Source organism: Copadichromis virginalis, linkage group LG20, assembly GCF_057382275.1.
Source record: "Copadichromis virginalis isolate Kocher_CV1m ecotype Utaka linkage group LG20, C_Virginalis_male_GT1.1, whole genome shotgun sequence".
Lineage (NCBI taxonomy): Eukaryota > Metazoa > Chordata > Actinopteri > Cichliformes > Cichlidae > Copadichromis > Copadichromis virginalis.
This window is the reverse complement of record NC_140637.1, coordinates 8,016,768-8,302,054: the sequence shown is the minus strand read 5'-3', so window position 1 is coordinate 8,302,054 and position 285,287 is coordinate 8,016,768. Positions and strand designations below refer to the sequence as shown.

Sequence of the window (285,287 nt, the reverse complement as noted above, 5' to 3'; positions counted from 1 at the left end):
GCTGTGATTACCCTGCTTAGGTAAACTTGACAAAATTTTCACAGAAATGTCATGTCCTATTTACATAAAGTATGAGGCCAGGTAGACCATTTAATTGGTTTCTATATTCAGAAACCCCCCTTCATCCCCCTTTAGTCTGGGCTTAGGATATAATGGTACTGGAAAGCAATCATGTTGTTGAGGTACAGCTTTTCTGCACACTTTGACTAAAGTGTAAAAAAATATTTGTCTCTAATAAAATTCATATGTGGCTAAAAACAGTCTAGCGTCTCAGCAACCTAACAGTCTGTTATACTTTGTACCATATGGAAACCTTTTAACTTTCTAACAAGAAAAGACAACAAAACCCTCTTTGGCAGTCTGATTTATGCACACTTACTTCAGAATCTCCAGTTTGCAGTGTGAACTCTTCAGGCCTTCTGCAAGATGCTGCACACCCACATCAAGCAAATCATTATGGCTAAAGTTCAGCTCCAAAAGGTTTGAGAATGCAGAGCTTAGGACTGAGGATGTCAGACCACTGCAGGCTTTTTCAGAGAGCTCACACCAAGTCAGCCTGTGAAAATGAGACATACAGCAAAGTGCTATGAACTGTTACTTTGCACTAGTATGTTCAAGTAACTAAAAGACCAGTGTATACAGTTATATAAATTAGTTGTTGGACAGAACATAATTTTTATAGCTCTACCTCTGTGCACCACCACATTGGAATTTAAATAGAACAATTAAGACGATGAGGGTTTCCACTTAGATTCAAGGAGATCTACAAAAATTTTTCATTTACTTTAGAAATTACAGACACTTTTAAACATAGTTCGCCATTTTCAGAGGCTTTGAATTAATATCACAAATATCCCATTTATTTGCCTTAAAAAAAATCTAGCATGTCAGGACTCACCGTCGGAAACACCGTCTGATCAGTTTTCCAGTGTTTGGCTGCAAACTTCCGAATTCATCCTGTGACTTACATCAGCAATCACATAATAATAATAATAATAATAATAATAATAATAATAATAATAATAATGTATACTTTATTGATCCCCATGGGGAAATTGCTCTCTCTGCATTTGACCCATTCACTCAGTGAAGCAGTGGGCACCCAGTAAGCAGGCGCACCAGGGAGCAGTGTGTAGGGATGGTACCTTGCTCAGAGGTAGGCTACCTCAGGGTAGCCCTTCAGTGGATTCGAACCCCCGACCTTTGGCGACCACTCTACCTACTGAGCTATCCCTGCCCACATCATCAATAAATGCCAGTGGCACATTTCCACTGTTATGAAGTAACAAGGGAACATGACTCACCTGACCATGAAACTGCTTGTCAGTCAATTATCCAATTACTGAAAATAGGTGACTTTCCACAAAGTTATCTGTAACTACTGAATAGTGAATGTCAAGTTGTTCTTAAACCCTCTGAATTAACCTCCTAAGACCCGAACTCTTTCATGGCATGCATTTTTAATTTTTCTTTGCTATTTGGGCTGAGTGGGACCTGATGAATGTAAAAACAAAGAATTACCAGATTTTTATTTTTACCTAATTTTTGTTTCTGAGAAAAATGAGATCAACATATGAGGACATTCGTTTTAGATTTTGATAGAACAGTAGCAGTATAATGTCATTGTAAGTGGATATCAGGCCCTTGTAGAGTAAATTTAGGTATTTTGGTCTAGACTACCCAAAATGTGATGTCCACATATGTGGACGCCAGGTCCTAGAAGGTTAAAGCAGAAAGTTTGAAATTCAAACTTGATAAATGACACTGAATTGACTGAATCTCCCACTAAACTCACTGGAGTTCTCCTTCTCTGTGAAACCCGTTTAGATAGTTAAACTTTGTGCACACTGAATTACAAAAGTAATTATTCAAAAGTACTTACAAGGTAGTTTTTGAGACTTTGACCACTGGCAACATTCCCAGAAGAACTTTCTCTGATTTCCGATACTTTTTCAGATCAAACACATCGAGTTTCTCGTCTGACGTCAACAGCACAAACGTCAGAGCAGACCACTGACCAGCAGAGTAATCTTCAAAATTCTGTTTTCCTGATCGCAGTTGCTCTTTGATGTCTTTAACAAGAGAGTGATCATTAAGCTCATTCAAACAGTAAAAAAGGTTGAGGTTTTTATCTGCATCACTGATGTCTTCGTTGATCTTCTTTTTGATGTGCTCAGCTGTCTCCTTGTTGGTCACATTGTTATTTTTTTTGTCGTCTATCAGCAGCTCTTTCAGATGTTTCTGATTGGTCTCCAGTGAGAGGCCGAGCAGGAAGCGGAGAAACAGATCCCAGTCTCCATGTTTACTATCTAAAGCTTTGTCCACTGCTTTCTTGTAGAAGTTGGATGCAGGCAAATCTGAAACCACTGAAGGAGGTGGGGTAAGCAGATTTTCACTTTTGTTACTGAAGACGTAAAACACATAGAAAGCTGCCAGGAACTCCTGAATGCTCAAATGAACAAAGCAAAACAGTTTCTGTAGGTACAGTGAAGGACCTTCTCTCTCGATCTGAGTCAATATCCCAGAAAAAACAGCAGCTTTTGTGATGTCAGTACCACACTCTTTCAGGTTTTCTTCATCAAAGAGAAAGTTTCCTTTAACAAGCTCCTCAAAAGCTAGTTTGCCTAAAGATATAATGGTTTCCTTGTTTCTTTCATTCCAGAATTTATCTATCTCACAACTTTCACTTGTCTTATCTTCATTATACTTTCTGTTAGCCTGTCTGCACTCAATCAAAAGAAAGTATGTGTACATGTCAGTTAGAGTCTTGGGCATTTCATCATCTTGGTTCTTGGTCACATATTCCTCCAGGACCTTTGCAGTGATCCAACAGAAAACTGGTATGTGACACATGATATAAATGCTCCTTGATTTCTTCACATGGGTGAGGATTTTTTCAACCAAAGCCTTATCCTTTTCCTTGTCCTTGTCCTTGTCCTTATCCTTGTCCTTGTCCTCGTCCTTGTCCTCGTCCTTGTCCTCATCCTTGTCCTCTTCCTTATCCTTGTCCTCGTCCTTGTCCTCATCCTTGTCCTCTTCCTTATCCTTGTCCTCGTCCTTGTCCTCATCTTTTTCCTCATCCTTGTCCTCATCCTTGTCCTTGTCCTCGTCCTTGTCCTCGTCCTTGTCCTCATCCTTTTCCTTGTCCTTATCCTTGTCCTTGTCCTCGTCCTTGTCCTCATCTTTTTCCTCATCCTTGTCCTCATCCTTGTCCTTGTCCTCGTCCTTGTCCTTGTCCTTATCCTTATCCTTGTCCTTAAACCTCTTCCTGAAGTACTCTTCTTTTTGCTCATCATTGAATCCTCGCACCTCTGTGACCCGGTCAACTTTATCAGCAGGAATACGGTTCGACGCTGCAGGACGGGAGGTGATCCAGATTTGAGCTTTAGGAAGCAGATTTCCTTGGATGAGGTTGGTCAGCAGAATATTGACTGATGTTGGCTCTCTCACATCGGTGCATTTATTACTTTCACTGAAGTTAAGATCAAGGCGACATTCATCAAAGCCATCCAGAACAACCAGAATGTTGTACTTGTCATAGTCAGTTATTTCTGAGGTCTTCATAGCTGGAAAGAACTGATGAAGAAGGTTTTCAAAACTGAGTTGTTCCTCTCTTCTCAAATTAAGCTCTCGGAAAGGAAGTGGAAACATGAAATAAATGTTTTGAACTGCGTTACCCTCAGCCCAGTCCAGCATGTACTTCATTGATGCGATAGTTTTTCCTATGCCTGCCACTCCAATTGTCATCACAGTTTTAATATGTTTATTTTCACCAGATGTGAAGATCTCATTATATTTAATTGCTGTTTCTTGTTTAACTGGTTTGAACTTTGCATTTTGAACCTGTCTGGTCTCCTGCTGCTCATTGACTTCTCCACTCTGTCCCTCTATGATGTAGAGCTCTGTGTAGATCTCATTCAGGACAGCAGAGGTTTTTTGCCTGTCGATGCCCTCAGACACACGAGTAAACTGCTCCTTTAGTTGAGACTTGAGTTTGCGTTGGCTTGTGATATCAGGCTTCTCTGTAAGAAAACATTAGAAACAGAAATTACACAAGTATACATTGTGCACATTTGTCTTGTTTTCAGCAATAAAAAATTTGTTATTAGTCATATTAGTTATAATATTTACTACATTTGTCTTTTCTGAAAGTTTTTTTTTTTTTTAGTATTTTGACTCTTTTTTTGTCTGACATATGTTCTACAAAGATGCACAATGATATCTAATTGCATGATAATCTTACCTCGTATTTCTGTCACCCTATCAACACATTTTTCAACATTCAGCTGTTTAAAAGCTGAAGGTCGGGACGTTATCCACACTAGAGCCGAAGGAAGCAGGTTCCCTTTAATGAGGTTGGTCAACAGCACATCCACTGAGGCTGGCTCACTGATATCAGACAAGGTGGTGTTTGTGTCAAAGTCAAGTGGAAGCTGAAATTTGTCAAGTCCATCCAAGACAAAACAAACTGGGAAGTTTGAAAACTCAGTGATTACAAAGTCTTTGGTTTCCTTCAAGCAATGGTTGAGAAGACCCACTAAGCTATTTTTATCTTTCATCTTATTAAGTTCAGAGACTTCGAGTGGAAATATTCCTAGTTCATTTTCTTCACCTATACCAAAAAAAGCTTTTGTTCTGTCTGCAACCCAAGTGAAAAATGAAGGGTTTTTCTTTTCCGCCCACTGTTTTATGAATTTCTGTACGTGGAAAGATTTTCCAACATCAGCCTCTCCAAGAGTCAGCACAGTTCTGATTTTTTCCCCATTCTTATCTTTAAAGATATCAGATGTTGCCTCCACCTTTACCACAGTCTGTTTCTTTTTCTGATCATCGGTGACCTCTGCAGTGCTGTCTTCTCTCATGATGTGTTCTGTGGTTTTCTGGTTAGGATGATTGGTGTCTTCAATCAGAGTGATTTCTGTACAAAGTCTTTCACGCATATGTGTCACCACCTTCGTCCATCGCTTTGACGTCTCTGAAAAAAAAAAGATAAACATACCATGAACAACATCAATTATTAAAATAATTTTTAATTGTGTTTAAATGTGGAAAGCAGTGTGTTGTCTTTTAAAGCTTAATTTTGTTCAGTACCTTGACATTTTGTAACTTTCTGGATATAATCAGATGGAATCTTAACAACTCCTGAGGGTCGAGAGATAATCCAGAGATGAGCAGAAGGAAGCAAAGTCCCTTTGATTAAGTTTGTTAGCAGCTCATCCATTGTGGCCCTTATATTCATGACACTCAGGTCCTTGTTAGTTATAAAATTAAGGGGAAATGTGCATTCTTCCAGGCCATCCAGAATAAAAAGTATTTTAAACTTGTCGTAGGAGAGATCTCCTTGTTGTTTAATATCGCTGAAGTAATCATTCAGCAGTTCTTCCATACTCTGAACTTTGTGTTGTCTTTCATTCAGCTCACTGAACTGGAATGAAACTATAATGTCTATGTTTTTGTGGGTCTTCTCTTTTGCCCACTTAATCATGAACATCTTTGTTTGAAATGTTTTACCAACACCAGCCATTCCTTTTGTTAGCACTGTTCGCACATTAAACATATCTTTGTAGTCGGGTGGCACTTCTTTTTCTTCCTTTTGTACACGGAGTTCTGTGTCGATCTCTTCCTCTCTCTGGCTTTTATACTTTTTGCAAATTGCAGACTTCAGAATTTCTCCTGCATTTTTCACTAAAGCAAAAAGATAGAGCCAAAAATTCGTATGAACAATGTAGTATTCAGCAATTGCAACAATTTAATCAAAAGTCATAATAGCAGTTATATGGCTGTTGTAAATAAATACAATAACATCTCATTCTTCTTTAGTGTGACTCCTTCACTGAGGCGGGAATCTTGTAGTAATATGTTGGATTAAGAAAAAATATGTAGTTTGTACATGTTTCAATTAATCACTGCATCTATTTCCCATTTTCCTAGAAATGTATAAAGAATTAGAAATGGGTGGTAACTCAAGACTTTTGGATGATATTATACTATAAAGACCCTTGGTTGCATTTAATTTTAAGGTATAGTCTCTGTAATAATTATCTTACCTCGTATTTCTGTCACCCTGTCAACACGTTTTTCAACATTTAGCTGATTAAAAGCTGAAGGTCGGGACGTTATCCACAACAGAGCTGAAGGAAGCAGGTTCCCTTTGATGAGGTTGGTCAACAGCACGTCCACTGAGGCTGGCTCACTGATATCAGACAAGGTGTTTGTGTCAAAGTCAAGTGGAAGCTGAAATTTGTCAAGTCCATCCAAGACGAAACAAACTGGGAAGTTTGAAAACTCAGTGATGACAAAGTCTTTGGTTTCCTTCAAGCAATGGTTGAGAAGACCCACTAAGCTAATTTTGTTAGCTTTCATCTCATTAAGTTCAGAGACTTTGAGTGGAAATATTCCTAGTTGTTTTTCTTTTCCTTTACCAAACATAGATGTTAAAAACCCAGTAAAACCTGAAGGGTTTGTATTTTCTGCCCACTCTTTTATATATTTCTGTACGTGGAAGGATTTTCCAATATCAGCCTCTCCAACAGTCAGCACAGTTCTGATTTTTTTCCCATTCGTGTCTTTAAAGATATCAGATGTTGTCTTCACTTTCACCACAGTCTGTTTCTTTTTCTGTTCATCAGTGCCCTCTGCAGTACTGTCTTCTCTCATGATGTGTTCTGTGGTGTTCTGGTTAGGATGATTTTTGTTTTCAGTCAGAGGGTTTTCTTTAGGAAGTCTGACGCGCAGATGTGTCACCAGTTTTGTCCATCTCTTTGAGGTCTCTGAAAAGACAGAACAAAATAAAAGATATGTACCATGAATGATGTTAATCGTTATTAAAAGTATCTTTTTTTAAGTCTGTTTAAGTAAACAAACCAGTGTGCTGTTATTAAAGCTTAATTTTGTTCAGTACCTTGACATTTTGTAACTTTCTGGATATAATCAGATGGAATCTTATCAACTCCTGAGGGTCGAGAGATGATCCAGAGATGAGCAGAAGGAAGCAGAGTCCCTTTGATTAGGTTTGTTAGCAGTTCATCCATTGTGGCCTGTGCCTTCATGTCAGTCAGTATCTTGTTGTTTTTGAAATTCAGAGGAAATGTACATTCTTCCATGCCATCCAGAATAAAAAGTATTTTAAACTTGTCGTAGGAGAGATCTCCTTGTTGTTTAATATCACTGAAGTAATCATTCAGCAGTTCTTCCATACTCTGAACTTGGTCTCTTTCATTCAGCTCACTGAACTGGAATGAAACTATAAAGTCTATGTTTCTGTTGGTCTTCTCTTTTGCCCAGTTAAGCATGAACATCCTTGATTGAAATGTTTTACCAACACCAGCTATTCCTGTTGTTAGCACTGTTCGCACGTTAAACATATCTTTGTAGTCGGGTGGCACTTTTTTTTCTTCCTTTTGTACACAGAGTTCTGTGTCGATTTCTTCCTTAATCTGTTCTTTATACTTTTCATTTAATGACTTCTTCAAAATTTGCTTCATTTTTACAGCATCTTTCTCTAAAGCAAAAAGATAGAGCAAAAAAAATCATATAAACAACATAGTATTCACCAATTACAGCAATTTACTAATAGTAGCAATATGACTGCTGTAAAAAACAAAAAAAAACAATACAACTGCATGTCATTCTTTGATGTAACACCTTCTTGGAAGAAAGAAACTTGTAGCCCGAGATACCTTCTTGTTCCAGTAGCCCACTTCTCGCCTCGCTTAGCATAGGGGGTGTGGCCTTAAAACCCTTAGTGGATACAGACCCCCCTAGCAGGAATCGAACTTGCGATTCTCTGCTCCAAAGGCGTGTAGTCTAACCACCACGCTATCCAGCTACTGGAGAAGTGTAGTCGGATGGTAACAAAGGGAGGGAAGGTAGTCAGAACTGAGGGGATCGAACTACCAGAAGGCAACATTGCAGACATAGAGGACAGTTACAAGTACCTGGGGATCCCGCAGGCGAATGGGAAACATGAAGAGGCCACTAGGAAAGCTGCAACCACCAAGTACCTGCAGAGGGTCAGGAAAGTCCTGAGGAGTCAGCTGAACGGTAAGAACAAGATCCGGGCCATCAACACCTACGCCCTGCCCGTGATCAGGTACCCTGCTGGGGTAATAGGCTGGCCAAAGGACGAGATAGAAGCCACTGACATAAAGACAAGAAAGCTCCTTACCATGCATGGAGGGTTTCACCACAAGTCCAGCACCCTGAGGCTGTACGCTAAGCGGAAGGAAGGGGGCCGGGGACTGGTGAGTGTCAGCACCACAGTCCAGGATGAGACAACAAACATCCACGAATACATCACGAAGATGGCCCCAACTGACAGCGTGCTCAGTGAATACCTCAGGCAGCAGAAACCCAAGAAAGAGGAGGAAGACGAGGAACCATCATGGAAGGACAGGCCCCTGCACGGTATGTACCACCGGCAAATAGTGGAGGTGGCTGATATCCAGAAATCCTACCAGTGGCTGGACAAAGCTGGACTGAAAGACAGGCAAGACCCCAGGTGCAGGCTGTGTAAAGATGCCCCAGAGACAATCCAGCACATAACAGCAGGGTGCAAGATGCTAGCAGCAAAGGCATACATGGAACGCCATAACCAAGTGGCCGGTATAGTGTACAGGAACATCTGTGCCGAGTATAACCTGGAAGTTCCGAGGTCAAAATGGGAGATGCCCCCAAGGGTGGTGGAGAATGACCGAGCTAAGATCCTGTGGGACTTCCAGATACAGACGGACAAAATGGTGGTGGCCTACCAACCGGACATAGTGGTGGTAGACAAACATGAGAAGACAGCTGTAGTGATCGATGTAGCAGTTCCGAATGACAGAAACATCAGGAAGAAGGAACACGAGAAGCTCGAGAAATACCAAGGGCTCAGAGAAGAGCTCGAGAAGATACGGAGGGTGAAGGTGACGGTGGTCCCAGTGGTAATCGGAGCACTAGGTGCGGTGACTCCCAAGCTAGGCGAGTGGCTCCAGCAGATCCCGGGAACAACATCGGAGATCTCTGTCCAGAAGAGCGCAGTCCTGGGAACAGCTAGGATACTGCGCAGGACCCTCAAGCTCCCAGGCCTCTGGTAGAGGACCCCAGCTTGAAGGATAAACCGCCTACAGGGGCGAGCGGGGAATTTATATATACATATACATATACATTTACATATATACATATGTATATATACACACTGAGTAAAGCAGCCAGACATTTTCTCAAGTAAGAGTAACAATACTCCATAATAATATTACTCAAAGTACAGTGTAGTAAAACTAGTAAACTTTTTTCCCCCTTTTTTTTTACTCCTAAGAGTATTCTTTTCCAAAAAGTTACTCAAGTGAATGTAAAGGGGTAAATGTAATTAGTTACTACCCACCTGTTTTGGTAGCACTGCTGTGGTCACATCATGTGGTTGAGCATCAAGAGAGAAGACATTTTTAATTAATATTTTATTTGTCAGCACAGCAGGATAAATAAACTGTGATATCATTATCTTCATTCTGGTTAAGTGTATCACTGACGCTTCACTTTGGCATTTTCTCATATTATCTCCATTTCCTTTTATTCTTTTACAATTAAATCAAACTTATAATATTGCTGTTCAGATTTAAGGTTAAGTTAAATGCTAAACATTTGTAAATATCTCATCTTTTATTTACCTCTGAAGTTTTATGTAGATTACTGTCCAGTATCCTCTATTCTAAAGTAAGGGAACACTTTGTTTGAACCCTCACTGATTTTGTAAGTTTGCCTAAAAGTAAAGAAATGATCAGTCTATAAATTCAATAGTATGTTAATTTGAACATTAAATTTTTCTTAGGGAATAGGACAACTGCACCACATCAAACAGATGGGCCCCATAACGTCAAATCTTGGGTGAGAACCACCTTCCCTAAACTCTTCCAAAAAGCTAAAACCATAAATATTGTACTTTTATAACCAGACATTGAACTGTCAGAAAACACTATTCCAAGGGTGTAATTGTGATTTTTTTAATATATTTACTAACATCAGTGGGATTTTAAATTGGGTGTTATTGGTGATAGAACAGAAACTGTAAAATTATTTCATAAAAATCTTACCTTGGTGCTGTATTCTTGGAGTCTGGAGGGTTACCGCTGTTTCTTTCTGTGCTTTTTGTGGCAGAAGAGTCTGGTTTTTGTTTGCTTTAACACAGATCACAAAATACTTCCATCAGACTAAACAATATGGTGCAATGTGTGAGATTCTTTTGTTCAGAACATGAAACGTATATCTACTCAAGTTAGCATGCTAACCAGGTGCCCATGTTTCCCTACACTCAAAAAAATGAATGAGGTGGATTGTTCAGTGTATATTAATTATTTATTTTCATTTTACTTAAAATATATGTTTTTGTTAAGTTAACATATGTTTTTCTAATCAAGTCTACGTAATTGTGTCTATTATTCAACGTACATAATACTAATGTGTTACTTGATCGCATAACATTTAAGTTAAGTCAATTAGGATCGATATACCTTGTATATCCACAAGGTGGCAGTAATGCAAAAACAGTTGTAATGAAACCGCGCAGAACAAGAAGGTTTCACGGCTTGTGCCTGCTCATGCACAAGACTTCAAATTTAACTGAAAAAGGCTGTTTTGGCGCCAAGCTGCTGTTTCTTTGAGAGGTAAGACCACTTTTTTCTTTGACTATGTTGTGTAGTATCTATATGTCCAGCATGGTTATATTTTGCGTTTGTCTTACAAGACATGTTATATCGTTTGCGTGTGCTTGTTTTACATTAGTTTTACTGGGTCCTGGACATGCTTATTTTGTGGACTGTGTAAGAAACATTTTTATTGTTTTTTGTTTTATTAAGGGATTAGCTACAGGGGTTCATGGGGTTATTCTTTCAAGGGGTTATTTTTCCATTTGCTTTCTTGGGATTCCTTTTCTGTAATCCGAGAGTCGGAAATATCGAATAGGATAGCAAGGATAGCATAAAGTGACATTTAAAATCCAAAAAGTCAAGGGCGAAAGCCACTGTGACACCATTGTTCTGCTCTATCAGTAATCTGTATTATGTAAAAATGGTCTGTAAATACAGCATGTTTCCTAGCGGAGTTATACATATCAATTAGGGTTGCCAACCGTCCCTTAAAATACGGAATCGTCCCGTATTTCGAAACAAAAGTACACGTCCCGTATTGAGCTAATAAGGGACGCACTTTGTCCCGTAATACAGTGAGAATCAAAAGTAGTCTATAAATGTTAATGGAATTAACGCTTTGTTTGAAAACATAATTCCCAGCCCCTCTCCTGCTTTGTGACCAATGAGCTGACAGCACACTTATGACAATTCGAGTATGACAATTCAGATTACCGCTCGTCTCATTGGTCGAGGAAAGGTCGCTTACGGAGAAAATACCGGAAGACAACAGATGACCACAACAACAAGCATGGCCAACAGGGAAACAAACGCTGACACTGCGGTGCAAGTCTCGGACGACAGTACACCTAAAGCTGGGCAGACACTGTGCGATTTTTTCAGTCACGTTATTCAGCTCCTGCTCAAACTGCACGATTGACTCGCAGGGGTTAGACGTTGGTAGGTCACGATGCAGGTCTCACACTATACCGCCCGATGCTCTGATGCGACCTGAGTGCTCACACTGTGCCTCCATAAAATGAAGGTTATAACAGAAAATCTGTCGCTCTCCCTCTCTCTCTCTGTCTTTCACTCACACAGACACGCACACCACCACCATCAACTTTGCTAAATTGCTAATGAAAAACATTGATCAGGCAGCTGTGATTGAGCAGCAATGTAAATCCAACTATTTTCACGGTTGTTGTGGTCGTGATCATTTTGTGAGGCCACATTGGAAAGCTCATCTGAGCCTTTTCGAAGTTCTACAAGTTGTGCCTCCATCGCTTGTGTCCAGATCACACGCTGCACAGCCGTGCTGCTCCGTCTTTTTCACCGACGTTTACGTGTTTGCGCGTGAGCAGTGTGAGCGGCTGTGGTGACACCTTCACGAGCGATTGATGATCGGGAGCTGGTCGTGAGGTGTTAATCACTTCTCGTTACCCCACGTATACTACACGACGCACGATGAAGGCCAAAATCGGTCCGATCACTCAAAAATCGGCTCAAAATGGGCCTAAAACCGCACAGTGTGAGCCCAGCGTTAGAGCAGCAATGTTTGTTCCCCTCAGAGAAAGGGAAGAATGGGAAAAGGAAAACACCTGGCTGGAAAAAGTTAATATGGGCATGTGCAGTGAATATCAGCGCTATGTGGCCAGAAGTGTGATAATATAATTTATTTTGTGTAATAAACAACTGCAAGGATAGATGATTACAACAAATAGATGACTAATACATAAAAGTAATACATAGATGAATAATGATGATGAGTTAAGATGCGTAATCATGGGAACAAGCGGGTTTACAAACAGGAGCAGCTGATTAGCATTAGAAAAGCTGAAATAATACCTCAACTGAAGCCAATTGTACTAAATGCACTAAATGTGCACTGTTACAAGAATATTTTTCTTTCTATTGTTTTCTATTATTTTAAGTTAAGCAGGACAGAGTTCTTTTAAAGAAAGATTTACTTATATTCTCAAAAGTTAAGCATGACAGGCTTCTGTTTAAGAAAGAGACCTGTTTTATGTGTTAATGTTGTCATTTTGAGCTAAAAATAAATGGCTAAATGATCATTTGTTTCACATGTGTTCATATCACAAAGAATAGAATATGCATGTACTTAAATCAACTTCAAGTCAAATGGTTAAAAAAATAATTTCACACACAAAAAAAGAGCTAGAAAATTCACCACACTGGGAAGGGTGAAGACAACTGGGTCGCCCGGCCCTGGCCACGAGGTGTCCCTTATTTATTTTTCAGGGAGTTGGCAACCCTAATATCAATGTAGTTATAAATTACAGTTTGTGAAAGTACACACTTAATTTTTTTAATAAAATTATTCAAGACATATGAGTGGACAGACAATGGAGGTCGACAGACCTGGTGATAATTGCTTCTATAGAAAGTTAGCACATGGCCGTGTCAATCTCTTGCTTTTCTTCTGAGTAGTATTTTATTTAGTTGTAATTCAAACAATAATTTGCTTCTTGAAATTAAGGAATTAATTATTTTTTTTCTTTATAAATCTCAGATCCTGCCTTTACCTGCTCCCTCCTATACTGATGTGGTGTATGTGGTATTGCTGAGCTTGTATGTGGTATGTGAACTGTTATACTTTTAAAAACAAAACTGTTTTATAAGTTAAGTTTTCTTTTGTGACCCATCCCATGCCCCTGTTATTTCTTCTCCACATCTGAACCATGGTAAAGGTTGCAGTTCAAGGGCCTGAGGCATGAAATTCTTTTCAGATCAGCTGTGATCAATATTTTTTGGAACTTGATAAATAACAATAAAAGCTGTAATGGCTCCATTAGCATTTTGTGTAAATGTTTGTGTTAAAATTATAGCTTTAATGAGGTCTTACTACATTAGTTTTAGTTTGTATATGTGTACATATAGTATGTATATTTACAGTACAGTATGTTGTGTTTGTTGACATATTTTCAGGTGGAAGCAGAATATGTGAGGATTACTACTGCTGCACATGTTCCAAGGCTTTTTACACAACTTGACCAATACACTGACCAGCTCATAAAAGTCTTCAAGAAAAAAGGAGGCGTTGCAGGGAAGAAAATTAGACAAACTTTGGCCCCAGCCACACAGGTGCGTTATTCTGTTGGTAGCAAAATATTATGGCTAATAAGATCATTTTCAAATTTAAACAGCTAGTGTATGGTAGCTGCACAGTGCACTTACATTTATATTAAGCAAGACAAAGTTTGGTACTCAAAACGTTGGAAAATTTAAATTACCTAAACATATGTAAAATCTGATCCCTTGATTTAGGTTAAACCAGAAGTGAATGTTTTTATGTTATGTTTTGAATGCAAAAAAGATGATGTATTAGTTTGTCTTTACCTCCATTATGGACATATATAATGTGGTGGAAACCCTGCCCAACAGGTTAACTATTCATGTCCATGTGATGATTAGTTGGTCTTGTGTACATGTCTATCTGTGCAGTGGATATGTCATTCATTTTGCGTATAATGTGAGTTTCTGTCATCCTAAAGTATATCTGTTTTCTCTTCCTGTATCTCTGCCACTCTCTACAGAAGGAAACCATTGAAAAGGGGAGGGAGTGTGTCCTCAGGGCACTACCTTTTTACCTGAATGAAGACCCAAGCATCCTCTTCAAAGAATAATTGGTTGGTAATTTTAGTTTAGTTTTTTATCTGTATTAAACCAAATTTTGAATAACTAATGTTGTTGCATGTTGTAATGTTGTTGTTGTTGTTGTAATTTGCATGGAACCTGTTTAAATGTTTTGGGAAATCTTCTTGTATACCCAAACTATTTATATTTATCGTTGAATCTGTAGTCTAAAATAGTGGCACACTGGGGTGCATGTTCCTAATATTGTGTTTACGTCATTAAAGGGTAGCTTTGGCCCTTTTTCTTTCTTTTTTTAAAACTGGATGCCATTTTTCTATGTTTTTGTGTCTAAGCTACAGCTGTTCAGAGGGAGCTGGAACAAATTACCCTTGCTATCTTTACCATCGAAAGAGCTGATGCCAGCACTCCTCCAGCCGATGTGGGTATAACCATCTAGTGTGTCCTGCATGACCTGGAAGACCTGGCCTCTGCATGTGCACTCTTAATGGGTGGGATATATGCACTGAATCTCAGTTAACCTCAAGACTGAAAGCTAAGAGACAATCAAAAGTATTGAGATTTAAAGGATTTAATTGAGAGATGATACTGCACCAGAAATGTTGAAGGGTGGTGTGTATATTAGCGTTCAAGGCATATTGTTATGAGGTGGAAATATGTTCATATTCAGTTTGTGTTACATTGTGTGCATTGTAAAGGTAATTGCAATACATACTAAAAATAAGGGTAAGTTAGGAGGTTGATCTGATATCCTCGTGTTGGTGTTGTTCCCAGATCATCATACTAAATGTTGTTCCAGGATCAACATTGCAAGTGACCAATCAGAATGTTGTGACGTCATACTTTTGCGACTTCGGGAAAAACCGGCGTAAAACAAAAAACTGTACTTAAGCTGCGAGAAACCGCCTCTGTCCGCCGATCAACTGACCCTAACCGTAACCCTTTAATAAACAGTAAGCAGAATTGATATTGTCCTTGCAACATTGGAATTTCATAAATGCACGAATGGCTTGGAATAGAATAACGTCACAACAATGTGATTGGTCACTTGCAATGTTGAACCTGGAACAACATTTTCATGATGGTCTGGGAACAACACCAACACGAGGATATCAGATCATCCAAGTTGGGAATGCAGGATGAATGTATATTTTGTGGACTTTTAAAGACGAACAATTGTTTCCATGTTAAAATGTTTACATCTGAAGTTTTTTGCCCAAACACTGGTAAAATAAATGTTGACAGTGGCGAGTGTTAAATGGTTACTGCTGTGCTGTTGCAAAAAAACTGAACGCTGACAAGCTGTTTTATTGTTAGACCATAATGTTGGCATGTTTTGTTAAAGTTTTATTTGGGATGGTGATGTAATTTTCTTTGATTGCTAATATCAGTGGACTATTTATTATTATTATTGTTGTTGTTGTTGTTGTTGTTGTTACATTTTTTTTTTTTTTTTTTTTAAATTGTGGCTGTTGAGGTGGACACTTCACTTTGCATTGTTAAAGGAAAGCACTTCATTGGCATTGTGTTACTGGACTGACCCTAAGCAATCATTGCAAATAGCAACTTTGCTATCCATTTTAGACACTAAAAGAAAAAAACACTCACAGACCTTACTAGCATCACATGTGCATAACTCAAGTGTCATCTTATCAATGTGTTATGTGATCTTCAATGCGTTTTTTTTCTTCTATTTCTGGTAGATACAGACATTTAATTTAAAGTCTTGATGTTGCATCTGTCTACATACTGTTAATTACTAACCCTAATGAGCTGTTGTGTTTTATTTTGGACTGGGTTTACACAAATGCTCACTGAATGTGTTGGCAATAAAATAAATTTTAAAAAATAAGTTGGATGTACTTAATTCATTTGTGTGGAACCTGTTGACAAAATAGATTTATGTAAAACTAATTAATAAAGCACAAGGTGGCTGAAAATATAATATTTGAATTAATCTAACTTAAATTTAACATTTTACTGCCACAAATAAGAAATGTGTTGAAGTAACTAATCTAAACTATCTAACCTGAAAATATATCATCTATGTTCATACAACATAACTTGATTTAGTTAGTCTTAAATATGTCTTGTTAATCTTAAGTAGTTTTTTTTTTAAATTAGATGAACTAAAGATTTTTGCTTTAAACTAACATAATTCAATTTCGTGGAACCTGTTGACAAAATAATTTTAATTAAAGTCAACGTTTCATTTTTTTGAGTGTAATGTCAATCTGTATTTCAAGAGGCAAAAGTGAATCACTATGGCATTCAAGCCAGCCTTCAGTTTGTACCACTAGCGGACACAGCTACATAATAGAAATGATCAAACCAGCATGACAATCTGTTGAATAAAATACAAACACATTTTAAAATCAATACTTACAACTAATTATACAAATATTAGAACATCGTTGTTCATTAAGGAGGACTTTGAATGTAACATTTTGGTAAATATCTTAACTGGGTGAGTCTATGAATTTAGCACAATTTCAAGTTAAATTACTAACAAACTTTTAGTGTCAGTGTATTAAGATAAGTATTGTTAAGGAATAAATATATAATCTTAATGCTGATTAGATTGTTTTATGAGAGGCCCAGACTTCAGTGTAAAACTAGGTCGCAGGCTGACAGGAAACTGCATGCTTTTGCAGAGCATAGAACCAGAAAATGAAACTAAGTAGGGTGTCTAATTGAAACTTAAAGTGTGGTGTGACGTAGAGAGCAAGTAGATAAATAACCTGGCTTCCTGTTACTGCTTGAGACTAGCTGATTTGAGCAGGCGTTTCTGTGTGTGCTTAGTGTCACAGTCTGGCACAGGCAGACTGTATGTATTGTGAAGAGCGGACCCAAAATGCAGACACGTAGGAACTTGGACCAAAACTTGTGTATCAACAAAAAGCGAGCCGTTTAATATGGCTGATGAAAAGGTAAAAAAAAAAAAAAAGGCAGATGCACACGAGAAAGAACCTAACTAGAACTAAACTGGGAAAACTAAATGTTAAACACAAAAAGGTAAAGAACAAAACCTTAAACATTGCAAAAAACCTAAACATGGAAAATCCTGGAAACATGACGTGGAACAACAGACGACCTGACAAGGAATGAACAGAAACACACAGACTAAATACACACAAGGGTGATTAGGGGAAGTGGAAACACATGGGGAAACAGCTGGCACTGGTCTGACATAACGAGACAAAGGAAGCAAAGCTGACTACACTGACATAGGACACAGACCTTCAAAATAAAACAGGAAACATGAGACAGACAAAACAATATAACCTTGACAACATAAGACACGCAGCATGAAACACATAAAGGGCAAAAGGAGACTAAAACACAGGGGTAGAAGACACAAGGGTAATCTAAATAAACAAATGAGCTTAGATAACCTAATGAACTAAAAAATAAACAATAAACATCAAAATAAACTAAAACTCAAAACGCGACACTTAGTCTCCATATCCCGGGATATGTAAAATTAAAGATAATTTTTTGAGTTTGACCACTTTGAGCCCTGTGTCTTTCTTGGCCGTTCAAGAATACAAAGAACTGGGATTTAATAATTAAAGTAGAAAACAATTTCTCAAAAAAATTGTTGAACTATGAAATTCATCCGGGCCCCTCGGCTGGAGAGGCCCGGATGCTGAATCTGGTCGTCCTCGAGCAGTTCGTGGGGGGCCTGCCCGAGGCAACGGCTCGTTGGGTCCGCTGCCACCACCCGGCGGATTTGACGGTGGCGGTGACACTGGCGGAGGACCATCTGGCGGCCAACCCGGCACCCGGCCGTGAGGAGCCGCGGCGGAGCGCCCGTGTTCCGCCGCCCAGGCCACCGGCGGCGGCGTCACAGCGGAGGGACGGCGGCCCTGCGGGAACGGAGCAGGCAGCGGGGTGGAGCCCCAGGAACCCGTTCCGGCCACTGCTTCCCGCGGGAAGCCCGGTGGCCGCCGAGGTTGCCACGGGGAGCTGCACAGACGCCGGGGCCGGACTGTTGGAAGTGTGGGCGGCCGGGGCACCTGCGCCGAGAATGTCCGCTCATGGAGGTGGGGCAGGTGTTCCGTGTTGCCGGCGCTCCAGCGCCCGGCCCCGGTCCAGGAGGGACGTACCGCGTGCCGGTAAGGTGTCAAGGGGGTATTCGCCATGCTTTGATGGACACGGGCTACACGCAGACTCTGGTCCACCAAAGTTTGGTTCGCCCCGGGGCATTGTTGGAGGCTGACTGGGTGGAGGTTAAATGTGTGCACGGGGATATTCACAAGTACCCGGTAGTGTCACTGTTGCTGAAGTTCAGGGGCAAAACGCATAGAGTGAAGGCGGCGGTTAGCCCGCGCCTGTCGCATCCCCTTATTTTGGGTACGAATTGGCCGGGGTTCCACAGCTTACTGGGGCAGTACGCGAGGATGCGATCGCGGTCTGTAAATTTGTGTAACGTTTGCGCGGCGCTCAGCGGTGACGCGGGGTCGACCGACACTGACTCTGGGGGGGAGGAGGTGGCGGGGACTTCCACGGAAGCCCCGCTGCCTCCCGTTGTGCACCCCACGGAAGAGTTTCCACTAGAGCAGTCTCGGGACGACACCCTACCCTCAGCCTATGACCAAGTGATGGATATTGATGGTCGCTTGGTGCGCCCTGACGCTGCGCGAACTTACCCTCATTTCCAATTGCGGAACGATCGGCTTTATCGAGTGAGCCGTGACACTCACACTAATGAGATCCGCACACAGTTGTTGGTGCCGCAAAGCCGCCGGGAAACGATTTTCCAGGCGGCTCATTCGAACCCCATGGCAGGGCACTTGGGTGGTGAGAAAACTCTGGAGCGCATGATGGCCCGATTCTATTGGCCGGGCATTTGGGCCGACGTGCGCCGCTGGTGTGCGTCGTGCCCAGAATGCCAGCTGGTTAACCAGCTGGCCGTGCCAAAGGCACCGTTGCGCCCATTACCACTGATGGAGATCCCGTTTGAGCGTATTGGCATGGATCTCATCGGGCCATTGCACCGGAGTGCACGCGGCTATCGCTTTGTGCTGGTCCTGGTGGACTACGCAACGCGGTACCCGGAAGCAGTGCCGCTGCGCACCATTTCAGCGAAGAGCGTGGCGCAGGCACTGTTTCAGGTCATCTCCCGAGTCGGTATTCCGAAAGAAATACTGACTGACCAGGGCACGTCGTTCATGTCGCGCACATTGCGGGAACTGTACAAATTACTGGGAATAAATCTATTCGGACCAGCGTCTACCACCCTCAGACTGATGGGCTGGTGGAGATCAAAGTCAAAGTCAAAGTCAACTTTATTTGTCGATTCTGCCACATGTACAGGACATACGGAGAATAGAAATTGCGTTACTCTTCAATCCCTAGATAAATAGCAAATGAACATTTAAATATATTTAAATATAAAAGTGATTAAAAATGCAGGTAAAATAATTAAAAAGTAAAAATTTAAATAAATACAATTTTACATATAACAAGAAAGCTATACAATATACAATATAATGGGTAAGTGACATTGAGTGTAAACCAGGCAGAGTAGTGCAAATAGGCAAATAGTGCAAATGGAGATTTAGTAGTGTACGGTAAGAGAAAGTGTAACAACAAAGTCTTATGAGGTAGTGGCAGTCCAATGCTCCACAAAGTGACTGGTAACTGGTGCAGGCCAGTGAGTGAGTCAGAGAGTGTGTGTGTTTGTGTGTGTGTGACAGAGTTCAGTGAGACCGTGGAGGAGAGAGGGGAGAGGGGGCAGAATCGGGAGGGAGTTAAGCTTCCTGACAGCCTGATGGATGAAGCTGTCCTTCAGTCTGCTGGTCCTGGCCTGGAGACTCCGCAGTCTCCTCCCCGACGGCAGCAGCTTGAAGAAGCTTTGCATTGGGTGTGTGGGATCAGCCGCTATGCAAAGGGCTTTTTTAGTGAGACGGGTGCTGTAAATGTCCTGGAGGGAGGGGAGAGAGACACCAATGATCCTCTCTGCAGCTCTCACTATGCGTTGGAGGGTTCTATGACAGGACGCATTGCAGGCTCCAAACCACACAGTGATGCAGCTCGACAGGATGCTCTCGATGGTGCCTCTGTAGAAAGTGTACATGATGGGGGCTGGTGCTCCTGCTCTTCTTAGTTTGCGGAGAAAGAAGAGACGCTGCTGTGATTTCTTGGCCAGTGCTGTGGTGTTGTACGTCCAGGAGAGATCCTCTGTGATGTGCACACCCAAGAACTTGGTGTTGCTCACTCTCTCCACAGACGCTCCGTCAATGGTCAGAGGAGCATGTTGGGTGTGCATTCTCCTGAAGTCGATGCTGAATAAGACTTTAAAATCCATGATTCGTAAGTTCATTCGCGAGGATGAATGCAATTGGGATCGCTGGTTAGACCCTCTGTTGTTTGCAGTGCGGGAGGTGCCCCAGGCCTCCACGGGATTTTCTCCCTTCGAGCTGTTATACGGCAGGAAGCCGCGGGGGGTGCTCGACCTGATTAAGGAAAACTGGGAGGAAGGTCCGAGCCCTGCGAAAAGTGAAATTCAGTACGTGCTGGACCTGCGAGCAAAGCTGCACACACTGGGGAGGCTCTCACGGGAGAATTTGCTCCAGGCCCAGCAGCGGCAGCAACGCCTGTACAACAGAGGGGCGGAACTTAGGCAATTTTCACCGGGAGATAAAGTGCTTGTGTTACTTCCTTCTTCCAGCTCTAAATTACTCGCCAAGTGGCAAGGACCCTTTGTGGTCACACGGCGAGTGGGGGACGTTGATTATGAAGTGGTACGGTCGGACAGGGGCAGAGCCACGCAGATTTATCACCTCAACCTCCTCAAAGCCTGGAGGGAGGCGGAGACCGCTTCTCTGGTGAGCTTGGTAAGAGGGAGAGATGAGTTGGGGCCGGAGGCGCCAAAATCTAGCATCCCCGCTTCCCTCCATTGTAGTGACCATCTCACACAGGCCCAGAGGGCGGATGTTGCTGCATTGCAACAGCGCTTTGTCGACGTGTTCTCCCCCTTGCCCGGCCGTACTTCTCTCATAGAGCACCGTTTTGAGACGTAGCCTGGCGTGACGGTGCGTTCACGGCCCTACAGGCTGCCAGAACATAAGAGGCAAATTGTTTTCCGGGAATTGAAGGAAATGCTGAGGTTGGGAGTAATAGAAGAATCACACAGTGCTTGGTGTAGCCCCATCGTTCTTGTGGTGAAGAGGGATGGGTCTATACGGTTCTGTGTCGATTATCGCAGAGTGAATGAGGTGTCACGTTTTGATGCTTATCCCATGCCCCGGGTCGACGAGCTCCTGGACCGGTTGGGCAGTGGCGTGTCCAGCGGGGTGGCCTGGGGGGGCACAGGCCACCCCCCCAACCAGACCGGCCACCCCAGGTGCCACCCCAAAGGCAAAACAATAAAATTCAATCAAATATCAAATGTCCGATTATGTTTTCACGGTGAAGCTCAGATATCCGAGTGTAAGTGAATGCAGCATCGGCTTCTGCGCTATGTGCATCACGTTAGCAAAGGTAGGAGAGCCAAGCACGAAGGACGGCACTGCAGGAAACAATTTTTCGGTGAAAGAAAATGAGGACAGAATAAATGTCCTGGTAAGTAATATTAAGTTTGTTGAGTTTAGTAAACTTCGGTGAAATTAGAATCCCAAGGAAAAAATAACACTTAAAGAATTATTGCAGCCGTGGAATATATCAGACAGTATGCTACTGAGGGCAGCTAACATAAGAGTTATGAGTTATAAGATATAATCTAAGTCGTAACATTACTGTATGGAGTTGCAGGTTAACATAACTGGACTGGCCATCGGGCATACCGGGCATATGCCCGGTGACTTATTTTTTATTTATTTTTGTAAGGGCATGAACAATGAGAGGTGGTGGATTGGCCAGATGCAGGTCGATGTGTAAAAATAACTCAGGTGTTTGGTGGTGGCTATGGCGGGGCTTCCACAGAGGCCAGCAGGTGGATGAGGGAAGGGGAGGCAGGAGGAGAGACCCGAGGCAGCCGCCGGTCCTAGTGTCAGGTGAACTGAACTTCAGGTAAGAAGCTATGACCTGCAGTCTATCTGGGTCAGATATAAACCAAGTTTAGGTGGAGTTTATTTTCGTTGTGCTGACTTTTTACCGTCAGTTGCAATAACTCATACTGCGTTCTAGCCAGCTTGACGGAGTTTTTATACAGCTGGGTGGGTGCTATGATGTTACTGATAGTGAACTTTATTTTATTCATACGTTTAGTTAGTAGAGTTGCCAACGGCTCCTTAAAAAATGGAAGGGTCCCTCAATCAGAGAAAATATTACACGTTTCGTATTGAGCTGAGAAGGAACACAGTTTGTCCCGAACTTCAGCTAGAATGGAAAAAGACACAAAGCTGGAGTTATTCTGTGTTTACGCTGCACAGCTGTCTCTTCTTCTCTCATTCTCTCCCCTCCCTCTCCTGTTTCTACTTCAATCATGAAACTGATCAATGATCAGCTGATCGGCTTTTCTCTCTTGTTTATTTATCGCCCACTTTGCACCAGAAAGAGAAAACCAGCGGATGTCGCGCTAAACAACAGCAGCACGTTTAAGCTTGATCAGCTGTTGTTAGAATTTATTTAATATTAATTTTTAATATCAGCTGATGTTTGCTGGAGCCACAGCTGTAAAGCTGCTGGTCATGATGTCAGTTTGGATATGTGGTGAGAGGGAAACATGAAGATGAAACCAGGAGATGTCCTTACTGAATCATCAGAGCTGAACAGGTGATGGAGAAACAGGTTTACCTTTTAGGTGACATGAATGAGTTGAAGGGAAGTTATGAACTGTTTCTGAGAGACAAATAACACCAGGATCCTTTTCTAAGTAGCTGACAGCTGGTAACTGTGCAGGGGCGGGTCTAGCAAAGTGTTGCCAGGGGGGCAGGTAGGGCATTAACAGGGAGAGGTGGGGCACAAAGAAATACTTTTCTTTCTTATTCTCATTTAAAATATCTAGCTTTTATTAAATAATTATCTAAATCTTACAACCAAAGTTTTTATCTGACATAAATGTATAGAAATCATACATATACCAACAAGACGGTGTACATATGGAAAAGATATATATAAATTTTATAAAGTTTGTAAATGTCTTGTGTGAAACTTGTATGAAAAGCATACAAGAGTAAAAACAGATATAAGATCCCTTGAAAGATTATATAATGAATCTTGTATGTTTTGGATACTTACTAAAACAATATATGAAAGTAATGAGAAAGTGGCCACTTTCATGAGTTAAGTCATATAAGTTTTTACTATTTCTTTTCCATATGGGACTGTCACAACAGCATTTGTTTTCATTCAAAGTCTTTATGGCTTTAATACCTGGTGGGCCAGTCTGTAGTCAAAATGCCCGATTTTCTGTCCCAGTCCAGCCCTGCAGGTTAATACTGGCAGTGTCACCATGCCAGCTGACTGTATTTCATCATCAGCCAGTGTTGTTCTTGATCAATATTACCAAAGTTTACCATAAGGCAGCATAGAAAGTATTTACTTGCTTTCAGGTTTTATTCAAATGTTAGTCTTTTCAGTTGTTTCCCCACTTTTTTCCTGTTTCAAAATCAAACACCAGTTTGTGAGAAGATTATCTTCTTTTTTTAATAGGCAGATAAAGTTTTGCATTGGAATGGCTAATTTGTCAATTGTTTGTTACAAATGTTCGTATTTTAATATTCAAAAATGTTTTTGCCCAAAACATATGTGCAGTATATGTCAGTAAAAATACTATGCAAATATTGCTGTCCTTGACTGCTGAATAAACACTGACTGATTGTATCTCTTGTACTTTATCAACGCAGTATCTAAAAACTTTGCACCGTAGTGGTTAAAATCTCATTCTAATAAGAGTTAAAAGCGCATTCGGTTATTAGGTTTATAGGATTATTGAATTATGGTTAACGGTTGGTTGAATTTTTTTTAAACATTATCTGCCAATTACATCTGCCACCCTTCTCCAAATCTGTGCCCCTACCTGGCCCCCCCAACAAAAATTTTCTAGACACGCCACTGCGGTTGGGCACCGCTCGCTTTTTCATGACACTGGATTTAACCAAGGGCTACTGGCAGATTCCCTTGTCTGCAGAGTCCCGGGAAAAGACGGCCTTCTCCACTCCGTATGGGTTGTACCAATTCGTTACGCTTCCGTTCGGCTTGTTCGGAGCCCCTGCCACTTTTCAGCGCCTCATGGACCGGGTGCTGCGGCCCCACGCTGCCTATGCTGCCGCCTATCTAGACGACGTCATCATTTACAGTGACACATGGGCGGAGCATGTGTGGCGTGTGGCCGAGGTGCTGGAGTCCCTGAGGCAGGCGAGGCTCACGGCCAACCCGAAGAAGTGTGCGGTTGGACGGAGGGAGGTACAGTATTTGGGGTACCACTTGGGGGGCGGGCAGGTGCGACCTCAAGTGGATAAGACGGCGGCGATTGCATCCTGCCCGCGTCCCAAGACGAAAAAAGAGGTGAGACGGTTTCTGGGGCTGGCCGGCTATTACCGGCGGTTCGTCCCAGGGTTCGTGGACTTGACCAGCCCCCTAACTGATCTCACCCGCAAGGGTGCCCCAGATCTGGTCCAGTGGACGGAGCGGTGCCAGGCGGCGTTTGTGCAGGTGAAGGGGGCTCTCTGTGGAGAGCCGCTGCTGTTCACACCTAACTTCTCCCTCCCTTTTTGTCTGCAGACTGACGCCTCGAGCAGAGGGCTGGGGGCCGTTTTGTCCCAGCAGGTGGGGGGAGTTGACCGGCCGGTCGTCTACATCAGCCGGAAGCTCACGGACCGCGAGTCACGGTATAGCACCGTGGAGAAGGAGTGCCTGGCAATCCGGTGGGCGGTCGACTCCCTTCGCTACTACCTCCTGGGCCGCCCGTTCACCCTCTGCTCGGACCACGCCCCGCTGCAGTGGCTCCACCGCATGAAGGATGCCAACGCCCGGATCACTCGGTGGTATCTGGCCCTGCAGCCCTTTAAGTTCAAGGTGAGCCATAGGCCGGGCGCGCAGATGGTCGTGGCCGATTTCCTCTCCCGCTCGCGGGGGGGGGGGAGTAGGTTCGGCCGGATGAGCCCCGGTCTCAGTCGGGCGGTGGGGATGTGTGGCGTGGGTGTGGTCTCTGGCCAGCTGCAGAGGAGGGGTGACGCAGTGAGCTCCCGGGGCGGCGCAGGGGCGGGGTGAACAGGTGTGCTGGGATCTGACAGTGATTGTGTCTCTTTATATGTTGGCAGTGACAGTCGGAGGAGGAGAGCGGACGTGACAGCAGAGAGAGAGAGAGCGGGAGTGTCTGTGTCCCTGTACAAACCCACAGTGTTTAATAAAAGTTCTGCTATTGTCAAAGTCGCTCCGGCTAGTGTTTCTTGGGTCCAACGTTACAAATGTTACTTAAAATCTCCAACCGTTTATCTCAAAAGTTCTTGAAAAAAATGCTAACTGATCACCTGCAGATGAATCGTTTTTTTAAAGAGTTTCAGAGCCCATCACAGTACAGAAACAGTTTTTATGTAGTTCAATTTAGTGAACTACAAGGAGGAGGAGGAGGAGCTTACAGGACAGTGTCTTCTGTCTTAAATGTCCCAAGTAACATAAAACTCCTCCAGGTCCTGTTGATTGTAAAAACCCATTTGTGCTATATTTTCTGTCCTAACTCAGTGAGAATCGAAGTGATATTGATAATGGAATTCCAATCCATCTATATATATCAGATATTTATAGAAAATAAAGGAAGTCGAACTAATCTAAACCACATTGCAACACACACAGACACACAAAAACACACACACCTTGGGTCACAGATTATTACCTCTACTACCCACAGTGCCAGCACCAACCTAATAACAAGCAGTTTCTTACTGGATAGAGGGACATTATTCCTTTTTCACCTCCGCATTATCAGTCAAGGCTAATACTAAGATGGTCCTAAGTCTAATCACTAAGTCAGGCAGCACCTCAACATCTTTACTATAAAACTAAAAGCAGCTTATTTAAGAAGGGTTCTCCTGTGGCACATGAAACCTGGTCATCTGGATGCTGTGGACATCATCTCCATATATGATCAATAGAGGTGTTGAAGTTTAGTGTCTAAGTTACTTGTGTAAGAAACTATTAATTTTATAAACTACATTTATAATAATCTGAATCAGCATACTTTATTCATCCCTAGGGAAATTATGTATACTATACACCAAGCAGATATACCAATACATACCAAGATACATTTTATTAAATGTATTATGGGTCAAATCACTAATGAGGATAGTTTATTTGTTCATCTCTTCCAGGTATTTCTGGATTAAGTATTGATAATCTAAGTACAAAAGTATGATTTGTACCTCTTTCACCATTTAAGCAGTAGCCGCTATCACCCTTTAATAAGGAACTATGGCTTTTTAAATTAATAGCCAAATTTCAGAGTGATATGCAACTGGTCTAAGTCTGTCCTCCTTTTGTCTCACCTACTACAGCAGAGGTATGTTCTGGTGTTGCCTTCTTAGAACAAGCTCCCCAAATGAGCATATCTCCCAGTTAGTTGGCTGATGTCTGGGAAATAACAGGTTAGCGCGGAAAACTCAGTGTCCCTGTTTTGTCATATGCGTCAGCAGGAGTCTCTCAGGCAGTCAGATTAGCAGCAGACATCAATCAATGAGACATCAATTCACTGATGCACACTGCCAGGATATACAGCAATGACATCGGGATGTCATTCGGAGTAGAGAAGTGTAATTGGATGATAACAAAAGAGAGGGAAGGTAGTCAGAACTGAGTGGATCGAACTACCAGAAGGCAACACTGCAGACATAGAGGACAGTTACAAGTACCCGGGGATCCCGCAGGCGAATGGGAAACATGAAGAGGCCGCTAGGAAAGCTGCAACCACCAAGTACCTGCAGAGGGTCAGGAAAGTCCTGAAGAGTCAGCTGAACGGTAAGAACAAGATCCGGGCCATCAACACCTACGCCCTGCCCGTGATCAGGTACCCAGCTAGTATAATAAGTTGGCCAAAGGACGAGATAGAAGCCACTGACATAAAGACAAGAAAGCTCCTTCCCATGCATGCAGGGTTTCACCCCAAGTCCAGCATCCTAAGAAAGGGGTGTCAATTGCATTTAGGGACCAGTTGATCCAATCCATAATTTTAGAGAACGGACTGTGAGAGAATGTTCCAGGGGAAAGTAATACAAAAAACACAAGACTAGACAAGGGCATAAGAGGCTAAGCAGGGAAGCTAAGGGAGAGGAGGAGAGGAGGAGAGGAGAAAAGTGCGACCGCCTTCATCAAGAGCAAGAGCAGGAAATAGGAGGTTCCCCTTTGAACATGTCACGTTTCATGGAAACATAACTCTTTGCAGGAGGCTCTGGTCTTTGCAGCTCAAGTGAACTTCAAGACAGACCAAGCAATAATTTAATTAGACACAGCTTAAAAGTGAAATATGTAAGATTTTTTGTTTTAATTCTTCCAAACGACATTTTCTAGTAATGTAAGATTAGGGTAGTTGTAGCATACACCTTCCACTTATTTGCTGGTTTAGTAAATGTGTTAAGCACATTACTGCATGAATGTAATGTCTTTGATATGCTGCTTAGAGAGGGTAGTTACTCTCAAAGTGGACCTAATGAGAATCGATAAAGGAATCAACAAGTTCTCGAATCGATAAGTGATATCGATAATAGAATCGGAATTGTTAAATTCAATTCCCATCCCTTATTACCAGACACAGCTAGAGCATAAAAATCATCAGACCTGCATGATCATTTGTTAAATATTCTACAAAGGCTCAATTTCCACACACACACACACACACACACATACACACTAATAAGCTTTCAAACATCGATCCTATTCTCTATGTTCTTCTTCAGGAACTAATCCTGCAGACACAGTGCAGCTTTGAGAATGCTATATCACTGATCACTGTTGTCATAGAAACAGGTAAGCAACACATTTGTCATTTGTCCACATTCCCATCCTATTCAGCTACACTTATTTTATGCTGGCAGCCTGCTTTGATGCCTATTCCATGAGCTACAATCCAAAATATGTAAAGATATATCAATTAACAGCAATGTGCTGATAATAATATTACATGATTTACTAACGAAAAAATGTCATTAAAATTACTTCCAAAATATCTTACCTCGACACTTCATCACTGAAGTTTAGTGGCTCCCCTTTGGACATGTCACTTTTCATGGAAACATAACTCTCTGCAGGAGACACTGGTCTTCGGCCCTCACGTGGTCTTTAACACAGTTTAGAAAATGTCTTCATTAGATAACGCTTAAAAGTGCAATGTGTGAGATTTTCTGTTTAACTGATTCAAAAAGTCATTTCAATTCTCAACAGAATCTGACGACCAGCAGTAACAATTTTAATGTTATGCCACAGAATTATACTTACTATGCTTTGCTGAACGCAATACTGAACTCACCATGCTAATCAGCTACCTCTGTCCCATTAAGATCACTGTTCAGTTCAAAACCTGACTTATAACTGATGTAGTGTCCACTCTACCTTCAACACATTACATGTCCAGATACCCTTATTGCAGAAAAACAATCAACACTGAATGACAATCTTCTGGATAACTGATGCAATTTGATGTAATAGCCGCTTATGAACATGATTCACGTTCTCTCCTTTCTTTCACTACACAGTAAATTGGGTAACTCCTGCTGACTACACAGAGAGACTGCTGTATCTGTGCTTCCACAGACTCACAGCTTAGCTACAAAGATCCACACATAACATTTAAACTACACTTGCTTTGTGCTGATAATAATATTACATGATGTACTGGTGAAAAAAAGTCATTAAAATTATTTCCCAAATATCTTACCTCAGCACTTCATCACTGAAGTTTAGTGGCTCCCCTTTGGACATGTCACTTTTCATGGAAACATAACTCTCTGCAGGAGACACTGGTCTTCGGCCCTCACGTGGTCTTTAACACAGTTTAGAAAATGTCTTCATTAGATAACACTTAAAAGTGCAATGTGTGAGATTTTCTGTTTAACTGATTCAAAAAGTCATTTCAATTCTCAACAGAATCTGACGACCAGCAGTAACAATTTTAATGTTATGCCACAGAATTATACTTACTATGCTTTGCTGAACTCAATACTGAACTCACCATGCTAATCAGCTACCTCTGTCCCATTAAGATCACTGTTCAGTTCAAAACCTGACTTATAACTGATGTAGTGTCCACTCTACCTTCAACACATTACATGTCCAGATACCCTTATTGCAGAAAAACAATCAACACTGAATGACAATCTTCTGGATAACTGATGCAATTTGATGTAATAGCCGCTTATGAACATGATTCACGTTCTCTCCTTTCTTTCACTACACAGTAAATTGGGTAACTCCTGCTGACTACACAGAGAGACTGCTGTATCTGTGCTTCCACAGACTCACAGCTTAGCTACAAAGATCCACACATAACATTTAAACTACACTTGCTTTGTGCTGATAATAATATTACATGATGTACTGGTGAAAAAAAGTCATTAAAATTATTTCCCAAATATCTTACCTCAGCACTTCATCACTGAAGTTTAGTGGCTCCCCTTTGGACATGTCACTTTTCATGGAAACATAACTCTCTGCAGGAGACACTGGTCTTCGGCCCTTATGTGATCTTTAACACAATTTAGAAAATGTCTTCATTAGACAGTGTTTAAAAGTGCAATGTGTGAGATTTTCTGCTTAACTGATTCGACGATTTAACTGATTCATTACAACCAGCTGCAACAATTTTAATGTTAGGTCACAGAATTATATTTACTGTTTTTTGCTGAACATGATGCTGGTTAACTCAGCATGCAACTGCTTAGCATGCTGAGCATGCTAAGCAGTTGCCCCAGCCCCATTAATATCACTATTCATTTCAAGACCTGAATGATAACTGATGTAGTGTTCACACTACCCTCAACATCTTCCATGTCCAGATACTCCTATAGCAGAAAAATAATTAACACTGAATGACAGTCCTCATGACAACTGACACAATTTGATCTTATGATCAGGCCTCAGCATTAGTGATGGGATTTCCGGCTCTTTTTAGAGAACCGGCTCTTTCAGTTTGGCTCACTAAAAAGAGCCGTCTCTTCAGGTTGTTTTGTTGCTTTAATTAATTTATTATTAACAACAATATAAAATTATGCACAAAAGGAATCACTAATTTTTTTAAAAAAAAGTGATTTTATTTATATATGTTTATATATAAATATATGCAGTGGCCACTAGAGACAAAACACGTACAAACTCCAAAACACATTTCTAGCGTTAACTGAACTTCCAAAACAGAGCTACCTAGATCACTTAAATTACACAATTGAAAGCATATGTGTATTGTTTGTGTATTTATACACAAGCACTCATATATATTCAAATAATTTAAAAAAAATCTTCATTTACCTGTTACTACCACACACCAAATCTGGTTGTTGGTACTTGCTGGCTTGTGTAGCCACTAGGTAACAAAAACTCAACACTGCACCTAGCATCCTGGAGCACTTCTGTTGTGTTTTGTACGTGTTTTGGAGTTTTTACGTGCTTCTGAGTTTTTATGTGCTTCTGAGTTTTTACGTGTTTTGAAGTTTGTATGTGCTTTGTCTCTAGGGGCCACCGTAAATATACTTTTATTTATTCACTACACATAAAATGTAATAAATAAATCATATAATACAAAAAACAACTGTTCACATTTCAACTTTTAACTATTTAAATTTTCAACTTTTTCCTTTTAAACAAATTTAAAGTGAAACAACACAAAACACTGCAAACCACAACACAATTAAATATAAATTAAAATATGAAAACAAAAAGAAGGTGCACATTCTCTGTCATATGGGCCTGCATGATTAAACTTTCTGAATCCTTTATCATCTGCAACTGAAAATAGTTGTGGATGATTACTATACCTTTCTAATGTGACGTTGTTGTCCCTGGCTCTCTTTCTCTCTCTCTCCCTCCCGCTCTGTTCCTGTGCTACTGCGAGTGTAACTACCGCCCCTCCCCCCTATTCCCAGCGCAAGCACAAGGATCATGTGCGGAGTGAAGGGGGGGGGAGTGCGAGAGAGAGGGTGAGAGAAAGAAAAAGAAAACCCCACGGTTCGTGATAAGGAGCATCCTTCACGTCAAAAAGACCCGGCTCTAAGAGCCGTTTTGTTCGCAACCGACACATCACTAGTCTGCTGTATCTGTGCTTCCACAGACTCACAGCTAAGCTACAAAGATCCACAGACCACATTTAAACTACACTTTCTTTGTGCTGATAATAATATTACATAATGTACTGGTGTACCAAAATATTGTGACATGCAAAGAAATTTTGGCAGAGAAGCTCTATAAAAAGTTGAAACTTGCTGCTTAACCCCAAGCTGGTAGGGGGAGCTTTTTATTAACTACTTGCTTGTGCTATCATGTGTTTCAAGGGTCAATAAACAGCATAACAGAACTCACTTATGGTACTGCATTCTTTCTATAAAACGATAACTGTCAGTGACTTTGAATCACAGTATAAACACAACATTCAAGATAACAGTTAAAAGTAACGTAACCATAAACAAAAAACAAGAACATCTAACAGCAGCACATGTCCCAAGGCATGATGGGAGAGAACTAGCTGCTCCCCCAACACCCACAATATCTTACCTCGGCACTTCATCACTGAAGTTTAGTGGCTCCCCTTTGGACATGTCACTTTTCATGGAAACATAACTCTCTGCAGGAGACACTGGTCTTCGGCCCTCACGTGGTCTTTAACACAGTTTAGAAAATGTCTTCATTAGATAACGCTTAAAAGTGCAATGTGTGAGATTTTCTGTTTAACTGATTCAAAAAGTCATTTCAATTCTCAACAGAATCTGACGACCAGCAGTAACAATTTTAATGTTATGTCACAGAATTATACTTACTATGCTTTGCTGAACGCAATACTGAACTCACCATGCTAATCAGCTACCTCTGTCCCATTAAGATCACTGTTCAGTTCAAAACCTGACTTATAACTGATGTAGTGTCCACTCTACCTTCAACACATTACATGTCCAGATACCCTTATTGCAGAAAAACAATCAACACTGAATGACAATCTTCTGGATAACTGATGCAATTTGATGTAATAGCCGCTTATGAACATGATTCACGTTCTCTCCTTTCTTTCACTACACAGTAAATTGGGTAACTCCTGCTGACTACACAGAGAGACTGCTGTATCTGTGCTTCCACAGACTCACAGCTTAGCTACAAAGATCCACACATAACATTTAAACTACACTTGCTTTGTGCTGATAATAATATTACATGATGTACTGGTGAAAAAAAGTCATTAAAATTATTTCCCAAATATCTTACCTCAGCACTTCATCACTGAAGTTTAGCGGCTCCCCTTTGGACATGTCACTTTTCATGGAAACATAACTCTCTGCAGGAGACACTGGTCTTCGGCCCTTATGTGATCTTTAACACAATTTAGAAAATGTCTTCATTAGACAGTGTTTAAAAGTGCAATGTGTGAGATTTTCTGTTTAACTGATTCGACGATTTAACTGATTCATTACAACCAGCTGCAACAATTTTAATGTTAGGTCACAGAATTATATTTACTGTTTTTTGCTGAACATGATGCTGGTTAACTCAGCATGCAACTGGTTAGCATGCTGAGCATGCTAAGCAGTTGCCCCAGCCCCATTAATATCACTATTCATTTCAAGACCTGAATGATAACTGATGTAGTGTTCACACTACCCTCAACATCTTCCATGTCCAGATACTCCTATAGCAGAAAAATAATTAACACTGAATGACAGTCCTCATGACAACTGACACAATTTGATCTTATGATCAGGCCTCAGCATTAGTGATGGGATTTCCGGCTCTTTTTAGAGAACCGGCTCTTTCGGTTTGGCTCACTAAAAAGAGCCGTCTCTTCAGGTTGTTTTGTTGCTTTAATTAATTTATTATTAACAACAATATAAAATTATGCACAAAAGGAATCACTAATTTTTAAAAAAAGTGATTTTATTTATATATGTTTATATATAAATATATGCAGTGGCCACTAGAGACAAAGCACGTACAAACTCCAAAACACATTTCTAGCGTTAACTGAACTTCCAAAACAGAGCTACCTAGATCACTTAAATTACACAATTGAAAGCATATGTGTATTGTTTGTGTATTTATACACAAGCACTCATATATATTCAAATAATTTAAAAAAAATCTTCATTTACCTGTTACTACCACACACCAAATCTGGTCGTTGATACTTGCTGGCTTGTGTAGCCACTAGGTAACAAAAACTCAACACTGCACCTAGCATCCTGGAGCACTTCTGTTGTGTTTTGTACATGTTTTGGAGTTTTTACGTGTTTTGAAGTTTGTATGTGCTTTGTCTCTAGGGGCCACCGTAAATATACTTTTATTTATTCACTACACATAAAATGTAATAAATAAATCATATAATACAAAAAACAACTATTCACATTTCAACTTTTAACTATTTAAATTTTCAACTTTTTCCTTTTAAACAAATTTAAAGTGAAACAACACAAAACACTGCAAACCACAACACAATTAAATATAAATTAAAATATGAAAACAAAAAGAAGGTGCACATTCTCTGTCATATGGGCCTGCATGATTAAACTTTCTGAATCCTTTATCATCTGCAACTGAAAATAGTTGTGGATGATTACTATACCTTTCTAATGTGACGTTGTTGTCCCTGGCTCTCTTTCTCTCTCTCTCTCTCCCACTCTGTTCCTGTGCTACTGCGAGTGTAACTACCGCCCCTCCCCCCTCTTCCCAGCCAAGCACAAGGATCATGTGCGGAGTGAAGGGGGGGAAAAGTGCGAGAGAGAGGGTGAGAGAAAGAAAAAGAAAATCCCACGGTTCGTGATAAGGAGCATCCTTCACGTCAAAAAGACCCGGCTCTAAGAGCCGTTTTGTTCGCAACCGACACATCACTAGTCTGCTGTATCTGTGCTTCCACAGACTCACAGCTAAGCTACAAAGATCCACAGACCACATTTAAACTACACTTTCTTTGTGCTGATAATAATATTACATAATGTACTGGTGTACCAAAATATTGTGACATGCAAAGAAATCTTGGCAGAGAAGCTCTATAAAAGGTTGAAACTTGCTGCTTAACCCCAAGCTGGTAGGGGGAGCTTTTTATTAACTACTTGCTTGTGCTATCATGTGTTTCAAGGGTCAATAAACAGCATAACAGAACTCACTTATGGTACTGCATTCTTTCTATAAAACGATAACTGTCAGTGACTTTGAATCACAGTATAAACACAACATTCAAGATAACAGTTAAAAGTAACGTAACCATAAACAAAAAACAAGAACATCTAACAGCAGCACATGTCCCAAGGCATGATGGGAGAGAACTAGCTGCTCCCCCAACACCCACAATATCTTACCTCGGCACTTCATCACTGAAGTTTAGTGGCTCCCCTTTGGACATGTCACTTTTCATGGAAACATAACTCTCTGCAGGAGACACTGGTCTTCGGCCCTCATGTGGTCTTTAACACAATTTAGAAAATGTCTTCATTAGATAACGCTTAAAAGTGCAATGTGTGAGATTTTCTGTTTAACTGATTCAAAAAGTCATTTCAATTCTCAACAGAATCTGACGACCAGCAGTAACAATTTTAATGTTATGCCACAGAATTATACTTACTGTGCTTTGCTGAACTCAATACTGAACTCACCATGCTAACCAGCTACCTCTGTCCCATTAAGATCACTGTTCAGTTCAAAACCTGACTTATAACTGATGTAGTGTCCACTCTACCTTCAACATATTACATGTCCAGATACCCTTATTGCAGAAAAACAATCAACACTGAATGACAATCTTCTGGATAACTGATACAATTTGATGTAATAGCCGCTTATGAACATGATTCACGTTCTCTCCTTTCTTTCACTACACAGTAAATTGGGTAACTCCTGCTGACTACACAGAGAGACTGCTGTATCTGTGCTTCCACAGACTCACAGCTTAGCTACAAAGATCCACACATAACATTTAAACTACACTTGCTTTGTGCTGATAATAATATTACATGATGTACTGGTGAAAAAAAGTCATTAAAATTATTTCCAAAATATCTTACCTCAGCACTTCATCACTGAAGTTTAGTGGCTCCCCTTTGGACATGTCACTTTTCATGGAAACATAACTCTCTGCAGGAGACACTGGTCTTCGGCCCTTATGTGATCTTTAACACAATTTAGAAAATGTCTTCATTAGACAGTGTTTAAAAGTGCAATGTGTGAGATTTTTTGTTCTTATTCTTTGGAGCAACATTTCCTTATTAAATTTCTAGGTTGATAATTATATGGCATTAAAACCTCACACATACACACACATACACACTTTATACACCTATCCTGTTCTCCATGTTCTTCTTCAGAAACAACTCCTCAAGACTACAGAGTGCAGCTTTGAGAATGCTCACTGTTGTCATAGAATCACAGGTTAGCAACACATTTACAGATGTTTCTATTCAGCTACACTTAATTTGTGCTGACAACAGTATTATGCTTATCCAGAAAGCTAAAATCTAAAATATCAATATACATACTTTAACAGCAATGTGCTGTTGGGAATGGGGTTTTTTTTCCTTTTAATTCATGCCTCTTTCAAACCATCTGTCCTCTCCTGTTAATACGGCAGGTAAATAATCAACTAACAGTGCATATTATGTTAGCGCGATCTGCCTTATAACAAATCTGCCATTACTGTGCGCTGCATTTAGGTGACCATGATGAGAGAGAAAGAGTCTGGCAGTTCTCGTTGCAGTCTACCGGTAGCATCTCCTTTGATTGATTTGATTTGATTTTATTGATTAGCATTCAAATATCTCAGTGAAGACAGAACAAAGATCTACCACAAAGCAAGAAAGCATGAGACAAGGCTAATCAAAAGGTATTGGCTGAAGCATTTGCTTATTACGCCAACCCTTTTAACAAAAGATCTTTTTGCATGCAGCTCCTGTACACAGGGCTCGAAGCAAATAATAAAACAAAGCAAAAACAAAACAAACAAACAAACAAACAAGAAAAGGCCACGATAGACGAATGTCACCGAGCAGTGACTAAGTTTGTGGTAAAAGGCTTGCATCTATTTGCCACAGCAGATGCCCCCGATTTTCGGTAAGTGAATGTGTTTAATTGTAGGCAGGGACATTACTGGATATTCTTGTGTAATTGCTACAGAATAATTTATGTTATACTTTGTTATTGCTACAGAAGAATATTTATTTTATTAATATTTTACATTTACAATTTTTTTTCTCTGGGGACCCTGTGACACCCCATCGAAGAGCCGTAAGCTATGGAACTCTTAAAATCTCACTGTTGGGTTTGTAAGGCCACCTTACTCCCAAATTTCTATCTTGTTCAAAGAGAAGATATAAAACAAAGTTCTAAGCTAACACCTGTCTGTTCTCCTTTCTTAAAAATAAGAATCGATTGGGGAATCAATAAGGAATCGAGTTGTTAAACAGAATCGAAAATGGAATTGGAATCGTGAAGATCTTATCAATTCCCATCCCTACTTGTGACAGAAGTCACTGCTACATGAATGTGCATGGTTCCTTGTCTTCCTAGTAAGATCCAGATCTTACTTGCTCCTTCTGATTTTAAAATGCTTAGGCAATGACCACAATGCTCAACATTTAACCTGAGCAACACCGTTTCTGGACATCATTATTCAGTTTTACATTATCTCCCAAAAAGCTACAATCCTAAATACTCCATATGAACTGACAGTGACAGGCTGTTGAGAAAGAGCATTTCATGCCTTACCTCTGTACTCCATTGTCAAAGCTTGGAGGTTCCTCCTTGGACGTATCACTTTTCATGGAAACATTATTTTTTGCAGAGGAATCTGGTCTTTGGTTCTCAGGTGCGCTTTAACACATCACAAACTTTCATTAGAACAAAACTTTAAGGTGCAATATGTGAGGGGTTTTTTTTTTTACCTGAAATATCTGAGATATCTAACCAAGTTCGAATGCTAACCAGCTACCCATGTGGCTGTAATATCATTGTGTATTTCAAGAGAAAATAGTAAAACGTTACTGTATCCAGCCAGCCTTCAGTTTGCACTACTATCAGACACAACTATGAGAAATAATCAAACCCACATGAATAATCTACAAAGGCTCAGGTTTCCATGGGAAATTGTGGTCCTGGTTCACCAGATTTAAGTAACAAATATTTTATATTGTAAAAGGGCCTGCCATAGGAATCCACCACAGGAATCCACCATATATAAAATGTGGATATTGGTTCTACTAAAAACCAATATGAAAACTAAAAATTATGGTAACACCTCTAGTTGCAAAAAGAAAAAAATGTGGTTATATAGAATCCTGTGGAAAAACAACCTTACCCTTCTGTGAACTCATAATAATAACAATAATAATATAATAATACGTCTGTGAAGGTTCTCAGTCATCCAGGTCATCGTAGTCAAAGGAGCTTGCAAAGAAAAGCGTCTGGACTTCTTTAAGTTGCTTGAAGACGTTTCACCTCTCATCCGAGAAGCTTCTTCAGTTCTAAGGTCAAATGGTGGAGAGTCCCAGATATAAACCTAGTGGGAGTTTCCCCCCACAGAGGGACAAAAGGACCCCCTGATGATCCTCTAATCGCCTGAGCCAAGGTGGGAAACTGGGCGTGGGTCCCAATCAGCCAGAGTTTCGGGTGTGTTCATTGTGAAACCTGGCCCCACCTTATGTGAATTCCTGAGGTCAGATGGCCCAGGATGTGAGTGGGCGTTAAGGCGTCTGGGAAGGGATCTCAAAACTGGATTATAGATGGCAGAGAGTTGGTGTCGTAAACCCCCACCTCTGTTCAAAGATGGTCGCTCACAGTGGACATAGATGGCTTCTTTCACTCCTCTTTCAAACCATCTGTCCTCTCTGTCCAAAATGTGAACATTGGCATCCTCGAAAGAGTGTCCTTTATCCTTAAGATGCAGATGGACTGCTGAGTCTTGTCCTGTGGAGGTGGCTCTTCTGTGTTGTGCCATGCGCTTGTGAAGTGGCTGTTTGGTCTCTCCAATGTAGAGGTCTGGGCATTCCTCGCTGCACTGTACAGCATACACCACATTGTTAAGTTTGTGTTTTGGCGTTTTGTCTTTCGGGTGAACCAGTTTCTGTCTGAGCGTGTTGCTGGGTCTGAAATACACCGGGATGTCATGCTTGGAGAAAACTCTCCTGAGTTTCTCTGATACACCGGCTACATAGGGGATGACAATGTTGTTGCGTCTGTCCTTCTTATCCTCCCTCGCTGGTGTCTGGTCTTCTTTTCTGTGCCTCTTTGCTGACTTTAAGAACGCCCATTTAGGATAGCCGCACGTTTTGAGTGCTTCCTTTACATGTGTGTGTTCCTTCTTTTTCCCTTCAGGCTTAGAGGGAACATGTTCTGCCCAGTGGTGTAGGGTCCTAATTACTCCAAGTTTGTGTTCCAAAGGGTGATGGGAGTCAAAGAGGAGGTACTGGTCCGTGTGTGTGGGCTTCCGGTAAACTTCGATGTTGAGTTTGCCGTTCTCTTCAATGTGCACAGCGCAGTCCAGGAAAGGCAGACAGTTGTCCTTTGTGTCTTCCCTGGTGAACTTGATGTTTTTATCCACAGCGTTAATGTGCGCAGTGAAGGATTCCACTTCTTGTGTCTTGATTTTGACCCAGGTGTCGTCCACATATCTGTACCAGTGGCTGGGTACTCTTCCTTTGAAAGAGCCAAGAGCCTTCCTTTCCACTTCCTCCATGTAAAGGTTGGCTACAATAGGTGACACGGGGGAGCCCATGGCACAGCCATGTTTTTGTCTGTAAAAGCCTTCGTTGTACTTGAAATATGTAGTGGTGAGGCAGAGGTCTAACAGTGTGCAGATCTGATCGGGTGTGAAGTTGGTCCTGTCCTCCAAAGAGCTGTCTTCTTGTAGTCGTTTGACCTTAGAACTGAAGAAGCTTCTCGGATGAGAGGTGAAACGTCTTCAAGCAACTTAAAGAAGTCCAGACGCTTTTCTTTGCAAGCTCCTTTGAATATAATAATACATTTTATTTATAGGCGCCTTTCAGACCCTCAAGGTCACCTTACAATAACACTAATATGTTATTCCTTCCTATATTATTTGTTGATAAATCAGTAACTGCTCCTAAATCAACTGAACCTAATATTATGTTTATTTAGTTAATTACAGTCCCCATTCTTTCCAGATGATAAAGTCAGACATTCTTTGGGTCAGGATTTACTTGTGATTGACAACATTCTACTTTCCTCTATGTGAAGTTTCCTTGGTTTCTCAGTATTTCTCACTTTGTCTTTGATAGATGATGAACCACAAGTAGTGGTGGCTGATATAGTACTATGAGGTCTTAATTGGATGCTGTGCGGTCAAGTGTTTGTGTTGGAGATATTTTACCTCTTTGTTCTGTTTTGAGGTTGTTACTCCAAACAATTATGTATCATTTTACACAGATTTTTTTTTTAGGTAATACAGTATAATTACTTAATTTGTTAGACAACTCATCGCATTAAAAAACTGTAACAGACTGTTGAAGGCTAGGTGCTGGGCTGAGGTCGGCATTCACTCAGCTTTAACATGGCTAACTTTGCATTAACATGCTGTCTGTCCAGATGCTTGCAAACACCCAAAGTAGTGTTAGCAGCATAATGCAGTTGTTTCAGCTTTAAAGCAATGCATGATGAGTGAAACCCTTTCAGCATGGATGTACTTCTACAGTGATTTAATTCTCATTTCAGCTAGTCATCTGTAACAAAAACAAAAGCTTACACCCTGGACAGGCTGATTGTTCATCACAGACAGAAGGACAACCATACATGTAGGGGTGGGTTTAAAAAATGTATTCAAATCAATTTTAGTTTGAATATTGCGATATTATTAAATCCTGAATCGATGTGTAAATACAAATGTATTTTGCCAAAAACGCCAGAATCTTTGCTTAAAGTTCACAAAACTATTTCAACAACCACCAAAAAGGTAATTCCAGAAAATGGTGTAAACAAAGCTTGGCTGGTTCACCTGACAGTATCTATGCAGACATGCCATCAGGTCCTGTAAGCTGTAGGTTTCATCACTCTCTAATTTACTGAATCAGCAGCGAAAGATGATCAAAACTACACTGCGCATTTGAAATACATTCTCATGAATCCCCTCTTACTTTTCCTGTTTTGCTTCCAAGCCAGGACAGGAAAGTCTCCTTCATGTTTTTTTGTGTTTTATCCTCAGTTACTTTGACAAAAAGGCATCTGCACAAGTGTCAGCTTTGTTTTTATATAGAGATGTAAAAATGTGGATATGTAGTGATAAATGATCACAATTATAATATTTATGACTGTCTGAGTCAAAATTGAATTGAATCAGACTGGGGATCGAATCGTGTTGTACCTTAAAAATCAGAATTGATTTAGTTAGAGAAATCAGTGACAATACCCTGCCCTACATACATTTACATCGACATGCAATTCTGAGTCACAATTTAACCTAACAAGCTTGCCTTTGGACCAAGGGAAAAACCAGAGTACCTAGAGAAAACCCACAAAGCCACAAGAAAACATAGAAATTATTAAGGAAACCCCAGAGAACCAAAATGTTCAAACCAGGAACCTTATCGGAACTCTAGTGCTTTCTCTTGGACATGGTCTTTGAGTCTCAAACAACACATATTTTACAAAGCTACATAATGATTTTAATGTTTGTTTCACAACTTTTGTATAAAATTATAATTTTCTTTACTTTTCAAAGCTTTACCATTTTCAAACCTCTGATTAGCAGATCTGTTAGCATAGAGAAAAGAAGTCCAGTGACAGACAGTGACATAAAATACAAATTGCATCAACATCTGTATATTAATCTACACATTCAAGTGAGAAACATCAAGTACATTAATATTTAGCAAAATATTTAAGTTTAGTTTGCATAATACCACTGAGATCAAAAGATTTTAACTCACTTGGCAGTCGATGTGGACATATCTTGTTCCTCAGACATGTTTGTTTAAAACACAGTTTTCTGCTTTCCGGTGGTCCTGCATCTGTTTTTAACTAATTGTGGTGCTACTTTAAATTAAATTGTTTCCAAATCCATGCAGAAGTTTATATGAACACAAAAGCTGCCACTCTTTCAGTCACACTTGGCTTGAAAGCGGTCTTGATCCATAGTATCCCTTTGGAACAGTCTTCTTTCTAAACAAACTTCAGGCGCTGAATTAAGTCTGGTTTTAACCTGACTTAAAAAATGGTCTTACGACAAAAAGAAAAACCAGAATGTCTTCAGTGCATGTGACTTAGACGAATTAAGAACCTGATCAAAGTCCATTACAACACTTCCTGGTTAATTTATAACAGAAACAACTGTAGTGACCTTGACATTCCAACTGCCACAAAATAAAGACTATTATCATTAAGATTTGTCTACAATGTCGTGTTCTAAGTGAATTGAGGACGGATAACTTAAGCAGAAATATCTTAATAACATATTATCATGGAAGGATTTCCATTACATTATATTACATACAGACTCCAGTAGTGCCCAAGTCTGATTGTTCCTCAATGCCACTGACATTTGTATTTTTCATCCGTAGCTGTTGAATAGATATCAACACCAGCACTGACTCCTGTGTCCAGGTACAACCTCAGAGCCTCTAGTCTAGTACCATTCTCTTAGTCTTATATTCTTATATTTTCTGTGCCAACTGCTATTTACATTTTAGATATATTGTTATCGTTTTAAGCTCTTAGCATATTCAGCTCTTTATGCTGAAAGAGTATTTTTGTCATATAATTTCCAAGAATAAAAATGCAGAATTTAAGACACAATATAATGGGACCAACAGAAAAAAATCATTGTGTCTATTTAAATTGTAATATTGGGTCAGCATGCAATCTTCATAAAGACTGTGATCCACAGAAGTTAATACACGAACTCATATTACTGAATCCAGCATTGGGTTTTTTTGACACTGTGTTTTGGAATAAAAGCAAATTTGAGAAGTAACATAAAACACATACAGATTTCTGTATTAAATAAGTTGCCCTTTTATTGATTATTACTTTTGGTAATTAATTTTCTATTCCCAAATTATTACTCTTCCTTTTCCACTTAATTACCTCAAGTACCATATTATTAGCAGCTATAATAGAAAGTGCTACCCTGATTTCTGTTTACAGCGCTGCTTTCTGTCTTGCCAAAAGGCAACTTTTGGCATGTTCTTATCAGTCCTCAGCAAAGTCTTCTTAAAGGCTGGAACAGTATCTAGTTAAAGATTAAGGCATTTATAATGATAAGATATGTGTTTTGGAGATAACGCTACTAAATTATAGTGGTGCATACAGGTTAGTCAGTAAATGGATTGTGTGTTTCTCTGTAGGGTTATTCAACATCACTCATTCCAAATTAAAGATCCATATGACTCCAAAACTCATATGTGGGCATTTCTATACCTGATGGCACTCGTGTGTGAACATGTGTTTTAACATGTGTGTGAACACGTGTGCATGCATGTCAGGTATTTTGAAACCTTGTGTATATATATATTTTAAAATAAAAGCAAAAGGCGCGGAAGGTAAACAATTAACGAGTTTCAATCTTTCAATCTCACTCTGCCATGCACTGACACTCCTGAGGTCCACATACACACAATGCAAGCACATGAAATGACAGACATGACCCTACAAACCTGTCATGTGCTTAGTAAAACCTCCTGTGTATGGGGGAGGCATAGTCAGTGTGTGTGAGTCTACTGCCTTTATTACCTTGTACACATGGTCAGCACCTGTTCACTGTTCTCCTCCATGTCTTTTCATTACCCGTGTAGCTCAATGAAAACTCATCACCCTTAAACTCTGACTCACCCATCCCCACTGTTTTGTCTGTCTTCCCATCTCTGCACATTGTTCCCTAATTTGTGCCTGTCAGCCATAAAAAAAAACTTTATTTTTTATGGAAGTGAAATACAAAGTGTTTAATGATAAAAAGTCAATGACTGCTTAAAACATTCTTATCATATAAGCATATTGTAAGTATTCAGAGCCATCATATTGCAGCATGCCACACGCTCCCCAGAAAAGACAGTAAAACAAAGCCAGCAATCATTCTTCGGTTTGTGAGTCGCAAAACAAAGATTGAGTTACTGAAACAGGGTAAGAAGCTAAAAGGGACTGGTGTGTATTTAAATGAACATTTAACGAAAAAGACTGCTGAAATTGCAAGACAGGCACGCAGCCTGAGAAAACAAAATAAGATACAAGCGACATGGACGAGGAACTGCAAAGTAATGATAAGACTAAATGGCAATCCCGAAGAAGCGAAAGTTGTGATGATAAGAGAACTCAAAGACTTAGAGCAATATAAATAATCAGGAATCTGCTATGGAATCTATTGGAAAAGTGACGATTGGATAATGAACAATGGGTATGGAAAGTGTTTCTGGCCTTACGGCTCAAAAACAATGGAAACAACAACAACAAAAACACATAAATGACAAGTTTGGACACAGATTATAGGTTTCCATTCAGAGATATTGAAGAGGAAGACTTTGATTATGAAAAGGACTGTCAAGGTGGTTATTTTGCCACACACGCTGAGAAAACGAACTTCAAAACGTTTAACTATGCAGAGCACAACATGCATGACCCTGAAAGTAACATTGACCCAGATACCCACTTCTACAATAACACCAATAATACTTGTGAGTACTATACAGATGACCAATTCAATGTGAATATTAAAATGGCAAATGCATTGTCGGTCATACATTTCAATAGTAGAAGCCTGTATAAAAATTTTTCTAAAATTACAGAATGCTTAAGTAAGTTAAAAAAGTTTAACATAATTGCAATATCAGAAACATGGCTCGATAATGAGAAAGTTAGTGAAATGGGACTGGAAGGATACGAATTATTTACAATGAACAGGGTGAATAAAAAAGGAGGCGGTGTTGCTTTATATGTAGATAAAGTTTTGAAATGTAGTCTGATTGAATGCATGTCAAGCACCATAGATAACATATTGGAATGTGTCACTATTGAAATTCATGTTGAAAAAGCTAACAATATAATTATAAGTTGCATCTATAGGACACCAGGTTCATGCCTTGAGATATTCAATGAAAAACTTGCTGCTATGTTTAGCAACCTAAATGATAAAAAAGTGCAAATAATTTGTGGTGATTTTAATATAGATTTGCTAAACCCAAATGGACATCAGAAAACAACAGATTTCATAGATACAATGTATAGTAACTCCCTTTTCCCTGTAATTATAAAACCAAGTAGAATAACAATTGATACAGCTACATTGATAGATAATATATTCACAAATAAAATTGATCATGAAATAGTAGGTGGACTTCTTATAACTGATATAAGCGATCATCTTCCTGTTTTTGCAATTTTTCAAAATTATTTTGGGATTAAAACTAAACAAAAGAATCAAACATTTGATATGATACGACATAGAACAACAAGAGCCATTGCTGCCCTCCAGGTGGACTTAAAGGAACACAATTGGAATGAGGTTTTTGCAAATGAAGATTCAAATAGTGCGTATGATGCATTCTTATCAACTGTAATTTCACTATATGAAAAACATTGTCCTTTAATGAAAATCACTAGAAAGCATCACAGATCAAATAAGCCATGGATCACAAAGGGGATAGAAGATGCATGTAAAAAGAAAAATAACCTATATAAGAGATTCATAAAACAGAGGACAAAAGATGCTGAAATAAAGTACAAGTTATATAAAAATAGATTAGTAAATATTATAAGAACAAGTAAGAAAGAATATTACCACAAATTATTGGAGCAAAGTAGAAGTAACACACAAGAAACATGGAGGATATTAAACAGTATAATCAAAAAGGGCTCAAAAAATAAGAATTATCCAGATTATTTTAAAAAAGATAAAGATATTGTGCTTGATAAAACTAAAGACATTGCAAATGAATTTAATGATTTCTTTGTAAATGTTGGCTTTAATTTAGCAAAAGAAATTCCAGAGTCAAGAAATAATAACGACCTAAATAAACATATTACTCAGAATGTGTCCTCCATGTTTATTGGTGCTGTAACTCATAGAGAAATAATTAACATTGTGAAGACATTTAAAAATAAAAAGTCCACTGACTGTTTTGGTATTGACATGATATTAGTTAAAAGTATTATAGAATATATAGTGCAACCTTTCGCATACATTTGTAATCTGTCCTTTCAAACTGGTGTGTTTCCCTCACAAATGAAAATAGCAAAAGTTATTCCAATCCATAAAAACGGAGAGAGATGTCAGTTTACCAATTATAGGCCAATATCACTACTCCCACAGTTCTCAAAAATTTTAGAAAAGTTATTTGTTAATAGACTTGATAAATATATTGAGAAGCATAATCTCCTAAGTGATAACCAATATGGCTTTAGAGTGAAAAGGTCCACTTCAATGGCAGTGATGGAACTTGTTGAAGGGATATCTAATGCAATAGATAATAAGGAATATACTGTTGGTGTTTTTATAGACTTAAAAAAGGCGTTTGATACAATTGATCATTCTATATTAATGAATAAACTAGAGAGATATGGCATAAGAGGGATAGCATACAAGTGGATGAAAAGTTACCTGGATGAAAGATATCAATATGTCGAATTCAATAATGTAAAATCTAAGCAGTTGAAGGTAACTTGTGGTGTTCCTCAGGGCTCTGTGCTGGGCCCTAAATTATTTATATTATATATAAATGATATATGTAGTGTTTCCAAACTGTTAAAATGTGTATTGTTTGCTGATGATACCACTCTGTACTGCTCAGGTAAAAACTTAGAACAGCTTCTGACTACAGCGGAAAAGGAGTTAAATATATTAAAAAACTGGTTTGATGTAAATAAGTTATCATTAAATATAAAGAAAACAAAATTGATTATTTTTGGCACTAGACCAATGAAAAATGTATCTAAAATAAGGGTTAATGGAATTGAAATTGAAAGAGTGTACGAAAATAAATTTCTTGGAGTGATAATTGATGATAAGCTGAGTTGGAAGTCTCATATAAACCACGTGAAAACAAAAATGTCAAAAACCATTGCTATTCTCTATAAAACAAAGCATGTCCTGAACAAAAAAACATTATACACACTTTATTGTACTCTGTTGCTTCCATATATGACTTACTGTCTGGAGATATGGGGTAATGCATATAAAACGAACACTCTTCCTATTTTCAAGTTATGTTAAGAGAATTTTTATTTTAGTTAAATCATTAAAGTATAATCAAGTAGAAACAAGTATGCCTTATAATCAAGTGTTTATATATTTTCACACGGTAAAGCTTACTGTTGAAAAGAACACAATGTATTCCTTGCTTAAGTGTGTGAGATGTTTGACAAAGACAGGACATATACATGCATTCTTTACTTCAGTGTCTGCGATGTCAGATAAGCATGAATACTGCTGTGTCGTTGTTTTTCAGTTTGTGTGCAGAAGTTAGATAGCTAAGACAATGCCTGAGCTCTCCCCTCTTCAGTTGAAAGAGGAAGTATTATGTAACCCATTTTGCCTTATAAATAAAGCGAGTAAACGGTGCTCGGTGTGTTAGTCTGCTCAGAGACTCTCACCCGTGCGCACGTCTTTGAAACTCTGAGTCGGTCTGCCAGTGTCTCATTTCTCTCTTACTGTGTTTGAACAAATTGTCAACCCTTGACATTTAATTGGTCCTTCGAGCCGGATAACTGACTGTTATTTTAACGTCTAGTTTTCCACAGACGGTCTCCATCGGATCCTGACGTCGTGACGCCTGCGCTGGAAGAAATCTGATCAGTAAAACGAAAAACCCGGGAACGTGAATTCGATCTCCGGTCAGCGTTCGGCCTTCACGGCTCCAGGACCCGATGAGCACCGGATCTTAAAACGCAGCGCCACAGTAGAGGTGAATATGACACGCATTCCACCAAGCGCTAAAATACGTTGATATTGAGATTTTCCTTTAAGTAGTGTGTAAACCTAGGTACGCCGACAGATCTCAGTGTCCATGCGGGACTAAGAAGACGACAGGCAAGAGCGAAATTCTAGAAAAATCGCTATTAAAAGTTCCGGTCGCTCTGGGAGTGGCTGCAACGGAACAGGTTTCCGGTCACTCAAGAAGAGTGGCTGAAGGTGAAGGTGTTACACAAATAAATAGGCCTACGGAAAATCTCAATAAAAATCATAGAAACGCGCTTTGTTTGTGAGGAGTGAGTTGTTTTTACGACCCAATACGCGGTCGAACCACTTCTCAAACTGTTTTCCTGTGTACACTCACGTATTGGTAAAGGTGGAAAAAAGGGTTGTGCTTCATCACGTAAAATTGATAACCGCTCTCTCAATTAGTGGGAGAGTAGAAGGCTGTTATCGAAAACCCATTCTCACTTTTTCATGCCAAAGAAGGTGTCACAGTTCTGACGTAATTAGTTCAAAATGGGTAACTCTAAAACTAAAGTAAAATTAACAGCAGATGAAGGATGGTTGGAAAAAAACTGTCCAAATGCAGGAAGAGTCAGTGCAAATAGGTGGAGAAATCCACATAAAATTTATTGCCCAGCCTGGCAAGGCAAATGCAATCAAGAATCAATAACTGCTTTAAAGGCTGCTTTACAAAAAGAATTATTTGAGGAAAAGAGCCAAAAGAAAAAAGCAAAACGCTTAGCAGAATGGCACCTTTTCAAGGCGTGGATGGTAGAAAACGATAAACGCATTGCTAAACGTGCCCAAAAGCAGGAAACTAAAGATAAACAGAAAACTGCAGGAGAAGAAAAACCGTACCCCCCTCCTTATGCTCTTCAGCCTGCACAGCCTGCAGCAGCTGCACCTAACCTTACGTCAGCACTTCCTGTAAGCTCTCCTCACAAACCTTTTGTTTCAAATCCCTATATGGAGGCCAGACAACAACTTGATCTTATGACTAAGCATGGTCATTCCAAAAAAACAGAAATTGTAGGTCAGTTTCCAATGGTAGCCTTATCTAACCCCAGGTACGGTCAACCCACTGGTCCCCCAGACGCCCAAGGAGTCATACCAGTAGACGGTGAGCCTTTAATTTATGCATTCCGACCCTGGTCTCATAAAGACAGAGAGAATGTACTAAAAGATGTGCCACCCCTTAAAGAAGGCTTCCGGCCGTGGCGAGATGCAGTGGAATTGATCCGTCAGGGGTGGGGTTTAAATGGTCATGAGATGCATCAAGTTTTTCAAGATTTATTAGGTTTAAGTCTTCCTAGAGCTAGAGGTCAATTTACAGGAAATGATTTAAACGGTGACGTGTTGGGGCCAGACACTCCCCAATTAATACAGGAGCTTAATAACTTGTATGGCAGAATAGAAGTTATTTTAGCCCCAAGGCCAGATTATGGAAAGATAGGAGAGTGCAAACAAAAGGAAGGAGAGACAGCATCAGACTATTTGGATCGCCTACGCCCAGTTTTCAGACAAAACTCAGGGCTAAATTATGATGCCGATCCACTGTCTGCTTTTCAACAACAATTAAAAAATGCCTTCCTAAATGGTCTACTGCCTAAGATAAAAGCACATGTAGACAAACACTGGGTCACTCAAAATACAGGAACCTTGCCTGAAGCCCTACAATATGCTGAGCATGCAGTCAAAATTCAAAAACAAAAAGAAAAAACAGAAGGAGTTTTCATGATTGATCCAGAGACAGGCTTTATAGCCTTCTCAGGACAGCAACACACGGCAGGTTTTAAGCAAAGTAGGGGAAAGCAAAAAGCAGGACAAAGAAGAGATAGAAGAGATATGAGATGTTATAACTGTGGTAAAATCGGGCACTTTGCTCGAAACTGTAGAAATGTAAGCCAAGAACAGGAAGGTGGAGATGACAGGCGCAGACGCCGTGATGAATGACTAGCACAAGAAAAGGGAAGTGAAACAAGTGAAGGGGAAGTTTACAACATTGAACAACTGCTGCTAGGCTCAGAAGCAAAGCCCACCGTTATAGTGCACGTTAACGGGGTCCCAATAAAATTCCTTTGCGACACAGGTGCTTGTAAAACTGTCCTAACAGTAGAAGTCCCAAATTTAACCTCTTCAAAAGATACCTTAATCGTGAAATCAGCCTCAGGACATGTGACAAAACAGCATCTAACCGACCCCCTTTTTATGTCACATAGAGATAGTGGCCGTGCCTGCAAAAATCAGTGCATCTATGATCCATCTTGTCCACTAAATTTGTTAGGAAGAGATGCTTTAACAAAATTAAAAATAGGAGTTTTTCCTGAAGAAAGTGGCATGAAAGCCAGACTCCTACTCTCTGAAAGTCAGAGCCAAACTGAAGATATTTTTGTTTGTGAAGGTTTAGGTGAGCCAAATTATTACTGGGCCTTAGATTTACCAAAACTTGAACCATTAGAGGCCAAAGCTAATATGTACTTACCTGAGCACTCACATAGACAGGACCCAGCAAAATATCACAACACCTTGTGGTATAAATATGTCCCAGGTCCAGACAAAATTTATGATCAACAAGTGCACAGACTAGGACCGCAAAAACTAGTCCTACAACACCTGTATGTGACACAGAGTGGTAATGCAGTATGCTCAGTGTTACAGACAGATGCAGTGCAGCGCTTAAATAAGATATGCAACCCTCATGTATCTGTTGCACGCAACGACCAAACGCCTTGGTCTGAGTTAGGCACAGTGCTGAGAAATGTAGAAATGGACAGATATGACAAAATAGAGTGTGAGGACTGGCAAAAAGGCCGTAGAACTGGGTGCATGAGGCTAACGCTGTGTTGGCCGGTGACAGCCACACCAGCCACACATTTAGCCACAACAGAGCAAGATGAATGACAAGTATTAACAATTGAAGCACATCCAGAACTAGAGAAGCTGCCACAAACATTATGGTCTCAAGGACCCACGGATGTAGGCCTAATAAAAGGAGCAGATCCAGTAGTGGTGAAAACTACAACCTCATATAGGCCTGTAAAACCACAATATCCCTTGAGTGCAGAGGCAAAAGAAGGTATCAGACCAGTCATAGCAGAGATGCAAAAAGCAGGTATTCTCGTGAAAACTAATGAAGCCACGTGTAATACACCAATTTTTCCAGTAAAAAAGGCTAATACAGGAAAATATCGCTTAGTTCATGATCTAAGAGCAATAAATGAGGTAACAGAGCAAATACCTCCAGTGGTTGCAAATCCACACACAATTCTAAATCAAGTAACACCAAAAGAACGGTGGTTCTCTGTAATAGACTTGTCCAATGCCTTCTTCTCCGTACCTCTGCACCCTGACTCACAGAAGTTATTCGGATTCACCTTTGACAATCAAAAGTATACTTATACAAGGTTGCCTCAGGGATTCCAGAATAGCCCAACTCTGTATGCAGAGGCTTTGAGAAAATCAATGTCATCTTGTACGCTCCCTGCCCCAGGGCAGTTCTTGTTGTATGTAGATGATATATTGATCACAGGCCATACAAAAGATGAGTGCAAAGAAAACACATTAACAGTTTTGCAACATCTCGCAGAGCAAGGCCATAAAGTGTCACAGCATAAACTGCAATTGTGGAGCCAGGAAGTAACATACCTTGGCCACAAATTGACAGGACAAGGCAGGCAGCTGTTAGAGAGCAGAAAGATAGCAGTCCAAAATGCCCCAAAACCAGTAACTAAACAACAAATGATGAGTTTTTTAGGACTGTGCAATTTCTGTAGATGCTGGATTCCAGAATACGCATTACTAGCTCAACCACTACAGAACCTCATTTATGGTAAAGATCTAGCATTAAAAGACAAAGTACAATGGACTCCAGAAGCAGAAAAAGCTTTCGTTGATTTGAAAATAGCACTGCAGACATGTACCGTCTTAGCATTACCAGACTATGGAAAACCTTTCGTTCTCCATGTTGATGGTGCAGGAGGGTATATGAAAGCAGTCTTAACTCAAGCTTTTGGAGAAAAACAACGTCCATTAGCTTTCTACTCATGCAAACTTGACTCTGTAGCTGCTGGATTACCTACCTGTGTTCAGGCATGCGCAGCAGCAGCAGAGGCAGTTAAAAAATGTGCAGACATTGTTCTAGGACATAAATTGATCATCAAAGTCCCACATGCAGTGACCTCTATTTTGCTCCAAGCGAACCTCTCTTTCCTCACGCATGCAAGACAACTTTCTTATGTGGGGATTCTACTTACACAATCACACATAAAAATAGAGAAGTGTGGCCAGCTAAACCCAAGTACACTTTTGCCGACTTCTCTGGACGGAGAACAACACTGTTGCATTCAAAAATTAGAGGAAGATACAAAACCTCGCACTGATATATACAGCTCCCCCCAGAGCAGTTTCAGTAATGTTTTTGTGGACGGCTCAGCGTCAAAAGACATTCACGGTAGAAATTGTGTGGGTTATGCGGTCACAACTGTTGATAAAGTGATAGAAGCAAAAGCTCTCAGCTCCTCAAACTCTGCTCAAAGCGCAGAACTAACCGCAGTCATCAGAGCATGTACTTTATATAAGGGTCAAAGTGTTAATGTTTACACAGACAGTCAATATGTCTATTCAGCAGTTCATCATTTCGCTAAAATATGGCATAACAGAGGAATGACAACTTCCTCAGGCAACACAGTTCAACATGCAAACCTTCTAAAAAAGCTATTAGAAGTAATAACGTTGCCAAAAGAATTAGCACTATGCAAATGTGCAGCTCATCAAAAGGATGACACAGAAATTACGAGAGGAAATAACTTTGCTGACAAAGCAGCAAAAGCAGCTGCAGAAAAACAAATTGATGTTTTAACAACAGAAACCATAGATCTAATACCTTTAGAAATACTAGCAGATGCACAGAAAACAGCATCGCTGAGTGAACAAAAATCTTGGGTGAAAGATGGAGCAGAATTAAAAGACAACCTTATGATGTGTAATGGCAAACCAGTGCTTCCAAAATCTTTGCATAGAACTGCTGCTTTAGTGACACATGGGAAAACTCATGTGTCATCAGGAGGGATGATTAATATTCTTAATAAACAATTCTATACAAAAAATTTTGAAAGTTCAGCACAAGAGTTTATCAGAACATGTATGATTTGCCAAAGACACAACGCACAGGGAAATCTACGTCCAAAGCGAGGGCATTTCCCTATACCACCGCATCCATTTCACACTGTCCACATGGATTTCATAGAATTAAATGAATCACAATCCTCCAAATATGCACTTGTGATAATTGATGTATTTTCCAAGTGGCCAGAAATATACCCAGTGAAAAAAGCAGATGCAATATCAGTAGCAAAATGTCTATGTAATCATTTTATTCCAACGTACGGTATTCCATCTCTGATAAGATCAGACAATGGCACACATTTTGTAAATGAAGTAATAAGTAAAGTTTCTGAAGCTTTAGGCTTCAGCATAAAACATCACTGTTCTTATCATCCACAAAGTGCAGGATTAGTCGAGAGAACTAACGGCACAATTAAACAAAGGTTGAGGAAATGTATGGAAGAGACTAAAAAACCTTGGCCTGAATGTCTAAGCTTGGTTAAATTATGGATGAGAATAACTCAAGGAACAGGTGGTCTAACGCCATTTGAAATCGTACATGGCAGACATTTTCCACTCCCCATAATGAGTGAGCCAATTAATAAATCTATTGCAGAAACAACAATGGCAGAATGGATGACAAAACTATTTGAGAATAAAGAAGTGAGATTAAGCAATCAACTGCCGAGTGACTTTTCTTCAGTTTCTTGCAGGTTGAACCCCGGTGATTGGATTCTGATTAAAGTCCTCCAGCGGAAAAACTGGAGTGCTCCAAAGTGGGAAGGTCCCTTCCAGGTGCTACTTACCACACCCACAGCGTGTAAGATAGCCGAACGAGTTTCGTGGATTCATCAATCCCACGTGAAGAAAGTGTTTGCACCACAATAAGACGCCGGTTCCCCTGACTCTTACGTGAACCCCTGCTGGAGGACAGGGCTGAACGGGTTTCCCGCCCTGTGCTTCCTCGGCAGTGCTACTCACGTGGGAGCTCGGGTGTGCCTGGTCGCCCTGAAGATCAGACTGACCTATCCCACCGAAGAGCAGAACCAATAATAACACCAGGGACGCCTGAATAAAATCTCAACAAGATGACTGAGGAAAACAACCTGATGAATCCAGAAGAAGAACCAGCTTCAGAATCAATGCTAGCACCAGTTCCAGCCCCAAAGCTGTTGTGCTTGGGCGCTTGTGACATCAAACGAAAACTACTCATGTGCTACATATTCTGTCTAATGGCTATCCTCCTGATGACGACACTCTTTTGGTTGATGCCCAGTGGAACCCACAAGACAGTACCAATTATTCTCCGACCTAAGAGGTGGACCCACGACAACTCGCACCTGAAGGAGATAGACAAAGAACACAACCACCCGTGGCTGAACAATGCATGGTACCGGTATGTCCATGACAGAGTGCACAGAGAAGACAATGCCGCAAACTGCTATGTCTGCTCACATATGCCCACGACAGCACTCCATGCCACAGTGTATGGAAAACCCCCAACCAAGGCTGAAGCACTCTGCATATATGACAAAGCCATTACCGGGACCTGCTCAACACCAGGAAAACCTGTGATGGTGATAGGTGGATCCATAAAGGACCAAAACAGCAACACATGCCACAACACTACACAATATATAGTCCCACAGAGTGTAAAGTCTTTAATCTACAACATAACAAACTGCACCCACCAGTACCCAAATATAAACTACACCTGCAATGAAGCCTACTGGGTGCATATAAACGTCAGCCATAGAAAACTGAAATCATTCTCAGTTGTTTTGCCACCTGACATACAACACCCAGTGTGCTTTAACTTCACAGGAGCAACCGGACAAACAGGTACGCCCCAGGGTCTGAAGAAATTAGGACAAAACCGAAACTGCTCCATGATCCTGGCGGCACCAGATTGGGATGGCATCGGCTCATCGACAGGTACATACTGGGTACAGGGCGCAGCTTGGGCGTGTGGCCTGAAAGTCTATTTCATGCTGCCACCAAACAGCACCGGACTCTGTGCCCCTGTTCTGGTATTTGACCACACCTTTAAGATGTCAGTGAACAGCAACACCAGAGCTAAACGTAGCACAGGCCTCAAGCCCCATGATCCATATCTTGGTTCTGATGTACCAGATGACTTCAAACTCTGGACCAAGAGCCAGAAGGTAATACACGCTTTGTTTCCATGGATAGGAGTAGGGAAACACGCACTACGGATAGAAACCCTGGACTATCGTTTTGGATTATTTTTAAATGCTTCAACCCGCATTAATCAAGGACAGAATGAAGAAATTGATGCAATTCGCATCACTGTCATGCAGCACCGAGTGGCTTTAGACATCATTCTCGCAGAGAAAGGTGGTCTCTGCGTATTGTTTAACACTACATGTTGTACCTACATACCTGATAACATCCATTCATTAAACATGACAAATGCTTTGAATGTTTTGAAACAACTGAGAGACGCTCAGCAGCAGGACTACGTTACCGATACTCAAGGTTGGTGGGACTGGCTGCTGAGCGGCTCTTGGAAATCTCTACTGATTAAAGGCCTGTTGGCCCTTTTCAGTGTGATGTTACTATTTTGCCTTTTCATTGCTTGTATTATCCCATGTCTGAGAAGCATAATGACAAACATGTTCAAGCGTATGTTAGGAAACCATGTCTTGGCTCAGTCAGTTATGGAGGATCCCTATCGTCAGTATGGTATGCTGAGTGTGGGAGAGAGAGAAGAAAATCTCTATGACAATCTTGACAAGCTTGTTGTTTAATTATTTCACTGAATGACGTGCAAGTTGAAAATGTGACTAACAAGTGACTACGCATTGAGTAAAACATGTGAAATATATTAACATCAGGAGGGAATGTTAAGAGAATTTTTATTTTAGTTAAATCATTAAAGTATAATCAAGTAGAAACAAGTATGCCTTATAATCAAGTGTTTATATATTTTCACACGGTAAAGCTTACTGTTGAAAAGAACACAATGTATTCCTTGCTTAAGTGTGTGAGATGTTTGACAAAGACAGGACATATACATGCATTCTTTACTTCAGTGTCTGCGATGTCAGATAAGCATGAATACTGCTGTGTCGTTGTTTTTCAGTTTGTGTGCAGAAGTTAGATAGCTAAGACAATGCCTGAGCTCTCCCCTCTTCAGTTGAAAGAGGAAGTATTATGTAACCCATTTTGCCTTATAAATAAAGCGAGTAAACGGTGCTCGGTGTGTTAGTCTGCTCAGAGACTCTCACCCGTGCGCACGTCTTTGAAACTCTGAGTCGGTCTGCCAGTGTCTCATTTCTCTCTTACTGTGTTTGAACAAATTGTCAACCCTTGACAAGTTACAAAAAAGAGCTATAAGAATTATAAACCAATCAAACTATATAGAACCAACTAACATTTTGTTTATTAATCTGAATACCCTGAAATTTTATGATTTAGTTGAATATAAAATGGCACAGATAATGTATAAAGCACAAAATAACTTGCTTTGCCCCAGTACTCAGAAGCTGTTCAAAGTCAGAGAGAGTCAATATGACTTAAGGGGAACAGATTTCTTTAAAAAAAACAAGATAAGGACAAATATAAAGCAGAGATGTGTTTCTGTTAGAGGAGTTAACCTGTGGAATAGTTATGACAGTGATTTAAAAAGGTGTAGTTCATTTTCCTTGTTTAAAAATATGTTTAAAAATAGAGTATTAGAAAAATATATAAATCAAGAATGAAAAGAGCAAAAAGGAGAAAGAAAAAAAAAAAAAAAAAAAACAACCTCTTGATTCTTTTGCTTTGATGTAGTTACTTATCTAAGGTGGAAAGTTTTTTTTTTCTTTGTTTTTTTTTTTTGTTTGTTTGTTTGTTTGTTTGTTTGGTTTTTGCTTTGTTTTATTATTTTCTTCAAGCCCTGTGTACAGGAGCTGCATACAAAAAGATATTTTGTGAAAAGGGTTGGCGTAATAAGCAAATGCTTCAGCCAATACCTTTTGATTAGCCTTGTCTCATGCTTTCTTTCTTTATGGTAGATTTTTGTTCTGTTTTCACTGTTTGTTTGTTTGTTTTTTCACTGTTTTCACTGAGATTTGAATTTGAATGCTAATCAATAAAATCAAATCAAATATTGTGAGGAAAAACTGGCTGAGAAGTATTAATAAATTAAATGGTGGTTTCTATTTAAGTAATAATGTTACTTCTATTGTCCATACCCACTCCACCCATGTCTGCTTCTTTCCCATGTGACTCTCATTGGTGCCATGTATAACTGGAATGCAATATAGTTAATAAGAAACAAAAATCATAAAGTTTTACACTGGACAATAATGTAGTGTAATGACAGTTGATTACACTGCAGAGCTTTCGTTGATGATTTACAGGAAGTAAGTGCCTCCATATTATAGTGTTTTAATTCTAAACCCCAGTCACCACTCGCAACACTCAGCGTGCTTCTGAAAAGCTTTTATTATCATTAACAGAGTTGAGTTTATGCTCTGATGTCTCATCTTTTGACCAGACAGTTTTCCAGCTGTCACCACATCACCCGTCTTCCCCCTGGAACCGGCGGCACTGAAAAGGGAAAAGCGCGATTTCCCAATAGGCGCGTTCCTGCTTAGTGCCAGTGCTTCCTGGTTTTTGATTAATCTTAACACTGCTATTATTGTCACGTTTAAATCTTATTCCACCACAGCAGCAGTCAAATTCTGTAATTTAGATATGTCTCATCAAAAAATGTGGTGTACCATACCAGATATTCATTTTATTGTGATCTTTATTGTCTTCTGTGTAGCTTGGTCATTCTTCAGTTTTTTTCTACTCTTGTGAAGTTTATAATCATGTCATTAGTTAAAAGGGTTCACATAAATGTCTGAGAAATTTTTTTGTGTAGGTAGGCCTCCAGGGTTTGGTTGGCTAGCTTTCAGAATGGCCTTCCCACATCCGAAGTTCAAATCTATTTAAAATTTGTGGACTACACTTTAAAGTCGTGTCTGTTACAGGGAAACCACCAATTTAAATGAACTTTACCATTTCTCCCAAGAAGAGTGATCAAAAATCCAGACAAAATTATGCTTGAAGCTTAATAATTGCTACCAGAAATATCTGGTCAAGATGCAACTTGCTAAGGAACATTTAACCAAATAATAATGGGGTTGTATGTATAGATTTGAGATTAAAGGTCTACAGGATTGGAAAAAATCCAAGATAAATTCAAACTTATGCTCCCAATTCTTGCTTGTTAAAGTCATTAAAGATGTATTCGGTACAATCAAATGATCAAACTGATTCAGATAAAATAAATCATTAAAAGTCCCAAAGTACCACGACATTCAAGCCTATGATGAGTTCTCTCAAGCCTCTCTACTTTCTCTCTTACCAGCCATCTTTGTCTGCTTTTTTCCACTTGTTAATAATCCCCTTCTTGTCCCTCTTTCATCACCAGCTACAAAAACTCTACATACTCATCACCTTTCTCATCCCATCTCCAGCACTGAAAGATGACCTGGCAGCTGGAGCGACAGGCAGGCTGTTCTAATCTCTTAGGTGACTATTGGACTGGTGTGTGTGTGTGTGTGTGTGTGTGTGTGTGTGTGTGTGTGTGTGTGTGTGTGTGTGTGTGTGTGTGTGTGTGTGTGTGTGTGTGCGTTTCAACCTGTTTGTTGAATGGTCACTGACAGCGAACTAAAATTAACTACACTGACTACTGTATTCTTCGGACCATAAGGTGCACTGGATTATAATGAGTATTTAACAAAAAAAAAAAGAATCAGATAAGTCAAACTTTACTCTGCTTTGAGTTTAAGCATTAAAACTTTGGATTCTTATCTACTAATATCATTTTATTATTTCATTAATGTAGCAGAAGACTTAGCTTTTCACAAACATAGCTGGTAGAAAGAGCTCCTTTTTGCTTTCTTGCTTTGAATACATTTCAGTTGAGTAAAAAAGTTGAATCAGTACTTCAAATTAGGGGGGTTTAGCACTAGTTGTATCTGTATCTGTGTGTGAACAGATTATTTTGTGATAACCTTTTGAATAATTTATTGTGTCATATTTGGCAATTTCTGCTTCCCCGATTTTCTATCAGAACTTTAAGCTTCTCCCTTTTTCTGATCATATCTGTGGAACAGCATTCCTTAATGATTGAGCCAGTGTCTCCTGACAGTTATTCTTGCAAAACGCATAGCAATTAGTGGATCACTGGACCCTGTAGTCCCATAATGTGTGATATGGAGCAGTTTTGAATGGACACTTGTGGATACTTGTCCAAGAAGTGTGTGTGTGTCTATAGTGCAGCGGGTGTTCCCAGGTGCCTCACAGAGATGTTGGGTGTCTAAATTTCTCCAGTGGAAGAATTTAACCTCTGAACTCCAAAGGAAAGAGCGTTTCATCTACCAGTGAGAACGTGGGTTCACATTCACGACACACACAGTCCCCAAAAAACACACTAATAAGCACTTATAGGAATACAATAGAGATATACTCTTAGTTCTAAGCTGCTATAATGATTCATGAGGACATGGTTTGCATCATTACCCCAAAGGCCTGATCTTTGACACTTGCAACTGCAAAACACAGCCTAGTCCTCCCTCTGAGCGATCACATCTGTACAGATGTGTGAGCACTCGCTTCTTCCTTCACCTTACTGTGTTGCATCCCCTGAACCTCCCCTCCTACTCACCTTTACTCTTTGCTTTCTCTACATTTATTCATGACATTTTCTTCCAGCCTTTGCCCCGTTGCAGAGAAAATGAAGACACAGCAAAAGTTCGGAAAAAGAATAATGAGCTGCTTGAATGTCTTTTATTTTGTTGTTGAGAACTTCACACCTAATCATTTTCATATCTTATTTCCAGCAGCTGCTGTTGTTGTTTTGTTTTTATGATGTTGTTTTTATGATGTTGTCCAGTTTGATGGATGAACTGAATATAAACATGAGGCAGGCAATAACTTGACATATATATCACCATATAATATATGTGGACAAACAGAACAATTATATATCCTTATATATGTATATTATGTATATGAAGTGGATGTTCAAAATTAGAATCAATCCAGGTTCAATTCACAATAACATATTTTTTCAATTTAGTATTTTTTTTAGTATTTCCAATTTTTATCACATTATAGCACTACACTAAAATAATTAATTACTTAATTTGCTTTGCAGATTAAAGTACTTAATAGAGTTTGCCATAATAATTACAACAATGTAGTACCACTGAGGTGAAGCTCAAGAAGTTGGAGTATTTTTATCATTTTACTGATTCGATCCCCAAACTCCAATGTTATAATATTAATTCATATAAATAAATAAAAGGATGTTTAGTTAAGGTCACTTTTGCATAATCTATCTGAGCTTTCAGCTTTCAGGAGTAACTGAAAAGACACCCAAAAGTCAGCACCATTTACACTATATTAATGATGCGTCTGGGGTAGCCCTGAAATGTAAAACAAATGACGAACATTAAATGTAATTTTCTGACTCTGTATAAGCTTTGATTGACCTCTTTACTTTCAGCAGCTGACATGTTCCTGTGGTTTTCTCACCTTTTCTCTCTCATTGCCTTTCCTGTGATTGTCAGTCAGTTTCTAGCTGTCTCTCATCCTAATCTTCTCCTTATTTGTTATTAGGTAATTTGTCCAGCATTTCCTACAGGCTATCATTATCCACTCTTAGACATATACATCCCAAGCAGTGCCAATCCTTCCTGTCAATTTCCTTTCTTTTTCTTATCAGCTAAAGCCAAATACTGAGAGTAGATACACAGATCCCCAGACAAGCACCGTCTCTTATCTAATCTCCAATAACCATCAACAGCTGAAGCACATAGCTGCAGTTATTACAGAGGGCAGAAAGGGAAATGGAGGAGGATAAAGAAGGAAGAACCAAAACAAATAAAGTTGAGCCTGCTAATATTCCACCATGCTCGTCCTTTATTTTCACCCTGTTTCTAAGTTGTTGTTGTTTTGGGGGTTTTTTGCTAACACTTCTGTCCACATAACTCCAGCAGGACTGAAAGTCCTTCAATTAAACGTGGACAAAAGACAAATAATCTTATCTGTTCACAGTTACATTCATTCCAAAACCCTAAACTGTGCAAACTCTCACCTAGATGTGTCCCATCTAAAGGGACACGTGAGGGGGTTACAGTTTTGCCACTGACTCTTATTGAACGCTCAGATGTTTCAGATGTTGAAAGGCAATGTCATTTCTCTGTGGGAGGAAATACTGCCACCTATTTTTCTTACAAAGTAGTATTTTAAAATTATCTTTCAACTGCACTGTGTTTACCTGTTGTTGTTTTTAATTAGGTTGCGTGTAGTAACTATGTATGTTCATGACTTTTTCACATGAAAGTGTAAAATTACCAGTATAACTAAGAAATACAATAAAGACAAGAGAGAAGAACAGACAGCATGTGAACCTTGATGTATTTCATCACGTAAAGTGATGACAGTGTTGAAAGTCCTTCTTATTGTAGTAGGTCGAGCCCACGTTTGGCTCAGGGAAGGTGTGAAAAATAGCCAACCCCCCTATTTAACACTAATGGACTCAGCCATTACAGTCTTGTGAAAACAGTCTAAGTGGAGGAGCATTAGTATCAGTCTAGCTTGTGTGTATGAGAGTTTGACCTGCAACTGAGAGTCAAGATGATAAATGAGTGTTTGCGTAGCTTTCTGTATGTGTGTGTATCCACAAGACTCCACGTCTGTGCTCACAGGTTAAGTGTGTGTGTGTGTGTGTGTGTGTGTGTGTGTGTGTGTGTGTGTGTGTGTGTGTGTGTGTGTGTGTGTGTGTGTGTGTGCATATTGTGATTTAAGCTGTTACAAATAGATTCATTTGACTGCAGTGACTCTTTTTTCCATACTAATTATGCAAGTCAACAATGGCTATGCAAGCACAGCAACAGTTCCTTCACTCACTTTTAATTATACTGTAGAACATAGCTGAGAAACACTTTTCTGACTTAACTTCAAAATCCACTCAGGAAAAAACATGAGCATGAACGTTTTTGAGCCACATGCCTTAATCTGTCACACGCACAAGCATTTGAAATTACTGCAGCAGTTGCCAAACAGCAGAAGTAGAGCAATATTTAATCTAAACTTTTGACCTTTGGCCTCCATATGGTGTTATGGCCAACCACAGAGCAACAACAAGTTGCTTGAAAGTCATGCAGCCTCCAAGATGGAATAATTTTTGTCCGTTTTTCCCAGAGAGATTCCTGGGAACTAAAGGAGGGCTTTAATGGGTCAGAAAGGTCTAAAACAATAAAGAAAAGTATAGTATATTTGTTTGTTAATGAGACGTTTGAGCAAGCAGACAGTGGTAAACACTTCATGAGAACTCATTGCTATTTGACTGTCTCTGCTGCCCTCTAGTGGTCTAGTGGAAGTGCTACAGGAAACAGGAAGCCAAGGCAACCTAGACCTTAACAGAATTTTCAAGTACAATGTAAGAACACTTGTTTTTCACTTTTGCAACTTTAAATATATGTTTCAATGAATTTAATTTAATAAGGAAAATTATCAGCATCATCAGCTAAAATTCATATAAATGTCCAACAAATCTTCAGCAATAATATAATGCTGTTATGTCACTACGGACCCAAGAAATGTTTCAAGCACTTTGTTAAATCTGTGCCACAAAGAATTAAGGCAATAAGAAGTCAAAGGGGATAACCAACCCAGTAAGCGCACCACATAACTAATGAAGTGGCCAGTGAGTGTATACTATATGTAATGACTACATTCCCTTAAAAGAATGTCAAGAAAAACATCAAGTTCATGTTTGCCGTGCTGCTTCCAGGTCCTGTAAGTTGCACCCTTCCCTACTACTGGCTCCCACTGATCCTGGTTTTCATGTCATTGGCTTAAGTCTGAGTCCTGCAGCCAATGGATGCTCTCCAAATGGCCTATATAAGCCACCTGAAGCTGCACTTCATGGCCTTAGGCCCTGTTTTGATTGTCTGGGGGGCTATGGGCTAAAGAGTGCGTGCTGTTAGTTGTAGTTTGCTTGCCTGTTTTTCTTAGGTTTCTTATATTTCCATCTAGAGGTGATGGCCAAGTGAAGCTTTGAAGCACTGAAGCTTGTTTTGAAAAAGGGTTCATTACTCAAGGCTTCTCAACACAGTCCTCTTTGGTGGCATCCGATGGTCAAAATATGAAGAGCAGCTTGGTTTGTTGGGGGGTGTAAAAAATAATGTTATGTCAATGTGAGTAACAAATAATTCTGATGAATAAACTTCCCTTGTTTAAAAAGGTGGTCTACATTTGCATGTGATTTATTGACATTTTTTTAACGCAATAGGTTAAAAAAGACATTATATATAATAATTTACAACACAGTCATATAACATGTTGGAAGTATGTTTGTGCTGAGGACACTGTCCCCTAATGCTTATGTAATTAAACATTAGACAGGTATATTTATATATAAATAAAGATTTAACTCAATATTCACGTTACTGGGGCTCAGATCCTCCTGTGTCACAACAGCCCTTTGCATATCCTCCTTTATTAGATTTGTAGGTCTTCTTCCTCTCTGACCTTGCAGCTCCATCGTAGTGCCTACATCTAAAGTCCCTATGGTGGAGTTGAACTAAGGACTTGATTGCACCACCGTGTTCCGCACACTTCAATAACCCTTCATTAATTATTAACAGCAGATCTGAAGCAGTTGTAACATAAGATGAATTATTCAGGATTGCAAATATTATCAGTGATGTTCAGAGAACCCAGTGACAATCAATAAGGAATTGAATTGACAAATTCTTATCAATTCCCATCCCTAAACAAGAGTGAACAATTTTTAGGCTGGCTGATGTTCTGGATCGTCTGGGTGACTGTAAATCTGTGGAAGTCTACCCATGGTTTTTCACTGTCTTTTTACTGGACAGTAAATTGGGTAACTTCTGCTGAGTACACAGAGAGTCTGCTGAATCTGCGCTTCCACACACACGTGGCTTAGCAACAAAGATCCACACACCACATTTAAGCTACACCTGCTTTGTGCTGACGATAATATTATATGATTTACCAAAAATAAATACTGAATGTCATCATTTAACTGACAACCATATACTGGTGATAAATTATCTACTTCAATGCTGTATTTCAGTTACTTAGGTATTTACAGCAAACGTTGCATGAACTTTGCTATAACTTAAATACTGCTCATTGTCACTTCTGCGTTCATGGATAGATTCCACGGCACATATTACAACTATTAATGTCACATTAACATTCTCAGTGTTAGATGCCCCTATATGCAGCTAGGTTTGTTTTGTGTTGGCAACAGTATTTCATGCCTATCAAAAGAGAGATGCTTCAGCACCCCCAAAATGAATCAAAGCACCCCCAAAGATTTCTCACTCTTTTGACAATATTTGCTGTTTGTGTGACACACTACTAAAAATATAAAAAGCATACAGTACTTGGTTGAGACGTAACATTTTAACAACAAAAGTATAGATACCCCCCCTCCCATAATGGTTTGTTCCAGCTCGCCTCTCCCCTACTCCGGCCATGGTGGCTGAGACGCAGCTGAGCGGAGGTGTAAGTGCCTGGCTTAAAACAGGACATATTAGCTACATTTAACCTTTAGTTACTCTTTTTATATATATATATATATATATATATATATATATTGTGTTCATGATTCCTTCTTCTTTGAGACCCTTTCTGCTGAGGCTGCAGTGAACAGTATGGATCAACTTCAGGACCAGATGTAAGTTTTAGATCCTGTTTCAGGTCTTTGCTGAATTTTTTTTTCTGTTTCTTAAGAACATGACATTGGGAACAAATGCTGTGTTTTTGTGACTCGCTGCTAGTAACAAAGTGCTTAAAGATAATATTTAAAAATTGGTTATTTACAAATTTGGCTGTAAAAAACATAAAATATTGAAATACTTTCAAAAGCCCTCAGAACTATTGCTGTCAGCTCCCTGGAAGTGAAATTGAAAGAAATGAGGGTTGACTCAAGAGTTTTGCACAGTACAGTGTGTGGTGCAAGGGGATTGTTTATTTATTTATTGTGAATCAAAATATCATTAATATTCGGAGAAATTATTTATGGAGCTTTTGTGTTTTATAGGATGTTGACAGAAGGACGAGCTTAGTCTGTGTTACTTCAGAAACCTTGTGATAATCTGTATAGGACCTAGTTTCATAGTTTCTGGATGTTTTTGTTGTAGTTCGGTAATTTTTTTCTGTCTTTAACCAGTAGGACCATCTGTTGGGTGACTGTTACCAACAAAATTAGAAAACAAAAACCCTTTCTTACTCAGGTATTTCATGAACACGGTATGAATAAAATTCTAATGTCTGCATTGGATCTTTGACTTTATCAATAGTTTTTTCACAAATTGAGAGTTTTATTGTGAAAACCCCACCGGACGTACTTTATTCTCCTTGGCGAAACGCTACAGGAGAGTAGCAGTGGACAAAAACACAGACTTGCCGTTCAGATTTAGTTGTAAGTACAGTGCATAATAGTACAAATTCTTTTGTGTTTGGTTTTTCTATAAATTGTGTTACAAAGATGAAGGTGTGCTCGGAATATGCAGTTTGTTGAGGGGAGCTATGTTCTGGTTTGCTACCTGGCTAGCAAAACTGAACGTTACAGCAAAACTGATTATCATCGGTTTGGTTGGAAAAAAGCACCAACGAGCTTCTCTAAGTGTGCTTGAACTGTTGCACGGTGACGCAAAGTGTTCCGGTGATGTTATCTGGATCCTAAAACAGTTACATGAACGTATCAGGTGCTGTTGTTTCACCTTCAGTGGTTTTGTGATTCCTGATGCTGGAATCAGCTTCACTCAGGACGCGTTTGTTTGATCCTGTAGATCCGCAGATACCTGAACATTACACGGAAATCGTTCACAGGAGGAAGCCAGTTTTGGTGTTCACAAACACCAAAACTGGCACATATACTGTTTTTATGTTTACTTGTTTGATAAAGCTCATTAACCATGCGAAAACTCAAGATGGTGGCCATTTTCAACATGGCTGTTAACAAAGGCATCAACAAATATTAATTTTATTTATTTATTCAGATAAAACCAATTAGCATCATATTATTGGGGCATAATAACTGATTGTTGCAGCTTTAGATGACTTTAGCATGTTGTTTTGTTATAATAATATGATGATGCATTAGTATATCTATATTAAACCTGCAAAATGATAAGCAGCTCAATATTTAAAATTAAGTGCGCTGAGTCTAAAATGTAATTGAATAGAAGTGGAAGTACTTAAAGTACAAGTATATTGAACGTGTTTGTTAGTAAAGCAATTCCAGAAGTGCACTTTTTTGTACCACTAGTCTATCAGCTTCTCCAATAGTGTCAGTTAGATTTGAAATTTTACTTTCTGATAGTTTTTTTTAATGTTTTGCATTCAGGCCACAGAGCATCACCAGACATCCCTCTCAGAGTATACACAGCACTGCAGTGGACAAACCAAGGAACACCGCATGGAAACAATTCAGCTTTGATGTGAATGAGTCCAAGCTACAGAGGCAGTTGCTCAGCTATTAGCTTGACGATCGTTGAGGTTGTCTGTCCAGTCTACAAGCAGTAGTCGAAACCTCTCCACCTCCAGCATGAGTGAGCTAACAGACTTTGAAAAAGGCAAAATAGTCGGCGCGCGTATTGGAGGCATGTCTGTGAGCGAAACTGCTGAGCTGTGTAACGTTTCAGCCCGAACAGTGATGAAAGTCATGAGTGCTTATAAGAATTATGGATTTGCTGCATCAGCACAGAAAAAAAAAATACGCAAGCCACAGAAAAATACAGTTGCTAATGGAAAAGCGGCCAGGGCGAAAGTGGTTTCCGAGTCTAAGGTCACAACACAAAATCCTGATGAAGACATGGACACACCTGAACCCAAGACCCAAGAAGATGAGTAACTCGGTCTGATGAGCTGTACTTTGATCCTTATGTTACATTTAGACTTTTTCTGTTTTCAGAAAGCCACAGAATGCCTTTATTTAACCAACACTTTTCCTCTCTGCTGAGAGATTATCTCTTTTAAAAAAATGAATATCAATTACTTTATTTATGGTAAACTAATTTTACTGTTTAGTTTAAAGAAATTCGACATAAGAATGGCCAAAAATGATTTTAAACTTTTTACTGATGTGAACTGGCTGTGTTGTAAACTCATACTTTCTTCTTTTTTTCTTTTTGAACAATATTGCATATTTTCAACAAATAAATCTTTAACGTGAATCTTTTTGCGTCTTTTCTGTCTGTGTTAATGACCCTATTTCATTTCTCAAATTGCACATCCTCTCTGAGAGGAGGCAACAGGCAGTTAGAAAATTAGACGTCCTTCAAAGCTCTCGATTAAATACCATGGGGGAACAGTGTACATACATTTTGTTAAAGCACAACTGCTGTACTGAGATTAACTTCTGGGTCACCGGCAGGAGAGTAAATAAATAAAACTTCTTTTTCTTTTTTATTTAGACTTACTGCTTTCGCCATCTATTTAGAGAGCAAGGAGGACACTACATTTGACAGTTTGTCAGCAGCTGATTGGTCCACTAACCAGGACATCACTGCTTCAGCATTCAAACTCATGGAAGCGCCATATGACAGTGGACATTGGGGTACCTAAGTGACAGTGCTCCAACGCAGTGGCTGGGTTTCCTGCTCATCTGTCAGGTGACAGTGTCCAAAGGAAATAGTCACCACTTTAAAAGCAGTGTTCAAATCAGTATGAGTGACTTAACAGAGTTTGAAAGGTGCCAGATTGTTGCTGCACGGCTGTCGGGTGCATCTGTCACAAAAACGGCACAGCTGTTTAACGTGGCAAGGGGAACAGTGTCAAGAGTCATGACTGTGTATATCAAACATGGACGAACAGCATCAGCAAAAAAGAACAGCGGGCGCAAGTCAAAGCTCACTGAAAAGGACAGACAGACGCTTCTCCAGATAGTCGATGAACACCCCGAGTGCACCGCCTGTAAGATAACCTCAGAGCTGAATAGACACCTCTCTCACGCGGTCTCTGTAAAGACTGTACGGCGTGAGCTGCATAAAGCTGGTGTCTTTCAGAAAGCAGAGATAGAAACTGATTCTCCAAAGTTCGATGGAAAGAACAGCGAGCCTTACAATGTGAAGCACAGACGCTATCTGAACCCCAGGGTGCTGTGCACAGATACAACACAGACGAAGCTGGACCCCAAATTTGAACTTGAAAAAGATCACTACTTTCAAAGGTTTCTTGACAGGAATAAAGAACCTGAACCTCAGACTAATTAAAATTACCTCATCTGATGGTACATTTCAACCTTTTTCATTCTTGAGTGAACTCAGCTGTCACTTATGTATTCTGTGTGCTTTACATTATGAGCCATGAAGAGTGGCTTGCACAGAGATTTATTTTATTTTATTTATTTTACCAGGTTTGCTAATAGGATTTTCAGTTATCCAGCCATAATAACACTGTTTTAATTAAATGGTAAAACAGTAAAACTAATAGATTTCTCTGAAATAAAATAACCAAGGCAAAGCTAACAGGCTACGGCATGCAAATATATTAAAAATGAAAAGTAATAGGTTTAATGATTAATATTTAAATAGAATCGCATGTGTTGAAAATTACAGTACTAAAGTAACTGCAGTGATTTAGCTTGTGCTTGTGCTTCACACGGTGACGCAACAACAGACCCGGAAGTGCAGCGCCAGCCACAAACACACCTGTGACAGCGCCGCTGTTACTCTGTGGAAGAGGGTTCACGTGTCCAACCGTGAGAGGTTTGACCTGTGTTTTCATCCGTTTTCTCGGCGTCGGGGCGAATATGTTTGCAGTATTTATGTTTTTTATGCAAAGAACGTTTTGAACCTCAACATGAACGTGTGACGGTAGAAAGGTGTAAGGCTACGTTTAGCCAGGTTAGCTTTGCTTTCTTAGCTTTTCTAACTGAAGCTGTGCAATAATGACTGTTTTATTTTTAAGGTGGACAGCATTAGGCGGTTCAGTAAAACTCACTCGTTTTCCCGAAAAGAGCACATGACTGATTGAACCATTTTAGCTGTCTTGTTGCATTCGTGTCCTGACTGATTAGCTGTTAACCTGTTTCTTTTCGGGGGGTTCTGGAAGTGCTGGAGGTGAACTGGTGTAGAGAACAGTGGGTATGATTTTCAGGGGCCTGCACTACGAAGCAGAATTTCGTCTACTGCAGGTTTTCTGTACTGCCAAGGTGGTTCACTTCTCACGGAGGTACATCACCATGGTAACTGATGTTGCAGACGATGGACATTACATTAGTGATCAACAGGTATAAAGTCACCGCCCACTGACCAGTCTCTCTGAAAAAAAGCGTCACCATGGCAGATCCCCCGGGTCTCTGTGCAGCTGTAGAAAACAGCTCATCAGAGCAGACATAACTTTTCTGCAGATAGCAGGAGAGTAAAGATTTGCAATGGCGTCTTTGTGTTTCCCCGATGAGCATCAGTAATAATTAAAATTCATTTAAATTTTACAATAAATTTACTTAGGTAATATATTATATACATATTAGTGTATTAAATATATTAGTGTAGTATATTATCCTAAAGTAGGGCGTCCATTTACACCCAGTACCTATAGACCTTATATCAAATTTCCATAGGCAGAATGTATGTTTGAATTGTGTTTTTATTTTTTTTTTCTTCCCTCTTCCTGTTCTCATCCCATTAAATACCACCAGGGCAGCAGCTAAAAGAATAAAAACTAAAACTTTTTTAAATGTATGTTTTGGGCTTTTAATCCTTTATCTGATTGTACAGTGGAAAGAAGACAGTAAAGCTTGGAGAAAGACACCAAGTAAATAGCCTTAGTACAAATTCACACCAAGGCCCTCTGCATTATCCATATAGCATGGATCACCTGCTCATCCAGTTGTCCTATATATAATACATACTTTACTTGACTCAGAGTCATAATACTTTTTAAGGAGCCTGAAAGTACAGAACTGTTAGTTGGTAGGGTACTGGGGGCGCTAGTTAGAATTCATCCCTATAATTTGTCCCTCCATTAGCACACTGATTGCTAATCAACACAAAGAGAAAGACAACTGTGTATTGTTATTTCATTGTGTTTGAAATTTTAACTTCTGGTATTTTCTTCTTTCATGATTTTTGCATTCAGGCCAAGGAGTAAAACCAGTCATCTCCATCTACAGTGCTGTGCAAAAGTCTTGAGCCACCTTTTGTTTCTCTATATTTTGCTTCCCAAGGAGCCAGACTTGCTTGTAATTTTTAAAGTTGTTTTGAGCATCAAATTTCCAGGCTTTCTGAAGGTCTTTTTGCAAGTTTTTCCTTTGGACGTTGGCTTCATTGGAGCATAGAAAAGACATTTAATTCAAGGAATGAAGTAGTGTTGTGTTAACCCGTGATGAAAATCATAGCAAAGAACCAGTTATAAATGGTATATTTTGACAGTTTGTTCATTTGTTCTCATTTCTTTAGTTGCATCTTTAGTTAAATCAAGAAAAAAATGCCAAAGATAACACGGTTTGACAGGCATAAAATAGTACTTTTGCACCAACAAGGTGAACCCCAAAGAACTATTAGCCGAAAACTTGGCATATCTCGACATGGTGTGCAGTGTGTCCTTAAAAAATTTCAGCAAACCGGACAAGTGGAAGACAAAAGAAGAAGTGGCCGACCTAAAAAACTATCTACAGCAGATGAACAGTATCTGAAAGTCATGTCCTTAAGAAATCGTAAAAGATCCAGCAAAGACCTGACACAGGACCTGAGAGATGCATCTGGCCCTTCAGTTGATCCAGCTACTGTTCGCCGTAGCCTCATCAGAAATGGTCTCAAATCATTCTTAAAGAAGGGAAAGGGGGAAGAAAGGCTGACGTACAATATACTCAGCACTGGAATGGATAAAAGAAGAGAAGCAGTCGACACTACCCCGTCCAGTGAGTTAACAGACTTTGAAAAGGGCCACATAGTTGGTGCACGGATTGCAGGACTGTCAGTCAGCGAAACTGCCAACTTATGTAACGTATCAAGCCAAACAGTGGAGAAAGTAATAAATGCTTATAATGAACACGGATTTACTCCATCAGCAATGAATAAAAAATATAAGCCACAGAAAAATGCTGGAGCTACTGAATCCAATGCAAGACCAGTTCCTGACTCTAAGACTGAAAAACAAAATTCTGATGAAGACGTAAACACATATGTATCCAAGATTAAAGATCATGAGTAACTTGGTCTGATGTGTTGTATTTTGAGCTTTTGGTTGCATTTGGACTGTTTCTGTGTTGATAAAGCAACAGTATGCCTTTATTTAACCGACAGTTTCCATCTGTGCTGAACTTTTTCATTTATTCACATTTTCATTTTTTTTTTTGAAAAGGTTCAAAACGCTTTACTTTTTATTTACTTGAGATAGACTTCCACAGAATGCCTTCACAAACCTTCATTCTTTGTCCAAGCTGGATGTGAGCAAACATGGGTCTCTTTGCAGACTGACAAATATTCATAAAAGTAGATCAACTTGAAAATATTTAACAGTATTCCATTATAATGTTATAATATATTGCTCCTTATTTATAGACCGATGTTTGGCTGTGAATGTGTTGGCTGGTTTACACCGTGTGTGTATTATATTGTAAGGCAAAGCTTTTTTATTTTGCATGCATCATGAAGAGCTCTTATTAAAAAAGAATATGGAACAAGATCCCTAGGAAATAAAGACTTGTGCTTCTACTATCTCCTCTGAATTACTAAGTTGTTCTTTTAAAATGTTATGCTAGTGACTGGAGAATATCAATCCATCCATTTTCTTAACTGCTTATTTAGTTCAGGGTTGTGGTAGTGGAAATGTGTAATGTTTTTCACCCATTCACACACACGTTCATACAAGCAATTCATTTTTATTACTATTACTGTAATATTGAAGCTTTAGGGGAAATGCTGTACGGCCCTATTATATACAGACAACAGCAGTTACTCATGGGGCCTCCCACCTTCTAGAGAGTGAGTCGTAGATTGAGTTCCAAGAAGTAATAACTTGAGCAACGTCAGACACTCCCCTTTCTTTGTAATACATAGATATATCTATTAATCATATAAAAAATAAGTTACTATGTGGGTAGGTTTTTTTTTGACGTTGAAATGTTTTTCTATAATGAGTGTAAGGTAAGGTGGTTGTAGCTGTTGTGTGTGGTGCGCATGCGTGTCACATAACGCAGCAACAGACCCGGAAATGCGAAGCCAACCGTAAACACAGCTGTGGCAGTGCTGCTGTTACTTTCTGGAAGATGGTGTACGTGTCCAACGGTGAGTGGTTTCCCTGCTTTAACGGATTCTTTGTTTGTTTGATATTTATTAGGTGTTTTTATACATTTTAGAACATAACCACCGCATGAATGTGTGAAAAGTGTTAGGTTACATTTAGCCATGTAGGATGTTAGCTAGCCTGGTTGAATCTGCGTAGCAGAAAGAAGTGCTGAGCTGATGAACCTTAGGTGGTGTTTTAAAACTTCGTCGCTTTTCCAGAATCCGATATGTGACTGCGATTTCGTTTGGGCTTCAACTTCATAGTGGAACGAAATTTATCTTTCTTTAAAACTGTTTTGAAATGTGCTGCAACTCGTTTATGCCCTGATTAGCTGTTAGCCTTTGTGTACTGAAGGCCAGCTAAGGAGTAAATCCGGGTTAACGATTGGCTGGTGCACTCATGATTATTATACATGTATTCCCGTCTTGCAATGTGAACAGCATCACAGATCCCTGCTGTCTGACCCACCTCTGTGTTTCTCCATCAGGCCAGGTCCTGGATAGCAGGGCACAGTCTCCATGGCGCCTGTCTTTACTGGTTGATCTTTTCTGGGGAGCAGTGGAGTTTATTGGCCTCTTGTAAGTCAAATGAGAATTAAATGAAATAAATAAAACAAAATAGCCACCTTTATTTAACATAATGGATGAGTGACCTTTTGAATAATCATTAATATTCTCATTGCCTGTATTTAAGGTTCGTTAAGAGTTGTTTGATTGTATTTACTGTTGTATTTTCACATGTGTTTTTCTACCTTAAAAAGATGCTGAAAATCTCTTTCTTCCGCTAAAGATAGATGACTTACAGTTTCTCTAATACTGCTAATCTGTTGCCTGTAAAACTGATTGGAATGTGGTGTAATAAACTTACAATATAGTGAGTAAGCAAGAGGCTTTTCTTAGAGCCTCCATTATGGTTTATTCTGAATTAAGCACAAGCCCCCACTCTTTTTTTTCTTTTACCAGTTTCAAAACCATGTTTCACCCCGACATGTCAAAGAATGGAAGCTCTGTTTCATCACGCTTCACTGACGGCAGAGGGTAAGTCCCTGAAACACCATTAGTTGTGTCACACACACATACACACACTGAACACCAATTCTGCACTACCTTTATGTTAAACACTGAAAATTACGTAATCCGATGTAGGAGCAAGCTAGCTTATTAGGAATTGTGTGTCATGTGTAACACAAAGCTAATAAGATGCATGTGATGTTATTTCTTTTTCAGTTGTATCTAAAAAATTGTCATAATCCAGAGAATGACAAATGCAGTTTAACAAAGCTGTTGCTCATTTCAGCACTTGAATTAATTTATATTTAAGCTGTTTAACGCATTAACGCTGACAGCACTAATTTATACCACTTGTTCCTCACATTCTTGTCTACTGTTGGTTATACAGTCCTCCAGGTCCACCTGGTGGCAGAAGGAGGATGGGAAGAATAAACCATGGTGCAGGGCCCAGTCCTCCACCAATGGGTGGAGGAGGATGAGGAAGGTGAGAATTTTTTATTGTCTTTTTTTATTAAACAGTCCATTTTAGTATCAGCTCATATGTAAAGTGAAATTAATTTCAAAGGATGAATGACACAGAAACAAAATGTGCATGTCAGTTTGCTGTATATGTGCTTGTGTAGTCATTAGGGCTGCCACGATTAATCGACTAGTCACTATTACGTCGACTATTAAAATTGTCGACGACTAATTTAATAGTTGACGCGTCATTTGACGCTTTGTAAGATCCCAAAAGACGCAGGAATAAGTAGTAGGATTTAAGAGTGTAATAACAGACTGAAACAGAAGACGGCAGCACTGCATGTACAAGGATGCCAGCTGCCGTTAAACCCTGAAGAAGAAGAAGCTGTGTCCCAGAATTCATAGCGCGGCCCTGCTCAGTTGTCAACAATGACGGCAGCTAGTTAGTTTTAATATTACTCTTATTATTCTTTCTGGCTCACAAAATAAACATTTAACATATTTTCAGGCAAGAATGTAGCTGTGTAAACTTCAAATATCTGCTCAGCTTATCAAGACATATATTTTCAAAAGCGCTCCGACGTTTTCGGAGACGTCTGTTACCCACCAGCTCGATAGCTAGCCGGGATTCAAGGCTCACTAGAGCCGGTGAGAACACTGGACTCCCGGCAAATCGTTTTCAAAACCACCGCCGTCTTTCGCTACTTAGGTTAAAGATGATATGTAAGTCACTTAGATAACTTAAAAGTGATATTGTTTGGCTTTTTTTAGTATTTTATTTATTCCTGAGTAAATCGGTTTGGCTGAGATTAAAGTTATAGTTTTTACACAACTGAATAAACGTCAAGCAGACAACTGATTATCAGAAGTGTGAGATGCTCAAGAATATACTCCGGTGTCCTGTTATATAGGGTGGGCCATTTATATGGATACACTGTAATAACATGGGAATGGTTGGTGATATTAAAGTCCTGTTTGTGGCACATTAGTATATCTGAGGGGCAAACTCCTCAAGATAGGTGGTGACCATGGTGGCCATTTAGAAGTCGGCTGGATTGTCAACCCTCTTCTCCCACTCTTCACACACTGATAGCAACACCACAGGAGAAATGCCAGCACAGGCATCCAGTATCCGTAGTTTCAGGTGCTGCACATCTCGTATCTTCACACCATAGACAATTGCCTTCAGATGACCCCAAAGATAAAAGTCTAAGGGGGTCAGATCGGGAGACCTTGGGGGCCATTCAACTGGCCCACGACAACCAATCCACTTTCCAGGAAACTGTTCATCTAGAAATGATCGGACCTGGCACCTAGGGCTGGGCCATATCATACCGTTCACGGTAATACCAGTATAATGTTGGGCAACGATAAGAAAATGAAATATTGCGATAGAATATGGGTAAAACGCGCATGCGCAGTGCCTTTGTTTTCATATGCACATGGCGGAAAAAGCACGGCGGCGACGGAGAATGAGGAGAGTGAAAGCGGATCGTTAAATGAAACGGATGAACCAGAATTGGTTTGTAAAAATGCTGCAACTGCAGTGGTGTGGCATTGGTTTGGCTTTCGTCCGTCAGATACACAACAAAGCACTATTTTTTGTGGTGGTGGAGGCCAATAGGTGGATGAGGGAAAGGGGAGGCAGGAGGAGCAGAGAGCCGAGGCAGCCGCCGGCCTAAGTGTCAGGTGAACTGAACTTCAGGTAAGAAGTTATGACCTGCAGTCTATCTGGGTCAGATATAAACCGAGTTTATTCTCGTTGTGCTGACTTTTTCGTACTGCGTGCTAACTGGCATGACGGAGTTTCTATACAGCTGGGTGGGTGCTATGATGTTAATGATGTGGAACTTTATTTTATTCATAAGGTTAATTATTAGGGTTTCCAACTGTCCCCTAAAAAACGAAATCGTCCCGTATTCAGAGAAAATATTACGCGTTTTGTATTGAGGTGAAAAGGAAGAGTTTGTCCCGTACTTCAGCTACAATGAAAAAGACACAAAGCTGGAGTTATTTCGTGTCTTTGCTGCACAGCTGCCTCTTCTCCTCTCATTCTCTCCCATCAATGATCAGCTGATCGGCTTTTCTCTCTTGTTTATTTATCGCCCACTTTGCGCCAGAAAGAAAAAACCAGCGGAGGTCGCGCTAAACAACAGCAGCACGTTTAAGCTTGATCAGCTGTTGTTAGAATTTATTTAATATTTCTTTCTAGTATCAGCTGATATTTGCTGGAGCCACAGCTGTAAAAGCTGCTGGTCATGATATCAGTTTGGATATGTGGTGAGAGTGAAACATGAAGATGAAACCAGGAGATGTCCTTACTGAATCATCAGAACTGAACAGGTGATGGAGAAACAGGTTTACCTTTTAGGTGACATGAATGAGTTGAAGGGAAGTGATGAACTGTTTCTGAGAGACAAATAACACCAGGATCCTTTTCTAAGTAGCTGACAGCTGGTAACTGTGCAGCGGCGGGTCTAGCAAAGTTTTGCCAGGGGGGCAGGTAGGGCATTAACAGGGAGAGGTGGGCACAAAGAAATACTTTTCTTTCTTATTCTCATTTAAAATGTCTAGCTTTTAAAAAATAATTATTTGAATCTTATAACAAACGATTGATAGATTGATGCATATGTACCATCAAAACTGTGTCACAACAGCGTTTGTTTTCATTCAAAGGCTTTATGATTTTTCCTGTAATGGTGGGCCGGTCTCTAGTCCAAATGCCCGGGCTGATTTTTTGTCCCAGTTCAGCCCTGTATGCAGCTCATTTGCAGTCTGGTGTTACCTACATCTTCCTATTCGGAAGGCAGAATTTCCGAGTTTCTGAGTACAATCAAAAGCACCACAACTGCATTGTACGTGTTGGATGTAAAAAGCGCACATGATGCTGTGATGTAGGCTAGAATCATGGCAGCAGTCAACGACGGTCCAGGCGTGGGATTTCTCTTGTGGAAATATCCACATTATTTTTTCCTTTCTATTGGTAGGTGGCACAGTGCACTTGTGGCAAGTAAGCAAGCTAGAAGACTGTCAATTTTGCTGGGTATCCAGTTACGGAAGCAACACATTAACAAGAGAATTCTGAGTAAAACCAAAGTTACTTTCCCTAGTAACTAGTTACTTTGAAAGTAACAAGTAACTTGAAGTAACTGAGTTACTTTTGATAGAAGTAACTAGTAATGTAACTAAGTTACTAATTTAAAGTAACTTACCCAACACTGGTCACCACCCATCTTGAGGAGTTTGCCCCCTCACATATACTAATGTGCCACAAACAGGACTTTAATATCACCAACCATTCCCATTTTATTACGGTGTATCCATATAAATGGTCCACCCTATATTTTAGATAGCAAGGAGCAGACGGCTGAGTTTATTAAACTCCACCGAAACAATCTGCAAATGTCATTAAAATTTAATAAACTATCATCTTGACTTTATTTTTAGTTAGCACATACCTTAAACACTTCAAGCTGTAAGCTAATCATAGTTATATAAGAGCAGATGCTGCTGGTGCAATAAGCTGTACGTTTTATGTCCAATGGATGCATGATCTGATTAGTCGACTAATCGCAAAAATAATCGGTGACTAGTCGACTATCAAAATAATCGTTTGTGGCAGCCCTAGTGGTCATATTGATGGAAAGGTTTTTGTAGTTTTCTTGTGTTATATCTATTTGCATTTCTTTACTAAGGTTACATTGTACTGAGTTCTAGATAAGTGCTACTTTTGTGTAATAACTGTTAGGGTTATCATGATCTGATCACTTGATCATTAACAAAAAATACTGGGGGGTGGCCAGTGGTACTCTTCAGCCTTCTACTACATGGACCTATGGCAACACCATCACCCTACTGGAAAGTAGCCCTCAGCCTTTTATAGCTGAAGAGTAAACAATTAACTCCTTTTTTTTATGCATTTTAACATTACTCATTATTACTCATGAATGCATTTAGGTTATTACCTTGGGGGACCTAGCCTAACAAAGAAACTGATTATATATGGCCGTGATATGAAAACACTGCCTGACTGTTATATTACCTGCTCCTCTCTCTAGGTAAACGCCTACACATGCCGTGTAGGCGTGGGGCCTTGCACAGTGTCTTAGAAGCCAAGGAAAGATGATAAAGTCACAGTGCTAAGGCCCTTCCTCATCAGCTGTCACTGTCACAAGCAGTTTCTTGACGCCTTTCTGGGAATTCCTACACGTAGGGGCCAGAACGGCTGATACCACAGCTATCCACATCACTTCTTCCCTCATTTTCTGCGTCGGCTTTTCCAACTTGCAATGTCACCAGTTTCTTAGATATGGGTTATGGTTCCTGGGAGTCATCAGCTAATGTATTTTTTTGTATCCTTCTGTTGAATAAAAAAAAAAATACTGAGTGTGTCTCCTGCTATTATTGTCACATTTGGTAATGACACAGCTTGGTTCCACAAAGAGCTGGTCGGTACTAATAGCAGTATCACACCTTTGGCTCAGCACTAATTGTTAGGATATCTAAAATCAATGGATAATTTGGTAATGGCACAGGTATACATTGTCTTTTTTTTTAACTCAAATTGCAAAAGTTGATTAAGACTTGATTATATCAGTCTTGTGTGTGACTATGATATAATTCCAAAGAGTACACTTAATCACTTAATGTTTCTATTAATTCCAAATATCTTGTACCAGGTATCATGGGTTTACTGTATTTAGAATTCCAGACATTCATGAACATTCAGAGCATTGTGATACAACTGCAGTACATGACATAAAACTGTCAAACTTATTTAATACTGTTCAGAAGTAACAGAAATATCTGCATTGTCTTAGCCAGGAAAAAAAAACACTGAAAAAACACTGGTGACTGTGCTAGAATTGTCAGAATTTGCTGTCACACTATGTATAGAGTTTATTTAAGGAATTAAATCTTTTTTCTGGAAAAACAGTTCTCACTCTTCCTTTATTTACTGCAGAAATGTGCTCGACAGTTTGCCAATTTCATCCTTCTGCAGTCCACTGAACAGTGGGACAGTTTGAGTCACCATTTCAAGTAAGAAGAGCCTGTTTTCACCACACAAAGGCAGCTCTTTCACGGAGCATTCGGACACCAAAGCGGTGCCATTCCCTCTGGTGGATCCACATTTCTTGCGTGGTGTCCAAACATGCCAGCACTGCTCCACCTTTCCATGAGATCAGCCGAGGATCCATGTCCTAGAGCACATACGTGTCATATAAAATACATTACAGGATCAGTCTGCAGTATAAAGTTATCTGTCTTTTGAAGACAGATGCAGGTCTGTGACCTTTTCTGAGATATACTAAGGTAATTTTGGGGTACCTTTGGACGTGTGACAACTTCCACATTGTCTACCAGCCTTCTGAAGGACGGTGGCATCTTGTTGATGATGCGGTGAAGAAGGAATTCCTGAACTCCATGAAACATGAGCCCCCCTCCCACAACCAGGATGGAGCTGTACATCTTTCGTTTGGTTTCATCTGATGCTGTAAATGAAATGAGTACAGAGGCTCAAACAGGATATTCCATGGAAGTTTTTATTCTCATCGCTAGATCTTTGAATATAAAAACAAAAATTAACTTCATCACTTACCACAGCAGTCGATGCTATGCAGGACTGCCTTATCTAATCCCAATGCTTTGCTCTCAAATTGGCTCATGATGGCCGTCTTCCTGGACAGATGGGCAGACACAGGCTCTTCCACCTCTCCTGCTCCCATCAGGGACTCTCCATGGGCAGCCCCAAGCTCTGTTTCCCCCTGCATCCCTCCTCCTCCTCCACCACTCCCACAGCTCCTGGGTAGATCTGACAGGTCCCCAGTCCCTCCCTGATTGCTCATCTCCCCTTCCAAACATCCACTTGGTCTGGAAATAGCTTTCCTGTCTGCAGCTGATTTGGAGGACTATTGGAGAAAATAATTAAGTAAAAAAATAGCTGAGAACCATTTGGTTTCATTGGTTTCAGTCTCTGAAACCTGTATGTGTGTGTGTGTTTTACCTGGTCCTGTTTGCTCTGTGTAGCAAGGAGGTAGTGTTCATCATGAGGGTCCTCTGAGTCGCCTTGGGAACGGAACTGAAGCGATGACATCTTCTGACCTACAATCCCAAACGTCGTCGGGTAAAAAAGGCCCATGGGTGCCTACAAAGAAGACAGAAAAGTAGTTCAGCACCAGTATCAAAACAGCATCGTCTTTACCTTCTGATATAATTACCTGTAGTTTCTCATCCCCAAGTCGAACCTGGTACAGAAGAGCCGGGGCCTCTGGAAAACGTGTCTGAAATTCATGATCTTGTAGCCCTGATATGTCCTGTTAAGAGAAAACAGAAAAAAGATTTTGTAGTTAATATGTACTTAAAATTGCTCCATTGATTATTTAGAAGTGAGTATGGCTAAATACTCAAAGATGCTAACAAATCATTGTAATGCACAGACACTAACACCCTCCCTCCCACCCTGACTAACACACACTTGATCTAGATGGCAGAAGGTCTCTTTCAGATGCTGCAGGAGCTGACAGTCTAGTCTGTTAGACAGCTGACAATCTCTGTAGGGAAATCCTGCCCTCTGCAGGAGCCAGAAGAAAGTGCGGGTCACATCTGAGCCACCGTATGCTAAACACAACCTGCAAAGTCCCACAAATACAAGATACCATGTAAGACATTTGCTAAATAATGCAATAAAAGCAGGAAGTGAAACTAACATGAGTTTTAAAATTAAATATTCACTGTTCTGTGTTTGTTGTCTGTGACAACCGGGTCAAATAATTAAATATATTTCATATGAAATAATGTTTAATATTAAATGTATTTCATTTAATCAAACATAAACGTGAGTTTTGAGCCCCACCTGGAGTTTCGATGTGACACTCCGTCCTCCACACAACAGATACTGGTCTTCTGGTCGCCTACATCCACGACACAAGCGCTACTCAACCCACTGCCAAAAGTAGCACACACCGACTCCTGGTGCACAATGATAGCTACACACAAAAAGACCAGGAAGTAAGTTGATGGAAACAAAGAAATTTCCACTTAGTTACGTGTGAAGATTGTGTAATACCTGAGAACCCTATATTGAGCAGCAGCATGTTCACAACCTCTTTGATGTGCAGTCTGTTGTAGATGTCAGGGACCAACAGGATACATCTGTAATACTAAAAGAAATAATGCGAAATGAGCAACTGATGATTAATGTGGATGATCATCTGTTTGAAAGTTTATGGAACACAAAGCCTGTAGAAAGCCTCTATTACAGAAGCAGCTAGCTAGCTAGACAGCTAGATAGATAGAGTCTTATTTTTTATACTAATATAAAGAAATGAGGGATTTATCAAGACTACTGCATCCTGCTATAGAACTGAGAAGTTTTCTCCTACCTTTAAATCTTTGAGAGGGATCTCCAGATGCTTCTGAATCACATGACTCCAAATTGTCTCGAGGTCAGCCAGGACAGCAGTCAGTGAGCCTCCAGGACCAGCATGCACATTGAGCTGACCTCTGACTACAGGCCAGTGGATGTTGTAACAGTCTGTTGGATTCACATAAAGAGCCTGTGCAATAGCAGAAATGGGGGGGTAAAAATTAATCAAGGCTTTAGGTAATGAAAATGGCTTAACAAGTCATATTTCACAGAAGTTACGAGTTTGCTCTAATACATTCACCGACCTCCTCTCCAACCAAATAAGGAGGATGGTGGGTTGTGTTTGTCCACTTCACTCTGGAGCTGCTGTCTAGCACCGCAGGACGGATCTGACAGTTATACGCTCTGGCCTAAAAACAAACATACAAAACTGAACCACTGCTATAAGAAAATACTTTTATGGATTAACATCATAATCAATTAATGAAAAGAGTTATTTTCTATATTGTATATCAGCTATTCAAACCTTACTAAGTTGCTATAGGACCTTAAGGTCTTTATTTCTTTATTGTATAAGATAGAAGAGAATCACACTGCATTGTGTTGCTTTCTTCCCTAATTTCTCTTTTATAACCATACCTGATCAGCAGACACAGGAGTCCTCCGCACTCCGTTTGACATCTTCTTGGACCATATAGCCTGATCAACCATTTTAAGGCCATTCTGCCTCTGCTCATTGCTTTCTGGTTTCTGTTGGATATTAAGACAAAACAATAAGGATAAACACTTAAAAATGACACCATTTAATTTGACAACAGTGAAGTTGTATTATGGGTGCACCTGGTTTTGAGTCACATACATTTAGACCTTCTCTCAACAGCCATGCATCTTCATAGCAGGGCTGGCCACTTTGCTTGTGCCTGCGTGCTATTACATGTGGGACCGTCACTGGAAGGGTGTCCGTTGCTCGGCCAATACGGAGCGTCCTCGATCCAGTGTGGATGACAACTACAAAATTGCTCTGTATTTGCTGTGAAAAAGAATAGAAATTTCAAGTTTCACCCAACAAAAGAGCAACTGTGGACACCTGCGCAGCCTCTACTTATGGAAAGACTGGCCACTAGTTTTTGGAAACTGGTTGCATGGATCTGTTTCCATCCAAGGGCTCTGGTGAGGTCAGAGCTATGTGCAGGATAGTCTATATCATAGGTGTCAAACTCTGGCCCGCGGGCCAAATTTGGCCCACAGCCTAATTACATTTGGCCGGCGAAGCCATACCAAATTACTATTAGAGCTGGCCTACTGGTATTATACAGCTAATATATATATCGTTTAGTATTAAGCTTTGCTTGTTCCATATTCAGTTTTTCAGCTAAACTTGTTTGAGTCCATAAGAAAAGATTCATTCTTACATCTGGAGGAAGATTTTTTTTTTCCAATAAATATTAATGTTAGCCCGCGACTTTGTTCCATTTTGAATTTTGGCCCACTGTGTATTTGAGTTTGACACCCCTGGTCTATATCTTCCACACCACACTGGAGCTGTTGGCATAATGTTAGACGTGCATTAATGCCAGCACAAAAACGAAAACACTACATGCTGTATCATTAGGTTTAAGCCTTTAAAAAGAGCCCAAACCCCGTCATCCTTGCAGCTAGTCTTAACCCCAAACAAAGATACTGACTGTTAAACCTAGTTTCCACATCTACCACATCTAAGCTCCTGAAACTTTAAAGAGGGGCTTAAATCAGAAGGGTTAACACGTGTTTTCATCCGTGTTGGGAAAAACAAAAAGAGGTCAACAATTAAGAGCTAAAATATTTCAATATCAGCTTTAACTCAACAACTCTGAGCTTTAAACCTTGTTGCCACATGTAGCAGGTTATAGACCCATTTAGCAACGGTGTACTACTAAAACAGTGTACTAATACGATAGTAAACGCACCATCACAATAGTTTAGCATGTGTCAAGTGAGAACAAAATGTTCATGAAAAATACAATATAGATTTCTGGCATATATACGGCTATAGTTCATGTATACAACAGCTGGGTACTTCATTTTCCGTCTCACCTCTTGAGGAGGCTCTGGTATCGCCGGAGGAGCGATGGGTCTTTTCACCCCGCGCTGCTGCTCCTTCTCTTTCTCCCTCTCTCGCTCCTTTTCTTTGTCCTTCCCGTTATCCTGCTCTTTCTCCGCCTGGGTCATGGTCTCCTTTCCACTTAATCCACTAAATACTTAGAAATGACAAAGTCGCGGTCTTCTAGTCCCAGCGAGATGGTTCAAAGTTGAAGCACAAGCTAACACCGTTGCCTTCCCTCTGAATGAAAAGTTTACTTCCGTGTTTGGTCACGTGGTGCAACATTTCGATTTCTATTTGTCCAAAGATTTCTCTGCGCGTCTCCGCATTTTTGTTTGTTCGTTCGTACATTTTTAATACATTTTATTTTCGTTTTTATATTTTTTAGAAGACACAATATTCCATTGTTTGTGGTGTGAAGCGTTAATGACTGGCGATAATAGTTTTTCCGATGGTACAGGGTGTTGTTTTAGATCGTTTTACAAGACGTGGCGATTTCTTTCTTCATAAACTTTATTTAAACTTTTAGAAGAAGAAGAAACAAAAAGGAGCTATAGCTCCATCACCCTGCGCCGGTGATAGAAAAAACATTTCAACATAGCATAGCATAGCATCTTTATTTATAACGCACTATACATCCAGCAATGTTGGCCGAAGTGCTACAAATATAAAACAAAGAGAAAACAGTTTAAATAGTTGGGTTGCGGTCACGTGGTTCTGATGACGTGCGGAGGCAGCGCGATTTTTGAGTGGAGGGCGGAAGTAAACATGGAGGACACTGTGGAGAGTCAGGAGAGCAGCTATTGTGCAACTTTAGACCCCGTTTCTCGGGAGAGATATAAACAGATAGTTAAAAAATATATCGGACGTGATCCGTATTCTTTGAAAATGTCCGAATACACCACAGAAGTAAAGGATTTGCCTACTATCGAGGCTGTGGATATCACCAACTACTTGGTCCTCCAGACTTCTTACTACACTAGGCAGCAAATGAAAGCTTTCAAGAGTCTGGAGGCGTACAATTTTTTTGTCAGCGGGTGGGTCCACAACCTTGGAACAAAACGTCTCCGTGATGGATACAGTTTGGTGTTTGCAAGGGTGAGTGTTTGTTCTTATATTGCTTTATCTTAAACACGCTAACAGTTAGCGGTAGCGGCTTTAACGTCAACAAACATGCCACATCCTTAGGACTTCGTTAGAGTGACAGTTGTTTGTTTCAAGGTAAACCATTCTCAGCGGTCTAACGAGACACCTCTGAAGACTTGGGTAATTGCAAAGGAGGATGGAGAAGTGATTGCAGCTCATTGCAATTGTATGGCAGGGTTAGTAGCCTGTTCTCCACTGTCACTAGGCTCAAATCCGGGCTCTCAGCCGTCTGTTGCATATCCAAAATCGCCTCTGCACATCGATGCTGTTCTGCCTTAAGCTTCATTCTTTTCTCTCGTTTGAGAACTGATTCCGATCTGGGTTTTCGTTCGTAGCCGAGATTGACCGTCGGAGCCCAGTCCTCCGACTCTTCGTCATCCAAAGCACTTGGGCAGCCTATAGTCCCAATCAAGTCAATATTAGACTACTAACTTAAAAGCACTAAGTAAACGAGAATTTAACGACAACCTAATGCTAATAAGTTCGTTTGCAAACATAACATTACCTCTGACGAAGTGGTCGCTGCAGACACGGGCATTGGCAGACTCTGCTCCTCCCGACTGTAAACGTAAATTTAAAATCCATTTTTTCCTACGTTTTTCGGTTAGAATTTTCCATTTTTCTCCTCTTCGTTGGGCTATTTTTGGTACCCTAAAATACCGTTTATCAGTTTCTCTGGTCGACCTACTGGAGCATCCGTAAACACAACAGGACATAGGCATTTTGCGTACTGTCTGTCTGTGATTTTGCGCTTATCTTTTTCACTTCCGACCGCCAGTCAAATTTCGCGCTTTACGTCGACGTCACGTCTACGTCAAATGAAACCTAGCTATTACATATCGAATATCTTAAAATTAAACATAATATAATTAATAAGAAACATATTAAGAGACATCAAGTCCTGCTGAAAGCCAAGGTAAATAGATATTTTTTAAGACGTGATTTAAAAACAGATAAGGAAGATGCCTGTCTAACATGTAAAGGCAATATCAGACATGGGATTTTTATATAATATTTTCACATGATGTGGTCAGTTTATATATATTATTTTCCTGGGTTAGTATGGGGCCTCTAGTAGTGATGTGACAGTAAACAAAACAAATCCATGTTCAGTAATTAAGGTACTTTGCATTGATTATTTTTATTTAAGAGAAATCTATTAGTTTTCCTGTTTGACCATTTGATTAAAACAGTGTTATTGAACCTGGGTAACTGAAAATCCTATTAGCAAAACTGGTTAAACAATAAATCTCTAGGCAAGCCAGATCCTGCACTTCTCTTGATGTAAAGCATAGAGTATTTAGTGCCTGAGTTCACAGAAGTTGTTACTTATCAGAAGTCACCAGAGGTTTTTTAGAGCCGATACCCCTAATCCTAAAAATGGGTAGTCAAACATAAGAGCTGGGGGCCACAAATAACATTTTCCTACTAATAAGGACCTCCCCCATCACCATCCAGACTTCAGCAAAGTAATTAAGTAATAAATAAACAATTAAAAGACAGAAAGGTTCCCGTTTTCACTGTTTACTATAGAATTTTCTTTTCACAATGAGACTAAATGTTTTGGTTTGTTTGTTGTTTTAAAGAGAATTTTCTGTGAATTCAAAAACCTTTCCTATAATTACAGGGCAGTCTGGAGAATGAGCTACCAGAAATTCTTTCCTACAGCTGCATTTCTTTATTATGTGGAAAAACTTAGATGTACTGTTCAAACTACAATTCTTTTTCTCCTAATAAGATATCTCAGGGAATAAATGTGCAGGTAGAGTCTTTTGCATTGTCAGAAAGGGGAGTTTCACTGGTCAGACCTACTGTTGGTCAAAGTGGGTTGTTTGTGGCCCACGTGGTAACATGAGTTTAACAACCCTGCTCTAGAGGGTGGGAGATACATAGTAAGATAAGTAACTGCGTCTGAGCTAAATAGCATAAGCCCTAAATAAACAGCACTTCCCTAAAAAACCTTTAATACTCCGATAATAAAATATATTTCTTCAGTACCGCGACCATGAATTGAATAAATGGTTCAGAAAATAGAATAGTCTCCAGTGACCACCATCAGCTCTGTGAAGAAGCTCAACATCTTGTGGAATATTTCAGAAGGTTAGTGGAGGATTTTATACAGACACATTAATGCAGAAGAACAAGTGTTTATTTTCTAATAATTTCCACAAGTTCCATGTTGGTTTTTGAACTCATAAAAAATGTCTTGGGATAGGAATGAAGGAATTAAATCATTACTGTGAGTATTACTATTGAACCAATCTGGACATATAAAAAAATTGTTGAAATGTACCATTAGATGAGGTAATTCCTTTTAACTAGTATGAGGTTCAGGTTCTTTATTCCTGTCATGAAACCTTTGGGAGTAGTGATCTTTTTCACATTCAGATTTGGGGTTCAGCTTCTTCTTTATTGTACCTTGGCACAAACTTTGGGGAATCAGTTTCTAGATCTGCTTTCTGATTGGCTGCTCCTCGAAAGATACCAATATCTGTAAAGATACCTTTACAGACACTGTGTGAGAGAGGTGTCTGTTCAGCTCTGAGCTTCTCTTACAGGCAGTGTACTCGGGTCTAGAGTCTGTCTGTCCTTTCCAGTAAGCTTTGATTTGTCATAAAATTATGACCATTTGTCTAAGTTGAGTCCCCCTTGTACTGCCAAAACACACCTCACCCATTGAGGCATGGACTCCACTAGACCCCCTGAAGGTGTGCTGTGTTATCTGGCACCAATGTGTTAGTAACAGATTCTTTAAGTCCTGTAAGTTGCAAGGTGAAGTCTCCATGGATTGGACTTGTTTGCAGTGCATGTCTCACAGAACCATTTTTGTGCTAGGGCATAGTATCCTGCTGAAGGAGGCCACAGCCATCACGGCATACTGGTTCCATGAAAAGGTCTAAATGGTCTGCAACAATGCTCAGGTAGGGGGTACGTGGCAAAGTAACACCAAATGGATGGCAGGACCCAAGGCTTCCCAGCAGAACATTGCTCAAAGCATCAGAGTCCCATACGCAACAAACTGCGATGCACTGTGTATTCTGACACCTTTCTATCAGAACCAGCATTACATTTTTCAGCAATCTGAACTACAGTAGCTCGTGTGTTGGATTGCACCACATGGGCCAGCCTTTGCTGCCCACATGCATCAATCAGCCTCAGTCGCCCCTGTCGATGGTTCACCACTGTTCCCTCCTTGGACCACTTTTGATAGATACTGATCACTGCAGACCGGGAACACCCCACAAGAGCTGCAGTTTTGGAGATGCTCTGACCCAGTCGTCTAGCCATCACAATTTGTCCCTTGTCAAAGTCACTCGCTTGCCCATGTTTACTGCTTCTAGGCCATAAATCAGCAGCTGACAAGACGTTAAATGTAGTGCCCTCGTTGGTCCTTAAAAGAATGGAGAAAGCCGTTAGAGAAAATGAAAGAAAAACACAGTTGCGTTTATTTACAATAAATGTATGGAGCCCACAGTACCTGAAGCATTAGTGAATAAGGAGCTGTGCAGAACGACGGACACAAAGGCATCATTCAAAATCTGTTAAATGAAGCTCATACGAGCGTACTCACAGCACTGTCTTCACTTTAATCCCCTGAAAAGTGAAAGACGTTTGCGTCCTTACTGACTATAATTACAACGGACATTGTACTTACTCTGTCACTGTAGGATGAGCTTATGTTTGTTTTACTTGCAAGCATGGAGCTAGTTCCACCCATAGATTTTCAGAATAAAGCATCACGACAATGGCTCAACAGCTGCTTAAAATAGGGGAAGGCTAAAGAATGTAAATTGGACATGACGTTATCACTGGTAAGATCAAATGTAATCAATAATTACAGGCAGCTATAAATAAATACAAAGGCATACACGAAGGAGAGAAATTAAATAGCAAACAAACTAAGAAGCTGAACATAATTAATGATAGACAGAACTCAGGAGTCCAGTAATAAATAAAAGCAAATACTGCATATATATCACACATTGGGCGATCATTTGAAAGAAGTGAACGTGATTTATTAGAGTACAGAGATTGAGAAAGAAACTATTAGGAGATTAGACTGCAATTAAGATACCAGCAGAGCAGAGTCAGGGGAATGAAGCAGGACAAGAGTCCAGTTATTTGTACCTCACTGCTCCCTCCTGTCCTCAGTCCCCACAACACGGTTTTGATATTTCCTTGCAAAGAGTATGCATCTTTGAGATTACAAAAAACATTTGTAGATACACTTCATGATTGTGTAACACCAAGATGGAATATGTCCACCATGACAAAACAATATTTATGGTCACAACACTGGAATTTCATCATTTGTTGTCAAGAATGTAAACAAAGGTTTCAAAATTGACAAGATCAAGTTCATAGAGAGTGCCATGGATATAGGTGTGATGTTTCTGCTATAGCAGTAACTCTACAAGTATTTTATTCTAAATACAGTAATTAAAAATAAAAATTAAAAAAAATCTAAATATTTTTAAAATGCAATTTAAAAAATATGTGTTAAAAGCTAATATTAGAACACAGATTTTTTTCCTACTCCTTTACAATTCTATTTCCTCACTGCATTTCCTTTCCCTTTTAGTTATTGGATTAGTTTCTCTATTAGTCTTTCCTCAGCCTGAGTCTTTTGGTCGTTTTTCTGTTGGGAAAACAGCAAAGCAAATTAACCATGTGATGCAATGTAAGGAGTCCTCTGGTCTGTTAGCGAGAGACAGGTTGGCCACCTGAATTTTTCAATCTTGCTGTTTGCACAGAATTTTGTGAAACATTTTTCAGAAGTAAATGGTAAATGGCCTGTATTTGTATAGCGCTTTTCTAGTCCCTAAGGACCCCAAAGCGCTTTACACAACCTGTCATCCACCCATTCACACACACATTCACACACTGTGTTTGTGTTTGTGCTTGCACAATTACATTCACTCTTAAATGTTCAGCACTGATGTATGATAAAATATGAAGGTATACTGCAGTGAAATGGGCCTGATCAGATGACATGTTGAAGGTAACGTGCTAGCAGCTAGAACCAGCACCCAGCCCTGTTACATTTATAAACAGTGTTAGAGTCAGGCAGGGCTCCATTAGGGATGTGAAGTCTCCTACTGTCTCTGTCAGCAGCAATACCTTGGTACTCTGTGCTTTATAAACTGTGTTCATTTGCTACTAAGGGGCACTTGGGCTAGTAGTAACAGTTAATTAATTTATTTCCAGAAAATGAAAAATGTGTCTATCATAACCCATATGGAAAAGAAATAGTAAAAACATATATGATTTACTCGTGAAAGTGGCCACTTTCATGAGTAAATCATATATAAATCATATAAGGCTTACATGATTTACTCATGAAAGTGGCCACTTTCTCATTACTTTCATATATTTTTTTAGTATCCAAAACATACAAGTTTCATTATATAATTTTTCAAGGGATCTTATATGTGTTTTCACTCTTGTATGCTTTTCATACAAGTTTCATACAAGACAGATACAAACTTTATAAGATTTATATTTATCTTTTCCATATGGGAAATGGCTATTTTAACCACCAAATGACTTGGCCTGTGCACTTATGGATGCACTTTATCTGCATAATGTTGTATATTCTGCTGTTGCTTATGTTTTTGGATGGAGGGCCAGTAGATAGACCACTGCCTAGTAAAGTACATATCTCCCACTAATGTACATATGGAGAACTGCATATCACATGGCTAGAATTTGTAGAGAGACAAAAACACACATCTGCAAACAATTTTCAGGATACCATCTATGCAATGTGCTCATAACAAAAAAAAAACCTTGTTTGACAGGGTTGAGTTTGAGCCCAGAATCCTTTTAACCGGAAGACAACAGTCCACAGCCACTCATCTGCTTTCAATTTTTATTTGAATAAAACACACTAGATTAAGGAAACATACAGCTTATCTAGCGAGCTCCAGCCTCCATGCGACCATGGATGAATGGGCAGCTTATCCAGGAGCATGCATAATGGTCCATACTAGTGCTTCTCTTTAATTGAGATACATATAAATATATACATTCCTGGACATCCAGGTTAGGATATTCTTAGGAGCTTGAAAAAAGAAGGCAAGTTGACTTCTTTGAGTTTGTGAAGACGTTTAACTTCTCATCCAAGAGGCTTAGTTAGTTCTAAAAACAAAACGTGGAGAGTCCCAGGTTTGGGTCGCCATCACTGGGGATTTAAAGGTGAAACCACTATGAGACCTTGGCCCACCCTATCATGTGACCTACTGAGGTCACCTGAGGCGAGACCAGAGTGGGGACTAAATGTGCCTGGATCTCAGGACTGCACTGTAGAAAGCCAGTGGTGCAGTGGACACAGATGGCCTACTTTACTCTTTGATAGAGAATTATCTGTTTTCTCTTTCTTTCTTTGTGCGTATTAAACATTTAGGTGCAGTTCCAAATATATGCTTTCATCATATTTACACAAACAAACACATGAAGACATTCTGCAAACAGTATCATTAGTAAAATCATCAGCACCTGTTCAGACCCATCTTGATCAAGCAGTCAAAACATTATCATGACTAATATTCAAATTGTGGTGATCACAGAATTTAATGGTGACTTCTTTGGAAATGTTAACCTGATGCTCCCTTAGTGTTTCTACACTTTCCCTCAATGTCAATGTGCTGTTCTCACTGTAGGAAACACCCCGTTTACAAATCAGACTTATTATCTTCTTGTCAATCTGCTCGCAAGTGTGAAGACCCTTGTAAAGTTTTTTCAAATCCTTCATCAGACAAAAAGTTTTGCAGACCCTCAGTTCCAGGGGCAACATACAAGAACTCTTGTCCTTCTGCTCACCCAGCTGCACCACCCAGAACTTGGACAGCTCACTGGGGTTCTTTGCGTTGCTTGCCACCATGTTAAGAATCAGAGGGTAAAGGTCATGAGCTGCAGCTGGGATGGAGGATTCTGACATGCTGGGGTCAGGAGGACAGTGGCTGGGCTTTGAAGAGAGCGAGAAATGATTTTAATACAACACAGTAGTATATTTAGACATTTAGACATACTGCACCTATAAGTTCTATCACATCCTTATTTTGTTTCTTGACTTAAAGATGCAAGAGTCCAGGTAATCGTGTGATATTGAACACATATCAATAAATATGACAATGACTAAGAATGATGATTTCATATAGACTGTACCTGTGGACTGACAATAAGGACTTGGTTTGCAGACTTAGCTTCCTCAGCCAGCCAGCGCATCGGCCCCTTCTGTGCAATCTTTTCTTGCTGCCAAATGTCAATTGCAACCTTGCAGCCGCCATGCAACTGCAGGAACTCTGCAAGTGCAACAACAGCACGCTGGAATGCTGAATTTACAGCAGGGTACACCAAAAGCACATGAGGAGGCACCACAGGAATGTTCTGGTAGTCCAGTAATTGGCCAGCTTTAACAGTCCTATTTTTATCTGGGTAATAAGAAAACAATGGAAAGGAGAGTTAGTCAGCTTCAGCACCAGCCAGCAGTGTTGAACTTTATACTGTGTCTAGAAGGGGAATCCCCAGCTTTGACTACTTCTTGAATACAACTTTTAAATCTAGGATGGTGAAGCAGAGTTTCTGTGCTTTGGAAAGCATTTTAAGGTAAGATGTTTAAAGCATTTATTTCCAAGTGACTCCAAACATAGCTCAAAAGGCTTGCAGGTAAGGTCATCCTGTAGCAGGGAGCCTTTTTGCTAAATACAATTCAGCATTCAAGTAAATCACGTTGTGCACACACAAAGTAAACGTGCGTTTTGTTGAGCATATATTTTTCCTATTCATCATTAATAATTCAGGTGCATATTCCAAAAAAAACCCCCAAAATGTTTATATTTACACATTATGCAGAATGAACTCAGGATAATGAGGATGACCACTCCTCCGGTAAAGATGATGGCAAATCTGACGATTACTCTCGGAGCTGCAAAAGCGGGCATATACAGAGGAAACACATTTATTCAGATTTTATTGATTCAGTACAGGTGCTTTAGGAAATTGTGACTCGTACCTGGAGTAGTTAGCCCAGTAGTGACCTTAACTGGAGTAAATAATTAGAAAAGATAGATTAGTCATCACATGCATTGTAAATTGGTGTAGTAAGTGTTTAAAATCATACAGTGCACTTCATGCATGTGGTTTGATATATTCCCTTGCAGTACTGGGAGACTGGGATTTTCTATATGTACTTATCTTTGCAGACTCACTGAAATTATTAGCTGAACTATACTGAACAGTATTGCTCACCTGTAGTTACATAAGGAGAAGTTGGTGTAACCGTTGCTATAAAACAGAGAAAATGTTAATAGTTTTACCATTTATATCTCCTAAGTATATTGCGCCCGTCAAAAGTTTTGGCTGTAATAGGTTTTACAAAAATTTATTTTGAAAAAAAGAAAAAAGAAAAAAAAAAAAACACTTACTTTTTGGTGTTTTAGGAATATAAATACATTTCGTCAGATAAACTAAATTGCCATCCACCGGTGGAGGGAAAGGGAGATTTGCAACTTGTATTTCATTGTAGCCATAGGTGGGATTTACAGCATAATGAAACCATATCTAGGTTTCAGAACAAAAAGAAAAAAGGGGAAAAAACAATTAACAGCATCACAGACCTTTTTCCCTATGTAGGAAATAGGACCAAAAGATATGATCAGTACTACTAAGGTTAAGACTGATACCTTTTCTAATTGATCCAAGCTTGCACTGGCCAAAGATGGGTTGTAATTACAATGGTAGTCTTGTCTTTCAGTTCTGATGCGAGTGGCTGTCAAATATTTAGTACTAGCTGCAGAGAGAAAATAACAGACTGAAATAAATTAGTCTGCCTTTAGATATTAACCAGTGAGTGTCCATGCCAAGGATCCTGACACACTAAATACACACTGTATAAAATGCATGAAAGAAAAGGAAAAATCTTCAACATCTTTTGCTGGATATCATCTCAATGTCCTTAATGTTTCACCACCATCAGCAAATAAAACATGTGCAACAAAGACCTACTGTCTACTCTGCAGATGTATGATTGTTTAGTAAATGGCAACATTAAATCTGTCATAACATCAGCAGTCCCAAGTGCTATATAAAAAACACACAAAATGTGGTCTCCAACCATCAATGCTGATCGCCCAGCTTATGTTGAGCATGACTCTTTCGCCTACTGGCACCATCTTCAATTCCAAGCCTGCCACTAGAGATGGAACCAAGGTCTCGTGTCCTGGGGGAAAACCTGAAATGAGAAACAACAGCGGTGCTCACTGTCCCCGCAGACGGATTGTGTTTTCGGATATTTAAAGAGATGGTCAGTGTTGATTTGGCAGCTGAAATATATTTTGCAGCTTCTGTAACAGTTTTTGTTGCAAAAAAGATAAAAACAAACAGAGTATAATGAAATCTGAAGATCTCAAATAAGCATGGCTATTCCCATATTTGATAACTCACAAAATATGTAATGCATTTTTTTTATCTTAAATTCTTACTTCATATGCATTTGTTATTGTGATTTTCCTTTCATGTGTCTGTCAGTGATGAATTTTTTTTTTTTTTAAAGTGTAGAAAAGTAGTAAAAATATGACCACTAGTAGCTTTAGAGTCAATTGGAAAAAAGAAAGTTCACCCTCTTTAAATTATAACGTATTAACATATCAGCAAATATTAAAAATAATCTGCTGGCTGTTAATAGATCTTAAAATAATACAACCTCACATGAACAACACATGACATACTTATTTAACAAAAACATATCAAAAAGCAAAAGCAGTGTGTGAAAAACACCCTTACTGCTTCCAAAGGGATTAAAAGTGAAAAGCAGCAGCCAGTTTCTGCTAATCAAATCCACCTGATTTGCTAATGATCACAAAGTTTTGTGAGTTTGCTGGTCTGGGAAGTTCAGATGTGTGTTAATACAAAAGTTGTAATCTGCAATGTTCACAGAAACCGCAAACAGCCCTGGAGCTACATTTCAGATTCTACATGCCCCAACTTGCAGTTAATAAATACCCCAGCAGATTCATCAAACAAACCATGCAATACTCAGAGAAATTTGTTACAAATCTGAAGGCTAATACACCTCCAAGGAGACAAAGGACATTCTGATGACCATCAGTCTGGGATGAGATATAAGGCTGTTAACATATAATCAATCTAGAGTGAGGAATATTATTCACACGTGGAAAGACAGTTAACATCTTTTAGGAGTGGAAGTTTCATCAAGCCCCACAAACCTCAATGAAATGAAGCAATGCCTTCACAAAGAGCATAACAAAATTTCTCAACAATGATCCTCCACAGCGTGAGAGATTGATGAAGTCATAGTCTGCAGTCTACGAGTGCCAAAGTAATTAAGTCTTGAGGTGTGCTTTCACACACTCCATCTGCATCTTACCGTAGTTTTTGTTAACTAAATAATGACACTGTGTAATATCTCAAGCTACTGAACTTCTACAAGAGTACACATCCAGAATATTCTGGGTTTGCACAGCTGCCATCTGTCAAACGGTTCAGAAGAATAAAAACAAGAAGTAACAGACTCGGGAAGAGTTTATGTCCTGGAGCAGTGGCTTCCACCTCTCTACACACTTGACTGTAAACATGGCACAGAAATACTCAGATACAAATACAGTCTGGGCTGAGGGCATTTTAATTGTAAAATGATGTACAGTGCTGTTGTTTTTCGCCTCTGCTGGTGCAGCCAGGCTATTTTGTATCTTTACTTACTTATTTTTTATTAATTCTATTTATATATTGTTTTTAATCTTAAGAGACAGCCAAACCGAATTTCACTGTACTCTATATCTTGACAAAGATCTTTATATTCTACGTGTTGCTGTTCATCTGAGGGAGTATTTAACACATTTTAGAACCTGGCAAGAACCAGATTACTTTGGAACACAAAGGTGCTCATAGTCGACCTGAAATAGTTTAAACATAACATATTGGCAGATTATAGTTTCCATCTAGCGCTAATAAACATGAAATAGGCTTACCATGATATTCTTCACATTTCACCTCCTGAAAAGCAACAGCACAAATAAATGTAAGATCCCTTTGAAGTTTGAATTAAAATAAATAAATACTAAATAATAAAGGATTACTTAAAAAAATGTAGGTCACTTACAATGTTATGTGATGTCACCTGGGCGGCGACACAAAACAGAAAAAACAGCGTGACTCCCCACATAATAAAACACCAGTAAAAGTTACAGAAATAAACGATCATAAAGCCGAGTAACTGTTTAACTACCTACAGGAGCACTGTAGTGCTGACGCTCTGAATTCCGTTATTTCAATACGATAAGCCCCGCCCACCGCGCTGACCGTTTTACTTGTTGCCTGTTGAGAGGTAGGTCTGCTGCTTCAACGTCCTCTTTTCTCATTAAACTATTCCAGCACCGGATCAGGTCCAATTAAGTGTCGCATGTGTGAAGTTATACTGAGTATTTTCCGTGTCCTTGTGTGCTGTTTAAGGTCCAGACGACGACTGTGAGCTCTGACCACTCGTTAGCGGTAGACCTAAACAACCATAGAGATTATAAGCAGCCCCGCTACGACCATCGCCAGGTCTCTAAATCATTTAAATGTAACATTTCGACGCTATTTTTTTTTTAAATGAATTATATTAAAGCAGAAATGTATCAACTAATGTAACTAGATGTATGGACTTAGATGCTGGTAAGTTAGCGGTTGCGAAACTGAGTTTTCATCTCAAAGTTTCAATCAGAATGACTTAAAAGTAGAGTTTGGACATTAGCAAAGGCGTAGAGACTGCTAGACAGCGGTTACTTTGTTAGTCAATACTTGCTGACATTTGTGACTCTTGGTTTACTGATATGACTGCCGTGACCTAGATATCACTCTCTGCCTCGGTCCGATTGGGAAAACTGCACATTGTTTTCTCGAGAAACAACACGGAACAGTCCTCAGACCACACATTCACCAGAAACACACGGTGCAATTCCAGGTCTGTTGAACTAAATTCATGTGCGCTCAGCCACAAACAACAGTTGTGCTTTTCCTGTGAACAAAATTCGTTTTTTTATGACTTTTATCAGACTGAATAACAAAGTCAGGCAGCAGAAGGCCTTACTGCTGTAGAAACACAGGACTTCTGATGTGACAGAGAATTAGAGTTTAACTTTTAACATGCTGCACTTGATGCAAGTCAAGTTAACCTATGTACTGAGTGTCTAGTTGTCCCTAGTTATTAATTTAACTGCTGTCAGTTTCACAACTATCAGTTGGGCATTTCAAAGAAAAGGAGTGGCATAAGTCATATTAGATGAATAAGTATTTAGTCTTTTCAAGGCCAATAGAGAGAGACAGATATTTTATCCTTCGGCCTTTAGTTAACTTGTGCTGTGGATGAAAGAAACATGTTACCTGCTGAATAACAGAATAGTTATTTATTTATTTTTATCTTCAGTCCCTTGTAGTGGACATCGAGTCTTCCTTGCTGACAGAATGAAGTGATGTGATGTGGACATCATGCTCATTGCTATATCACCTTACAGCCTCTCTCTAATATAGAATCACAATATTTAAGAGAGTTGTGCAGAAATGCAGACACATACTACAAATTTCATTCTTTTCATCAGAGTTTCAGTTTTAGACATTTCCAAGCTCACCCCCTTCTGATTTGTTTTCAAATATGTGTTTGAATAAGGAAAACAGGATGTTGTGTTTGACCACACGGAGCCTAACTGGAGCCCAAAGGGCTGTGACTTGGAGACAGGGAAGATTTATAAGGGACTGCAGGTGCTTCTTTACCAGTGTGCCCGAATGCCGCTTTGTCCCCAAGACCAGAAAGATGGGTCCCCCCTCTTCCCCCAGCTCATCCTTCTCCAGCCATTACAGATGCTTCACTGTCTCATCTTCTCAGTGGAGCTCTGCATCGTCACCTACAGCCGATCAGAAAACACCATCTTACAGTTATGTCATTATTGGAGCGGGGTCCGCTGGTTGCGTCCTCGCTAACCGCCTCACAGAAGACGCCCAGGAGTCTGCGCTGCTGCTCGAGGCTGGCCCTAAGGACAGGTGGTTAGGCAGCTTGCGACTCTCATGGAAAATCCACATGCCAGCTGCCCTGATCTACAACCTCTGCGATGACAAGTACTTTGATTGATCTGTTTTGTTATTCGAGTCATTAAATGTTTTTGTTCAGATTTATAAAAACAGACATTTGCCTTACTGTATGACATTTAATATTACACGCTAAAGGGTTTCTAAATTAGCTCAGTGTGTAGCAAGCAGACCTTTGACCTTTAACCTACATCTCAGTTGTTTAAATGTGAACAATGAAATGGCATTACAATATTACATCGCTTTTACACGTGCAAAAACAGTACAGTATTGGCCTAACATTAATAGCCCAGCATTCTGATACCAGTAATAATAACATTGTATAAACTGTTATTAACTTATAATAGTCTGACTTGTTGCTATCTCATTTCATTTTTGCTCAGGTATAACTGGTTCTACCACACTTTACCTCAAGCCAACATGGACAATCGGGTAATGTACTGGCCGAGGGGCCGCGTCTGGGGAGGGTCCTCTTCACTCAATGCAATGGTGTACATCCGCGGGCACGCTGAAGATTATAACCGCTGGCAAAGAGAGGGCGCAGATGGCTGGGATTATGAGCATTGTCTGCCTTATTTTAGGAAAGCTCAGTGTCATGAGCTGGGAGAAAACAGGTAACTAATACAAATATATACTGGGCATTTTTACCACTGCTTTTCCAGTATCTTTTTATGTATGATCACAGCATTTTTCACTTGCGTGGCAGTGCTGTTTTCTCTGTCCCGCTCACCTAGGCTTTAAAATCTCAAATATGTAACAAGACAGTTTTTTCCTTGTGCATAAATGCACAGCACTGCATTGAATTCTTTTGCAGAACGCACCTACACCGAGCATCACGCATATCTAGACTGGCTGTCTCTAATTTCTAAGAATGTGAGAAACCAGGAAATACATCAGTCAAAAAAGGTCACAGCTCAAAAGCACTTTACAGTTTAAAACTATTATGTGCAAACAGAAATTTGAGGCACTGTGGGATATATTTGATACAATATAACGTGTCATTTCATAAATAGCAAACAATGAAATAAATGTCAGCGAACTCTGAATGAGATTGATGAGACTGCTTATGAGAAGAAATTCGTTGGAAACTGTTCAGTACAACCACAGTGACAAGGTGAAAACCACAGGAAATGTACCAAAAACAAACACCGGGAGACTACAAAGACTTTACCCAAGTATTTACAGGATGACTTTGTGGAGGAAGGACTTTGGCATGCTTAACTGAGAACCTTTGTTGTCTAGATCTGAATGATGACGATGGCTGTTAGAGTAAAACTGAAATGTTGAAATGACCTGTAAAGGAAGTAGTATAATCACTGTGTTTGATAATATGGTACAGAAACATAGAAGAACACTTAAATTTAAGTGTAGCAATTATGGAAAACCTTCTCAGTTATTGGATTGCATATCCAACAGTAAAGAAAAGAGAATTATTAATATTGTTTGCATGCCTACACTACATTACTTCCTATGAAAACAATTGAAACAGCTCTCTCTGTCTTTTTTTTTAAAATGTTATCTTTATGTTTTTGCTTTATATTGTAGATACCGAGGCGGCAGCGGACCTCTTCAGGTGTCCAGAGGGAAAACCAACCATCCCCTTCATAAGGCTTTTATTGAGGCGGGGCGACAGGCAGGATATCCATTCACTGATGACATGAATGGATACCAACAGGAAGGCGTGGGCTGGATGGACATGACCATTTATAAAGGTTCTAAATGCTAAATGCTACAGAATTGATAGATAATTAATAGGGTTAGTTACAGGTAAAGTGCCACAAACCTTTTCTGGTGAAATGTTTTCAAGTGGCAGAATTAGACGTCTGATCACAGTCTGATTTAGCTCCAAAGGTTAAAATATCAATACTACAGTCTAAATGTCAGGAGAGCAAATCAATATGCTTTCAGATGTGTGGCCTTTAAAAAAGGAAGGGCTTAATTTCTTGGATGAAAAATGTGTGTTTGTCGTTGACCACAATGTGTTTTTCAACCTCTGAGCACATGTCACTGTGTGTTCATAGAACTACTTAACCAACTCTAAAAAAATCTGAAACTTAGGCCCATTAAGAAAGTATTTACTGTCGTACGTCATATGGAATAATTCCTGAGGCCGCAGAAGAGAAACCATGTTACTGGTCAAATACGTTTCATCCATCCATCCATCCATCCATCTTCATCCGCTTATCCGAGGTCGGGTCGCGGGGGTAGCAGCCTAAGCAAAGAGGTCCAGACCTCCCTCTCCCCAGCCACCTCCTCCAGCTTGTCCGGGGGAATACCAAGGCGTTCCCAGGCCAGCCGAGAGATATAATCTCTCCAGCGTGTCCTGGGTCTGCCCCGGGGCCTCCTCCCGGTGGGACATGCCTGGAACACCTCGCCCAGGAGGCGCCCAGGGGGCATCCTTGCCAGATGCCCGAACCACCTCAGCTGGCTCCTTTCGATGTGGAGCAGCAGCTGCTCTACTCTAAGCCCCTCCCGGATGGCCGAACTTCTCACCCTATCTCTAAGGGAGAGGCCAGCCACCCTTCGGAGGAAGCTCATTTCCGCCGCTTGTATCCGCGATCTCGTTCTTTCGGTCACTACCCACAGCTCGTGGCCATAGGTGAGGGTAGGGACGTAGATCGACCGGTAAATTGAGAGCTTCGCTTTTACACTCAGCTCCCTCTTCACCACGACTGACCGGTGCAGCGTCCGCATTACTGCAGCCGCAGCCCCAATCCGTCTGTCGATCTCCAGCTCCCTTCTCCCATCACTCGCGAACAAGACCCCGAGATACTTGAACTCCTCCACTTGGGGCAGGAACTCATCCCCGACCCGGAGTGGGCACTCCACCCTTTTCCGGCTGAGAACCATGGCCTCAGATTTGGAGGTGCTGATCCTCATTCCCGCTGCGTTACACTCGGCTGCGAACCGCTCCAGTGCGAGCTGGAGGCCCTCACCCGATGAAGCCAACAGAACCACATCATCCGCAAAAATCAGAGATGAGATTCTGAGGCCACCAAAGCGAAAGCCCTCCGCCACTTGGCTGCGCCTAGAAATCCTGTCCATAAAAATTATGAACAGAACCGGAGACAAAGGGCAGCCCTGGCGGAGCCCATCACCCACCGGGAACGAGTCCGACTTATTGCCGGCAATGCGAACCAAGCTCTTGCAACGGTTGTATAGGGATTGAATGGCCCGTAGCAATGGGCCAGACACCCCATACTCGCGCAACACCTCCCACAGGACGCCCCGAGGGACACGGTCGAATGCCTTCTCCAGGTCCACAAAACACATGTAGACTGGTTGGGCAAACTCCCATGCACCCTCAAGTATCCTCGAGAGGACAAAGAGCTGGTCCAGTGTTCCGCGACCAGGACGAAAACCGCATTGTTCCTCCTGTATCCGAGGTTCGACTAGCGGACGAACCCTCCTCTCCAGCACCCTGGCATAGACTTTCCCGGGGAGGCTGAGGAGTGTGATCCCCCTGTAGTTGGAACACACCCTCCGGTCCCCCTTCTTGAAGATGGGGACCACCACCCCGGTCTGCCAGTCCACAGGTACTGCCCCTGATCTCCACGCAACATTGCAGAGACGTGTCAACCAAGACAGCCCTACAACGTCCAGAGCCTTCAGGAACTCGGGGCGGACCTCATCGACACCAGGGGCTCTGCCACCAAGGAGTTGTTTAACTGCCTCAGTGACCTCGCCCCCGGAAATTGGTGGGTCACACCCCTCATCCCCAGACTCTGCTTCCTCCCCGGAAGACGTGTCAGTGGGATTAAGGAGGTCCTCGAAGTATTCCTTCCACCGCCCGACAATTTTCTCAGTCGACGTCAACAGCGCTCCGCCAGCACTATACACAGTGCAGGTAGAGCACCGCTTTCCCCTCCTGAGACGCCTGACGGTTTGCCAGAATCTCTTCGAGGCAGTCCGAAAGTCTTTTTCCATGGCCTCTCCGAACTCCTCCCACACCCGAGTTTTTGCTTCAGCCACTGCCCGAGCCGCATTCCGCTTGGCCTGTCGATACCTGTCGGCTGCCTCCGGAGTCCCACAGGCTAACCAAGCCCGATAGGCCTCCTTCTTCAGCCTGGTGGCTCCCTTCACCTCTGGTGTCCACCATTTGGTTCGGGGATTACCACCACGGCAGGCACCAACCACCTTGCGGCCGCAGCTCAATGCAGCAGCTTCGGCAATGGAGACGCTGAACATGGTCCATTCGGACTCAATGTCCCCAGTCTCCCTCGGAATGCTGTTGAAGCTCTGCCGGAGGTGTGCGTTGAAGATCTCGCGGACTGGGGCCTCTGCTAGACGTTCCCAGCACACCCTCACTACGCGTTTAGGTGCACCAGGTCTGTCCAGCGTCCTCCCCCGCCACCTGATCCAACTCACCACCAGGTGGTGATCAGTTGACAGCTCAGCCCCTCTCTTCACCCGAGTGTCCAGAACATATGGTCGCAGGTCTGGTGATACGATTACAAAATCGATCATCGACCTACGGCCTAGAGCATCCTGGTGCCACGTGCACTTATGGACACTCTTATGTTCGAACAGGGTGTTCGTTATGGCCAAACTGTGATTAGCACAGAAGTCCAATAACAAAGCACCGCTCGGGTTCAGATCAGGGAGGCCGTTCCTCCCAATCACGCCCCTCCAGGTCTCGCTGTCGTTACCCACGTGAGCATTGAAGTCTCCCAGCAGGACAACAGAGTCTCCAGGTGGAGCACCTTCCAGCACCCCCCCCCAGGGACTCTAAGAAGGCTGGGTACTCCGAACTGCCACTCGGCGCATAAGCGCAGATGACAGTCAGGACCCGTTCCCCGACCCTAAGGCGCAGGGAACAAACCCTCTCGTCCACCGGGAAAAACCCCAACGTACCGGCAGCAAGCCGAGGGGATATAAGAATACCCACCCCAGCCCGCCGCCTCTCACCAGGGGCAACTCCAGACTGAGACAGAGTCCAGCCCCTCTCCAGGAGACTGGTTCCAGAGCCCAGACAATGCGTAGAGGTGAGCCCAACTATATCTAGCCGGTACCTCTCAACCTCACGCACCAACTCAGGCTCCTTCCCCACCAGAGAGGTGACATTCCATGTCCCTATTGCCAGTCTTGGCAGCCGGGGGTCGGTCCGCCAGGGCCTCCGCTCCTGGCCGCCACCCGGCTCACAATGCACCCGACCCCTATGGCGCCTCCTGCGGGTGGTGGGCCTGCGGGAGGATGGGCCCATGTCTCCTCTTCGGGCTGTGCCCGGCCGGGCCCCATGGACTAAGGCCCGGCCACCAGACGCTCGCCCTCGGGCACCCTCCCCGGGCCTGGCTCCAGGGCGGGGCCCCGGTAACCCTATCCCGGGCAGGGTAAACTGTTCCCTCGATATTCTTTTCATGGGGGTCTTCTGAATCGCTCTTTGTCTGGTCCCTCACCCAGGACCAGTTTGCCATGGGAGACCCTACCAGGGGGCAAAAGCCCCCAGACAACATAGCCCCTGGGATCCCTGGGACACACAAACCCCTCCACCACGATAAGGTAGCGATTCAAGTACTGTTTAATTCTTGATCTAATCTTTACATACTTTCACTGTCTAAATCTATCAAGGGAAGAGGTGGAGCACTGCCAGTGCTTACCTGAGACCAGCCCTGGGTCGACCCAATCTGAAGGCGGAGGTGCGATGTCTGACCACTAAAATCCTGTTTGATGGCAACCGTGCTGTGGGGGTGGAATACATTCAAAATGGACAAAAGAAAAAGGCAAGGAGGATAGATGTTAGAAGATTAACTAATGGATCATAAAATGAAATTAATTGAAACACTGAATTATGTTTTATATCCTGAATTTGGCCCTTTACAGCGATTTTTCTATTGTCTGTTCAGGTGTTTGCAGAAAAAGAAGTGATAGTCAGCGGAGGAGCCATCAATTCCCCTCAGCTTCTCATGCTATCTGGGATTGGAAATGCAGATGACTTGAAACAGCTCGGCATCCCTGTGATTCAACACTTACCAGGTGTGTTGCGTATGTGAAGAACGTCCTTGTAGCCTACTTCTAACTTAAAGAACTACAAAAATTAGAAAGTTTTCCAACTGATGCTTGTGTGACTTCAGACGATCATCTCTTCGGTGCTTACTGTCAGACCACTTTGCCTTCCTCCTCTCTCAGGTGTCGGTAATAACCTGCAGGATCACTTGGAGCTGTATGTCCAGCAGCAGTGTACTCAGCCCATCACCCTGTACAAAGCCCAGAAACCTTTCCACATGGTCAAGATAGGCCTCGAGTGGCTCACCATGTTTACTGGTAACCGAGTCACCTGCACATTTATAACGGGACAATCTCCCAAATGTTTTATAGAATTAGCGAGAGTTTCTGTCCTTGCATCACTTTTAGATGAAGATGTCTCCAAACTGCCATTTCACTCATCTAAAATGCTTGTTCATCAGAAAATATAATTGAAAAGAAACCAGAGTTAATATAAACCCTTTAACTTTCATTCAGGTTTCAGCTATATTAATGATTATACACAATTATTGTGCAGATGTTAAATATTAAACTATTTTCACTGGGTACACAGCGTGTAAGGAATGTATCAGCCTGCAGCACTGCCTCTTTCTAAACTACAGCTGGCATTGACACAGTATATAGAAGAATCTCTCACAGTTTTAACAATGGTGACTCATAGGAAATGTGACATGAGGTGTTTTATTGGTGATCCTGGTAAATTACATTTACAGTCTGGTTCCTGGTTGTTGGAGAAAGTCAGCTAAGATAGTCGAAAGAACTTTCACTACCAGAAAAAAAGCTCATCAATCACATCACCCCAGTGGCATTTCTTGTAAATAGACATGCCTGTCTAATAAAGAGTACAATCATTTCACTAACCACATCAATCTCCCACAAGGTTATGGAGCAACAGCCCACATGGAAAGCGGGGGATTTATTCGTAGTCGTCCCAAAGTAGCACACCCCGACATCCAATTTCACTTTCTGCCCTCACAAGTCATTGACCACGGACGAGTCACCCCCAAAATAGAGGCTTACCAGGTGAGTAAAGCTTGTTTTTGCAAAACCGTGACTTCTTAATGCTGGTGTAGTGGGCATGCTTATGTTTTTTGAAGCCTTCTATAAACATGTGTAGAAACAAGAAGTCAAGTAAACAGCCCAAATCATGAATTGCAGCACATAGAATATGCCCAGTCTTGCAGAGGAGTATTTACAGGCGTGCATATGTTCCATGGAAAAAAAAAAAACAGCCCCATGAGTTTTCCAGGAAATTCTATGCGGGGAACCTTTCACCCTTATTTATAGCCTCTTTTCCAGAGAAGTGCACCTGAAACGAAATCACTCGCTCTTTCTTTTTCTTTGTCTTCTACTTAAACGGTGCAAAAGGCGCAGCCGTTTATTTCTTTTTACTTTAATTAATAGTGTCATACATCTGTAAATTAGAATTGGAATTTCAGCTCATCTCAGGGTTTATGAACTCAGATGTGTTAGCTAAACCTGCTCCCTAGAAAAGGCCCACATCTCAAGTTACATCAGTTTTTTTCCTCATTTGAAAGATGACAGTGGCCTCAGTTTTTCCACATCAAAAATGAGCACTTATGATGGTGTTTTTACTAGCGATGTGCACGGCTACTAGTCTACTACTACTAGTACTAGTTACTAGTCGGTACCAGTCTTAAGTTGTTCACTCTGTTCAAATTTTAATTCATGCCCAATGCCGGTAAATTATTGTGTACTAAATGTTATGTAGCCATCTGGCACGAGATGGCGCTTCGTCATTGAGAAATGCCATAAATCTGTTAATCTACGCTTCATATTTTTGTTAACACTGATGAGTTTTCTCTGAAAGATGAGTTCTGCCTTAGTGACAGGGTGAGCAGTTCAGTCAATTGAGAGTGGTTCAGAGTAGAGCCACGACTCCTCCATATCGAAAATAGATGGCCAAGGCCGTCACCTCCTGGGTAAGGTGTTCCAACCATGCATGTCCTTCCGGGAGAAGGCCCTGGTGCACTCCAGGGCATCCTGGAGATATTACGTTTATAGGCTGGCCTGGGAAAGACTTGATGTTTCCCCCGGAGGAGGAGGTGGCGAGAGGGAGGTTTGGGCTTCCCTGCTGCTGTCCCGCTCACCCGACTTCAGATAAGCAGAAGAAAATGGGCGGATGATTTATTGTTTTTATTATTTTAAATTTTTAGAACTTTTACTTTAGTAGGTGTCATGAATTTTCAAAGAGCAACGTGCCAAACTTTACAGTCACAATTTATTCATTTTCCAGATGTTAACTTGTCGTATTTTAGTTATACATAAACATCTGTTATAGTTACATGTTTTCATATCATATATAACATCGGTTTAGTTTAGGTGTTTTTCTCCTTCACTGTCTGGAGTGTAACGTGTAGTGTTGATAATGCACAATGCGAGGTGCCACACAGCTTGATTCGCTATTTAAGAATGTCATAAATGATTTAGACGCCTCTCTTATTTGTTTTTGACATTTTCCACCAAACGTTTGTCAATTTAAACTTAATATTTGAGTGTTCCTTAGTTTTAGACTAGTTGGTTAGTCTACGTTTTTTCCACAGTTATTCGAGTAAGAAATAAGGAACATCCCTAGAATTTAGTGTTTTGAGGTTTTCTCTTGGACAAAATAACTTAAAAAGCTAAAAAGCCTTTATCATGTAAAAAGCTTGGGTTTACAAACTAGGATTAATGAAATTCAGCTGTGCTGTTTTAGTTAGCTCAGTTAGCAGTGACAGTTTTACTCATGCTGTTGCTGTAGGTTCATGTTGGACCAATGAGGAGCACCAGTACAGGCTGGCTGAAGCTGAAGAGCACCAACCCCCTGGACCACCCAATCATTCAGCCAAACTATCTCACCACAGGTCTGGATGTATTTGATATTTCCTTTAAATTTCCCCCTTAAAAAAAATCTATAAAATCTATTTTTGAACAATGACAGTATTTTGACATGTTTGTAGTTATTGTTGCAGTATTGAAGTCCCTCTGCATCAACTTTTACCTCAGCAGCTTGCAGACTTTTGAGTTACAACAAAGTTGCTCTGGCACGTTCTTATATAAGCTTTTCCTGGTTTTGATTCCCTCTCCTCCTCTCAGATATTGACGTGTGGGAGTTCAGGCAGTGTGTCAAACTCTCCAGAGAGATTTTCGCCCAGAAGGCCTTTGACCCCTTTCGTGGTCCTGAAGCCCTGCCTGGTCCTCAGGTCCAATCCGACGCAGACATTGATGCTTTTGTCCGCCAAAAGGCAGACACTGCCTACCATCCATCCTGCACATGCAAGATGGGCTCGCCCTCTGACCCGATGGCGGTGGTTGACTCAAACGCACGCGTTCTGGGCCTGGAGAAGCTTCGTGTGATCGACGCCTCGATCATGCCCAGCATTGTCAGTGGAAACCTGAATGCTCCAACCATCATGATGGCAGAGAAGACTGCTGATATTATCAGAGGTCGCCCTGCACTCGTTGAATCGGGGGTTCCTGTGTACCAGCCTCCAACACTTGACACACAGAGATAAAGAGAGAGGTGTACAGCTTATCTGTGAGTTAGAAAAATCCCTCAATAGAGTCAGTTATTAGGCAAAAATAGCAGTAAATCACAAGCTGTATGTTCGATTAGGAGCTTATCAATTTAACTCTGAGCTGATATTGTGAATTATTACCATGGGAACATTCCTGGCCTAACACACATATTTAGGACCATAAACACTTCACATCTGTCTCACGCTGCCATTGGGGTGGAACAGTACAGCAAAATCACTGTGGTTATGACAGGAAATGTGTCTAATATGTGGCTTCTCGCTTAGCAAACAATTTACCAGCCTGCCTCATCATGAATTTCAGTAAAAATGCTGTGAAATGTATGTCTTAAACATGAAGTAATTACCCAAGATTACAAACTAGTGTCCAGCATCACATTAAAAAATTGCAAAACAGCTTTAAAAAACTAAAGAAACTTGAATATTTCAAGGATATGAGCTTCTGATGAAAATCTGTTTCCACGGCACTGCTTTTCAGAAAACAATTGTCTTATCAGCCGTCATCTAATGTGGTTGAGAGCTGCAGTCAGCAGCTGGAGCAAACTGTAGACTGTAGAATAACTGGCCTCAGCAGCTCGCTCCTGTCTGCTCAGACCAGATCAGAGGTTGGCAGCCTTTCGCTGTGACAATCCTCTTCCTTCCTGAAAATTTGCAGGTTCAACAGATAAAATCTTTGTTTTGTTTTTTTAGTCCCCCCGCACTCATTTCACATTAACATGAAGGCAATAAAGTGATTCGCTTTCACTTTAGGTTTCCCACAATTTAGCCAGTTTTTATAGCAGTTTCTATAGCTACAGCTTTACCATCAACATCTGCAGAAAACATTTGGTTTTGTTACTCTGTTTGCGTGACAACAGAGCATTGAATAGGCAGGATGGAAGAAACAAACTTTTTTTTTTTTTTGTACATCTAAACAGACTTGTCACTAAACAGACTTGTTTAGTGACAACTGTGGGGAAGGATCATACATTGTTTACCAAAAAGACTTAAGTGAAGTGGTAATATAAACTGGACCAAACCCTGATTCAAGCTTGGAAAAGAAATTATTATAATCAGACTTGTAGCGATTACACTACCAATGCACGCGTCTCTAGATTTAACAGACAGTTAAAGGAACAGACCTCCTAAATGCTGTCAATGCATCTGTAAAACTCACCTCAGTTGATTTGTTTGATTTATGCTATGTGCCAAATTTGCATCCTCGAGCTACATAACTCACAGCTTTTGCACCGCTGTCAGCCTGAAAGCTGTTTAGTATAAACAGTAATTAATGCAAAATGTTTTAACACTATGTTTACGCGCACTAAGAACTTTGAAACTAAAAATCTTCAGTGTCACTTTTTATAAGCAGCTTTTTTCTGATTGTGTTGTGAATTTTTTAAAACTATGTTTTTAATGTAACTGTAATATCATTGTTGCCTATGAGATCACGATTACATTTGATTTGTATTAATTCATGTATATGTTGCACATGGCTACAGTGTGTTTGAGTTTGGTCCAGTTTGAACTGACACACACCGGTGCTGAGATTTTAGACTTTGAGCGAATAATCAGTGTGTATTAGCAGCTATAATGAAAGCACTAACATAAATTATAAGTATGTCTTATTAAGCTTTGCACTATATCATAAAGAATTTATGGTTTACATTATAATGCAGTATTGTCTAACATGATGTGAATGTTTAAATCATCTGTCATTATGAAGGGAAACTTACTGTGAACACCGTCAAAGGCTTTCTGTTGTTTTTCTGTGCTGACACTAAACAAAGCCTCCTGACCTTGTTCTTGTGCCTTTATTCAGTGTTCGTTACAAAAAATCAGCAGGTTCATTGTCATTCCAGGCAAAACTTCAAGTATGCAAAAAAGGGCTTCTCTTTTTATTGGTACAAAACTTATAAGGTACTAGTACTCATGCTACAAAGTAGAGATAGAGCTATTCTTGTTTGCTTTTTTTAAATTTTCATACAACTGGATAGAAAGCAGAGATCTTCAAGTTAATCGCGTACTTTTTACAAATGCTGTACAGATTTTATACATCATTGTCACTTTATAGACATCTGTAAAGCAGTGGAACAGTACAAAAAAATAAAGCTGCGTTGCACAACAAAGCTTTGCAGTCCTTGTCATTTTATCTCATATGATAAATCATTTGGGTAGTTGCACTAGTAATAATCTCCACGTGACTGTTGTTGTTTCAAGTTTCTCGCATGTGAGACACAGGGTAAATCTGAACTGTCTGGAGTCGTGCACTTTTGACAGATTATATTCCTAAGCAGGTGGCTTCCGGTCAAGAAGCTGTCGTAAGTGATTCAAAGCATAGCTGAATGCCTTGGGGAGTGGAGTTGGGTGGTTTTCAATAAAAAACAAAAGTCTCACATAGAAGCCAGCATGTTTACCTCAGACTTTTTATGGCTTCTTGGAAATCAGACCAGTGTTGAATCTGGTACTTCTCTTTAATCTTTGTAATGTTGGGTACAAACACTGTTTTTTACTAAAGATTTGGTGGTTCATCATTCATTACTATGGACTTTTGGACAACCAATGACGATCGCTGCCAATAAAGAAAAAAAAATCACACATAAATGTTTCCGATTACTACTTTTGTGCAAATGCAGCGTTACCAGAGTTTCCCTGACATGTTAACCAACAGGCCCGGAGAGTTACAGAGGTAATAAGATTTTTTTCAAAGTCTACATTAAAAACAATTTACTTGCAGTTAAAAAAATGCATATGTCTCATTTATCAGCTGTATTGGCCACTTAAACCTGTATGAGGCTCTTCTAGAGTGAAGAGGAAAGAGTGCATTTGCAGTCCATCTGAACGATAGTCCAGATAGCAGCTTGTATCCTGCTTATACATCTGTACATCTGTATATCTACATCATCAGAATGTCCAATAGCAAACACTGGCACCGGATTTAGACCCTTTAGTCAACTTTTAGTCACAATAGATAAATAAATAAACCTCGGTAATTTTGGTAACAAAAAACATTTGACGCATCTAAGTATGGACGAGTGTTCTCTATTCTGTCCAGACTATCTCTCCAACTCATAAATGAAATATGTAGTTGAGTGGAGAGAGTCTCTACACTCAGAGAACCAGGGTTACAATGTAACCAAGCATTCCCTTGTTTTGGTTTTATAGGAGCCCTTTGATTGTACAGAACAAATTGCCCTTACAGCAGTATTTAGAGTAAGAAAAAAAGAAAGATTGCCTATCCATCACTTGGTATGTTGTTTTTTGTTTAAATTAATCTGAAGGCTTTATAGTTGGCAGTGGGAGACAAACACCCATTAGTGGTGCAGAAACGCTTTACTACGATTTCCCCCAAGTTGTGCTCTTTGTCTTGACAAAAACAACTCCAACAGATAAAAGGCAACAGCAGTCATTTCATTACAATAGCAAATATACTGACATAGTATATTGTCAGGCAATCCAGTAAATAGTCGCCCATTATGTAGAGACCTGTATGGTCTTATTCATTCCATTGCAAAAACAACAAAGAGTTTTGCAGCAGTGGAGGAAATAAATGGTTTACTTGATGTGTCATCTGTGGCACAAAGAAACTCTGGTGGTCTTTGCTTTTATTTTTGTTTCACCTTCAAGAACTGCCAAAGATAACTTCATCCTGTCCGTGAGTAATTATTTTTAAAACATGAGTAGTCTGGGTCTCATTCACTATTGAGCCACATCACACAGAAACCTCAGAGATTATCTACTGTTGCTGATCTCAGAGTGATTCAGGGGGAATAGTGATTCATAGTAGTCCATCATTGCATATCTGAGTAAAGGGCTTAACAAAGAAAACTCAGTCTTCAAAGTTAAGGATCATCAAGGGCAGTGAGTGACACACAGCAGCGAGTGACACACAGCATCCTAATATTCCTTTATTTTTAGGGTGTGTAGCTTGATCAAACTCCTTGAATGTAGCACTGCTGTTAGTTTAAAGGGAGGACTTAAGAGAATGTGTCCGCGATTACATGAAGAAGGAGGATATGTTATTTTTCTTACTGATATGTGATTTCCTTTTCAAGTCAAAAACAGAGACATAGCCAAGCTTAGCCCTGAAATCCTGAACTGTGAACCCAGAGAAGTTTAAGTGATCAAGACTACTAAGAAAAAAAACTGTTTCTGTCAAGTTTTTTGTTTTAGTTTTTTTTACTCTAAATCGAGTCACGAAGGTAATAATGTAATGCGAACAACCAGTGTTTGCTAACATGACCAATAAAAGGTTTAAAATCACACATTATTTATATACATGGATCTGGCAACGAAATACAGGGAAGCTTGGAATGACTGGACAACCATACGCTGACCTGGCGCTGGTGGGGGTTTTTTTTTTCAGACATCTAAACTGGAACGTAAGTTAGTTGAATGCTTTGGATATTTTTCTAAAATTGTTTTAACAAAATCAGCTTCTTTGGGAAAAACAAAATCATGCACTGCAATCTAAAAATGATTGAAACGGTGGAACACTTTTTGTTTTTTTGGCTCTTTATATATCGAGTAAACAGTTTAGATTTATTTTAGAACAATGCAGCTGGGCCGACCCATTATCACCTTGAACTGAAGCTGATTCCTAAAATCTGTGTTAGAAAACCTACATTTGAGTTTTTCCTGCTGTAAGAAACCAGTGTAACAATAAAGAAAAACCCAATTTAGAGGTTTGAATTCTCACTAGATGGCAGACTGGTTGGCAGACAGATTTGATTCCCTCTGGTTTGCTAAATTTTCCAGAAACCCAACCATTTCTTCATCATTTCTTAAGAGAAAACAAGGCACTTTGCTCTCTTATCCATCTGTGTTTTACACATTTTCATTATTGCATGATGCACTTGAATAGAGGTGTCCCCTCACCGTAGAGCAGTAGTAAAAATTCAATTGAAAAAATCCTAAATATATCCCAGTGTGAGCTGCTGTTATAGTGAGGTGATGCACATCATCTCATCTGTTAGGTCCTCCTCACATTTCACAGCCACATATGGTTCCTCATCGCTGTAGTCACGGATGCTGTGGTCCCTAATATTTGCACTGGCATGCGAATCCGAGCCAACGCTCTCTTTCCTCCCTGTGTTGCCATTACCCATGGTCCCATTCAGCAGGTTACTGGCGGCACTCTCCATTTCATCAATGGTCATCTCGCAGGCGTCTGCAATCTCATGTTTAGTTGCTGACACAAATTTAGGGTCCCTGGCGTATTTCCCCAAACCTTCAGAAATCAGCACCTGTGGAGAGCAGTCAGGAGATAATTAAAGCTGAAACCATGAAGTGGAAAAAGTGATCTTCAGCAAGATCAAGAACCACACATTCTGGGTCTTACAGATAGTATTCATTTAGCTGCCAATAGATGACCTCTGCAACATCCTGTTGACTTGTAAAATGAATGCTTCACTGACAGAAGCATTGCTCATCACGCTTCCCAACTTGAGTTAGCTGCCTGGACATGCAGCCATACTTGTTTTTAATAAAGGTAATTATGAAAATGTTTTTTATTTTGACATAGTGGAAAAGTTGAGGTGTACATCACAAATGAGTCAGAACAAGAAGTTCAAGAATGAAAACTTCAAGAAAGAAAACTGCTCAAAAACATTTAGGGGACACTTTGAAAACATGTCCAACCCCAATGGGGAAAACATCATGCTGCATATCTATACTGATATAGACTGTGTAATCAGTCTATATCTTGATGCAAGTGAAAATGATGTGTACTGTTTTCCTAGAATATCACTACATTTACATAAGTAGACTGTGATCTGACAGGTCAAATGTAAAATAACATAACATCACTGTAAATGTAATAAAACACAATTTACTTGTTTGTTAAATATATTTTGTTGTACATATGCATATTTAGATCGTAAAAATACATCCAGAAATGTCTCCCATCATTCCTTGGGACATGTGCTGCTGTTTAGATGTTCTTGTTTTATTGTTTATGGTTACGTTACTTTAAACTGTTATCTTGAATGTTGTGTTTACGCCGTGGTGCAGCGTCACTGACAGCTGTTGTTTTGTAGAGAGAGTGCTGTACCATGAGTGACTTCTGTTGTGCTGTTGTTGAACCTTGAGGCATATTGTAGCACCGCAAGTGTTTTAATAAGGAGCTCCCCTTACCAGCTTGGGGTTCAATAACAAGCTCAATCTCTCTCTGTGAGCTTTTTTGTTAAGATTTCTCTGCATGCCACAATGTAAAACACTGCACGGACACGCTGTGCTAATTATATATTTTGAAAAAGAAATGTGGAGGTAGGAATTGCAATTAATAGAAAATAACATGATGCTAAGCATCGGCCAATGAATGTGAACTAACAACAAGGTAGCGGGTATGGCTGCGACCGTAGGAAAAAACCCTAATATGAAGGTATTTTACTGTGCATTTTACAGTGATGTTCTGTTCTTCTAGAATATCATTAAAGTTACGTAAATAGACTTTGACTTCACATTTTGAATGTAAATTAACGTTAAATCACTGTAATGTAATACAACATAATTGTCATGATTATTAAATGTATCTGTCTGTACATATGCATATTTAGATTGTTAAAATACATTCACAAATGTATCATGATTTCACAAATATCTGTCCGTTATTTGAAAGATTGAACTGTTGAATTCAAATGTAATGCTATGGAAAAGTATATAACATGATCCCTATAAGCTTGTGTTACATCACATAAGTATTATTATCGTTGCTAGTTAGGCCGTTCGTGGCTCAAGAGTTGGCAGTTCGCCTTGTGATCAGAATCAGAATCAGAAACTTTATTGTCATTGTCATGAGAACAACGAAATTAAGAATGGTCCCCGATCATTGCATCATCCCTAGCAATATCAAAATATAAATAAAACAATAAAATTCAATAAATAAAATAGATAGAATACTTAAAATACTAATAAGATATAACAGTAAAACATTCACATACATTCCCACACACATGCTTCAGACCGTGCATAGATTAACACAAGAGTGGCGTGATGGACATTTTTTTGTAGTATTCAGATGTGTTATTGCAGTTGGATAACAGCTGTGTTTGAGTCTATTAGTCCTTGCTCTGATTGCCCTGTACCGTCTGCCTGAGGGCAACAGTTCGAACAGGGAGTGGCCAGGATGTGAGGTGTCTTTTATGATGTTTTGGGCCTTTTTAAAACAGTGGGTGTTGTGTAGAACTTCCAGTGTGGGGAGAGGGCAGCCAGTGATCTTTTGGGCGGTGTTAATGATCCCTTGGAGTGCTTTCCTCTGAGCCCCTGTGCAGCTAGTGTACCAGATGCATATGCAGTAAGTTAGAACACTCTCAATGGTGGCTCTGTAGAAGGACACCAGCAGTCTCTGTGTGATGTTATTCCTCCTGAGAATTCTCAGGAAGTACAGTCTCTGTTGGGCCTTTTTCAGCAGCTCGGAGGTGTTCACACTCCAGGAAAGGTTCTCCTCTATATTGACTCCCAGGAAGCGGAAGCTTGCCACCCTTTCTACACAGTCCCCATTTATGAATAGTGGTTGGATCTCTGCCTTTTTCCTTCTGAAGTCTATTATGAGTTCTTTGGTTTTTGAAGTGTTGAGGAGGAGGTTATTGGCCTTACACCATGACGTCAGCTGCTCCACCTCGTCTCTGTACGTAGACTCGTCTCCCTCGGAAATGAGCCCCACCACTGTGGTGTCATCTGCAAATTTCACAAAGATGTTGCTGTGGTGGTGAGGAGTGCAGTCGTGTGTGTAGAGAGAGTAGAGCAGTGGACTGAGCACACAGCCCTGGGGTGAGCCAGTGCTGAGACTCAGGGCTGAGGATGTGTGATGGCCAACTCTGACTCTCTGTCTACGGCCCGAGAGGAAGCTATTGATCCACATGCAGGTGCTGTATGGAAGCCCCAGGTCTTGTAGCTTGGCCACCAGTTTGTGTGGAAGGATGGTGTTAAAAGCTGAGCAGTAATCCACGAAGAGCATCCGCACATAGCTACCATGCTCTTCCAGGTGAGTTAATGCAGCATGGAGTGCTGTGGCTACAGCGTCTTCCGTGGATCGGTTTGCTCTGTAGGCAAACTGGTGTGGATCCAGGCTGCGGGGCAGGGCTGCTGTGATGTGTCTGCGGACCAGCTTCTCAAAGCATTTCATTACCACTGGGGTGAGTGCCACCGGTCTGTAGTCATTCAGGCCGGTGATGTGGGGCTTCTTAGGCAAGGGGACTATGGTGGAGGACTTCAGGCAGAGTGGGACAGTCGCCTGTGCGAGGGATTTGTTGAAAATCCTGGTGAAGATCCCAGCCAGCTGTCCTGCACAATCCCTCAATATTCGACCTGGCACACCATCAGGACCCGCCGCCTTCCTCGGGTTAACAGCCTGCAGCATGCGCCTCACCTCGTGCTCTTCCAGGGTGAGGGTGGTGCTGCTATGGGTGGCGTGTTGCTGCTGTGGCTCCAATACCTCCGGTACCCTGGTCTCAAAGCGGGCAAAGAAGATATTCAGCTCCTCTGCCAGCTCCAGGTCACCGTCCGCAGCTCCGAGATTGATCTTATAGTTGGTTAGGTGCTGGATGCCTTGCCACACCTGCCGGCTGGTATTACTCTTCAAATGGTCCTCGATCCTCCTCCTATAGTCCCCCTTTGCCTCTCTGATGCCTCTCTTCAGGTTGGATCGGGCTGTGGTGTAGTAATCCCTGTTGCCAGACCTGAACGCAATGTTCCTCTCCTTCAGCAGCTGCCTGACCTCCCGGGTCATCCAGGGCTTTTGGTTGGGATAAGCCCGGATCCGTTTGACTGCTGTAACAGTGTCTATGCAGTGTTTTATATAGCAGAGGACACCGTCTGTGAACATTTCCAAGTCCTGATGTTCAAAGATATCCCAGTTAGTCCTGTCAAAACAGTCCTGCAGCTGCTGAGAGGCACCCTCTGGCCATATGGTAAAAGATTGCCGGTTCGCGCCCCGGCTCGGACACTCTCTGTCGTTGTGTCCGTGGTTAAGACTCTTCACCTACCGCCTACTAGTGATGGCCAAAGGGGCCGATGGTGCGATATGGCAGCCTCGCCTCTGTCAGTCTGTCCCAGGGCATGCAATCAATTATTACTTAAACCAACTGTTAACTGTATATTTCTGTACATTTACGTATTATGATTCATATTTCCACATTCAGTGACCTTGTTTATAGGTAATTTCATTGTTTGATCGCGTAAAAATGTTCCAAATTTAATGTCTAAAAGCACTTGGAAAAGGCAGAATCCCATGTCAAATTAGCGCAACAAACTCTATTTTCATTACTGAAAATAACCGTATTTTTATGGGACAGTTATTTTCTGTTATTTCACGGTCGTATTTTGGCGCCCCAGCTGCCGGAATATTACCGTTGTTTTAGGATGTTTTTTTTAACAGTGTACTACAGAGAACAAAATTCAAAGACACCCTGAAATTCAAAGTGAAAAAATGGTCCAATGGTCCAGTTTTATTGTAGTCACTTAAAATGGTACTCAGTAGTTTGTTTGGCCCCCATCTGCTTGTATGCATGCCTGAAAACATCCTATTGAGACGTGAATGGTGTCCTTTGGAATCTCCACCCAGATCTGATCCGGACATCACTGAGCTCCTGGAGAGTCTGAGATTCACGCTACCTGAATCAGACGGACCAAAACATGATGTCCCAAGTGTTATATTTGAATTAACTCAGGCGAGTGTAGAGTGCAGGAGCTGCAAACATACTCTCACCTCATGAAGCCGGATATTGTTTTGCGCCAGGAGAAGCCCAGTACCCACTGCACCAGTGTAGGGTCTGACAGTGGGTCCAAGGATGTTACAGAACGATGTTACAGGCAGCATATTATTCTCCACGGCTTCTCCAGACCCTTTCACATCCATCACATGTGCTCAGAGTTACCTCCTCTCATCCGTGAAAAGCACACGGTGCCACTGGTGGACCTGCCAATTCTGGTATTCTATGGCAAATGCCAAGCAGTGAGCACAGGGCCCACTAGAAGACATTGTGCTTTCAGGCCACCCTCATGAAGTCTATTAATGATTGTTTGGTCAGAGACATTCAAACCAGTGGCCTGCTGAAGGTCATTTTGTAGCTAAGGCAGTACTCATCCTGTACCTCCTTGCACAAAGGAGCAGATACCCGTTCTGATGATGGGTTAAGGACCTTCTACAGCCTTATCTCCTCCACGCTGTCGAGACTGCTCGAACACACAGTAATTCTTATGGCATTGGCACGTTTCAATGTGCCACCCTGGAGGAGCTGGACTACCTTTGTAACCTCTGTAGGGTCCAGGTATCACCTCATAATAACAGTAGTGACACTGAGCCTAGCTAAAGGCAAAAGTAAAAAGATGAGGAGGGAAAAATGTCAGTGGTCTTCACCTATAAAACACCAAAGCAGCTGAAACTGATGAAAAACCCCTTATGCTATTTAACTGACCAGATCAATATCCTGTATGTTGACTTGGCTTGATGCTACACTTTGATTAAAAAGTTTTACTTTCAACTTTTTCGAGCAGTGTATAAATGAAATATCACCAGATCTCTTATCCTACTTTGTGAGGGTCTATGGATTAAAAAAATGCACGGTAACAACAACAGAGCATTTGTTATGTACTCACAGCTTCCACCAGACTGTTGGCACTGCCTCTCTTTTGCAGGCAGTGCGAGCAGCACTCTGCGGGTAAATGCAGACGTGACGGAGAATGGCTTTGGCTGGGAGGGCCATCCTGACTATCTGTGTACCATGAACTCCTCTTCACTGCTCCAGGGATGCTGGCCACACTGCCAGGACTGCGCCAATCCACCTATACACACAAACATATTCATATATATATATATATATATATATATATATATATAGATATAGATATATATATATATATATATATATATATATATATATATATATATATATATATATATATATAGATATAGATATATAGATATAGATATATAGATAGATATAGATATATAGATAGATATAGATATATAGATAGATAGATATATACAGGGTGGGCCATTTATATGGATACACTGTAATAACATGGGAATGGTTGGCATTTCTCCTGCGGTGTTGCTATCAGTGTGTGAAGAGTGGGAGAAGAGGGTTGCATTGACAATCCAACACAATGGACAGCACATTGAACACATTTTATAAGTGGTCAGAAACGTGTAAATAACTCATGAAAGAATAAAGTTACGCTGAAACCGAGCACAGCATTGTTTTTCTTGTGACATTACCAATAAGTTTGATGTGTCACATGGCCCTCTTCCTATTGAAAAAACAAAAGTTGTATCCAAGACTTCTAAATGGCCACCATGGTCACCACCCATCTTGAGGAGTTTGCCCCCTCACATATACTAATGTGCCACAAACAGGACTTTAATATCACCAACCATTCCCATGTTATTATGGTGTATCCATATAATGGCCCAAACAGTAGTTTGGTGGGGGTGGGGGGGTGGGGGGGTTGCCAAGAACAACTCAATAATGAGACCTGTATAAGGGGCGTGTAACTGGGCGAGAAGTCACGGCTAACTGGGGAGGCAGGAGGTGTGGCCCACGAACGCATGGACCTTGTGGGAGAAAGACGGTGAATTTTGCTTGCGTCGAGACCGGCCACCGCCATCACCTGTGAGTGATTGAGAGCCGAGATAAAAAACAAAACGTAAAAAAACAACAGTCCTTAGAGGTGCCATTCCTTCATCATCACAATATTAATGCCCCAAAAAGGTGCAGGTACATGCTGCTGCATCAGGTGTAGTGGAAGAGCTGTGCATGATGGAGAAGGAGGAGCACCGTCTCCACTATTTCTTCTCCGAAGACACTCAAAGTTGAATGTTGGTCTGTTGGAGGCTGAGAGGACACAGAAAACAGTAGTGATTAATGCAATCATTCATCATAAATCCACAGACATTTATAGACAACTGCAATTATTGCAATGACATGTTGTTTTCTTTTATGCTTATCATCCCTGTTGGACAACATCTCCCACCCCGTGCAGCAGACTGTGACAGCACTGGGCAGCTCCTTCAGTGGGAGACTGCGGCACCCACGGTGTGGGACGGAGAGATTTCGCAGGTCTTTCCTCCCCACTGCTGTCAGACTGATCAAACACACACATCCACACATGTGCAATAACACTAAGTGCAATAATCTTTTCTGGCATTGTTGTATTTTTACTCAGTTGTATATAGTATTTGTATTCTATTTTTATCTTATTGTATATTTTATTCTATTTTATTCTACTGTATATAGTATTTTATTTTATTCTATTCTGTACAGTTGTGTACTGTATTTATTCTTATTGTATTCTAATTTTTGCTTCATAACTTGCACTGTCCACTTCCTGCTGTGACAAAACAAATTTCCCACGTGTGGGACTAATAAAGGTTATCTTATCTTATCAAACTGCTAAATGACCATTAATAGGTGCTTTCTATGCTCATCAGCGCAACAGATTCCAGTTAACTGTTCTGCTCTGCCTTCCTGACTGTGTGACGTATGAGCTGGTATTCTTATCTTAAGGAAAGAAGGCTATTTTCTAGGGTATGAAAATCTAATTAAACAAAAAAACAAACAAAAAACCTCAAGATTTGATAAACCAGTGCGCACCTGCATTGCTTTAAACAGAGCGTGAGAGCAGTGATATGCGTCAGTGCACTAGCAGAGAAGTACATCAAGTACATCTCTGGCTATCACAACGGTTATCAGCTAGCAGCTAAACAAATATTATCTGATGGAGAGTGTTTTTGTGCTTGAAGGCAGTAGTGAATATTTTTGTAGATTTTTATGCTTCTTCCCATGTGGAGTCCTTCAGTCAGTTAGCCAAGTTTATTAGTCCTTTAAAAAAATAACACAGTTCTTATCTGTGCTAACATATAACATAAAACTGTTAACACAATAAACTTTCATAAGTTTAACACAATGTGCCACTGGAACTACAAAAAAAAAAAGTGAATTATTATTAATGATTCCGTGCCAGTTCACCAATATTAGCGAGTAATATTAGCTATTTGTAAGTATATATGTTTCGGCCTATATAACAGCCGATAAGGGAACATTAAAAAAAGAAAAAATAAAGAAAAAAAACATGAAAAACATCCTTCAATCATGTTAAGAGAGTTGATGTTGCATTTTTTGTCCAACAGAGGACACATCTAGCGACACATCTGTATGGAACACAAAACACAACAACGTGCTAATCTGAGCAGAGTCGTGCAGAACATAAGTGAATAATCTACAGGGAGTTGTAAATGAAATTTATTTTTAAATAAAAATCCTTTTCTTTAATAAGGAGTGATAAGTCACCAAAAATAATAAATGTTATTCAAATCTGTTCATGTTTTTTGTGCCCTAAAGAAAATCATTTTTAGCCTCTATATATTCAAATTTTACTCACCAAATATTTTTTTTTTAATCTATTTTTAAAATCCTACATCAGTCAGACTCTTATTCTGTTATCCATTAATTTACAACAGTTCTCATCAATTCATGTTATATTGGATGAGTAAAAAAAAAAGTTCTTTTCTTTCAACAACAAGGTAATTTCTCTATGAACCTAGCTAGATGACACTCTAGCCGTTTAACAATAATTTACATACAGTAGTGTACCATGCAATGACAGTACTGATTCAAAATGAATGGTACAAATGAGTAAGTTCTGCATAGGTCACAGATGTGAGATCAATTTGCCTGAATCAGCTAATAAACATCTGACTTGAGAAATTTCTTGCAAACAACAAGTAAAATGATCCTTTATTAAATTTCACAGGTGTAGTGACAAAAACAAAAAAGTATCAGTTCACCTTGAGGTGAGGGTAAAAACCATTTCCTGGGTGACGCCCTGCTGTCCTGGTAGATTGGCTGTTGATCATCGTCACAGTAACTTTCAGACTGGCAGTCACCCCTGGAAACGAGGTCAAAATCTCCCTCTGCATCATCATGGCATTCATTGTTGGACAACCTTTGACACAAAAAGATAAAGACTTTGAAAATTAACTTTATCTGTAACTATGATGTCACGGGACGCAAACAGTGGAAAGAAAGTTACACAGAAAAGTAATAGACTGGTGACATTAACCACCAGCATAAACCACAAGTGCTCAATCTAGATATAAAACAGCTGAACTCAGAGGAAAGAAAATACTTCCGTGAAGTCATCGGTACACAGTAGTAAAACCACGGCTGCATTTACGTAGCTGGTGTGTCAATTTTATCTCACGCTTTCCTCAGATTAGATTAAACCGACTTTTCTTTTCCAGAATTACCTTTCCTTTGTGAGCATGATGTCATCTTCATGAAATTCCTCCCCACTGAAGTACTCGCCTGAGCCTCTCTCTTCATCGCTGTCCCCATTGCCCCTCTCCTCTCGACGAATGGTGGGATAAAGTGCTCCGCTGCTCTCTGACCTGGCATCCAAACAGCAAAGACACAGTAAATCATACTGATGTCGCTGGATTGGATTAACCATTATCATCTGTTTTCTTCAGATTATTGCATCCGCATTCTAAAAAAGTTGGGATGCTGTATAGAATATAGGTAAAAGCTGAATTTGGTGATTTGCAAACATAAAAACTTGACTCCTTTTTAAAATTAAATAGAACACAGAAAACACATCGAATGTGTTACAATATTTACTTTCAATTCAAAAACAAAAAGGTCATTTTGAATTTGATGACAGCACAGAAAAAGCACAGAAAAATTTGGATAGGGCCATTTTCACCACTGTGTAGCATCCCTTCCACTTTAATTAGCAGTCCACAAACATCTGAGAACTGAAAAGTCCAATTACTTGACTCTTAGGAGAAGTTTTTCTGTATCAGAAAAACAGGTGTTCTGGATAGGAGCTTATGCTGCTCTAAAACTGTAGTACCTCTCAGCAATAATAGTGCATTTGCAAGGTGCCAATTCCACAGGTGCTAATGCCACCCACAGAGCTGTAGAGCTTGAGCACTGATAACAACAAGTTGTCCACACCATCTTTAGTCCAGTGTTCAAGTTTTCCAGAAAGAATTTCACAGTTCAGTTTGTCTGACTTCCATTTTCACTGAGTTTTGGCCCAGAGATGACAGCATGTTTAGATCATGTTCATATATGGCTTCTTCTTTGTATGGTAGAGCTTTTGTTAAGTCAGATTGTTGAATGTTGTCATTATTTTTCTTAAATTTGTAAAGGCTCAGTTCAAACTATAGGATCAAGGACATTCCTTTGTCTGACCCCCTCTCGAGCCTCTCGAAGTTCTGGGAGGAGGCTGGTTCTGACCAAGCCTTTCCTCGTTAGCGAGTAAAAGACCGGTTGAAGATGTTCTGTCTTGGTTTTGTTCTTCATGAGGAATAAGTCTCTAAACTAGCGGGGCCTGTGGAAACACAGACTCTACAGCTTTAATCTGCATTTATGGATGGCACTAAAGACAATGTTGTTTTTAATGCAGTATTGGCTGAGGGCCTGAAGATTAACAGCCTGCAGTACCGATTTTTACTCTTGTTCCACTCCAGATTCTTTCAATCTTTTGATGATCTTATTTAGATGAAGATCTATTTAAAATCTTCACAAATTTGAGGAAGAATATTCTGAAATTGTTACACATCTTATGCTGCAACTGACAGTGACATATACTTACAGTTTATTTGCATATTTCCCATCTTTACCTCTGAGAAATGTTGCCTCTCTATGATCCTCTTTTTAATACCACTAACTTTTCCAGTCTTTTGTTCCCCCTGTCCTAACTTTTTTAGACGTGTTGCTGCCATCAACTTTAAAACAAGCTAATATTTTTTTACAAAATAGTCAAATGTCTAAGTTTAAACACTAGATATATTTAATATGCTCTGCTGTGAATAAAAGATTTATATATGAATTTGCAAATCATTGCAAAAATGTCAAAACTCTTTGAAAGTGGGTTTGTACAAATAGTAATAATCCTTATTGTCATAGAGTTGCTTTCCCATAGACTGCTAATTCAACCAGTCACCACATATATACTGTATAAACTGGCCCATTTATCATTTTTTGGATTAAAAGGTCAGAAGCTTTCACATGTTTTGTGACAATCGTACACAAAACCAATATGCTTTGAAGCTCTGTGAGCATTAACATCATGTACATACCTAATATAGGCCTCATAGTAGCGTGTCCTGCTCCAGGGACAGGAAGAGGAGATGGATCAGGCAGATAGAAGGGATTTGTTGGAACCGGAAACCAGGACGGAGAGGGGAGGGGGGGTTCATGCAATGACAAATGAAAAGAGGATACAAGCTGAAATGCTTAAATGGTCTTGTCGGTTTTTCGCTCCTGCTAGAAAACAAGATCTATAAATAATCCACAAATTACAGATAAGAAATGAGGTCACACGATGCCACGGTTTTTCCAAGAATGAACACCACCGAACATTCAAACTGTGGATTCCTAGGAACTGCAACAAACCCAGGTGCAATATGTCAGACCCGACAGCCTCAGCGTGTTTTTTTTAAAGTTCATGACAGCACAATTAGAAGAAGACAGAAGAAAGTTGGCTTGTTTAGAAAGGCTGCCAGAGGAAACCCTTTTCTCTCTCAAAAAAAGATGGCAGCATGGTTTAGGTTTGCAAAATTTCCTCTGGAAAAATGCAAGACTTCTGCAACAATGCCCTTTGGACATGTGAGACCAAAATAGAGAAGTTTGGCTACAGTATAATGCACAAACACCTCATACCAGTACGTTAGTGGAAGGATGATGATATGTGCTTGTTCTGCAGCCACAGGACCAAGACACTTCACAGTCATTCAGTTGACCATGAACTCCTCTGTATACCAAAGTAAGTAGTAGTAGTAGTCAAATGTGAGGCCGTCTTTCTGACAGCTAATGCTTAACCCGAATTGGGACGTGCAACAGGACAACGATCCCAGGCACAGCAGGAAATCTACAGAGTTTGCAGAGCCCAGCCCTCAAGACAATTTAAATGGGACCTTTGGAAAGCGGCGCATAAATGAATACCTGCAAACGTCAATGATCTGAAATAATGTAGTAAAGAAGAGTTGGTCAAAATTCCTCCACAATGATGTGAGCGATAAAGACATAAAGAAAACAACTGTTCAAGTTAGCACAGTTAAAGGTGGTTCTACAAGCCACTGAATAAAGGGGTGCACTTAGTTTTTCATAGGACTCAATGTAACCGAGAATATGTGTAGAACATGCAGATGAATGAATCTATAAAAGCGATCATTTGTTAAATACATACTGATAAAACACTACAAAACTGAGATCTTTCTAATGCAGTGAACTATAATGTAATGATATACATTACTCTGTTCCCTCTGCTCGTCTGATCACAATGGGAGGGAGGGCCTTTAGCTGCTCTGCCCCTCGACTTTGGAATTCCCTACCCCCGGACCTCAGAAATATTAGTTCATTCTCTCTTTTTAAGTCCACCCTCAAAACTCATCTGTTTAAAATTGCCTATTCTTAAATTTCTGTATGTTTTAACTTTTATCTTCTATTTTTATCATTGTGTATATTTCCAGTTTTTATCTGTTGTACAGTGTCCTTGGGTGCTTTGAAAGGCGCTATTTAAATAAAATGTATTATTATTATTATTATTATTATTATTATTATTATTATATCATACAGTGCACTGCCAGACCAAACTTCTGAAATGTCAGGGGAAAAAGTCATTAACATAGTTTGTTAGTGTAAGTGTAAACAGTTGTACTGGCAGATTTATTTATTCATGTATTAAATACAAATATTTTAACCATATCGCTTTTTTACTTAGTTGTATGTACGTGCACTACAAATGGGCCTTATGCTCTATCACACATATATGCGCACACAGTGAGGCCATTGTAAGTTCATGGGAGATGTTAAATAGATAGTGAAACTCCTTCTGCTTATCAGGAATGTAAATCTTAAGCTGACAGAAAATAGGGTCATGATTCTCTCTGTAAGTGACAAGGCTTTATGGATGTGCCTGAGGGTATAGCCCTCATCCCCCATGAGATGGGCCAGCATGTAAGAGTTGTGGAAGGTCTTTGTCTGTGTGTGTATATATAAGATGTGAGGGCGGCAGAGATGATCCTTGGCTGGGATGTTTCTCTCCACATTGCAGTGTGTTTATTAAACCCACTTCAAAACGGGTGCTTTATTCTACACAAAGAAAAGGACCATGCAACAAATGTGCATAGCTACTGTGGATTTTAACACTGCACTTATGTGTCCTTCAACCAACCTTGTGGAGTGCGACTTCCAAGGCTTGCCTTGCAGTCCTTTGCTGTAAGTAGTTGTTGATGATGCGTTTCTGGTGGAGGATGGGCGACTCCGTATTAAACACTTCTGCTGCCTTGCAATGGTCATGGAGAGAAGTGAGGGCACATTGGCATTGTTGAGGTTGGCATTGGAAGGTATTGGCGACTGAACACAAGTGGAATTACAGTGAGGGTAATGAGTGGTGTGATGAAGTTGATTGCACAGGATTGGTGAAGAGTTCAGTTCTGTCTCTCCTTCTCTATCGTTACTGCTGGCTCTCCTGACGATTTGCGGGGGCTCGGTCGAGGCAGCGCTGGAGAAGGGCAGGATCTGTAGTGGCCGCTGTGTGACGGTGGTGGGGTGAGAAGAGCCTTGCTGATCCCCACCTATGTGGTTGACATGGTTCCCAAAAAGGCTGCCATTACGCTGCACGGAGACACCAGAAATGAAGACTAAATATGACTGCTTAATAAATGAAACTAAACTCAGAACATACTCTTTTCTACCAGAGAGAACCAGTGACAGTTTAACAAAATATCCATTCTCAGATTTCCTGGAAAATTCTATGCAATGAAGTGAGTGATTTATTGAGATGTGTTGGAAGCATATCAGTCACAGAGTTAAGTGGCATTAAGAACAAAAACAACAAAGGACATTCGTAGGAATCGCATTAACATACTCCTGTGCACATCAGGGGAATTTCTCTGGAAATCTTACTCTGTAGATTTCCTCCTCTTCCTCTGCATTTTCATCTACTAGTCCTTCCTCCTGGAGGTCACACGATATGGCACGACGGATTTCTGGTCCAATGTCATGCAGTGTACGCAAGCCAGCCTGCAAAAAGGACGTGTGTCAAAGCAAACCTCATTAGTATTGTTGTTAACAAACATTTCGATGTTCTCATGCATGAAAAGAAATCTTCCCGAACAAATGAACAAAACATCTGTTTAAAGATTGTCATCAATCTTTTAGAGTTTTTTCAGATTTGACTGATGTTTGCAAAAGACGGGAAGAAAGGCAAGAGCCACTGCACCCACATCATAATAGACATGCTTTCTCTTCTTTTGTTAACAGACTGTGTGCAAACAGGGTTTGGTTTTTCCAGATTTCCCACATGATTCCCCCACTCCTGATTATGATATGTTGCCAAAGGTCTCATTGGAAAGTTCCACAGAACACCTGACTCAGTGACTTGTAGTAGGTAGTGATTATTGTTTATTCATGTGCCCGTAATGTGATGAGCACAAAGAAAGGCTTTTATTGCAAAAATGAGTCAAAACTGACTGTTTGATAGTGCTCACCTTAATTAATTTGGATGAACTGCTCACTTAGACTCCATAAATTACTCACTGTGCACTGAATTGACTGACTGAAACGTTGCACTTTCCTCACCTGTAGAGCCAAGGTGGTATTCAGCCTCTCCCATGAGCGCCTTCCCACAAGACCTTGCTCCTTGCGCCTCTTGAACTTTCTGAAGTAGTCCTGTATCAGGAAGGTGGCATAGAACTTCCCCACTGTTACCTCGTCATCTGAGTGAGCAGACACACCAAAGCCTCCCAGGTCAACACCAAAACACCTCAACACCGAAAATCAGCTCATATCCATGCACTCAAGATTCAAAATACTCAGCCAGTTACTCCTACTGCTGCTATGTCACCAGCTCAGAGAACATTTAATGTGTCCTCACAACTAAAAAAAAATCACAATCATGAAGCACCACTACTGCAGCATGTTGGGAAAAGAGACAACATCTTGGAAATGAAACCAAATATTTTAGCTTTATTCCAAATGCCAAAAGAGTACTGACCGATAATCCCAAAATGCCATAAATCCTCAATGCTTAACCAGGACACTGACCTTTCTGCCTAAGAAGCTCATTTTTTGAGCACATGAAAAATATGTCTTTTCTCAGGCCTATTACTAAGTACTGTCAGATTCACAGTAAACAAAGAAATAAAGATATAAACTCAGAACTGTTAATAATAGCCGAGTATCTGACTGTCTACCTCTGCAAAAGACGTTTGCTCTCAGAAAATCATGTACAGTACAGCAAGATTAATCTTGATGACTGATAACATTTAAGCCTGCAGCTTGCATCTTGCTTCATTTCTAAAATGCACGAAATTATGAAAGACTCTTGCAACATACAAAAAACCACAAATACACAAAAACCTCGCTCAAAAAAGTGAAGCACAATCTTCAAAAATGAAGTTTATATAACAGATTTCTAAAAAATAATAATAAGGACGCAGACGCATGTTTATTATCAATTCAAATAAATCGAAGCATTTATGCCTGCACATATTGTACAGTGACTGCAGACTTAACTAAAATTTAAGCATCTATGATTTCAGAGACAGACAAGCAGAAGTGTTTTATGTGTTAGACCAATGATATGATCTGTAGCAAGAAGCGCATGCAAGAAAACAGCAGAGTAAAAGGTTTATAGAAGCAAGGGTAAGCTCTACAGATCTTCTATCAAGACACAAAACATAAACTTAGTTTAGCCAGAAGGGAAGCGATGACAGTGCACACTATCTGCCATGCAGGGAGGCTTATTGGGCTTGGCTCTAATTCTCTCAGATAAGTCACTGCTGAAGCAGAACGGGGAGAGATGCTGGACAATAACAAAAAAAGCCAGCTGAATCACTGTGTGCAAGAAACAAGTGGTTTTCTCTCGGTTTGTCACCACCTCTCCATAACCCATTTTAACTGGAGGGGAACTGAGTAAACGTGACAAATGTTGTGGCCAATATTCCCTCCAGGGGTCCAAAGAGAGCGGTGACCTTTATGTGGTTATGATCCATCTTTAGGTATCAGACTCGTTTCTCTACACACACAACACAGCCAGAGTTAAGCTGCACAGGGCTCTGTTCAGAAAGGACCAAAGATATAGAGCCAAAAAAGGTATTTTAAAAATGCTCATCTGTATTTTAAAATCAGAAACTGATGATCTGAGTAAGTCTGGTCATGTCTGTGTGACAGACTGGTGACCCTGCCTCTACCTGGGATAGCTGGGATAGGCTTCAGGCTCCCCACGAGCCTGATTGGATAAGCAGAAAAGAATGACTGGATCATTCGAAATTGCTAATTTCTTGTAGTTTAGTAAATACATAGCCTCACCAATTTCATTTTCAAAAACATGTAACTCCTCGACAGGAAGGATGAAATCTTACTTAACAATTAAGTAAGATTTTTTCCCCCAGAAAAATCGCATTTGGGGATTTTTACGATTCGCGTTTTTAAGGAACTCCTTGCCTTAATTCAAGTATTAGTTTGCTGAAAACGAATGAACTGATTTTACACGTGTGAGCAACATCTCAAAACCAATAATCCCTGACTCGTTTTGTTTTTCTTAAGAACAAAAGCATCCTGGTGTAAAGGGATCATAACTATGTCCACATGTGGATTCCCTTTCTGGACAGAGCCCGATGAAGTAAGTGAGGTATCAGTAGCTTCATGCCACCAGACTAAAACAGAACTGCTCCAAAGAGCTCAGGACGGCAGAAAGAGAAGAAAGGAAGGCCAGTGACTGAAAACAAAGGAAGCTGTAGAACAGAGAGGCTTGGCGAAAAAGAAAAGAGAGCGGTTAGCGAGCTAATGCACACAAAGACATGCAGTACAAGCATAGAAAAGATGGAGCTGCTACGCTAGCACAACAATGTGAAAGCCTCTCACTTAGATTATAAAACTGACTCTCCAACAAACTGACTACTTTATGAGAAGATGCTGTTTGAGTTATCGTTAAACATATGAAACACATCATTGTGGGTAACAGTGACACTTTTCAACTGAAAGGAATAAGGTGAGTTTCTGTGAAATACATAAGCTTAACTTCACAACAAATTAAAAGTTTTGTTGTAGTAAAACAGCTGGTCTTGCAGTTTCAGAAAGGCAAAAACAGGATGATAAAGGCTTCCTGTGGGTTCTTCTTCACCTCCTGTTTTCTGTTTCATAAAGCTTATTCTTATCTGTACTTCACCTTGTCCTTTACACCTACTGATCTACATCACAAGGCGAGGAACCCGTCTTGATTCTTTTGTTGACTTTAAAATTATTTTGGCTTCAGACGTACTTAGCATGCTTAGGCTTCCACTATTATTGTTTGGAAATATAAAAAAAAGATATATATACATATAAGAATCCATCTGTAAAATTATTTTTATCATGTGAGCAAGAGAATGGAACAGACACATGAGAGAGACTGTCACTTGACGAAAGCAACGAAAGCAGTTTTGTCCCTGTGCACTTGTGTACAACGACCACTGACCGCCTGCAGGAGGCACCACTTGGTCCAGTAGCTTCATACTGGTCCTCTTCCAGATCTTCTTGATCACAGCTCTAAGCTCCTCATTGGCTTGCTCCAGGTTCCCTTTGAAAAGTGCAACCAAGGTTAAAATTAAGTAAGAGTACGAAGTCTGCTTTTCACACACAGTCACAACATACGTCAAAACATTTCTTACCATCATGAGTTGTAATTAATGATTATGCTTTACTTTGGTGCTAAGTTACCTTTTTTTAATTAAAGGGCCATGTTGGTTATGCAGTGGACTGCAGGAGGAACTACTACTTAAATATGATCTATAGCGCCCTCTTGTGTTAATTCTGGAAGGAACAACTGAGTTTGGGTGACAAAAATAAAAGTGGTTCAACTCAGAGTGACATACTTTTCAACTGCTCAGTTAAATAGTATGTTCCTGTGTGAAGCTTTAAGTGCGCACTTACTTTATTCATTAAATATTCAACTGAAATGTGTTTTTTCCTTATTTAATGCTGATTTCAATGTAAGACTTGATTCCCAGTGCATTTAAATCTGTCTCCTATTAACTTCACTGTGCTGCAATGGTTTCTCTGGGCTGTAATCTTAAGCTGCTGCACATACAACAGGTCACTGATCCCATTAGCCTCACCTCTTAGTCCTCCTACTTAAAAAGTCAAAATGTCATAACGCTTAAAAGGCAATCAACTGCATACTACACAACATGGCAGACAGCTCTAAAATGCTAAACCAATCTATAAGAAAGCAAACAATAATTCTGCAGATCCAAAAGCGGCTAAAGGTGCACACTCACCTTCAGTCTTAATCTTGAGAGCAGTGCGGACCAAAGCAAACAGGGTGGCATTAAACATTACAGTTCCATCACTGTTCAGGGGCATGTTCATTGCCACCAGACGCTGTAAAAGAATCCAAAACACAGATTAACACTGAGGCGCCTAATGTTAAATTAGTAATGTGAAAACTGCAAGTTTAATGAGTGAAATGTACAAAAGCTGCAACGTATTTTAGGTGATACAGTAAAAGAGTGGCAGTGTAGTGCATTATCTTCATTGCTATTGTATGGAAAGTTGTGGAAACCCACCTTACAGGCCACTCTGTGAGGGCAAAGTTTCCCAAAGCCCAGCGGGGGTTGGATCCTCCTCAGTAGAGTAACTACATCGAGATGCTTTATCCTGCCCCTGACAGCACATTCAGATTAAATGCATCACACCAAGCAAGCAGTCTCCACTACAGGCACAGGTCCTAATAAGTATGTACACTTTAGAGAATTTACAATTATAAAAAATTACTATCATATTTAATGGAGTCGTTTTTAACACTAGTATAGTGTACCATTTAAGAGATAAATAACAAGAGAAAATGCTTCAGACTACTCTTCACAACTGGTTCCAAGTACTAACTTTGCTTCTGGGTCGTATTCTGACCAGATCCTTTTAAACTCGTCCAAGTGGTGCGGCCCGAGAATGGACCAATCACGGGTCAGATAGTCAAAATTATCCATGATGACAGCAACAAACAGGTTTATGATCTGAAAGAAAAAAACATGCAACATTTTTTGTAACAGAAACTGTGCACGGGACAGTGAAAACTCAGGTCTGCGTGTAAAAATTAGTCACTTTGAACACAGTCAGATGGCTGAAGCTTACCAGGAAAGCACAGAGCATGTAGAAGCTGATGAAGTAGATAATGGCAAAGCCACTGCCACAGGTCCTCTCCTCCCCAGGGTTGTAGTCTGACTCTGAATCACACAGCTTGCCTGGCATGCAGGCTAGCATGATCTCCTGCCAGGCCTCGCCTGTAGCACACCTAACAGTGAACGAGGAACAACGTCAACACAGCTGCAGCCGTACATAAAAAATAAAGATACATTTATTATGTACAAATACATACTGACCTGAACAGCATCAAGACAGCTTGGGGAAAAGTTTGAAAGTTGTTGTTGCGGTTGATTTGTGTCCCATCTACCATTGCTATTTTCCCAAACACCTAAAAAAGAGAAGAAATATCCCATTAATGCTTAGATTCTCTCAAAGAAAGACATACATATTGTGCAGGGTGTCTAACAGGTCCCACCGTTTCATGTAACGATACCATTTCCTAACAAATTACCTGCATTCCAATTACAGCGTAGATGAAGAACAGCATGGCTATCAGGAGTGCGACATAGGGAAGAGCCTGAGGGAGGAAAAAAAAGAACTTGGACGCTGTGAAATCTGCAGTTTAACTTGAGCAGTGTCAAGTCATAACTGCTTCTATTTTATGTTGGTATTCTACGCAACAAAACATGCCCCTATCAGTTTTTCGAGTGCGCCTGCTGCAAGCTCATTTCAACATACTTCTACTTCTGGTTGGTTTGGTTTTCATCACAACCCTAAGCAGTGTTAGTTATTTACTGTGGTGGAAAATATATTTCTCCGAGAATTAGCACCATACACCACAGTTTACGTTGCAAATCAAAAGACTGAGAGCACTCTGAAGGAATGTGCAGTGTTATGGTGTTTTGGTAAGACAAAGATCAAGGAATTGGACAAATAAAGAAGAAAAACATCATATACATTTAAGTCAAACATATGAACTTATTTTGGAATTTTTTACTTGATGGGACAAAAGAGATGAGTATATTTATTATATTGATAATACATTATAATAGGTTAATATATGTTTTCAGTTCAGTCTGTCTCCTTAATAAAAAATGGTTAAGTGAGTGGAACAGACTGAGAACTTTATCTCATTAGATAATACAGATACTGGTTTACCTTAGGGGAAATGATTTGTAGTTGGAAAACAAAGGTGATAAATCATAGTATATCCAAATAAATGTTGCTGCATTAACTCAGCATGTTTAAAATGGCAATAATAACATACTGTGATAATATTGTATCATGGGGTCCCTTCTCTCTGCTATAGTCTCACCTGGAAGGACTTGATGAAGGTCCACAGGAGAGTCCTGATTCCCTCACCCCTGCTCAGCAGTTTGACCAATCGCATCACCCTGAACAAGCGGAAGAAGGTGATGGAGATGCGAGCGCTGTCCTCTGTGTTCTGAAGCGGGTGAGGGCAAGAGTTATTATGGGACAAAGAAATAAAAGGAACATTTTCCATTTTCCAGCACACTAATGAAGATATGCAACACTCGTTCATTCATGCAGTCAGTCATACATGCATTCTTTATGAGAGTCATGTATGGGACATATTAGTTACCAAGCAACACCAAATAAATTTAAATGCTTGTGAAAAAGCCTCCCACTTTAGACTTTAGAAACTGTTTACAGTGACGACAATAAACAAGCATGCAGAACAACTTGTGTGTTAAACGCCATGCCATTAACAGACCTGGAGGACTTGCACATACGGGAAATTTAAATGTGCATGTAATTGTGGACAACTACAGAGAGCTTTATCTGCAAATACATAAGAGCTAAGTCAAGAGCAGTTCATTTTAAATAACCTGACTGCTAATGCTACACAGAGCTACACTAGAATGAAGGACAAAAAGGCCAGTTTTAATCCCGCGTGTCATGCCATGCACCAAGACGGGACAAAAAAAACAGCAGATTGAAAACTGGTGCCAAAATGCAACAAACCAGGTGGATTCAAAACGGGACTGTGACAGACACTGAGAGTTCAACACAAACCCTTACAAGTGATTCAATCAGTTCTGGTATTTAAAAAAGATTTTCAGCAGTAACTGAGCAAAAAGTGTAATAACAGAAAGATGCTGATGCTTTTGACTTTTTTTTTGGATGGTCACAGAAGGGTGAGGGTCTTAAATAAAAGAGGAGGGGCTTCTTACCCCTGGCTCCACTATCACCTTGACAACAGGAATGGCTGCCGACTTGAAACCAAAAGCCTAAAGTTAATCCGAGTCATACGAACCAGCACCAAACCATTCACAGGTAAGTGCTGCTGCAAACATCACATATCATCAGTGACCTGTGCTTCATTCAACATCCGAATACATTAAAAGCTCTCAGATGGAACTTTATTTAAAAAAAAAAACCAAAACAACACAAACAACACAGCATCAAAACTTACCAACAAGAACAAGATCAGCAGTGTAAGCCTGTCGCCACATATTCTAAGCAGTAACACCATAAATAAGATTCATGGAAAAAAGAATGCAAATACCTGTTGCTCTACTAAAGAGCAAGCTTTCTGTCGCAGGATTTATTTTGTTTATTACTACCAAATTCTATATTTCAATTACAGGAGGTGTCTTATTTTAAACAGTCATTCAAAAAAATTCAAACAGACACATCATTACATGGAAAAGGTGGCAAAGAGCGTGAAATCAGTGTTAACATGAGCCACAGAAAAGGACAAAGAGTTGCCTTGGAGTAGCAGTATAACAAATTCATTCACAGATTAAGTACGTATATAATTAAGAAACAAGATCTTAGTAGATCTAATTAGAATTTATAACTTGCTATTTTATCAATTCTTTTTTTTTTAATGCCAATTTAATAAAAGATCCTTTTTCACTCTTTTCATTCAAACCACAGTACGCTGACACAAAAACCAATGTCTCCCTTTTTCTGGATTGACTAAATAATTATCAAATGTGTGTCACTAAATAAAGTGGTGAAACCGTTACATACTGTTCATATTTCATCCGTTTACATGACCGCACACGTGTTTCCCCACACTCACTGAACGGCAACTGAAGTGCTTTTATAATCTTATAAAAGACCCAAAGCCCTCTTTTGAGCTCTTTTAATCTCGGCTACACTCAGTTAGTTTAACCCTTGTATGGTGTTCGGGTCTGTGAGACCCGTGTTCAGTTTTTTTCAAAAGAAAAATTTAACAATTAATTATTTTTTCACGTGTAAATGTGTTGTGTCTTTCCACTCACTCCACTTGATTATAACTGATTTATTTATAACATTTTATATAAAAGAAAAACGAGAAGCACATTAATTCATAAATGTGATCTAACAAAGGTAAAGGGAAAAAATTAACCATGTTTGCTGTTCATATGTCTTGTAATTGGGATGAAGTAAACATCTGTTGAGTAATTTAACATAAAATTGTTTGATAGTGTTAATTTGGAAAGCCAAAACTCTAGCGGGTCCACCAGACCCATGAACACTGGCTGAGTAACAAAAATACGAACACCACACAAGGGTTAAGCTCAGTTAGCTCTGAGTAGATGGATTCTAATTTGTTTATTTTGTGTTTATTCTATCACATTCCAGGCGCTTATGACCTCTGCTCCTTAAGTGCGCCATATATGATCATTCCTACACTGTTTAACTATTTTAAAAGACCAGCAGGTCTCTGCAGCAACCTGGACAAATGTGGTGGGAACACAATTCTCCTGATAGGTCAGTCCCTTCCTTGAACTCTTTCATTACTGTCCCATAAAAAATACATAAAGACACAGGCTTTACAGTTTCAAGATTCCCTAAAATGCCAGTTTTCCTTAAATGATCCACACCGGTGGCTCTAAAGTTCATTTGAATAGATACAGGTCAAATTTGACCCAGAACAGCATTAGTTTGTACTGTACAACAGTATAAAGTTTTAACATATTTTCATTTTTGTTTATTTTTGGTTACTTTTGGAAAAGTCATCAGTCTTCAGATGACCTAAAAACAGATTAAATCTGACCTGAACAGTATGTAAGGGTTAAAAAGCTTGAGTCGATTACATGTTTTTTTAAAGCAGCAGCTTTTCCTGTTATGAAACTGCAAAAAATAATTCCTAATGCCTGAAAAAAAGACAGCTGCGCCCTTGATTTGTAACACTGATGCTACAGCAAGGCACTCCTGCAGCGGAAGACACAGCAAGACATGTGCGATAAATGATTACTTACATTGATCTCAGTGATGGCAATGTCAACCACGCTACCCACAACAATTAAGGCATCAAACGTGTTCCATGCATCAGCAAAATAGTTCTGCAAGCACAGGCAACAAAGACACACAGAAAAGAAGAAAGAGAGACAACAAAGCCAGGAAGAAAAGGAAGAAGTAGTATAAAAAGAAGTGTGAAAGACAGAAAGAAAAGAGCATCAAAAAGTTGTGCTTTGATATAACAGAGCGAGGCTGAAAAGGTTTTCCTGTCTGAGCTTGTGAGAGTGCCAACTTTTATTATTGCTGGCTTAAAGGAATACATGCTGTTTGTTGGCACTTATTGCCCCCGAAAGCTAACAGCAGATTTTCAGGTTATTTAGCAGATATTTGGCCTGTGGTGCTTATCAACCATTGAGCCCGACAAAGATTTAAAAGATCGTTTCAAGTGCAGACACTATTCAACACTAATTTAAGACAGGAAGGTAAGGAAGGAGAAAAGATGTGAAGGATGGAAAAAAGGAGAGTGGCAGTAGCAGTTGGAGAGCAGGAAGAGGGAATGACAGAGTTCTACATACTGACGTCTTTCTACCTGGCTGAGTATGATGTCGACTACACTGCCAATCACCACCAGAGCATCGAAGACGTTCCAGGCGTCCCCGACATAGCCCTGAATATGGCAGCATGCACAGCCAGCAGGAGGAGAGGGGGGAGGCAGGAGAGGAGGGTGATGCAGGAAAGTATAAGAGATTACAGTGAGGGGTACAGGAGGGTGACGATAAGAAATCAGTGGAAGGATGAGATTCGAGCAAAGAGCCCGTGATGGGAGGCAACAGGAACAGGAAGAAAGAGGGCTGGCTTAAAAGTGTCTTCAGGTAAAAACTCAAACACTGATCTTTTTGGGGATAAAATATAAAAAGGACATCTAGAGGAAAACTCTTTCCCTTTTGAATGCCTAAAAGGGGTAACCCTTGTATTGCTTTCCTAAACTGAGCAGTGTCTGTCATATTTGAGGCCTCCTTCCAGAACAAAATGAGTGGGGGTGCTCCAGAAGTTACTGAGGGTGATCTCTGCCTACACAGCTTGGAAAAACCTGGAACCTGATCTAATGGTCCTCAAACTGCATTTATATTAACATATAAACACTGTCATGGTCTGTGGAATGCGTGATGCTCGGGTAGCCACACCCCCGGGCTGGGCCATCACTAGCACACCTGCTCTCCATCCCGGTGATTACACGGAGATCCACTTAATCCGGCGCTGACGGATGCTCCACGCCAGTCCGTAGTCATCCCCACAGTGGTAACCAGACTTCCACGAAAAGTGTGCATTCTCTTCTGCTTGGAACTTTGTTTAACCTGCCTACTTCTGTCCAGATTTCTACTCGGCGTCTGCTACCTGCCTGTCCTCCGGCTCAACTGGATCTCGCGGCGCTCACCTGGCCCACTCGCCATTCCACGGACTTCCTGCCCCCACGGACTGCCACACTTCCCTCCCGAGCTCCCACGGTTCCGTTCTATCGTAAGCCCCTACTCTAACTCAGTCCTGATATGTTCTCCCCGCTTCCTGGCTCCCTAGTAATCATCTCCCCTTTCTATTGCAGCCCCCCGCCGTGCCGATCCCGGCTTCCTCGTGTCATTGTTTCCCCGGATTTTTAGTTTCTGTTTTGCTCTCTACTTTCCCCGGGTCGCCTTTCGTTGTTTTAATAAAGTGTCTTTTTGTTAGCTCGGAGTCTGCGCCTGGATCCTTTCGTGCCCGCGCACCACGGCGCATGACAAACATATAACATATAAATGCATATACTGGAATTTTAAAACTCATCATTAAGGGTAGAGAGGTGGTCATCTAACATGTGGGAAAGAGTTAAGGTACTATTGGTCTTTGAATAGATCTGCATATAATTTGCTTAAACACTTAAGTTTTTGCATTAAGGACAATTTTTGACAGAAAATAAAATAAATCATAGAGAGGAGAGAAGAGACTTACTCTGGGCTTGAAGGCAATCAGCTTGAGGATCATCTCTACAGTGAAAACCCCAGTGAACACCATGTTCAGGATGTCCATGGCATAGTTAAATAAATGAGACTGACCATGGTGCTGAAAAGAGACATATGCACAGACTAAACACACAAATATTAAGAAACAAATACGTATTTCAGCATATGACAAAAGACTGTACATCATCATTTTAGACTCATTATGTACAGATCAGATCAGTTCAACCACTAACATTTCTAGGCACAGCAATATTTGACAAACTGATAAATTAAATATTTATTTGCTACACTATATTGCCAAAAGTATTCGCTCGTTTGCCTTCACATACATATGAACTTGAGTGATATCCCATTCTTAATCCAAACGGTTTAATATGATGTCCACCGTCCATATTCACCTACACTAGCTTCAAATCTTCTGTCTTTATTTATGGCAATTTTTGAACATTCTTCCAGAAGCACATTTGTGAGGTCAGACACTGATGTTGGACGAGAAGGCCTGGCTCACAGTCGCCGCTCTAATTCATCCCAGAGGTTTTCTATCGGGTTGAGATCAGGACTCTGTGCAGGCCAGTCAAGTTCTTTTACACCAGACTTGCGCACCATGTCGTTATGGATCTTGCTTTGCGCACCGGAGTGAAGTAATGTTGGAACAACAAGGGGCCATTGCCAAACTGTACCCAGTACCCTTCAGGAGAAGGGTACTTCTCCAGATAACCATCAAACCCAGACTTGTTCATCAGACTTGCAGATGGAGAAGTGAGATTCATCACACCAGAGTACATCTCCACTGCTCTGGTGCTTTACACCACTGCATCTGAGACTTTGCTTTGTGCTTGGTGATATTGGGCTTGGATGCAGATGCTCAGGCATGGATACCCATTCCATGAAGCTCTTTTCACACTGTTCTTGAACTAATCTGAAGGCCACATGAAGTTTGGAGGTCTGTAATGATTGATCGTATAGAATGTTGATGACCTCCACACACTATAATACCACTAACAGCTGATTCTGGAATATTTAGTAGTGAGGAAACTTCATGGCTGGACTTGCACGGTTTTTACAGATCTTCCGCAAGTGACCCATTCTTTCACAAATGTTTGTAGAAGCAGTCTGCATGCCCAGGTGTGTTTTATACACCTGTGACCATGGACGTGATTGGATGATCATTGACTTGAATGAGTGAGTCAGTACATTTGGCAACAAAGTCTATGTAGTGATTGTAAACCCAGATCAACTTTACCTTAAAGACAGAATGAATAGTTCTTACCTGAATGGCCAGGCATAAGGTGTTGAGGATGATTAGGACAAACATGACGTACTCAAAGCCGGTGGAGTTCACCACATACCAGAACTTGTACTGGTAGGGGTTTTTGGGAATGTAGCGCCGAAGAGGGCGAGCTTTAAGAGCGTACTCGACACACTGACGCTGCCATGGTGTTGATGGTTTGTTGAGGCAAAAAGAAGCAGAGACTCATAACCAAGTAATTAATTATTAAGATATTATTTGGCTATAATGTTGCATTATTTCTTCATGCTTTTGAAATAATCATAAACAGACTTTCCTACCTGATTTTTGTCCAGCTCACAGTTCTTGTACTCCTTTTCCCCTTGCTCCTGGAACGTAACAATAACAAAACCAACAAAGATGTTCATCATGAAGAAGGCAATGATGATGATGTAGATGATGAAGAAGATGGAGATCTCGATGCGGTAGTTGTAGATAGGGCCCATGTTCTCCCTGTTGGAGTCGATGGCCTTGTACAGCAGACTGTAGGGACAAAACGGAGACAGAAAGTCAAGATAATCAGTTACTATCCAGTGGCAATACAGGATTTAGTTTGGAAGAAGCAAAATAAATATCAAACATTAAATTCCATCTTGCACATAAAACAGTACTTACGTGGGCCATCCTTCAAAGGTGGAAACGGTAAAAAGAGCCATCATGGCCATGAGGACGTTGTCAAAATTGAATTCACTGTTATACCAGATCCTCTCCTTCACCATGGGCAGCGCAGTGTCACCATTGTTGTAGAGAATATATGTACCCCTGGGATTTAAAGATAATATTAACTACATATGCTGTGTGCAGACTGAAAATGCAAGCAAAACCAGTAAGGAATCAAAGGTCTCACTTGCACTCATCTGGGCTGGACTTGGCATCATCTGTGCATCGATAAAATTTACCCTTTAAAAAAGAAAGCAGAGCATGTCAGCTGCAGTGTTGTGCAAGAATCCCAGACTTTGTATAGCTTTTTATTATTTTATGGTAGAAGCATTGTTTAATTTAGTGAAGTGCAGAAGAGACGTGAGATTTTACAATCAGTGTGCACCTGTTTCCCATTATAGCTCATTGCTGTACCTTAAAAAGTTGCACTCCGATACAAGCGAACATGAACTGCAGCAGAGTGGTGACGATCATGATGTTGCCAATGGTCCTGATGGCCACAAATACACACTGGACCACGTGCTGCAAAGCATACAGTTACAGTGCTATTAGAAATACAGTTTGTGTCACCAACAAAAGCGTGTGTTTGCACAAACATGGGTGCAAATTCAGACAGACAACTAAACCCATGCACATAGACAGAGAGAGATATTGTCACTCTCACCTTGAGTCCCTTAGCTCTGTTGATGGCCCTGAGAGGACGAAGAACTCGCAAAACACGAAGAATTTTCACCACTGAGATGGCGGACGACCTATAGGAGACAGAAAAACAGATCAGGGAAAAAGGGTTGTAATTTTTAATGGGTATGTCCCCACAGAGGTATTAGTATACTGAAGTTTTAGCTGCTGAGCCACTTAACTGTGACAGAGTACAGACAGGGTTTAGACAATCAAGATGTAACATGTTAATTCAGTTGTTTTTACTTATGACTTCTTCAGAATTTTCAGTTGAATTAGGCCATTACCCTAAGTAGCTACTACTGATTTAGTTTAAGTAATGTTTAGGGATTCATGAGTGCGGCTGAAACACAAAAGAGGCATGAAGTCTACTTATTCTATAAATTCACTGGTGAGTTACGCGCACTTTTCTCACATTGGATATTACACTGACTTTCTACTAGGGTGATGGCAGGATAAAGACCATTTAATGTCCATTCTGACTGAGTCACACATTTCCATTTTCACATATGGCTGTGCTGGGTAATGTCTAGAAAGGTTCAGGGAAATGTAGTACATGTGTGAAAACGGTAGTTTTTAACTTATCATCTGAACATAGTTGCTCAATTTTTGATGACAATCACACTTACTGAATGCCAAAAGACACCAGAGACACACCAACGACCAGCAGGTCTAATAGGTTAAAGTAGTTTCTACAGAACGCCCCTTTATGAAGGAATGCTCCAAATGCTGTCATCTGGACAAAGGAGAGAACCATGTTGATTAGCCATCAATCAAGGAGGAGGTTCAATCAAGGCAGCAATATGACTCAAAATGCATAATAACTGTTTGCTATAGATGATCTGTTATATTCTAACTGTTATATTCTGTTATATTCTAAGGATTAACAAAAGCACTCAAGCTTGGTAAGTTAAATGAACAGGAAAAAGTTTCAATCAATATTTAAAACATATTTGAAATGAGAAACGTCAGGGATGCATTTATGTGCAGTACCGCGTGCACACACACATTGATGGTATATACAGTACATATAGATACATTAGGTACAGACATTGCAAAATGTTAACACGACATGGGGAACATTTTAAAACTACATTCATTTCCTGTACAGATTAAGCCACAAAGTGAACCATAAACAAGGACTTTCAAGCTTAAGCTTAAATGAGATTTTCTGGTGCAGACATGCAGCAAGTAATGGGGAAAGGTTAGAGACTGATTTGTGAATGTAAAAATAATAAAACTGTTTAGGATATTTGTGGATTTCTTCAAGCTTTTTATTTGGAAGAACAGTTTTCCAAAAAATGCTTCTTATCTGTGTTCACAGTGTCCAATCAGACAGTGTGATTTTAAAGCTTGGTGTTAGTTGGAGTTCATCTACCGTCCGAAATATAGCAGACTTAACAAACATCCTACTATAATGATTGTAGTATATGAATGCACATACCCCACCTCCTCCTTAACATCTATGAACATCTATTACTATAGATGTTCATAGATGTTTAGTTATTTAAAATCTTTGTATATATCATGTTAATTTCAATCTATTATATTACATTCTCAGTACGTCCCATGTAAGTAACTTAATGGTCTGCGTATCTGTATATGTGACAGAGTTTTGTTTGAGTCACCTCTAAATACTGAATGAAGAGTTCTGAAATTAGGTCCTTAAATATCACAGACATATACCTGAACAAACAGCAATTCACTCCAGTAAAAGCGAGGACATTTTTAACGACAATCAGAATTGTGCAACCCTTACCACTCTGATTGCAGAGTGCTAATTTTGATGTAAAGCTCTATTTAAAATTGAAAATGTTTTTAGGGTGTTGCATTATGTAGATATACATATTCATTTAAAATATAAAGGAAGTACTATGGAGGCAGGAGTTTGAGGTTTAGTGATCACGGGGCAAATTTATATCCACACCTATGATGTGAATTGAAACTGAGATTATTGACCAAAAAAATCAATAATCATGTCACGTTTACATTTTCAGGTTAAACATGTACAGGTTAGCTTTAAAACTGACAGGGTTTCTATGTAGCTTGCAAAGGAGAAGAAGGAAAAGAAGAATACATAAATACATACATACACACACATATACATATATATATATATGTATATGTATTACTTACATGTATTACATGTATAGTTATATGTATTAGTTACATGCATACATACATCATTCTGCTGTTAAGTTTTAATAATTAACCAAGTTTTTGTCATTTCACTATGTACAGTGGTATAACGAAGATATTCAGAAAAACAAAATAAAATAACATAAGGTCTGTCCCATAAGTGAGCAAAGCGAAAAGTGCTGCAGGCTTGGCAAAAACTGCCCGTTGGGTGGATTTTTGTTAGTTATTGTAATTAAACATAAAACGATATGAATTGTTTAAAACACGGGACTCTAATGTTTACTGCTTTTTTTTAATCTGCTGATGTGCTTTTAAAAACAATCCCTTTGTAAAACTATGAATAAAGTATACATTTTTGTCATCAAAGAAAAAAATGGTAAAAACATAATTTTAGGGAAAAGCCATACAAGCGGTCGTATTCTGGAGAGCCAAAGGTCCATGAACTTGTCGAGGGTTAAAAGGGGGAAGTAGGCCGTGATGGAAAAGTGACTGACAGACAAAAAAAATTTCTGACGAAAAGGCACGAGCTCCACGTTGACATGTCGGCGCTGTGAGAACAAGACAAGCAGGCGGCCATTCTGACCAGACTTTAGAGACAAAAATGACGAGAGGAAGAATGTGTGCAGCAAGCTTGGAAGTGGTGGGTTGTTGCTGAGCAAACGCAACGGTTTGAATTGTTTACCTTAATAAAGATCTCAAATGTAAACATACTAGTGAAGACATAGTCTGCATAGCCTAGGATCTGAGGAAGCAATCAGAGTGACATAAGCGCGCAGGGTTACTACAGCTCTACTCAGCACAGCACAACACAGCACGCAAAGGACATTTACCTTCAACAGGATCTCAACAGTAAAGATTGCGGTGAAAGCATAGTCAAAATAACCAAGTATCTGAAAAAGGCAATGCACAAGTTCAAGTCATTCCAAGACAACAGCACAGTGAGAGATTTATTAAATACTTTTAGCTGTAAATACTGCAAAGTTTAAACACAGATTAAACAGATACTAGTGTAGCCAAGCACTAAGTAGGTTATACTTTAACTGACCAATCACTCGTTAGTGCGTAGTCTCAAATAAATTCTTGTTTGTTAAGAAACGGTGATGTTCCTTCTCTGAAATTCTGAATGCAAACAAAGCTGGGCCATTGTCTCTTTTTAGTGTTGGAAGAAGCCATGTTGTGCCAGTGCAATCAGCACTATTTAAAACTCTTTACAGTGACATGCTGTAGCTGCAGACACAAAGGGAAGCCTGCTGAACTATCTGCTTCTAAAGTCTGCACTGAAAATGTATGTAATCACAGCTCGTGGGCAGTTTAACACGATGATACAATCATGTGGAAAATTAATTTTTGATGGGACTCCATGCAGACCTCTGAAAAACTAAGTACACACTTTCATTCAGTAACTTGTTGAACCACCTTTACTGCAATAACTTGAAGTAACTGCTTCCTGTATGACTGGATTATCAGTCTGTCACATCACCATGAGGAATAATTTTGTTCTGCTCTACATCACTACATCACTGCTCCAGTTTCTTGAGGTTTTATGCACAGCTGTCTTAAGGTCCCGGCACAACATTTAAATTAAAATGAGGCCTGGACTTTGGGTCATCACGGCACTTTGATTCGCTTCTTTTGCAGGCATTCTGTTACAGATCTGCTGCTGTGCTTGGATCGCTGTCCTGCTGCATGACCCAGTCTCGACAAAGCTTTAGCTGACATATGTCACATTTGACTCTAGAATAGAGTGTTCCAGAAATCTTGTGGTTTGTTCAGATGGAGCTTTGCAAACCAAAGCTGTGTTGCCAGGTTCTTTTCAGAAAAGTTTTCTCCTGGTAACCTTTCCAAATAAGCCGTACCTGTTCAGTCTTTTTCTAATTGTGCTGTCATGAACTTTAACATTTAACATGCTACCTGAGGCCTGTAGTGATTTTGTGTAGTTTCTCTGAGCATGCTCAGTTTGAATTTAGGGAGAATCTGCTGAAACGTTCACCCCTGGCAAGACTATGGGATTGTGTTTAGACACATTTGATTGCTTCAGACCAGAAAACTTCTGCTTTTATAGAGGCGCTCACACTTGCTAATGTACAGTTAATCAAGTGCATTTGATTAGCAGCATCTTGCTGCTACTTACCCTCTTAATTCCTATGTAAGCAGTAAGGCTGTACTTAGTTTTTCAGGTAAACAAGAGTCCTCTAAAAACTTTATTTTTTACCCAACTGCATTTAATTTCAGAGCCAAAAATTCCTCAAATTTAAGACATTTTGAATTATCTTTTAAGAATATCTTATGAATTGTGTGAGAAACAGATAAGGTTAAATAACATAATAATAAATAGCAGTAGTTGTAAAATCTGTTATTGCCAAATCAGTCATTTCATATGTCACTTGTTATTTTTTAAGGAAAATTTTAGATTTGTTAAAATATGCGTTTTACTTATAACTTTAATGATGGGTGTTTAATGCACATTTTCAACACCAGGAGATTAAAATGGAACGTAGTAAATGAAATGTGGTAATACATAATTTACAAAATTACAGCTGAACTCCGACTGTGACGTGTAAAAAAGTGAAACAGTTTCCAGACTCATTGGTTGTTTACATACGATATTGCGAGCAGAGAAGTTGCGGATGGGGTCTTCGGCAGCCAGTGAGACAGAGCTGAGCATGATGAAGACCAGGATGAGGTTGGTGAAGATCTGATGGTTGATCAGCTTATGGCAGAATACACGAAACCTACAAAAAGAGAGTAGAAAGCAGTAAAGAGAGGGACTGCTTGAACTCTTTTAGTGTCTACAAATACATCTGTCACACTGAGCAGTTAGACTGGTTAATGCTCCTATGTGTTGATATGTCTGATATACGAGGCTCACGGATTTGTGCTGCTGAAAATGAAGAAGGCGCTGCCTTCGGGGATGGGTGGAATCTTTTCTTTGATGGTGAGTTCAGAAAGTCGCTGAGGCCGAGGCCCAGATGGGACTTCTGGGAGCTCGTCATTGTCGGTACCATCATCACACACTGGAAAATATTAAAACAGTCCTTCTGATATGATCCTAGCATGAAAATCCTCAAAGCATGTCAAATTTACATGGGTGCCAAAGTTTTGTTTTAGTCAAATTTTTAAATGTTTCTTTTAATTTTTACGCATTTTGCTATTTTTTCATTGAATATACAATTTATTGCCATGCCTTATGAAGAATTTCAGTTAAAAGATCACTTAAAATTCACATACAAGATTATTTTTAACTGTAAATCCCAGCATACAGAAGATACACTTATGAACTGAAGATTCAAAATCCGGCATTCAACATGTAATATATCTACTGCACAATAATATATGTACAAAAATACAGTGTTTATTTAATTGATTTGATCAACAAATCACCCTTCCACTAACTGCTGTGTTGTGTTTGACTTCAAAGTGCTCACAGTGTCTGTGTCTATGTGTGTATGTGTGTACGATGTATGTATGTATATATATATATATATATATATATATATATATATATATATATGTATGTGTGTGTGTGTGTGTGTGTGTGTGTGTGTGTGTGTGTGTGTGTGTGTGTATACTGTATGTGTATTGCTCAGTTAAAACAAGTCAGTTTACCTGGAGACTCACTGGAAGGATACAACTCTTTGTTTTCCTCTTGCAAGCCCTCCAGCGGCACCTTCATCATTCAGGTTTAAGAGAGATTTTAATAAACTCAGTGCTGCCATTTAACATATGCATGTCTGCAGTTTGATAATATAATGTAAATCCTGATTTTTTTTTACCTTGGTCTCGCCATCTTTGCTTTCTGCTATGTCACATCTCTTCTTATCAGCGCTTGCATCCCTGTTGGGCACAGATGAAAAGGTCTGATTTACAACGGTTTTTTTTTTTTAAGTGACTGTGACAAAAGACTTCAACACTAGACCTTCAAATATAAAATATTAAACAGCTTCACCTGGCACTATTCTTCCTCTTCTTTGCCTCTTCCTCCTCTTTCTGCGCTGTGTTGAGGCTCTCTGCATCTGCCAGGTTGTCAACGGCGATGGCCAAGAAAACATTTAGCAGGATGTCTGATCATTTGAGTTAGAGAGAAAACACTAAACACCCCGATTAAAAACAACTTTTTCACACGGATGTGTGCACACTTCGCAGGCAGTAGGATACAGTTTCCACAAATGAAGAGGATGATGAAGTAAATGCAGACGACCATTCCAGAGGAGGCAGGACCACCGTATGCCATGATGCCATCATACATTACTGTGTTCCAGTCTTCTCCTGTCAAGATCTGGTGAACACAATGTAGAGCAGAGGACGCCAAAATTATTCTGTTTGCCCAGACAATAATTTAAACTGTATTTATTGTCTTACTGCAGACACTTAGATTGGATGTTGTGATTCTTGCAAATCGCACCTCAACAAACAGACGCTTTGACAGATTAGCATTGAATTAGCTCACAGCGAGCTTTAATTTTGACTGAAACAATGAAATCAAACAGATACCTGGAAAACAGTGAGAAGGGCCTGGGGGAAGTTATCGAAAGTGCTTCTTTTAGTCACAGTTTCATCAAAGTTAAACTTTCCCCCAAAAAGCTGCATGCCAAGCAGGGAAAAGATAATGATAAAGAGGAAAAGCAGCAGCAACAGGGATGCGATGGACTTCATGGAGTTGAGGAGAGAGGCCACCAGGTTACTGAGAGATGCCCAGTGACTGAGGAAGAAACAAACAATAAGGGATTATGTCTTGTCAATACGCTCAACTTAGCCAGCTGGTATCAGACATGCTGTAGTCAGTTAATATGCTCACAGATGCCTGAATCCTTCGGTTTGTTTGAAATAAGTGTCATCAGCCTTATGTGAAAGATTTACAGCGAGATCTTTCACGTGTTCTCATGTAACAGATCACTTTTGGCAATAATCGGGGAGAAAGCACTTCCTTATTTTCTGAGCTTCATACAAGTGATACATTTTATACAAAATAAAAGGCTTTTTTTCTGTCAGTGAGAGATTAAATGTTGCTTACGTTAGTTGCACTCTAAGCTCACGTGTATAAGTCTGAAAACGGAATTTAAAAAAACTACAATGCACTCCAAATGAAAAATTATATAAAAACAAATTTTAAAACCCCATATTTGAATCAAAAGACGGGGTTTTAAACATCTTACGTCCAGAGAGCACATGACTTTCTGTTGTTTTGTTTTTTTTAAGATTTAATAGTTTTGTCTTTGCTCTGTGTTAAATAGAAATCTCAGACATTCCCATTGATGGATTACTGGTCATGTCTGTAACAGGCTGTGCCAGTGGAGGTTTGCTGGTCTGATGCCTGTATTAAATAGATTATTATTCATCCATGTATCCATTCTCTTCTGCCTATATTTTTCAGGGTCGCTGGGGCGCTGGAACCTATATATGAATATATTATAATATATTTAAATGTTATGTTTTTAAATGTAATTAGGGGACATTTCATAGACCTCATGCACTTTTGAATTCTCATCTTTTGTGTGACTTTTTTAAATTTGACTTTTATTTTATTTTTTTCTTTGACTTATGTTCAGTTCAGCACAAACCTTGTTAATAAAGGTGCTATATAAACATTAGTATTATTAATATTATTGTCATTGTCAGTAGTAGTATTAGTGCGGGAATTGCTCACCGTGTGACTTTGAAGATTCGAAGGAGGCGTACGCAGCGCAATACAGAGATACCCAAAGGAGACATGATCGCTAACTCCACCAGGATGGTCTCTACGATGCCGCCACACACCACGAAACAGTCAAAGCGGTTAAACAGGGATACAAAGTAGGCCTGCAATCCCAAGCTGTACATTTTCACCAGCATCTCCAAGGTGAACAAGGCCAGAAGAACTTTGTTGGCAACATCTGGAGAAAAAAGCGGGATAAAAACGTCTAAATGCACGTTTTAGGATAGCATGGAACAAACAGAGCAAAGCACATACCCTGTACTTCAGTCAGCCAGTCTGGCTGGTTGTAGTGCTCAGACGAGATAGTAAGAGTGTTGAGGAACACCAAGATGATGACGAGCCAATAAAAGGTCACCGATTTCACAGCTGCGCGACACTTCCTGCGGCAGAAACGGTTCCATCGACGCCACTGACGGCTGTAGGCGATGAGTGTCACATGTTTAGGTTTTTACTTTTTGTATTGCTATTTATTGGATTATTTGATTGGTGAAATACAATAAAAGCAACTTCATTATGATTCCAAAGGGGAAAAGGTTGATTAGGAGGAAAAGAGGGTAGGTTTCAGGTGCATAAACACAATGATTACATTTAGGGGGAAAAAACCACAGATGATAACATCAGCGGTCTGAACAATTAAAACATGATGCCATAATCAACCATGCAAGATGAGACAAGTCCAGTAAATGATGAACAAAGCTACCATGCAGCACCACAACGGGGTACCAACCTGCACTTTGATTTAGTAATTTTTTGACTGGGGAGAATAAAAAGAAGCAACTTTTAATTAAATGTAACAGAATGTTCAAATGTGCACTCTGCAATCCAATCAAACGAGTTTTAATATTACTGACTGTCAATTACCAGACAGCCTAAGCTGTCAATAAAATTTTAGAGTGAAACGTGTAATGTGTTGAGTAACATATACAGCACTCACCACAGTGGACCACAGCATGGTGATTTGTCTTCCTCTCCGTTGTGATTGTCTGTGGTCACTGATTCTGTCTCACTTGTGGGTATGCTTGCTGTCATGTCGCACACACACACATACAAATACACACACGTAAAGACACGTTAATGGAAAAAGTTTATTACACAGGCTTTCTGTTATGTTATGACTGATTCTCTTATTGATATCCATGCATTTTTGATTTGGCTTGGTTCTCGAGTGATAAAATATCCTTCAAAATAAATGTGACTTATTTTAAAATCTGAACAAACAAAGCCCAAATAAACACTCTAATCAGTCGTTACAGTAAAACAATAGATTATAATCTTGAGTTCAGATTTCAGCTTGTGATTATTTAACATGGACTCCATTGATCTCTTTTTTTTATTAGGAAGGCCAAGCCAAACCACCAGAAATTTTTTTTTAAATGAAACAGCAAAATCTGCAAGTGTCAGATAAAAATGCTGGAGTGACTGCCTGACAAAGTTTGACCCCTGGATGTTGGAGTTTCACAGTGTGAAACCAGCTGTAATGCTTGTGAGCACTGCAAAAAGATGAAACTCAAGGTTTTTGCACAGATCTAGTAACAGTGAATACATGCTGCCAGTCCAGAGTCAAACTAAATTTGATAGATTATTATTTATTGGACTGGAACTGGAAATCCATTTTCCATGGTGAGGTTTGAAATACCATTGACTGCAGTGTTCAGATGAACACTGCAGTCAAATGCATCAATTATTCTTGTCCAGGTATGTCATGCGTATACACATTAGAATTCACATTTACTGTACATGCACAAAATATAGTTGCAATTGAAAACGTGACTCAATATGATGATGATGATGATGATGATGATGATGATGATGATGAAGATGCCATTATTATGATAATGATGATGAGAAAACCATGTGGAAGTCCTAGATAAAATTCTATGTTTTCCCTCAGTCATCATTAAAAAATGGTAAGTTATTGTTTATTAAGAGATTAAATTATAATTCATAATGTACACTAATGTGCTAATAATTGGTTTCTACAGTTGCGTATGATAATTATCTGTGTTGTTAGATAACTGTTATATCTTAATGGTTATTGGAAAGTTTAAACTAATGTCTATAATTCTTTGTAAATAAATCAAAGTAATAATTAGATTCTCTTATCACCTATTATAACATAAGCAATGTATTACAATAAAGTTATTTTGTAGAAAAATACACTTAAATCTATTAAAATAAAAATAACTATTAACAATAATAATGAGTAATAACTAATTTATTACTCATTATAATATATACAAGTATATTTTTTTGCAGTTTTACTTTCATGGTAAACATTAAAATAACTATTTACAAAACTTCAATTTACAATTTATTTTACAACATATAGGTGATGTTGATTAGAACTAAATTTTAATAATTTTGTAGCTAAGGTATTTTTCTTCTGACCCAAAATACTGAAAATCTAGTTATAATATTAACTAACAACATTAATATTAGATAAATATACCCTATACTTACATGGCAATACAGTAAATATGAGCTAAATAAATTTTGCTGACATTTAACACTCGCATATTATACATGTAAGTACATTTTTGGGCAACAAAATGCCAACATTTACATTTTAAGTACTTTAAGGGAGCTCATTTTCAATTATGTTATATATTTTAAAGTTAAGGCTTGTTGGTGCATATACTAATAAAATTATTTATTTGCAATGCCATATATTTTTAGAGTTTCACAGGATATTTATCATTTTAAGTGAGGCTTATTGTTGTTATCTTGATGGTTTTATACTTACTAAAGTATGCATTGTGAATTAGGCTTACATTCACATGCGCCCACACACATATGTATGTAAAACAATGTTCAATGTGGTGTGTGGGTGGTATTAGGAATATCAGTGTTACTAATTCTTCAGTTAAATAAAAATATATAATTTTTCTCTAAACTGCTTTAAACGGGTCAAACTCCATTTTCTTTTTCCCTTCCTTTCATGTGGTGTAAAATTCAAAATCTTTAAAGCATTTTACTGGAAGTTGGACTGTCCTGTTATGCCAGTGCAGTAATAGAATAACATGTATGCGTTGAAGATGGTAAGGATCAGAAACAGACTAATAAAGGAAAGGGTGTTTAAATACGAGAGCACACACAAAGCATAAGCAAAGCACATGCAGGTGATGAACCGTCCTGGTGAAGATGTGTGGGGAAATTCAGACTTTCAGACACTCGCGCGCACACACATTTACCCTGTGTCTCTGTGGACTGAGTGAACCAGCCAAACTTTCCTTTCTTCTTCTCAGTAAGGTCAGCCAGCGTGACCCCTTGGTGTTATCAACATGCAGATCATACAGCCAGACAGCAGAGGAAGCAGTGAGTCAGTACACAGCACAACAAGAGAGAGAGGAACGTACAGCAAGAGACAGCTGCAATACAAGCTACTGGCACAGCTACCGTGTCCAGAAAAGTATACAGGACATTCTTGAATTATATTTAGTGGATTAACTACTAATAATAATACACTAACTACATTTATTTATGCATGAATTGTGTGTGTAATAATTAATTCATCATTGCTCCTTGGGCAAAAGTGACTGGCAGTAAGGAGTAAAAAGACCAAATAAGGAGGAATTCACAGTAATTTGTAGATTTGAAGACATCAGACCATTTAGAGAGACAACATGATGAACATAAAGGCATAATTATGATATATATCAGCTCATAAATTATGTACTTGTATTAGTATTAATATCAGCAAATAAATAAGACAGTCAAGGACATTCGTTTTTTAAATGTGTCATCATAAGATTGTCCATGACTATAAAGTGTCCCGCTGAGTACATGAAGCAAAAACAAATTAAACAAAGCAATAAAAATCAACTATCTGTTAGACTGCATGCTGTAACATTAGCTCTGTAAATTCTGGACAGAGTAACTATATAATACACTGTAACACTAGAAACAATCAACATTAAACACGACTTTGGAAAAGAGTAGAAGAAAGCAGAGAAGAGAACAATTGTGGGTAAAGAGAGAAAATGATGTAAAGAAACGAAGGGAAGAGAAGGGTGAAACAGGTATTAACAGCAGTCTACAGACAGTTTTTAGAAGGCGCACACACACTGCAAGGAAGTAAAGTTAGTCCGTCGTCATCTATAACATCGACAGCAGGGCTAAAAGCAAGGCAACTACTGGTGAACATAAAAACTGACAGGTACATTCGCACTGACTGCTCTGTGAATGGTTACGAGGCAGTCTAGCTATAACTCGGGTCAGATGTATTTTCATGTCAGTTACGCCCACATTTTTTCCCTGCACATCCAGATGGATTATGGTATAATTACTAATGACACAAGCTTCAGTCCCAACATTTGTTGCAAAATAACAAAAGAAAAACCCTGAATTCAACACATAATTTTAAATGGCCTTCCTACTGTCAGTTAATAGAATCACGGAGCCGCTGCGCCATCTAATTTTCATACCAGACATTAGAAATACTATGATTAAATAAACACACAAAAAAGGTAAATGTTTAAGGTAGAGCAAACAACTAAGGAAATTCATCTCTCTCTGATGGCAGGATGCTATGTCATATGTAAAAAAAAAAAGCCCAAATTTCTCCTGTTCATTAACTTTGGACTATTAGATTATTTAATGGCTCATTCGACTTATTCCATATACAGCAAATGTCAGAAACCAGAACTAACTGTTCAAGTTGTTCATACTGGCTTCTCCACCAGTCACAGTGCCTAAATACACATGAATACAAATGTCAATCTGCAAATCAAGTTTGCCTGTTTTTTGTTTGCCTTCTTTATTAAAATCTAAGAATTACGCAGATACTCCTGCTTTTTCTGAATCTGAAAAACTTACAGCTAAATATTTTTCCAGGGCGTGCCTGTAATGAAAAATATATTTTTGTTACTACTTGTCAGTATTTTTTCTGTGTCATTGCTACTGCAACCAAGTAACATTGTCTACAAATGTAACCAAATCTAACCAGCAACGTTAAAATCTTGTTTATTACGGCAAACGTGGAGCTGAATTACATTATGGTTACAGTCCATCCACAATATGTTGCGTTAGATCACATTAGCTGAAATAGTTAAGTTTTTGGAATCCAGATAAAAGTAAAATACAGTATTATATGCATTTTTATTTACAACCCATATAAACATTGAAATACAGCAAAGAAAAACACACAGCTTTTGCCATGGTATTGAACGTGCAGCGCTGTGAAAATCTGAAGACACATCAAAGAAAATTCTAGAGATTTAATTTCACGACACGCATGTGTGAAAGTGTAGTGCAGCACACAAACTGCACTGCTACAGTGGTTATGATTTCATAGATAAAATCCTCCAGCATGCCAAAGATGGGTGTTTATACCACCAGTTGTATATAAATGTGAGGATTAAGTGAACGCTAATATAAGCATTACGTCCATGTAATAAGGATTCCATTACATTTGTTATGGATTAAACTAACGCTGGTGTTTAGTCTGACCGGCTGGAGAGACCCATGAATGGTCAAAACTGTTATAAGTGAACGTATCTGAAAAGTAGGTGGTAATTCAGAGGCTGTGATTCACTGCTGTAGTGATTTAACACTAATTATGTGGAAGATAATATTCAGCGGTTATAAGGCACATAATATGTCTGGCTGAGATATTCGTACTGCGTACACAAAGGCAAAAATGTAGGTATTTAACTGTGTCAGAGGTGGAGGTGGATGTTAAGAAGCGTATTGTTGCAGAACACATTTCTATTTGAAAGCAAAGTTTTTTTATTCTAATTTTCTTAAAGGAATTATGAGGCTGTCATAGCTTAATCATTCTCTGCTGTGCTATGAATGACTGAGAGCAGCTGAAAACACTGATCTTCCCACATTTGTTACACTAGGCTTTCTTGTCATGATCATGTTGTAAGTCAGCCATCCCCAAAGTCAGGACTGCTGCCGCCCACTTAAGAACCAGAAAATCCCAACGGGCCCATCCATCTTAAATCTAATCAAAACACAAGAGAAAGCGATATAGTTCCTTTAAATTTGTGTTCAAAAAACATAAACAACCTTATCTAGATTGATTAATTTGTGCCAGAAAAATTTGTAATATCACAAACTAGCTATCTCCTATTACCAAATTAAATTCATTTTTTATATAAAAAAATACATGTATATAAAAATTTAACTGTACAAACCTGTGAGTATTCAAACTAATCAATTTCTGTTATTACTGAGGCCTACTTGCAGTACCTTTGTGGCCCACCAGGGGCTTCAGGAGTCATTGTTGTAGGTCATACAGTATGTTTGCAGAAATGTAGGAACTCACAAAAGATTTACATTCATGTATTAGATCGCATTCGGTGCATTATCATACAATTTTTAGTGAAATCTTAGATGCTTCAAGCAATCCCTGCCTGAGCTTCCTCATTCTAATTCAGTCCTTGTGCTCCTTGTCAACACAAATAAACAGAAGCAGTCACCCCTCACTTACTGTACTAATCAAATGCCAAGTCAGAAATTATTGCAAGGAAGCAGCTGTCTCAAAACAACGTCATGTTCCCACAATGAGCCGCATTCAAGTCAAAGTAAGCAAAGGATCATGAGAACTGCCAGTTAGATGCATAACAGATTGACCGTCTCTCCTTCCTCTTGTAACAGTTTTAGTGGCAAAGAAATGTGCAGCATTATCTCAGGGCAGAAGAAGTTAAGGCTTTGTAAGTCACAGTTCTGTTTGCATTCTTTGTTTGCCTGCTGGACAAGAGTGCTGGACAAGAGTAGAGAAAAAAAAACATTAAATCCAGGTAACTCACGGTTACGCTTGCCCTCCTCATCTCCCTCCTCCTCGTTCTCAGGGTCGATGTCCTCTGCCTGGGTGATCCAGTCCAAGTAGCCCTTCAGGTCTTCTTCTAACTGCTGCTTCTCACGCAGCTTCTGGAAATCACCTCGAGCCTTGGCCTTTTCTCGCTCTTTGGAGAACTCTCTATAGAGGGGAAAGCATAATGTCAAACGTGGGTCACCGTAACACTGTACAGAATGGCAGCGCTCTGCAGTCTTAAAACTAAGGCTGCACTAAAACTGATAACTTAATAACCTCAACAAACAATTTCTTATCATTTGTTAAATGTGCAGGGTTAAACTTATTTGTGGAATTCACACGCAGCATCACATTTTTATATTATTACCAAAATGAGCAAAATACCCCATCTATGAATATGTTTTATAGATATATTACACGCATACTGTAAATTGCATGTTCCTTTCAAGTAGACTCTCAGCACCCACAACAGGGCATTTTATTAAAACAACAATTCAAAACAGAAACATGAAACATACCCACTCAGCACACCCAAAACCAGGTTAAGAACAAAGAAGGATCCAAAGATGACGAGGCTGACAAAGTAGACCCACGGCAGCTCAAAGCCCATTGCATCATTCATCTACACAGAAAGAGATAATAGGAACATTTAACTGAATTAACTCTAAATTCAGACATGGCAATGTTATTCTTACAGCTTACATAGATTAAATTATTCGAAATAAAAACTGAATTCTAATTTTAAAAAAATCATTAACTCATGGAGGTGCAAAGCCCACAGTATCCCTTGAGCAGGAAAGAGGTTTGTCACTCAACGGCAGCTAAAACTGCAGCAGGACGGGTGACCACTAGAGGGAACCACGTGAGAGACAACTGGGTCAGTTATGAATGACAGTGAGTACTTGTATTAGTGTTAGTAATGAGGCTGTGCCAAATGACCGCACTAAATCCAACGTGCCTCTTAGCTGAGCTGCTGGCAACACCAGGACCTAAAAGTTTGCCCTTTTTTCATAATCACATTTCACACAGCTCTCATCACAGTAGGCACTTTTCTTTGCTCAGTCAGTGTAAATGTTTACAGTTTACACTTCTATTTTGATAGTCATTTTCCCGTTAAAGAAAAAAATCCCACTGATGTGCCTGCCTCCAGCCGCAGAACCGCCCACCCCGAAGAAAAATTTATACTTGGCTTATATCAGTACGAAAGGCTCAAGGTCAGTTTTAATTTATACATCTGCGTATCTATCCTGCCATGATCTCTTTTTCCATCTTTTAGGTTTGCTGAATCTCCTTCCTTCCACCACTTTAACAGCAGTATTAGCATGGGATTGCCATGGTAACACATACATGCATGAAAGTGTGTGGGACAGAGAGAGAGAGTCTGGGAAGACGAACGAGAAGGAGGTGAAGAGGTTCATTATTTCATAGATGAGGGTCTCCATCAATAAAAGGGCGTGGGTGTATTGTGAGGAAAACTCATCATCAGTGCTGAGTATTTTGGCTAATTAAAAGCTGTTGGTGATTTGTGTTAATATGAAGCCGGGGGTTTCAGGTTAGCCTTTAAAAATGGGTTGCACACTCTAGCTGTGAAAACTTTTTTAGAAAATAGCAACAACAACAAAAAAAAAAATCACATAAAGCATGGATTTGCAAAACAGAGAGAAAAAAACAAAGGCTTAAATGAGTTTGCTTGGAAAAGTGTTGCTGGGGTCAAACCTGCATGAAAAATCATGGTTCTGAATGGTGTCTTACTGCTTTTGTCACATTTGTAACTAATGTTCCATTGTTAAGCAATAGCTCCATTGTCTATATAACAATAGTTTGTCATGCGAATCCCCTTTTTTTGTTAGGAGCTATAAAAAACAACTTTCCTTTTTTTAAGGAATTTAAATGACATTAACTTTGTTTAAAAAAAACCATGCATAATCCTATTACACTTATTATTACTTTAATATTATACATACAGTGCTGTGTAAATCTCCTGAGCCAGCATTTTCTTCAAACATGTGCAAACTTTGAGAAATACAGGATATAAGGCACAAATAGAGTTTGTGGAATTCTAACAAAGTTGGAAATCAGTATTTGGTATCTTTATTCTTCAACGCCGCCTGACCTCTCTTAGGCAGCTTTCTTGTAATATATTTCACTAGTGTGCAGGAATAGCTCTCCAGGCTCCTTGAAGGACATTTAGAGCTCTTTGTTGGATGTTGCCTGTCGTTTTTTTCTGTTCTCTGTCAAGATGATCCAACACTGTTTCAGTAATGTTGAGGTTTGGGCTTTGGGGATCCATGACTGATAGTGTTTTCCTATCCAGATATGCTTGTATTGAATTTGCAGTGTGTTTGGGATCACTATCATGCTAAAACAAAAAAAATCCAGTTCCAGTCGCACGCTTTCCAGATGCAATTGCATCCTGCATAAAACTCCGATGGTAGTTTTCTGTCTTGAAAATTCCATCAATTTCGACAAGATCCACAAACCATAACAGAGCCTCCACCATGTTTTACAAATGGCTGTAGACACTCTTTCCTGACCTCCTCAGTGCATATTGATGATTATTTTGCACTTCATAAGAGATGTTACTGATTTTCAGTCTTCTTGTGTAACTTGGGTTACCTCAGCCTTTTCTATAAGTTTCCCATTCTTAAGTAATGGAACAGTAGATGGATCAAGTGAAAGGCCAGATGCATCTCTCAGGTCCTGTGACAGGATTGTTTCCTGTTCTTAAGAACATGACTTTCAGATACTGTTGATCGGTTCAGTTTCACCAAGACACACCATGCCAATGTATGCCAGGTTTTCAGCTAATAGCACTTTGGGAATCATTTTGTTGTTTTCCAAATACTATGCCTGTCAAACTGTCTAATATTTGGTATTTTTGTATATTAATCTAAACAAACCATTTTTCCCAATAGGCTGCTAGTAACAAAGTCCCTAAAGATAAGATTTAAAATTGGCTCTTAGTTGTCTAAATATGTTAACACAACACTGGTTCTTCCAGGAAGCTATGTGTCTTTATTTATGTCTGAATGATTCATAGGTCAGCATTAAGTAGCTTAAAAAACACAAATAACATTCTACTGAAAATAGCCAGGTACAAAGAGTGGACTGAATAATGACTGGAAAAGCAGCCAGTATCCAAAGTCAACATCCTACACCATGAGAAATCCTGGAGAACTATTGCTCAAGACCACTTAATAAATTGCAAGAAAGTCTGGCTCCCTGGAAACAACATATAAATAAATGCAGGGTGGCTCAAGACTTTTGCACAGCACTATATTTTCAAGTAGCATTGTAAATTTGGGTTTACCCAGTAGAGAACGTCAGTCCAGCCTTCCATGGTGATGCACTGGAACACAGTGAGCATGGCAAACAAAAAGTTGTCAAAGTTGGTGATGCCATTGTTGGGGCCTTGCCAGCCCTCCCGGCAAACTGTACCATTGAGAAGGCAATGACGCCCATGCCCTGATATTGCACATGGCGCCGGCTCTTCCTCTGCGAGGGCACCTGGAGATACAAAGACAAACAGGTAAATCAACATGGAAACAACATGAAAGCGACTTTAGATCATCCAGGCAAAACTTGTTCAATTATTTGTCACATCATTTCACGTATGTTCTTTGTCCAAGTTTAAATCTCATGTTGCATCTTCATTCTTAGTGTGTTATAATCTATCTATTTTCAAGAATGTGGAGTTTTTTTCCTCCAGCATTATTTTTAAGAGTTCCCCATCACTGTATTTTCTTTGATTCTGACATTATGATTGGATTATTACTTCATGCAAAGATAATAATAAAGTTAAGTTTAAGCTATATCCATGATAAAATAGGTATCAGGAATCCATAGAGCCATTCATGCATTCCTCTGTGTCACACTTTAAAATTTCACTGTTCAGTATTCTGACATTATTCCATCATCATAGGAGCAATGCAGAAAATTATGCTATACACTAACATTAATTACAGTTTGCCCCAGCACCCCACGCTTACAGTTCACTCACTGTAGATTAGCCCACATGTTAAACTTTCCACCTTTTTAATCAAATAACCACAGTGCTTCTACACACACAAATTCAAACATGTGGCCTCTTCCTTTTTTGGATGCATGCCCCTCTGACCTATCCAAAAACCTAAAAAAAAACACATGCTAAATGCTATTTTTCAGGGCTGGTGAACACACAGTGGCTTTGATTAAAGCGAGATTCAATCCTGCTCTGTCGCGACCTCTCGGCTTTACCCTACTGTGCTTCTCCTGAAGTCACCAGGCAAACAGAACAGATGAAAGCAAGAAAGGGAGAGAAAGAAGGCGAGATTATGTGAAAGGTGTATGAGAGGGAGAGTGACACGCCACAATAACAGTTGTCGTAATGCAGCAAATCCCTGTTACTTAAGCTGCTTCAATCCCGTCAGTCAGCCATTTTAGACTATAACTGTGGTTTTATGTATGTGTCTTTGTGTACATATGTGCTAATGTCCATCAACATGTCCCTTTTTTTCTGATACACTGACATCAAAGAGTAATGGTAAAGCAAAGGTCAAGCATGTTTACATAATAGCTAGATATTAGTCATTTAATCACTGGATTTAATCCACCATCTGCTGTTCTGCCCTGTTTTCAGTGGCTTGTCACCATTCACATAGGTACATGTGTCCATTCATTTTCAGGGACAGGGATTGAATCCTGAGTCTGTTCTAAGGTGACGTGTATGCCTGTTTACATTACATTATGGAGTACAAATCCCTCTTTTAACAGGTGTCTGTAGAAAGTGAAGCAGACGTGTAGTAGCAGACAAGAAAGGAAGATACCTTACCTGTTTCTGTCATGTAACAGGTGGCATGCATTTTGCCAATAAAAAGCTCCAGGCCAATGATGGCATAGATAATAATGACAAAGAGGACCAGCAGAGCGATGTGAAGCAAGGGAACCATGGCTTTAATAATGGAATTTAAAACCACCTGTAAACCTGCAAAAATATAAAGAAGCTAAAGTCAGTCAGAAGAAGCATCAGTTTTACTCTGCGGGAATTGGGACAGATGCAAAAAGACAAAAACACAAATTATTTACCCAATCATTTAACCAAGCCATGATATGATTATCAATCATATAATGCCCATGATAACAATGATTATGCAAGAAAGCAAACAAAGGACCAAAATATTAAGGCCTAATTAGACTGTAAATAATGAATACGACTCCAACAAACACTAATGGTAACCCTTTACATGGTAAATCATGGCATTTGATGTTGAAAGGTACTGTAAAAAGTAATCAGCTGAAATCCGTACTGATACCACAACATTGCATCTAAATGAACATGAGTCTCTTCCTATTATTCACTAAATATTCTTAAAAGAATCTATCTTGGAAATATAAAATAAACAGACATAAATGTGAGAGCTGCAAATAACTTTTATTTTCATTATCAATTTGTCTTATAGTATTTTCTCAGTATTAAGGCATTTTCAATAAATAAAATACAAGAAATAATGAAAGATGAAGTTCCTAATGTGGGGTTAGTGATCGTTTTGTTTGACAAACAGTCCAAAAAAATACAAAGCCTGCAAATTTATTAAGAAGGTGGAACTGTATTTAACCATCAAGACTTTATTGGATTAATAAAAAGAGTTTACATTTATTTCTTTTTGATAACCAGCTACAGAACAAAATCTCTAAACGCTTAAAAAAAAAAAATCACTTTTCCAGTCAAAGTTTGTTTAGCTAGCAACTGGCACGTAGGCAACCTACTGTATGTTTTGCTATACAATACATAGGTATACAGAAACTTGCACACAAACACTGTATTCACATTAGTGCAAATGTACACATTTGTAAAAATGCACAATTTCTTACAAAAGTCTAATTATATCAGTGGATAGGAATGAAAGCTAGCAAAAGATCCTCTGCTTTACTAGCTAACGGGTTGAAACATCCCAGCTAAATCAGACTGCAAAGACAAGACAAACGTTAAACTCAGTTTCAGTATAGAACTGAAACTCAATGCATCTTCATCTGTCCCAGAGGTACTTTTTTCCTCAGACCTAGCAAATGCTACGTTGCTATGGCAACTCAAAGAATGTAGACACATTAGGGCATGTGTTGATTTAAGGTCAAATGTGTGCTGAAAACAGAAACACTGAAGGAAAAAAGTATATAATGAATGATAAAGAAACTGGGTAATATGATAGGACCTACACAAACTTCTAAGAGCTAATGTTTAACCAACCATCTTATTTTTATTTTGGTAAACTACCTTTGCACTGCTAACAGTCAAGTGTCTTTGGAGGGCAGTGGAAGGAATACAATACTCAAATAACCCAACAGCACAAACTAACAAAAACCTCACTAAATAGTTAGTGATAACAGTTCCAGAAATGACTACAGAAATGTTCCAGTAGGCCCAGCCTGGACGTCAATAAAAGGTTGGAGTGGGTATAGCAGACAGTAAAGTTAGCAAGTCAAAGCACAGGTCATGCTGCTTTACTGTTGCTAGCACCGTGATTTAATTTTAAAGTGTTTAATACAACACAGTGAATATTTCACTTAGCGAGACAGTGAGATAGTGCTTTATCAAAATTTATACACTTGCTACTTTGTAATAGTCCATCATTCTTTTACCCACATCCTACCTTGGCCACTAAAAGAAGTTTTGAGCTGTTTCATAAACAGGCAGATTATTGAGATCAATAAGCCAAATAAAGACTAAAGAATATATAATTTAAGGTCTTTTTATTTTCAGTTCAAGTCATTTTTATTTTATATACAGCCAAATCACAACAACAGTCATCTTAATATCACCTTTATATTGTAAGATAAAAATCTTATAATAATTCAGAGAAAAGCTCAACAATCAGACGACCCCCCTATGAGCAAGCACTTGGTGACAGTGGGAAGGAAAAGCTCCCATTTAACAGGAAGAACCCTCCAACAGAACCAGTCTCAGGAAGGAGCAGCTGTTTGCTGCCATGAGGGGAGGGAGACAGGACAAAAGACACATGTATCATTTGTGTGATATTACAAAGTACTATGTAGTACCTATGGTAGGGTAACTGACTTTGTGATTGCAGCTCATCTTCATATCTTTATTTTTTTTTGCTAGTCTTGTGCTTTTCATACAGCTACTATAAGAAACCTCGTTCCTGCATGTTGTGATTCATTTTATGGCTCTTTTTTCCTTGTTAACAATACTATCAAGATTACAACATCTCAGTGCATAATCACACATTTTTGGGTAGCTTGCTTGCTTACATAAAAACTTTAACAAGCATCCAGTGAAACTCCTTAAGGATGTTTTATTTATTCCTGCATAATCCCTGCCATCCTGAATGACTAAAAACTTTTAATTCAATATCAGTTCAATTCAATTTCATTTATATAGCGCCAAATCACAACAACAGTCGCCTCAAGGCGCTTTATATCAAAAACAAGCATTTAAATATTACTGAATGAATTTTAAATAATTATCTGATAGCAGTTCTAACGGCTTGTTATTACAAATGCTGATGCGATAACGACACCAGAAACAACAGACTCGGTCAGGGTCACCATGTCCTACTTCTCAACTGCATCCTGCCCATGTTTACCTGTCACCTTTGTTTGCAGAGAAAAACATAGAGTAGTTGATATTTGGCCATGCTGACTAATAAAAGCCAGTTAATTACCTTCAAATGCATTTAAAACATATGAGAACTGCTGTTTTGCCTCAAGGACAAATGACCAGAAACACTCCAGCTGCTTGAAATACCCTTTACTTGGGTGTTTTAAGGTTGCCATAGTGACTGTCTTTGCAGAGACAATTCAGCTGAGCTGGAATAGAAATCTAATAACATAACAGAGAGAACCTGGGGACAGCAAAGAAGTGTTTTTCACACAAAACACCGGGTTGAATAAAACATAACAGGCTGAAAATATCAACACAATGTTAATGTGAAATACATGGTCCCCTAATTCAATAAGTTCCATATTGTAATAAAACACAACTTTGAAATCACTGAAAAATTGGGCTACTCATAAGACTGGATGACAAAGCTAGGTAAGCACAAAAGAAGATATGTTAAAGGTGTCTTATAATAAGAAATAAGAAAATGTCCCTAGTGCAAACGCTAACTTATGCTAACAGCACATGAAAGGCTCTGAGGCTCTGTCAGCTGTGTACCCCACCTCTCGCCCTGTATCAGCTGGAATAGGCTCCAGCCCAACTGTGACCCTAAACTGGATAAGTGGAATAAAATGAATAGTTGGAGCAGGTGGAACCATGCTAACTCAGAACAGATCATTTTCACTAAACACACCTAATGATAATTTAGACTAATAACACGCCGTAGTCATGCATTTAGGAGAAAATAGTTCAAACAAATCTACTGTTTTTTAAATTTTTCATTGAATTTTATGCCAGTAGGAAGTTGGGACGTGGCCATGCTTGCCTCCGTATCCTATTATGTAGATTCCATTACTATAGTGCCATACTCTTCACATCCCATATGTGCACAGCGTTTTTCATCTGCATACCATACTTTGCTCCAAAACCGGTACGCATTAATGTGTGTATCACAAAAGTGTCCCGTGCACACAGATGCTGGCTTTTGAAATGTGCACCAATAACAAGCCAGATGTTTCCTTCCTTACTCAGAGTCCATGACTCATGTCAACATGTGATCTGTTGTGTCTTTAGTGTTTTAATTATGTGCAAGTGACACCAATCCAGCTTTTGAGGATACAGTATTTTATGTTTGCTGGGTACACCCATTTCTCAAGACTATGTGGGTGTGAACATCTGGTTCCAATAGCAAACACGTATCTATCTGTCCCTCACTACACCGATGAATCCTCCGCTTCTTTTTAATGTGTCTCAGAGCAATCCTTCACATGTTTTGATTTCTGTAATTTCAGCAGCTGTTTAGTCCCATTATTTTCTCCCCAAATATATTTCCATTGTGTTTTGTGAGATTTTGGGGTTTTTTCTACTTCCATTGTGTGTTTCAGTGCCATGACAGGATCACGTGCATCCAAGCATACATTATCTACACTCATCTCAACCCAGTCACTGTGAAATTAGCTGAGAACTCCTGTGTGAGTTCATAGGGCGCTTAAATAAAGAGAAGATTAATTGGTTTGGACTTAAGGGCGTAAAACATGTACATTTATTCCACATTTTTATGTTTACTCACTGGGAACTCCAGAGACAAGGCGAAGGGGTCGTAGCACGCGAAAGGCTCGGAGGGCCTTGACGTCAAACCCTCCAGGTTTGCCTCCAGACTGACCACCAGAATCTGCATCTTTGGTTATCATCTCCAGAACCACACTGAACAACCTGGAGATGAGAGAGGGGGAGAGAGAGGGAGATAAAATATAGAGAAAGTGAGGCAGAGGCATGTAAGGGAAGAAGCAGTAATGGCAATGTGATGAAAACAGAGCAGAAAAAGATAAAAGCAAAAGAGTCAGAAAGCAATGAACAAAGCCGTGAGTCCTCTTTGTTCTTGTCTCTCTGTTCAAGCACCTGCCTGTGCAAGTGTGCATGGTTTATGTGTGTGCTCTTTACATATGTCTATGGATATTTACCTTTAGTTTTTCACACCTCATCACAGTTTACATTGAAGTCCCACAGGAGCCAGGTGGTCTACTGATAAACCGTCACTCTATACAAAGCCATATATTCGTGTCTTTGTGCGTGTATGAGTGTGCACTTTGGTGCATGTGCTCAAAACATCACTATTGTAGTGATACAGGACAGAATTTAAAAGGTCATGATTCATTTTTGATTGAGAGAGCGGAAGGCCAGATGTTGGGCTAAGTTGCGCAAATGCACAAATATGTGTTATACCATCTTTTTTCAAGTACATGGAAGAGAGCGTAGAAGATGTGCGCATGATTGGTTTCTTATGTAAAAAGAATTGTGTGCGTGTGCAAATGTGTATTTGTACGTATATCCTGCATTATGTGCTACCTGTAAACTCACCCCACAATGACAATGACAAAGTCCAGCATGTTCCAGCCGTTTCTGACGTAGGAGTTTTGGTGCATCACCAGACCGTAGGCAATAATCTTCAGAAATGTCTCTATTGTGAAAATGATGAGGAAGGCATACTCTACTGTCTCCTGCATAGAGGGAACAGAAACAAGGAAGAAAACAGGTGTAAAGAGGAGAGGGGTGGAAAACAATGAAAGATGTTTATTTAAACTTTGCGACCTTGTTGGACAATGGTGTGTGCAACGACTTGCAGCCGCACCAGGTATCTGTTATCAATAAAAGGCAAACGGTCAATGACCATGTTTTCAATCCCAACCCCCCCCCCTCCTAGCACATTCAACAAATGTAGCCTGCGTGTGCTGAGCTAGAGGACATGCTGACTAAAAAGACAAAAAAAACCCTGAAGAAGTACTTTAAAAATTAATCCTAAATCTATTCAGCCAGATGAAATCAAGATTAAAAAAGGTAATATTTCATCCATGGACATAAAGCACGTCATCAAACAGAAATCTCTCTAATAATCCGCTGATCAATTATCAGTTGAGTTACTATAATAAGCTTATAATATTGACATGAAAACACCGCTTTAAAATGCATGAATTTTCACTGATACAAACTCGGTGAACTCTGTGGTATTTATGGTGTATATCTCTTTATGAGCCAAGACAGCCTCGCCAGTTTTGTTTGTATTTATATCTATACACATGTAAGACATGTCTTCTTCTTCTTCTTTTTCTTCAGGCTGCCACAGGGGTCACCACTGCACATCATCTGCTTCCATTTCAGTCTAACCCTAGCATCCTCTTCTGGCACACCAATCCCCTGCATGTCCTCCTTCACTACATCCACAAATCCTTTCTGTGATCTTTCTCTTTTCCTCCTGCCTGGCAGCTCCATCTTCAACATCCTTTTCCCATTATACATGCACTCTTCCTCCCATGTCCACATGTTTGTGAGGTGTGACAATTTAAATCTAGATCTTAAGGAACCATATCATTCCTTAAAATAAAAGTTTGCTAAAGAGTCTACATATAAGGCTTGCAATAGTGCGCTGTGTTCATTCTGATGATTTATTCGTATTTTCATGATTCAGGCTTCAAGTGTGTCAATATAAAATAAAACTGAAACAGCATTTGCCGTAGTGTCACAAGTGCAGGAGCAGACATCATGATGCATTGAGAATAGACATAACACAACAAGCAGAAACAAACTTTCCAGTAGTGATGTTTTAAGTTAAATGTGGCTCAGTCCTGAAATGTTCAGGTACCCATAAGCATATCGCACAAGTGTTCTAGTTCAAGAATGGACTGTGACTCTGGTTCTGAAAGTAAAGAAAATTGTGAGTTTTTCATGAGTACATGATGTTTGCACCAAAAGAAAAAAGAAAAAAACAGAAAAGACAATCTTAATATGTCTTTTGAGAGCTCAAGATTTTATACAGCAGCAGCATATGATGTAACACCGGCTTTATATGGAAGGATGTGACTGTGGGTGGAAATGACCCCCTTTCATTCATTTGCATTCAGGTGAACCTCATAAACACAGCTCAGGGAGAGATGTACTGAAAGCCAACAATACAAAATCCAAATGAGGACGTCGCAAAATTAATGGCGCTGTGTGACTGACACATCATCTCGGGCAAAAGTGGTGCAGAAAAACCGAAGCGGTGACCACTAAGCAGCAGACATGCTGCCAGTGCGTATATTTTGAGGCCAAAAAACAGAAAAGATGAAAAGTCTTCAAGTCATACTGTATGTCCTGGTGCATCATCAGCATGTTTCCATGGTAACTATGTGCCCGGTAATGCAAATATGTCCCAGAATTTGGATATTTCCACATACACACACATCTATTTATTGTGCTTACACATTATTTCACTTTCTCACCTCCACTTTCTTTTTCTCTCACACAGAAACACATTTCTCTCTCCTACGTATCTCACTCTCTCCCTTTCTCTCTCTTTCTGCCTCTCCCACACACAACTTTCTCTCTCTCTCTCGCTTTCTCTCCGCTTGTCATCCTCTCTCTGTCTCTTATTTACGAACCAAAAGGTTAGTGAGTCGGCAGGTTTTAAGGCCCATTAAGTTAAGCACTCCTGTTGTTGATTTAAAGGACGCAGACACGCAGAGCGCACTCGGACAGCGTGCGCAAAGATACGTGGTTACTGAAAGAGACTGACGACATCAGCAGCACGCACACTCAGACTTCACACCCACACAAGTGGGCAGAGAGACCTGCAATGATACACAAACTCAAACCATGCTTCTGAAAAGCAGCAAGTCAATCAGACCAACACTTTCACTGAAAAATTTTAAATGCCGCTGGCAATGGTGGCTTAAAGAATAACACTTAATCAGCAGCCACTATAGGCTACTATAGTGTTATTTTTTTTTAGTTTTAGCTCTAAGTGCATTGACTCTTTAGATTAACTGTGATTATGCAATTTATCCATGCAGTCTACTTAAGATTACAGCCGTATTTTCTTTTCAGGCAGCCACTGGAGCTCTGAGCATCACTGTGCAAACAGATGTACAGTAAGCCTACAAATAACAGGCACAAACAACAAAACATAGCAAGCTGTCGAGCGGCCACGTCACACCAGCGTCAGTGCACCCAGACATTGATTCTAAAGTCTGTAACAACAGCAGGAAGGATGGATGCTTCATTCTTCCAAAAGACATCCTGGATTTGATGTTTTAATGATGGTGGCGGAGACAGCTGTCTGACAAAATCTCCTACAGCTGACCCCACTGGGGGTCACAGCTGGTGAGTGCTAAAGCTATTCCATATGATGTCCATTCTTATCAAAAGCACTCACCCCTCATGTGTGATGAATGGAGGCATTGTCAACATGGAACGAGGATAACAGTGGTCACTCAGACCTGTTTACCCGCTGTCGTTCAGTGTGATCTGGAAAGTTTTAAATCTCTAGTGCAGGAAACATGTTTTTTTTCCAGTTATGAAACTTCTAAATTAAAATATATTTGTCTTTTATGACTTCAGTATTTTTTGTATTGAGTAGGCAGAATGTTTTCTTGGACACCAATGGCAAGTAATGTTAAATTTAATAAACATAACCCCGTCTCCTAATTTCAGCTGTGTTCCAACACAATGAAAAGATAAAAGACAACAGATAAGACTTGTATATGCACGGCAGTGACAACAGATGCAAAGGAATTGTCAGCATGAACTTCTAGTTGTTATGAGTGGCTGTGTGCAGACAGGAATAGGACCCAAGGTGCAGACTCCAGAGACAGTCGTGAACTCAAAACAGCTTTAATGTTAAACTCAAAATATAACATAACTGGAAAAAATAAAAATAAACTTACACCGGCGGACTGACAGAACACACAGCTAGGTAAACAGTAGATCGCGACACAGACACAAAGAAACACAGGGCTCAAATACACAGAGGGAGCAATCAGGGAATGGGTAACAGGAGGGAAACACAGCAGGGGCAAATCAGGCCTAACGAGACAAGGGGAAGCAAAACCAGACACATTAACATCAGACATGGACTTTCAAAGTAAAACAGGAAACCCATATCACCGACTGAACAAAAGACACAGACTCACATGCAGGCACTACAACAGAGGGAACAGAGACGTGGGACCAGGGCAGACACAGACACTGGCTGGACACGGGGATATAGCAACTAAGGATACACAGAGACGCGAACTAGACAAGGGGATACAGCTGACAGGGGAGACAGAGCAACTAGAGAAGACAGAGACATAAACCATAAGACAGAATTCAAAGAAACCAAAGACTGGAAATAATAAATAATAAACTCAAAAACCTTGGGTCAACGACCCAGGCATCCTAGCACTAGTGAGATTTAACTATACCTTTATAAGCAAAATTGCAATAAATAAGAAAAGAGTTGGCGAGATCACGTCATTATGCAAACTTTATTACTTTTAGGGGAATTTAGTGAGTGGAGCAACTCACAAAAATGTCAAAGACAGGCTTGTGTTTTGAGTGCCTATCTGTTCGCAGTTCAGTCTTGTGCAATATAAAACTGATATGTAAATGTTTCTGGGTCAAACCTAGAACTCATAGGGCTTTGGCAACTTTTAACAGAAAGCTGAAGGCTCAGTCAAACACGAAGACAGCCTATTCAGATGCTGTCAGATTAATGGAAAAATGGCCTGCATTTGTATAGCGCTTTTCTAGTCCCTAAGGACCCCAAAGCGCTTCACACTACATTCAGTCATTCACCCATTCACAAACACATTCACACACTGGTGATGGCAAGCTACATTGTAGCCACAGCTGCCCTGGGGCACACTGACAGAGGCGGCACATGTCTTAAGCTTAAGTTTAAAAAACATTTTTACATCGGTTTGGCAAAGCTGTTAAATTTGCATTTTCTACTGTACCTCAAACAAATATGAGTTTGACAAATATGTATCAAAATGTTTTGATTTAGATCCAATACAGAAAAACATAAACTGAGATACGTCTACAAGGTCTGCAAACTCTTTACCAGAAATGGAAATATCCTTTATGCAAGTTTTTTTTTTTTTTTTTTTAAATCAAAAACATGCAAATTCACTGCTTTGGTCTTTTCATACTGCAGAACTATCCAGATGCTCTGTATGAGTAACTCAGCTGCTGAGAAAATATTGGTATTTCAACAATGGCCATGTCTTTATCTGTGTCTTAATTGTTAACGGTGTTAACTGAGAGTGGTGTCTCAACAGCAGCTGGGGGGGGGGGGAGCCAGTTAACGTCAACAAGCCTAACAATTCAGAGCTGTTTCTCAGTGATAAGAGCCTTCAAAGCACACATGAACACACACCTGCCTACATCCAATTTAGCATTCTTGCCTTGTCCTCTTGTTGTTTACACAGGAATGATATGTTCGCTGTTCTGTTTAGTGAACAGCTGACAAATTGTGTGTGTGTGTGTGTGTGTGTGTGTGTGTGTGTGTGTGTGTGTGTGTGTGTGTGTGTGTGTGTGTGTGTGTGTTTCAGCGAACTGGATTTAGGTCGTGACTTGGGAGTAAGGCCGATAATGAAGAGTGGAGATTACCACAGGACAATGGAGACAACAAACGTAGTGCATAGGTGATCTCACAATGCAAGTTGCATACACATAAAAAACCTAATGAATACACATTTGCATGGTAGAAAGATAGAAAAAGTTGTCATGTTAAATGTTACAGCTCATGATAGTACAACTGGAAAATAGAAGCTGCATCTGAACAAACACGAGACTGTTGGAACAAGAAGATGAGACCAAAGTGGAGATGTCCGGATGTTTGGTGAAAACCAGAAACAGGTCATACCAGCTGTTGGTGGAGGGGTACACAGGATCTGGCTACCTTGTAGTCACTGAGTTTACCATGAACTCCTCTGTAAGTATTCTGGAGTCAAATGTGAGGCCATCTGTCCAACTGCTAAAGCTTGTTAGAGCATACAACAGGACAATGGGTCCAAGCGCAGCAGCTAATCTACAACAGAAAAGCTGAAAACACAAGACAATCAAGGTGTTGCAAAGCCTAGACCTCAAGCTGATTGTAACGCTGTGATGGGACCTTAAGAGAGCTGTGCGTAAACAATTGCCTTTAGGCCAAGCCATTATGCAGACAAGAACAGAAGCAGCAGATAGCAGTAGGACAGGTGCAGGGATGCAATGCTATTAATTAAAAGTAAACACTTCCTGCATCTGCTTCACTTTAAAAGCTTTCCAGTGAAATTACGTATTATGACGTTTATTGTGAAGCAGCTGCGGGGAGACTTCAGCACTTCATGAACATGGAGAGGCGCTTTCAATTTTGCTATTTGTCTGTTTAAATATCTCGACTGAATAACAACCTGCAAGTACTCTTCTTGTTTTTAAGCCCATAATAAGGTAAGGATTATAGGAACTATCAAAGCCTACAATGCACAGAAGTGGATTTATTAAGTGTAGTCTTTAAGCAGACTTTGGTCTCTGCCCTGTTACATACCTAGCTATAGCACACATGCTATGATGATATATAATACATATTAAATCCCTTTTATTCTTCCCATCCCCGAGGGATTCCTGGATAGTAAGTGGAGTGTGAGAGAAGCACGTGGCGCAGACCTGAAGCTGCCTCTGCATGAGAGAACTGGAGCGGGGTTGAGTGCTGACCAGGAGAGAGAAAAAGCTTGACGGGGTCGTGTATGTGTGTGTGTGTGGGGGGGGGGGTGACACACACACATCTAAACACTGTCAACACACGTCGGTCTTTGGCCTTTTGTTCTGCTAAAAGTGAGGATCCAGAACGAATGTTGTGTTTGTTTTTGTCATGTTCTTCCTCAAAGGACGGCATCCCCGGTGTTTGTTTCCTGTGTCCGAGCTCAGTGAAAAATGCTCCTCCCGTGCTTGTAACAGGGATGCTGTCGCCATGGAAATCAGGCTTGTTGCATGTGTGGGCAGAGAATGAAACTTGGAGTGCTTAAGTGAGGGATACTCAAGACGACTGCCTCTGGTACACCCTACTGGTTTAGATGAACAGGAGATGCCCTACATTCAGTTTTCAGTCCTTCAGCTTGAAAATAATACTTTTACGCCATCAAAATACGAAAGACATTAAAGAAAATTTGAGGATAATAAAACGTATGATCCAAATAATGCACATTATGTGTTACTATTACTGTTTAATTGTTATAACGCTTTTTAATTACATATACTCGCTTCCTATTGTGTGGAGGAGCGATCAATCTGCCAGTGGAGCTGAAGACAACAGAAAAAGGCCTTTTGTGTTCACTGTAAGCATTTAGGGTCAGTTTAGTAAAACAGGATGGCAGCGAGCATTAATCTCCTTGTGCAAAATGACTTTGTACACTATGGCATAAGATGCGTTTGCTTCCCGTAGAGAGCAGCACAAACTGAGGTCCATCCACTCCCAGTGAAACAGCTTAATTGATTTAAGGAGGAGCAGCGAGTCCTGTAAGCTCCAAAATCCCCTGTTTTGGGAGCTAGACAAGAAATTTTGCTTGCTTGAGCTAAAGCCAAAAGAGCTGACAGTCTGTGTGCAGCGGATGAACAAAATGTCCTAGTTGATGTTTTTGGACTTACAGAGACTCTAGACCATGTTTTCAATCAAGCACAGTTTGGGTTATGAGCACTCAGGTAGAGCTGTGCTGTTGATATGAAAAGATTTAAAAGGTTATGCTCCATGTGAGCTTAATGATTGCAATGCAGCAGCTACATTTCTTTAGTATTTTAACTGGGCTGTGCGACAGATGATTGGCAGCTCTTTTCTGCACACCAGTCCTTCACTAGACTGGACAAATGCGCAAATTGCTGCACTGCCAGTTTTAAGAGCAAACTCTGGTACATTTGTGTTTTCTTTAATAAATCTAAATTGCCACACACATAAATGAATGCCCCTGAAAACCAAATCAATCAGATGATCTAGCAATTACAAGGTGACAGTGGGAAGAAAAAAAATCCCTTGTAACAGGAAGAAACCTCACTCCAACAGGGTCAGCCTTCTGCAGTGTTCTACACTAAATTCTACCCACTTTAACGCATTTAATTACATGTAAATTTTCCATGTAATTGTGTTACAAAAGTACAGTGTCACATGTTAAATTTAATGGAATCTGGTCAAATGAATGTATTTTGCATCCATTCAGTTTATGTCAAGCAGATTTGCAAAGATATTATAGGTATTTGCAACAAACAACGTTTCTATACTTCAGCTGCATTTAACACAAAACTCTTGCTTCGAGTTTATTGAGAGTAAAAAAATATTTTTTTAACGTGTGGGGGAGGGGGAAAGAGAAGACGAAAAGGAGAGTACAGGGAGGACGGATGAAGCACAGACTATGGGAGAGAGAAGACAGATTTTTGCAGTGTGCACAAATGTGGAATAATATTTTGTATCACATGGTAGATATCTGTGGACAAGTAGTTGTTCTTATTATAGTATTTTCTACTCCACTTGGAGGACATGTGTAGGTGGTACCCTTGTTTGCACATTCAGAAAAATTGAGAGGGCACGTGGACGTCTGCCTCACATTCAGCCTCTGAAGTTAATGTGGGACAAAAGCAGGTGTTCACATACGCTGAGACAGTACAACCCCCATGTTAGCATGTATGTCAACCGAACAGGACTGAAATAGTTTAAAATATAATTATTATTTTTTTACAAGAGCATATGCAAAGCATCTTTGTGCAGTGCTCATCTTTAGCTAACTGCCTGGCATGTATCTGATCAGGTTAGCCCTTAAATCATATAATGAAGTGATCATTCACTATTCACTGTAAGGATACACTCATATAATAATATGGAGTCTAAAAGAGGCAGAGCGCAGCGCGTGTATTTCTGTGTTTACATTGGCCAGTGTGTGCGTACGTGATGTGAACGTGTGTAACCATGATGACTCAATGTAACGCTCTGTGACTTTTCCCTCACAGAATAATTATATTAATTTGATATAATTGAGTTTCATTTTAACATGCACAGAGCACAGTTCTTCATGCAGGCGGTCAGTCTGCTCTGCATAAGCATGGCTCGTGTTTTTGCTGTTGTCTTGGGAAACTGCAACAGAAAAGTTGATGAGTATAAATGCAACGACATCACAGCGAGCCAGAGAGAAAAGAGCAGTGGACAATGAAGGGCAATGCATATGTGAGGAAAAAGGAAAATCACATATGCAGATAAAAACATGTTTTTAAAACTACTAACAGAATTGGATTAGTGTGAAATTAGTGTTTCTGTATATGATATCTTATAACTTTCACATTACCTTGTTGGATAAAATATAAGAGTTAAGCGTGAAACAGAAACCTTTAAATACACACTGGTAACTTAAAATAAGCATAACATGCTTCACACAGGTAGTGAATCAGAATGAGTTACATACAGTGCAGTTATTCCTGCATGCTTGCTGTATACGTACACTCTGTCAATAGACTGTGGTAAAATGATAAGAATCAATTATTGTGTTCTCCAATATGAGAAAGTGGGAGCAGCAGTGGTGATTTGGCTGTACTCTGCAAGTGCCACATTATGTTGTGTGAATCTTTGCAGTTATGCTAGCAAGTAATTTTTTTGCACTCTCCCAGTACACATGACCACCTAATTCATTATTTGAAAGTGGTTTGGCAGTCTTGGTTAGGATTAGTTGTCCTGATCTCACCTACAGATCTGCAGTAGTAGTTAAAGAATATATTATGCAAACCAAAGCACTGATCAACTGTGTGTTAATGCTTGAAAATGTGTCAGTCTATCAAAAACAATAATAATAATGCAAATGCAGAGAGTAACAACGGCCAAAAACACTCTCACTAAACTGTGAAAACGAGCGCCATTATGTGGATTAAGGGGTTCAAATCATACTGGATCATTGTTAGTGCAGACTGTTTTCACGTTTATCTGTGCTGTTATCCTGAGGAAAGAGAAAAGCTCTCTGCCATCTTCGCTTCTCCTCCATGCTTCCCTCTTATCAGCCTTTGTGTAAGTTAAGGAGCTGCTGTGACAAGAGTCTGCTGTTGTTTAGCACACCGAAAGATAGCAGGCGAGGCAGAAATGTGTGTACCAAAACAATGCAGGACAAAAGCAGCTCCTCACTGAACGGCCTCTGTGGGCGAACACTTCCTTTCTCAAAGGAATTATGACACTGTTCTTTAGATTTAAGATTACCTATAAATAAATTTACATCGGTTCGGTGCAGTGTCATATGACGCTATTAGAAGAACCCATGGGGGGGGAAAAAAACATGCAAAGATGTGTGTACTATACTGAGAAATAATCCATGACTGAATCCAGGAATGATCCCAATACTGAAACTAATTTCATTTGAATTGGAAGTGACACAATTCCAGACCCAGTTACATAAGGCTGTAAATAATCTGAGTGGACATGAGAGAAAGTGTGGAAATAAATGATTGGAGGTGACAGCAGTGGAGGTGTTAACTATAGAAAAGCTGTAAAATTGAGCAGTGACAGTCTGCAGATGGCTGCTATACTGACAAACCTACATTTCTTTTTCTGTCTGGTTCTTCACACCTTCGGTTGTTGAACACAACAGATTTGCTTTATCCTGCTGGGTGTATTCCCCCTTCTTCTAGCTCCATACATTAAGGATTTCAGTCTTCCCATCATGAGTAATGCAATACCATTGGCACCAGATACACAGAGCTACAAAGACTTCAGTGACAAAAGTGTCCAGGCGTCCCGATCTCAACATGAAAAGACTAAAGATACTAACATAAAAGCACAAACTAGCTTTTTTATGTTCTTGCTGGTTTTAAATATCATTCCGGTTAGTTTATTTGGATCATTTTTTACTGTGTTTGATTGAAATTGACAGATTAAAATGCTTTTGATTATTTTTTTCCAATGGACCGTCTTTTTATGTGCTTTTGATAACCCAATTTATGCACAGTATATATGCCTGAGTGTATGCGTGTGTGACTGTATGCTTATAATCGATCACAAACAAGGAACATCACCATGCCTGACCTGCCTAACAAATCAGCTGGGAGCATCAGAGCACACACACACACAGAGCTGACGCAGGTTCAGTCGATGTCACTTCCCTCAGTGATGGTAATACGAGCTGTCATTAGGTTCAATGCAATGTGGCTCAGGCTGCATTGTGTATGTGGTTTGTGTGTGTTTAAACCATGGCAATTCAGCACCTAAGAGTTATTGTAGTATCCCATGATGTTCTGTGTATGAACTGCGATCCACTGCGATGATGTCACAGTGGATCACATGATTTGTCTGCTGATTGTTGTGTTTTTAAGCATGAAAAGAATCTAAATTAAATAGATCCCGATGCATGAATCGGTTCTCTATCGCCTAAAAAGGTGAAGAACCAAGCAAGACAAACACGAGGTGTCACATTGGCTCCTCTTTGGACTCTAAAGCCAAAGCCTGGTCTCTGTATGTCCTTCACCTCTAAAAAAAATCATTTTCTGTTTGTCTTTCTACTTTCGCCCTGTACTGGAAAAGCCCTCTGGAACAAGAGATTTTTTTTACTGATGTCAAATTACATCAGTAGCTGATGATGTGTCATGGTAATATCTACACAGGGGAAACCAAGGAGCTGTAGCCAGTCCCATACCAATCAGTGACAACATTAAAACCAACTGCTTAATAATGTATAGCTCCCCCTCGTGCAGAAAAAAGCGGCTCTGATCCATCGAGGCATGGACTCAGCAGGCATGGGTTTAATGTTGCACTAGAATAGTGGATAGCTATGCTGAAGTCTGATATTGTCCAGAACAGCTTCAAAGACTGTGGTTCTGAGAAGCACGGTGCCTCTGCAGGGCCTCTTTGTCCTCAAAAACATTCTTTGGCAGCTACACTACCACCTCTGCTAACTAACTTTATGAGAGTGTTTATGCATGGGAATATTTTTGTGGACGCCTGTGTATGCTCTTGTGAGAGTGTAAGAGAGTGCTTTAGTGTGATTCTGTCAGCAGGCCACTGCATGGTTGTTTGTGAGGTCACGGACATGTAGGTGAATCAACCAGACAGCCAGAAGCAGGCCAATCAGCTCCTATTAGCCCGTTTCCCTTTGGTCTTAATCAGATTAATGACAGCCAGAAAGGCTCAGGATGTCCTGCTCAAAGCAATGAGCAGGACATCAACAGAAGAGCCACCGATATTCCCATCTTTTTATTCTTAGGAGAAGAGGAAAGTTTTTCACAAAGATTATATCGGGCTGTGATAGAACCTTTTATCATGTATATTTCTCTCGTTTAAAAGCATATATATTTTAAGCTTTCATGAAAATGCTGAATTAAACAAGAAAGGTAGGTAGTCACACATGCATGCACACACCACTCGTTTTAATGATTAGGTCCATCTTTTTATCTACATGTTATATTCATGAGATAAACTGAAGTGGTTGCAATATAGACCATTACATATTTTCACCTCTACTGTTTATGTGCTGCAGGTTAGAGCTGGCAAAGATTCGATTTTTACTGTAAGCTTCCTGTCTGCGGCCCTCATCCCTCACAGATCTCTCATTTACAGAAATAGAGGTCTGTCCTGTGATATCATGTCAGATGTAGATGATACAGAGAGCTCTTTAATTCTCCCTAATTATTATACTGATAAGTCGTGACTTAGAGACACTGTCTCCTTCTGAAGGCCATACTTCATGCAGTAGTATGGTGTGTTTCATTATGGGAATCTGTATCGTCAAGACTAATTTATCTCCAAATTAAGTCAAACGTTATACATTTGTCCACGACCTGTAGATGTAACTGATTATTAAAATAGATCTAGTTGTATCTGTTATATGAGTGTGCCAAAACAACTAAATAAAAGATAAACAACCAAGAAGTCATGTGAAATAAGATCAGATACTTTGCATTACTGTGTCAGAGTAGTCTGTCAAAAATCATGTCCTAGATGTGCATGTTAGAAAGTACCTCCTTTTAGTTAATGTCACTGGTTTCAGGACATCAGTCAGTCATTGCAAAGGATTGGCACCCAAGTATGTAAAATATAAATATAATAATTATGTATATAATTATGGTAACTTGCACAATTACTTTAAAGCCTGTAAAAATGATGGCACTAAACAAAAATTTGATTTAATTCCTCAAACATTATTGTAATGCTTTATTAAAATACTTTAATTCAAGCTAAAAATCTGCATTAAAATGGCAAATTCAATGTAAGGATGTAAAAAGATACATTTAGGAAAACTTTATCTCATGGACCTGACTGCATGTACCATCTTTGGACAAAGTAAAATCAATTTGGGATACACAGAAATTAAATTAAATTAAACTATTTTCAGATAAGAGATGTTCATAATCCAGATGTTGAAAGATGTTAAAAAGAGGTTAAGGTTAACAATCTTAACCTCTCCACTCTTGCCTCCTTCTGTCCTAACCTTTTTTTCCTGCTCTCATTATCACCTCCTTTTCCACCTTACACACTTCTCCCCTCTCTTGAACACTCTCCTGTCCTCCTTGTTCTCAATTTCTTATTCTTCTCTTCCTCCTCTCAGTCTGCCTCTCTCTCCTGTTGAGAGCCATCAACTCAGATACTGCACAAGTCTCCATGGCCACAGTTGTCACGGCAGCAGGCCATGTTGTATGTAAAATGCGAATGACAAACACAATGAATATAAACATCCAGTTAGTTAAAACAAACTGTAGGTAGCGCACATGCATGGAAACATGGAACACAGGGATAACACACAGAACCACACATGTATGCATTCCAACTCTTCGAGTATCTCATTATTTAACCCCCTAGGACCTGCCGTCCACATATGTGGACATCACATTTTGGGTTAGACCAAAATACTCAATGTTGCTCTACAAGGGCCTGATATCCACTTACAAGGACATTATACTGCTACTGTTCTATCGAAATTTTAAACGAATATCTTCATATGTGGCTCTTATTTTTCTTAGAAACAAAAATCTGGTAATTCTTTGTTTTTACATTCATCAGGTCCCAATCAGCCAAAATATCAAAGAGAAATTAAAAATGCATGCTGTGGAAGAGTTCGGGTCTTAGGAGGTTAAAGCCTGTTTACAGGTAGAATACTATGTTTTTAAGATCAAAAAGATAAAAAGAATAAAAACTTCTTTTTAACTTAAAAACAAAGAGGAAACTTGTGTTGTTTACTCATTATAGGCAATGTACAGACTCTCATGGCAGTGTCAAGAAGAAGTGCAGTTGACTGAATAGTAAAAGTTGCATAACAGTAACAAACACGCAGCAGGTCCACAGTGGCTCTTCATCATATGTGCAGCAAAGCATCCAGCTAAAGGAGAAAACTGGTGTATGCAAGAGATTTAAGTTCTCATTTATCCCGCCAGCTATAAACCTGCTTAGTAACAGATAATCTCCTCATCACATTTCCTGGTCATTCAATCCACTGCCACTTTCATTATTCACTCTGAACAGTTTTTGTTAGAATAATATACATTTTCATGTAAAACGCACAACACCTGCAGGACAGCAGCTTCACTGACGGAAAATGAATCACCTTTGAGCCCGAGTAGGTCAAGACAATCGCAGCTTATACAAAGGCTCATCCATATTACAGTTTGTTCTTCCTTTAACATTTGCTGCCATTAGCTTTTTGTTCACCGCTAAATAAAACACAGCACCTGGTCATTTCAAGCAGAGTTCATGCAGAATGTGGCAATACCAGAAACTCAATATAAAGAGCTTGTACTCAGAAGACTGCGATTTGGGTCAAGTCCAGCAGAACACTGTGTTGTGTCTGCTGTGCAAGGCTTACCACTGCAGTCGCTAAGTGTGCTCTGCTCCGTTGTGCCCAAGTGAGGTTTTAGAAAGCGTATGTGTGTGTTTATCCGTTTATGTGTTTGTGTCCTACATTCCCTGCAGTGTCTGTGGTCCCTGGGCCTTTGGGTGCTAAGTCAGTAAAACAGGCCTCCTGACATCTGAGCGACTGTCACCCCACAGCCTAAAAACCTGTAAAGCCCCCTGGCTCCACTTGCATAACACTCAGATGTATGTATGTGTGTGTGTGTGTGTGTGTGTGTGTGTGTGTGTGTGTGTGTGTGTGTGTGTGTGTGTGTGTGTCAACATGTTCAGTACACTGTTGATAAAAACTCATAATGTGCTAAATGTAAACATTTCAAGCATTAAGTGAGTGCCATTATATAAAAATATGGCATTCCCTGCTCCAAGCTGGTTTTACGGGAAAACATGTTGTGCAGCACATTCGCTCACTAACCTCAATGAGAGTTTATATTCTTTCGCGTTTAAACTGCATGAGCATGTTTGCTGTGGTTATAGAGAAAAGTCTATATTTAACACATGATAATGATGAAGAGGAGTGACAGCTCAGAGAAGGAAGGAAATGACTCACAATGATGGGACCACACTCTAATAAAGCTGTATGATCACGGATGTCCTGAGGCTACTTTAACAGCGACGACACACACACACACACACAAGCACACACAGCAAGAGGGACAAAGAGAAATATTTCTTTATCTATGGATATCTTTGTGAGCATGTTCACTGACTTACCCCAACCCATCAGGGGGTTGGGACGCATATCTGTAACCGGAAGGTCGCCGGTTCGATCCCCGGGCTCTCTGTCCTGGTCGTTGTGTCCTTGGGCAAGACACTTTACCCTACTGGTGTTGGCCAGAGGGGCCGATGGCGCGATATGGCAGCCTCGCTTCTGTCAGTCTGCCCCAGGGCAGCTGTGGCTACAACCGTAGCTTGTCTCCACCAGTGTGTGAATGTGAGAGTGAATGAATAGTGGCATTGTAAAGCGCTTTGGGTGCCTTGAAAAGCGCTATATAAATCCATGGCAGTGATTACATGTTATCCTGCTCACTGACTGACCCACGGTTGTGTAGCATTAAAGAGATTGGTGGGGGGAAAATTCTATTTCCTTATTTAGACCCAACTTAGTGAACTTGAAGTATCATAATTCAATTAAAAATTAACAACATCACCATATTTGAACATTTTGGAGACTCTAAGAAGAACAAGACTACGAACAAGACTACATTTTAAAATAGTGTTTAGTTGTTTTGTGAGTCTGTTTGTTAAAATTGATAAAATAATACTTTCAGAATTAACACACACACACACACACACACACACACACACACACACACACATACACACACAGAAGAACAGATGATGAACTTTGAACACATTGCAGTTCCATCATGTATCACACACACACACAAATACCAAATATGTTCACACAAGATTTGCGCATGAACTTTCTTTCCCGTTCATGGTGTGTCAACACTTTCTATCTGTATTATCTGCAAGCCCAGGATGAATGTACTCTCTCTCTCTCTCGCTCACACACACACACACACACACACACACATACACACACATACACCCTGAAGCATAAAACTGCTGTTGACATTTCACAAGACACTCACACACAAGCATGGACACACTTATACGTAGTCCTGACAAATGTGCAGTGAGCAAGCTTTAACAGAGTGTAAACCAACAGGATAAATGAAGCTTTAACAACATTGACTTTGGTCTTCTCCCTTCAGCCATCGTTCCCTCACTGCAGCTGGCCCAGCTCAGTCTGATTAAAATGTTTAACTGGCATACATCAAATGCTCAAAAAGTCCCTTTCAGATCGTTATTTGAAACATAATCAAATAAGGAGATAATAAAAACACAGGATGAGGATCTCTGTCTGTCCGTCCATTCCTGCATACACAGGACATTCCTATTGTTGTGTATTTCACAGCTTTAGCCACATAAACTAAATTCGACCTCATTTTCCCGCTTCTGTCAAAAGCCAGTGTGTGCACACTGTGAACACGTTATCATCTGATCTCTGTGCAGAGATGTTCTTCCATTCTTTTCATTTTATGGGTTTATGTTGAAGAGATATGGACCTTTCAGTGGTATAAAAGAAAACAGCCTTGTGAGGCTGAAGTGAACTACAGAGACACACTGTCTCAGTGCCGAATGAATTTTTGTTCTCACTTATGCTAGCTATCCTTATTATTATCGCATTAACCATTGCCAGAAAGTTGAAAATCTGAAAAATGGATCAGCTGCGATTAGTAAAACAGCAAAATACTAACTGAGGTGTGCGGTGCTGATTCTCATATAGAAGAAGAATAGAGACCCATGTGGTTATGTGATGGGTGTGATATGTTTGTCTTCACCTTTTTCTAGAACAGTCTTCCTATCTGTAGCTATCACTGCCAATCTTTCTCTGCTCAAACACATACAAACAGCATCCATGCTTTCTGTGCCTGGCTGTTAATGAGAGGGCTTCACCTCACATACAGCACATACTCACATGGGAACACCTACATCGTTCCTTACACCCACCTACACGCATACACTATATACATGCATACACATAAAAAGGAGACACTGCACCTGCATGCAAATGGACACAAGAAAGTAGAAGAGGAGATCTGACTGTTTATGCTAGGTCTCATGTTATGCTAGTCTGATCCCAAATACTGATCCTAATGCATCTTTGTCTCCTTCCTCTTGTTTCGAATGATTGTGCTCCTCAGTAATCAATAGAAAATATGGATGAAATCAGCCTGACAGGAATAGTTTTAATAACTGTGTGATCTTAGACTCTTAATGACCACGTTTCTCTACATGTATAGAACAAAATGTATAGCAGCTCTGTACGGTTGTCCCTTCTTTTTACACATGTACAGAAAAACACAGACGCTCACATGCTTGAAAGAGCAGTGCGCTGCTTTGTGTGACCCTCATTTCGCCTCTTCCCTAAACCTTTAATCCGTGCCTGAGAGAAACTTATGTAACCATTTTTAAGACTTAAGTCAGATGTGGAAAAACACATTTTTAAAAAAACCCATAAGATCGCAACAAATGCATATACACAATTGTATGCTGACTGTCCAGTTGTACATATACAAACAAACAGGGCTCCTGTACAGTATAGATGGATGCACAATAACACAATATAAGAATAGCAGGGTCAGTTTCTCAACTTCCAGGGAAAATGTTCATGTGCTGTCACAAACATACACTTTCTTTAAAATGTCACCGTTAAATTGCATTATGAAATCTTACCTTTACAGTTTAATACAGTTAGTTTCAAATTAAATATGTGATCGGCAGCCAATTAGAAGAAAGCTGGCTTGAACAGACAGTGTCCTTAAAGTGAAACGAGCTAAAACAGCATCAGTGAACTGAGGGGATGTACCACCTTCACATACGGTTAAAATGAGCATAACAAGTCCCCTTTAAACACTTTTGGAGTCTGCTGTAGATAAAAAAAAAAAACCATCACAGAACATCTAAATTAACAATTTAACCTTAAACATTTAAATTCCCATAGGTTTTTTTTCACTTGCTAAATAATCAGAACTTTGTTATACAATAAAAACGTTAAATTCCTTGCTCTTACCGTTTTTCCTTAAAAGAATTAACATTTGTTGTATTCATTTGTGGTCGCGCACAAAAAACAATTTATTACTGTAAGAGAATCCTAAATTTTTAAAACAGTTTTTTTTTTTTTTTTTTTTTACAATGAGTGGATGAATGTAAATACACATAAATATGCACACACATACAGGGTAGCACAGTGGTCCAGTGGTTCATGAACTTCCCTCAACCGCAACCCTTTGTGAGTTATCGCCAGGTGCTCTGGCTTCCTCTCCAAGCATGTCTCCAAAGACAGGCTTGTTAGGTTAATTATAATGATTCTAAACAGTCTGTAGGCGTCCGTGTGAGCTTCAAAAGTTGCCTGTCTCTGCTTTAGGAATCTGATCGACTGGTGACCTACCCTGGGTGTACCTCACCTACTGTGCGATGTCAGCTGGGCTAGGCTACAAATGCACCCCCACCCCATCCCCACTTGAAAATAACCTTAGGGATGGTTTTTTTTTTTTTTTTCCAGGCAGGTTTTGTGAGAACAATTTTTATATTACAATCAAGATGAATGAAGTTTAGGCGAAGCATGGATTTTCCATGGTATGTGCTTTGACTTCATGTTATGACTAACAGTGAAACAACCCTCCTGCAATGTCTGCCTATGGTTTTAATCAGAAAATTATGTGGCTCATTACCATGGTTTTAATTTTAATATCCAGCATTAGCCAAAAAATTATTTACCCTTTGATCTCTGACTCATGCTGTTCATGTGAAGCAGGGGTGCTCAATCCCAGTCCTCGAGAGCTACTGTCCTGCAGCTTTTAGATGCATCCTTGTTCCGACACAGCTGAATCAAATGAATGGCTTGTTATCAGGCCTTTTCCAAACTTGATGGCATGCTGAAGAGGTAATCAAACATTTGATTCAGCTGTGTTGGAGTAGGGATGCATCTAAAAGCTGCAGGACAGTAGCTCTCGAGGACTGGGATTGAGCACCCCTGATGTGAAGGCTCACCCACATGCAGTAAAAATTGACTCCAATAATGAGGACAGACTGCACACACAGCCAATCAGGTTAAGTGGGCTGATACACTGAAAACTACTCAGAAAACACATCAGAGAAATTAACAAATGTTAAACAAATTTTTGTTTTGTTATCAAAAAATTGTCTGCTTTTTTTTTTCTTCCATGATTGTTCATTATGTACAAATTGTCACATCAATATTAAATGCCTATATGTCTCCCACTGACTGCAGCACTGATAATACAATTTCTCTCTCAGTATCACGCCTGCTCTCTTCCCTTCATGCCAGGTTTACAAAGCAAGGACACGAATGGAGCTAAGCAATGAGTCATCCTCTTCCTATATAAGCAAAAATATATTATTCATTGTGATAATCTAGAACACTGGAGAAACCATTTGACCCAAAATAATGAAAGTGGACTTTATTTGAATAGAGCCTTATTTTAATAGGTATTAGAGCATAATTAAAGGTAGTAGTTTGTGCGCTTTTTTAAAAAGTTTTTTTTTAGCTTGTGTGCTTTACAACACACAGGTGAACCAAACCAGAAATGTCTATTCCACACTTTACTACATTAACAGGTCCTAGCCCAAGCTTCACAGCCCCAGGGGTGGAGGGTTTGGTGTAAGCTAATATATGATATCATATAATTCATTTTTTAATTATATTTAAGTGATAACATGAACTGTTCAAACACAGACACAGACTCTACACTGATCAGATTTGCTCTTCTTGATCCGACACTTTCAGATATACTTCATCTTATTTAGTCCACCATGACGATTGGATGCGATTTAATTTGATTTATATGTTGTGCCTAATGTTCCCTCTAGGCTGTGCGTGTGCGCAATTGCGCACTACTGGCACGGTCTCTGCGCAGAAAAAAGTCTGCGTTGCGCACACAAAAAAAAATTAAAGTAAATACGTTAACAATTCTGTTTTGCAGTGTTAGTCAGTACTAACACTGCAAAACAGCTACTGGCTGCTCCCGTATGGGATTAGAACGATGCCACCTTATCCCATAGTCCAGCCAATGATGCGATTCACATTCGTATATGCGCAGCTAATCAACGTCGTTGACAGGCTATGACAGCGTCCTTATGTACCGACACCGGCGTTTTAACTAGCAAAGCGGCGTGGCTGATGTGGAGTGAAGCCACGTTATTGACAACTTGTACAACCATTGGAGATGTGAGCAGGACAGACGGAACAATTGACAAGTTTCCTTGTGTGTGTCACAGCAATGAGGTGACTGCTGAATGTTACAGGTGTTACAGGAGTGATACATCTCCTGTTGTCAGGCCTGCAGGTATCAGGCTGTTGTTCTCCTTTGTCTCATAGTGGACAGAAATTATTTTTGGAGTGACACAAATAATTTGTATGGCATCAGATTTGATGCAGAACAGCTGATTGTTCTGTAAATATTTTGAAATGTTTATTTTTAAAAAACGCCTTTGCAGCATTTTTAGGTAAACAGCTGCAAAAAACTTTGTTTGCAAAACTCAGTTACTTTTTTGAAGAAGTAACTATATAATTAATTGCCCAACATTGGTTATTATATACTGTATTTTGCACACAGAGAGTTACAGGACTCTCTCCCAGACCACAGACTCATAATACAAGTCAGAGCTTTATTTTTATTTTTTTTAAAAAGAAAAAAAAGAAAGAAAGTTGTGTTTTCAAAATTGGAGTTCAAGTTATTTTACTTCCAATAGTGTTAACATCCTAAACGGGTCATGAACAAGATTTTCTTTAATTTTCATTGTAAGTGGGCTAAAGCAGTTAAAAGTAGTCTAACATAAATGCTGTGATTATTTTGATTATTTTAATAAAACACGTAACTTGGATGGATTCGACGTTGGCGTGACCACAGTGCACACGTCTGCTGTTGCTCACAGTGGTCCAAGGCGTCGCTCAGGGAGTTTACGTGTTCGCTCAGACACATGAAAAATTAGAGGGAACATTGGTTGTGCCCAACATAAAAGAAACTGGACTGAGTGGCTGTCGCTGTCCGATGTGCTGAATGCTTCTTTCAGTATGTAAAACATGAGTCAAAGAAGGTGGATGAAACACCCTAACAGTCAGTGGTCCTGCAGGCCAGTCCAATAGTGAATGGTATAGCCATAAATAAAAAAATTAAAAAAAAAATCAAACCATGAGCTTTGATTTAAATATCTGGCCACGGTTAATATCACAAAGCTTTAATAAAAGAGCTGGAACAGGCTGATAATGAATGTGCTGTATATGATAACTGCAGGCGTGGAACAAGAAGACAGCCTGAACTTATGTTAAGATAAAATGCAAGTTTTTGGCCAAAAGTTGCACATTAGTAGTTTAAAAAGACAAGCAGTATTTTCTGTTAACATGCGAGATGTCACCTAAGTCATGAACATTTTCTTGGGTTAAAGATCTCACAGACAGACACACTTACTCACTATTTTCATTCAGCTGATTCATATTGGATTCTTAATGAGCTCCTGAGCTGATCAGCAGTGAAGGTTTGTCAGCTAGTGGTCAAAGGGGCTGTCACATGTCTCCTGAATCACTACCCAGCTTAACAACATATGCATTCTCCACTCTGCACAGTGAGGGGAAGTGAAGAGAATAGCAGAATGCAGAAAAGGTGAGGCGTGTTAAATAAAGAAAATAATAAGAACAGACAGAGATCTGAGCATAAAACTAGGCTTCAAAGCGGAAAAGCTGAGGTAGTTAAGGAGACAGGATGACACATCTAATAAGAGATGAAGAGATGAGCAGAGAAGACTGAGAAGTCTGAGGCTAAGTGTATACCTTCATGCTCAATTTCAAGCATCCACATGTGGAGATGGCTACTGCTATCTACAGTTAGGTCCTTAACTATATAGACAATTATCCAATTTTTTTGTAATGAACATGAAGTTTCACTTCATCAGGTGTAATATTTTTTTTCATCACTTTGTTCATCTCAAGCGAGGTCAGGTTACCATGGTAACACGTATCCATCTGCCACATACTAGTGAAATTTACACAAAGGTATGTTGGGCGACAGTAGACATAGTGAGTGCATATTATGTGATTTCAGATGTGACGAGTGATGCTTAAATAGAGATCTGAAGAGCATGTCTGACACAGAAAGACATTATCTGACAGCAGAGGGGAGAGAATTTGATTCAGTCACATGACAGAGTTTGGGTTTTGTTTTGTTTTTTTCAAATTTCCTCTCTATTAGATGACCCTCCCACGTATAAGCTCCCACCCTACATCTCTCCACTCATCCAATCCTCCAATCCATCATCCATGCGTTCACCCCATCCACCTCCCCTCGCTGCAACCTCCGCTCATTTAGTGACGGATAATCCACTGGCCAGCTTAATCCCTCAACCTGCTCACACACACGCACACTTTCGCTCAGTCCCAGATACTCATCCGCAATCTCAAATATACAGACCCACAAATACACAGCAAACAGTCACATTTCTGAACCGAGCACCGATGAGATCAGCCCTAAACTTAACTGTTTCTCATATGAACGGGATGAAAATTCACCAGAGGAGCAATTTAAAATGCATTTCACATTTTTAGGAGTATTTTGTAACAGGCAAGCATGCATTGAATTAAGCTTTGAAACCTTTAAACCACTGTGATTTAAGAATATTCTATTTAAAAATATTTATATGTCAACATGTCAAAACTTTATTGGTAAAATAAGCTGTAGGTCAATGAGATAAGCATTAGCATTAACACTAGAATCTGCAACTGGATCCTAAGTGTAGATATTTACTCAAGTATACGTGTTATCTTTGATGAGCATATAGACGACAATGGAGGGCCAATTTAAAAGCATTTTGCTTTTCTTTGTGGTAAATTTACCAGAGTTTTGTTTTTAACAATCTATTTCTTTTCCACTTCCCCATCCTTTGCTGTGAATGAGCTGATCAAACACCTACACAGTCTCTAAAAGTGCAAAGCACCTGCTCGAGTGTTGTCACTTATAGAGCCTCATGACATCTTTTCAGTGATCTTTTCCGTGCATTTAGACACTATCCTTATTGACCTGTCCTTCACACTTTATGAAAACTCCTCTAACTCTGCTAAGAACATTGCGCTTGAAACAAAGTGGTTTTCGGATCATATAATTGAACAAGACCACTTTAAGATGCCAGTTTTCACATTTGCTTTCCCCATTTATAGCAGTTCTTATATAAAACTACAAAGACTTTAGGCACATGCGACCGAGCTTGAAACGAACTGCTAAAATGAACAGAAAGCTACGCACAAATATGCAGAATCTGAAGATAAGCAGCAGATTTACTGATTGACTGGGAATGTTTTTACAGGCTTTGGTTCATGACAATAATCAGCGTGTACGGAGAGGAACAGAGTGAATATATCTGGTAAAGATGCAACTTCTGAACCATAGGATATTATCTGATGAATATTTTGCTCTTTTTGTTTTTCTGTTTTATGTGTATGTACTCATAAACAGTGAGTGAATCAGTCACTGTTTCAGGGGCCCTGAGCTTAGATAGTCACTGGGAACTGTCAACACAAGCTATCAGATAACAGCTAATACGTTCCCAGACTGCTTTTGAAGTGTATTGAGGCTTTAACACCTTTGACGCCACCTCAATTAATTCTTAGCTTTTACAAATTCCAACAAAATATCTGCAAGATTGCATAGAGCCCCAAGTTAAATAAAGAATCTGCTTCATTTGTAAGTAGCGATCAGCATTCCGATGCTTAAGTTTATAAAACATGATGTATTGTATTGCTGTGCTGCGAACATCCCAGCACTCTAAGTGTAATCGACCTCAATCAGCTACAAGATCAATAAAGAAAATAATACAGTAACATATTAAAGCTGCTGTAATCCCCCGCTGAACCAAAAACAACTGCATTTTACACACAGGATTACAAAGTCAATAACGTTCAGTTCACTGCTTTGTTTCACTCTCGGTGCTTTCATTGTCCAGTTTTAAGCAACAGAAGGTGCAAAGAAAAATACAAAGTCTATCGTTTTTTTTTAACATAACAGCTTCCAGATTCTTAAATCTGCCATTTTTTAGTTATTTTCTCTGTCAAATTATGGAAAATAATGGTTTAGATGACACAACCAAGAGAATGATCATTTTGTGCCCAACTGATTTATTGCTCGGCCAGTATTAGCTAGTTGTTGATTTATTGGTATCAGCATTCTAACAATAACAATAAATTAAGGTGAAGTTTGTCAGAGGGAATTCTTTCCTTCAACTTTCCTGTTGGCAACACGTTTGGAATGCCACAAACAACCCGCTGATCCGAGCAGAGGCGAGATGAGCGCAAACGTGTATATAAATAACTACACATAACAAATGAGATGGAAATCTGTTTCTGTTTCATGAGTCTGAAAAAAAAAAAGCCAAAAAAGTTAAAATATTTTTTTCCTGATCATGTTGATGTCGGTCTTAAATATTGATCAGGCTCTAATTGTATTGATCATTTCTGAAGATCAGTAACCAATAGCCAATAAGCATCAAAACACAATGAATTGGAGGTAACCAGATAAAAATATTTTAACCACATTTTAAATTATTGCAAAACAAGAAATACATAAAAATTCCGGGTTTTTTTTAAAGTGTTTCCTTTTAAGAGGAGAAATCGTTATGTGATGCGACTCTGAAATTCACTTTGACAGAGCACAGTTGCAAAAAGATAATACTTTTTTTTCTCTCCTCCTCACACATACTGTACATTGTGCAGTGAGGACGAGCGGAGACTTGGGCAGCGTGAATAATCCCCATCTGTTGATGGAAAATGTTACGTTTTTCTGTGTCTGTCTCTCAGTCACTCACACACAAACACATCCACGCATGCACACAATTCCCTATGATGCTAAGAAGGTCCCTTGCCAGCCTCGGAAAAAGAAATAAATAAATGTTTGGAGCACATGACAAAGTCCTCTGAGGACACTGCAGGTTAAAGTTATGAGAGAAAATGTATTCTTGCTCCTTTGGCAATAAAGTGCGGCATAAACTGCACAAACACACAAGTTAAATCAGCACGTATCTCATTTTGTCCATTAGTTTCCTTCAGTCTTTTCTCAGCCCAGTCCTGTTTCATCTAAACATAAATGTATAAAATTCTGTGAGCCATTTACACGAGAGGTTGAACTTGAATATATTTAGACTTCCTTGAACATGTAGATGCCTGAGGTTTATCACATCAGAACAAGTCAGACAGAGTGAGAATAGCCACAGTGACAAGCCCGGTCATCTACTGTTTCAATCAGATTCACACTGACATGAAGATTTTGGGTAAAGTTGGAGGACAGAAGGTTAAATGTCCTTCTTCAAGAGACAATTGGGGATCAATAGGAATAACGTGTGCACTTTCACAAGGGCACAAACAAGAAAGGACAAGCTTCTGATTTCTGTCACTTCATTCTGTCATTTTCATCAGTCCACTTAACTTCTAAGCTGGATGATGATTATTTTTTATATTTAAAAGCCAGAGTTTTGTAACCAGTGACTTCAGTACAAGGAGACAACAGATAAAAACCACTGATGGCAGCCTCAGAGTTGTGATTCTAGATTGACAATTTGGCAGATATCAAAACAAAATTAGTGATGCAGAGTCTAGTATTTAAGATTGTGCATGTCACTAAGACAATTCATTATGAGTTTAGTTTACATAGTTCTAGCATAAACACATTTTTAAAAATTTAATGCAGTGCATTACAATCAATAACTTTCTATAAGTTTCTATTTATTATTGTTGCAGTGAATAATTTATACATTTATAGCACTAATAATAAACACTGAGTCTTTAAAGACACAGAAACATTGCATGCAGCTTTAATGTATTTTTTAAAAGTGTTTATAAGTACTAGTCAGCAGTTAGCTGTAAGTAAGCTCATTTTACTTAAAGTTTGAAGGATACACAGTTTGAAAACCCTCCTAAAAGGTTTTCTCTATCACTGAATAATGCAGAAATATAAAAGCAGGTAGCAATGTGCAAATTGTTATTGAATACTATTATTATTATATTATCAGTTTTAATGACATGCTGTGTGTTCAGTTAGCTCTCAACAAACCAACAGATATTTATTCTACTTATAAGGGTGGGCCGGAACTTTGCAGATGCTGATGTTAAGTATGTTGTGTGTCAGTTTTGGGAGTGAAATTATGGAATCGACTTAATGATGAACTGAAGATGTGTTTCTCTTTGTCATTTTTCAGGAAGAATTTAAAAATTTGTATCATTCAAGGTTTCGGAAATTTGGTTTGATGAATAACTTTGTGTTGATTTAATTTCTTGATTTATCATTGATTTCTTTTCAAACTGTTATATAACTGATTTATCAATGCTATTTATTTTCTTGGTTAAGGATTTGATTATTCCTATGGGGTAAAGGATATGATAATTATAAGCCACAAGGCTTCAGCCTATTCCTTTTTTGATTATTGTATGATGGAGTACTTTTATGTAAAATGATAATCTGTGTTGTTGACCGAAATAAATTTCACTTCACTTCAGATGCTTTAAGAGATGCAGTGCAATACACCAGGATCCGTCCACCCTGCATTTTACCTTCACTTAAATATTTTCTGCTGAAAGCGGTCAAATATCATCATTGTTCTCTGTAACAAGAAGCCAGACTATTTATCCATTTCAAGTGTTTGCCTGCGCTAACACTATGAACACCATAACGAGAGGGTCAAGATTCACATTTCATCAGTCTGTTCTGAACAAAAAGCCATTTATTACCGAAGGCACTCTGACATGTGACGGCAGGAAAAGCACAGGTGTAAATAACAAAATGGATAAAATGCGAGTTGGATGGTTTCGTTTCAGCGCCGTGCTGTTGTCAATGCTGGCTCGCTGACACGCTCACATGAGACACAAATCCAACAGAGTCATTGTTAATGTCGTTGTTGACGGTGAAACTTTTTAGACTCATGTCTATGATGAGAATTACAATCTGCTGGACATTCAACGGTAAACCAGACAACAGTAAAACACAAACACAGTTTATTCACTTCGCATACAGTTTGTGTGAATGTACACAAAACCTACAAATCAACTCATCAGATAGATTTAATCACATGTGCAAAAAATCAATTTTCTATTTTCTCAAAAATGATCTTAATAAAAAAAACATTAAACTGGTGCTATACACGTAAAAACGATGATATTTCTAAGATCTGATCTAAAATTGTTTTCTTGCATTGTAAAGTAATAACTATTATTCTGTTTGTGCTTTGATGCTGCCAGACAACACTGTAATTATGGAGTCAACAAAACAAACTGGTTTCTATGTCAAACTCCGTCTCTGTCTTTTCACCTCAGTGCTCCTCTTGGGAGCTGCTGTGTGACACGCAGAGGGATGACCCAGTGGGTGGGTGTGTGCATGTGTGTGCAGTTCATTTATGCTTTCATAAATGCACGCACCAGTGTTTGTTTGTGTGCCAACAAAACAATGAAACCCAACACATCTATTCAAATATTGCCGGGAAAGCCCTCTGACGAAACTCGCACGTCCAGCACATCAATCTCATGCAAAAGTGTATAGCCATTGTGTGTTTTTATGTGGCCGATGACAATAGTGGAAGTGGAATCAGCTAACAGCATGATGCATGGTGTGCATTCAGCATCTGCAAACGCACACATGGCAAAGCAAAGTATAAAAAGACACGAAAAATGAAACCACAAGAGTATCACCTGTTATTGCTGTTTAGCATTAAAAAAATTGAACTCTCGAAAAATAACTAATCAAATTCATTTTTGGCACTTTGAGCACCACAAAGCAAGTGCCACTTAGTTCTGTTATATTCAAGAGGCTGCAAGCATCTCTACAGTCAACATCTCCCAAACTGAGCAGTATACACAAAACAATCTAAATAACATCAATGGCCACATACAACATATGTTTATTTGATTCTGAAGTGAACTGTACCCCTCAAATACTAGTCAAGCTGTTTTTTAGCATGTGAGGCCCCAAATGATGTGTTCCTTTTGTTTTAAGCAGAGAAAAACAATTCATTTCAACCCAACTCAGGCAGCTCCTGCATCAGAGCTGTACAGGAGCCCGCTCTGAATGTTTGCACTGCATGTTCTCCAAATAAACTAAAAATCTACCTAAATACCTAATTTCAGACTTTTCTATGTGCATGGCTTCAATTTAAATTCAAAGCATCAATCTTCCACAATAAAGGTTATAAAAAGCTGCAAAGTGCATGTATGCCCCCTCACATTCATTGTTAAAATGGCTTCACATTAGACTTTAAGTAAGACTACGAACTAGGGCTGGGCCATATCCTACTGTTCACGGTAATACCGGTATAATGTTGGGCAACGATAAGAAAATGAAATATCGCGGTAGAATATGGGTAAAACGCGCATGCGCAGTGCCTTTGTTTTCATATGCACACGGCGGAAAAAGCATGGCGGCAACGGAAAATGAGAAGGGCGAAAGCGGATCGTTGAATGAAACGGATGAACCAGAATTGGTTTGTAAAAATGCTGCAACTTCAGTGGTGTGGAACTGGTTTAGCTTTCGTCCGTCAGATATACAACAAAGCACTATTTTTGGTAGAGCATGCAAGCGGGCTGTCGTTATTACTGTGTTTTTTTGGAAAATACGGCACACTTAAAATCAATCCTTTGATTTTCCTGAAAATCGACAGTGCCCCTTATAATCCCGTGTGCTTTATGTATGAATTCTGGTTGTGTTTACTGACCTTGAAATGATTTTATGTGGTACACGTCGCTTGAAAATCTGTCAAATGTTTCAGTATGACTTTGCTAAGCTACAAGGCCACACCGCTTGATTGATTTTCGGAGCATTACGGCTATCGTAGGCAGGAACCTCGCGGAGTGATACGTACTGCGCTTCAACATAATATTACCGTATTGTGTGTGTATAACCTCTTTTTAAGTTTTGTGGATATTATACATGGTTATGCTGAGGATATGTCGGCCAATTTCCACTGGAAATGCCTTTTGGTTAAACTGTCAGCAAGGAATTTGCATTTGCACTGTTAAATTTTTATATAACTTTAATGCACATAAAAGCTGCTTGTTTAGAAAATACATTGATGGGTTTGCTTGTTTTTTGCACTAATAAAGTTGTGGAGTTGTAAAGTATTTTGTCTAGTGTCAGTTATATCCTCGGTTATATTGTTATCACAAATTTTCAAATGTATATCGTGATAAATATTTTTGATCATATCGCCCTGCTCTACTACAAACAACAACAAAATCATCCAAATGTGTAACATGACACCTAACCAAGCCTTTGAAGTCCTGCACCGTCCCACAGTACACCCAGCTGACCACAAACAGGCATACATAAACTGAAAGGGTTAACACACGATTACATGAATAACATCCTTGTTACTACTCACCAGTTCTTGGTTGGTAGAGTTGGAGTCGTCTCCAGGAAAGGGGATGTAGATGGCTAAGGCCACACAGTTGGCAAAAATAGACAGCAGTATAAAGATATCAAAGGGCCTGAAAGGAGGTGGTTAAGGAACACGGTAAGTAAGACCACTAAAAGTATTTTATATCGTACTAATAGATTAAGATAACTGTCATTATCCTGTTAACAGTTTTTTGATTTTTTTTTGGGGGGGGGTATATGCACATTTTTAAAAAGTTATAGAAATGTAGCTAATGATAAAATGTCCTTATTTCACCGAAACTTGCATATAACCGTTGTTTTTCTAATCCATCCCCCAACTAGCAGTTTAGCTAATGACTCGTCTCCATGGACCCTCCCTTCTAATTACAAGTTCAGAATTTGGAATCAGCATCCAATTTCAGATCATGAAACTGAGTTATTTATCTCACTGACAGATTCATTTATACTTTCATTCACTCGCTGCTCTGTGACACAATCCATCCACACAAAGACACCAAATGCACTGAGACACCCAGACGCCTGCTGGTCCCTGAGCTAAAAGATACTTCCACTCCACCAGACTGATGCAGGCTCTGCGGATCGGATTGTTGAGGGTGAGGCAGAAAAGGGCTCTGGGCGGTCTGCCGCTGGTGGATCCTCCCTGCTTTTTGCTTTTGGCATACTGCTGCCTCTTCTTCTGTGCCAGTGAGCCCACAGGAGCTGGCGTAGAAGTGGTACAAACTGGGGGACGTGAACTTATATTGGGCTTTTCAGGATCGCCCTGCGCTTGCCGGGCTGCGCTAATGGCGGCATGCCAAGCGAGGACCGGGCTGACTCCGGGTGCAGCTCCACCGGGACCCTGAATGGAGTTGTTGGGCCCGAGGAGGCCATGAGCGGAGCCGACGGGCTTGCCGGTGCTAGCTGGAGGATGAAGGGACTGTGATGGATGGAGCTGGTGCAGATGGGTGTTTCTTTCTGACCAGGGAGCTGAGGTGTCAGTTGGGGTAGTGGTCCTTCTGTTGCTGGCATACTGTGCCCCTGGAGAGAGAGAGTGGGAAACAGGGATAATATTTTGAGATTGAAGTTATAAACAAAAACACCTGAACATGTGTGTCATTGGAGGCATTGCAGAAAAGCTGCAACATTCCAAAATCCTTTCCACATTTTTACAATTTCAGGCTCATATCTGCCAGCTAGTAATAATACAGATGATATACTCACTTTGAATCCCTATGCAAAAAGTAACATATCCAAAATCTACACTAACATTCAGAGTATTCATCTATGCTCATGGAGCAAAACAAAGGCTCTAGAAAAATTGCCTAAAATGTGTTCTTAATCTACACTATTCAAATGATAAGCTTGCAGAAATATATCCTAATATTAGCTCAACGTGTTTACACTTCCATCAAGAACCAGCCACTCCAGCTCGCATGTTTTGCCGCAGCCAATCATTGAACAGTTTTCGGAAGAATATTTTTTGAGGCCCTGACATTCTTGTGTAGACAAAACACAGTGGCATCTCCATCTTGTGGCTCTCCTGCCTTTGGAGGTCACGATTTCCGCAGCACCAGCAAAGACAATTGTGTTTGCTCCTTTAACATCTCACAGATGTATTTTCTTGATTGTCAAAAAGACAAGACTCCATTCTTTAAAATCTGGGTTAGAGAAATGCTTTCTATGCTGTGTTATAAAAACTGAGGTACAGTAGAGCCAACTCTCTGGAAAGATTCAGAACCACCTGGCTGCCTTTCACTGAATGGCTATCATAATGCTGCTGTTTTTGTCTTGTTAATGTACATAATAATGGCACACTCATGAACTGATGGTGAGTTAAGGAGAACGAGTCCCCCCATCCCTATTATGTATACTGTTTATGTTATTATATCAAATTGGGGGTTTTTTCTGTCTTGTACCTGTAATCTTAGGGATGGATGTGGGGAACATTAAATTTTTTTAGAAAATTATAAATACAATTTGTGCCAATATGTTTCTGATATATTGGCTATTTCAGCTATTAGTCCATATATTGGCAGAGACATTTATAATGGCTGATAAATTCAAAGTATAAGAGTGAACAAGCGATGGGAAAAATACCCTTCAGCCATGTTATTAGCATGGATGTTGTATTTTTTGCCCATCAAAAAGCACTTTGCATTTTCACTGTTGGCAAAGGGATGGAAGTCTACAAAAAAGATCAGCTGGTCACATAAAGGTGTAATCCACAACCTGCTGTGACAATAAAATGAGATTACTTTTAAATAAAACTGTCATTATAGGACTCATAAATAATACCCATAGTCTTGGTCTTGGTCTTAAAAATCAGTCTTTAAAGTGCTTTTCAAACAAGGACACCACTATGCTTTCCCAATGAATGAGGAGACTGAAGATAACCGCTAGAATTTCAATTCAGCTTTTTGCAAAACTCTATTGGGAGCCTAATGGCAGTGGACATACATATATAATGTCGACAACATTATCACTACTTCACATTTAAACTTGCCTTGTACATTTACTTGCTTAATATGCAATTAACTGTCCTTTAAGAACCCATCCAGAGATAAAATGGGCAGAAAAATAAGAAGAAGAGGTGATTATGGTGATTATAATTATGGTGATGACGGGCTTGAAAGGAGCCCAGAAAAGACAGCTATAGAAAGAGAAAGCAGAACAGCCTGCATGAATGGGAGAGACAGAGAGAGTCATTAAAATCAATGCAGACCATGAGCTAAAAAGTCAGTGCCCTTGACACAGTCGCACACTGCAACTCTATAGCACAGTCACATCGGGGAGTGTTGTCAGCTATAGACTGGCCGTGTCATCCAGCAAAAACAGCTCCAACACACAACTAAGCACATAAAGAAAAAGAAAGAAAGAAAAAAGAAATGAGGAATCGATTTGTGTGGGTCATGTGCAATATGAGAGAGAGGCACAAAATCTGAGAAGAATAAAGCTTTTCTTTTAAAAGGTAATGATTAGACAAAGTTGGTTCCTTTATCAGATTTCAGGCAAGCGCCTTAATTTTATTACTTTTCATCAATATTCTGTGTTCGTCTGTGCAAAATCATAGTCACGATGACTCGACGCTCATAGTTAAAACATGATAGTTTATTATGCGGGGAAGTCTATCCAAAACGTCACTTCACTTTAACCCTCAGGGCTCTATCCTGGCCATTTGTGGCCACTTTGCTTTTCGCTTTTCAACCATTTTTGTTCTGTTAATTGCGCTTGATGTCAGCGCGATCGCAGGTGAGAGGTGCATTCAAAACATTTCAGCACCACCCATCCTCATACAGCGATACACCACCGCCACAGGTGCAGCAGAACAAGTGCACGCTGCTAGTTAATAATAGTCACAGCCTGTCCGACATGTAAAAGGAATTAACCCAGCGCTTCTGCTGGATGTCGCACATCTGTCACAAGATGCTGCAAAACAGCTGTTGACTGTTGCTGTGGTCGAGTTTTGCTGCTTTTGTTTGGACAGCTTCTAAACTCTAAAAGAAAAACTTAGAAGAGAAGGAATTTACTTTAAAAAAGTTCATTTAGGGTCTCGCAGCTTGTTCTGCAGAGCGAATATATTCAAAGCATCCTGTCACATGGTTTCAGAATGACTGTTATAGTCAACCATTTTTCGGAGAACTAGCCTCAACTCGCTTCCCAGTGGATCTGATTACTGATGTTATCACAATAATGTAGCCTACAAGCGCTTACAGTGTTAATACACAATCCCTGCACTGGAATAAGTTGAGGAGGGGAAAAAACATGTCAGCAGCAGCCACGACTCAGAGCATATAATCACACGGATTAATCAGACATCCAGAGAATAAACCAAACGAGCGCTCTCGCCCCCTCTCCCTCTCTCTCTGCTGCGCTCCAACTCTCCTCCTGCGCTTCCACACGCACGTTTTAGGTTTTGTTTTTTTACCTTCAGACTGTTCATCTGCTTCTTGCATCCTCGAATCCACATCGAAAAGATCCGTTTTAAATCCAACTCATCGTTGGAAAAACCGTCCGAAGGTGTCGAAGGCGCGAAACCTGAACAGAGCCTTTAACCTGAATCATAAAATGTTTTCCGAGCGCAGACCCTGAGAGGAGCGCCAAACATTTTCGCCACATCCGGGTGCCTGCCTGCAGATTCACGGCGTATCCGAGAGGACGCGCTGGCAGGGGTAGTCAATCCAGTGCTGTCAATTATCCTCTCTGTGGCTGGGGACGGACTGACACAAGTTGGAGCAATCGCGTGGGCTCCACTGTGCTGAAATCACGCGCGCCCACCAACTGGAAATGCACCTGTTGCTTCCTATTGGGAAACTTGCAAAGAGCGAATGAGATCATCTCAACGTAAACATTTAAATGTTTTTAACTCTAGACGCCAGATGCTGCTTTAAAAAAAACCCTCTAAAAACAAATCATCTGACTGGAGAATTAAGTCGTGCGATGACATCAGAGAGCAACGAAGACAGGGAGAAATGTATATCTATCTCACTATATTAAATTGTATGATCCTAAATTAAAAACTGCTGCAAGGCTGCAATTAAAGGTCGTTTAAAGTACAGCCGTGTACCTGCTTTAAAACTATCCACGGGTTTCAAAACCTCCGAATCTGTTTATCCTTTACGATTCGGTTAAGTGCTGTAAGAAGGTCATGAGACACGTGACTGCACAAAAGAAACCAGTCGGAACAGTGATAAATCTGCTAGAAACAAATGGTGACAACTATACTTTCCCTTAAGAGGGAAATTTCTGTATTTGAGGATGAATACCATGTCCCTATCTTATCCTATCCTATCCATATGAAGAGTTAAACGCTCGGACTTACCCCGCAGGGGTCTTGCCCTTATGATTAACGGCATTAGATCACCTGGCTCTTCTCGGGGGCCTCATTGCGCTTTTTTCTGTCCTCTCTCCGCGAAGATTCGAGAGGAAATGGGTTGTTAGAGCGGTGCTGGAAGGTTACCCGTGATTGGATTACCTGAGCCTGCGGGATAAAGTTTCACGGTGGCGCGTAATCCTCAGATTATAATCCTGCTCCACTGTTCCATAAACTGCAGGTGAGGGAGGCAGATGCAGCTCGGTCCGGACAGCAATCCTGCACAATCCCACTATGCACGCAATGGGTTTAAAGTATTATGTCCAAATAATTACAATAAGCACAAAAAGGTCACGCCAGGACACAGGGGCGTTTTAACTTTTCACTATCAGTCTGCCATTTCGAGCAAAGTTAGGATTTAACGTGACTACAGATGAGTGCGATTTCAAATAAAGAACATAAACTAAAGTAGACGTAAAGTGTCACAGAGGTTTCGAATTAAAACACACAGCCATAAATATCGTTTTTCTTTAACTGGTTTTCCTCAAATAGGTTTTACTATTTGGAAATTATATCCTATCGTAAATATCTAATCATGCCACGATTATTATAAGTTATTATTATTATTTGATCGACTTTGAAGCTCAAAAGAGTCACCAGAGTTTTTTTCCTAGAAACATTTTGTATTTAAGCACTCTCTAGCTCTAGCTAAATGCGACTGACCACAATTACAGTTCGGATTAATATGCGGAAAAAATCAGTGCCTCGGAAACTTTTTTAAAGAGCCGTGGTTTCCGGGGACAGCGGAAGTTATATGTGTCTGCTGAATTCCGTCCGTGTGGGAGCAACAATCATATCCAAAATGGAGACCGTAAATGCTGGACATATGATGAGCTTAGCTGCTCTACAGAGGCAAGATCCATACATAAACAAATTGCTCGATGTTACCGGCCAGGTGGCTCTATATAACTTCAACTCCAAGGCGAATGAGTGGGTAAGTTTGTAAGTAACGTGACTTTGCGGAAAGCCGTCAAAGCTATTTGACTTAGCATGCTAGCTGTTCTGTATAAACACAAAAATACAAAGAAATTTGATAATATTTGCGGAAGTGAACTTTATCCAGGTAATGCTTACACACGTTGTGTTTCGCCACCACTGTCATTTTGAAAAAAATTTATTTATTTATTTTTTAAATACCAATAAGCGTAATCTTTTATCCGCTAGCTATAGTTGTGCTAACAGCGTCCTTTGCTATTATTCAGCATGTTTATCGTTTCTGACTCACACCTTCACTTTTTATTTTACAGGAGAAGACTGAAATCGAGGGCACCCTGTTTGTTTATACAAGGTAAGCACGTGAGGCTTTTATAGGAATGTAACGCGTTGACCGCGAGGACTTGTTTACCTGTTCTTACGTTTCACGCGCTGTCATTTGACGTGTTCTACGCATGTGTGCAGGCCTCAGTCTTTGTAAACAAACACGAATTAGATTGCATGTGATTTTTGTCCGCTCACAGAACGAAAATCACACCCTGTTTAAACAGGAAAATAATAAGTAAAAGTTTTAGTAATTAATTCCACTTGAAGTGTAAAGACTTGTTTGATAAACAGCTTTAACGCGCATCGTTGTTTTGAGGGCTGTTCATATATTCATTTGAAAATAACGAAATGTTAGCAACCGATTTAATTGGTTATTGATTAATATGAATATTTTTCACAAAATTGAGAATTATGTAATTCTCAGAAATTCTCATTTACAATATCTGAGAATCCTCCAACCTACCTCCAAGCCTGAGGCCATAGTTCTCAGCTAGAAAAGGGTGGAGTGCTCCCTCCATGTAAGGGATTATTTGCTATTTGGATCTTGTACACAATTGAGGGGAGCGTGAAATTGACGGACTGATCGGGGCCACATCTGCAGCGATGCAGATGGTTTACAGATCAGCAGTGGTAAAGAAAGAGCAGAGTCCTAAAGGGAAACTTTCAATCTTACATCCCTACCTTCAGCCATTATCAGGAGCACTGGGTAGTGATCAAAGACAATGAGATCTGTGCCAGTTTAGGCGACCACATACCACATGGCCAGAGAGCAGCAGCCAGGGTTTGAAAAATGGGATGAAGAGGCCAAACTAATCTGAAAATCAGTGAACTTTTTTTTTCTAAATGTGTTAATTCTTTGTCATAAAAAAATCATTCATGGATGACTAAACTAATCGACACAGAGATATGTCATATCAGTGAGGTGATATTTTATGTTTTTTGTCCCTGAAAGGTCTGCTTCCCCTCACCATGGCTTCACCATCATGAATCGACTGAGCACGGAGAACCTTGTAGAGCCAATCAATAAAGACCTGGAGTTTCAGCTACAGGATCCATTCTTGCTCTACAGAAATGGCAACTGTGAGTGTTTTGTTGTCCAGTTACACAGAAACTGCAGATGTCATGTGCAGGAGATTCATATTTCTGTGTATGCTTGGACTGAAATCAGATGTGCTGCAGTACTTCACAGCTTCTCAAAGTTTGAGGGAACAAAAAAAGACCACCATCCCAGAATATCAGCCAATGTTTCTCAGCTACATAATATTTCTCTAGTACAATGTTTCTCCCATAATATAGCGCTGTATCACAAAAGGTAGTGTCGAAGAGAAACATTTACCATAGCTTTGAAAGGCTCCGCTTTAGACAAAAAGAGATGATAATTTGGGCAAGAAAAATCACAAATTAACTGAAAAAAGTAAATATCCAAACAGTCAGTAAACTTTTAACCTTTATCTAAATGTTACCGCACTCTTAGTTTTTAATTCATGAACTTTAGAAAAAAATGAAAAATGTTGTATTCAAAGAATTTCTGCGTTTCTCTACATATAGATTTTGTGTTAAGTTTGTTTGCTGTATTGGTTTTATTTCATTTTTCCTGCTCAAAAGCAATAATGCCAGAACACATTAGTACCTTTGAAAATGCTGGACAGACACTTTCCCAGTGTTCTCTGGAACAGCTCTTCTCCCTTTTGCTTGAAGTCCTTCTTGTATCTTGGAGAATCAAGGAGGAAGACCTTGTCATTCATGGCCTCAGACTGGTCTGTCAAACCACACAGTATTCAGCTTTGTGTGGCCACAGTTTTCATTCTGTATTGGACCAACAAACAAAAAAACTTTTGGCTCTAAGGGGTGAATTAGGCTTCTATTATATAAATATTTTTATGCCTGCTGCGTTTTTTCCTGAAGGCTTATTCCAGTGAAATCGTTTAGCGTTATGAGTTCAGCAGGGAGTAGTATCAGATGAAAAGGCTGGAAATAAATCCTCAAATCCTCAGAAAGTAACTGACAGTGCTCCCACCGAGGTAATCTATCAAAAGTCTGAACAGAAGTTTCATTAAGGCAATGAACAAGGAGTTGGATTGTTTTCCCATTTGTTTGCTAATGAGAAAAAATAACATGGCCAGGCTCAGCGTCAGAGTGGACTGCTCCCCTTTAGGACTCGGCTTGCCTATCAGCCTGCCTGGTATGGAAGACATGATGTAATGTTTTTGTTGATATCCAAGTCAGAAGCTTTTCCAGGTGCTTCACAGGAGTGCGACTGCTGCTGTTTTCATTTTAATTCCTCAAAGTGTGTTAGGTTGCGGGCAGATAAAGTGGTTGAAGGTGTTCCTCAGGCTGTGAAGATGCTCGTCTGACAGCTGATGGTCACTGTAAGGCGGGTCAGAGTAAACGGTTTTTGATCATTTGTTCCACACGAAGGTTTGCACTGCCCATTTGAGCTTTTCAGTAAGATAAGTTACGGGCTGAGGAGCCTTTGTTTGTTCTCTGCCTGAAGTCTGTTTTGCTGTTTGTGATTGCTCTCTAGGTAGAGTTCAGGTTTGTGAGAGAAAGTGAGAGCAGGATGTAGATGATGCTCCTGAGACTCCTCTCTCCAATTAAAAATAATGAAGGCTGATATTGCTGAAAGATGATTGTTTGAAGAGCATAGAGTCGAACACGGAGAGGATGGATTCTTCAGAGGGATGTTAATGCTGCTCCAGGTGTGTTTGAAATCTCTTCTGCAGGCTGATGCGTGCGCTCAAAGTTTCAGATGTCTGTTGCTGGGGTGTGTACTTGGACTTGTGCATACACCTGTTTACAACACTTTGTGTTCCCGTTGGTAGCAGGGGATGCTCCAGGGAGGCAAGCACTTGGGTTGCTAGGTTACCTCAGGCTTTAGAGGGAACTTGAATACACCAGTGTTTCATCACATAGACACACACAAAGCATGAGCAGCTTCATATAAAATTATTGTTTTTCATCAGAAACTGCAAATGTGCAGTTTGCTTGTTTTCCGTTTGGTGTCGGTGAATGCTGTGTTAGCTCTCCACAGATGAACTTCTCCTTTTTGTGTTTGATTGTTTTGTAACTTCACTGCTTTGGACTGTCAGATTCTCATTGATCCTAAGGTCCACTAATGTGCAGTCATGTACAGTGCTCATTTAGTGTTGTTTTCAGTGTTTTCTTGGATGGCTCAATTATGTTAAGTCACAAAGCTGACTAAATTAATAATCTTAAAAAGACTTAAAAATCATATAGTTCCTTTAGCTGTATTTATGAAGGGTCGGGTTTGTTTTAAAGAGTTTTGTATAAACTGGTGTCTGCTGTCAGTGTTATTAAATGCATTATTTGTATCTGTGTTTTTAACAGTGGGTATCTATAGTATTTGGTTCTATGACAAGAAGGATTGTCAACGCATCGCTCAGCTCATGGTCAAGTAAGTAGCCAGACATTTGATGGAGGAAGTGGATGAAATTGGGCAAGGCTTTACGTTTGTCTGTTTTTTCCACTTATCAAGTTTGATTTGTATTTCCAAATTGAATTACAATGTGTACTTTCTGGAAATGTGGAGGTCTGTTATGTTCACTAAATGCAGGGTTTGAACAACTCCACATATAAGATGCCATAAAGTTGATGCAGTGTAAGGAGTTTTTAATACAGAATAATTCAAATTAAACAAAAATATAGGAGCCCCATGAAAAGCAAATCAGACCATGAACCAACCATGCAGCGGGATGTAAGATTCAGGCTCCACCTTAAAAGTAAGACTGCCATCTCCATCTTGCAAGGTAAAAGGAGCAATCACGTCACTCCCAAGTTGACTACGGTGCAGTAAAGTGAAAAAAATCGAGGAAAAACAGACTTTGTTTTGCTCGGGAGCATTGTAGAGCTTTTCATTCATCACTAGCAATATAATGTACGGCTTATTTAGCAGGTCACACATACGCAACAGTAGTATCCATCCATCCATTTTCTTCCGCTTATCCGGGGCCGGGTCGCGGGGGCAGCTGCCCAAGCAGAGAAGCCCAGACCTCCCTCTCCCCAGCCACCTCCTCCAGCTTATCTGGGGGAACACCAAGGCGTTCCCAGGCCAGCCGAGAGATATAATCTCTCCAGCGTATCCTGGGTCTGCCTTTGGGCCTCCTCCCAGTGGGACATGCCCGGAAAACCTCGCCCAGGAGGCATCCTTCACAGATGCCCGAACCACCTCAACTGGCTCCTTTCGATGTGGAGGAGCAGCGGCTCTACACTGAGCCCCTCCCGAATGGCCGAACTTCTCACCCTATCTCTAAGGGAGAGGCCAGCCACCCTTCGGAGGAAGCCCATTTCTGCCGCTTGTATCCGCGATCTCGTTCTTTCAGTCACTCCCCACAGCTCGTGGCCATAGGTGAGGGTAGGGACGTAGATCGACCGGTAAATTGAGAGCTTCGCTTTTACACTCAGCTCCCTCTTCACCACAACAGACGGTACAGCGTCCGCATCACTGCAGCCGCTGCACCAATCCATCTGTCGATCTCCCGCTCCCTTCTCCTATCACTTGTGAACAAGACCCTGAGATACTTAAACTCCTCCACTTGGAGCAGGTTCTCGTCCCGGACCCAGAGTGGGCACTCCACCCTTTTCCGGCTGAGGACCATGGCCTCAGATTTGGAGGTGCTGATTCTCATTCCCACCGCTTCACACTCGGCTGCGAACCGTTCCAAGGCCAACAGTAGAAATGAAGTTTTAATGTTTTGCTATTGTTTACGCTTACTGCCACCATCTTGGATTGTAAAGTCAGGGTTGGTGGGGCTTTCTGATTATTCTCAGTGAGAAATCCAACTTGAGGAGGCATTCCATCTCAGAACTTAGGATTTCTGCTTTCCCATTTCAAATAAAATTCAGAATAAAAGTGGTTCTGCTGGTGAGTCCCAGCTCCCAACTCAACTAATAGATCAAAACAAAGAGCCAGGCACTTTGCTTCTTCTGATTTTCAGCCAGTCAGGCATAGGGATGAGTCGGGGTGCGAGCAGGTTAATGACAATTATCAAAATAAACCGTGATCATGGTGCAAATGAGCTGTGCAACGATTGGCCCACTTAGGAAATCTGTTGATTTGTCCCAGCATTGTGCTCTTGTGAAGCAAAGATGCAATTTGTAAGGGCCTGGATTTTCTAGTTCATATTTTGGTTTTCGTTGCATGGTTTGTATAATTTGAGTAATTTCACTTTAAAAAACAAAAACAAAGTAAGGTTGTTCAGTATATTAACTCTGACCCCAACATCATCAGTACTTAATATCTGACAAAGCAAACAACAGTTATGTGTGCAGGCAATATGTCATGCTTTAACTCTGTGCCAGGATTGTGAAACAAGAAGCAGACCATGCCCAGAAAAAGTCACCTGAGAGGGCAGAGCCGGGGAGAACCAATGGAGTCGCAGAACCCCGCAGCATCGATATCTTGGAGCTGCTCAGCAAAGCCAAGGAAGAATACCAGAGGGTGAGGTGGCAAACACGCAGTTAACGTAACATCTGACTTATGTTATCACACGAGTATGATCACCTGATGTATAACTATAGTGTTTGACAGGATTTGAGCCCTAATTTGTGGAAATTTTGACAACAAAAACAAAGTTGTGTGAATATCCATATAAGTTATTACAGTGGTAAATGACCTGGGTCTTTTTCAGGTGTGGAGTTGTCAGTTTAAGATAGAGAGAACAGTTCAATATAATCTAATGTTTTTATGTTTGTGCAATAATTGCAGTCCCAAGGAGGTGAAACAGATGTGTCCATTGAACAGACAGCAAAAGCAGCTGCCAGCACTACAGATCCCCACATCACACCGCAGCCTGAAAAGGTACAACACACACACAAAGCAATGATTTGAGTTCCAATTTTCGTTTACCGTATCTTTAAATGTTTAAAGCTTTGTCATTCTTGTCACTCCTACACATAGAAAGTGTGGAGGAGGACAGTTAGAAGGGCATGTTTTTATCCTTGTCACTCCATACATAGTTAGCATTTGGCAGCAGAGAATGCTGCAAGGAACATTGCAAACAGACACCCAAATACGTGCCTTCAATTTATGTCACAGCCATGAGTGCTGCTTGTGTTTTCTGCAGGGTTTGCATGCGGGGCTAAGATGAACTGAACAGTTTGGGACAATCAATGTTAACTAAATGGAAAGGGAAATGGGCCATGTTGTGAATCAATCATATACCATTATTATATTTGGATATATTATAGCCTGTGTTTCCTGATACATTTCTAAGATATTTATCACAAGCAGTGGAGCTGTGTCATCTCCATGTTTACCAGGTCTAAGGACTGTAATTTTTACAGAAAAGTCTTCTTTTCATCCCATTAGCCAGTTTTTTGTTTTTGCATTAAAATCCCAATAGTTACCCAAAAAAGCCTCTGCTTACACTGTTTGCTGTTTGTAAAGCTCAATGATGACGACAGCTTAAATAGCACCAGGAGCAGCAGAGTGTAAGCTCCAGCTGATTAGCAACGCAAAAACAAAACTTGCAGCCAACTATGTTGTCAAAATATGATAATCGTATAGCTTCAACAAACTTTCATAATCTTACTTATTAAACAACCTGAATGATTAATACATGATCAAAATAGTTTTTGATTCGTTTTCTGTTATTTGATTTGATTTTTTTTTTTTTTTTGAGCTCCGCTGTATTTGAGGTAATTGTTTCTTTACCCAGCAGAGCTCTCACCCCGTGGTAAAGCAGATCACAGTGGAGGAGCTCTTTGGTTCGTCTCTCCCTAAGGACCCCTCTCTACCAACCATGCCCACGCAGAGCAACACTGTTTCCAGTGACCCCTCCGCTGCCTATGTCCACAAACAACCGTATCCTGCTCCACCTCCACAAAGCACTCTCCTCATTCACCAACATGCAGCCCAAGACCCTGGTTCCAACCAGAGGAATCAAGCCCCCGGTCTGCTCCCTGCTCCATATGCACTACACCCAAGTCCTGTATTCCAGTCAGTGATCCAAAGGTCAGACCCTCAGCTACACTCCTCAGTGTCCCCACTCATAGTGCCTTCAGCTGCTCCTCCTGGTACCGCAGGACCTCCAACTGCTCAAACATCCTATATGGGTCAGGACATCCTCGCCACACTCAAACCGGCAGCACCTTCTGTAAATTCAGACCACCACAAACCCATCCTCGCACCCAACTTCCTGCCAAGCACATTGGTCCCACCCCACAGCTTCCGAGAGCCTATGGGAAAACCCCTTCTCCAACACGGAAAGGACGTGGATGTTTTCTCTCAGTCTCCAAATCTGATTAAACAAATATCTGTGAGTTCAGCTATTTTTTTTTTTTCTGGTAAATTTGAATCCAGTATTTTTGATCTTATTTCATTTTTTGCTTTTCTTTCCTCTTTCAGGCTGTCCCCATGAGTCCAAGTCTTGCTGTTCCAGGATCAGGGGTTTCTGTGCTGCTTTCCCCCAGTGCCTTCCAGCAGTCCCTCAATAAGACACCGGCAGCAACGTCAATGGTCCCTCCTGCACCCACTGAGCCCACCTCAGCCTCTGGAGGAGCTAAAGAACCTGTAGCAGCCCCCTGCAGTAAAGCACAGCTACAGGAGACTCTGATACACCTCATTAAGGTAAAGTAGAAGCGTAAAGCATATAAAAGAAACTGTCGGCACTTCATAGCATGAGAAAAGTTCAAGCTAGTACTAATTACCCCTGTATTATAACATTATGTATAACTTTAAATATCTTTTCCACACATACAATGGAACTAAAAATGGACCTTGTCTAAAATTGTTTAGTGTGTAGACAGTGGCAGATCTGAGACGCCCACAGAAGTCTTAGGTGTTCTTCCCAGAACTAAATAACCAACAATGTGCTTCCTGTGTACATAAACATGTGTGTGCCCAAAATGAATGGTCTTGTAGAATTATATTAATATGGATTATATACCGTATATAAAAAAATAAATTAGCTCTTTCTTTTTTTCTCTCATTTTCTCATGTGTGAAGTTGTTGTCCATGCATTCTCTCTAACAGCCAGCAGGGGGCGACCATTCTGGTTGCAGAAAGCTATATTAAACCATTGATGCTGTTTAACGGTTGCAAAATCCACATACTTAAACAGTTTCTTTTTTTCTTCTTCTTCTTCTTCCTGCCCTGATTTTCTAGAATGACCCAGACTTCCTTGGTGCCATTCATGATGCTTACCTGCAGAGCCTATCCAAGGACTTTGGCAACGTAAAACTATAGTCCTACTTCATCCATCACCACTCTTTTAGTGCTCCGACCTCATCAGGATCAATAAAGATACACACAATTAATGGAGAAGTTAAAAAAAAAAAAAAAAGTGGAGCAAACAGGTTTTCAACACACTGTTCACCAAAAAACCCTTCAAAACTAGTCTGTGTGCTAAAGGTTATTACAGCATGCACCGCACCATCTAACCATCTGTTCCTGATGCTGAATACTCGTTTTGGATCTATCTTTTGTCAAAATCTATGAAAAGCAGAACTACTGTGGGAAAGACTAATGAGATAAATTTTCCCAGTTAAATCTTGATGTATGTTTTGTTTGTTTTTTTGGGGTTTTTTTGTTTGTTTTTTCCTTTTGAACTTTCTGAATGTGGTCAAACTTTATGGTTGGATAAAGTTTAGCTGTTGGTGTTTTTGTTTTGTTTTGTTTTCTCTGGAGGACAGAACCACAGTGGAGCTTTGGGAACCTCAAACCCGCTGACCCTCAGGCAGATAGTTTTGCAGCTGTACGAATCACAGGTGCTGCTTCTCTTACTCGTTACGTGTTTGGTGTTCTCACCACGAGCACACTTATACTGCGACTACTTGTGATTAGAAAGGCCTCTGTGCTGGGGACCTGAGCTATCCTGCTATGTGGCGTTTAAGCAGAACCAATCTTTCCCCCCGTTTTGTTGGGTTTTTTTTACGTTCTACGTTTTGAAGCTGAAGAAGATGCTGAGCAGCCATTCCAGGCGTTTTGTGTTTGGCAGGCGTTTGTTGAGGAAGTTTTAAGCTCTCGTCCAGTGAAGATGAATAACTTCTATCATTGTTTGGAGAAGAAGCACTTGCAGCCAAGAACTCAAACTAATCACCTATCCCTCTCAGCTGCTTTTATAATGTTACAGACGGTGATATGTTTATGACTCAGAAACGAGCTCCTTTGCTACCTTTGGTTTTTCCACAAGTCTCCTTACCCTTGCTTTGTCTACGTCCTTCCCCTTCTTTGTGCTGTCATCTCTCCTCCACCAGCTGATCTTGCAGTCGTGGATGTTCTCGGAGGGGAATGTGCAATAGGCGACAGTCGCAAAGCCTTTAGGGATACCAGCATTTTGGGATATCTTAGTCTGCTACTACAGAGCCTTTTGGGGTCTGCAAGTGATTTATGTTTCGAGTATTAAGAGAAAAAGGAAAAACCAAAGTAGCAAATTTCGATTTCTGTTCCTTTTCGATCCTTTTAGCAGTAAAATGCTTAAACAGGTGGAAACCAATGTGATTTTGATAGCTTCAAACAAGCTGAGTTGCTACATTTACCCAGACTAACGCTGAAAACTTTAAACTACCTCTAGGCCCATCTACCCCCCCCCCGCCCCAAAGTATGTTTTTCCAAGCTGCAGTCAATAAGTTGAAGATGAAATAAACTCGGGTGTTTTTTGCAGTAAAAGGCTACTGCAGCACGTCCCCATAAACCCTGCAGACTGCAGTGGAAGCAGGAGTAAACGCGTCCGTTTTCCTCGTGTACACCACTGAGTGGCTGCTGTTTGTGAGCAAAGAAAAAGAATAAATGTACGTCATGAAATCTGAGATCTAAAAAATATATATATCAATGAATTTTCGCACAAAAATTTCAGCATATTCAAACTATTAAAGTTGTCTATTTATACAAAAAAGGAAGAAAAATTATGTAAATGCATGAAAATATTAGAGGGTTTTCTGACCAGTGGTACAGTGATGTTCAGTAGTTGGGCCATTAATCCAGTTACTTAAACAACCAGTATACAAAGTCATTAATATCCAAACAGTGTATTTTTTTTAATATTTGTGAGCAACAAGAAGAGCAGAGATTATTGCTTTGTATATATATTTTTTTTTATTTTGCGGCATGAATTCTTGCCTCGATTGTGACATCACAGCTTGGTATTTAATATTTGAAGTTGTCTTTCTCCTGCTTGCAGTACTTTTTTGTAAGTTTATTTTGTTTTTTTGTAATTTGGAAAAGTTTAAATTTCAAATGTGAAATAACATCTGCATCCAGGGAGCAAATGGGATCGTTTGTTCATTTCATTACCATGTAAAAACTCATTTTTCATGTCAGAGATGGTTTTGCCAACACATTTTCTTTGTTTTTCTCTGCATGTGTTGGTTAAATAAAGAATAATTGAAATGTTAGAGATTGTTTTTAATCCCGGTCACATATTTAAGATTTTAAGGTTATTTTACATGTCGGTCTAATTTATCTTATTGGCCCACCATGTGGTTTTGAGAGTTTTTGCAAATAACACAAATTTTTCTAAGATTGATGTTATTGTGCGTAATTTGAATATTTTGTGATATTAAAGATTTGAAAGTAATTGTTTGCTCTTGTTTTCTGCTTGGAGGAGTCAATGTTTTGGTGAGCAGTGAGAAGCTTCAGAACTTAAAGAGGAGTGTGATTATTAGAATAGAAATTTGAGCCTCTTAACAAATTATTATTAATATTATTATGCATATTTCTAATTAAGCCCAAGTTTATAAAGACAATCATAACTAAGAGATCTGTCTTGAATGGTGCAGTCTTGTCTTTGACCACCAGATGTCACTAGTTGCTTACTTTAAACCCGCACCTACCCCACAGTAATTGTCACAGCCAACATCAAATTAGTAGTTCCGGGCTTAAATGACAAATTGAATGCTGATTTTCTTTATTATTATTATTATTATCATTAAATAAACTTACACGGCTCGCTTTTTCTCTTTTACTTACCAGATCATCTGCGGGCAACAAAAGGGAAGATTCTTCAAGAACACCAAAGAGGAAATTGGGGGTGGGGGAGGAAAACTGTCACACTAAATCAAACGTTGTGCAGACCTTACCTGAATGCTTGTATATCTCCTTCATTTGGAACTGGGTGGTGATCTCTTCAGTCTTCATTCTGTAAATCTTTTACAGCAGAATACCCTCTCCTCTGATCATGACCCGAAAAAGCCCACTGCTCTTTCTTAAAGAGGTGTTATACGGTTCTTCAGTCTTTACACGTGGCATCAGTCACACATTACTGAAAGAGCTTCATTTTTTATTATCTTCATAGTATCACAACACGAGCCCAAATGTCAGCGCCTTAAGCTCCTGTTCAAATGTCAGCTTAGTGATGATGTTGGTCGAAGCTGTGTAAGAATGTGGACAGCAATGCTGCAGCTACAAGGAAAGTCCATTTGTATAAAATGAGAGCATTGGGGTCTATTTATAGAGCGGTGTGAACGCATTTTGCAGCCTGTATGGATGCATGAGATGAAACTCCTCAGTGCAACTTCACGATAAATAAATAAAACTTTCCCGCTGTTTAAAAAATGACGAATACAAAAATCTGTCAGTATAAACTGATCTCGATGTGCATCACTTATTTTATATTATAATATATATTTCATATATAATGTGTTCCCACTTTTTTGCACGCATTGTTTTGGTTTGCATAGTTGCTGTCTGTACAGAGCGTGGAAATGCTGCATCTGAGCGTCCCTGATCAGAGTCTGTGTGCCGGCTTGCTGTGAGCGTTTACCCGCGCGTGTGGCCTTGGTTTTAGTCCAAAGCCTTCCTACTGTCGGTTCATGCGACAGTTTGGACTAACTGCAGGCTTCGTTTGGCCCTAGATTAGCCATATTCATAGGCTTCGCTTGCAAACACGCCCCCTCCCTCCCGCCCTCTGTCTCTGTGGTTAAACAGCGTTATCTCTTTTTAACCCCTGCCATCGTCCGCTGCGCTCTCCTCGCCTTTATTCTCAGAACAGTAGACCGGGGGGAACTTTTAACTCTTTTAACTCTATTTTACCGGCTTGCGTGTGAGTGAGTGTGCTTCTCTTCGGTTCACCGGCCAGATGGAGGACTATCATAAACCGGACCAGCAGACGGTGCAGGCGCTCAGGAACATCGCCACCCGACTCCGGATCAACTCCATCAAGGCGACAACTGCAGCGGGCAGCGGGTAAGATGGTTAAACCGAGCAGGAGACGCGTGACAGCAGAAAACGTGGTTTTATGCACGTCATTTTTATCCGTTTAAATATCGATGTGTGATTTCTTTCATTTATGAGGACCTGCTTCAGGGAAGCGCATCGTAATTACAGATGAACTGGTCGCAGAACACAGTAACGTCTGTTTTAACGTGTAAAATAGTCAAACTGTGTGTTTAAAATATTGTAGATGCACCATATGAAAATCTGTCTCTGTGTGTGACGTGTCTAAACTTTTTTAAGCATTTCAGTTGTTTACCTGTGCGTATAGTTAGTTTTATACCAGAGTCTGTGCGCAATTTACGCAAAAGCAAGGGCGGTTGGGCAAGTTCATGTACATACATGCTACGACCAATATCCTGACCGAAAATATAGTCTTAATGTATTTAATAATATGTTGTGCCCCTTCAAAATAATAAAACATGTTTATTATTTTGAAGGGGATCGAGCTTGCTGCAGGTGCACTGGTGTTCCACTCCTCTTGTCCTCCGAGATCACTTACGCAACACACACATACAACTCACGCCGGACAGTTGTTTTATGTGGCCATTGCTACGGCTCATGGGTCGATGTGTTGTGCGGCAGCAGAGAGCCGCTCAGTGCGCAAACATGCTTCTGCAGCGCCTGCGTGACCCGACGGAAACGGCAAAAGCGAATAACAACGTCCAGTGTGCACTTTCTAAGTCGCGATGACAAATATGCTGTCATGATAGAAAATACAATGACCTGGAAAATAAATCGGACTTTTCATTATTGGTGACTCTTTTTTTTTTTTTTAATTTTATCGAGAAATAAATAAATAGTTTCTTTTCTTTTGTTCTCGGTTCTTGTTGTTCTTCAATGATTTGCTTCCAACATGAAGCTCCTCTCTTTCCAGTGGAGATGCTTCCCAATCCATCCATCACTTTTGGTTCGAATTCCCTTTTTAGCTTAAAGACATCAAACACTTACAGACTTTTTTTTTTTATATATATAACGTGTGCTGCACCAATCACTCACCCTTTTCCTTGTTCTTTTTTCTTTCTTTCTTTCTTTCTTTTTAATTATCTCATTACATTTTTCATTTCAGGGTATTTAAAAAAAGACTCTTTAGTGAGGTATTTTGTGCGCCCAGAGGACTGAAGGAGCAGTGTAGGAGCTATTGTATATGTGCTTACTGTTGTGTGACCTTGATGATAGTGTGGCCTTACATAATTCCCCAAATACTGATGGTCTGGCTTTAATTAACCCACTGAATGTGCACTGACGGGATGAACCGGACAGTTAAACTCAATTTCTAATGTCATTTTGCCTCTGCACCTATTTTGTTGCAGTCACCCCACATCATGCAGCAGCGTGGCCGAGATCATGTCCGTGCTTTTCTTTCATTCCATGAAATACCGACCCGAAGACCCACGTAACCCCAACAATGACCGGTTTGTCCTCTCTAAGGTAATGCGCACACATCCATAATGGTTGAAGACGTTTTCAAAAGCATCAACACACAGAGGGAGGTTGAACTGAGTCAAATAATATGCATGTGCTCTAGTGTATATATAGGATTTTTATATAGTATGTGTCTAAATAACTCACTCATATAAGGCTCTAGCATATATATTACAATGCTACAAAATTAGTGCAGTCATCTGTGTTCCCTCTGTTCAGTTATCTGATCAATGAGCTCTGAAAACTTTGCCTCCTCAGGGTCACGCAGCCCCGGTGCTGTATGCTGTGTGGGCAGAGACGGGCTACCTGAAGGAGAATGAGCTTCTCAACCTCCGCAAGGTCGACTCAATCCTGGAGGGACACCCTGTGCCGGTGAGGCAACATTGAAACCTGCAAGAAGTTTAAGGCTTTGAGAGTCACTACCATGAATCAGGAATATTTTAAAACCTTTATGCTGCCTTTCATGGTTTCCTTTCATGCTTTCTTTGGAGTTGAGAGAGAAGTATTTGTCGTGTTTTCACACTGAAGTTGATACGTTTCACACTGCACTAAACACACACGAACAGAGTGAGATATATTGAAAAGTTAAGTAAAATCTTATATATGCTATGCTTTCCGACTTTTCTGTTAAATACTGCATAGTTTATGGACAAGTGTTTGTGAATAAGAACATTACAGTATCCTTGCTGCACACGAGACGTGGACACGCTTCCACAGATAACAGCAAAGCATCTGTAGGCAGAGAAAGCGAGACAACGCTGCGCCTGTGTGACAGAGATGCTTTGTCGTCTGCTGCAAACATCAGTGACACTTTGTCCACATTAACCCAGAAATTGGCGCACTGTAACATCCAGACCATAGCTGCTGTTCCAACAGTTCCACTGCTGCTGCTTTTATGATCCATTTAGAAATGAAAAACAATCCATCTGCTGTTGCTTGCTTAGCTCGAGCTGGAGTGAGTAATGTGCATCTTTTTTATGTGTGCGTGGATGCAGAAGCAGCAGTTTGTGGATGTGGCCACGGGATCTCTTGGTCAGGGGCTGGGAGCCGCGTGTGGAATGGCTTACACTGGAAAATTCTTTGACAAGGCCAGGTAACACAAACAAAGTCACACTCACGCGTATAAACACAATCATTTTGGTGGGGGGCGTGCACATTTCTGCAGAAGTGCAGCAGCCCAGTTTGCATCTGCACACATTAAGATGGACTGTATGAAATTATGCATGACATAATGTACGCTGCAGCGAGCTGCACAGACATGTGACATTTCTGCCTGGAGCTTGGGAATAAAACGCTCTCTGACAGGCTTGGTCTGTGCTGACATTTAGGCAGTCACTTAGAGCTTATGAGAGGCGACCGTCATCCTGTTTTACCTTCACATCAGGATTAATGGGGCTGGATGAAATCAGTGGCAGTGAGCTCAGAGTTGAATGCATATAAAAAGTTTTATGTTTGTTAAAACAGTGTACTATTTTTTTTCAATTTCTTTCAACATTATTCTTCACAATTCAAATTTCATCTCAGTGTTTTGACAGCAATGCAGCTCCTACTCAGCTGAATTTCAGCTGATTGAACTCGCTCCACGTTTGTCTCCTTTGTTCTTGCGTGGTCTGGAAAATACCCGACCGTTTCTGTCTGACAATAGATGTTTAGAGCCGTGTAGCCTGTAGCATGCTGGATTCACGTTTTCAAAATTTGTTATGATTTTCTATTTCTTTTTTTTACGCATCCGAGCTGAAACCTGACTTTCAGGATGATATTTGGTACATTTGATTGCGAGCCGAGCAGAATGTGATTGCTTGAAAGGCAGCTTTGGGGGGGTTTTTTTTGCTGTTTTGCAGGGAGTGCTGCACTTGCACTCTGTGTTGGCTGTCCTTCATATCTCTCTCACTCTCTTTGCATTCTATGTGCACTCAATTATTTCTGCTCTAATAATCACACACGCAAAAGCACAGTTCTCCCTCATCTCCCTGCCTCACCCATTTCCCTCACCACCTCTTAAAAAAATGATGAAATCTTATATTGTGCTGCTATCTACCTGGGCTCCACTGTGCATTCAGACAATAATAATGCATGGACCATGTGTGTTTGCATGGTGCATGCAGTAACAACACACGTAACAACAACTACTGGCTGCCGGCTGCATCACTGGTTTCATAATATGATCTGAGCCCAGAACCTTTGAATAGCAACTGCATCAATGCCACTTGTGGATACTCTCACACAATAACCTGCAGGATCAAGTAAGGAAAGCATGTGTGTGAGAGGTATCACCTTGTCTAAGTCTGTTATTCACACCTACAAACACTGGATGAAGGAAGGTGTAACACACACACCTTCTAAGGGAGTCCAACTACAGGAGTAAAGGGATTACTCCTGTAGTTGGACCACTTATATTACTTGCAGACTACTGTGAACACGAGCGGATATGTGTGTCTTAGAATATGTTTCGATGATCACCACCTGGAGCTTTTATCACTGAGTTTTACATTTTTGACCCCCTGTTTGAGGACTCTCGAGGCTGTTTGTTTTGGGTCATCAAATCAAATCAAATCACTTTTATTGTCACATCATTGTCATATTTCAGCGTTAGTTTGGAAATGCAGACTACCTCCCTGATGTTGTGTAATTCACAACAATCTATCTCGTGTTAACTGAGAAATAAACATACAGACAGTTGATTACATAATTTCAAGGAAAGATGCACTACAGAATAGTATGTGATTCGGTTATGTTCAAAGATTTTTTAACATTTCATCAAGGTTAATAAACAGCTTTTTGCTCTTTCTTTCTTTGTATTACTGTAGGGTCTTTACCTTACAATATAAAGCACCTTGAACTAATTGTTGTTGTGTTTGAATTAGAGATGGACCGATCCGATATTAAGTATCGGTATCGGTCCGATACTGTACTAAATTACTGGATCGGATATCGGAGAAAAATAAAAAATGTAATCCGATCCATTAAATATCACGAAAGCACCTCACAAAACTTGCAACACGCCGTAACTCACCTCAGAACGTTAGCACGTCGGAGCAGTATGCATCACGTGATAGAGCGGCTGTGACATGCGGGACCTGTCGGTGGTCTGGATAGCATGTGGAGCTTCGCTAGCAACCCGGCATTTCATCTCCGACAAAGTTATTCCCGAGAGAAGTAAAGCAAGTGTGTAAGTCCATCTCTGAATGTAAAGCATTCCTGCGTTAAGCTTAACAAGCGACTGCCTCTTCTTGCTGCTACTTCAATCATGAAACTGCTTAACGATCAGCTGATCGGCTTTTCTGTCGCGAGTCCGTGTCTCTAGTTTGCTTTTGGCCCACTTTGCACCAGAAAGAGGAAACCAGCGGCTGAACAACAGCAGCACGTTTAAGCTTGATCAGCTGTTGTTAGAATTTATTTATTATAGCTGACAGCTGGTAACTGTGCAGGGGCGGATCTAGCAAAGTTTAGCCAGCGGGGCCGATAGGGCATTAACAGGGAAAAGGGGGCACAAAGACATACTTTTCTTTCTTATTCTCATTTAAAATGTCGAGCTTTTAATAAATAATTATCTTACACCCAAAGTTTTAATTTGATGTAAAATGAATAGAAGTCAATTACTGTATATAGTAACTATTAAGTCTAATATGTGTATATATATATATATATATATATATATTTAAATATATATATATATACCCTAGTAAGCTATAGTACTTTTTCCTTTGGGAAGGTACCATCTGTGCAGTCTGCAATTTTGTTGAAGAAAGATGTTGAATCTATTTAATATTTCTTGAAAAATAATTGATTTCTGTGCATTTTTTTTTCACACTGCATCAAATTAAGGTTAATTACGTCGATTAAGCATCATGAGGTGGAGCGTGAGGGGTGGTTCCCTATTTTTTATTTATTTATTTTTGTTGTTGCTGGGAGTTGGAACCCTATTAGTTAGGTTGCTTAATATTTATGCTAAGTACTCTTTAAAATACCAGAATAGGGAGGATGGTGTAGGTTTAAGTTTATTAGATTGATCAGTATTGCTGAACTTTGAAATAATTTTTTTGTATACAGGTATAACAGAATAGCTTTAGTGTAGTTGTTGTTTTAAACTTGAGTATGAACTTATACAAAATGCAGCAAGATATTTAAAAAACAGTTTTGTTGATTAAAAAACACTATATCGGATTCATATCGGTATCGGCAGATATCCAAATTTATGATATCGGTATCGGTATCGGACATAAAAAAGTGGTATCGTGCCATCTGTAGTTTGAATTTAAATTTGAATACTATCCGTTTATACGCTTTATTGGTTTTTCCGTTGTCCTTTCCCTTCAATCTAAAGTCTCTACCTCTTTTCTCTCCAGTCCCACCTCTGTGGAATTCCCCTCTTCTTCCTTTCTTTATGTGTCGTGTGGTTTTTTTGGGGTTTTTCCTCTGTGGTCGGAGTTGGAATGCGTGGTGTAATTCGCCGTGTCTCGGCCTATCTTCCAGTTTTAATGAGAACGTGTCTATTTGACTGGAAAGCTGTCAGGAGTTGTTACGCCACATAAGCAGCTACTGAGGATGATCAGAGCGTGGTGGGGATAAGGATTGGGGGAGGGATCTGTTTTTGTCTGTCTGTGTGTTTAGGTGTCATGGTCAGCTGTGACATCATGCCACCATAGGGGGGCATCAGATGATGGGAGGACGTGAAAGGACAGGAAAATGGAGCTGATATGAAAAATAACTAATTTCTCTTTCCCCGTCTCTGTTTGTAGCTATCGGGTGTTCTGCCTGTTGGGTGACGGAGAGCTGTCAGAAGGCTCGGTGTGGGAGGCCATGGCCTTCGCCTCATACTACCAGCTAGACAACTTGGTAGCCATCTTGGACATTAACCGACTGGGTCAGAGTGACCCGACTCCCCTGCAGCACCATGTGGAGAAATACCAGCGGCGCTGCGAGTCCTTTGGGTGAGCCAGGGGGGAAGTCAAAAACTATCTGAGTGGGTTATTTAGTGCTTCAGTAGCTGCTTAAGGAGTCATTCCAAGAACCGTTAAACAAACTCAGCTTCAGTCATTTATTTATAAAATAAGATGCACTTGTTCTTTAATTAATATGTAAGATTTGCTGCTCAAAATTAGTTTTTTATATTTTGACTCGAGCATAAGCACATGTAATGTTTGACTTGTCTGTTTCCCCAGCTGGCACGCCATTATAGTAGATGGCCACAGTGTGGAGGAGTTGTGTAAGGTGCTGAGTCAACCACGCCACCAGCCACTTGCCATTATCGCCAAGACCATCAAGGGCAAGGGCATCCCAGGTATAGCAACTATGCAGACAGTGGTTCAGAGTGCTCAAATATCAGTATTTTGTACTGTAATGAGCACCAGTTTCCTCTTCCTACTGAATAAATAAAGGTTGTTTAATCATTCCTTAAAGCATGCAGATAAATTGTTAAGTTTTACTGCTTAACATTTAAGATGTTTTTAAAAAGTGCTCTAAAATCCTTTTTTTTTAAAAGACTGGGTAAAATGTGGCATCTGACTGGGAATATTAGATCTGTCTGAAGTTTTCTGAACTGCCCCAAGCACCCACTGTGAGTGCACAGAGGCCATAATCCAGGTAGCGCTTCGGTGCTTTAGCTGCTGCTGCTCCATAATCCCTCAGAATGTGTAGGATACACTCCCTACAACAGCCCATTGTACTTGTGTTGTGATAAGCTAAGTTGGAGTGTGTGCGACCGACCGCATGTGTTTGTTGGGGAGAAAGAGACGGTTGTTATAAGAGGGTCTTTGTGTACAGATGAGTGGACCAGAAATCTTCAGTGTTGTTGCAACCCTGTGGCCTCTTGGCCTTAACCCTTGACCTCTGCTACAGGCTGATGTTACCCACTGGTGTGGAACATTGTTATGAGTGTGACAGCATGTGCACCTGCATGAATGTGGAAGGCATACGCTTGCAAGACGTGAACAAATTGGTTCCGTTAAAGAAAGAAAACTGAACAATGGTCGCTTAAATAACTTGAAACTGACAAAAGTAACAATAAATAGAAATGTATTGAAAATTAACACATTTAAAAGGTCAAGGTACGTCAGTGTCAGGTAACACCGTTCTTCGCTGTCTGAGCAATGCAAAGCGATGCAATTTTTGTGAGTCTTTAAGACTTCAACAGTGTGTTTTTCCCTAAATAAATAAATTGCATTTTTATGTTGGGTTCACGCATGATTAGCCCAGTGCTGACCTATCCGGCGTGTACCCTACCTTGAGGGTCTTGTGACAAGAAGAAGAAGATGGATAGATCAAAATATTTAAATGTTAAACTTTGATTAGGTGTTTGAAAGATCACTTGCTTCTGTTGGTCAAAAGAATAGATGCTCAGCGGATACTTAGGCGCGTCTGTGTCTTTCAGCGGCTGAGGATAAAATGGGCTGGCATGGTAAACCCCTGCCCAAGGACATGGCAGAGAGCGTGATCAAGGAGCTGCAGAACCGTATCATCAGCTGCAACAAGCGCCTCTATCCTGCTCCCCCCAATGAGGACACATCCCCTGTTAGCCTCCGCAACATCCGCATGCCGAGTGCACCCAGCTACAAACCTGGAGATAAGGTAGGATCAGTGGTAGCAGACAATCCACCCTCACTTGTCTTTAAAAGTCATTTTTACCTGTTCATAACATTAGATCAAAGAAGTAAATAAAATCTTTTTTCTATTTTTTTAAATAAAAACTTGAGCCGAGCGTACTTTATTGAATCTGTTTTCTCCCCGTGTGATCAGATCGCTACAAGGAAGGCGTACGGCATAGCTCTGGCCAAGCTGGGGCGTTACAACGAGCGAGTGGTGGTTCTGGATGGAGACACCAAGAACTCCACCTTCTCTGAGCTCTTTAAAAATGAACACCCCAACCGTTACGTGGAATGCTACATTGCAGAGCAAAACATGGTGAGGATAGTTCACAGCAAGAGAGCTGGAGAAAGTTTCACAGGTGAAGCTAAAGTGTGAAGAAGTATGAGAAGGCCAGCACGTTACTAAAACAAAATAGACTTAAGATTCAAACGCTGCTGTATAGAGTGGTAAAAGACGTCCATCAGCACCTGACTGAAGCTATTACATGTACACAAAGTGTTTTGTATAAGGTTTTTCCACTTATCTTTTATTTTCCATTGGGGCACAGTTTGCTTACTAGATGTTTTTGATGTGTCGCTGTCCTTCGAGGAGCCTTAACGTCAAATGTCCAATGTTTACTGTTCCTGATCATTATCAACTATTTCTTGGATCCTTCCAGGAAACAATTTTCACCAGTTTTCTTAATGAAGAAATGCATCATCGTAATGCAACGTAATATTCAGTATACTCTGTAGCACCTTCACAAAGGTGATGACCTATGCTGCATCTATGCTAGCAGCTCTGTGAGACTCTACTTTATTCACACTAATTACAAAGTGTATTGGAAACTGTAACTATATAGTGCTCGACTTCTTTAAAGCAAAAAAACAAACAAAACATAGATATAAAATATGCTGAACTGCCTCTCATCTCTCCTGCAGGTGAGCGTGGCGATTGGTTGTGCTGTACGAGACCGTAACGTGGTGTTCGCCAGCACCTTCGCCACCTTCTTTACCCGCGCTTATGACCAGCTCCGCATGGCCGCCATCTCCGAGAGCAACATCAACCTCTGTGGCTCCCACTGCGGTGTCTCCATTGGTCAGTTACCATCTTCCCTTTTGTGTTATGTCTTCACCGTTGTGAAGAGTGCACAACGTTTGGTTTATTATCATTTCACACCCCACAGTTAATACTGAAAGGACAGATTCCACTGAGCAAACCAGTCACAGCAGCCATATTTTTCTCAAGTTTAGTTTGGGACACTTTTGATTTTGGATCAAATCTGCCCACTGAATCCTCATTGGACTTGTAGTGGTGAAAAATATGAAGTTACTGTTTTTGCATGTTGCTCCTGTTCCAGTATCGCGGCACTGGTTTGAAGCTCTCTTCCTTTTTTAATTGGTTTTGATCCCCATAAATACTAAACCTTTGCTTCCATCTTCCTCTGTGTTATTGTGTTGTTCACATTCTCTCCTGATATCAGCACTCCTCCTGTCCTTCCTCTCTGTCTCTGCGTCATGGAGGTGATGACAGAGCAGACTGAATCTCTGTCACCTCTTCCTCCCCCTCCTCTTTCTTCTTCTCCTCCTCCTCTTCAGGTACACTGCATGTCCACCTTTGCAGACTGAATGACATTGTCTGTTTCTTGTTGCTGAGGTGTGTGTTTGTGCATATTTAGGTGAGGATGGACCCTCTCAGATGGGTCTGGAGGATCTGGCTATGTTCAGAGCCATTCCTGCAGCTACTGTCTTCTACCCAAGTGACGGTGTTTCCACTGAGAAAGCTGTGGAGCTTGCCGCCAACACAAAGGTACTCGTAATGATTTTTGATAACGGGAAAAAGAAAGAAAAATATTAAGTACTTAAGATTATGTATGTTAAAAGCAGCGATTCATTTTGATGCTTTCTGATTTGTTCTAGGGTTTGTGTTTTATCCGGACAAGCCGCCCAGAGAACAACATCATTTACAACTGCAACGAAGACTTCCATGTCGGACAGGCTAAGGTTTGTTGCTGCATTTTAATCAAAATGTTGATCTATGCTCTAAATAAAATCTGTTTATTGTTCTAATTTTGCTGATCTGTTTAGACTCTGTGCACATTTTCTTCTGGAGTAGAAACAAACAAAGACAAATGTAGAGTTTCCCTTCGCACACAGGTTGTATATAAAACCAATGATGATTATGTGACTGTGGTTGGAGCGGGAGTGACCCTCCATGAGGCTCTGGCTGCTGCTGAAATGCTGAAGAAAGGTATGAAGAAATAAGGAAAAAAAAGATAAAGCTGACCTGTGACATAAAACAGTGCAAAAACTATTTTTCTTTTTGTAATTACATTTTTAAAGACACTGTTTCATATTCAACTTCCTCTTTTGCCGTTCAGAGAGAATAAACATTCGTGTGATCGATCCATTCACCATCAAACCCCTGGACTCCAAGACCATCATCGACAACGCCAGAGCCACCAGAGGACGCATTATCACAGTGGAGGACCACTACTATGAAGGTGAGGAGTCTGCACAGCGCCCCCAAGTGAAAATGAACAAATGCTGTATATAAAAGATGGCCAGAAGCTCTGTGTTGAAAATAAAAAGCAAGCGCAATAAACCTGGTCTATTAGCCAGCAGGGGGCACCATCTCTGTCTGGGAAAACAATGCTAAGGAGTCTGCGAAGAAGAAAAATGACTGCTGCTTACTTCATTTAGGAGCACAGTAAAAGTTTTCATGATCGGTTTGTTGTCTGAACTACTGGTTCAGTGTATTTTTTAATGCAGCATGAGATTCATTTTGTTGTTTTTGGGGGGGAGGGTTCCGTTTAAAGTCAAATAGACAATAAAGTGGGTATCATATAGGGTGTGGGCTCCTGGTGTCTGGCACGTTTCTCAGCCAGGTCTGCCTCACACTCACCCGGGGATGCTCAGGATGTCTTCTGAACATCTCCAGGTGAGGTGTTATAGGCATGCTCTACTGAGAGGGGACACCGGGACACAGAGACATCACACCTCTTGCTCGCCTTCCCCACAGAAGAGCTGGAGGAAGAAAAGATTTGTCAGTGGAAGGTCTGGCAACACTGCCTGGGCTGCTGGCTGGCTGGTTGGATGGAAACGGCAAACATGTCAAAGCCAAGGATTAAAAAATGAATGGGTATCATCACAATGGTTACATCAATCTATTAAAGACGGTCTACAGAAATTAATTTCAAGACAACAAAATAATTTAGGGGCAGGACTCTCTCTCTGTATACTCTCTAATGGTTTCCTGACCTCACTACCGTCCTGTCAATAAAGGCTAAAAGCCAAAACTAAATACATTAAAACAAAAAAAAAACTTAATCCAAGAAGTTGTATATTTTCTTCTACACAAAATTGGAAAAAAAGAAATTTGTAAATCTAAACGAGTATCTGAATTTAAAATTAGTTTGCAAGGTGTTGCAATAAAACTTCTATATGTAGAATATTTATTATTATATCTAAAATATGCTGATTATTTTTTGACCGTTTTATATTCCTGTTTGGTCAAAGTCACATTAGTCTGGCAGCAGCAGGAGAGATTTAAGTAACAGGCATACGAGGGATTGTTATGCAGCTGCTTGCGTGTCTGCGCTGCTTGTGTATCAACTCATGAATAAAAAAGCCCTGAGCAGCTAAGGACAGACGTCTGTGTACAGACGGAGAAGCTCTTAGGTGGAGAGAGAAGAAGGGCCTGAGGAAGGGAGGAAAAAGATAGAAGTATGGGATACGGAACGTCGCAGAGAACTAAGGTGCATGTTGTAGCGGTAAAGAGAGAGGCGTACGCTAAGGAAAAGGTAAAACAGATATTTTTTAAAAATGTTTGTTGGGGGGAGGGAGGGAGGACAGAGGGTGGAAGTGGAAGAGCCTGTCAGGATTTCTTAATTTCATCTCCGGCCTTTGGGCTCTCAGTGACCTACATACAATACCAGCATGGCAACAAGCATCCAATTTTTGCTTTTTCCTTTGTCTCCTCTCAGCCACTGTGTGTGTTTCTGTGAGCCTAAATTTAGCGGTTTGTTTTTCCTTCTTTGAGAGAACTTCTGTCTGTGAAAGAGACAGCACCCATTTGATTGCACACACTTTAAAATTCAGATATATATAATAGGTTGTATGCAACTTGAAATCTTAAAGATTGTGGCCTGTCCAGGTAGACCAGAGATGTTTTAGTTCAATAAAGTGCGATGACTTTTTCCGTCAGGTACCTCTTAATGGCCAGCATAAAAAAGGAAGTAACTGCATGTATTACTTACACACCTGACTATATTCAGCCTTCAGATCGCATTCCTAAAGGGGATGAACGTGTGACAGGAGAGGAGTGAGAAAACAGAGGGAGGGTGGCGCCAGTCCTGTCAGCACACATTACATCTCTGCTGAGCGTAATCGCTCATGGAGGTGTAGATAGATTAAATATGACACTCGGAAAGATGCCGAGCAACTTAGAAACTTGATATTTGGACGAACTACCCGTTAATCGATAGTCTTGTCTGCTCTGTATTCTGATTCCTCAGGTGGTCTAGGTGAAGCAGTGTGTTCGGCGGTGGTGAATGAGACCGGCTTCACCGTCCACCGCCTGGCAGTCTCCCAAGTGCCCCGGAGCGGTAAGCCCCACGAGCTACTCCGAATCTTTGGCATAGACCGTGACGGCATTGCTCAAGCGGTCCGTAAGATGCTCAGCAGCTCAGCCAACGCCAAGTAGGAAGGCTGCAGGAGTGACAGCAGCGGGAACAACATGGTAACTGACTCCGTGGTTAACCGGTTACCTCCACGGAGGCACCAAACAAACAAAGTAAACCAACATGGGGGGAGGGATAGCACGACTGGCCCACTCACGCTCTCCTCCTCATAAACCAATTGGAGGCATTTGTTTAAAGCAAAACAAAAAAAAGAAGGTAACATGATTTCTCTCTGTCATCAATGTTGTCTGACACCCCCGCCCCAGAATTTTACCCTATCACTTTGTGAGTTCAGTAAACACACTTCCTACCCCTTAAACTCACCCATCCCCACACCTCCACCCTCTAGTTCCTTCCTACCTCTCAGAGAAAGTTCTGGTGCTGCTGTAGTGTCTCAGTGAAAGCAGTGAACGTGGTTTGGAGTGACGTCAAGTCTTTATCGTTTTTTCTGTGGAACCCCCTCTCACTTCTTGGGCTCAGCGATATGAGCGTCTGCACCCAGTACAACTTTGTAAAGTCCCACCCGACATGAGCAAAGCAGGGTGTGGAGAAACTCTGGTTTGGTCTGTTTTGAGCACTGACTGTTTTTAACCTGTTTTGACTTGGATAGGACTGTTTCACACCAATAAAGGGATGGTTACTTCACGGTACTTGTGTCTGAGGTCTTTCTTGAGGGTTTCGGTGATGGCACGAAGCAGGCATCACAAGCATCTTTTAAGTTTGAAGTCAAAATCCTCCTGTTTTCTTATCTGCAAGTGGCAAATTCAATCACACAGTGAAGTATTTCAAGCCAACTAGTGTGACCAATAAATGCAGAAATATCAGGTTAATAAATGGAATAGAGTCAATTATTTCAGATGGATTGATGTCGCTAAGCAGGATTTTGTGTCCATCTGTCTGAACTCTCACTGTCTGATTCAGTTTCCCAAATTGCCCTGCAACGATGCTTTGTATTAAACATAATATGAGGAAAAAAACAGGATCTCAGTATTGGTCTTACTCCTGTCCTGTCTAAATTTGTTCTTCTTTCGCTTCTCTTTCCCCTCTTCCTGTTAAAAAGGAGTTCTTCCTTCCCACTGTCACCAAGTGCCTTCTCATATGGGATCAGGAATTGCTGGGTCTTTCTGAGACTGTTGTGATTTAGTGCTTTATTAAAGTGAATTACCATCACTGTCATACTTTAATACAAGAAAACCATCATTAATTTTATTAGCAATAGCCCTGCTGTTACTGCTATGAAAATGTATTTTCTGTTTAAGTTTGTATGTGCGTTAATTTGCTGAATAGTGGTCACTGTGGCCTCAAGCAATCAAATAATTGCTTTAAACTAAATCTTTCAATTATGAAGCAGTCAAATTAAAGTGTTCTGGTGACTGGCTGTAGGATCACACAAGCACACAGCTACTGTGTATCATCTATATTTAATGTGCGTTAATAATTTAACAGCCCATTGAAAGATTTAGGCTGGCTGGCTTATATATGTACAAGATGACAGATTAAAGGAAAAATGTGGTGTTTCCCCAGAACAGCTTTGGGTTGATTCTACAAGACTACTGGAGTGATGGAGCACCAGCGTCATCTAATGTGACGTGAGGATGTGTCGCATGTTTTTATGCTTCTTAAAGCATTAGATAAGCCATTTGCCCTATGGATGAGGGTGAAGAGAGCACTCCTATCATGGGGTTGTTGATTTGTGGTGAGTTTATCCTCTAAGTGGACCTAAACCATGGCAGAAAAATGCAGCCCACAGCATAAAGGAACTATCAGAGTGCAGCTGTCAAACATTTGGGGTTTTTTTTGTTGCATGAGATATTGTTAGATGCTTATATAACATATAGAAGTACGTTTTTTATAAACTTAATTCAGATTTACCCATAACTGTAATAAAGTCATTAAACTATGAAATTTAGATTGTAAGAAAGATTAAGCATCAGCTGAGCATTAACACTGGATGACACGCAGACAACAAAGATTTAATTTAGCCTTCTTGAAAAAAAACCCATCTCAATGATGGCTGCTGCTGCTGGCAGAGCCCACGGGCACGCCACTGCAACCCCCTCTGACCTCTGCTCCATAGCTGCTGGGTGACCTCTCGTTTGGGGCTCTACTCAGCTTTTCCCAAGAGGGTGGCACGGTTCCCCCCCTTTTGGTGGTCCTCCTCGGGTCCTTGTACTCTGGGGCCTCTGGATATCTGGAGCCTGGATCTCCTCCATACCTGCTTCATACCCTGGGGGACGGGGCTATGGCTCCCCACACTCCCTAGCAGATCGTTACATGGAGAAACCTTTGGAATACAAGCATGCTGATCCACACAGGTGTGCACACGGGTGTTCACAGACGCGGACTACAGCTTTCTTGGCTGCTGCCTCAAAGCACATTGTGCGCTGTCTATCTTGCATGCTGCACAATATCGTTTAATATTTAGTATCTACTGTTATCTACTGCTAGCTAGTTTATTGTGATAGTGCTTTTTTTATTATGTTGCTCTTTTTTTGTTTGCTTTCTCTTCTGTTTTTTTTCCTCCATACAGGTGATCCAGGTGTTTTGTTTGTTTTTCTTTCTTTCTTCCCCCCCTTCTCACCGTCTCTTCTCCCCTCTGGTTTTCTTTCTTTCCCTCTCTTTCTTTCATTCTTTCTCCCTGTCCTATCCCCCAGTCATGTCTGTCCCGTTTGTAGCAACCGAAAATAAAATAAATACATAATTATAATAAAGGTCAATCAAATGGACCAATATGGCAAGGCCATGATGATCCACTTGGTAAAATAAATCCGCTTGGCATCTTTCTTGGCCTTAAGACAACAATTCTGATGGCTAAAGATCCAAACGGGACACAAAAAAAAAAATCAACATCTCAAAATCTGAACATGACCATGTCCACACTTCTTGCTTACATCATATTTAAAATGAGTTTTCAAAAGTTTTTTCTTTGAATTTTCAAAATTCAAAGTTCAAAAACACACAAAAATGTATAATATACATTCTTTCTGTATTATTCAAATAAATACTGAGTTTAAGTGATTTCCAACACACTGCCTATTTATACCAACACTTTATTGTATCCTAACCTATAGATTCAAAATTAAAATGCCTGAAGAAGACATCTGTGATCAGTGTAATATTAATCGAGTACATAAATAAGTGTTATTTTTGGATAAAGAGTTCTTGAACCCACAAACACTGAATGCAAGTTTTGCTTTGGTGTTAATAAGACAATAAGATCCTCCCCGTCCTCGTACCTGACTTCAATCCTACACTGAATTTCAGGACCTCATCACCTTTGGCCTCCCATAGCGCCGCACGACTCTGTCTGGTGTTTGAGATGGACAGAGTGTGTCACCTGGGGGTGTGTGAGGGAGCAAAGTGAAACGCACTGACAGACTGCGTGCGTGCAAGTACAGTATGTGGCTGTATGTTTACACTCTCCACACACTGTAGGTGCTGTGGCTGCACACAGGCTGGCTGTTTCTCTCTGGAACGCTGTCGTACTGTTGACCACAGGCGGTCGCCTCCTGTCACATTAGATTGCTGCTTCTTGAGCACCTTCAAAACACACATGCGAAATACATGCAAAATAAAATTCAGTCATGCAGCGCACACACAGATTATTCACAGGGATTTTACAATAATTATGCCCTAACTCTTCAAACACCACAAACACAGAATTTCATCATCCTTCATACAAAAGCAGCACACTCTGTCTTTTTTACCTTATTTTTTATTGCTTCACATTGACATTCGTGAACATGATAGACATCCGAAAGAAAAAAAGATCATTTAGTAAGAAGAGAAATGAGAAAGTCAACCGAAAAGATGAAAACATTAAATAACATTATCGCACTCCCGTATTCGTCTTCCCTGTCATTAGTCTTTCCAGGTACATGACAAAAGCATCGTTCAAAATATTTTGAAAAAAGAAAATGTGCATACACGTAAGCATAATTCCCCATACATTTCTGATGAAAATCGGGAGTTGTATGAATTTTGTTGACAAGAAATAACAGAGTTATCCATCACCTGGTTACGTCTTCCACTGCTAAATTTGCAATAAGTATTTATCTTTTATTATAAAGTCCAAATGATAGAGCTCGTTGATTAATAACATGCTTTTGTCTTAAATTCATTTAGTACAACAGTGCTCCAGGTTACCCTACATCCTTACACATCACTGAACACCACACCCTGTGAGTAAATAGAATATGTTACATACATTCATATATTTTGGTCCTATGTTCATTGCAAGATGCAACTTTAGCTTTATTTTAATTTACTAAAGCTAATGGAAAAATACATTTATTTTAAGGAGATACAAAAAGAGAAATTTCTCTGAATGTTTAAGGCTTAAGGACACACTTGACACTTGAATGTATAACTGAGTATCTCAGTGCGACTGCATTCAAGGAGAAGCTTCTTAAAACACATTATTCCAAATAAAGGGGTTCTTAGGTTGCTTTTTGGGGGGTGAAGGGTTTTAAAAGTCAAAGAAAAAATTCATTAAAAACACCAAAAAATATTGCTTTTTTTTTTTCTTTTCCATGTGCTGTGGGAGATCTTTCTATTCCCTCGTATTTCCTCCTCCTCTGCAGCGATCTGTCACATCCAGTTAGTCAGTCCCCCCCGCCCTCTTTAGTTCCTGTACTCGTCCCCACAGTCCCCGATGATCGCCATGAGGTCCCTGGAGCGTTGTGTCACTGCTTCGATGGCGGAGAGATCTTCAGCCGTCAGCTGCAGGTCAGAGCTGCAGCTTCGCAGGCTGTCACTGATGTGCTGCCCCGCCCCTGCGACGCCTAGCCGGCAACCCACAATGACTCCACCCACTGCAGGCCGGTCCAGCACGTAACGCATCGCCACGCTGGCTATTGAGGAGTTACGTCTCTTGGCTACCGTCTCCAAGGTGCCGAGGAGATCTTGGAAAAGACTCCAGCCACCCCAAGTGTTGATCATGTTCTTGTACTTGGAAAGGGAGGCGGTGTAGAGCTCCACCCTAGATATAGGCTCCACCTTTCTGAGATAGCGTTCAGAGAGCAGACCGCCAGCTGCACCAAGAAAAAATGGATGCAAGTGAAATGTAGGGGGGGCGGATGAAGGAGTTAAAAGTGTCAGGGTGGAGAGAGGGGAGAAGAGGGAGGACAGATGGGGCGGAAGGATGGAGATAAGTAAGAAACAGTAGGGAAAACATGAAGGGAGGGGAGAAGTGATGGAGGAAAAGAGGCGTACATGGAGACCATAGTGGTTAGGAGGAGGATGGGATGCAGAGGGGAGGGAAAGTTAGAAGAAAATAGAAGGTGGGAGGGGAAAAAATGAAAGCAAGGGAGAGAGAAAGAGGATGTGTCGTCATGTCATCTGACTCCATCTCAGAAACCCACCATTTTACAGTCCCACACAACAATATTAATGCACAACTCGCACGACTAGAGATGAAGTAACGTCTACTGAAGAGAGACTGAAGTCGAATATTGCTAATGTAAGATGACTGCATGCAAATAAAGGAGTTATATCTCACCGAGCGTGCCGTAAGTGAGGAGCTTAATGTTGTTGGCGACACAGAACTGCTCCATCCTGGCTGCTGGTCGCTGGTCAATCACCGAGTACTGAACCTGCACAGACGGCCACATTAAACACAAAGAGAAGAGGAAGACTATCCTAAATGTGATGGAGCAGTGTTCTCACACGTAGAGGGATGTGTTACCTGGTTGCTGGAAATGCGGATGCCTTTGCTGGTGATCTCTTCCAACCTCTGTGTGTCAAAGTTAGTGAGGGCGAGCTCACCTGAGGAAAAAATAGTCAGATTCTTAACTTGTGTGTCTGGGAACCAGCACACCTCTGGTACTGTAGTCAAGATTTAATGCAATGCAATAACAACACACATTAGTCAAGATTTGTTGTTAAGAGTCAAAACCAAATCTGTGTGTATGTGTTTTTCTATCTATATCAAAGTGCACGCTGATATTAAACCATGATTAGCCACCAAAAGAGTCTAATTCTTGTGTTTATATACATTTATGTTGTTCTCCTCAGTTTCTCCCAGAGTGCAAAGCAATTTTTTGTCATTCATTTTTGTCACTCTTAAAATCTTATGAGTTTATATTATAATTATATGTTGTCCGTTCATTTATAAATTGTGCATTTAGTAGTACAGCGCACATACGTATGACTCCTTCCTGCTGCAGGTCAGAGAGGTGACCCAGTGCCTCCAGATATCTCTTGTCCCCATAGTCCCACCAGTGAAACTGAACACAGTCCAGGGTGTCCACCTGCATTCGAGTCATGGACCGCTGCAACGCCTTCTCCACCACCTGCAAGAACAGAGAGAGTTCAGCTGATTTCTTCTCCCAGAAACATCAAAAAATGTCAAAGCTGAGTGCTGGATTTTATGGACTGATACTAGAATCAAACCTAACAGTATCTATTTCAAGCCATTCGTAGAGATAAAGACAGAAAAGAAATACTGGCGAGGTTATGATTTGATTCTTAATAAAGACATGCACTGCTCTCTAGTGGATAAAACCGGTCTCACTGTTAAAAGCACAGCAGACTGAGCATTGCTGAGTGGCTCACCTTGCGCTCCATCAGTCCAGGTCTTGGTACATATTTAGTCAAACCCTGCAGAGCTGGGCTGAGACTCCCAGAGGATTTGGACTTCAGCTAAAGATCAAACAAAGATAAAAGTTGAAAAAACACCAGTGACTGAGCGGGGTTACATTTAACAGCTAGACTGAACACACTAATTCTGAATTAAGGGTGGAAGAGTTAAATAGTATATGTGGATGGGTTTTCTTTATATGGGGTTTCCGATCATCTGCACATTATTCCAGGCTGACAAAGGCTGATACCATCAGACTGCCACAACACATCAGCTGATATTGCATCAACTGACCTAAGTGCACACACTGGCACTGGTGAGTGTGGGAGTGTCTTAAAGTGCACACCAAGTATCTGCACCTCTGTGAATAACCAATGCTAAAAAAATATCACCACTTTCTGCTGTGACACAAAACTTTTCCCACGTGCGGGACTAATACAGGTTTATTTTATCTCTTGTCTTTAAATTCTGATGTAATTGTGTTTTCCTACAAAATACTTGGCAAGGTCCTGTCAAGATCTCCCAAGGCAAGGTCGTTATTTACTGTCAAATAAGTCATTCTCAGCATATGACAGAAAATTACACAGGTTTCTGTCTCTAAATCAGGAACCCTGCTCTACCCTTTCTGCTCTCTGTAGTTCATCTTTTCCTTGTTAATATCACACATACAAACACGCTGCGGTACATCACTCCAACTGCAACCGTGTAGACATCAGATTTTAAACATCACAGTAGTAAGAGTCCCCCATCCCTCCTCACTCAAGTTTAATTTACCTGTATTGATATCTTCCAGCACATTGAATAAAGCTGGCAAATGGTTGGCAAAACTGAGGTTTCTTCAAATTAAAATGGCTTTTTTCTTCTCATTGTTGTCAAGCGGTTGCTCATAAGGGATTGTGTAATTGCTGGGGTTTCTTTCTGATATTGTAGGGTGTTTATTATACTGTATGGTCTTCCCCTCACCCCAAAAAAGTCTGGTTCTGTCTGCAGTTTCTTCCAGTTCAAAGGGAGATTTCCTTCACACTCTCACCAAGTGGTCCCTCATACGGGGTCATTTTATTCTTGGGGTTTCTTTCTAATATTTTAGAGCCTTTACCTTACAATATAAAGTGGTTTGAAGTAACTGCTGTGGTGATTTGGCGATGTGTAAGTAATACTGAATTCAGTATATACACACTTACCTGGCTGTTAAACTGTCCAAAGATTTCCTCTGCAGGCCCGTAAATGTCTGCCATGTCGAATGTGGTGAAACCAGCATCTACATACTCCTGCATGGCCTCAACTACAGACATGAAAGGAAAGAGGAAAGCAGAGAAAAGGAGGAAAGTAGCACAGATAAGGCGACGCGTGGTGGAGCTTAGAGTAGTGTGAATCATTTCTAGTGTATCAGTCCAGCTTTAATTATCATCCTTAGTTTGCCCAGATACGTTTTAGCTATTATTGTTTATTTATCCCAGAACAATTAAAATAGACCAACAGTACAACTCTACATGAGGGCTTCATTTATTGTAGGATTATTGTATTAAACTGCACTGTAACTGTACCTAATAAATTCACTGAATGAATGAAGCATACGAAAATAAAATAAAAATCAAGACACCTAGCTATTTTTTTAACTTATAGCTACCCGGGGTTTACTGTTCACCTGCCCTGACTTTATCCACCGCTCCGTGCGCCCCGGACACCTGCCACATCCCGTTCAGGACCCGGCAGATCTCCAAACCTCCGGACAGTGTCACTTTGGGTAACGAGGACATTCTGCTGTCAGGGCCGAGGGAGAAGCTGCTGGAGGCGGCCTGCTGTCTTACTTTTTCCCCAGTTGTAAATAAAAGAAAGAGGAAAACTTTAATAAGTGTCCTTGCTGGGAGCGGTGTCGTGCATTAACCGGTACTAATACATTCGTGTTCAAGTGACTTACTCCGTGTACGCCAAAAGACCTGCTGGACTCAAAGCCGGCACGCAGCACTGCAGGTCACCGCTTATCGCCGTCAAATTGAAACATTTATCAGTTACAAAAGAGTTTGGTAACAGTTACAAAACACACCACTGTTTCCACCAATAGCTGACGCTGTTTTACCGGAAATAAAAATCACTCTACAGGCAGGCTGGCTGCTGATTGCTGCCCCCTGCTGGATAATTCAGGAGGGGACTAAAATACCTGAAAACATATCTCGAAAACAAGCAACACCAATAACACACAGATGAGACGCAGTAAAAATAAAAAGTATCTTTACTTTTCAGTTACATCTCAGTTAGAAATCAACAGCACTGTTCATCCAGACGAACTGTGCAGCAGTCCAATTTTAAATTTCACTCTGCAGTTTCTGCCCCCTTCTTTTTTTTCTTCCTCTTCCTCCTCTTCTTATTGTTGGGTTTGCTGCCAGTCTGTCCTCCTACAGGTGTTGGTCTGTCCTCTGTCTCTGAAGCTTCACAGTCTTCTTCTGAAGCTGCAGGTCTCTTCTCAGAGGAAGGCAGATTGCTTGGTTTCACCTCTGGGCCGCTGTGACGGAGTAAAGAGCAAGAGTCAACCTACTCATCTAAAAACACTACAGGAAACTTCCGCAGTACTACTGTTGAGAGAAACATTAAAATAATAAGTTGCATAGCCACTTTGATCAGGTAATCATGTTTTATCCCAAAACAAAGATTTGAACAGATCTAGACAGTGTTACAGAATTAAACTAAAAGAAAAAAAATTACTGACAAATTCAATGTTTTTATGAGCAGACAGGGAACAAATACAGAAAGTCAAATATAACAGACACAACTAAAAACTATTTAGCTAAACACACTGTTAGCTAACCATACAGATGTGTGCGCAGACCTGCATGGCCATAACTCAATGTAACAGCTGGTGTTAAGGTTATTTTTGTAAGTTTACATGACACTCAAGTATTCACCTTATCTGAACAGCCAGTTCCTGCTTTGTATTTCCAGGCTCGCTGCGTTTCTCCAGCAGGGCCACGAAGAAGCCGTGCGTGAGGGTCTTGGCAGTGCTGGCACGCAGACACTGTGGGAGGGGCTCCAGGCCTCGCTCAGGCCACTCTGCCAACAGAGGAACCAGTCTGGACGGGGAGACACGAAAGGATTTGAATAACACTTCTAACAACCAGTTTGGCATAAATAACATACCTCAGGGAGCAAAACCCCAACACTGAACACCTGAACGTTTGTTGCATTTTTTTTAAACATGATTTGAGTTAGTAAAAGCTACCTCAGCCTGCATCTCTACACTTACAAACAAAACCGTAACACCCCCCATTACATATGTATTATGGATATTTGAAATTATTTCACTGTCGCTAACTGCACTTTGTCACAGTCCTCATTTAATGAAAATCTTAAATCTTGTGCCGTCAGTGTCATTGCATAGTCCTGAAAATGGTCTCACACACCTGTAATGTCCAATTTTATTGACAACACTACAATGCAGTACTGCTACTATAACATGCATGTGTGTCAAGGTGGAGAGATCACAGAAAAATAAAAAAAAAATCTCCAGGTTTCATCGTCTAGAGAGCTAAATGAGAATAGAATGCTTTAAAATGATAAATAAACAGTCTGAATGTCTTCAGACTGTTGCTACCTGAAGCCGGGGTTCTGCTGCAGACAGGCAGCTACCACTTCCTCATTCTCCTGTTTGTGGATGGAGCAGGTGGAGTAGACCAGGCGCTTCAGGCTGGGAAACCTGAGAGCGTGGTTAAGGCAGCGCAGCTGGAAGGAGGCCAAAGAGGCCAGACGAGCCTGCTCCTTCTCCTGGTCAGCAGAGGTGTTGTCCTGGAGGCACACCATACCTGAACCCCGTCACACACAGGTTACAATGCTTTTTTGGTTGTTGTTTTTTTTTACTATAATTAAGCTGTTTGTTTCTTTATTTGCACACTGGGACTCTGATTCTTGCTTATACTTGTGAAACGCAGCAAAGTTTTGCAGTATTTGCTTGAACTTGAGAGAGGAAGGATGGATCGGTGATGCCTAAACGGGTTTCTATTCCAGTTTCTACTCTGGACACCCACATCTGTGACTAAGGTTTGTTACATAAACAACAAATTCAATGTTTAAAAATGAAATAAATATGATACATTTTGCATTCAAAGTAAACTAAAGTGTCATAAATTGAAGATACATATGCACAGATGTTATAAAGAACCCTACTGCAGTCATACAAACACAGGGATAACTGGTCACTCTACCTGAACCACTGCAGGAGGGATCGAGCAGGATGTACTCAACATCCTTATACTGCGGGTTGTCGGGGTCCACCTTCAGGAAGTCCTGGTTGGCCAGCTGCTGACAGGTGACCCCTGCACGGAGCAGGAGCGTTGACATGGTGGCCAAGCGCTTTCCATCCAAATCAAAAGCAAACAGCCTGCCCTTGTTCTTCATGATGGCTGCCAGCTGGCTGGTTTTGTTGCCAGGTGCGGCACAGGCATCAATGATGTGGCTACCAGGTGGAGGACTAAGGAGATGAGCGGGGAGGCAGCTGGCTTTGTCCTGCAGAACTATGTGGCCTGCTTTGTACAGGAAGTGGTCATGGAAGTCAGTTTTAGGAGAGAAGACCAGCAGCTCTGGCAGGTGCAGGTCACTCAAAAAGTATCTGTCTTTCAGGGATAAGTCTTCCAGCCTGGAAGCCTTCCCCAGGTAGGAGAAGCCATCCCTCTTCAGGTAGTCCACAACATCCTCCACAGTGGTCTTCAGAGTGTTCACACGTACATATCTGGGCAACTGGTCTCCAGCGGGGTGCTTGACACTGCAAGGAAGCAGGTCTTCATTCCTGCTTACCTTCTGCTTCACCTTCATGCGAGCCAACTCCGCCTGCAGTCTGGAGCGATGCTTCATCATCATGGCCTTCCAGGATCCGCCACACTTCAGCCCCTGGCCTATCAACAGGTCGTACACGAGCACCTTAGCTAGGGGCATCTTTAGCTTGGTATGCCTGAGTAGCTTGGTGGACTCGATGATCTCCTGCAGGACGGAGGAAAACTTCTGGGTCTCACAAACCAGAGCGAACAGCTGTTTGATGTTCTTGAATTGACTGTCGTAAACCAGAGTTTTCAAAGCCCCCTGTTTACCCTCGACCTTCTCCGTGATCTCTGCTGCTTTCAGGTACAGAGCCATGGCGAAAGAGGGTTTTTTTCCCTACTGCGCTCAAACACTCCTTTTCTTTCTTTAGTTCTGAGCAGGAAACAACGAGCGAGTTTATTTGAGCTCTGTAAAAGCAGCTTCTTCTATACTTTTCCTCCGTGCACACGTGAGAGGAGGGGTCACGACACCGGAAGTACTCGTTGACGCACTGTTTTTCTTTTGACGTAAGTAGTAGTAACTGGTGCCGGATCAAAGACAGTAGAAAACGTCTCTATCGCCCTCTGGTGCCTGGCTCCAATGCAAACAAGTTGTCCTCAAATGTTCTCTCCTTGAGATGCTTTAACAGCGTGGCTTGTCATGAATCGCAAGACTTAATGTGACCAAGTGGTCGGCGGGGTTATGAACAAAATAAATTGACAACGCCACCCAGGGGAATTGCACCCCCAGGAAATATATTTAAGAAAAATAGATAAAAGGAATAAAAGAAGACCGCATAGATTCAAGGATGCACACTGAGGCAGGTTGGCTTCCAATATTAAAACAGTTTTATTTATAGAAATGAATAAAATATTATAAATAATATTTTATAAATAAAATATTAAAGGTCAAGATGTAGCATCATTATTGACAGTGTCCTACAGTAAAAATAAAACCATCGTGGAACTGGGACTTACCAGCAGCCGTGGAACCAAAAGGAAATCACACAAAAAGAATCACTGCAGACCACCCAGTGCTGTACAAAAGAAAGTGTGAAAACGACCCACCACCTGAGGTCCCAGGGCCACTGGCTCGTCCTCCTTCACTGAATTAAACACAGAAAAATATGTTAAAAGAATAAGAGGACACTGAGCGTCAGGCTCGCTACAAATCATAAAAAGACTAAAACACACTTTAATAAAAGAAATCTCTCTCACACACACACACACACACACACACACACACACACACACACACACACACACACACACACACACACACAAAAAGGCTTATTCCCCACGGGTCAAACTACCACTCGTGCTGGTAATAATTATTCTCAGGCGTAGGCCGGTCTGGCTCCCCACCGGCTGAGACCGGCCACCCAGGCGATTTAGAGTCCCAGCACGACACTCGGGCAGAGAATCACTTCAGCCCGATCACAGAAGCGTGGGTACGAGCAACAGTCCAGGGTAAAATAGAACACCAGGCGAACCCAAAACAAGGTAAGCCTACTTAATAAAAACAAGACAAGACAAGACAGCAGACTCCACCAAGGAGGAGTTCACAACAGCAGCTGAGAAGGCAGTTCACTCTTCCAATTTAGGTTGGGCAATTTGTCATGGAGGGGTGAGTACAGCAGTGAAACCCCCAGGACCGGAGGCACTATACTCTCATTGGTGGAGATAACACGAACACCTCTCTCCGCAATGGCAGAATTAAACAGACTGCTGCGCTGTAGCTGTCATATAATCGGCTCTTGCTGATGTGGGTGGGTTCCCAATTAACCCAATCACCTGATACAAGGAGCGAGTACAGCGGAAAGAGAGCGAGGGTGGTAGAGCGAGCGAGAGAGAATGAGAGAAGAAAAAAACGGAAGGCGAGTAGCCCATCTGGCTACATTAAGTTGCTGCGGTAGAAAGAAGATCACGAGGTAATTTAATGACATAAATCACTGATGCAGATTTAAAACACTTTTGAACTGAAACATCGCAAACGTGGAAACTATTTTGATAATGCAGTTATATTTTTACTAAATAAGTTGACATGGATTTTATGGAGGCTGTGTGTGCTTTCCAACAGCAAATATCAATGCATGTTCTGAAGAACATATTTATTGATATGAATAGTAGCGATTGACAGGATTCAGTTCATTCTAAACATGGCATAAACAGGATAGTTGCAACTTCAATGATGTCACAGACTATAAATCTATTCTGGATTTGGGATACATGATGATGCTCTGTACTGAGTCTGCACAGTAAACTGCACAATAACCAGTTTGCTTTTTGTCTGGGGGTATGGAGTGGAGGTGTGATTTTCCACTATCTTTATTGAATAATACCACATTTTTAATGATAGTGATTTGGTCAACTGGCTCCATGTGATTAAAAGACTGTAAAAAAAATGCTGAGCATGTTGCTCTTTCTGCTAATAACTTGTTCTTTACTTTAAAAAATTTAGATCAATGTGATGTAGCCTTTTCCTCAAGATTGATAACTAAAGTGTCCCAACTTACCTGAGCCTGAACTCAGGTGTGAGACCTAGTCTAAAAAGGAGAGGAGGACAATCTGGGTTTATCAAAGCACACTTCAAAAGCAAAGCAATTGTAAATTTTACAGGGGTGCACTATTGCTCATGACATGAATAACTTGCACAGCTGTGTGGGCACTATCAATGTTGAATGATATTTGCTAGTTTTCTTGTGTTCACTGGCATCCACAGTGAAGACATCGTGGACAGCGGAGAATCTTCCGGTGGTGGAGCAGACTGGGACAGAGTTCCACTGATGAAAAAGAGAGTCACGATGGATATTATAAAAATTAAATAAAAAAAGATTCAGACCAAAAGATTTGTGATCTACACAATCCAAGCTGATCAACGATAAGCTCAGTATTTTCATTTAATATATTTTTCATCTGCTTGAATGTTTCCTGCTTCACACAGTGCTCAACCTGCTAGATTTTTGTTTGTTATTCATTTATTTTAAATGTCTAATCTTATCTTTGAATCAAACATTCATACATATATACACTGTGTTCATTATAATAACATACATATATACTGTCAGACACCACTCTGACATTCCATTCATGCTCAGCTGAATATTAAAATGGACAAATATGTGTCATCTCTGCATACGCTATGATCATTATAGAATGACATGAAATATTAAAACTGAGCTTAATCTTCAACATAAGCAGTAGTCATATAAATTCATATACTCTTAAGCACAAATGGTGAAAGTTTTTCTGCAGAATAAGTAGCCTATTAGTTGTATCTGTATTGCGGTGTTCTGATAGTATGGCTTCTTATACTGAAGAAATGGATCTAAATAAATAACTAAATAAATCCTCCAGCACTCGTTATTGTCACCTATTGCTAATGTTTTGACGCTGCCAACCTCTCATACGCTGTAAGAATTTAATTCAACTGTTTATCACAGAAAAAGTGTGACTTGTAGGACACGTAACACTAGCGGGCATAATGTTAGCTTAATAGTCAGCTCAACAGCTGTTGTTAGCTCCGGACAAGTGACTACAACAGTAGCGATGAGCCCCGATGAACGGATCCGGGGGCGGATGGGCTCGTACATAAATGGATCGATCGGGGCGGGATACGGTGGGAAACGACAGATACCTTAAACTTGAAGACAGCCCAAGTAGAAGGATCGCTAAAGTCTGCTAAAAAAAGAAATCGCAATGCAAGTTGAACAAACTTGCAAAGACACAATATCAAATTGAACCCATTCTGGTACAAAATGACATCATAATAGACTGTCCTTTGAATGTCACGACGTTCGGCGATAACGTCACTTGAACTCCTTTGAAGACAGTTCTGGGGGCGGAGTCAGAGCCTATAAATATCCCTCGAGTACATACCTTGAACCCATAGATCGCTATAGTTCTGAACTAACAGTTTCCACTTGCGAACACTTTGTCTCATTGAGTAGATCATTTTTCAAACACAGAATAACACGTCGTATAAACTAAACTAAATACATTCATTTCAAAATGAGCTCCCTAAGCTACTTTGATATACAGATGCTCAGAAATGAGATAGAAAATTACAAACAAGCTAAAAAACTTCAGCTTGAGGAAATCCAAGAAAATTACAAACAAGCTAAAAAACTTCAGCTTGAGGAAATCCAAGAAAAGAATTGTAGGATTTCAAGTCTTGAGGCATCTTTGAAAGAAGAGCAGGGACTGGTTGCAAAGATGAAAGAGGAGTCCAAAGAAATGCAGGTGCTCAGAAATGAGATAGAAAAGTACAAACAAGCTGAAAAGCTTCAGTTGGAGGAAATCGATGAAAAGAATTGTAAGATTTCAAGTCTTGAGGCATCTTTGAAAGAAGAGCAGGAACTGGTTGCGAAGATGACAGAGGAAACCAAATCCCAGCTAAGGTCCGCAGAGTCACAGAATGTAGATCTCACAAACAAATATGAGGCAAAAATTCGGGCTCTTCATAAGGCAATCAAACACCTTGAAAATAAGTGTGCCACTGAAAAAACGATGCGGGACAAGAAAGAAAAGGAGGTGGAATCTCTGGTTGTCCTTAAAATCAAAAATGAGCAGGAAAAACAAGAACTCAAGATGAAGCTAAGCAAGACGACTGAGGAAAAAAATGAAACACTTAAAGAACTGCAGAAACAAAATGAGCAGCTTCAGACTGAGATTCAGAACAATGAGAAGTACATTCATCGTAATGACTTCCTTGAAAGAAGGATAGACGAGCTTCTTACACTACCTGGGGAGGTGTACTGCCGTCAACAGAAAGTTAAAAGTGTGGAAGAAGAGAAAGAGAAACTACAGGCTGAACTTAAAAAGTGTCAAAGACAAAATGAGGAGTATAAAGCGGGAAAGCGCTGGGCAATAGATGAGAAAAACCAACTGACAAAGAAAAATGATGAACTGAAAGTACGTCAAAGGGAGAAGGAATGTAACAACATAACGTTGAGGAAAGAGTTAAAAGCTAAAGTCCTGGAATCTGAAAGTCAGATAAAGGAGCTGGCAAGGCAACGTTTTACTATCGACCGTCTGGAAAACTGCCTTGAGGATAAAACTAAGCAAATAATTATATTTGAAAATGAGACGCAGGAACCTGGGAAGAAAATTTCATCCCAAAAAAATAACATAGCCCGTCTGAAAACTGCTCAACAGCTGAAGGGACTTTATGACACACTCGGCCACACTGGGCAAGTCGAGAAAAAAGCCTCCCCAGAGCAGCAAAGAAAGGATGGGGATGAACAAATAGCCCGGAAAAAGGTGAGATTTGACCTGAGTAATGTGGAATACTTTCCATCCAAAGGCGACAATGAGCTGAAAGAACAACAGAAAGAAATTAGAGACCTTAAGGGTAAAATTGGTAACAAGCTTACCACATATGACAGTAAGCTAAAAGCAGTGCATGGCCTGCTACCTCCTATTTCCACTAGGGCCCGGTCTAAAACTGTAGACAACTCAAAGAAGCAGTCTGAGTCTAGGAGCTCACTCAACCTCAAGTCCACTGTTACTCCCAAGGCAGAAGAAGAAATGTTTCATCCCCATTCACCTGAACTTATTTCCCAGTCAACTCTACGTAGAGTATACAATCCTGCTACAAAACTACTCAAGCGCCGGCCTTCAGCCAAACCCAACCACATCTAAAAAATCCTCCTACCAGTTCTCACACTGACTCCAAAGAAATAATCAGCTTTTAAGCTGGTTAAAAAATATCTATTTCTTTGTTTCCAAAGTCAAAATAAATCACAAAGAGACAATATCAGAAAAAAATTTAATACCCGCCCATCCTGAGGGTATATTACATCCGTAACCCAGGAGAGGCTGTATTTGCTATAACATCATAAATGTAAGACAATAAGGACATCTCTGCATGTGTGAGGAAGTGACATGCATTTCATCTATGTCGCTTCATCACCCCCAACCGGTCGAGGTAGATGGCCGCCCCTCACTGAGCCTGGTTCTACTGAAGGTTTCTTCCTATTAAAAGGGAGTTTTTCCTTCCCACTGTCGCCAAGTGCTTGCTCATAGGGGATCTTCGGATTGTTGGGTTTTCTCTGCATTATTGTAGGGATGTTAACTTGCAATATTATATAATATTGCAAGTTAACATCCCTACAATCTCTGCGTTATTGTAGGGATGTTACCCTAAAGTTTTAAAATTGGCACAAATAAAATTGATGTGAACTGAATTTTTCTTTTGATGTGTACAAGTGGTTGTATTTGAGTACTTTTGATCTGCTTTTATTCACTACTACGCACACACTGGCTTCAAAAATACAAAGTGATGGCAGTCCCCATGAAAAGGGAATTTTGGCTTCATTTTTGTACAGTGGCAGGAAGTGGAGTGAGGTTATTAAAATAGGCTGTTCTCAGCTATTTTTAAAGCTACATTTTAGTTAGTTTTTAGTTAGCGAACCTTTAGTTACTGTGGCCAAATACATATTTCATTTTTTAAAGTAAACACATTCTCAGTCACTTGCAGTCAGACATTGAGCAAAAGCACATGTTCGGTAGCTAATCCTTGTATTTACCCTGACTAACAAAATATCTCTGCTGAAGTCACTGAGATGGTTTATATGAGAAACAGAAATGTTACTGGCCTGATCAGTCACTAGGCAATGTTGCCGTTACTGTACCTTTAGGAGTTACACAGTCAGAGCAACATGCTGGACTCTTCTTTAGCTCCTCTGCAGAGCCCATTATTAAATGGGCTCTGTGAGGATGAAGCTGTGAGGATCATTGACCAGAATGCGTCCCTTTAACAAACTGATGAAACCAGCTGTAACACAGGACTTGTTGTTTTGTTTTTTTAATGCAGACCAGCAAATGCGTTCTAGGAAGAAAGAGTCAGCTGATTCATTTGCTACAATATAAGAGGTATTAGCAGTTCACCCTCCTTCTTAGCGTATGGCACAGTTTTTAAAAGTAGAGGCAGAGTTTCTGTTTAATGCTGTGAAACCTCTGCCACACTCAGCTGTTATCCATCAGTGTTTAGCAGCCCGACTGGGCTTTTTAACAGTCTTCACTTTTACAGAGTTTTTGTATAGTAGCAGTCTCTCTGTGGTGTGAGGTGGCAAGCGGTTCCTTTTTGCTTTCACAATGCACGCAGCCATCGGACTGAAACGGTCAAAACCTCCAGATGTGGCGGGCACCGCCAGCAGCTTCTTGGCGAGGCCTTGGAGCTTCGGGAATCGAGAAGCACATTTCCAGTACTGCTTTCCCACAGCGGTTCAGACAGGTACACGTCGAACTCTGACATCTTTAGAGTCTTTGCAGGCAGCTGAAGGAAGTTGAAGATGGACTTCCTCTTGAGGTCGTTTTCACTGATTTCAGGACAGTTGTTGTCTGAGCTGCCAGCACAAGTGTCCATCACGCCATCTGTCTGGCTTTCTTCTTTCACATCGTGCTCCAGCCCACTGCCTGTCTGATCTTTCTCTGCCTCAACAGTAGGAAAAGTTGAGGCTTCCATGTTTTCTAATGTGGACTCAACAATGCTGCGAGCCTCAGATTTTGACGGAGGTGTTAGGAAATCATTCTGTTCATCCTGGTTGTCATCAGAAAACGGCTGCAAAAAAAATGGTTGTTTTAAATGTACACACATTTTTTTCCTATATCTACTCAACATGCATATTCAATTAAATATAAATCTACAGAAGTCCGCTATGCTTCTGGCCTAATTTGGTACCTGCAGTTTGATCCTAGGATCCAGCACAGCAGCTAGTATCATGTCCTTCTGGTGAATCACTGGCTGGAAGTGTGTGTAGAGGCCTGTGCGCAGGGCCTTGCAGAAGTGGGTGTAGTTGGTGACACAATTCTCCAAGGTTTTATCAAGTCCAATGAGGGACGGTATGATGAGAGACATAGTCACACCATTTCCCTGCAGGACCTACGATAGCTAAGACACAAACATGGCATCCACAGTGAAGACATCGTGGACAGCGGAGAATCTCCCGGTGGTGGAGCAGACTGGGACAGAGTTCCACTGATGAAAAAGAGAGTCACGATGGATATTATAAAAATTAAATAAAAAAAGATTCAGACCAAAAGATTTGTGATCTACACAATCCAAGCTGATCAACGATAAGCTCAGTATTTTCATTTAATATATTTTTCATCTGCTTGAATGTTTCCTGCTTCACACAGTGCTCAACCTGCTAGATTTTTGTTTGTTATTCATTTATTTTAAATGTCTAATCTTATCTTTGAATCAAACATTCATACATATATACACTGTGTTCATTATAATAACATACATATATACTGTCAGACACCACTCTGACATTCCATTCATGCTCAGCTGAATATTAAAATGGACAAATATGTGTCATCTCTGCATACGCTATGATCATTATAGAATGACATGAAATATTAAAACTGAGCTTAATCTTCAACATAAGCAGTAGTCATATAAATTCATATACTCTTAAGCACAAATGGTGAAAGTTTTTCTGCAGAATAAGTAGCCTATTAGTTGTATCTGTATTGCGGTGTTCTGATAGTATGGCTTCTTATACTGAAGAAATGGATCTAAATAAATAACTAAATAAATCCTCCAGCACTCGTTATTGTCACCTATTGCTAATGTTTAGACGCTGCCAACCTCTCATACGCTGTAAGAATTTAATTCAACTGTTTATCACAGAAAAAGTGTGACTTGTAGGACACGTAACACTAGCGGGCATAATGTTAGCTTAATAGTCAGCTCAACAGCTGTTGTTAGCTCCGGACAAGTGACTACAACAGTAGCGATGAGCCCCGATGAACGGATCCGGGGGCGGATGGGCTCGTACATAAATGGATCGATCGGGGCGGGATACGGTGGGAAACGACAGATACCTTAAACTTGAAGACAGCCCAAGTAGAAGGATCGCTAAAGTCTGCTAAAAAAAGAAATCGCAATGCAAGTTGAACAAACTTGCTGAAGGAAACTGTTTCCAGGGCCTACTCCGTGGATCGGCTTCCTCCGAGGCGTGGACGTCTATCAGCAGAGAATGTACCTTCACCTATCAGCAGAGAATGTCCCTTAGTCTGTAACACAGTCAAATATATTCTCAAGTAATATTCAAGCATGCCATTCAGCGTGTTAGTACGAGCAGCTCGGGAGCAGCTTGGGAGAACAAGAAAACAGAGACTGCTTTAGATTGTCTTCCCAAAGTGACTCAACTTTATTCACAAGTACAACAGTTTATATAGAGGGTAAAATTCATGAGACAGCAGATTTATCAGTTTAAACCAGTACAGACCAAGATAAGGCAGCGTCTTCCTGCCCTTGGGTGAAGAAGCATCCTTTGTGTAGTTTATTAGTTCAGCTACAATTGTGATTATCTCAGCGACATATTTTCAAGGCACAAAACGAAGAGTTCTTACATTAGTGAAATCTGAAACAAACCATTTGGCCTTCAACAGGCGTCTAAAAGATTAAGAAACTAATGTAGCTGAGGGAGTGATCTCTGTGGTATTTCAACCTTGTACCAGCCTGTGATTCTCACACATCAATTCTTGGGTCAAAGAGAAAAATAACTAAAACAAAGGGGCCTTATTGAATGACAGAGTTTTCCTGCATAATGTCACTATAAAACAATATCCAGTAAATGCTACCATGGTACTAAAATACCTAACAGTTCCCCTCTTTTATTATTTTTTAAAATAATAACTCAAATAGAAAGGAAAAATCACAAATGTAATAACATAATATAAAAAGCAAATCATAAAATGTAATAGTTCACAACCTAATGTTCAATATACACATCAGGAACATCATTGGTAACATCTGGCACATCCTCAGGATCAATTTGTGCTAATTGCAAATACATTGAAGTAGCTGTACTGGTAGCTATATGGGTTATCATTGAGAATGTGGCTTGCAGAAATGTGAACAGGGTTGCACTTTACAATACGAAATAGTAAATAAAAATCCTAAGGTTAATGCAGTAGATATGATTAATAACCTAAATATATAAAAAAGACAGTTCTTCAGTCGTCTCCTGGCCTGGTCCCAGGTTCGAGAGACACCGTATAAGCGTCGTGTGATGACAATGGGCATTTCATTTTCTCCATTATCAGGATGAAACGAGTCTATCTTTATCAGGTTAGACATTGTGTGGTACTCTAGGCTTTCTGTTCCTGCTGGATGTTCGAGTACCTTGTTGTTGTTCTTTCAGGCGGGGGATCAAAGGGCTTTCTGAGTCTTGGCTCTTTCCGGCGTTGTGTGTTAATCAGTGATTGTGTGTGTGTAGGTGTATTGAATCCGGGCGCTGGCTCGCCTGAGTCGTCATCTGTAGGTGTATTGAATCCGGGCGCTGGCTCGCCGGAGACGTCATCTACTTGATCCGACGCCTTAGGTGGTTTGGTGGGGCTGGTCTTAACCCTGCTGGCATGAATCCACTGAGGTTGTCCGTCTGTTAGGATGCTGGTTCTCGTCACTGCAAGTACAGTCTGGGGCTGGAACACGCGTGGCCTCCCAGAGTGTCCTTGGTTTTAGTGGCTTCACCAACACGCATCTCCTTGTCTCCACTGGTGGAACTGTGGAGGGGAAAGGCTGAGAGAGACAAACTTTCTGATAGTTATTATTCAGTTTTTCTACCAGGTTGTGAACATCAGTGGACAATGCAATATCTACATCACCTTCTACTAGCGGTGCCCCTCTGGAAGCTGACCATGGTGTTGGAAATAATCTTATTTCAAATGGAGATAATTTGGTTACTGCAGATGGAGTCATAATGTATGAAATGGAAAATCTGGTTGTGGTAAATGCTGATGTTTTGCTTTTGGTTTTCCTACATTAGTTCGCGCACATGTTAGACAGGTTGCTAATATGCTTTTTACTGCATGTGATGTTTTTTCAATTACAAATCTTGATTTTATTGCTCCTATTACCCCCCTTTGTCCGACATGACTCACACAGTGAAAATGTCGGGCAAGGACTGGCATCAGGGAATATGGGAGGGCAATCAAACCCTTAAGATTTTGTATAAGCCATCTCTGTCATCTAAGGTACAGTCATTATTCTCCCAATAGGTGTAATCACATGCAGAGGCTTGCTCTTGTATGAATTTTAAATCAACATTTGTTTCTAAATAGTCTGGGAGTGTAACAAGTGGCAGCTGTAGGGGCACAGATAATACTTCCTGCGGAGGTGGGAGCTGTGATGCAGCTGCAGCCTTGGCTGTCACGTCTGCTAAGGCATTACCTGTTGCTTCGTCTGTGTCAGCTGTACTGTGTCCTTTCGTTTTTACAACTGCAATGGCCGATGGTAGCTGTATAGCCTGAAAAAGTCTTTGAACAAAATCAGAATTTAGCAATTTATTTTCCATCAGCAGATCTAAATCCTCTCTGTCTCCACAATGTGCCAAAGTCATGCACAACGCCAAATGCATAGCGGCTGTCTGTGTAAATCGTCACATGCTTATCCAAATGGAGCTCACAGGCGCGTATTAAAGCCATGAGCTCTGCTTTTTGTGCTGAGTGAAATGGTAATGAGTGAGCCTCTAGTATGATGTCAGGCACTGTTACCACTGAATAGCCACAAAGAAATGAGTTGTCACTCGGCCTTGAACAGGACCCGTCCACATAAACCGTGGCTGAGTCTGGGATAGGTGTTTGCTCTAAATCTGGACGTGGTGCTGTGGATTCCTGTATACGTGTCATGCAGTCATGATCGTCAAGCCTGTCTGAGCCATCCTGTCGGTCAGAAGAACACAGCATACGAATGAGTAAGTGTGCTGGCGAATTGGGTGTGCTGCTTGCTTTTATAGTGAGATTTGCTGTTGAAGTCAGTGTAGCTTCATAACCTGAGCGACGTTGTGCGGTCATATGTTGTGTAGTTATGTTTGCTAGAATGGTCATGACCTGGTGATTGGTGTGTAGAATAGTGTCATGTGAGAGTGTGAGCTTCTCGCAGTCCCTTATCATGATAGAGCAAGCTGCTACTGCCCTCAGGCAGGCCGGCATTCCCTGAACAATTCAGGCAGCACCTTTGAGTGGCGGAGGTCAGCACTCCCTTTAATGCATTGAAAGAGGCAGTCATTTCTGTGGATCACAGTATTCGAGGAGGCTTCTCTTTTTTACAACAGTCACGCAGAATGTGGTCATGAAAAGAACAGTCTGGTATCCACTGTCTGCAATAGTTCACCATGCCCAGGAAGGACAACATTTCCTTCTGTGTAGTGGGCCGAGGGACAGAGGTCACAGCTTTGACCCTGTCTGCAGTCATGGAACGTTTTCCGTGAGACAGTGTGAATCCCAAATATTGAACAGAAGTCTGACAGTACTGCATTTTCTTTGCTGATGCTTTGTGGCCAGTCTGTTGGAGGTGCTGGAGTAGCATGTGTGTGGCAGTTTGACATAGTTTTTCACTTTCAGCACAGAGGAGGAGATCATCTACATACTGGATCAGAGTACAGCCCTCTGGAGGAATGAAGCACCACTGAGAAAGCAGCAGAGCTGTCTATCATGCCTTGGGGCAAACGAGTCCAAGTGTACTGCTTATTTCTATGTGTGAATGCAAATAACGGCTGTGTGTCTTCATGCACAGGTACTGAGAAAAAGGAGCGGAGCATAAATCCACCACGGTAAAATGTGTATGCAATGCATGTCAATATGCTGTGAACATCTGAAACGAGAGGTGGCAGAGGAATGTTGACTGCATTAATTTGCCTTAAGTCTTGTATGAAACGCCATACGCCAGGTTTGTTAGGCTTTGGCACAGGATTGACAGGAGTGTGGGCTTTATTACTCCTGTAGTCAATAAATCTCCTATCATGACATCTAGGGCTGCGGCTTTTTCGGCAGAAATGGGATGTTGCTTGACATATACTGGCTTGTTGTGTTTTAATAGGTGTACGTGATAAAGTGTACAGTTAATAAATCCTATATCATTCTCACTTTTTGACCATAATGTCATATTCTGGTATTCAGCTGGCAATGTAACTGCAGAAATAGTACAGTGGATAGGGTAGGTTAGATCTATGTGTCGACATATTTCGTAACCTATGTCTGAGTTATGTAACAAAATCACTGTTTGACCTTAGAGAAACAAAAGTGTGGCTCCCAGTCATGGGATTACCTGGTAGTGGCGTCTGTACACGTTTTTTTTGGCACAGTGTGTGACATAGAGTACCGGACAAAAAGGATGTTGAGTTCATTCTCCGCTGAGGCGTCCAGCTGACACAGAGGCTGTTCCTTCTCCATGGTGTCGGTGCATAGGGCAGAGAAAACATAGCTGTTATCAGTGTCAGCAAACATTTCACCCTTTATGTTAAATGAAATACACAAATTCATTTTTGCTCTGGGTGTCTGCGGCTGCTGGAAAACTGAGCCACAATAAAAACACATATCTCTACTTTTATCCTTCCGTCCTCTGAAACTTCCTTGCTGTGCTGGAGCGGGTAATCCTGCATACATTAGTTTCTCACTTTCCTCTGAGCCTTCTACATCAAAATTCAACTTTATCTTAACACTTTTAGCTTTCGTGGTAGTATCTGCACTAGCCTTCAGTTTTACTGACCTGTTTTCTGGCGATAATCGTTCGGGATAGGGCTCCGGAAATAAATTAGAATGCATTGAACTTACAGTCCGTAAGTTGTAAACAAAGTCAGTCACATAAGCACTTCCGCATGTTCTGGATACGTGATCATGGACGTCTTCACCGATTCGCGGACGTAGGTTACACGTAACCGGAAATGGGAGTTGTACTGAGCCGTTATTTGAGACTTTATATTTTATTTTTTTTTCGGTTTTACAGTTAATTTTGAGTTTTTATCGGACCCGTCTAAGGTCTTTGAATTATTCTGACCCATGGTCAGTGATTTCCAGAGGGGTTTAGACGCTTTGAAGGATTTAAGTTAGTTTTTATTTTTGCTGTGGCACACCTGAGGTTACTTGATTTTTTTTGCTAGCAATTTTATGTTTTTAGTGAGCAACTTCTCACTTTTTAACGAGCAACTTCTCGTTTTATGACCCCAGGCAACTTCCTGTGTCCTTTCTGCTGGTGAGCAACTTCTTAGTTTATGACAGCAGGCAACTTCCTGTGTCCTTTCTGCTTTTATTTACAAAACAACAGGCAACTTCCTGTGTTTCTATGTGGGCCACTAAAGAAGGCTCCTCAGTGTATCCCACTTGTTACTATGTGGGCCACTGAAGAAGGCCTCGTCAGCGTATCCCGTTTCTATGTGGATCACTGAGAAAGGCATAACACAGTCTTATAAAATAAAAAGACACGTGCCTACCTTCGTCAGGATCCCACTTCTGACACCAAAATTGAAGGAAACTGTTTCCAGGGCCTACTCCGTGGATCGGCTTCCTCCGAGGCGTGGACGTCTATCAGCAGAGAATGTACCTTCACCTATCAGCAGAGAATGTCCCTTCACCTATCAGCAGAGAATGTACCTTCACCTATCAGCAGAGAATGTACCTTCACCTATCAGCAGAGAATGTCCCTTAGTCTGTAACACAGTCAAATATATTCTCAAGTAATATTCAAGCATGCCATTCAGCGTGTTAGTACGAGCAGCTCGGGAGCAGCTTGGGAGAACAAGAAAACAGAGACTGCTTTAGATTGTCTTCCCAAAGTGACTCAACTTTATTCACAAGTACAACAGTTTATATAGAGGGTAAAATTCATGAGACAGCAGATTATCAGTTTAAACCAGTACAGACCAAGATAAGGCAGCGTCTTCCTGCCCTTGGGTGAAGAAGCATCCTTTGTGTAGTTTATTAGTTCAGCTACAATTGTGATTATCTCAGCGACATATTTTCAAGGCACAAAACGAAGAGTTCTTACATTAGTGAAATCTGAAACAAACCATTTGGCCTTCAACAGGCGTCTAAAAGATTAAGAAACTAATGTAGCTGAGGGAGTGATCTCTGTGGTATTTCAACCTTGTACCAGCCTGTGATTCTCACACATCAATTCTTGGGTCAAAGAGAAAAATAACTAAAACAAAGGGGCCTTATTGAATGACAGAGTTTTCCTGCATAATGTCACTATAAAACAATATCCAGTAAATGCTACCATGGTACTAAAATACCTAACACTTGCAAAGACACAATATCAAATTGAACCCATTCTGGTACAAAATGACATCATAATAGACTGTCCTTTGAATGTCACGACGTTCGGCGATAACGTCACTTGAACTCCTTTGAAGACAGTTCTGGGGGCGGAGTCAGAGCCTATAAATATCCCTCGAGTACATACCTTGAACCCATAGATCGCTATAGTTCTGAACTAACAGTTTCCACTTGCGAACACTTTGTCTCATTGAGTAGATCATTTTTCAAACACAGAATAACACGTCGTATAAACTAAACTAAATACATTCATTTCAAAATGAGCTCCCTAAGCTACTTTGATATGCAGATGCTCAGAAATGAGATAGAAAATTACAAACAAGCTGAAAAACTTCAGCTTGAGGAAATCCAAGAAAAGAATTGTAGGATTTCAAGTCTTGAGGCATCTTTGAAAGAAGAGCAGGGACTGGTTGCAAAGATGAAAGAGGAGTCCAAAGAAATGCAGGTGCTCAGATATGAGATAGAAAATTACAAACAAGCTGAAAAACTTCAGCTTGAGGAAATCGATGAAAAGAATTCTAAGATTTCAAGTCTTGAGGCATCTTTGAAAGAAGAACAGGAACTGGTTGCGAAGATGACAGAGGAATCCAAAGATGAAAAGATGGAAAAAATGGAAAATGTTTTGCTGGAAACCAAATCCCAGCTAAGGTCCGCAGAGTCACAGAATGTAGATCTCACAAACAAATATGAGGCAAAAATTCGGGCTCTTCATAAGGCAATCAAACACCTTGAAAATAAGTGTGCCACTGAAAAAACGATGCGGGACAAGAAAGAAAAGGAGGTGGAATCTCTGGTTGTCCTTAAAATCAAAAATGAGCAGGAAAAACAAGAACTCAAGATGAAGCTAAGCAAGACGACTGAGGAAAAAAATGAAACACTTAAAGAACTGCAGAAACAAAATGAGCAGCTTCAGACTGAGATTCAGAACAATGAGAAGTACATTCATCGTAATGACTTCCTTGAAAGAAGGATAGACGAGCTTCTTACACTACCTGGGGAGGTGTACTGCCGTCAACAGAAAGTTAAAAGTGTGGAAGAAGAAAAAGAGAAACTACAGGCTGAACTTAAAAAGTGTCAAAGACAAAATGAGGAGTATAAAGCGGGAAAGCGCTGGGCAATAGACGAGAAAAACCAACTGACAAAGAAAAATGATGAACTGAAAGTACGTCTTAGGGAGAAGGAATGTAACAACATAACGTTGAGGAAAGAGTTAAAAGCTAAAGTCCTGGAATCTGGAAGTCAGATAAAGGAGCTGGCAAGGCAACGTTTTACTATCGACCGTCTGGAAAACTGCCTTGAGGTTAAAACTAAGCAAATAATTATATTTGAAAATGAGACGCAGGAGTCTGGGAAGAAAATTTCATCCCAAGAAAATAACATAGCCCGTCTGAAAACTGCTCTTAGCAAAGCAGAAAACGATCTGGAACTGGAGATAAAGAGACGTGAAAATCTTAGGTCTGATAAAGTGCTCCTTTCTGAGACAAAGTTCTGCATTGAGAACGAACTCTATACAGTTAGAGACACTATAAAGACACTTCAGAATAAAATCAAAGAAAAGGCTCAAGAACTCCAAGAGACAAACGTAGACCTTGCCAATGCTAAGACCAGCTATAATGCTGTAAAGACTGAGCTGGACATTATCAAACTGCAGCAGGCAGAACAAAAGAAAGAACACGAGAAACAGCTTAGCTCTGCAAATGACAACCTCTTCACAGTGAAGTCAAAGTTGACGCAAACTGTGGAGGACAAAGAAGAGGTTGAGAAAGCTCTGACAAAGTCCAAACACACAGTATTTAAGCTTGAGCAAGTAATAGAAGAACTGGAAACTGACATTGGCATTCAACGACAAAAGAATGCAGTACAGAAAAAAGAAAATGACGATCTGCTGCAACAGCTGAAGGGACTTTATGACACGCTCGGCCGCACTGTGCAAGTCGAGAAAAAAGCCTCCCCAGAGCAGCAAAGAAAGGATGGGGATGAACAAATAGCCCGGAAAAAGGTGAGATTTGACCTGAGTAATGTGGAATACTTTCCATCCAAAGGCGACAATGAGCTGAAAGAACAACAGAAAGAAATTAGAGACCTTAAGGGTAAAAAGGGTAACAAGCTTACCATATATGACAGTAAGCTAAAAGCAGTGCATGGCCTGCTACCTCCTATTTCCACTAGGGCCCGGTCTAAAACTGTAGACAACTCAAAGAAGCAGTCTGAGTCTAGGAGCTCACTCAACCTCAAGTCCACTGTTACTCCCAAGGCAGAAGAAGAAATGTTTCATCCCCATTCACCTGAACTTACTTCCCAGTCAACTCTACGTAGAGTATACAATCCTGCTACAAAAATACTCAAGCGCCGGCTTTCAGCCAAACCCAACCACATCTAAAAAATCCTCCTACCAGTTCCCTACAATCTCTGCGTTATTGTAGGGATGTTACCTTGCAATATTATATTATATAATATAATAAAGGTTTAAAATTGGCACAAATAAAATTGATGTGAACTGAATTTTTCTTTTGATGTGTACAAGTGGTTGTATTTGAGTACTTTTGATCTGCTTTTATTCACTACTACGCACACACTGGCTTCAAAAATACAAAGTGATGGCAGTCCCCATGAAAAGGGAATTTTGGCTTCATTTTTGTACAGTGGCAGGAAGTGGAGTGAGGTTATTAAAATAGGCTGTTCTCAGCTATTTTTAAAGCTACATTTTAGTTAGTTTTTAGTTAGCGAACCTTTAGTTACTGTGGCCAAATACATATTTCATTTTTTAAAGTAAACACATTCTCAGTCACTCGCAGTCAGACATTGAGCAAAAGCACATGTTCGGTAGCTAATCCTTGTATTTACCCTGACTAACAAAATATCTCTGCTGAAGTCACTGAGATGGTTTATATGAGAAACAGAAATGTTACTGGCCTGATCAGTCACTAGGCAATGTTGCCGTTACTGTACCTTTAGGAGTTACACAGTCAGAGCAACATGCTGGACTCTTCTTTAGCTCCTCTGCAGAGCCCATTATTAAATATGTGCAAACAGCAGCATGTTTCTGGCTCCCTCCACACATGGTCAAGGTCAGGTTTATTGATCGAGCACATTTCCAACAGCCCATGCTGCACAACTTGCTTTACAAACTAGAATGCAACTAAAACAAGTAAAATGCACTACAATGACACAATAAAATATAAATGAATAATAACACTAAAATAAAATAGAATGCATTTAAATTACTTATTAGCAGCTGATTTGACGCAGTTTCAAATGAAGATGAATCAATGAGAGGATTAAAAAAAATGTTCTCACAGTTTTCTTCAGTCGCAAACTGTCTTTAATATCAGACATATTCCAATATTCCAGTTTCTAGCAGATATCTCAGTTTCTTGATAACACAGCTGATACATACTCCAATGTTTAATGCAAGCAAAAACTTTTTGAATGCTTCTCAGAGGAGATCACAGCACTCATAACACTGGTTTTAATTTTCAACACATTATCGGTCTTTACCGCAGTAAAATCAGGTAGCTGTCATTCAATGCCAACATCAGCCTACCTGACAAAGCCAAACTAAATGAAGCTTTTCCATCAACTTCCATCAGACATTATAGTTTATCCAAGCAAAATGTTTTCTTTTTAAAAATCTATGGTTTTGAGGAAAACAACAGCATCTATGAAAGTACATGAATTATTGATTAGGCTATTTGAAAATGGTGAAAGACAAGTCTGATAAAAAGCTGAAAAGATGCTGACACTGTTGTATTTCACGTTAGAATGAATGAAACAAAATGTTAAGGGTTCCGAAAGAGACTCAGGCGCAGGCCAGGGTTTCCCTTTAAGCGAAGAACAGTGCGTTTATTCACAGTGAACACAATCACCAAGTGGCTATGTACAATGTGCAGGGGGAAAAGGGTCCGGGTCGCCAGGGTCCGTGGGAAACAGGGTTAGGGGAAAAGGTGCTCCACACTTTCTGTACAAAAACTCCTCCTCAGTCACTCCTCTCAGAATCCGGTTCAAAAACGATCTAAACACAAAAGGTCGGGTTAGCGGGATAATAACAAAGGGCTTTCAAGATACAGGTTGGCAGATACACAAGTTTGACTGACGCTGATAGTTCAACGATCCAGCGAAGACTAGTGCAGACTCGCCATCTAAGTAGTGCAGTAATCAGCTGGGATCAGCGGCCGGTGTGGTGATGAGCAGGTGTGTGGGCCAGCAGCGGGAGCCCGCAGTGAGCATCGCCGTGGCGAGAGAGAGAGAGTGAGAGAGAAAACAAACCACAAACATATTGCCCAATAGAGGATTGACCAGCAGGGCACAGGGACCATGACAGTACCCCCCCCTCAACGGGAGCCCCCCGGCGACCCACCAGGCTTACCAGGATGAGACAGATGGAAGTCCCGCAGCATACGCTTGTCCAGGACAGCGGCCCGCGGAACCCAGGATCGCTCCTCAATGCCATAGCCCTCCCAGTCCACAAGGTACTGGAAGCCACGCCCGCGGCGGCGAGAGTCCATAATCCGCGTGATGGAATAGGCGGGCAAGCCGTCCACAAGCCGGGCGGGCGGAGGGGGCCTGGACGGAGGGCACAGGGGGCTATTCTGTACAGGTTTGATTTGGGAGACGTGGAACACATTGTGAATCCTCATGTTGCGGGGCAGCCGGAGTTTCAGAGAGACGGGGTTGATCAGCGCCGAAACCTCAAAAGGACCAATGAAGTTTGGGTTGAGCTTCTTGGACTCAGTCCTGAGAGGAACAAAGCGCGTGGACAGCCATACCTTTTGTCCCACGCTGTATGCTGGAGCTGGTGTGCGGCGGCGATCTGCGGTCTGTTTGGTTCGGTCCTTCGTGCGCAGCAACGTCGTCCGTGCGGCCCGCCAAGCTCGTCGGCACCTCCGTAGATGGGCCTGGACAGATGGCACAGAATGCTCACCCTCGACAGAGGGGAAGAGAGGCGGCTGGAAACCCAGTGAGACCTCGAAGGGAGACAGACCAGTGGCGGAGGAAGTCAGACTGTTGTGGGCGTACTCAATCCAGGGTAGTTCATCACTCCAGATGGACTGGTTGGAGGACGCTGTGCACCGCAACATTGCCTCGAGCTCCTGGTTAGCTCGCTCACACTGACCGTTGCTTTGGGGATGGTAACCGGAGGTCAGACTGACCTTTGCTCCTAATGAGGAGCAGAATTCCTTCCAGACGCCAGACGTGAACTGGGGGCCTCTGTCAGACACAATGTCTTCCGGGATCCCATGCAAACGAAACACATGACGGGTAAGCAGTCGTGCAGTCTCCATGGCCGTGGGAAGCTTGGGTAGAGCTATGAAGTGGGCAGCTTTAGAAAAACGGTCCACGATGGTAAGTATGACAGTGTTGCCTGCTGATTGCGGCAGTCCGGTTACAAAGTCCAAAGCTATATGGGACCACGGCCTGGACGGAGTCGGCAGGGGATTGAGCTGTCCAGCGGGCGGCTGATGAGATGGTTTATTCCGGGCACAGGTCGCGCAGGCGGAGACGTACTCCCGAGCATCTTTAGTCAGAGAGGGCCACCAGAAGTAGCGCTGGAGGAAGTTGATAGTGCGGTGGACCCCTGGGTGGCACGTAAAGCGGGCAGTGTGGGCCCATTGAAGCACTTGAGAACGTACTGATTGAGGGACGTAGAGCCGTTGGGCTGGCCCGCCTCCCGGATCCGGTTCCAACACCTGAGCCTCCCGAATGGCTGCTTCGATCCCCCAGGAGATGGCGCCCACGACACAGGTGGCGGGGAGAACGGGAGCGGGCTCAGTGGTGTCCTCCGAGACTGAGAACTGACGGGACAGGGCATCGGGTTTGACATTCCGGGAACCGGGTCTGTAAGAGATGGAAAAGTGGAAACGGGTGAAAAACAGGGCCCACCTGGCCTGTCGAGCGTTGAGCCTCTTAGCTGATTGTAGGTATGCCAGGTTCTTGTGGTCTGTCCAGACGAGGAAAGGCTGAGCCGTGCCCTCCAACCAGTGCCGCCACTCCTCCAGGGCTAGTTTTATCGCCAGCAGTTCCCGATCCCCGACGTCATAGTTTCTCTCTGCAGGGGACAGACGGCGGGAGAAGAAGGCACAAGGGTGGAGCTTACCGTCCTTCCGTTGCGACAGAACCGCTCCAACCCCTGAGTCGGACGCGTCGACCTCGACCACAAATGGCTGCGTGAGGTCGGGTTGGATCAGGATGGGGGCTGAGGCGAATCGTTTCTTCAGTTCTTGGAAAGCTGCCTGAGCTTCTTTGTTCAACTGAAAAGGAAGCTTGGGAGAGGTTAGCTGGGTCAGCGGCAAGGCAACTCGGCTGAAGTCCCGAATGAACCGCCGGTAAAAGTTGGCAAATCCAAGGAAACGTTGCAGTTGGTGCCTATTAGGAGGTTCCGGCCACTCAACAACGGCTTTTACCTTCACAGGGTCCGGGCGGAGGTTTCCTTGGTCGATTATGTACCCCAGGAATGCAACGGTGGAGACGTGGAACTCACACTTCTCTCCTTTGACGAACAATCGGTTTTCGAGGAGTCGTTGCAGGACCTGTCTGACATGGGTCTCGTGCTCGGATTGGTTTCTGGAAAAGATCAGGATGTCATCTAGATAGACAAAAACAAAACGGTTAATGAAGTCTCTGAGCACGTCGTTCACCAGGGCTTGGAACACCGCAGGGGCGTTAGTGAGACCAAAGGGCATGACAAGGTACTCGAAGTGGCCGAGGTGGGTGTTGAAGGCGGTCTTCCACTCATCGCCCTTACGGATGCGAACCAGATGGTATGCGTTTCGCAAATCCAGTTTGGTGAAAACAGTAACCCCCTGGAGGAGCTCGAAGGCAGAACTGAGGAGCGGCAGAGGGTATTTATTCTTTACTGTGATGTTGTTTAATCCGCGATAGTCAATGCATGGCCGGAGGGTTTTATCCTTCTTTTCGACAAAGAAGAAGCCTGCCGCGACTGGAGAGGTGGAGGCCCGAATGAGGCCGGCAGCCAGGGATTCCGTGATGTACTTGTCCATAGCGTCTCGTTCTGGAAGTGAGATGCTATATAGCCGACTGGTGGGTAAAGGAGCTCCCGGGAGCAGTTCGATAGCACAGTCATAGGGTCTATGCGGAGGGAGTGACTGGGCGCGGGCCTTTTGAAACACCTCAGCTAGGTCGTGATAAACAGAGGGCACATTAGTTAAATCAGCTGATTCCAATACCCCAGAAGAGGGCGTTTCAACGCTTGGAGGCGAGGCTGCTTTAAGGCAGGTCATGTGGCAGTCCTCCCCCCACCCAGTGACACGCCCCTTTAGCCAATCTATGTGAGGGTTGTGCTGTTGTAGCCAAGGATGGCCGAGAACTAGTGGAGTGCGAGTTGCTTTAAACACCAAAAAACAGATTTCTTCAGAATGATTACCAGAGAGGGTGAGCTCGACAGGCTCCGTCACCAGAGTGATGTCTGGAAGGCGTTGACCTGACAATGCCGTAACACGTAATGCATGAGGCAGGGGCTCCAATAGTAACCCAAGTTGCCGGGCTAACTGACAGTCAATAAAGTTTTGTTCCGCCCCAGAGTCGATTAACACCGATAGGGAGCGGCTCTTAGAGTGAATGGAAAGCGTGGCCGGTAGTGTTAAACGGGGAGGAGCTTCTTCCTGGCTCAGCTCGCCCACCAGTACTCCTACCATCACTGGCGGGCGCGCCCTTTTGCCCGCGAAGGGCAGGTAGCCACAACATGTCCCCTGTGACCACAATAGAGGCACTCACCGGCGGTAATCCGGCGCTGACGCTCCGCCGCGGTGAGATGGGAGCCGCCCAGCTGCATGGGTTCCTCTCCGTCCCCGCTCTCGTGAGTCCGGGAGGGGCCGGCATCCGCCATGGCGCCGGTGCCAGAGACTCCCGCAGCCTCATGGAAGTTGTAGTTCCGCTGCGACCGGCGAGCCCGTAACCGCTCATCCACCTTAATGCACAGGGACATTAGCTCATTAAAGGAGGCAGGGAGATCACGCATGATTAGCTCGTCCCTTAATTCTTCTCTGACATTGTTCAGCAACGTGCTCCGTAGCGCCTCCTGATTCCACCCTGCCTCTTCTGCCAGAATCCAGAAGTCGATAGCGTAATCAGACATGCTTCTCCTACCTTGTTTGAAGTTGAGGAGACGGAGAGCAGCGGCCTCTGCCCCGGTGCCTGGGTTAAACACATTCTTAAACTTGGAGAGAAAGTCAGCGTAGGTGATGACAGGATCAGAGTTTAACACAACCTGGGCCCACTTTAGTGCACGGCCCCTCAGAAGTTGAACTAAATAAGTTATCTTCGCCCCATCGTTGCCATGAAAACGCTGCAGCTCGCGAAACGTCAGAGACACCTGAGCCAAAAATCCGGCGCATTTGTCAGACTCACCCGAGAATGGTTCCGGTGTGGGTAAAGGTCCGTCAGACGGCGTACCGACCCGCGGTGAGCTACCTGACGCTACGGCGGGCGGTGCCGCCTGGGGAGCCGGGCTGGGCGGCTGGGGATTCCCTGGTTGCGCATTTCCCTCCAGCGGTATTAACTGCGCCACTGCCAGGGTCAATGCGGCGACATCCTGCCGTAGCTGCCCGAGCATTTGTTCATGGCGGACCAGCGCGGCTTCCTGGGCGGCCAGAGCCCGGCCCACGGGGTCCTGTCCTGCGGGGTCCTGTCCTGCTGAGTCCATAATGGCTGGATCGTTCTGTTAAGGGTTCCGAAAGAGACTCAGGCGCAGGCCAGGGTTTCCCTTTAAGCGAAGAACAGTGCGTTTATTCACAGTGAACACAATCACCAAGTGGCTATGTACAATGTGCAGGGGGAAAAGGGTCCGGGTCGCCAGGGTCCGTGGGAAACAGGGTTAGGGGAAAAGGTGCTCCACACTTTCTGTACAAAAACTCCTCCTCAGTCACTCCTCTCAGAATCCGGTTCAAAAACGATCTAAACACAAAAGGTCGGGTTAGCGGGATAATAACAAAGGGCTTTCAAGATACAGGTTGGCAGATACACAAGTTTGACTGACGCTGATAGTTCAACGATCCAGCGAAGACTAGTGCAGACTCGCCATCTAAGTAGTGCAGTAATCAGCTGGGATCAGCGGCCGGTGTGGTGATGAGCAGGTGTGTGGGCCAGCAGCGGGAGCCCGCAGTGAGCATCGCCGTGGCGAGAGAGAGAGAGTGAGAGAGAAAACAAACCACAAACATATTGCCCAATAGAGGATTGACCAGCAGGGCACAGGGACCATGACACAAAACTGTAATGCCTGAAAGAAATGTACAGTGGATTTCTCATTTGACTATAAAATATAAATGACTTTTGGGGTGGAGGGACTGAATAGCCAAATTCAATATAAAGATCTACTGTTCCATCACGTTTGGCAGCAAATATCTCATTTATCAGTGCATAGTGGAAATAAATAAGCATTCAACCTCTGATTTGACATTTTATTACTGTCTTAACAAAAGTTGCAGTCAGAAAACATGAAATTCTGCAAAAGAACGATACAAGCTGAACTCATTTTGGTTTGAAGTGAATCAGATGCCATTCATTCACCGACTCCATTTCTAATTTGCCATTTCCCAATCCAGTAGAGAGCTCTGACTTGAATCATGTGTGGAAGGGACAAAGTACAACTCTGAGCAGCACCGTACAGCACGCAGAGACAGTGTGCATCTCTATCGCTGCTGCAGGTATGAAGCTGTGAGGATCATTGACCAGAATGCGTCCTTTTAACAAACTGATGAAACCAGCTGTAACACAGGACTTGTTGTTTTGTTTTTTTAATGCAGACCAGCAAATGCGTTCTAGGAAGAAAGAGTCAGCTGATTCATTTGCTACAATATAAGAGGTATTAGCAGTTCACCCTCCTTCTTAGCGTATGGCACAGTTTTTAAAAGTAGAGGCAGAGTTTCTGTTTAATGCTGTGCAAGCTCTGCCACACTCAGCTGTTATCCATCAGTGTTTAGCAGCCCGACTGGGCTTTTTAACAGTCTTCACTTTTACAGAGTTTTTGTATAGTAGCAGTCTCTCTGTGGTGTGAGGTGGCAAGCGGTTCCTTTTTGCTTTCACAATGCACGCAGCCATCAGACTGAAACGGTCAAAACCTCCAGATGTGGCGGGCACCGCCAGCAGCTTCTTGGCGAGGCCTTGGAGCTTCGGGAATCGAGAAGCACATTTCCAGTACTGAAGAGTAGAGTTGCTTTCCCACAGCGGTTCAGACAGGTACACGTCGAACTCTGACATCTTTAGAGTCTTTGCAGGCGGCTGAAGGAAGTTGAAGATGGACTTCCTCTTGAGGTCGTTTTCACTGATTTCAGGACAGTTGTTGTCTGAGCTGCCAGCACAAGTGTCCATCACGCCATCTGTCTGGCTTTCTTCTTTCACATCGTGCTCCAGCCCACTGCCTGTCTGATCTTTCTCTGCCTCAACAGTAGGAAATGTTGAGGCTTCCATGTTTTCTAATGTGGACTCAACAATGCTGCGAGCCTCAGATTTTGACGGAGGTGTTAGGAAATCATTCTGTTCATCCTGGTTGTCATCAGAAAACGGCTGCAAAAAAAATGGTTGTTTTAAATGTACACACATTTTTTTCCTATATCTACTCAACACGCATATTCAATTAAATATAAATCTACAGAAGTCCGCTATGCTTCTGGCCTAATTTGGTACCTGCAGTTTGATCCTAGGATCCAGCACAGCAGCTAGTATCATGTCCTTCTGGTGAATCACTGGCTGGAAGTGTGTGTAGAGGCCTGTGCGCAGGGCCTTGCAGAAGTGGGTGTAGTTGGTGACACAATTCTCCAAGGTTTTATCAAGTCCAATGAGGGACGGTATGATGAGAGACATAGTCACACCATTTCCCTGCAGGACCTACGATAGATAAGACACAAACATGGCATCCACAGTGAAGACATCGTGGACAGCGGAGAATCTCCCGGTGGTGGAGCAGACTGGGACAGAGTTCCACTGATGAAAAAGAGAGTCACGATGGATATTATAAAAATTAAATAAAAAAAGATTCAGACCAAAAGATTTGTGATCTACACAATCCAAGCTGATCAACGATAAGCTCAGTATTTTCATTTAATATATTTTTCATCTGCTTGAATGTTTCCTGCTTCACACAGTGCTCAACCTGCTAGATTTTTGTTTGTTATTCATTTATTTTAAATGTCTAATCTTATCTTTGAATCAAACATTCATACATATATACACTGTGTTCATTATAATAACATACATATATACTGTCAGACACCACTCTGACATTCCATTCATGCTCAGCTGAATATTAAAATGGACAAATATGTGTCATCTCTGCATACGCTATGATCATTATAGAATGACATGAAATATTAAAACTGAGCTTAATCTTCAACATAAGCAGTAGTCATATAAATTCATATACTCTTAAGCACAAATGGTGAAAGTTTTTCTGCAGAATAAGTAGCCTATTAGTTGTATCTGTATTGCGGTGTTCTGATAGTATGGCTTCTTATACTGAAGAAATGGATCTAAATAAATAACTAAATAAATCCTCCAGCACTCGTTATTGTCACCTATTGCTAATGTTTTGACGCTGCCAACCTCTCATACGCTGTAAGAATTTAATTCAACTGTTTATCACAGAAAAAGTGTGACTTGTAGGACACGTAACACTAGCGGGCATAATGTTAGCTTAATAGTCAGCTCAACAGCTGTTGTTAGCTCCGGACAAGTGACTACAACAGTAGCGATGAGCCCCGATGAACGGATCCGGGGGCGGATGGGCTCGTACATAAATGGATCGATCGGGGCGGGATACGGTGGGAAACGACAGATACCTTAAACTTGAAGACAGCCCAAGTAGAAGGATCGCTAAAGTCTGCTAAAAAAAGAAATCGCAATGCAAGTTGAACAAACTTGCAAAGACACAATATCAAATTGAACCCATTCTGGTACAAAATGACATCATAATAGACTGTCCTTTGAATGTCACGACGTTCGGCGATAACGTCACTTGAACTCCTTTGAAGACAGTTCTGGGGGCGGAGTCAGAGCCTATAAATATCCCTCGAGTACATACCTTGAACCCATAGATCGCTATAGTTCTGAACTAACAGTTTCCACTTGCGAACACTTTGTCTCATTGAGTAGATCATTTTTCAAACACAGAATAACACGTCGTATAAACTAAACTAAATACATTCATTTCAAAATGAGCTCCCTAAGCTACTTTGATATGCAGATGCTCAGAAATGAGATAGAAAATTACAAACAAGCTGAAAAACTTCAGCTTGAGGAAATCCAAGAAAAGAATTGTAGGATTTCAAGTCTTGAGGCATCTTTGAAAGAAGAGCAGGGACTGGTTGCAAAGATGAAAGAGGAGTCCAAAGAAATGCAGGTGCTCAGATATGAGATAGAAAAGTACAAACAAGCTGAAAAACTTCAGCTTGAGGAAATCCAAGAAAAGAATTGTAGGATTTCAAGTCTTGAGGCATCTTTGAAAGAAGAGCAGGGACTGGTTGCGAAGATGAAAGAGGAGTCCAAAGAAATGCAGGTGCTCAGATATGAGATAGAAAATTACAAACAAGCTGAAAAACGTCAGCTTGAGGAAATCGATGAAAAGAATTGTAAGATTTCAAGTCTTGAGGCATCTTTGAAAGAAGAACAGGAACTGGTTGCGAAGATGACAGAGGAATCCAAAGATGAAAAGATGGAAAAAATGGAAAATGTTTTGCTGGAAACCAAATCCCAGCTAAGGTCCGCAGAGTCACAGAATGTAGATCTCACAAACAAATATGAGGCAAAAATTCGGGCTCTTCATAAGGCAATCAAACACCTTGAAAATAAGTGTGCCACTGAAAAAACGATGCGGGACAAGAAAGAAAAGGAGGTGGAATCTCTGGTTGTCCTTAAAATCAAAAATGAGCAGGAAAAACAAGAACTCAAGATGAAGCTAAGCAAGACGACTGAGGAAAAAAATGAAACACTTAAAGAACTGCAGAAACAAAATGAGCAGCTTCAGACTGAGATTCAGAACAATGAGAAGTACATTCATCGTAATGACTTCCTTGAAAGAAGGATAGACGAGCTTCTTACACTACCTGGGGAGGTGTACTGCCGTCAACAGAAAGTTAAAAGTGTGGAAGAAGAAAAAGAGAAACTACAGGCTGAACTTAAAAAGTGTCAAAGACAAAATGAGGAGTATAAAGCGGGAAAGCGCTGGGCAATAGACGAGAAAAACCAACTGACAAAGAAAAATGATGAACTGAAAGTACGTCTTAGGGAGAAGGAATGTAACAACATAACGTTGAGGAAAGAGTTAAAAGCTAAAGTCCTGGAATCTGAAAGTCAGATAAAGGAGCTGGCAAGGCAACGTTTTACTATCGACCGTCTGGAAAACTGCCTTGAGGTTAAAACTAAGCAAATAATTATATTTGAAAATGAGACGCAGGAGTCTGGGAAGAAAATTTCATCCCAAGAAAATAACATAGCCCGTCTGAAAACTGCTCTTAGCAAAGCAGAAAACGATCTGGAACTGGAGATAAAGAGACGTGAAAATCTTAGGTCTGATAAAGTGCTCCTTTCTGAGACAAAGTTCTGCATTGAGAACGAACTCTATACAGCTAGAGACACTATAAAGACACTTCAGAATAAAATCAAAGAAAAGGCTCAAGAACTCCAAGAGACAAACGTAGACCTTGCCAATGCTAAGACCAGCTATAATGCTGTAAAGACTGAGCTGGACATTATCAAACTGCAGCAGGCAGAACAAAAGAAAGAACACAAGAAACAGCTTAGCTCTGCAAATGACAACCTCTTCACAGTGAAGTCAAAGTTGACGCAAACTGTGGAGGACAAAGAAGAGGTTGAGAAAGCTCTGACAAAGTCCAAACACACAGTATTTAAGCTTGAGCAAGTAATAGAAGAACTGGAAACTGACATTGGCATTCAACGACAAAAGAATGCAGTACAGAAAAAAGAAAATGACGATCTGCTGCAACAGCTGAAGGGACTTTATGACACGCTCGGCCGCACTGTGCAAGTCGAGAAAAAAGCCTCCCCAGAGCAGCAAAGAAAGGATGGGGATGAACAAATAGCCCGGAAAAAGGTGAGATTTGACCTGAGTAATGTGGAATACTTTCCATCCAAAGGCGACAATGAGCTGAAAGAACAACAGAAAGAAATTAGAGACCTTAAGGGTAAAAAGGGTAACAAGCTTACCACATATGACAGTAAGCTAAAAGCAGTGCATGGCCTGCTACCTCCTATTTCCACTAGGGCCCGGTCTAAAACTGTAGACAACTCAAAGAAGCAGTCTGAGTCTAGGAGCTCACTCAACCTCAAGTCCACTGTTACTCCCAAGGCAGAAGAAGAAATGTTTCATCCCCATTCACCTGAACTTATTTCCCAGTCAACTCTACGTAGAGTATACAATCCTGGTGCAAAACTACTCAAGCGCCGGCCTTCAGCCAAACCCAACCACATCTAAAAAATCCTCCTACCAGTTCTCACACTGACCCCAAAGAAATAATCAGCTTTTAAGCTGGTTAAAAAATATCTATTTCTTTGTTTCCAAAGTCAAAATAAATCACAAAGAGACAATATCAGAAAAAAATTTAATACCCGCCCATCCTGAGGGTATATTACATCCGTAACCCAGGAGAGGCTGTATTTGCTATAACATCATAAATGTAAGACAATAAGGACATCTCTGCATGTGTGAGGAAGTGACATGCATTTCATCTATGTCGCTTCATCACCCCCAACCGGTCGAGGTAGATGGCCGCCCCTCACCGAGCCTGGTTCTACTGAAGGTTTCTTCCTATTAAAAGGGAGTTTTTCCTTCCCACTGTCGCCAAGTGCTTGCTCATAGGGGATCTTCGGATTGTTGGGTTTTCTCTGCATTATTGTAGGGATGTTAACTTGCAATATTATATAATATTGCAAGTTAACATCCCTACAATCTCTGCGTTATTGTAGGGATGTTACCCTAAAGTTTTAAAATTGGCACAAATAAAATTGATGTGAACTGAATTTTTCTTTTGATGTGTACAAGTGGTTGTATTTGAGTACTTTTGATCTGCTTTTATTCACTACTACGCACACACTGGCTTCAAAAATACAAAGTGATGGCAGTCCCCATGAAAAGGGAATTTTGGCTTCATTTTTGTACAGTGGCAGGAAGTGGAGTGAGGTTATTAAAATAGGCTGTTCTCAGCTATTTTTAAAGCTACATTTTAGTTAGTTTTTAGTTAGCAAACCTTTAGTTACTGTGGCCAAATACATATTTCATTTTTTAAAGTAAACACATTCTCAGTCACTCGCAGTCAGACATTGAGCTAATCCTAGCTAATCCTTGTATTTACCCTGACTAACAAAATATCTCTGCTGAAGTCACTGAGATGGTTTATATGAGAAACAGAAATGTTACTGGCCTGATCAGTCACTAGGCAATGTTGCCGTTACTGTACCTTTAGGAGTTACACAGTCAGAGCAACATGCTGGACTCTTCTTTAGCTCCTCTGCAGAGCCCATTATTAAATGGGCTCTGTGAGGATGAAGCTGTGAGGATCATTGACCAGAATGCGTCCCTTTAACAAACTGATGAAACCAGCTGTAACACAGGACTTGTTGTTTTGTTTTTTTAATGCAGACCAGCAAATGCGTTCTAGGAAGAAAGAGTCAGCTGATTCATTTGCTACAATATAAGAGGTATTAGCAGTTCACCCTCCTTCTTAGCGTATGGCACAGTTTTTAAAAGTAGAGGCAGAGTTTCTGTTTAATGCTGTGAAACCTCTGCCACACTCAGCTGTTATCCATCAGTGTTTAGCAGCCCGACTGGGCTTTTTAACAGTCTTCACTTTTACAGAGTTTTTGTATAGTAGCAGTCTCTCTGTAGTGTGAGGTGGCAAGCGGTTCCTTTTTGCTTTCACAATGCACGCAGCCATCGGACTGAAACGGTCAAAACCTCCAGATGTGGCGGGCACCGCCAGCAGCTTCTTGGCGAGGCCTTGGAGCTTCGGGAATCGAGAAGCACATTTCCAGTACTGAAGAGTAGAGTTGCTTTCCCACAGCGGTTCAGACAGGTACACGTCGAACTCTGACATCTTTAGAGTCTTTGCAGGCGGCTGAAGGAAGTTGAAGATGGACTTCCTCTTGAGGTCGTTTTCACTGATTTCAGGACAGTTGTTGTCTGAGCTGCCAGCACAAGTGTCCATCACGCCATCTGTCTGGCTTTCTTCTTTCACATCGTGCTCCAGCCCACTGCCTGTCTGATCTTTCTCTGCCTCAACAGTAGGAAAAGTTGAGGCTTCCATGTTTTCTAATGTGGACTCAACAATGCTGCGAGCCTCAGATTTTGACGGAGGTGTTAGGAAATCATTCTGTTCATCCTGGTTGTCATCAGAAAACGGCTGCAAAAAAAATGGTTGTTTTAAATGTACACACATTTTTTTCCTTTATCTACTCAACACGCATATTCAATTAAATATAAATCTACAGAAGTCCGCTATGCTTCTGGCCTAATTTGGTACCTGCAGTTTGATCCTAGGATCCAGCACAGCAGCTAGTATCATGTCCTTCTGGTGAATCACTGGCTGGAAGTGTGTGTAGAGGCCTGTGCGCAGGGCCTTGCAGAAGTGGGTGTAGTTGGTGACACAATTCTCCAAGGTTTTATCAAGTCCAATGAGGGACGGTATGATGAGAGACATAGTCACACCATTTCCCTGCAGGACCTACGATAGATAAGACACAAACATGGCATCCACAGTGAAGACATCGTGGACAGCGGAGAATCTCCCGGTGGTGGAGCAGACTGGGACAGAGTTCCACTGATGAAAAAGAGAGTCACGATGGATATTATAAGAATTAAATAAAAAAAGATTCAGACCAAAAGATTTGTGATCTACACAATCCAAGCTGATCAACGATAAGCTCAGTATTTTCATTTAATATATTTTTCATCTGCTTGAATGTTTCCTGCTTCACACAGTGCTCAACCTGCTAGATTTTTGTTTGTTATTCATTTATTTTAAATGTCTAATCTTATCTTTGAATCAAACATTCATACATATATACACTGTGTTCATTATAATAACATACATATATACTGTCAGACACCGCTCTGACATTCCATTCATGCTCAGCTGAATATTAAAATGGACAAATATGTGTCATCTCTGCATACGCTATGATCATTATAGAATGACATGAAATATTAAAACTGAGCTTAATCTTCAACATAAGCAGTAGTCATATAAATTCATATACTCTTAAGCACAAATGGTGAAAGTTTTTCTGCAGAATAAGTAGCCTATTAGTTGTATCTGTATTGCGGTGTTCTGATAGTATGGCTTCTTATACTGAAGAAATGGATCTAAATAAATAACTAAATAAATCCTCCAGCACTCGTTATTGTCACCTATTGCTAATGTTTTGACGCTGCCAACCTCTCATACGCTGTAAGAATTTAATTCAACTGTTTATCACAGAAAAAGTGTGACTTGTAGGACACGTAACACTAGCGGGCATAATGTTAGCTTAATAGTCAGCTCAACAGCTGTTGTTAGCTCCGGACAAGTGACTACAACAGTAGCGATGAGCCCCGATGAACGGATCCGGGGGCGGATGGGCTCGTACATAAATGGATCGATCGGGGCGGGATACGGTGGGAAACGACAGATACCTTAAACTTGAAGACAGCCCAAGTAGAAGGATCGCTAAAGTCTGCTAAAAAAAGAAATCGCAATGCAAGTTGAACAAACTTGCAAAGACACAATATCAAATTGAACCCATTCTGGTACAAAATGACATCATAATAGACTGTCCTTTGAATGTCACGACGTTCGGCGATAACGTCACTTGAACTCCTTTGAAGACAGTTCTGGGGGCGGAGTCAGAGCCTATAAATATCCCTCGAGTACATACCTTGAACCCATAGATCGCTATAGTTCTGAACTAACAGTTTCCACTTGCGAACACTTTGTCTCATTGAGTAGATCATTTTTCAAACACAGAATAACACGTCGTATAAACTAAACTAAATACATTCATTTCAAAATGAGCTCCCTAAGCTACTTTGATATGCAGATGCTCAGAAATGAGATAGAAAATTACAAACAAGCTGAAAAACTTCAGCTTGAGGAAATCCAAGAAAAGAATTGTAGGATTTCAAGTCTTGAGGCATCTTTGAAAGAAGAGCAGGGACTGGTTGCAAAGATGAAAGAGGAGTCCAAAGAAATGCAGGTGCTCAGATATGAGATAGAAAAGTACAAACAAGCTGAAAAGCTTCAGTTGGAGGAAATCGATGAAAAGAATTGTAAGATTTCAAGTCTTGAGGCATCTTTGAAAGAAGAGCAGGAACTGGTTGCGAAGATGAAAGAGGAGTCCAAAGAAATGCAGGTGCTCAGATATGAGATAGAAAATTACAAACAAGCTGAAAAACTTCAGCTTGAGGAAATCGATGAAAAGAATTGTAAGATTTCAAGTCTTGAGGCATCTTTGAAAGAAGAACAGGAACTGGTTGTGAAGATGACAGAGGAATCCAAAGATGAAAAGATGGAAAAAATGGAAAATGTTTTGCTGGAAACCAAATCCCAGCTAAGGTCCGCAGAGTCACAGAATGTAGATCTCACAAACAAATATGAGGCAAAAATTCGGGCTCTTCATAAGGCAATCAAACACCTTGAAAATAAGTGTGCCACTGAAAAAACGATGCGGGACAAGAAAGAAAAGGAGGTGGAATCTCTGGTTGTCCTTAAAATCAAAAATGAGCAGGAAAAACAAGAACTCAAGATGAAGCTAAGCAAGACGACTGAGGAAAAAAATGAAACACTTAAAGAACTGCAGAAACAAAATGAGCAGCTTCAGACTGAGATTCAGAACAATGAGAAGTACATTCATCGTAATGACTTCCTTGAAAGAAGGATAGACGAGCTTCTTACACTACCTGGGGAGGTGTACTGCCGTCAACAGAAAGTTAAAAGTGTGGAAGAAGAAAAAGAGAAACTACAGGCTGAACTTAAAAAGTGTCAAAGACAAAATGAGGAGTATAAAGCGGGAAAGCGCTGGGCAATAGACGAGAAAAACCAACTGACAAAGAAAAATGATGAACTGAAAGTACGTCTTAGGGAGAAGGAATGTAACAACATAACGTTGAGGAAAGAGTTAAAAGCTAAAGTCCTGGAATCTGAAAGTCAGATAAAGGAGCTGGCAAGGCAACGTTTTACTATCGACCGTCTGGAAAACTGCCTTGAGGTTAAAACTAAGCAAATAATTATATTTGAAAATGAGACGCAGGAGTCTGGGAAGAAAATTTCATCCCAAGAAAATAACATAGCCCGTCTGAAAACTGCTCTTAGCAAAGCAGAAAACGATCTGGAACTGGAGATAAAGAGACGTGAAAATCTTAGGTCTGATAAAGTGCTCCTTTCTGAGACAAAGTTCTGCACTGAGAACGAACTCTATACAGCTAGAGACACTATAAAGACACTTCAGAATAAAATCAAAGAAAAGGCTCAAGAACTCCAAGAGACAAACGTAGACCTTGCCAATGCTAAGACCAGCTATAATGCTGTAAAGACTGAGCTGGACATTATCAAACTGCAGCAGGCAGAACAAAAGAAAGAACACGAGAAACAGCTTAGCTCTGCAAATGACAACCTCTTCACAGTGAAGTCAAAGTTGACGCAAACTGTGGAGGACAAAGAAGAGGTTGAGAAAGCTCTGACAAAGTCCAAACACACAGTATTTAAGCTTGAGCAAGTAATAGAAGAACTGGAAACTGACATTGGCATTCAACGACAAAAGAATGCAGTACAGAAAAAAGAAAATGACGATCTGCTGCAACAGCTGAAGGGACTTTATGACACGCTCGGCCGCACTGTGCAAGTCGAGAAAAAAGCCTCCCCAGAGCAGCAAAGAAAGGATGGGGATGAACAAATAGCCCGGAAAAAGGTGAGATTTGACCTGAGTAATGCGGAATACTTTCCATCCAAAGGCGACAATGAGCTGAAAGAACAACAGAAAGAAATTAGAGACCTTAAGGGTAAAAAGGGTAACAAGCTTACCACATATGACAGTAAGCTAAAAGCAGTGCATGGCCTGCTACCTCCTATTTCCACTAGGGCCCGGTCTAAAACTGTAGACAACTCAAAGAAGCAGTCTGAGTCTAGGAGCTCACTCAACCTCAAGTCCACTGTTACTCCCAAGGCAGAAGAAGAAATGTTTCATCCCCATTCACCTGAACTTACTTCCCAGTCAACTCTACGTAGAGTATACAATCCTGGTGCAAAACTACTCAAGCGCCGGCCTTCAGCCAAACCCAACCACATCTAAAAAATCCTCCTACCAGTTCTCACACTGACCCCAAAGAAATAATCAGCTTTTAAGCTGGTTAAAAAATATCTATTTCTTTGTTTCCAAAGTCAAAATAAATCACAAAGAGACAATATCAGAAAAAAATTTAATACCCGCCCATCCTGAGGGTATATTACATCCGTAACCCAGGAGAGGCTGTATTTGCTATAACATCATAAATGTAAGACAATAAGGACATCTCTGCATGTGTGAGGAAGTGACATGCATTTCATCTATGTCGCTTCATCACCCCCAACCGGTCGAGGTAGATGGCCGCCCCTCACTGAGCCTGGTTCTACTGAAGGTTTCTTCCTATTAAAAGGGAGTTTTTCCTTCCCACTGTCGCCAAGTGCTTGCTCATAGGGGATCTTCGGATTGTTGGGTTTTCTCTGCATTATTGTAGGGATGTTAACTTGCAATATTATATAATATTGCAAGTTAACATCCCTACAATCTCTGCGTTATTGTAGGGATGTTACCCTAAAGTTTTAAAATTGGCACAAATAAAATTGATGTGAACTGAATTTTTCTTTTGATGTGTACAAGTGGTTGTATTTGAGTACTTTTGATCTGCTTTTATTCACTACTACGCACACACTGGCTTCAAAAATACAAAGTGATGGCAGTCCCCATGAAAAGGGAATTTTGGCTTCATTTTTGTACAGTGGCAGGAAGTGGAGTGAGGTTATTAAAATAGGCTGTTCTCAGCTATTTTTAAAGCTACATTTTAGTTAGTTTTTAGTTAGCGAACCTTTAGTTACTGTGGCCAAATACATATTTCATTTTTTAAAGTAAACACATTCTCAGTCACTCGCAGTCAGACATTGAGCAAAAGCACATGTTCGGTAGCTAATCCTTGTATTTACCCTGACTAACAAAATATCTCTGCTGAAGTCACTGAGATGGTTTATATGAGAAACAGAAATCAGAATCAGAATCAGAATCAGAATACTTTATTGATCCCTGGGGGAAATTATTTTTTGCTACAGTGCTCCATTTTAAACCAACATTAAGACAAGACAGACAATACGCTGACTAAGAATAGTACAATATATACATATATATACATACATACATACATACATAAGTCACTTATAAATAAATATTTGGAAAAGAAACATGTGTAGTTGTAGCTGGCCTGATCAGTCACTAGGCAATGTTGCCGTTACTGTACCTTTAGGAGTTACACAGTCAGAGCAACATGCTGGACTCTTCTTTAGCTCCTCTGCAGAGCCCATTATTAAATGGGCTCTGTGAGGATGAAGCTGTGAGGATCATTGACCAGAATGCGTCCCTTTAACAAACTGATGAAACCAGCTGTAACACAGGACTTGTTGTTTTGTTTTTTTAATGCAGACCAGCAAATGCGTTCTAGGAAGAAAGAGTCAGCTGATTCATTTGCTACAATATAAGAGGTATTAGCAGTTCACCCTCCTTCTTAGCGTATGGCACAGTTTTTAAAAGTAGAGGCAGAGTTTCTGTTTAATGCTGTGAAACCTCTGCCACACTCAGCTGTTATCCATCAGTGTTTAGCAGCCCGACTGGGCTTTTTAACAGTCTTCACTTTTACAGAGTTTTTGTATAGTAGCAGTCTCTCTGTGGGGTGAGGTGGCAAGCGGTTCCTTTTTGCTTTCACAATGCACGCAGCCATCGGACTGAAACGGTCAAAACCTCCAGATGTGGCGGGCACCGCCAGCAGCTTCTTGGCGAGGCCTTGGAGCTTCGGGAATCGAGAAGCACATTTCCAGTACTGAAGAGTAGAGTTGCTTTCCCACAGCGGTTCAGACAGGTACACGTCGAACTCTGACATCTTTAGAGTCTTTGCAGGAGGCTGAAGGAAGTTGAAGATGGACTTCCTCTTGAGGTCGTTTTCACTGATTTCAGGACAGTTGTTGTCTGAGCTGCCAGCACAAGTGTCCATCACGCCATCTGTCTGGCTTTCTTCTTTCACATCGTGCTCCAGCCCACTGCCTGTCTGATCTTTCTCTGCCTCAACAGTAGGAAAAGTTGAGGCTTCCATGTTTTCTAATGTGGACTCAACAATGCTGCGAGCCTCAGATTTTGACGGAGGTGTTAGGAAATCATTCTGTTCATCCTGGTTGTCATCAGAAAACGGCTGCAAAAAAAATGGTTGTTTTAAATGTACACACATTTTTTTCCTATATCTACTCAACACGCATATTCAATTAAATATAAATCTACAGAAGTCCACTATGCTTCTGGCCTAATTTGGTACCTGCAGTTTGATCCTAGGATCCAGCACAGCAGCTAGTATCATGTCCTTCTGGTGAATCACTGGCTGGAAGTGTGTGTAGAGGCCTGTGCGCAGGGCCTTGCAGAAGTGGGTGTAGTTGGTGACACAATTCTCCAAGGTTTTATCAAGTCCAATGAGGGACGGTATGATGAGAGACATAGTCACACCATTTCCCTGCAGGACCTACGATAGATAAGACACAAACATGGCATCCACAGTGAAGACATCGTGGACAGCGGAGAATCTTCCGGTGGTGGAGCAGATTGGGACAGAGTTCCACTGATGAAAAAGAGAGTCACGATGGATATTATAAGAATTAAATAAAAAAAGATTCAGACCAAAAGATTTGTGATCTACACAATCCAAGCTGATCAACGATAAGCTCAGTATTTTCATTTAATATATTTTTCATCTGCTTGAATGTTTCCTGCTTCACACAGTGCTCAACCTGCTAGATTTTTGTTTGTTATTCATTTATTTTAAATGTCTAATCTTATCTTTGAATCAAACATTCATACATATATACACTGTGTTCATTATAATAACATACATATATACTGTCAGACACCACTCTGACATTCCATTCATGCTCAGCTGAATATTAAAATGGACAAATATGTGTCATCTCTGCATACGCTATGATCATTATAGAATGACATGAAATATTAAAACTGAGTGTGACAGGTGAGACCTGGAGATTTGGGACCGCCCCTGGTGGGCGGAGCTGGTCTTCGCTCCTTTCATAAGCGCAGGTGTGGGCAATTGGGTATTCCTTTGCAAACCTGAAGCTGCGAGTGCTTGGTCCGAGTTGGGCAAGTTGGTGTTTCTTAACTATGAAAGTCTGATACGCGTCCTTCCCCTAAACTTCTGTTAGAACGGTAGGTTACACAAAAATGTACCACTTGAGCTCTGGCTGTTGGCAGAGGTTTACAGTTATTTGCACCCTTGTAGGTGGGAAACATTGCTCCCGTGAGAACGATATAGTGGACTTCATCGCCACTGACCCACATTTATTAGGGTGTGACACGAACTTGCGGACAGGTAACAAAACCAATTCAGTGGAGGAATATTCCTGTGTTTTATTGTCCAGCTAGTGATCTCCTGTCTTTTATTCACAGAGTACCGAGCTGCTGCTTTGCCAGGTGGATTTCTGGCTGCGGGCAAAGGACCCGACACATCAGTGTGTTTTAATTTGTTTTAAACTGGTGTAAGCCGACAGACTGACTGCTGCGGCTGTCGATGGTCTTGGTTTTTGGTTTTACTTTTTCTGTATCAGTAGGCACCACAGATATTGATCCTTTTAGTATTTTAACCCCTTTATTTATATTTATATATATATTGTCGCAGACGGTGAAGGCGCTGCAGGGAAAACAAATCCTTTTTTTGTCTCCCCGCTTTTGCATGCACAGCGGTGGGCCCGAGTGAAGACGGCACTGAAGATTTGACTTTTTTTCTATAGTGTTTTACCCATTTGGGGTCATGTGTGAGTTGCCGTCCATGTTTAACCTGTGTGCTATGTCGATTTGTTTTTAAACGGTTCCCCGCAGCGCTTGTCCCGTCTCACGGGCAATCGCACAGTTTTATCGTCTCTAATAAGGTAACGTTTTTAATTGGTTTGAGGTGCCGCTGTTACACTGTTTCTTTTATTTTGTATTAAAAAATTAAACTCTTTTAAACTGACTGTGCGCCTACGGCTCTGTCCTATTTTAAATAGGTACCTACCACGGGTCACAAACTGGCGTTGTCGGACAGGACGAGCCTCTAGGTGTGCACAGCGATTAGTCAGTTGGTTTGTGTAAAATTTTTATTTTTATGGGTCTGTGTTTTTAAACTGTTTTATATTTGTATTTATTTTTTTTAGGCAAAGCAGCAGCTGGTAAATCCTGGTGGTAACAAAGTGTAACCTGCATTTAAACACAGTAGGCACTTACTGTTGAGGGTTTTTATTTTTTATTATGGAGTCCCAATCAGGCATTTCTAGCCCCTGTAGACCTCGTGACTCTACCCCTATGGAGGGCTCTCTCCAAGAGAGGCTGGTTTATATCCCTAGAGAGAGGTCGTGCCCCCTGTTTAGTGGAACTGGGGAAATTAGTGTCCAAAGTTGGGTGGAGGAAATAAAATCTGTGATGCGCACTCGTAGACTTGCCCCTGTTGATAGAGCCCATTATATCTATGATCATTTGACTGGTGATGCTCGTGAGGAAATAAAATATAGGTCCCAGCAAGTAAGAGAAGATCCAGACCGCATTTTTGGTATTCTCCTTAGCCAGTATGGTTGCCCCATGTCCTTTATTGCTGTTAAGGAAGCTTTTTATGCAAGAAGGCAGCAAGAAGGAGAGTCACTGAGGAAATTCTCACATGCATTGTTTTCTCTCATGGACAAAATGATCCAAAGTTGTCCAGAGAGGCGAATTCCTGAGGCTGCTAGACTGCTTTCTGATCAGTTTGTAGAGGGTGTCCGGGATGGAAATTTGAGCCGCGAGCTTAAAAGGATTGTTCGCGAACATCCAGATTATGACCTCCATACTTTAAGAGATGAAGGCCTCAGGTGGGAGCGGGAAGGCAGAGTAGGAGTAGAACCCGGCCGGTTCAGGACTTATTCTGTCCCAGCAGTCTACAGCATTCAGCATACAGGACAAACAAAGGGGCCAAGGGATACTATTGGGTCAGAATTAGCAGAGGTTAAGGAAATGTTAAAACGGCAGCAGGCCCAGATTGATCAGCTTACACATGAGTTGAGAGTTGCCCATACATCAAGTAAGTCTAGGTTCACGCAGAGAGGAAGGCAGGTTATTTGCAGACGGTGTCAGAAGCCTGGCCATTTTGCTAAAGACTGTGATAATGAGAGGGTAGTAGCCTTTGAATCTACAGCCCCTAGCAGGAGCTCATCTGGGCAGGGTACGTTTTCCATGCAGGCGGAAAACTAGCACCCTCTGTTATGCTGAGCCACATATCAGATGGGGACATAACTGGCTCCAACAGTTGTAATGCTCAAATGTCTGGTCCCCCACCCAAGTTGGTAGGCTCCTGTCCAAAGGTTACCATTAATATGGGAGGGGTAGATGTCTCCTGTTTATTAGACACTGGATCCATGGTCACTACCATCACGGAGAGTTTTTTTGCCAAACATTTTAAGAACTGGGGTCCAGAGAAACTGAAAGCATGCCATTGGCTGCGGTTACGGGCAGCTAATGGGCTAGATATTCCCTATGTTGGCTACCTGGAGCTTGATTGCCAAGTGTTAGGGAGGCAAATACCGAAACGTGGTGTGTTAGTTGTTAGAGATCCTTTGGAGCCCAGCCCCAACTCAGAAATATGTGGAGTACTCGGCATGAATGTGATCCGTGAGTGTTATAGGGAGCTGTTTTTGGAACATGGCTCTGCTCTTTTTGACCTTCCTTTAGTGCAGGAGGATCCTTGGCAGCAGGCTTTGCAGCGTTGCCATACAGCGCAGCTACAGCCTGAAGCACAAGTTAGTGGCCCAGTGAGAGTTAAGGGTAGGAGAAAAATTTGCATCCCCGCAGGCACAATGAAGTTTGTACCAACTACATGTCGGAAAGTCCCTTCAGCACACACTGGAACAGCGCTTTTCGAACCATTAGATGCTGGTTTGCCTCATGGTCTCCTTTCTTCTCCAGCTTTGGTCCAGGTGGTCAGTGGCACTGCATTTATCCCAGTTACCAATGTGGGATTAACTGAGGCCATTTTGCCACCTCGCAGTCAGCTTGGCACCTTGTGCCAAGTTGAAATTGTCAGCCAATCGGATGGCTCGACCAGGCTCTTGGAAGATTTGGGAGAGGAAAAACGTGTTACCATTGCAACCCAGAGTGTGGAATCCAACCCTCTGAAAACTGCAATTAATGCAATTGATCTCTCAGCCCTCACTGTACAGGATCAGGACAGGGTAAGGGCCCTTTTGCGTGACTACCAATCTGTTTTTTCTTCACATGATGGTGACTTAGGGTGTACCAATTTAATGACTCATGAGATCCCACTTTTAGATGAGACTCCGGTCCGCCAGCGGTATCGACGGATTCCACCTTCAGAGTATGAGAGCGTTAAGGCCCATATTCAACACCTGTTGGAGAGTCAGGTGATCAGAGAAAGTTGTAGCCCTTTTGCATCCCCAATCGTGGTAGTACGAAAGAAGGACTCCAGTATTAGGCTTTGTGTGGATTACCGTCTGCTGAACTCAAGGACTAGGAAGGATGCTTTTCCCTTGCCCCGAATTGAGGAGTCCTTGGATGTGTTGTCAGGTGCATGTTGGTTCTCTACCTTGGACTTGGCTAGTGGCTACAATCAGGTCCCTGTTGCTGAGCCAGACAAAAAGAAAACTGCTTTCTGTACTCCTTTTGGGTTATTTGAGTTCAACCGCATGCCGTTTGGCCTCTGTAATGCACCAAGCACCTTTCAGAGATTGATGGAGCGAATGTTTGGTTCCCAGAATCACCAGTCTTTGTTGTTGTACTTGGATGATGTGATTGTCTTCTCTACCACAGTAGATGAGCATATTCAGCGCCTAGGAGCAGTACTGGAGACCTTGCGGGTACAAAACTTGAAGGCCAAGTTGGAAAAATGCTGTTTTCTGCAGACAGAGGTAAAGTACCTTGGGCATGTGATCTCCAAGGACGGGGTAGCCACGGACCCAGACAAAATATCTGCGGTGTCTAATTGGCAAACTCCTAGCTCTGTTGCTGAATTGAGATCATTCTTAGGGTTTGCTAGTTACTATCGCCGCTTTGTTCCAGGTTTTGCATCCCTAGCTGCTCCGCTCCACCAGCTGGTGGCCGAACTGGCTGGGACTAAGCACAAACGCCCCTCCAAGCGTGCATTGCAGGAAGTCTGGACCGAGCAGTGTGAAAATAGCTTTCAAGAGTTGAAAGCTCGGTTGGTGCATTCCCCCGTATTGGCTTATGCTAATTTTTCACAACCTTTTATCTTGGAGGTTGATGCCAGCCACTGGGGTCTGGGGGCAGTGCTTTCACAACAGCAAGCTGATGGCAAGGTGCGTCCTATAGCTTATGCTAGTCGAGGGCTAAAGCCCACGGAACGTAACATGTCCAATTACAGCTCCATGAAACTTGAATTCCTAGCCTTGAAATGGGCTATGACTGAAAAATTCAGAGAATATTTGCTGGGTAACAGGTGTGTTGTCCATACAGACAACAACCCCTTGAGCCATCTGACTACAGCAAAGCTTGGAGCTTTGGAACAGCGTTGGGCGGCTCAGCTCTCTTCTTTTGATTTTTCAATTAAGTATCGTCCGGGTCGTACAAATGGCAATGCAGATGCTTTGTCTCGACAGTGTCAGCCATCCGATCAAACTGTGTCTTTAGAAACACTGCTTCCTGGTACTTCCCTTCCAGACTCTTTAGTGCAAACAGTTTTACCACCCCAGCAAGTAATCCAATCTATGATTTCGGTTTTACCCTCTCATTCACTTGCAGACCTTGCTACTTTGCAGAGGGAGGACCCCACGATTAGTGGTTTTTTGAAGTTTTGGCGCAGAGGAACTGGCCCTACTCGCCAGGAGAGAAGAGATTTGCCAGCAGCAGTGCTGGAAATGTTGCGCCAGTGGAGGAAACTGGTAGAAAAGGAGGGCGTCCTTTATCGGCAGATCTTTCAGCCAGATGGGGGGGAACCAGTGTGCCAATTAGTGGTCCCTCAGAGTCTCAAGAATGAGGTTTTACATGGCTTGCATAATGACCATGGTCATCAGGGAACTGACAGGACTGCAGACTTGATACGCAAGAGGTGTTATTGGCCAGGTATGTCTAAGGAGGTTCAGGATTACTGTCAGCAATGTGAACGTTGTGCGCAGGCTAAAGCAGTTTATCCCAAACCTAAAACAACCATGGGTCACCTCATGGCTGCGAGGCCCAATCAGATTCTGGCAATTGATTTCACATGCCTTGAACCCTCCGTTGATGGCCGTGAAAATGTATTGATTCTTACTGATGTGTTTTCAAAGTTCACTCAGGCCATTTCTACTAAGGATCAAAAGGCAACTACTGTGGCCAGTGTTTTGGTTTATGAGTGGTTTTATCGCTTTGGTGTTCCCTCTAGGATCCACTCCGATCAGGGGAGGAGTTTTGAAGGAGCATTAGTTCAGCAGCTATGCCAGTTATATGGTGTGGAAAAGACTCGCACCACTCCTTACCACCCACAAGGTAATGGCCAGTGTGAGCGTTTTAATCGGACTCTGCATGATCTGTTGAGAACCCTGCCCCCTGAGCAAAAGCGTCATTGGCCCATGTATTTACAGCAGCTCACCTTTTCTTACAATACCACAATCCATCAAACTACGGGTGAGTCACCCTATTTTCTTATGTTTGGCCAAGAGCCCCAGCTCCCAGTTGACTTCCTGTTAGGCAGAGTGGAGGAACCCACTCACGGCCCGGTACACACTTGGGTCCAAGAGCATCAGAAACGTCTAGATGTAGCTTATAAAGGTGTGAGTAACCGCACCAAAGCAGCAGCGACGCTGCGTGCAGATCGTCAACCTGCCCCAGCTTCTGACCCCTTGCCATTGCATCAGTTAGTGTATTTGAGAGATCATAGCATTCGGGGACGGAATAAAATCCAAGATTTTTGGGGCGTTACACCGTATTGTATTGTCCGTGCCCCTGCTGATGCTGGTCCTGTGTATACAGTGGCCCCACTCAATGATCCAGAACAGAAAAGACAGGTTAATAGACAATTTATCAAGCCGATCCCTGCTGATATCTGTGAGAAAATAAGGGCAGAGCTCCAGCAAACTGCTAACCCTAGAAGTTCACCTGACCGGTTACCCCCGTCTGAGAATGAGGGAGACTTTTATGTGTGGCAACGAAGGGAGTCCCCAAGAGGTGACCCCCAAAGTGTACAAACTGATTCTGCACCTTGTCCCCAACAACTCCCAGAGGACCTGGCTATAGTAATGAGGCCGCAGTCCAGAAGGACTAATCCTGGTACCCTGACTCCACAGTGTAGTGTCCCCACTCCATTAGCTGAAAGTGGTACAGTTAGAAGAACGACACGCTCAACAGCTGGCTACCATTCCAATCCACACCATCTGCCCCAATCAGCTGAAGCCAGGCCACCTAGTGTACATTCAGTTACAGCTTTTTATAGACCGTGGCTTTAAGGTTTCATTGTCGGGTCGCCAATGCAAAAACCAGGGGGGAGAATGTGACAGGTGAGACCTGGAGATTTGGGACCGCCCCTGGTGGGCGGAGCTGGTCTTCGCTCCTTTCATAAGCGCAGGTGTGGGCAATTGGGTATTCCTTTGCAAACCTGAAGCTGCGAGTGCTTGGTCCGAGTTGGGCAAGTTGGTGTTTCTTAACTATGAAAGTCTGATACGCGTCCTTCCCCTAAACTTCTGTTAGAACGGTAGGTTACACAAAAATGTACCACTTGAGCTCTGGCTGTTGGCAGAGGTTTACAGTTATTTGCACCCTTGTAGGTGGGAAACATTGCTCCCGTGAGAACGATATAGTGGACTTCATCGCCACTGACCCACATTTATTAGGGTGTGACACGAACTTGCGGACAGGTAACAAAACCAATTCAGTGGAGGAATATTCCTGTGTTTTATTGTCCAGCTAGTGATCTCCTGTCTTTTATTCACAGAGTACCGAGCTGCTGCTTTGCCAGGTGGATTTCTGGCTGCGGGCAAAGGACCCGACACATCAGTGTGTTTTAATTTGTTTTAAACTGGTGTAAGCCGACAGACTGACTGCTGCGGCTGTCGATGGTCTTGGTTTTTGGTTTTACTTTTTCTGTATCAGTAGGCACCACAGATATTGATCCTTTTAGTATTTTAACCCCTTTATTTATATTTATATATATATTGTCGCAGACGGTGAAGGCGCTGCAGGGAAAACAAATCCTTTTTTTGTCTCCCCGCTTTTGCATGCACAGCGGTGGGCCCGAGTGAAGACGGCACTGAAGATTTGACTTTTTTTCTATAGTGTTTTACCCATTTGGGGTCATGTGTGAGTTGCCGTCCATGTTTAACCTGTGTGCTATGTCGATTTGTTTTTAAACGGTTCCCCGCAGCGCTTGTCCCGTCTCACGGGCAATCGCACAGTTTTATCGTCTCTAATAAGGTAACGTTTTTAATTGGTTTGAGGTGCCGCTGTTACACTGTTTCTTTTATTTTGTATTAAAAAATTAAACTCTTTTAAACTGACTGTGCGCCTACGGCTCTGTCCTATTTTAAATAGGTACCTACCACGGGTCACATGAGCTTAATCTTCAACATAAGCAGTAGTCATATAAATTCATATACTCTTAAGCACAAATGGTGAAAGTTTTTCTGCAGAATAAGTAGCCTATTAGTTGTATCTGTATTGCGGTGTTCTGATAGTATGGCTTCTTATACTGAAGAAATGGATCTAAATAAATAACTAAATAAATCCTCCAGCACTCGTTATTGTCACCTATTGCTAATGTTTTGACGCTGCCAACCTCTCATACGCTGTAAGAATTTAATTCAACTGTTTATCACAGAAAAAGTGTGACTTGTAGGACACGTAACACTAGCGGGCATAATGTTAGCTTAATAGTCAGCTCAACAGCTGTTGTTAGCTCCGGACAAGTGACTACAACAGTAGCGATGAGCCCCGATGAACGGATCCGGGGGCGGATGGGCTCGTACATAAATGGATCGATCGGGGCGGGATACGGTGGGAAACGACAGATACCTTAAACTTGAAGACAGCCCAAGTAGAAGGATCGCTAAAGTCTGCTAAAAAAAGAAATCGCAATGCAAGTTGAACAAACTTGCAAAGACACAATATCAAATTGAACCCATTCTGGTACAAAATGACATCATAATAGACTGTCCTTTGAATGTCACGACGTTCGGCGATAACGTCACTTGAACTCCTTTGAAGACAGTTCTGGGGGCGGAGTCAGAGCCTATAAATATCCCTCGAGTACATACCTTGAACCCATAGATCGCTATAGTTCTGAACTAACAGTTTCCACTTGCGAACACTTTGTCTCATTGAGTAGATCATTTTTCAAACACAGAATAACACGTCGTATAAACTAAACTAAATACATTCATTTCAAAATGAGCTCCCTAAGCTACTTTGATATGCAGATGCTCAGAAATGAGATAGAAAATTACAAACAAGCTGAAAAACTTCAGCTTGAGGAAATCCAAGAAAAGAATTGTAGGATTTCAAGTCTTGAGGCATCTTTGAAAGAAGAGCAGGGACTGGTTGCAAAGATGAAAGAGGAGTCCAAAGAAATGCAGGTGCTCAGAAATGAGATAGAAAAGTACAAACAAGCTGAAAAGCTTCAGTTGGAGGAAATCGATGAAAAGAATTGTAAGATTTCAAGTCTTGAGGCATCTTTGAAAGAAGAGCAGGAACTGGTTGCGAAGATGAAAGAGGAGTCCAAAGAAATGCAGGTGCTCAGATATGAGATAGAAAATTACAAACAAGCTGAAAAACTTCAGCTTGAGGAAATCGATGAAAAGAATTCTAAGATTTCAAGTCTTGAGGCATCTTTGAAAGAAGAACAGGAACTGGTTGCGAAGATGACAGAGGAATCCAAAGATGAAAAGATGGAAAAAATGGAAAATGTTTTGCTGGAAACCAAATCCCAGCTAAGGTCCGCAGAGTCACAGAATGTAGATCTCACAAACAAATATGAGGCAAAAATTCGGGCTCTTCATAAGGCAATCAAACACCTTGAAAATAAGTGTGCCACTGAAAAAACGATGCGGGACAAGAAAGAAAAGGAGGTGGAATCTCTGGTTGTCCTTAAAATCAAAAATGAGCAGGAAAAACAAGAACTCAAGATGAAGCTAAGCAAGACGACTGAGGAAAAAAATGAAACACTTAAAGAACTGCAGAAACAAAATGAGCAGCTTCAGACTGAGATTCAGAACAATGAGAAGTACATTCATCGTAATGACTTCCTTGAAAGAAGGATAGACGAGCTTCTTACACTACCTGGGGAGGTGTACTGCCGTCAACAGAAAGTTAAAAGTGTGGAAGAAGAAAAAGAGAAACTACAGGCTGAACTTAAAAAGTGTCAAAGACAAAATGAGGAGTATAAAGCGGGAAAGCGCTGGGCAATAGATGAGAAAAACCAACTGACAAAGAAAAATGATGAACTGAAAGTACGTCTTAGGGAGAAGGAATGTAACAACATAACGTTGAGGAAAGAGTTAAAAGCTAAAGTCCTGGAATCTGAAAGTCAGATAAAGGAGCTGGCAAGGCAACGTTTTACTATCGACCGTCTGGAAAACTGCCTTGAGGTTAAAACTAAGCAAATAATTATATTTGAAAATGAGACGCAGGAGTCTGGGAAGAAAATTTCATCCCAAGAAAATAACATAGCCCGTCTGAAAACTGCTCTTAGCAAAGCAGAAAACGATCTGGAACTGGAGATAAAGAGACGTGAAAATCTTAGGTCTGATAAAGTGCTCCTTTCTGAGACAAAGTTCTGCATTGAGAACGAACTCTATACAGCTAGAGACACTATAAAGACACTTCAGAATAAAATCAAAGAAAAGGCTCAAGAACTCCAAGAGACAAACGTAGACCTTGCCAATGCTAAGACCAGCTATAATGCTGTAAAGACTGAGCTGGACATTATCAAACTGCAGCAGGCAGAACAAAAGAAAGAACACGAGAAACAGCTTAGCTCTGCAAATGACAACCTCTTCACAGTGAAGTCAAAGTTGACGCAAACTGTGGAGGACAAAGAAGAGGTTGAGAAAGCTCTGACAAAGTCCAAACACACAGTATTTAAGCTTGAGCAAGTAATAGAAGAACTGGAAACTGACATTGGCATTCAACGACAAAAGAATGCAGTACAGAAAAAAGAAAATGACGATCTGCTGCAACAGCTGAAGGGACTTTATGACACGCTCGGCCGCACTGTGCAAGTCGAGAAAAAAGCCTCCCCAGAGCAGCAAAGAAAGGATGGGGATGAACAAATAGCCCGGAAAAAGGTGAGATTTGACCTGAGTAATGTGGAATACTTTCCATCCAAAGGCGACAATGAGCTGAAAGAACAACAGAAAGAAATTAGAGACCTTAAGGGTAAAAAGGGTAACAAGCTTACCACATATGACAGTAAGCTAAAAGCAGTGCATGGCCTGCTACCTCCTATTTCCACTAGGGCCCGGTCTAAAACTGTAGACAACTCAAAGAAGCAGTCTGAGTCTAGGAGCTCACTCAACCTCAAGTCCACTGTTACTCCCAAGGCAGAAGAAGAAATGTTTCATCCCCATTCACCTGAACTTACTTCCCAGTCAACTCTACGTAGAGTATACAATCCTGGTGCAAAACTACTCAAGCGCCGGCCTTCAGCCAAACCCAACCACATCTAAAAAATCCTCCTACCAGTTCTCACACTGACCCCAAAGAAATAATCAGCTTTTAAGCTGGTTAAAAAATATCTATTTCTTTGTTTCCAAAGTCAAAATAAATCACAAAGAGACAATATCAGAAAAAAATTTAATACCCGCCCATCCTGAGGGTATATTACATCCGTAACCCAGGAGAGGCTGTATTTGCTATAACATCATAAATGTAAGACAATAAGGACATCTCTGCATGTGTGAGGAAGTGACATGCATTTCATCTATGTCGCTTCATCACCCCCAACCGGTCGAGGTAGATGGCCGCCCCTCACTGAGCCTGGTTCTACTGAAGGTTTCTTCCTATTAAAAGGGAGTTTTTCCTTCCCACTGTCGCCAAGTGCTTGCTCATAGGGGATCTTCGGATTGTTGGGTTTTCTCTGCATTATTGTAGGGATGTTAACTTGCAATATTATATAATATTGCAAGTTAACATCCCTACAATCTCTGCGTTATTGTAGGGATGTTACCCTAAAGTTTTAAAATTGGCACAAATAAAATTGATGTGAACTGAATTTTTCTTTTGATGTGTACAAGTGGTTGTATTTGAGTACTTTTGATCTGCTTTTATTCACTACTACGCACACACTGGCTTCAAAAATACAAAGTGATGGCAGTCCCCATGAAAAGGGAATTTTGGCTTCATTTTTGTACAGTGGCAGGAAGTGGAGTGAGGTTATTAAAATAGGCTGTTCTCAGCTATTTTTAAAGCTACATTTTAGTTAGTTTTTAGTTAGCGAACCTTTAGTTACTGTGGCCAAATACATATTTCATTTTTTAAAGTAAACACATTCTCAGTCACTCGCAGTCAGACATTGAGCTAATCCTAGCTAATCCTTGTATTTACCCTGACTAACAAAATATCTCTGCTGAAGTCACTGAGATGGTTTATATGAGAAACAGAAATGTTACTGGCCTGATCAGTCACTAGGCAATGTTGCCGTTACTGTACCTTTAGGAGTTACACAGTCAGAGCAACATGCTGGACTCTTCTTTAGCTCCTCTGCAGAGCCCATTATTAAATGGGCTCTGTGAGGATGAAGCTGTGAGGATCATTGACCAGAATGCGTCCCTTTAACAAACTGATGAAACCAGCTGTAACACA

The 285,287-nt window shown here is 40.7% G+C and overlaps 20 protein-coding genes and 8 long non-coding RNA genes across 34 annotated transcripts in view; 15 read left to right on the top strand and 13 right to left on the bottom strand.

Annotated features, from left to right (window-relative positions):
- Nucleotides 1–7,298, bottom strand: part of LOC146684291 (uncharacterized) — a 10,751-nt gene extending 3,453 nt beyond the window's left edge. The window contains exons 1-7 of the mRNA XM_085444620.1: nucleotides 6,902–7,298; nucleotides 6,048–6,770; nucleotides 5,092–5,685; nucleotides 4,244–4,975; nucleotides 3,258–4,022; nucleotides 1,883–2,912; nucleotides 380–556 (exon numbers count right to left, since the gene is read on the bottom strand). Of these exons, the coding sequence (XP_085300746.1) occupies nucleotides 380–556; nucleotides 1,883–2,912; nucleotides 3,258–4,022; nucleotides 4,244–4,975; nucleotides 5,092–5,685; nucleotides 6,048–6,770; nucleotides 6,902–7,298 (4,418 nt within the window). The remainder of the gene's footprint in view (nucleotides 1–379; nucleotides 557–1,882; nucleotides 2,913–3,257; nucleotides 4,023–4,243; nucleotides 4,976–5,091; nucleotides 5,686–6,047; nucleotides 6,771–6,901) is intronic.
- Nucleotides 7,299–10,287: 2,989 nt separating this feature from the next.
- On the top strand, nucleotides 10,288–15,747 carry LOC146684290 (uncharacterized). Of its 2 annotated transcripts, none has more exons than XR_014917201.1 (4): nucleotides 10,288–10,640; nucleotides 13,551–13,706; nucleotides 14,159–14,251; nucleotides 14,552–15,747. It is a non-coding gene; the product is annotated as an uncharacterized LOC146684290 (long non-coding RNA). The 2 variants fall into 2 exon arrangements; XR_014917200.1 differs by lacking the exon at nucleotides 10,288–10,640 and adding an exon at nucleotides 12,870–13,200.
- A 48,937-nt stretch (nucleotides 15,748–64,684) lies between these two features.
- On the top strand, nucleotides 64,685–66,515 carry LOC146684289 (uncharacterized). The gene is made up of 2 exons (XR_014917066.1): nucleotides 64,685–64,759; nucleotides 65,687–66,515. It is a non-coding gene; the product is annotated as an uncharacterized LOC146684289 (long non-coding RNA).
- A 1,053-nt stretch (nucleotides 66,516–67,568) lies between these two features.
- LOC146684288 (uncharacterized) lies at nucleotides 67,569–71,003 on the top strand. Its single transcript, XR_014917067.1, has 2 exons — nucleotides 67,569–68,186; nucleotides 69,424–71,003. It is a non-coding gene; the product is annotated as an uncharacterized LOC146684288 (long non-coding RNA).
- Nucleotides 71,004–71,458: 455 nt separating this feature from the next.
- Nucleotides 71,459–77,981, top strand: selenok (selenoprotein K). 2 transcript variants are annotated; one of them, XM_085443145.1, is made up of 5 exons: nucleotides 71,460–71,573; nucleotides 72,062–72,152; nucleotides 72,537–72,611; nucleotides 72,973–73,068; nucleotides 77,105–77,981. In XM_085443145.1, exons 1-5 carry the CDS (start codon nucleotides 71,555–71,557, stop codon nucleotides 77,106–77,108), a joined length of 285 nt encoding a protein of 94 aa, XP_085299271.1. In that variant the 5' UTR covers nucleotides 71,460–71,554; the 3' UTR covers nucleotides 77,109–77,981. The 2 variants fall into 2 exon arrangements, with proteins under 2 accessions (XP_085299272.1, XP_085299271.1); XM_085443146.1 differs by lacking the exon at nucleotides 77,105–77,981 and having other exon boundaries at nucleotides 71,459–71,573; nucleotides 72,973–73,072.
- actr8 (actin related protein 8) lies at nucleotides 77,801–82,779 on the bottom strand. Its single transcript, XM_085443144.1, has 13 exons — nucleotides 82,486–82,779; nucleotides 81,272–81,442; nucleotides 81,052–81,162; nucleotides 80,718–80,822; nucleotides 80,429–80,602; nucleotides 80,113–80,206; nucleotides 79,900–80,032; nucleotides 79,522–79,675; nucleotides 79,265–79,360; nucleotides 79,051–79,191; nucleotides 78,646–78,955; nucleotides 78,375–78,538; nucleotides 77,801–78,247 (listed from the first exon to the last, which is right to left on the bottom strand). Exons 1-13 carry the CDS (start codon nucleotides 82,618–82,620, stop codon nucleotides 78,104–78,106), a joined length of 1,932 nt encoding a protein of 643 aa, XP_085299270.1. The 5' UTR covers nucleotides 82,621–82,779; the 3' UTR covers nucleotides 77,801–78,103.
- A 472-nt stretch (nucleotides 82,780–83,251) lies between these two features.
- LOC146684285 (uncharacterized) lies at nucleotides 83,252–84,461 on the bottom strand. Its single transcript, XR_014917169.1, has 2 exons — nucleotides 84,144–84,461; nucleotides 83,252–84,034 (listed from the first exon to the last, which is right to left on the bottom strand). It is a non-coding gene; the product is annotated as an uncharacterized LOC146684285 (long non-coding RNA).
- A 5,032-nt stretch (nucleotides 84,462–89,493) lies between these two features.
- On the bottom strand, nucleotides 89,494–94,926 carry il17rb (interleukin 17 receptor B). The gene is given in 11 exon segments (XM_085443387.1): nucleotides 89,494–90,226; nucleotides 90,228–90,605; nucleotides 90,806–91,071; nucleotides 91,482–91,565; nucleotides 91,653–91,682; nucleotides 91,889–91,924; nucleotides 92,065–92,200; nucleotides 92,323–92,429; nucleotides 92,754–92,870; nucleotides 94,627–94,651; nucleotides 94,758–94,926. Coding segments are annotated over 11 exon segments (1,320 nt in total). The 5' UTR covers nucleotides 94,860–94,926; the 3' UTR covers nucleotides 89,494–90,187.
- On the top strand, nucleotides 94,925–108,924 carry chdh (choline dehydrogenase). Of its 2 annotated transcripts, none has more exons than XM_085443385.1 (10): nucleotides 94,925–94,982; nucleotides 96,303–96,748; nucleotides 97,102–97,332; nucleotides 98,264–98,430; nucleotides 102,287–102,438; nucleotides 102,562–102,691; nucleotides 102,845–102,979; nucleotides 103,581–103,723; nucleotides 105,462–105,564; nucleotides 105,797–108,924. In XM_085443385.1, exons 2-10 carry the CDS (start codon nucleotides 96,312–96,314, stop codon nucleotides 106,213–106,215), a joined length of 1,917 nt encoding a protein of 638 aa, XP_085299511.1. In that variant the 5' UTR covers nucleotides 94,925–94,982; nucleotides 96,303–96,311; the 3' UTR covers nucleotides 106,216–108,924. The 2 variants fall into 2 exon arrangements, with proteins under 2 accessions (XP_085299511.1, XP_085299512.1); XM_085443386.1 differs by lacking the exon at nucleotides 94,925–94,982 and adding an exon at nucleotides 95,009–95,600.
- cacna1db (calcium channel, voltage-dependent, L type, alpha 1D subunit, b) lies at nucleotides 108,091–196,807 on the bottom strand. The gene is made up of 50 exons (XM_085444619.1): nucleotides 196,780–196,807; nucleotides 193,421–193,892; nucleotides 192,859–192,964; nucleotides 163,653–163,792; nucleotides 162,865–163,007; nucleotides 158,511–158,663; nucleotides 157,011–157,207; nucleotides 154,219–154,322; nucleotides 153,696–153,865; nucleotides 150,132–150,206; nucleotides 147,875–147,962; nucleotides 147,668–147,694; nucleotides 147,196–147,356; nucleotides 146,893–147,118; nucleotides 145,740–145,947; nucleotides 145,404–145,524; nucleotides 145,195–145,309; nucleotides 145,022–145,082; nucleotides 144,855–144,915; nucleotides 144,118–144,262; nucleotides 143,851–143,980; nucleotides 141,931–141,990; nucleotides 139,739–139,845; nucleotides 139,096–139,183; nucleotides 138,846–138,953; nucleotides 138,619–138,671; nucleotides 138,387–138,533; nucleotides 138,053–138,254; nucleotides 137,754–137,912; nucleotides 136,473–136,583; nucleotides 135,079–135,156; nucleotides 132,488–132,529; nucleotides 131,608–131,736; nucleotides 130,804–130,869; nucleotides 130,589–130,680; nucleotides 130,341–130,500; nucleotides 130,095–130,222; nucleotides 129,776–129,872; nucleotides 129,488–129,590; nucleotides 128,686–128,787; nucleotides 125,808–125,944; nucleotides 125,133–125,249; nucleotides 124,399–124,841; nucleotides 122,303–122,329; nucleotides 120,464–120,604; nucleotides 120,002–120,159; nucleotides 117,937–118,049; nucleotides 117,691–117,825; nucleotides 116,812–116,997; nucleotides 108,091–111,461 (listed from the first exon to the last, which is right to left on the bottom strand). The coding sequence occupies exons 1-50, from the start codon at nucleotides 196,805–196,807 to the stop codon at nucleotides 111,156–111,158; spliced, it is 6,726 nt and encodes a 2,241-aa protein (XP_085300745.1). The 3' UTR covers nucleotides 108,091–111,155.
- A 1,671-nt stretch (nucleotides 196,808–198,478) lies between these two features.
- dcp1a (decapping mRNA 1A) lies at nucleotides 198,479–209,519 on the top strand. Of its 2 annotated transcripts, none has more exons than XM_085443941.1 (9): nucleotides 198,479–198,658; nucleotides 198,972–199,012; nucleotides 199,937–200,064; nucleotides 202,333–202,399; nucleotides 204,304–204,442; nucleotides 204,710–204,802; nucleotides 205,662–206,261; nucleotides 206,351–206,572; nucleotides 207,110–209,519. In XM_085443941.1, the coding sequence occupies exons 1-9, from the start codon at nucleotides 198,479–198,481 to the stop codon at nucleotides 207,188–207,190; spliced, it is 1,551 nt and encodes a 516-aa protein (XP_085300067.1). In that variant the 3' UTR covers nucleotides 207,191–209,519. The 2 variants fall into 2 exon arrangements, with proteins under 2 accessions (XP_085300067.1, XP_085300068.1); XM_085443942.1 differs by having other exon boundaries at nucleotides 198,493–198,658; nucleotides 205,665–206,261.
- A 1,272-nt stretch (nucleotides 209,520–210,791) lies between these two features.
- On the top strand, nucleotides 210,792–224,468 carry LOC146684280 (transketolase-like). Its single transcript, XM_085444320.1, has 14 exons — nucleotides 210,792–211,126; nucleotides 212,467–212,584; nucleotides 212,837–212,950; nucleotides 213,574–213,671; nucleotides 217,318–217,509; nucleotides 217,741–217,859; nucleotides 218,949–219,145; nucleotides 219,314–219,478; nucleotides 220,084–220,240; nucleotides 220,821–220,951; nucleotides 221,062–221,145; nucleotides 221,299–221,392; nucleotides 221,523–221,645; nucleotides 223,659–224,468. Exons 1-14 carry the CDS (start codon nucleotides 211,020–211,022, stop codon nucleotides 223,844–223,846), a joined length of 1,887 nt encoding a protein of 628 aa, XP_085300446.1. The 5' UTR covers nucleotides 210,792–211,019; the 3' UTR covers nucleotides 223,847–224,468.
- Nucleotides 224,469–227,528: 3,060 nt separating this feature from the next.
- On the bottom strand, nucleotides 227,529–232,558 carry LOC146684279 (uncharacterized). Its single transcript, XM_085444699.1, has 8 exons — nucleotides 232,322–232,558; nucleotides 232,049–232,210; nucleotides 231,585–231,685; nucleotides 230,379–230,465; nucleotides 229,969–230,116; nucleotides 229,510–229,589; nucleotides 229,324–229,417; nucleotides 227,529–228,856 (listed from the first exon to the last, which is right to left on the bottom strand). Exons 2-8 carry the CDS (start codon nucleotides 232,158–232,160, stop codon nucleotides 228,447–228,449), a joined length of 1,032 nt encoding a protein of 343 aa, XP_085300825.1. The 5' UTR covers nucleotides 232,161–232,210; nucleotides 232,322–232,558; the 3' UTR covers nucleotides 227,529–228,446.
- Nucleotides 232,559–232,615: 57 nt separating this feature from the next.
- nsun5 (NOP2/Sun RNA methyltransferase 5) lies at nucleotides 232,616–237,569 on the bottom strand. Of its 2 annotated transcripts, XM_085444697.1 has the most exons (5): nucleotides 236,498–237,569; nucleotides 234,597–236,290; nucleotides 233,990–234,197; nucleotides 233,304–233,468; nucleotides 232,616–232,903 (listed from the first exon to the last, which is right to left on the bottom strand). In XM_085444697.1, the coding sequence occupies exons 2-5, from the start codon at nucleotides 235,519–235,521 to the stop codon at nucleotides 232,714–232,716; spliced, it is 1,488 nt and encodes a 495-aa protein (XP_085300823.1). In that variant the 5' UTR covers nucleotides 235,522–236,290; nucleotides 236,498–237,569; the 3' UTR covers nucleotides 232,616–232,713. The 2 variants fall into 2 exon arrangements, with proteins under 2 accessions (XP_085300823.1, XP_085300822.1); XM_085444696.1 differs by having other exon boundaries at nucleotides 234,597–237,569.
- A 1,618-nt stretch (nucleotides 237,570–239,187) lies between these two features.
- Nucleotides 239,188–241,372, top strand: LOC146684277 (uncharacterized). The gene has a single exon (XM_085444695.1). It carries the CDS (start codon nucleotides 239,196–239,198, stop codon nucleotides 240,825–240,827), a length of 1,632 nt encoding a protein of 543 aa, XP_085300821.1. The 5' UTR covers nucleotides 239,188–239,195; the 3' UTR covers nucleotides 240,828–241,372.
- Nucleotides 241,189–243,760, bottom strand: LOC146684276 (uncharacterized). Its single transcript, XM_085444700.1, has 2 exons — nucleotides 242,869–243,760; nucleotides 241,189–242,748 (listed from the first exon to the last, which is right to left on the bottom strand). The coding sequence occupies exons 1-2, from the start codon at nucleotides 243,043–243,045 to the stop codon at nucleotides 242,278–242,280; spliced, it is 648 nt and encodes a 215-aa protein (XP_085300826.1). The 5' UTR covers nucleotides 243,046–243,760; the 3' UTR covers nucleotides 241,189–242,277.
- Nucleotides 243,761–243,777: 17 nt separating this feature from the next.
- On the top strand, nucleotides 243,778–248,607 carry LOC146684275 (uncharacterized). Its single transcript, XR_014917306.1, has 2 exons — nucleotides 243,778–245,419; nucleotides 245,465–248,607. It is a non-coding gene; the product is annotated as an uncharacterized LOC146684275 (long non-coding RNA).
- On the bottom strand, nucleotides 244,787–249,555 carry LOC146684274 (uncharacterized). Of its 2 annotated transcripts, none has more exons than XR_014917304.1 (2): nucleotides 249,410–249,555; nucleotides 244,787–245,721 (listed from the first exon to the last, which is right to left on the bottom strand). It is a non-coding gene; the product is annotated as an uncharacterized LOC146684274 (long non-coding RNA). The 2 variants fall into 2 exon arrangements; XR_014917305.1 differs by lacking the exon at nucleotides 249,410–249,555 and adding an exon at nucleotides 248,689–249,403.
- A 38-nt stretch (nucleotides 249,556–249,593) lies between these two features.
- On the top strand, nucleotides 249,594–253,389 carry LOC146684273 (uncharacterized). The gene has a single exon (XM_085444694.1). It carries the CDS (start codon nucleotides 250,513–250,515, stop codon nucleotides 252,631–252,633), a length of 2,121 nt encoding a protein of 706 aa, XP_085300820.1. The 5' UTR covers nucleotides 249,594–250,512; the 3' UTR covers nucleotides 252,634–253,389.
- A 6,263-nt stretch (nucleotides 253,390–259,652) lies between these two features.
- On the bottom strand, nucleotides 259,653–261,068 carry LOC146684272 (uncharacterized). The gene is made up of 2 exons (XM_085443585.1): nucleotides 260,892–261,068; nucleotides 259,653–260,771 (listed from the first exon to the last, which is right to left on the bottom strand). The coding sequence occupies exons 1-2, from the start codon at nucleotides 261,066–261,068 to the stop codon at nucleotides 260,178–260,180; spliced, it is 771 nt and encodes a 256-aa protein (XP_085299711.1). The 3' UTR covers nucleotides 259,653–260,177.
- Nucleotides 261,069–262,404: 1,336 nt separating this feature from the next.
- Nucleotides 262,405–265,238, top strand: LOC146684271 (uncharacterized). Its single transcript, XM_085443579.1, has one exon. It carries the CDS (start codon nucleotides 262,417–262,419, stop codon nucleotides 264,691–264,693), a length of 2,277 nt encoding a protein of 758 aa, XP_085299705.1. The 5' UTR covers nucleotides 262,405–262,416; the 3' UTR covers nucleotides 264,694–265,238.
- A 237-nt stretch (nucleotides 265,239–265,475) lies between these two features.
- LOC146684270 (uncharacterized) lies at nucleotides 265,476–267,315 on the bottom strand. Its single transcript, XM_085443584.1, has 2 exons — nucleotides 266,738–267,315; nucleotides 265,476–266,617 (listed from the first exon to the last, which is right to left on the bottom strand). The coding sequence occupies exons 1-2, from the start codon at nucleotides 266,912–266,914 to the stop codon at nucleotides 266,024–266,026; spliced, it is 771 nt and encodes a 256-aa protein (XP_085299710.1). The 5' UTR covers nucleotides 266,915–267,315; the 3' UTR covers nucleotides 265,476–266,023.
- Nucleotides 267,316–267,324: 9 nt separating this feature from the next.
- Nucleotides 267,325–271,084, top strand: LOC146684269 (uncharacterized). Its single transcript, XM_085443581.1, has one exon. It carries the CDS (start codon nucleotides 268,263–268,265, stop codon nucleotides 270,537–270,539), a length of 2,277 nt encoding a protein of 758 aa, XP_085299707.1. The 5' UTR covers nucleotides 267,325–268,262; the 3' UTR covers nucleotides 270,540–271,084.
- A 568-nt stretch (nucleotides 271,085–271,652) lies between these two features.
- LOC146684268 (uncharacterized) lies at nucleotides 271,653–273,484 on the bottom strand. The gene is made up of 2 exons (XM_085443583.1): nucleotides 272,797–273,484; nucleotides 271,653–272,676 (listed from the first exon to the last, which is right to left on the bottom strand). The coding sequence occupies exons 1-2, from the start codon at nucleotides 272,971–272,973 to the stop codon at nucleotides 272,083–272,085; spliced, it is 771 nt and encodes a 256-aa protein (XP_085299709.1). The 5' UTR covers nucleotides 272,974–273,484; the 3' UTR covers nucleotides 271,653–272,082.
- Nucleotides 273,485–273,495: 11 nt separating this feature from the next.
- On the top strand, nucleotides 273,496–274,495 carry LOC146684267 (uncharacterized). The gene is made up of 2 exons (XR_014917127.1): nucleotides 273,496–273,855; nucleotides 273,933–274,495. It is a non-coding gene; the product is annotated as an uncharacterized LOC146684267 (long non-coding RNA).
- A 4,695-nt stretch (nucleotides 274,496–279,190) lies between these two features.
- LOC146684266 (uncharacterized) lies at nucleotides 279,191–280,988 on the top strand. The gene is made up of 2 exons (XR_014917126.1): nucleotides 279,191–280,348; nucleotides 280,426–280,988. It is a non-coding gene; the product is annotated as an uncharacterized LOC146684266 (long non-coding RNA).
- Nucleotides 280,989–281,050: 62 nt separating this feature from the next.
- LOC146684265 (uncharacterized) lies at nucleotides 281,051–284,697 on the top strand. Its single transcript, XM_085443578.1, has one exon. It carries the CDS (start codon nucleotides 281,876–281,878, stop codon nucleotides 284,150–284,152), a length of 2,277 nt encoding a protein of 758 aa, XP_085299704.1. The 5' UTR covers nucleotides 281,051–281,875; the 3' UTR covers nucleotides 284,153–284,697.
- Nucleotides 284,698–284,898: 201 nt separating this feature from the next.
- Nucleotides 284,899–285,287, bottom strand: part of LOC146684264 (uncharacterized) — a 1,876-nt gene continuing 1,487 nt past the window's right edge. The window contains exon 2 of the mRNA XM_085443582.1: nucleotides 284,899–285,287. This exon is cut by the window's right edge and continues 789 nt beyond it. The gene's annotated coding sequence lies outside the window, so the exon portion shown is untranslated.

What these genes read in the sequence shown, in the direction of transcription:
- LOC146684276 (XM_085444700.1), bottom strand. Translation starts at nt 243,045, where the DNA reads ATGTCTCTCATCATACCGTCCCTCATTGGACTTGATAAAACCTTGGAG. An exon ending in ATCCTAGGATCAAACTGCAG is followed by an intron (nt 242,749 to 242,868) that starts GTACCAAATTAG and finishes TTTTTTTTGCAG; the next exon opens with CCGTTTTCTGATGACAACCA.
- nsun5 (XM_085444696.1), bottom strand. Translation starts at nt 235,521, where the DNA reads ATGGCTCTGTACCTGAAAGCAGCAGAGATCACGGAGAAGGTCGAGGGT. An exon ending in CAGCAGAACCCCGGCTTCAG is followed by an intron (nt 233,469 to 233,989) that starts GTAGCAACAGTC and finishes CTCCCCGTCCAG; the next exon opens with ACTGGTTCCTCTGTTGGCAG. An exon ending in GAACTGGCTGTTCAGATAAG is followed by an intron (nt 232,904 to 233,303) that starts GTGAATACTTGA and finishes ACTCCGTCACAG; the next exon opens with CGGCCCAGAGGTGAAACCAA.
- LOC146684265 (XM_085443578.1), top strand. Translation starts at nt 281,876, where the DNA reads ATGAGCTCCCTAAGCTACTTTGATATGCAGATGCTCAGAAATGAGATA.
- LOC146684268 (XM_085443583.1), bottom strand. Translation starts at nt 272,973, where the DNA reads ATGTCTCTCATCATACCGTCCCTCATTGGACTTGATAAAACCTTGGAG. An exon ending in ATCCTAGGATCAAACTGCAG is followed by an intron (nt 272,677 to 272,796) that starts GTACCAAATTAG and finishes TTTTTTTTGCAG; the next exon opens with CCGTTTTCTGATGACAACCA.
- dcp1a (XM_085443941.1), top strand. Translation starts at nt 198,479, where the DNA reads ATGTGTCTGCTGAATTCCGTCCGTGTGGGAGCAACAATCATATCCAAA. An exon ending in ACTCCAAGGCGAATGAGTGG is followed by an intron (nt 198,659 to 198,971) that starts GTAAGTTTGTAA and finishes TTTATTTTACAG; the next exon opens with GAGAAGACTGAAATCGAGGG. An exon ending in CTCTGATACACCTCATTAAG is followed by an intron (nt 206,573 to 207,109) that starts GTAAAGTAGAAG and finishes CTGATTTTCTAG; the next exon opens with AATGACCCAGACTTCCTTGG.
- cacna1db (XM_085444619.1), bottom strand. Translation starts at nt 196,807, where the DNA reads ATGCAAGAAGCAGATGAACAGTCTGAAG. An exon ending in CGAATCTTCAAAGTCACACG is followed by an intron (nt 145,948 to 146,892) that starts GTGAGCAATTCC and finishes TTTCTTCCTCAG; the next exon opens with TCACTGGGCATCTCTCAGTA. An exon ending in ATTTTCAGCAGCACAAATCC is followed by an intron (nt 143,981 to 144,117) that starts GTGAGCCTCGTA and finishes CTCTTTTTGTAG; the next exon opens with GTTTCGTGTATTCTGCCATA.
- chdh (XM_085443385.1), top strand. Translation starts at nt 96,312, where the DNA reads ATGTTGTGTTTGACCACACGGAGCCTAACTGGAGCCCAAAGGGCTGTG. An exon ending in AAAATGGACAAAAGAAAAAG is followed by an intron (nt 102,439 to 102,561) that starts GCAAGGAGGATA and finishes TTGTCTGTTCAG; the next exon opens with GTGTTTGCAGAAAAAGAAGT. An exon ending in CCAAAATAGAGGCTTACCAG is followed by an intron (nt 103,724 to 105,461) that starts GTGAGTAAAGCT and finishes CTGTTGCTGTAG; the next exon opens with GTTCATGTTGGACCAATGAG.
- LOC146684272 (XM_085443585.1), bottom strand. Translation starts at nt 261,068, where the DNA reads ATGTCTCTCATCATACCGTCCCTCATTGGACTTGATAAAACCTTGGAG. An exon ending in ATCCTAGGATCAAACTGCAG is followed by an intron (nt 260,772 to 260,891) that starts GTACCAAATTAG and finishes TTTTTTTTGCAG; the next exon opens with CCGTTTTCTGATGACAACCA.
- LOC146684270 (XM_085443584.1), bottom strand. Translation starts at nt 266,914, where the DNA reads ATGTCTCTCATCATACCGTCCCTCATTGGACTTGATAAAACCTTGGAG. An exon ending in ATCCTAGGATCAAACTGCAG is followed by an intron (nt 266,618 to 266,737) that starts GTACCAAATTAG and finishes TTTTTTTTGCAG; the next exon opens with CCGTTTTCTGATGACAACCA.
- LOC146684269 (XM_085443581.1), top strand. Translation starts at nt 268,263, where the DNA reads ATGAGCTCCCTAAGCTACTTTGATATGCAGATGCTCAGAAATGAGATA.
- LOC146684273 (XM_085444694.1), top strand. Translation starts at nt 250,513, where the DNA reads ATGAGCTCCCTAAGCTACTTTGATATGCAGATGCTCAGAAATGAGATA.
- LOC146684277 (XM_085444695.1), top strand. Translation starts at nt 239,196, where the DNA reads ATGAGCTCCCTAAGCTACTTTGATATACAGATGCTCAGAAATGAGATA.
- actr8 (XM_085443144.1), bottom strand. Translation starts at nt 82,620, where the DNA reads ATGACCCAGGCGGAGAAAGAGCAGGATAACGGGAAGGACAAAGAAAAG. An exon ending in TCCCTCTCAAAGATTTAAAG is followed by an intron (nt 80,207 to 80,428) that starts GTAGGAGAAAAC and finishes TATTTCTTTTAG; the next exon opens with TATTACAGATGTATCCTGTT. An exon ending in GCTCAATATAGGGTTCTCAG is followed by an intron (nt 80,033 to 80,112) that starts GTATTACACAAT and finishes TTTTGTGTGTAG; the next exon opens with CTATCATTGTGCACCAGGAG.
- LOC146684271 (XM_085443579.1), top strand. Translation starts at nt 262,417, where the DNA reads ATGAGCTCCCTAAGCTACTTTGATATGCAGATGCTCAGAAATGAGATA.
- LOC146684279 (XM_085444699.1), bottom strand. Translation starts at nt 232,160, where the DNA reads ATGTCCTCGTTACCCAAAGTGACACTGTCCGGAGGTTTGGAGATCTGC. An exon ending in TTGGACAGTTTAACAGCCAG is followed by an intron (nt 230,466 to 231,584) that starts GTAAGTGTGTAT and finishes TTTGATCTTTAG; the next exon opens with CTGAAGTCCAAATCCTCTGG. An exon ending in GCAGCAGGAAGGAGTCATAC is followed by an intron (nt 229,590 to 229,968) that starts GTATGTGCGCTG and finishes TTTTTTCCTCAG; the next exon opens with GTGAGCTCGCCCTCACTAAC.
- LOC146684280 (XM_085444320.1), top strand. Translation starts at nt 211,020, where the DNA reads ATGGAGGACTATCATAAACCGGACCAGCAGACGGTGCAGGCGCTCAGG. An exon ending in CAAGGGCAAGGGCATCCCAG is followed by an intron (nt 217,860 to 218,948) that starts GTATAGCAACTA and finishes TGTGTCTTTCAG; the next exon opens with CGGCTGAGGATAAAATGGGC. An exon ending in AGCTTGCCGCCAACACAAAG is followed by an intron (nt 220,952 to 221,061) that starts GTACTCGTAATG and finishes GATTTGTTCTAG; the next exon opens with GGTTTGTGTTTTATCCGGAC.